At 39.3% G+C, this 288,358-nt stretch overlaps 2 protein-coding genes and 2 pseudogenes across 4 annotated transcripts; 2 read left to right on the top strand and 2 right to left on the bottom strand.

Annotated features, from left to right (window-relative positions):
* Positions 1-22,760: 22,760 nt before the first annotated feature.
* Positions 22,761-168,636, bottom strand: SH3BGRL (SH3 domain binding glutamate rich protein like). Its single transcript, XM_080653501.1, has 4 exons — positions 168,381-168,636; positions 48,630-48,815; positions 43,425-43,505; positions 22,761-25,570 (listed from the first exon to the last, which is right to left on the bottom strand). The coding sequence occupies exons 1-4, from the start codon at positions 168,423-168,425 to the stop codon at positions 25,538-25,540; spliced, it is 345 nt and encodes a 114-aa protein (XP_080509627.1). The 5' UTR covers positions 168,426-168,636; the 3' UTR covers positions 22,761-25,537.
* Positions 168,637-186,772: 18,136 nt separating this feature from the next.
* LOC308240000 (mortality factor 4-like protein 1) lies at positions 186,773-187,726 on the bottom strand (annotated as a pseudogene). The gene has a single exon. The product of its transcript is annotated as a mortality factor 4-like protein 1 (transcript).
* A 1,913-nt stretch (positions 187,727-189,639) lies between these two features.
* LOC308240096 (large ribosomal subunit protein eL8-like) lies at positions 189,640-193,242 on the top strand (annotated as a pseudogene). Its single transcript has 2 exons — positions 189,640-189,696; positions 192,474-193,242. The product of its transcript is annotated as a large ribosomal subunit protein eL8-like (transcript).
* Positions 193,243-257,161: 63,919 nt separating this feature from the next.
* Positions 257,162-264,617, top strand: HMGN5 (high mobility group nucleosome binding domain 5). Its single transcript, XM_080652356.1, has 6 exons — positions 257,162-257,322; positions 259,070-259,099; positions 259,639-259,668; positions 259,961-260,014; positions 261,949-262,080; positions 263,396-264,617. The coding sequence occupies exons 1-6, from the start codon at positions 257,308-257,310 to the stop codon at positions 264,059-264,061; spliced, it is 927 nt and encodes a 308-aa protein (XP_080508482.1). The 5' UTR covers positions 257,162-257,307; the 3' UTR covers positions 264,062-264,617.
* The last annotated feature ends 23,741 nt before the right edge of the window (positions 264,618-288,358 follow it).

Consider the following 288,358-nt stretch of genomic DNA (forward strand, 5'->3'; position numbering starts at 1 on the left):
AACCCTCTTGCACTGCTGGTGGGAATGCAGACTGGTGCAGCTACTGTGGAGAACAGTATGGAGTTTCCTCAAAAAACTGAAAATGGAACTCCCATTTGACCCAGTAATCCCACTCCTAGGAATATATCCTAAGAAACTAGAAACACCAATCAGAAAGGATATATGCACCCCTATGTTCATAGCAGCACAATTTACAATAGCTAAGATTTGGAAACAGCCTAGGTGGCCGTCAGCAGATGACTGGATCAGAAAACTATGGTATATCTACACAATGGAATACTATGCTGCCGTAAAAAAGAAGGAATTACTACCATTTGTAGGCACCTGGATGGAATTAGAGAACATTGTGCTAAGTGAAATAAGCCAGTCAATGAAAGAAAAATACCACATGATCTCACTCATTTGGGGATAATGAAAAACATTATAAACTGATGAATAAAAAGATAGGTACAGAGGCAGTAAAGCATCAAACAGACTGTCAAATTACAGCTGTAAGGTTATGGAGAGGTGGGGGAAATAAGAGATCAACTGAAGGACTTATATGCATGCATATAAGAGTAACCAAAGGATGCAAAACATTGGGGGGTGAGGGCATGTATGGGAGTGGGGTGGCGGGGGGCAATGATAAGATATGTACACATATAATACCTTAATAAAAAAATAAAAAAATAAAACATATCCTTCTAAAACTTCTAAAAAATTGAAGAAGAGGCAATACTTCCTAACACATTCTATGAGGCCAATATAATCCTGATACCAAAACCTGGCAAAGATAGTACACAAAATAAGAAAATTACAGATCGATATCTCAGATGAATACAGATGCAAAATCCTAAACAAAATACTAGCAAATCAAATACAACAGTACATCAAAAAATTAATGCATCATGATCAAGTGGGGTTCATTCCAGGGGCACAAAGATGGTTAAACATACTCAAATAAATAAATATAATATAGTACATTAACAAAAGAAATAATAAAAATCATATTATCTTATCAGTAGATGCAGAAACACATTTGATATAATACAACATCCATTTATGATTAAAACTTTCAATAATATAGGAATAGAAGGAAAATACTTCAACATAGTAAAGATCATCTATAATAAACCCTCAGCTAATATCATACTCAATTGTGAAAAACTGAAAGCTTTTACTCTAAGGTCAGGAACAAAACAAGGATATCAGCTCCCACCACTCATATTCAACACAGTGCTGGAAGACCTAGCCAGAGCAATAAGACAAGAGAAAGAAAGAAAAGGCATCCAAATAAGGAAGAAAGAAGTCAAACTGTCACGTTTGGTGGATGACATGATTCTGTATATAGAAAACCCTAATCACGCTACAAAAAAAAAAAAAAACCTATTAGAAACAATACACAAATATAGTCAAGTTGCAGGATTCAAAAGCAATGTGCAAAAACCCATTCATTGCCTTCCTGTATACTTACAACAAAACGTCAAAAAAAGAAAGGAAAAACATTCATTTTGAAATTGCAACCAAAAGAATAAAATGCCTAGGAATAAAGTTAACAAAGAACATGAAAGACCTATACACTGAAAATTACAAAGGATTCTTAAAGTAGATTGAAAGAAAAACCTCAACAAAATGGAAAAATATCCAGAGTTCATGGATTGGAAGAATCGACATAGTTAAAATGGCCATATTACCAAAAGCAATGCACAGATTTAATGCAATCCCCATACAAATTCCAGTCATTTTTTAAAAGAAATAGAATGAGAAATCATCAGATTTGTATGGAACACAAAAGACCCCGAATAGCCAAAGCAATCCTGAGAAAAAAGAATGAAGCTGGAGGTATCATGCTACCTGACTTCAAATTATACTACAGAGCTAGGATAATCAAAAAGGTGTGGTATTGGCAGAGAAACAGACACAAGACCAATGGAACAGTAAAGAGATCCCAGCTATAAAACCACATGTATATGGACAAATAATTTTCGACAAGTGACCCAGAAACATACAATGGACTACAGAGCATCCCTTCAATAAGTTGTGCTGGGACAATTGGAAAGCCACATGCAAACAAATGAAACTGGTTTACAGTTTGTCCACATATAAAAAATTTAATTCAAAATGGATCAAAGACCTAAATGTAAGACCTGTAACAATAATTTACATAGAAGAAAATATAGGTGCCAAACTTATGGACCCTGTTCCTAGAGAACATTTTATGAACTTGACCCCAAAGCAAGGAAAGTAATGTAAGAAATAAATGAATGGCACTACATCAAACAAAATGCTTCTGAACTGGGAAAGGAACTGACAACAAAACCAAGAGGTGGCCATCCAGATTGGAGATGATATTTCCAAACAGTAGCTCAGACAAAGATTTAATTTCCAAAGTATATCAAGAACTCATAAAACTCAGCACCAAACAAACAACCTAATCAAAAAATTGCCAGAGGACCTGAAAATACACTTCTCCCAAGAAGACATATGAACAGCCAATAGATATATGAAGATGCTCAACCTCACTGGCAATTAGAGAAACGCAAATCAAAACTACAATGAGATACACCTGTTTAGAGTGGCCACTATCAACAAGACAAGCAATACAAGAAGTGTTGGAGAACTTGTGGGAAAAAGGGAACCCTCATTCATTGCTTGTGGGAATATTGACTGGTACAACCACTATGGAAAACAGTCTGGCAATTTCTCAAACAATGAAGAATATTGCTACCATTTGACCCAGCAATCCCCCAAAAAATATCCTTGGTGTACTCCCAAATAATCTTGAAAACATGTTTTCAAAACTATATATGCACCCCTATGTTCATTGCAGCATTATTCACAGTGGCCAAAACATGGAAACACAAAAAGTGTCCTGCAATAGAGGACTAGATAAAGAAGGTGGTACATATACACAACGGAATGTTACTCAGCCATAAGAAAGGATGAAATAGTGCCATTTGCAACAACATGGATGGACCTTGAGAATATTATGCTAAGTGAAATAAGTCAGAAAAAAGCTAAGAACCATATGATTTTACTCATATGTGGGATATAAAACTGAAACTCATGAACACAAACAGCAGTGTGGTGGTTGCCAGAAGAAGGGGGTAGGAGGAGAAGGGGCTCCGAATATGGGGTGACAGAAGATTGGAATTTGGGTGGTGGGCATATGGTACAATATACAGATCTTATAATATAGAAACCCACACCTGAAACCTGTATGTTCATGCTGACCAATGTCACCCCAATAAATGTAATAAATAAATATTTTTAAAAGGATAATAATACACAAAGGATATGCTGGAACACCTGCCAAGAATGATTCAGTTGATGGAGCCTCATTCTTTGTACCAAAATTTTGCTGGTTTGATTCCCTCTCAGGGCACATATCTGCATTGTCAGTTTGTCCCCAGTTGGGGCACTTACAGAAGGTAAGTGGTCAACGTTTCTCTCTCACATTGTTGTTTCTCCCTTTCTCTCTCTCTAAAATCAATAAAAATATATTTTTTAAAAAAGAATACACTGAAAGGAATAAAAAGTAGATTGAATAAAACAGAGGATCAAATCAGTCATTTTTAAGATAAGGTAGAAAAAAATCACACCAAATCAGGACAGAAAAAAGAAAATAGAATTAAAAAGAATGAGGATAGTTTAAGGCAGTTGTCGGCAAACTCATTAGTCAACAGAGCCAAATATCAACAGTACAAAAATTGAAATTTCTTTTGTGAGCCAAATTTTTTAAACTTAAACTTCTTCTAATACCACTTCTTCAAAATAGACTCGCCTAGGCAGTGGTATTTTGTGGAAGAGCCATACTCAAGGGGCCAAAGAGCTGCATGTGGCTCGCGAGCCGCAGTTTGCCTACCACGGGTTTAAGGGAACTTTGGTAGAACATGAAAAATAACAATATCCCCATCATAGTGGTAACAGAAAGAGAAGAAAGTGAACAGGAATAAATAACTTTTTTGAAGAAATAATGGCTGAAAAATGGCTGAATTCTCCTGCTTACAGGAACATTCACACAGGTTCAGGAGGCACAGAGTCCCAGTAAAGATAAACCCAATGAGACCAACACCAAAGCACATCATAATTATAATGGCAAAGTTTAAAGACAAAGAGAGAACCTTAAAGACAATAAGAGAGAGCTAGTTAGTCACCTAAAAGGGAGTTCTAATAAGGCTGTCTGTTGGAAGCTACCCATTGTCTTCACTATCAGAGAAGTGTAAACAAGGAGCCTGGAACACTGGTGAACCTTGAGCCCTGGCAAGAGCCAGAGCTATGCACCGATTGTTTAGTCGAGACAATGGTAGCTCAAGCAATTTCCTGACCAAATAGTCTCAGAGTAAATCTTTACTTATATTTACTGACCTTTAAGATAGTCTGTCTGTTACCAGAATTGCCTGCCTAACTAAGGGCTATATGTGTATCCAAAATTGAATAAAAGGCTGGCAAGGCCTGGGCACTAGTGAAGTTCTTCTCCTTGTGTTGGACTCTCCATCTGGCCCTCATTATTTCCAAATTATTATTTCTTGCCTCATCTCTGTCATTTGTGCATGGCCTTTCTCCATCAGATCCCAGGCCCTGAGCCACGTGGGACGTGGCTCACACAGCTGTCAGCTGATTTCTCAAAATGAACACTTCAGACCAGAAGGCATGGGCTTGAAGTATTCAAACTAATGAATAGCAAGGGTCTGCAGCTATAACTATTCTATCCAGCAAGGCCATCATTTAGAATTGAAGACAAAATAAAGAGCTTCTCATACAAAGAAAAAAAGACTAAAGGGGTTCATTACCACCAAAGCAGCATTACAAGAAATATTAAAGGAACTAATTAAGAAGAAGAAAACTATATATGGGGAGAGAGAGAGAGAGAGATAAACATAGGTATAATAATGTCAGTATATAAGTACTTATCAATAACATTAAATGTAAATGGGTTAAATGGTCCAATCAAAAGATATAGAGTAGCTGAATGGATAAAAAGATATGACTATAATGCTGTCTACTAAAAAGCCCCCTAAGAACAAACGTTGGACACAGGCTGAAAGTGAAAAGAAGGAAAGAGATATTCAATGCAAATATAAACAAACAAAAAAAGCTGGGGTAGCAATACTTATATATGACAAAATACTAGTAGACTTAAAAAAAAAAAAGCCATAACAAGAAACAAAGAAGGTCAGTACATACAACTAAAAGGATTGATCCAATAAGAGAATATAACCCTTATAAACATATATGTACCCAATATAGGAGCACCTAAATATATAAAAATAACTCTTTGTGGGCTGTAAGGGAGAGATCAACAGCATTACAGTCATAGTAAGGGACTTTAACACAACAGAGTCATCACAGGATAGATCCTCCAAACAAAATATCAACAAGAAAATAGCAATCCTAAACAACACACCAGATCAGATGCATTTAATTGATATTTACAGAACATTTCATCCCAAAGCCACAAAATATATATATGCTTCTCATGTGTACATGGAACAGTCTCAAAGATAGACCAAATCTTAAGACGCAATATAAGTCTTAAAAATTAAAAAAAAAAAGATTAAAATCATATCAAGCATCTTCTCAGATCACTATGGCATGAAATGAGAAATCAATTACAATAAAGAAACTTAAAAATATTCAAGCACATGGAAGTTACATAGCATGTTATTGAACACCACTGGGTTAACAATGTGACCAAGGAAGAAATAAAAAATTACCTGGAAACAAATGAAAATGAACACACAACAAAATGTAATGTATATGGGACCCAGGAAAAGCAGTCCTGACAGGAAAGTTCATAACATTATAGGCCTATCTCTAGAAGCAAGGAAATCTCAAATAAACAAACCACACACAAACAAACAAAAACTAGAATAAGAACACCCAGAATAAGTAGACAGAAGGAAATAATAAAGATCAGAATGTAAATAAATGACATAAAAGTGAAGTAAACAACACAAAACATCAATGAATCCAAGAGCTGATTCTTCAAAAAGATAAAAAAGAAGTTTGATTCAAATTTAACCAGTCACATCAATAAAAAAAGAAAGAGGACCCAAATAAATAAAATCAGAAATTAAAGAGGCAAAGTAACATCTCACACCAAAGCAATACAAAGGATTGTAAGAAAAAAAAATATGAATAACTATATGCCAACAAATTGAACAACCAGGGAGAAATGGACAAACTCCTATAAACATACAATCTTCAAAAACTGAATAAGGAAGAATCAGAAAACCTGAATAGACCATTAGCAGCTAAGAAAATGAAGCAGTAATCCCAGCAAAGCGAAGTCCTGGATCAGATGGCTTCACAGGTGAATTTTACCAAACATTCAAAGAAGAATTAACACCAATACTCATAAAAATATTCCAAAAAATTTGAGGAGGAAAGACCTCCATGCTGTTTTTTCAAGGCCAGCAGTATCCTAAATCCAGAATCAGATAAAGACACTAGAAAGAAAGAGAATTACAGGCCAATATCTCTGATGATCATAGATGCTAAAATACTCAACAAAATATTAACAAATCAATTCCTATGTATTAAAAAGATCATACAGCATGACCAAAAGGGATTTATTCCAGGGATGCAAGGTTGGTACAAAATTCGCAAATAAATAAATGTGATACATCACATAAACAAAGGTAGAGATAAAAATCACATCGTATCAATAGATGAAGAAAAAGCAATGAATTAAATCTAGCACACATCTATATATATAAAAGCTTAAGTGACCGAAAGACCTGTCGACTGATAACTATGATGTGCAGTGACCACCAGGTAGCAAATGCTCAATGCAGAAGATGCCTCCTGGTGGTCAGTGCACTCCCACAATGGGAGCACGGCTTAGCTGACCAACTCATCCCTGCCACCCACCAGCCCAGCAGTAGCCACTCGCTCCCTCAGTAGTCCTGCAGGTCCAATCTCCGGAGAACGGGCCAGGCACTGTGAAGCCACAGCCTGCATAGCTTGGGTTCAAAGGCCTGGAGAAAAAGCTGATGCACAAATTAATACACAAGACAAGAAATATAAATTAAGAAATTATGGGGGAAGCCAGATGGAAACGGTTCTAGTGACTAAGCTCCTCTGAATCTCTGGACCCATATCCTTTTTATTTACTAGAATACACAATTACCCTTTAGGAATGCAAACAGTAAAGCTTAGCAAACAGTAAAAGATTATCAGGTTAGGGGATTGCCTTCAGCCATTCATTCAAGAGCAGGTAATAATATGCAGATTTTCAGCCCTGCTGAATTTCAAAGTCCCATTCAGCCTTCTGATGGACTTCTTGCATTTGTATATTAATTACTGTTGATCATTGCCTCCAGCAAGTCACCAACGGACTGGTACATCCTGACAGTGCCACCTGCCTCCTGGAAGTCAGCCTCAGGCACCTTGGCCACTTCCCCTCCCTAGACTTTCCACAAGGAAGAAATGATGTAAAAGCGGCCGCCAGGTGACTCCCATCAACCTGTGCAAATGTCAGCGGGATGGATCTGGATCCTGGGCCAGCAAGGGCATCCCACCGCCTGTCTAAAGGGCCGATCATGTCCCAGACCCACCCCTATCCCCCTCAGACAGGCGCCAGACACAGGGCTCGCAGCTGGTGATCACTGCTGCAGGGCCAGGATGAGCGGGAGCAGCAGGCAGGAACTGCAGACGGCATTGGACTGCAGGTTTCAGCCCAATCCCCGCAGGCCATCCCAGGGACCCCACCAGTGCATGAATTTGTGCACTGGGCCTCTAGGTTATAATGAAAACTCTCAGCAAAGTGGGAATAGAGGAAACATACCTGAACATAATAAAGGCCATATATGACAATCCCACAGCCAACACCATACTCAGTGAGCAAAAACTACAAGTGTTTCTGTTTTTTAAAAAACATTCTTTATTATTTAAAGTATTACATAATAAGTATTACATAATTTACATTCTTTATTATTTAAAGTATTACATAATAAGTATTACATAATTTAATTCATTGCTTTTTCACCCATTGACCTTTCCCAGGCCATGCCCCCCACCAGCATACACCCTCACCCTCTACTGACTGTGTCCATTGGTTATGCTCATATGCATGCATACAAGTCTTTTGGTTGATCTCTTACCCCCTAACCCCCTGCCTTCCTCATAGGTTGGACAGTCTGTTTGATGCTTCTGTGACTCTGGTTCTATTTTTGTTCATCAGTTTATGCTGTTCAATATATTCCATAAATGAGTGAGATCATGTGATATTTATCTTTCTGTGACTGGCTTATTTCACTAAGCATAATGCTCTCCAGTTCCATCCATACTGTTGCAAATGGTAAGAATTCCTTCTTTTAAAGCAGCATAGTATTCCATTTTGTAGAGGTACCACAGTTTTCTAATCCACTCATCTGCTGATGGGCATTTAGGCTGTTTCCAAATCTTAGCTATTGTAAATTGTGCTGAAATGAACATGGGGGTGCATATATCCTTTCTGATTGGTGTTTCTGTTTTCTTGTGATATATTCCAATTGTTCATGGATTAGTAGAATCAACACCATTAAAATATCCATACTACCCAAAGCAGTCTATATATTAAATGCAATCCCCATTAAAATACCAATGGCATATTTCACAGACCTAGAATGAACTCTCCAAAAATTCATCTAGAATAAAAAAAAAAGACCCTGAATAGCTGCAGCAATCTTGAGAAAGAACAAAGTTTGAGGGATCATGGTACCAGATATCAAGTTATACTACAAAGCCACTTTTCCCAAAACTGCCTGGTACTGGCACAAGAACAGACATATATACCAATGGAACAGAACAGAGAACCCAGAAATCGACCCAAGCCATTATGCTCAATTAATTTTTGACAAAGGAGGCAAGAGTATACAATGGAGTCAAGATAGTCTCTTCAATAAATGGTATTGGGGAAATTGGAAAGATACATGCCAAAAAAACAATGAAACCAGACCACCAACTTACACCAAACACAAAAATAAACTCAAAATGGATAAAGGACTTAAACGTAAGATGGGAAACCATAAAAATCTTAGAAGAAGCAATAGGTAGCAAAATAGCAGACATTTGTCGTAGCAATATCTTTACTGATACTGTTCCTAGGGCAGTGGAAACTAAAGAGAAAATAAACAAATGGGACTTCATCAAAATAAAAAGCTTCTGCACAGCAAAATTAACCACCAACCAAACAACAAGAAAGCCCACTGCGTGGGAGAACATATTTGCCAATGTTATCTCTGATAAGGGTTTAATCTCCAAAATTTATAGCGAACTCATACAACTTAACAAAAGGAATATAAACAATCTAATCAAAAAATGGGCAAAGGACCTAAATAGACATTTTTCAAAAGAGGACATACAGAAGGCCAACAGACATACCAAAACATGCTCAAAGTCACTAATCATGTGAGATGCAAATCAAAATGACAATGAGTTACAGTCTCACACCTATCATTAACAAACTACAAGTGCTGGCAAGGATGTGGGGGAAAAGGAACCCTCTTGCACTTCTGGTGGGAATACATATGTTTCTTTAACAATTGGGAACAAACAGGTATGTTTCAAGACTCTTATTCAACATAGTACCGGAAGTCATAGCAACAAATTGTAAAAGAAGAACTCAAACTGTCATTATTTGCAGATGACATGATATTGTATATAGAGAACCCTAAAGATTCAGGGAAAGAATTACTAGATCTAATAAATGAGTTTGGCAAAGTAATAGGATACAAAATTAATACCCAGAAATTGGTCACAATTTCATATATCAACTGGAGGCCCAGTGCACAAAATGTGTGCATGTGAGGGGGTCTCCTCAGCCCTCGGGGGATATCTGACTGCTGGTTTAGGCCCAATCCTGGGGATCGGGCCTAAACTGGCAGTCTGACATCCCTCTCACAATCTGGAACTGCTGGCTCCTAACTGCTCACCTGCCTGCCTGCCTGCCTGATCACCCTTAACTGCCTCCCCTGCCAGCCTGATCACCCCTAACCACCTCTTCCTGCTGGCCTGATCACCCTAACTACTCCCCTGCCAGCCTGGTCATTGCCAACTGCCCCCCCAACGGCCTGGCCGCCCCTCACTGCCCCTCCCCTGCTGGCCTGGTCGCTCCCAACTGCCGCCCTACCAGCCTGGTCACCCCAACTCCCCCCCCCCCGCCACCAGCCTGGTCGCCCCACGCAGCCTGCTGTTTGGTTGTCTGCCCGGTTGTTTCAGTCATGATGGCCCCTGGCTTTTTATATATTAGGATAATGTACAATCAGAAAGAGAATCTAAGAAAACCTACTTACTATTGCAATAACAACAACAGAAACAACAAAAATAAGGTATGTAGGAATAAATTTAACCAAGAAGGTAAAATACCAGTACTTGGAAAATTAGAAGGCATTGAAGAATAAAACTGAGAGGGAAACAAAGAAATGGAAGCATATACCTTGTTTGTGGATTGAAATCTTTGGCATCATTAAAATGTCCATACTAGCTAAAGCAATCTATATATTCAACACAATTCATCTTAAATCATCAATGCCATATTTCACAGATCTAGAGCAAATATTCCAAAAATGTATAAGGAACCAAAAAGATCCAGAATAGCCTAAGTAATCTTGAGAAAGAAGAGCAAAGTTGGAGGATCACAAGAATGCTATCTAACTAGGCCATTGTAAGCAAAAAATCCTAATACTGGCATAAGAATACATAAATAGATCAATGGAACAGAACAGTGAGCTCAGAAATAAACCCATGCCTTTACTGGCAACTAATTTTTGACAAAGGGGGCAAGAGCATACAATAAATGAAGGACAGTGCAGCCACTGTAGAAAGCAGTATGGCATTTCCTCAAAAAATTAAAAATGAATTACCTTTGACCCAGTGATTTCACTTCAATAAATGGTGTTGGGAAAATTGGACAGGTACATGTAAAAAAATGAAACTAGACCACCAACTTACACCATACACAAGAATAAACGCAAAATGGATAAATGACTTAAATGTAATTCACAAAACCATAAAAATCTTAGAAGAAAACATAGGCAGTACTAGTAAAATTTCAGACATCTCTCATAGCAATATTCTTGCCAATATGTCTCCTAGGGCAAGGGAAAAAAAGAAAAATAAACAAATGGGACCACATCAAACTAAAAAGATTCTTCACAGCAAAAGAAACAATCTACACAACTAAAATGGAAAGAATATATTCACCAATGATACATTTTATACAGGATTATTTTCCAAAATATAAAGAACTTATAGAACTCAACACCAGGAAGACAATCTTATTAAAATATGGGCAAATAACCTGAATAGACACTTCTCCAAAGAAGACATACAGATGGCCAATATACATATGAAAAATGTTCAAGGTCACTAATCATCAGAGAGATTCAAATTAAAACCACAATGACATATCACATCATACCTGCCAGAATGGCTACCATCAATAAATCAACAACAGATACTGGCAAGGATGTAGAGAAAAGGGAACTTTAGTGCACTGCTAGTGGGAATGTAGACTGGTGCAGACACTGTGGAAAGCAGTGTGGAGTTTCCTCAAAAAAATTAAAAATGGAACTGCCTTTAACCAGTGATGTCATTTCAAGGAATATATCCTTAGCATCCTGAAACACCAAACAGAAAGTATATATGCAACCCCATGGTCATAGTAGTGCTTTTTACAATAGCTAAGATCTGGAAACAACCCAAGGGCCCATCAGCAGATGAGTGGATAAAAGAACCGTGGTACATTTACACAATGGAATACAAAGAGGCTATAAAAAATAAGGAATCGCCCTAACCGGTTTGGCTCAGTGGATAGAGCATTGGCCTGAGGACTGAAAGGTCCCAGGTTCAATTCCAGTCAAGGGCATGTACCTTGGTTGCAGGCACATCCCCAGTAGGAGGTGTGCAGGAGGCAGCTGATCGATGTTTCTAATTCTCTAACTCTCTCACTTCCTCTCTGTAAAAAATCAATAAAATATATTTTAAAAAATAAGGAATCTTACCTTTTGTGCCAGTATCACTTTTTCTTTTTTAACAGCATTACAGTATTGACATACAATAAACTGCACATATTTCATATGTACAGTTTTGTAAGTTGGGACATATGTATATACCCATAAAACCATCACCACAATAAAGAGAGTGAGCATATCCATCACTCCAAAAAGTTCCTTAGGAATCCTTGGTAATCCCTGTCTCTTGCCCTGCCCCCTCCCAGCTCCAGGCAATGACTTACCTGCTTTCTGTCACTATACATTCATTTGCATTTTCAAAAGTTTATATAAATAAATTCATATAGTATGCACTATCCCTTTTCTGGATTCTTTCACTCAGAATAATTATTTTGAGATTGATTCATGTTGTAGCATCTATCAATAATAGTTTATTCCTTTTTACTGCTGAATAGTATTCCATTACATGAATACACCACCATTTGTTTGTCTGTTCGCCCATTGGTGTACATTTGGGTTGTTTCCAGTTTCTAACTATTACAGATAAAGCTACTTTGAACATTCATGTACAAGTCTTTTTATGGATGCATACTTTCATTTCTATTGGGTAAATTCTTAGGACTGGAGTGACCAGATTATATAGTAAATGAATGTTTAACTTTTTAAGAATCTGCCAAACAGTTCCCCAAAGTGATTGTAACATTTTACATTGTCACCAGGAGTGTAAGAGAGTTTCAGATCCTTCACACCCTCACTAACATTTGGCATAATGATCCCCTTGAGCATTCTAATAGGTGAGTATTTCTCTAATGACTAATGATGTAGAACATCTTTTTATTTTCTTATTTGCCACCCATATTTCTTCATGGGTGAATTATCTGCTCAAAATGTATTTCCCATTTTTTTTGTTTTCTAATTATTGAGAGTTCTTTATATATCTCATATACAAATATGTGATTTACAGACATTTTCTTCAATACAGTGGCTTGACCTCACATTCTTGTTTCATATATTTTTATTTTTCAATTATACTTTATTTTCAATATTATTTTGTATTGGTTTCAGGTACACAGCATAGAGGTTGACAATCATATACTTAAAAGTGTTCCCCTGAGTAATTCCAGTGCCCACCTGGCACCATGCATAGTTGTCGCAAAATTATTATTATTTATTTTACCAATTTAACCATTTTATTTTTAATTTATTTTTAAATTTTTAATTACATTTTATTTTTTCCATCACTTTGTATCCACTCCATGCCCTCTACGGCCTCCACCCATCACGCTCCATTTCTGCAATCATCACACTGTTGTCCATGTCCATGAGTTCTGTTTCTTTTTTCTTTTACTCAATCCTTCTACCCCAACACCAACCCTGTCCCCACACCTGAGCTTTCTACCTGCTCTCCTATCTATTAGGCTGTCTCTATTTTGCTTGGTATATGAATGAAATCATATACTTGTCTTACTCTGACACGCTTATTTCACTTAGCATAATGTTCTCCAGGTCCATCCATGCTGTCGCGAATAGTAAAATTTTCTTCCCTTTTACAGCAGAGTATTATTTCATTGTGTAAATGTACCATAGTTTTGTTTTGTTTTTTTAATCTATTCATCTACTGATCAACATTTGGGCTGTTTCCTGATCTTGGCTATTGTAAATAATTCTGGACTGTACCATAAGGGTACATATATTCTTATGAATTAGTGTTTTGGTTTTCTTCAGATAAATTCCCAGAATAGGAATCACTGGGTCAAAGGGCAGTTCCATTTTTAATTTTTTGAGGAAACTCCATACTGCTTTCCACAGTGGCTGCACCAATATAAATTCCAACCAGTAGTGCACAAAGGGTCCCTTTATCCACATCCTTACCAACACTTGTTCATTGATTTATTGATGATAACCATTCTGACAGGTGTGAAGTGATATCTCATTGTGGTTTTAATTTGCATTTCTCTTATGATTAGTAGTGTTGATCATCCTTTTAGATATCTATTGGACAATCTGTATATCCTCTTTGGAGAAGTGTTCATTCAGGACCTTTACCCATTTTTTAATCTGACTGTGATTTTTTTTTTTGAGTTTATAAGTCCTTTATAAATTTTGGATATTAACACCTTATCAGATGTATCATTTCATTTTATTGATGGTTTCCTTTGCTGTGCAAAAACTATTTCATTTTACATACTCCCATTTGTTTATTTTTTCTTTTGTTTCCCTTGCCTGAGAAGATATATCAAACAAAATATTGCTATGAGGAATGTCCAAGGTTTTACTGCCTATGATTTCTCCTAGGATTTTCATGGTTTCAAGTCTGACATTTAAGTATTTAATCCATTTTGAGTTTTTTCTTGTGTGTGGTTTAAGAAGGTGGTTTAGTTCCATCTTTTTGCATGTATCTGTTCAATTTTCCTAATACCATTTAATGAATAGATTATCTTTAGTCCATTGTATGTTTTTGCCTCCTATCCAACATTGACTATAAAGGTGTGTATTTATTTTGTGGCTCTTTATTCTGTTCCATTAATCTATATGTCTGTTTTTATGCCAGTACCATACAGTTTTGATTACTATGGCCTTGTAGATATCAGGTAGGGTGAGTCCTCCAACTTTGTTCTTCTTTCACAAGATTGCTATTGTTATTCAGGGTCTTTTATGGTTACACTAGAGGCCCGGTGCATGAAATTTGTGTACTGGGGGGGGGGAGTGTATCTCAGTCCATCCTGCACCCTCTCCAATCTGGGATCCCTCTCATAATCTGGTACTGCTGGCTCCTAACCACTCACCTGCCTGGCTGCCTGATTGCCCCTAGCCACTCTGCTTTCCAGTATGATTGCCCCCTAACCGCTCCCCTGCCTGCCTGATTGACATCTAACTGCTCCCCTGATGGCCCGATCACCCCAACTGCCCTCCCCTGCAGGCCTGGTCACCACCAACTGCCCTCCCCTACAGGTCTTGCCCCCCCCAACTGCCACCCCCCTGCAGGCCTGGTCACCCCCAACTGCCCTCCTCTGCCGGCCCAATCATCCCCAACTGTCCTCCCCTGCAGGCCTGGTCACCCCCAACTGCCCCCACTGCAGGCCTGGTCACCCCCAACTGCCCTCCCCTGCTGGCCATCTTGTGATAAAGTTGGGGTGGCCATCTTGTGATGACATGGGGGCAGCCATCTTGTGGTGGCCATCTTGTGATGACCTGAGGGTGGCATCTTCTAATGATGTGGGGGCGGCCATGTTGTGATGACATGGGGGTGGCCATCTTGTGGTGGCCATCTTATGATGATGGGTGGCCATCTTGTGACAATGTGGAGGCGACCATCTTTGTGATGTGAGGGTGTGAGGGTCAATTTGCATATTACCTCTATTATATAGGATAAACGTTTTTGAAACATTTGATTAAATATTCCACTGGTACCTTAATAAGAATTGTGTTGAATCTGTAGATTGTTTTTGGTAGTATGGACATTTTAATGCTGTTAATTCTCCTGAATGCATGAACACTATATATGCTTCCATTTATTTGTATCCGCCTCAGTTTCTTTCTTCAATGTCTTATAATTCTCTGAGTGCTGGTCTTTTACATCCTTGGTTAAATTTATTCTTAGCTATTTTATTCTTTTTGAAGCAATTGTGAATAGGATTTAAGTGCCCCTTTCTGATAGTTCATTATTGGTGTATAAAAATGACATTGATTTCTGGATATTTATTTTGTATTCTGCTACTTTACTTAATTCATTTACCAGTTCTGGTACTTTTCTGATAGAATCTTTAGGATTCTCTATTTAGAGTGTTATATCATTATCAAATAATGACAGTTTTATTCTTCCTTTCCAATTTAGATGACTTTTATTTATTTATCTTATCTAATTGCTGTGTCTAGGACTTCCATCACTATGTTGAATAAGAGTTGTGACAATGGCCCTAGGTGGTTTGGCTCAGTGGAAAGAGAGTTGGCCTGTGGACTGAAGGGTCCCAGGTTCGATTCCCATCAAGGACACATGCCTGAGTTGTGGGCTTGATCCCCAGTGGGGGGCATGTAGGAGGCAGCCAATCAATGATTCTCTCTCATCATTGATGTTTCTATCTCTCCCTCGCCCTTCCTCTCTGAAATCAATAATAATATATTTATATATAAAAAAGAGTGGTGACAGTGGACATCCCTGTCTTGTTCACAATCTTAAGGGGAATGCTTGTAGTTTTTGCCCATTGAGTATGATATTGTCTGTGGATTTGTCATATATGGCCTTTATTAGGTTGAGGTATGTTCATCAGGGCTATTGATCTATAGTTTTCTTTCTTTTTTGTGTCTTCATCTGGTTTTGGGTTGGGATAATTCTGGCCTGATAAAATGAGCTTGGGAGTCTTCCCTCCTCTTGAAACTTTTTGGATTATTTTGAGAAAGATTGGTGTTAATTTTCTATTAATGTTTGGTAAAATTCAGCTGTAAATCCATCATTTTCAGGACTTTTGTTTGTTGGGAGGTGTTTTTGTTTTACTGCTTCAATTTCACTGGTTGTAATCTGTCTATTAAGATTCTCTGACTCTTATTGATGTAGTTTTGGAAGATTGTATGTTTCTAGATATTTATCCATTTCTTCCATATTGTCCAATTTGTTGGCATATAGTTATTCATATTTTTTCATAATATTTTCTTACAATCTTTTGTATTGCTCTGGTGTTAGTTGTTACCTCTCCTCTTTCATTTTTTATTTTATTAATTTGGGTCCTCTCTCTCTTTTTCTTTTTTGTTAATCCTCACCAGAAGATATTTCTCCATGGATTTTTAGAGATTAGTAAGGGAGAGACAGAGAGAGCAAAACATCGATGTGAGAGAGATGCATCGATTGGTTGTCTCCTGCATGGAGATAGAGCCTGTAACTGAGGTACATGCCCTTGACCAGAATTGAACCTGGGACCCTTCAGTTCATAGGTCAATGCTCTATCCACTGAGCTAAACTGGCTAGGGCTTTTTTTTTCTTGATGAATCTCATTAAAGGTTTGTCATTCATGTTTATCTTTTTAATGAACCAGCTCCTGGTTTCTTTTATTTTTTTTGTATTTTCATTTACATCTGCTCTGATTTTTATTATTTCCTTCCTTCTACTCAGTCTGGGATTTGTTTGTGTCCTTTTTCTAGTTCCTTTAAATATAAAGTTTGAGTGTTCATTTGAGCTTTTTCTTGTTTATTTTTTTTTTTGAGCTGAGCCTGTAATGCTATGAATCTCTCTCTTAGGACTGTTTTCCCTTTGTCCCACAGATTTTGGGTTGTTTTGTTCTCATTTTATTTTGTTTTATGCCATTTTTTAAATTTCTCCCTTGATCTCATTGTTAACCTAGTCATTGTTTAATAACATGTTATTTAGCATCTATGTCTTTGTGTGTTTTTCAGTTTTATTCCTGTGGTTGATTTCAAATTTCATAGCATTTTGGTCAGAGAAGATGCTTTATGTGATTTTAATTTTCTTAAATTTATTGAGACTTGTTTTGTGCCATCACATGTGCTCTATTCTAGAAAACGTTCCTCTGATACCTTGGGGTGAAATGCTCTGAAGATGTCAAGTAAATCTGTTTGATATAGTGTGTCATTTAAGGCCACCATCTCCTTATTTTATCTGGAAGATCTATCCACTGATGTCAATGGGGTGTTAAAATCTCCTGCTATAACTGTATTACTGTAAACCTCTCCCTTTGTGTCCATCAAGATTTTCTTTACATATTTAGGTGCTCCTACGTTGGGTGCATAAATAGCTACAAGGGTTATATCTTGTTTGATTGATCCCTTTATCATTATGTAGTGTCCTTCTTTGTCTCTTACTATATCCTTGATTTTAAAGTCTATTTTGTCAAATATAAATATTGTTTTTTTGTCCCTTTCCAGGTGCATGAAATATATTTTTCCATTATTTTACTTTTATTCTGTATGTATCTTTTGTTCTGAGATTACTCTCTTGAAGATAGCATATTTTCTTCTCCATTCAGCTATTGCATGCTTTTTGATTGAAGCATTTAAACAATTTACATTTAAAGTGATTACTAATAGGTATGTATTTCTTGCCATTTTATTTTTTAACTATGTATCTTGTTTTTTTTTTCTTCTTCCATTTCCTTTTTAAAATATATTTTTATTTATTTAATTGAGGAAGGGAGAGGGAGAGAGAGATAGAAACATCAATGATGAGAGAGAATCATTGATTGGCTGCCTCATTCATGCCCCACTCTGGGAATCAAGTATGCAACCCATACATATACCCTGACTTGGAATTGAACCGTGGCCTCCTGATTCATAGGTTGATGCTCAACCACTGAGCCACACCGTCTGGGCTCTTCTTCCACTTCTTAAAGCAAACCATTTAACATTTCTTATAATGCTGGTTTGGTGGTAGCAAACTACTTTAGGTTTTTCTTGTCAGGGAAGCTCTTTATTTCTCCTTCAATTTTAAATGATAGCCTTGCTAGGTAATGTAGCCTTGGTTGAAGGTCATTACTTTTCTTCACTTTGAATAGTTCATGCCAATTCCTTCCCACCTGAAATGTTTCTGTTGAGATATCACCTGACAGTATTATTGAAGCTGCCTTGTAGGTCATTTACTGCCTTTCCCTTGTGGCTTTCTAGATGATTTCTTTGTCTTTAGCTTTTGGCATTTTAATTATGATGTGTTGTGATGCGGGCCTCTTTGGGTCCATCTTGTTTGTGAGTCACTGAGCTTCCTGGACTTGCATATCTTTTTCTTTCACCAGGTTAGGAAAGTTTTCAGACATTATTTCTTGAAAAAGTTCTCAACCCCTTGTTCTCTTTCTGGTAGCCCTATCACATGGATGTTGTTGTGCTCCTTGTTGTCACAAAAGTCCCTTAAACTATCCTCATTTTGCCTGAGTCTTCTTCCTTTTTTCTGCTCTGACTGGGTGTTTTGTTTTGTTCTACTTTGTATCCCAAATCACTGATTCGATCCTGTGCTTCATTGAGCCTGCTGTTTATTCCTTTCAGTATATTCTTAATTTCAGATATGGCATTCTTTGCTTCTGACTGGTCCTTTCTTATGGTTGCTATGTCTTTTTACATACTGTTGAGAATCCTTATAATCATTACTCTGAACTCTATATCTGATAAATTACTTATCTCTACTCTATTTAGCTCTTCTTCTGGAGGATTATCTTGTTCCTTCATTTGGAACCTGTTTCTTTGTCTCCCATTTTGGTTGCCTGTTTGTGTTTGTTTCTATGTATTAGATAGATCTGATATGACTCACAGTCCTTGTGGGATGGAGTTATGTAGTAGGTGATCAGTGGGCCCTATTGGCACAGTGTACCTGATCACCAGAACTGGGTATTCTATGGATGTCCCTTGTGCACATTGTGTGGTCCCTCCTGTTGTTATTGAGTCTTGATTACTATTGGTCTTTTTTGTTTGTGGGCTCAACCCTCAGGCTGTCTGAGAGTGAGGCCCAACTCCCAACATAGTGTGCAGGCTGTTGTATAGATGTTAATCACATAAAATGGGATCTACCTCAGCAGGGTTTGTTGCCTGCCACTATCTGCCTGTGGATATGGTGCTTGTGAAACTTATTAGATCCTGCTCTATTGTCTGAAGTTGGCCACTGGGTGTACTGGTCTTGGCCTCTTCTGAGGGTCTCTGGTGCAGACTAATGTCAGACACTGTCTGTGCTTGGCCCTGAGCAACCTGTTTGGAGCTATCAGCAACCCACAGCTTGTGGCTTCCTCTGCTGGGCCTGTGTGCATATGGAAATGACCAAGCTGAGCACTATGTTCTGCATTTACTAGTCCCAGGCCCAGGAGCAGATCAGGCAAAGACTCAAAGCATACAGGGATCAGCCTCTGCCTGCAGGCTGTCAGTCTTAGTCACTTAATGATCATCTGGTTGTGGTCAGGGCTTAATATCCACAGGGTGGGATGAGTGGGATCTCAAAGTATATGGCTATCACTCCTCCTCCCCTCTCCCCCACAATCTAATGCTACCTGGATGGTAACTGTCTGCCTGATAATAATGGCTTCTGCAGTATGGAGGAATGGCTCAGCACAGGGATCCAGGAGGCTGTCCTCTCAGGTCTCTCCCCAAGGCTACTAGCTCCAGATCCCCTCACACAGTGGTAGTCCACTCTGCTGAAGGCCAAGGTGAGTGGCTACAAACAAACTTTTTGTGCACCCCTTTAAGCGGGTGCCTGCATTTCTAGCAATCTCTTCCTGGTGGACAGAAAGCCCACTTCTTTTCAAAGCCAGATGTTATGTGAGCACCTTTCCCAGTTCTGGTGTTCTGGGTTGTGGAGCCTGGTTTGGGGGTTAGACTCCAGACTTCTCAGAGGGACCCCCCACAGCTGAGAATCTCTTCAGAATTTCAGCTACTGCCTGTGGAAGCCTGGCCAGCCATCTCACATCTCAACACTTTCTACCAGTCTTGATGTGGCCTCCTCTTTAAGTCCTTGGCTATAAGGCTTCTCTCCAGCTAGTCTTCAGTTGGTTATTCAGAATTATTTTTCTATATGTTAGTTGTAATTCCAGTTTGGTCCCAGTAGAAAGTCAAATGTAACTTCCTCCTAGTCCACCACCATGTCAGGCTCCCTCACCATATTATTGACTATATTACCAATGCTGTACTTTACATCCCCATGACTATTTTGTAACTACCAATTTGTACTTCTTAATCCCATCACTTCTTTCATCCAGTTATCCAACCTCCCTAGAACATATTTTTCTAAATGAACTTTCAGTCAGAGAAAGACAAAGACCATATTATTTCACTTATATGTGAAATATAAAGAACAATATAAATATAAAAAAGGAACAGACTCATAGATACAGAAAACAGATTGATGGTTGCCAGAGGGGAGGTGGATTGAGGTACTAGCTGAAAAAAGTGAAGAGATTGAGAAGTACAGATTGGTTATTATAAAATAGTCATGGGGATGTAAAGCACAGTATAGGCAATATACTAAATTATATTGTAATAAGTATGTATTGTGCCAGGCAGGTGCTGGAAATATCAGGGAGAACAGTTTATTATTTGCCTAACCACTATGCTCTACACCTGAAACTAATACAAAATAATATTAAATGTAAATTGTAATTTAAAAATAAATTAAAAATATAGAATATAAAAAAAGAAAAGAAAGACAATCCATGGAACGGGAGAACATTTTTTGCAAATCGCATATCTGATAAGACATGTTCTCTGAATATACTGTGTAAAGGACACTTGCAATTTAAGAATGAAAAAATAATCCAGTTGAAAATGGATAGAGTAAAAATGATATTTTTAAAAAATATATTTTGTTGATTTTTTACAGGGAGGAAGAGAGAGGGATAGAGAGTTAGAAACATCAATGAGAGAGAAACATCGATCAGCTGCCTCCTGCACACTCCCTACTGAGTATGTGCTCACAACCAAGGTACATGCCCTTGACCAGAATCGAACCTGGGACCCTTGAGTCCGCAGGCCAACGCTCTATCCACTGAGCCAAACCGGTTAGAGCTGAAAGGATATTTTTATAAAGTAGTTATATAAATAATCATAATCACATGAAAATATGCTCAATATATTTAATCATCAGAGAAATGTAAATCACAATTATAATGAGACTAGAGGCCTGGTGCATGAAATTCGTGCATGGGAGGTGTGTCCCTCAGCCCAGCCTGCACCCTCTCCAATGTGGGATCCCTCTCACAATCCAGGACTGCTGGCTCCCAACTGCTTGCCTGCCTGCCTTCCTAATTGCCCCTAACCACTTCTGCCTGCCAGCCTGATCACCCCCTAACCACTCCCCTGACAGCCTGATTGATGCCTAACTGCTCCCTTACCAGCCTTATTGACCCTAACTGCCCTCCCCTGCAGGCTTGGGTCACCCCTAAGTTCCCTCCCCTGCAGGCTTGGGTCCCACACAACTGCCCTTCCCTGCAGGCCTGGTCCCCCCCAACTGCTCTCCCCTGCAGGCCTTGGTCCCACACAACTGCCCTTCCCTGCAGGCCTGGTCGCCCCCAACTTCCCTCCCCTGCTGGCCTGGTCACCCCTAGCTGCCCTCCCCTGCAGGCTTAATTGCCGCCAACTGCCCTCCCTTGCAGCCCTGGTCCCTCCCAATTGCCCTCCTCTGCTGGCCATCTTGTGGCGGCCATCTTGTGTCCACATAGGGGCAGCCATCTTTGACCACACAGGGGCAGCCATCTTGTCTGTTGGAGTGATGGTCAATCTGCATATTACTCTTTTATTAGATAGGATATAAATTTACAGCCACTAAAGTGACTATATTATAAAAGACAAATAATAACAACTGTCAGGCAGAAAATGAAGAAATTAAGATCCTCATATACTGCTGGTAACAATGTAAAATAATGCAGCAACTTTGGAAAATTTTAGCAGATCCTCAAATTTTTAAACATAGAACTACCACATGATTTATATATACTCTCCAAAAAACTAAAAACAAATTTTGAAAGAAGATTGTACAGGGATATTCATAGCAAAATTATGTATAATAGCCAAAAGTGGAAACAACTTGATGTCTCTCAACTGATTAATGGATAAAGTTGGTTGTATCAACATAATTGTGCAGGCAAATTTTGTGAAAATTATTTATAAAATTCACCTTAATAATCAGAATTTACCTTCCTGTTTTTGTATCTACCAGACATATAGTGCTCAGCTGACAAAATGAAAGATTTCATTTTAGGAAGACTCAATCCAAACTTTTACTTTAAATATACATATCTGTTCTTTGTAAGGTACAGTCTAGTAGATACAAACATCTCAAAAAGGTCATCTATTTTTGAAGACTGTTTGTTTTTGATAGTGTTAACTTATTTGATACTAAGATAAAGGAAAATGTCCACACAGATTATTGCAAGTAGCATCATTAGCATTTAATAAAGCTCTGGAAAAGAATTTTTGACCAATTTTTAAAAATATTTTACAGAATCTATTACAAAACACCCTGTTTAATCTAGTGTTCTCCAGAGCATATTTTTATACACAAAACAATGGAATATTTTTTTGTTTGACTCTAGTGTGTATTGCAAAATTTAGGAACCTGAAAATGAAATTTAGAAATTGCATTCAAAATGTTTTCTTTGTTATCATATCTCTAAAAAATTGCACTACACACCTAAATTCATTATTAAACTATTTAGAAACTCCAGGAACTCATCAATTGTATTTATAACAGTACTGAGTTTATTTTAAGGCATCACATCAAGTTTGAATCTCAGAAAACAAAGCCATGTTTTCATTATATGTTGATTTTAGCAAAGAGCACACACTTAAATACTTCAAATGACAATGAAAAAGTAATTTTAAAAAGGGTTTTATTAATAAAGTAGTGTGGAACTAAAATACAATGTATATTTCTTGTGGGTAGGTGACTCAGGCCATAATGTTTCTTATCATCTTAGAAGTCTTTCGAATTAACATTTTAAAATTGACCTTTTTTATCTGATACTTATACTATTAACTGGAATAGAGGCACAGAAAATATTCCCTGTACTTAGATTAATGTATTCTTACAATATGTGGACATGATGAAATACAAAGATCAAATATCTGAGAGATAGTGGCATTTGTGATCACAATTTATTTTAAAAGAAGGAAACCACTAAGATACTGCTAGCAAAGACCCCCAAAACAGACTTAAGCAATGAATTCTGACCTAATTTATAACAGTAAATTAAAAGTCTGAGCTCTTTACAAAAGAATGCCACTTTAAGTGTATTTATCATCCCACTTTCATAACATACTAGAGGCCCGGTGCATGAAATTCGTGCACAGGGGTGTTTGTCTCTCAGCCCAGCCTGCACCCTCTCCAATCTGGGACCCCTCAAGGGATGTCTGACTGCCTGTTTAGGCCCAATCCAGGTAAGATTAGGCCTAAATGGGCAGTCGGACATCCCTCTCACAATCCAGGACTGCTGGCTCCCAACTGCTTGCCTGCCTGCCTTCCTGATTGCCCCTAACTGCTTCTGCCTGCCAGCCTGATCACCCCCTAACTACTCCCCTGACACTATGATGCCTAACTGCTCCCCTGCCAGCCTCTTTGCCCCTAACTGCCCTCCCCTGGAGGCCTGGTCACCCCTAACTGCCCTCCCCTGCAGGCCTGGTCCCCCCCCAACTGCTCTCCTGTGCAGGCCTGGGTCTCCCCCAACTGCCTTTCCCTGCAGGCCTGGTCGCCCCCAACTTCCCTCCTCTTCCAGCCTGGTCCCCCCAACTGCCCTCCCCTGCTAGCTTGATCACCCATAACTGCCCTCCCTTGCAGGCCTGGTCCCTCCCAACTGCCCTACCCTGCAGGCCATCTTGTGGTGGCCACCTGGTGACCACATGGGGGCAGCCATCTTTGACCACATCGAGGCAGCCATCTTGTGTGTTGGAGTGAAGGTCAATTTGCATATTACTCTTTTATTAGATAGGATAGAGGCCTGGTGCACAGGTGGGGGTGGGGGCCAGCTGGTTTGCCCTTTGAAGGGTATCTTGGATCAGGGTGGGGGATCCCTTGGGGCATGGGTGGCCTGGGCGAGGGGCCTGTGGTGGTTTGCAGGCTGGCCACGCCCCTCAGCAACCCAAGCAGAGGCCCTGGTGTCTGGGATTTATTTATCTTCTATAATTGAAACTTTGTAGCCTTGAGCGGAGCCAAGCCTCTTGCTTGCTCAGTGGCTGAAGCCATTTTTGTTGGGATTTATTCATCTTCTATAATTGAAACTTTGTAGCCTTGAGTGGATGGCTGGGCCCGCCAGGGTGTGCGGAAAGCTTGGCTTCCTCCATTGCCAGGGAAACCCAAGCCTCGTGCTCTCTCCATGGCCACAGCCATCTTGGTTGGGTTAATTTGCATTCTCTCTCCTGATTGGCTGGTGGGCATGGCTTGTGGGTATAGTGGAGTGATGGTTAATTTGCATATTACTCTTTTATTATATAAGGATGTATGCATATTTCACTGGAGCAAGCAACTATGAAACATGATTACATCATTATGCTGTGTAGTTAAGCAAAAAATCTGTCAAACAAAGGCATTATTTTGTGGGAGGTCATCTCTTCTAATCACTGAAATATGCAATGAAAGGCTAAATTTAAAAGCCTGGAAAACCTGTACTCCAGTACATATAGGTTTCAACTACAGAATAATGGGAATGTTATAATTACCATTGGAAATTATAATGTCTTCCATATTGTAAAAATTACCTGCAAATACTTTTTAGTCACAATAACATCACATCAAAAAGATACATATTTTTATTCACAAAAAATTAATGAGGCAATTTGGGAACAAAAGACAGATTCTTTCTCTCCTTTTTAAATTCCTCAATGTAGAGCTACAGATATACTTAAGCTGCAATAATAAAACCAACAAAGTATAGAAATGTTTGCTTTATAAAATAATTGAAGTACATAAAATGTCTTGGCAGATAACAAAACTATTCCATAACACCTACTTAATATTTTATGTTCATTCACATTCTCCTTATCATAACATTCACATTTCATTATGGATTCAGTTTGATTGTTTGCATGCAAAAACACCAACAAAACTATTATTTCAAGACAGCCTATTTCTTTTGAAGCCAAGACAATTCTGCTATTTTATAAAAATAATGGAGATTCCTTTTCCAGGATGCATAAGGCAGAATGTTTAAGGTTCATGCTTGCTGCTTTGCCTGTGCTTCTGCTTCCTGAAATGAAAAACAAAACAAAACAAAAACATTTATATTTAAATATCACAAAGCAGACATCCATATCCATGTGTATTTTGGTTGGACTACATTAGTTTAAATTATTAAAAACAGTAAAAAGCAAAAAGTGGCCCTTAGAAAAGACTCTTCTACCCAGGACATGAATCACCCTTGGTGCAACGTATCTACACTATATATTATACCCACTCAGTAGTCACTTAAGTAGCTGCCCAAACAATTTCCATAGTGTATTCAAATAACCTTTATTGAACTTAATAATGGCCCCAACGTGCAAGAGTACTATTGCTGGCAGTTCAACTATGCTAAAGAGAAGCCATAAAGTGCTTCCTTTAAGTGAAAACGTAAGTGTAATACAATTAGAGAATTTTAGAGAGATAAAAAACACACATAACTTTATTACAACATATGGTTTAAATTGTTCTATTTTATTATTTTTGTTGTGACTCTCTTACTGTGACTAATTTATAAAGTAAAATTTATCATAGGTATGTATAGGAAAATCATTATATATATATATATTTCAATATATCCATTATCCATTGCCAGGACTGACCAGCAGACCCTGAGTGACGGATGAATGATTATTCTGACACATGTTTCTGTGAAAGAGAGGGCTAAGGGACTGCCTTGCTAAAGAACCAGATAATCCCATTCGCCTGCCTCCTCAGGCTTTTATTATAGCAACAGCTTAAACTAAAATTAACCTCTAGATACTATCAGCAGGGTAAGTATCTTTGAGAAAATACCTGTATCTGTAGTGTCTTTAAAACAAGGACATTTTGAAGTCTAAACATAAAGATTCCAGTAAAATACCCAGGGCCTCAGACTTGTTTCGAAAAGTCAAGGCAGGATCTGCCACCTTCGGCACGAATCCACTAGAGGCCTCCGACCTTTCAGAGAATCCTCCTTACAGACTTTCCAACCAAGTCCCATGCTTCCCCACAATCCATGATTTCAGGTGTCCACTGGGGATGTTTGTATCCCCTGCAAATAAGGGGGGATACTCTACCATCATGTACAGGTATATCTCAATGCAACGGTTCCTGTTGATGCCTCTGTAAAAATGTCTTAATGTCACTTCAGTATTTTTAAATTCCTAACAGCACTAATGTCACATTTTCTGCCAACCTTTCTCCAAACTCCTTACTAGTAAAGTATGATTATTTCCTCTGGACAGCTGTAGCCTTATTTAAAACAATCATATAGAATTTTCTGTAGTATGTCTTTTAAAATTATTTCATAATATGTCCTAAAGTATAATTATTTGTAGACATATATATTGTATACTTATTTGTATACATGGCCCTCAATAAAAACTTTGAAAGTAGGGACTATTATGTAGTACTAGAGGCCCAGTGCATGAAATTCTTGCACGGGGGTGTGTGTCCCTCAGCCCAGGCTGCACCCTCTCCAATCTGGGACCCCTTGAGGGATGTCCGACTGCCCATTTAGGCCCGATCCTACTGGGATCCCTCTCACATTCCAAGACTGCTGGCTCCCAACTGCTCGTCTGCCTGCCTTCCTGATTGCCCCTAACTGCTTCTGCCTGCCAGCCTGATCACCCCCTAACCACTCCCCTGCCAGCCTAATTGATGCCTAACTGATCCCCTGCCAGCCTGTTTGCCCCTAACTGCCCTCCCCTGTAGGCCTGGCCACCCCCAACTTCCCTCCTCTGCCAGCCTGGTCACCCCCAACTGCCCTCCCTTGCAGACCTCATCTCTCCCAACTGCCCTACCCTGCTGGCCATCTTGTGGTGGCCATCTGGTGTCCACATGGGGCAGCCATCTTTGACCACATCGAGGCAGCCATCTTGTGTGTTGGAGTGATAGTCAATTTGCATTTACTCCTTTATTACATAGGATAGAGGCCTGGTGCACAGGTGGGGGCCAGCTGGTTTGCCCTTAAGGGTATCCTGGATCAGGGTGGGGGTTCCTTTGGGGCGTGGGGCAGGTTGCGCAAGGGGCCTGTGGTGGTTTTCAAGCCGGCAATGCCCCTGGGTGACCCAAACAGAGGCCCTGGTATCTGGGATTTATTTATCTTCTATGATAGAAACTTTGTAGCCTTGAGCGGAGCCAAGCCTCCTGTTGCTCTGTGGCCACAGCCATTTTTGTTGGGATTTATTTATCTTCTATAATTGAAACTTTGTAGCCTTAAGTGGAGGACACAGTCATCTTGGTTGGGTTAATTTGCATACGTGTTCCTGATTGGCTGGTGGGCGTGGCTTGTGAGTGTAGCAGAGTGATGGTTAATTTGCATATTACTCTTTTATTAGATAGGATTCCCTGTATTTGCTCCATCATCAAGGCTAAGTCAGTGCTTGACATTCAATACTTACTTGATGAATGAACAAATGAATCAATGATTGCTACGTTTAATTGAATGAGAGTTATTGTCACATAAAACAGACTATCCTCACTTTCATACTTCCTAAAATATGTACTGAAATCAATTACTTAATTGCATTTTACTAATTTTTAAACAAAAATACCTTACCTAACATTTCTTGTGACTTAAATTATACAAAGCCTATAAGAAGCAATTTTAAGAAAGTTTGAGAAAAAAACAGAATTTCACAGTAACTCAGATAACAATGCAAGTAAATAATTTCTAGTGAAAACACAAACAATAACACAGACACTCAAAATTGGAGGAGATGAATTTAAAAGAATCTGTTCAATAGAAAATCAGTTCCAGTTCCTAATAACAAAATGCAAACTGATGGAATAGGGGACATACAATATGATCAAGGGAGCCAGTGTGGAGAAGCCCTACAGTAAATGGCAAAGGTATATTTATTTATTTATTGTTATATCCCGTTTTATTTATTTATTTATTTATTTACTTATTTATTTATATCTTTATTGTTGAAAGTATTTACAGATGTCCCTTTTTGCCCCAATTGTCCCCCACCTCCCCACTCTACCCATTCTCCAGGCAGTAACCATATCATAGCTTATGTATATATGCATATAAGTTCTTTGGTTAACCTAATCTCACCCCAGCCCTTCCCTCTGAGATTCCTCAATCTGTTGCATGCTTCCATGTCTCTGGATATATTTTGTTCCTCAGCTTATTTTGTTCATTAGATTCCACATATGAGTAAGATCATGTGATACTTGACTTTCTTTGACTGCTTTAGCTTAACATAATACTCTCCAGGTACCTCTATACTGTCGCAAAGGGTATGAGATCCTTCTATTTTATAGCTGCATAGCATTCCATGGTGTAAATGTAGCACAGCTTTGTTATTCACTCATCTACTGATGGGCACTTGGGCTGTTTTCAGACCTTAGCTATTGTAAATAGTGCAGCTATGAACATAGGGGTGCATATGATATGTTTGATTGGAGTTTCAGGCTTCTTAGAATATATTTCTACAAGAGGGATTACTTCAATTTATAAGTTCTATTCTTAATTTTTTGAGAAAACTACAAACAGTTTGCCATAGTGGCTGTACCAGTCTGCATTCCTAACAGCAGTGTACTGGGGTTCTGTCAGAGTTTTTACTCCTTTATCCTGCTCAACTATACCAACTGTGGGGCCACAGGTCCTCCTCTGCTAGGACCTGGACATTCATTAATGCCAGGCAGTGGATAAAGATGATATTAGCAGTATATAGGCATATGGAAGAGTCTTTATTACAGCCCAAGTAGCCATTGCTAACAAGGGGCCATCAGATAAAACACTTCTTCAAAGTAGCTTACAAAATAGTCCAGCAAACATAGGAGCCACTGCACACACAGGAGCCCGGCCCTACATATAAGCAGCCTTGTACAAGCTGATCAGTAACATATCTTTATACCAACTTAGATAAAAGAGGCTTCTTGAAAATATTGATATCAATAAACTAAAAGTGGAACTCCCATTTGATCCAGTGATCCCTCTTCTAGCAATACATCACAAGAAATTAGAAACACCAATCAGAAAGGATATATGCACCCCTATGTTCATAGCAGCACAATTTACCATAGCTAAGATTTGGAAACAGCCTAAGTGCCCATCAGCAGATGAGTGGATTAAAAAACTGTGGTACATTGTATCAGCCACAGACTCTGAGTTTGCCACATCCCCAGCTGCTGGATCCTGAACTCCCTCATGATTCAGAGAGGGAAATCACTTTGGCCAGAGTCCCTCTGCCTCAACCACAGACTATGAAACACCTGCCCCCCACTGTCACAGGTTATGGGCCCCTCGAAGTGAAGTACAGAGTGACGTTAATCCAGCAACCACACTGACCAGAGTCACAGTACCCGAGCCTCAGGCCCCAAGACTCTGGGAACCCTCAGTGAGCACATACTAGTGAGACCTCAGATAACCTTTTCCACAAGAGCCAGAACCAAAATCACATACAAAACAGCTTGCACAAAGAAGCTGGGGGTGAGTCACATTGCCAATCTGTGATAAGACTTCATCCACGAATAAGAAACTAACATTCGCCGAAACCGGTTTGGCTCAGTGGATAGAGCGTCAGCCTGCGGACTGAAGGGTCCCAGGTTCGATTCCGGTCAAGGGCATGTACCTGGGTTGCGGGCACATCCCCAGTAGGGGGTGTGCAGGAGGCGGCTGATCGATGTTTCTTTCTCATCGATGTTTCTAACTCTCTATCCCTCTCCCTTCCTCTCTGTAAAAAATCAATAAAATATATTAAAAAAAAAAGAAACTAACATTCAAGATCCAACTACATCAAGAGAACACAAATAGCTCAAGTAGGAAGCTCCGCTAGATCACCAAGCCCAGGAGACCTGAATACCCACACCACTAGAATCACCCCAAAAGAACCTGGGTAGCAAAGCAGTTGGACCTAAGACACAGAAACAATTAAAACCTTACAGCAAAAAATAGGGAGAAAACAAATTCCCAAAGGGAAGAAGAAAAGAGAGAAATCACCAGAAAGGGAATTAAATGAAATGGAGACAAGTAACATGTCAGAGAAAGAATTCAGAGTAATGGTTATAAGGATGCGCAAATTGCTGGATGACAAATATACACAACTCAATGAGAATTACAAGAAGCTGAATGAGAATGTCACCAACATGAAAAGGAATCAAGAGGAAATGAAGAATAACATAGCTGCAATAAAGAACACAATGGAAGGCTTAAACAGTAGACTAACAAGGCTGAGGACCACATCAGAGAATTAGAAGACAAAGCAAGAAAAACAAAACAAAACAGGAGCAACGGGAAATAAAAAGCAGGGAGAGAGCTTAAGAGAGCTTTGGTACAACATGAAATGAAACAAAATACCCATAATAGGGATACCAGTTTGAGAGGAAGCAGAGCAAGGAATAGAAAACCTGTTAGAAAAAATAATGACAGAAAACTTCCCTGATGTTTGCAAGAAAAAATAACCATGCAAGTCCAAGAAGCATGTAGAGTCCCAAACAAGATGAACCCAAAAAGACCAATACACATCATAATTAAATTGGCAAACATCAATGACAAAGTAAGAACTTTAAAGGCTTCCAGAGAGAGACAGAAAGTTAACTACAAGGGATCTCCCATTAGAATATCAACTGATTTATCAACAGAAACACAACAGGCCAGAAGGGAATGGAATGAAGTATACAAAGTGATGCAAAGCAAGGGACTGAATCCAAGAATACTATACCCAGCAAGGCTATCATTAAAAATTGAAGGTGGAATTAGGAGCTTCAAAGACACAAAAGGGCTAAGGGAGTTTATTATCACCAAGCCAGCAATGCAAGAAATGCTAAAGGGACTGTTTTAAAAAGAAGAAACAGATAAGCAAGAAGGAACACAAACATAAAGAATAAAAATGGTGACAAACAAGTACTTATCAATAATAACATGAAACATAAATGGATTAAATGCTCTAATCAAAAGACATAGGGTAGTTGAATGGATAAGAAAACATGACCCATATATTTGCTGTCTCCAAGAGACCCACCTCAGAACAAAGGATTCACACAGACTAATAGTGAAATGATGGAATTTTTTTTTTCACGAAAATGGAAATGAGAAAAAAGTTAAGGTTGCAATATTTATATCTGATAAAATAGACCTCAAAGTAAAGGCCATAACAAGAGATAAGGAGGGCCACTTCATAATACTAAAGGGAGCAATTCAACAAGAGGATATAACTCCGGTAAACATATATGCACCCAATACAGGAGCACCCAAATACATAAAACAACTTCTGGAAGATATCAAGGGAGAGATTGACAGCAATACAATCATAGTATGGGACTTTAATACCACAATGACACCACTGGATAAATCCTCTAAACAAAAAATCAGCAAACAGCAATCCTAAATGACTCACTAGATCAGATGGAATTAATTGACATCTTCAGAACATTTCACCCCAAACCTACAGAATATATATTCTTCTCAAGTGCACATGGGACATTTTCAAATATAGACCACATGTTAGGACACAGGCAAAGTCTCTTCAAATTCAGGAAGACATAAATCATAACAAACATCTTCTCAGATCACAATGGCATAAAATTAAAAATCAACTACAATAAAAAAATGAAAAAAATCAAACACTTGGAAGCTAAATATCATGTTATTAAACAATGATTGGGTTACCAAATAGAACAAAGAAGAAATAAAAAGCATCTTGGAAACAAATGACAATAAAAACACAAAAATCCAAAATCAATGGGACACAATGAAAGCAGTCCTAAGAAGGAATTTCATAGCTCTACAGGCCTACCACACAAAAAAAATGGTAATAAATTATCTAACCTTTCAACTTACAAAATTAGAAAGAGAGCAACAAGTACAGCCTACACTTACCAGAATGAAGGAAATAAAAATCAGAGCAGAAATAAACGACATAGAGACCAAAAAAAAAAAAAAAATACAAAAGATCAATGATATCAAGAGCTGGTTCTTTGGAAGTATAAACAAGATTGATGAACCTCTAGCCAGGCTCACCAAGAAACAAAGAGGGAGGACCCAAATAAACAAAATCAGAAATGAAAGAAGGAAAGTAACAACTGACGCCACAGATACACAAAGTTTTGTAAAAAATACTACGAATAACTCTACTCCTACAAACTAGACAATCTAGATAAAATGGACATATTCCTAGAAAAACACAAGCTTCCAAAACTCAATCATGGAGAATAAAAAAAAACCTGAATAGGCCGATAACTACTGATGAAATTGAAACAGTAACCAAAAAGCTTCCAGCAAACAAAAGCCCTGGACTGGGTACCTTCACAGGGGAGTTTTACCAAACATTCAAGGAAGAACTAAAACCTATCCTTCTCAGACTATTCCAAAAAATTCAAGAGGAAGGCACACTTCCAAGCTCTTTCTATGAAGCCAGCATCACCCTAATACCAAAACCAGATAAAGACAACACAATGAAAGAGAATTAGAGGCCAATATCCCTCATGAACATAGATGCCAAAATCCACAACAAAATTCTAGCAAATCAGATCCAGCACTACATCAGAAAGATCATACACCATGACCAAGTGGGATTTATTCCGGGGATGCAAGGCTAGTACAATATCAGCAAATCAATAAACATGATATCACATAAACAAATTGAGAGACAAAAATCACATAATCCCATCAATTGATGAAGAAAAGGCATTTGACAAAGTACAACACACTTTTCTGATAAAAACGCTCAGCAAAGTGGGAAGAGAGGGATCATACCTCAACATAATAAAAGCCTTATATGACAAACCCATAGCCAACATCATACTCAATGGGCAAAAAATAAAATAATTTCCCCTAAGAATAAGAACAAGACAGGGATGCCCACTGTCACTACTCCAGTTAAACATAGTACTGTCAGTGCTAGCCACAGCTATCAGACAAGAAGAAAAATTAAAAGGCATCCAAATTGGGAAAGAAGTAAAATTGTCCTTATTCACAGATGACATGATACTGTACATAGAAAACCCTAAAGACTCCATCAAAAAATTATTAGACTTAATGAATTCAGCAATGTAGCAGGATACAAAATTAATGCCAAGAAGTCTATGGCATTTTTATACACCAATAGTGAAAATACAGAAAGAGAGACTAAAAAAACAATCCCATTTACCATCGCACCAAAAAAATTAAGATACCTAGGAATAAACTTAACTAAGGAGGTAAAAGACCTGTACTCGGAAAACTACAGGACACTGAAGAAAGATATAGAGGAAGACATAAACAGATGGAAGAGCATAATGTGTTCATGGATTGGTAGAATCAACATCATCAAAATGTCCATACTACCCAACTCAATCTATAGATTCAATGCACTCCCCATTAAAATACCAACGGCATATTTCACAGACCTAGAATGAACTCTCAGAAATTCATCTGGAATTAAAAAAGACCCAGAATAGCCACAACAATCCCGAGAAAGAAAAACAAAGCAGGAGGGATCTCAATACCAGATTTCATCTGTATTACAAAGCCACTGTTCTCAAAACTGCCTGCTACTGTCACAAGAACAGAGATATAGATCAATGGAATGGAATAGAGAACCCAGAAATCGACCCAAACCACTATGCTCAATATTTGACAAAGGAGGCAAGAGCATAAAATGGAGTGAAGATAGTCTCTTCAATAAATGGTGTTGGGAAAATTGGACAGATACATGCAAAAAAATGAAACTAGACCACCAATGTAAACCATACACAAAAATAAACTCAAAAATGGATAAGGGACTTAAACGTAAGATGAGAAACCATAAAAATCTTAGAAGAATCCAAAGGCAGCTATGCCAAAGCAATATCTTCACCAATACAGCTCCTAGAGCAGTGGTTCTCAACCTTTCTAATGCCGCGACCCTTTAATACAGTTCCTCATGTTTTGGTGACCCCCAACCATAACATTATTTTTGTTGCTACTTCATAACTGTAATTTTGCTACTGTTAATGAATCGTAATGTAAATATCTGTGTTTTCCGATGGTCTTAGGCGACCCTGCTAGTGGTTCTCAACCTGTGGGTCATGACCCACAGGTTGAGAACCACTGCTGTAGAGCCTAAGACCATCGGAAAACACAGATATTTACTTTATGATTCATTAACAATAACAAAATTACTGTTATGAAGTAGCAACAAAAATAATTTTATGGTTGGGGGTCACCAAAACATGAGGAACTGTATTAAAGGGTCAGGGCATTAGAAAGGTTGAGAACCACTGTCCTAGAGCAACGAAACTAAAGAGAAAATAAATAAATAGGACTACATCAAAATAAAAATCTTCTGCACAGCAAAAACAAAACGAACAAAAAAAACCACCATCAACAAAACAATAAGAAAGCCCACTGCATGGGAGAACATATTTGCCAATGTTATCTCCAATAAGGGTTTAATCTCCAGCATTTACAGGGAACTCATACACCTTAACAAAAGGAAGATAAATAACCCAATCAAAAAATAAGCAATGGACCTAAATAGATACTTTTCAAAAGAGTACATAAGGAAGGTCAACAGACATATGAAAACATGCTCAGAATGGCTATCATCAACAAATCAACAAATGACAAGTGCTGGTGAGGATCTGGAGAAAAGGGAACCCTTGGGCACTGCTGGTGGGATGCAGACTGGTGCAGCCACTGTGGAGAACAGTATGGAGTTTCCTCAAAAATCTAAAAATGGAACTCCCATTTGACCCAGTGATCCCACTTCTAGGAATATATCCTAAGAACCTAGAAATACCAATCAGAAAGGATATATGCACCCCTAGTTCATAGCAGCACAATTTACAATATCTAAGATTTGGAAACAGCCTAAGTGCCCATCAGCAGATGAATGGATTAAAAACCTGTGGTACATCTACACAATGGAATACTATGCTGCTGTAAAAAGGATGGAACTCCTACCATTTGCCAACAACATGGATGGAGCTGTAGAGCATTACGCTAAGCGAAATTAGTCAGTAGAGAAATATAAATATCACATGATCTCACTCATTTGTGGATTATAATGAACAATATAAACTGATGAACAAAAACAGATCCAGAGACAGAGAAGCATCAATCAGACCATCAAACCTCAGAGGGAAGGTAAGGGAGGGTGGGGGTAAGGGGTAGAGATCACCAAAGGACTTGTATGCATCCATATAAGCATAACCAATGGACACAGACACCAGGGGGTTGTGGGCATGAAAGGGGGGAGACAATGGGGAATGAGGACACATATGTAATATCTTAATCAATAAAAAGATCCTGCTGTAATAATAAAAAAAAACCTGTGGTACATCTACACAATGGAATACTACGCTGGTGTAAAAAAGAAGGAATTCTTACCATTTGCAACAGCATGGATGGAACTAGAGAGCATTATGCTAAGCAAACTAAGCCAGTCAGAGAAAGATAAATATCACATGATCTCACTCATTTGTGGAATATAAGGAGCAACATAAAATTATGAACAAAAATAGATCCAGAGACAGAAGCATCAATCAGACCATCATACCTCAGAGTGAAGGAAGGGGAGGGTGGGGGTAAGGGGGAGAGATAAACCAAAGACTTGCATGCATGCATATAAGCCTAACAAATCGACACAGACAACAGGGGGGTGAGGGCATGAGCAGGGAGGTGATGGGGCAATGAGGGGATAAGGACACATAAGTAATACCTTATCAATAAAAGAAAAACTTGGGCTACAGAAAGGCATGCCTGAGCATTGCATACAGTACAATAGCTGTGTCCTTGATTTTGCACCTGCGTATGGCAAATATGCCTTGAACATCCAGTGTACCCTGAACAGGATTCCTACAGGTTCCCTTTTCTCTACATCCTCACCAGCATTTGTTGTTTGTTGATTTACAGTAGCCATTCTGGCAGGTGTGAGGTAGTATCTCATTGTGGTTTTAATTTGCATATTTCTCACTAGAAGCCTGGTACACGAAATTCATGCACTTGGGGGGGTGGTCCATCATCCTGGCCTGTGCCCTCTCGCAGTCTGAGAGTCCTTGTGGGTGATGTCCTACTGACAGCTTAGGCTGGCTCCCCTGGGGTAGCTGGCCTAAGCTGTCAGTCGGACATCCTTAGTGCTGCTAAGGAGGCGAGAGACTCTCACATCACTGCCTCTGCACTCACCAGCTGTGAGCCCAGCTTCTGGCTGAGTGGTACTCTCCCTGTGGGAGCACACTGATCACCAGGGGGCAGCTCCTGCATTGAGCGTCTGCCCCCTGCTATTCCATCATAGTGACCGGTAGTTCCACCGTTCCATCAATTTGCATATTAGCCTTTTATTATATAAGATGATTAGTGACATTGAGCATTTTTCATTTATCTCTTTGCCATTTGTATGTCCTCTTTGGAGAATTGTCTATTTAGGTCCTCTGCCCAATTTTTAATTGGATTGTTTGTCTTCATTTGGTTGAGTTGTATGTGTACTTTATATATTTTGGAAATTAACCCCTTATCAGATGTATCATTGGCAAATATGTTTTCCCATACAGTGGGTTCCGTTTTAAGTTTAATGATGGTTTCTTTTGCTGTGCTGAAGCTTCTTATTTTGATGTAGTCCCATTTGCTTATTTTTTTCCCTTTGTTTTTCTCTGGCCTTAGGCATTGTATCAGTAAAAATTATGCTATGTGAAATGTCTGATATTTTGTCGCCTATGTTTCATTCTAGGATTTTCATTGTTTTGAGACATACATTTAAGTATTTTATCCATTTTGAGTTTATTCTTATTTATGTTGTAAATTGGTGGTATAGTTTCAAATATTCTTGCATGTACTTGTCCAATTTTCCCAACATAATTTACTGAAGATACCATCTAACTCCATTGTATACTCTTGCCTCCTTCAGTAAATATTAATTCAGCATAATATCTTGGGTTGGTTTATGGGTTCTCTGTTCTATTCCACTGATCTATATTCCTGTTCTAGTGCAAGTACCATTTTTTAAAATATATTTTATTGATTTTTTTACAGAGAGGAAGGGAGAGGGATAGAGAGTTAGAAACATCAATGAGAGAGAATCATCAATCAGCTGCCTCCTGCACACTCACTCCCTACTGGGGATGTGCCCGCAACCAAGGTACATGCCCTTGACAGGAATCGAACCCGGGACCCTTCAGTCTGCAGGCCGACACTCTATCCGCTGAGCCAAACTGGTTAGGGCCCATACTGTTTTGATTATAGTGGATTGCTAGTGTAGCTTGATATCTGCTATTGTGATCACTCCAACTTTGTTCTTCTTTCTCAAGTTTGCTGTGGCTGGCTATTCAGGGTCTTTTTTTGGTTCTATATAAATATTTGGAGTGTGTGTTCTAGATCTGTGAAATATGATATTGGTATTTTAATGGAGATCGTAATGAATCTATAGATTGCTTTGGGTAGTATGGACATTTTAATGATGTTGATTCTATCAATCCATGAACATGGTATATTCTTTCATTGCTTATATCCTCTTCTATCTCTTTATTCAACCTTCTGTAGTTTTTTGAGTACAAGTATTTTACCTCCTTGGTTAAATTTATTCCCAAGTATCTTAAATTTTTATTGCAATGGTAAATGTGATTTTTTTTTTATTTTCTCTTTCTGAGAGTTCAATATTAGTCTGTAAAAATGCCATCAATTTCTGGGTATTAATTTTGTATCCTGCTATATTTCCAAATTTATATATTTAATCTAGTAGTTTTTTGGTGGAGTCTTTTTTTTGGAGGTGGAGTCTTTAGGGTTTTCTATGTACAATATCATGCCATTTGCTAATAATGATAATTTTACCTCCTCTTTTCCAATTTGGATGTCTTTTATTTTTTCTCCTTGCCTAATTGCAGTGGCTAGTACTTCTAGTAGTATGTTTAATAAGAGTGATGAAAGCAGATATCCTTGTCTTGTTTCTGTTCTTATGGGAAATGGTTTTAGTTTTTGCCCATTAAATATGGGGTTGGCTATAGGTTTCTCATATATGATCTTTATTATGTTTAGGTATGGTCCCTCCATTTCAACTTTGCTGAGTGTATTTATTAAAAATGGGTGTTGTATTTGGTCAAATATTTTTCTGCATCAATTGATATGATCATATGATTTTTGTGTTGAAATCTCTTTATGTGAGGTAACACATCTATTGATTTGCAAATATTGCACCAGCCTTGCATTACTGGAATAAATCCTACTTGGTCATGGTGTATTATCTTTTTAAAATATTGCTGGATCTGATTTGGAAATATTTTGTTGAGTATTTTAGCATCTATGATCATTAGGGATATTGGCTGGTATTTTTTTTTCTTTGTAGTATCTTTATCTGATTTTGGAATTAGGCTTATGTTGGCTTCTTGAAAAGAGCTATAAAGTGTTCCTTTCTCTTGGATTATTTTTGAATAGTTTGATTAAGGTTAGTTTGGCTTTGAATATTTGGTAAAACACCCCAGTGAAGCCATCCATGTTAGGGCTTTTGTTTGCTTGGAGGTTTTTGATTACTGCTTCAATTTCATCAGTAGTTATAATCCTATTCAGGTTTTCTCATCTCATTCTTCCTGGTTGCATTTTGGAATGTTGTATTTTTCTAAGTATTTGTCCATTGTGTCCAGGTTGTCCAGCTTGTTGGCACATTGTTCATAGTATTCTCTTACAATACTTTATATTTCTGTGGTGTCAGTTGTAACTTCACTTTTTCATTTCTGATTTTATATATTTGTGTTTTTTTCCTCTCTCTTTGTTTCTTGTTGATACTGGCTGAAGGTTCATCAATCTTGTTTATCCTTTCAAAGAACCAGCTCTTGTTTCCATTGATATATATTGTGTGTTTTTTAGTATATATGTCATTTATTTCCACTCTGATATTTATTATTTCTTTCCTTCTCCTTACTTTGGGTTTTTCTTTTGTTCTCTTTCTAATTCTTTAAGTTGTAGGGTTATATAGTGTGGGGAAGCATGGAACTTGGTTGGAAAGTCTATAAGAAAGACTATTTGAAAGGTAAAACACCTCTAGGGGATTCTTGTTGAAAGCAGCAGACCCTGCCTTGACTTTTCCAAACAAGTCTGAGGCCCTGGGTGTTTTGCTGGAATATTTATGTTTAGACTTCAAAACATCCTTGTTTTAAAGACACTACAGATACATGTGTTTTCTCAAGGACACTTACCCTGCTGATAGCATCTAGAGGTTAATTTTAGTTCAAGCTGTTGCTACAATAAAAACCTAAGGAGGCAGGTGAATGGGGCTGTCTGTTTCCTTTAGTCAGGCAGTCCCTTAGCCCTCTTTATCACAGAAACATGTGTCAGAGTAATCATTCATCCATCACTTAGGGTCTTCTGGTCAGTCCCAGCAAGATAGTTAGAAATTTTTTCTTGTTTCTTGAGGTAAGCCTGTAGTGATATGAACTTCCCTTTCAAGACTGCTTTCACTGTGTCCCATAGGTTTTGAGTTGTTGTGTGTTCATTTTTATTTGTTACCAGGAAGATTTGATTTCTTCTTGATCTCATTGATAAACACTTCATTGTTTAATAACATGCTATATAGCCTCCATGTGTTTGAATGTTTTGGGGGTGTTTTTATCGTAGTTTATCTCTAGTTTCATGCCATTGTGAACAAAGATGATGCTTGTTATTATTTAAATCCTCTTGAATTTTTAGAAACTTTGTTTGTGTCCTAATATGTGACCTATATATAATAATGCCCCATGTTCACTTGAGAAGAATGTATATTCTGCAGCTTTGAGGTGAAATGTTCTGTAAATTTCAATTAAATCCATTTAATCAAATGTGTATTTTAGGTTTGCTGTTTCTTTTTTGATTTTTTTTTTGTCTACAAGATCTATCCAATGATGTCAGTGGGTGTTAAAGACCCCTATTATGATTGTATTGCTGTTTATCTCTCCCTTAATATCCTCCAGAAATATTTTTTATATATTTGGGTGCTCCTATATTGGATGCATATTCATTTACCAAAGTTATATCCTCTTGTTATATTGATCCTTTTAGTATTATGAAGTGTCCTTCCTTATTTCTTGATATGGCTTTCACTTTGAAGTATATTTTGTCAGAAATGAATAATGCTACCCCAGCTTTTATTTTTTCTATTTCCTTTCACATGGAAAAAAATTTCCATCCCCTCACTGTTATCCTGTAAGTGAATCTTTTGTTCTGAGGTGGGTCTCTTGTATATGGGTCATGTTTTCTTATCCATTCAACTACCCTATATCTTTTGATTAGAGCATTTAGGCCATTTACATTTAAAGTTATGATTGGTGGGTACTTATTTGTTGTTATTTTTATTCTCTTTGCATGTGTTCTCTCCCCCTCCTCTCTCTCTTTTTTTTTCTCTCTCTCTCTCTCCCTTTCTCTCTCCCCTTCCTTCTTACAATAGTACTTTAGCATTCCTTGCAATACTGGATTGGTGGTAATAAACTCCTTTTGCCATTTTTTGTCTGCAAAGAATTTTATCTCACATTCAATTCTTAATGACACACTTGCTGGATAGAGTAGTTTTGGATTCAGTCCCTTCATTTTCATTCCTGTGTACTGTATACTTCATGCCACTCCCTTCTGGCCTGAAGTGTTAATATTGAGAAATCAGCTGAGAGTCTGAAGCTCCCTTGTAGGCAATTTTCGGTCTCTCTCTTGCATCTTTAAGATTCTTTCTTTGTTTTTAATGTTTTCCATTTTAATTATGATGTGTCTTGGTGTGGGTTTTGGGGGTTCATCTTAATTGGGACTCTCTTTGTTTCCTGGACTTGTGTGACTTTTTCCTTCTCCAGATTAGGGAGTAGGTTTTATGTCATTTTTTCTTCAAACAGGTTCTCTATTCCTCACTCAGATTCTTTCCTTTCTGGTACCCCCATGAAGCTGATGTTGTTACATTTCATGTTGTCCCAAAGCTCCCTTAAACTTTCCTTTTTTTACCAATTGCTACTCCAAATGGGTGGTTTCCTACCTTGTTTTATAATTTGTTGATCCAGTCCTCAGCTTCTAACTGTTGATTTCTTCCAGGGCATTCTTTATTGTAGTTATATCATTTTTCATTTCTGTTTGAGTCTTATTCATGGTTTCATCCTTCTTTTCATGCTGGTGTAGTTCTCATTAAGTATCTAATAGTTACCATTAAGTTCCTTGTAGTTCTCACTAAGTTGTTTGAACACCCTTATAGCCATTACTTTGAATTCTTTATCTGAAAAAATGTTTTCCTCCATTTAATTTAGTTCCTTTTCTGTAGATTCTCCTTTTATTTCATTTGGAGGTTGTTTCTTTATCTCCTCATTTTAGCAGTCCAGTGGTCCAGGGTGCTGGGTGAGGCCAGCCAGGTCAAGGAGGCAGGTCCGTGTGTCTGAGAGTTTCAGGTCTCAGCTATGGGACCAGAGCCAAGGTGGCCAGGCTAGTTGTCCATGTTTTCCTTGCCAGGCACAATGATTCTTGATGGTAGGTTCATGGATCTGGGGATGTTTTGTCATGGTGGCAGGTCCAGGAGCACCACTTCAAGTCACTGGGGCCTGTTGTCCAGGGGTTCCAGGTCTGGCATGCCAGAATGGGGCAACAATTCTGTGCATCCAGGCTGGCTGCATGTCTAGTTGGTGAAGCAGACCACATGCACTGCATATCAGGAGTTGGTGTAGGCCACACATACCACTCCTCAAGATGTGGGGGTGGGTAGGGCACTCCAATCATCAAGGGGGCTGGGCAGCCAAGTTCATCTCTAGTCAAGGGCCAGGCAGTCAACTCCTTTAGGGGGCAGGGTGGGCAGGGCCCTCTGCTAAAGAAGGGAGTAGGCCTAGCTGGACTTGCTGCTCCTTAAGGCCTCCTGGTAGGCAGGGCACTCTTATTTTCAAGGGGGTAGAGTGGCCAGGTGTGCCCTATTTACTTATTTTTATTTTACTTTTTAATCCTTACCCTGCATTGACTTCTCCTTCCCACTGGACCTGACAAAGGTATATTTAAAGTCCATAGTTCTGAGACATTTCATTATATAGGCAATTTAATTTTTTATTCTTTTCTTTATATGGTCTTCATGGGAACACTGCAACTTGAAATATTATTTTGTTGTTGTTGTTGGCAGAGGAAAAGATCCAAATTTAGCCAGCAATTTTGTGACCAGTTTGGAAACTCAAATGTCCTCAGTTAATTTGAATGGATGACTCTAACAGTTACCTCACACAAAGATAATAGATGCTGCCAAGATTACTATGAACTAAGACACTTTATGGCAATGTAGAACCATGAATGGCAGTTGGAATAATGGAGTCTTTAAAATGCTTACCACTTATTTGCAAATGGGTTAATGAGAAATTTGCTGCCTTGAGAAGATTGATGAAGAAGTCACTCTACCTACTTCTTACATACTTAATGTTTTCCATTTTAATTATGATGTGTCTTGGTGTGGGTTTGCATCCTTTAAGATTAAATGTGCCTTGGTGTGGTGCTCCTGGACCTACCACCATGACAAAACATCCCCAGATCCATGAACCTACCATCAAGAATCATTGTGCCTGGCAAGGAAAACATGGACAACTAGCCTGGCCACCTTGGCTCTGGTCCCATAGCTGAGACCTGAAACTCTCAGACACACGGACCTGCCTCCTTGACCTGGCTGGCCTCACCCAGCACCCTGGACCACTGGACTGCTAAAACGAGGAGATAAAGAAACAACCTCCAAATGAAATAAAAGGAGAATCTACAGAAAAGGAACTAAATTAAATGGAGGAAAGCAATTTTTCAGATAAAGAATTCAAAGTAATGGCTAATGGCTTAATCTTAAAGGATGCAAGAGAGAGACCGAAAATTACCTACAAGTATTTGACTGCCTTACTAGGGATTAAGTGCATGCAGAGCAGGAACATTTCCTTTCAATTATGTTGTCTGGCCTTGGGCTTAATCTGAGTATTTAATAAAGGTAGAAATCTTACAATTAAAATAGCTCAGCAGCAATAAAGTGGCTTATAAAGCAGAAAAATCATACCTTTGAACCTGGTGGGGCTGTCAAGCCTAAAAAAGCATATACTGCATTATTTTCTCTGGCTTCAAAGAAGGCATCATAGTCCTCGGTGGAAAAAAAAAAAAAGGTAAGAAGAATTAGCAATATGCAACCAAAAAAAAAAATAGAATAAAAGGGAAGAAAAATAGGACATTTATTTAAAATGGCTTGACTAGTCAACCTCTGTGGTGGCAGCAGGCTAACTAACTTCCATAATGCTAGAATTATGGAAAGGATAATAAAGAGGCAAGGTTTATTGGCTCTCATTTAATGTAGATAGAAGATATGCTGTTCTGTTGGGCAGAAACTGCAAAATGGCTTATTCCACATCACACAGAATTGAAATCTGTCTTTGGGCAAGCAGCAATCTCCACAGCCCAAAGCAGTTTACAAGTAAGAGTTTATTTATTCTGACGTGAATTTGTTGTTCCAGTTTCCCATTATTTTTGTTCTATTATTTATTAGGTAGAGGTGTCCTCAGAGCATATGGTAAACCATATATTTTCTAGATATGCCCAGGGCCATAAGAATATTAAATTTGTGCTGTCTTTGGAGGAAGTGAATATGATTTTCATGAAATATGACCAGAAGAGCAAACAAGCTACTAAAAGGTTTCTATCTGGTGAGCCAAGCAAGCCTCATGTGACTGAATTTGTTTGGGTTTTCTTTATACTGTCATCCTCTAAGCCACCAAATATTTTCTGAAAATAACAAATAAAATACCCTAAATTTGACTATGGAGTTACCAACACACCTACTTTGGAAACAGAGCCATTATCTATACCTGACCTTAGTTCATTTTGATTTAAAATAGAGATAAGCTTAGCATTTAACTGACTTAATTAACACTCAATCTGCTGTCTTCTCTAGAGATTGCCTCACGCCTCACTAACAGATTACAGTGTTATAGGGTTCTTTTCTAGCATGTATAGTTCTTGGTACCTGAAGAATCTGGAGGTATAAAGTTGAGAGCCTCTCAAGCCATTAGTGACCCTAAATTTGAGCCCCACCCCATGATACATCAGAATTTCTCCCTTATTTAGGGATTATAGTCAGAATTGTTTAGAGCCCTAGTATCTCCACAAAGATTGACTCAAATCATCTTTTTGTGTACCCTAGATGTTGACAAAGGAATAAACCCTAAATAACAGGCATATATGAGCCTCCTATACTCTTTGAGCTTGCTATTCAAAAGTGAAACTAACTGGATCTTGATACCAGTTTCATACTGAGACACATGATCTATAAGCTACTCAAGGTAAACAAACAATATAGATCATATCTATACTTACTCACTTTGATGTAACCTCAAAATGCTAGTTAAAAGAATCTAACAAGAGATATTTCTTACTAACATCAAAGCAACAAAAACAATGCATATCATTCTTTAAAATTATGGGAAAGAAAGCAGGTCTTCAGCTTTATTGAAATCTGATAAAAATGCTATGTAGGGGACTCTTATCTTTGTTTCAAGTGTGTTAGTATCAAAGTATATTATGCTTTGTTGGCCTTGGACTTAGCAAACACAAACAGGTTTGTAACTCTGAAAGTAAAGAACACTAGTTTCTCAATTAAGCCAGATTAAATAATTTGGTCAGCAAATATATATTGAGCAGCTACTACATTCCAATCACTATTCTTGGTGCTAAGAATATAAGAGTAAACAAAACAGACTGTGATATAGTATGCTTCTTATATAGGAATTCTCTTGAGAAAAAATAAATATAATTTATTTAAATATCTGAGATTCCAATAACATTAATACAGAATGTATTATACCATCTGTTGGTATAATATTATTTATTACTAGAGGCCCAGTGCACGAAATTCATGAACAGGGGTGTGTGTCCCTCATCCCAGCCTGCACCCTCTCCAATCTGGGATCCCTCTCACAACCCAGGACTGCTGGCTCCCAACTGCTCACCTGCCTGCCTTCCTGATTGCTCCTAACCACTTCTGCTTGCCAGCCTGATCACCCCCTAACCACTCCCCTGCCAGCCTGATTGATGCCTAACTGCTCCCCTGCCAGCCTGTTTGCCCCTAACTGCCCTCCCCTGCTGGCCATCTTATGGTGGCCATCTTGTGTCCACATGGGGGCAGCCATCTTGTGTGTTGGAGTGATAGTTAATTCTCATATTACTCTTTTATTAGATAGGATAGAGGCCTGGTGCACAGGTGGGGGCCAGCTGGTTTGCCCTGAAGGGTGTCCTGTATCAGGGTGGGGGTTCCCTTGGGGAATGGGGTGGCCTGGGCGAGGGTCCTGTGGTGGTTTGCAGGGCGGCCATGCCCCCCAGCAACCCAAGTGGAGGCCCTGGTATCTGGGATTTATTTATCTTCTATAATTAAAACTTTGTAGCCTTGAGTGGAGGCCTAGGCCGGCCAGGGTGTGCGGAAAGCTTGTCTTCCTCCATTACCGGGGAAACCCAAGCCTCCTGCTCGCTCCATGGCTGCAGCCATCTTGGTTGGGTTAATTTGCATACTTGCTCCTGATTGGCTGGTGGGCATGGCTTGTGGGTGTGGCAGAGGTACAGTCAATTTGCATATTACTCTTATTAGATAGGATTTCATGGAAATGTGTTTTAGTTCTTCATATAGAAACATAGATCTTTCAGAGCAAAGCTTACTTTATAAATTTTGTATCTTTTATATCAGAGTCTCATGTATATATAGATAGGGTAGTTGTTTCAGTCACATTCTAGTCTGGAAATAAAAACCTAAGCTACCATAGTTCAGTGTTTCTCAACAGGGGTAATTTTTCCCACAGAGACATCTGGCAAAGTCTGGAGAGATGTTTTCACAACTGTGAGGGTGCTACTGGAATTCAAGGATAGAAGGCTGGGTTGCTGCTAAACATCCTACAATGTGCAGAGCAGTCACCCACAACAAAGAATTGCCCAACCCAAATGTCAGTAGTGCCAAGATTGAGAAACATTGAGATAGTTAAAACAGGCAATTTAATATGAAGAACTACTTAGAAGAGATTAAAATCTGAAAGGCAAACAGGTGATGGTGAGACAACCCAGAGATTAGCAAACAACAGGAAGCTGCTACCAAATCCAGGGCAAAATGAAAGAGTAAAGAGGGTGATATTACAGGACCCAGGAGTTGGGGTACCTGGTACAGCTGGTACCATAAAGGAGATTCAGTCACTGTCATGGATCATCCAGATAGAAAGGAGTGGTATACTTTGGTTTTTCCTCTCCTCCTGCCCTCCATTCTTCAAACTAGTACATCCTATTATCAGCCAAACCTAATAGGCAGCCAGTTGGCATGTAATTAGAACATGTAATTTGCTGTGGTCAGACCCACCACATAATGGAACAAGACAGGAATGAAAATGAAAACTTTGAATACACAAGGAAATGAACAATGCAGTGACTTAATAGAAAGTGTAAGAGCTTCAGAGTAAGGTATATCTAGATTTAAATCCTAGTTTCATCACTTATTGTGTAATTTAGGAAGTCAGTTAAACTCTTCTAGGCCTCTATTTCTTCATCTATAGAATAAGAACAATTACCTATGTCAGGGGATTAATATGAGAACTGACAGATATAATACGCACAAAACACTTAGCACAATAGATGAGATGCAACATTTTTTGTATGAAAGGTTGCTATATACTCTTCTAAGTGTCTGTATAGGGACAAATATTCATTCTTATTGTTTTTAAACTCCCAACTCAGTGCCTGGCACATAGCAAATACTCACTAGAAGTTGGATTCCTTTTCCAATAAGAAATGTTTAAGCATTTGGTTCAGTCTCACCCTCTTGTCCCTTCTTTTCCATCTTCCCATTTCTCAGTGATTCTTGCCTTATTTCCATAACATACTCCCTTCCCTTGCAGTGTGGCTTCACAAGGAGAAATAAACCAGGTAAATGTGGTTTCTCAAATGTTACCCTTATAACCCAAAATATGTTTGTTTTCAAAAGTCAAACAAATTGAAATGTCTGCTTTAAAAATGAGAGGTTAAGAAAATACATGCTGGCTTAGATTGGACTGTATGACCCCTGAGGCCTCTTCCAACCACTCTAACTCACCAATTTTCAGAAATTTCAAATATAGAGGAAGTGAGATTTCAATATCTAAATGGATAGCATACTTGCCCTTTCCTTATCTGTAGTTTGTCTTTACACATTGGCTATATTTGCAGCAACAGATGAAATTTTTAGGACCCCTCCTCAGAAGTGACTAATTAAATTCACAAACTCATCTGTGCCAATGAACTTCTCAAGTTTGTCACACTCATCCCTTATATGGTTTGAATTGGTCCATGAAAAGATTCCCACCAAAAAGTGTCTGCCTCACTCCTATATAAAGCTATGAGCTAGAAGATATGGATCGCTGGCTCTAAAAATATCTGTTCTTCAGTAATGCTAATTCTGAGGATATAGCAATGCAAACAGTTCTCTATTGGAATTTCTTATAGCCCTTACTTATGTTTTCTCTACCATGACATCATAACTATTCTCTGATTGTTTCAGGTATGTATGATTCTTCCCACACCCCACTCCTAATCAGCTCCTTAAGAGAAGAGGCTGTGTCTTATTTAGATTTCTACTTGCCATTGTGCTGCCTAGAATAGCCATAAACTATAAATGGTACGTGAATATACAATGAATAAAGTATTAAGGAAAATGCTCCATGGTTTAAATGAAGACTAAACAAAATAGCATACTTGAAAGCACCAGTCACAAAGCAAAGAAAAAGAAAAAAGAAAAATATTTTCTCACATAAGTTCAATGAGCTGAATTAAAATTTTAACAAAATTCATTAATGATACCAAAATAAAAGTATTACTAGTTTCAAGCAGAAAATAAGACATTCCTCTTTTTAAAAAACTAATGTTAATCTAAATAAGTCAAACTGCTGACCTCTTTTCAGAGACTCCTTCATGGATATACTAGAAACATTAATATAATTGCTCTGGTTGGAATTGGGATGAAGAAATGTAAAATTATATGTCGAAAATCTGTATTTCTACATTTACAGGTAATTTTGATGGGTGACTCATTTACCTCCTAGTCATAGGCAAAATACCTCAGCTGCGTAGGATGGATGCAAAGAATAAACAAGAGAAATGATTGTATGCATATCTAGGCAAGAGAGTGAAATGGATAGGATGGATTTGAGCAAATCCATTTGAAAAAAAAACACACACCAAGTACCAAGTATTTAAATTGATTCCTTACCCCACGGTACTGGCTTTCATTGAAAATCTGAGGTGGTAGGGGGTACCCTGTGGCTGGTCGACTATTTGCAGGTACATTTTCTCTCATCCACTTCCGATTTTCTTCATTGGCAGCAATATCTTTTTCTTCAAATCCTATTTTGTTAGCTTCTAAAAAACCAAGCACATCTTGCTGTTTCTTCTTAATCTAGGACCCAAAGGACAACAAACTATATTACTGAACAAAAAGCAATTATTTTCAAATTTAACAAATGTCAGTGTTTATGAACTAGCATAAATAAATTCAGACATGTATCAATATTTGTGGTTTCACAGAAGATACATGGTTTTCCCGCTTTATTATTTTGTTGCTAACAATGTTTCACAAGTGGATTGAAGAGCTTTCAGGTGACAGATCCTTTTATCAACCTGACTTTTTCTTTTCCTAGAAAATTTCCCACATCTAATGAGCAAAAGTAAGGCTAGCTGATGCATATCAATAACCTAAAATGCAGTTAATGCAAAAGTGTAAGTAGTAGGAAGCTTTGATTTTCTGATTATCTAAAAGCCTTTCTTAGTTTCAGCCCTTGTTGAAAGACTTCACAAACAATCCAAGTCTACTACCTATCTTAAGCATCATATAATGAACAGAAATAAATAGTTCCTTGAGAATGTCACAAGCCTCAGAGTCATTCTATGCTTCAATGTTCATTGTATACAACAGAAACTGAATAAGAAGATATGACCTAAGTCTCCTTGTATACTAAGTCTGGAATATACATGTACCACTCATTAGTCATTAACATGTGTTGCTAAGGGATCTTTCATGTATATCTGTGCTACTTCTTCAGCTAGGTTACAGGTAGAGATAATTATTTTGTTTCCTAATCATACCTAAAAGAGAGTTTTAAAATAGTAAAATTAATACTATTTAGTTAGGCTTCTCCTCTAATATGCATTTATTTTAGAATGTTAATTCACACTTCTATGGTAATTTGTTCAAATTTAAAACTCTTACTTAACATTTCTGAGGTGCAGAGCATAATAAAAAAAAATTATTCATGGAGTCACATTAAAAAAAAACATGGAGTAGAATAATCAGAAAAATAAAATCAAAAGAAGCAGTCCTCCCAATGGAAATAAAAATACAAAATAATAAAGCTTCCATACAGTCAAGTCCTTTATGGATTCACATATCCCCCCCCCCCACACACAGAGATTTGTATATTTGTCCTTCTAACTTGCTTGTGTGTAAGTAATTTTCTCTCTCATCATGTAACTCCAGAGAGAAAATTCTCAATTTCTCCCAATAAGAACTGAAATTTCCATAGGCTATTTAGATCAGAGTATAGAATGCCCTTCTTTAAAGATCACTAATTTTTCCAACAGGAATCATATTTTCTTATTCTATATAATAAAGAGGTAATATGAAAATTGACCATCACTCCAACACACAATATGGCCGCCCCCATGTAGTCAAAGATAGCTGCCACAAGATGGTGAGCAGGGGAGGGCAGTTGTGGGCGATCAGGCCAGCAGGGAAAGGCAGTTGGGGGGACCAGACCTGCAGGGGAGGGCAGTTGGGAGGGACCATACCTGCAGGGGAGGGCAGTTGGGAGGAACAAGGCCTGCAGGGGAGGGCAGTTGAGGAGGAACAGGCCTGCAAGTGAGGGCAGTTGGGGGGACAAGGCCTGCAGGGGAGGGCAGTTGCGGGGAGCAGGCCTGCAGGGGAGGGCAGTTGGGAGCAACCAGGCTGGCAAGAGAGGGCAGTTGGGGTGACCAGGCCAGCAGGGGAGGGCAGTTGGGGGCAACCAGGCCTGCAGGAGAGGACAGTTAGGGGTGACCAGGCCAGCAGGGGAGGACCATTGGGAGGGACAAGGCCTGCAGGGGAGGGCAGCTGGGGGTGACCAGGCCTGCAGGGGAGGGCAGTTAGAGGCAATCGGGCCAGCAGGGGAGCAGTCAGGTGTCAATCAGGCTGGCAGGGGAGTGGTTAGGGGGTCATTAGGCTGGCAGGCAGAAGCGGTTAGGGGCAATGAAGCAGGCAGGCAGGCAAGCGGTTGGGAGCCAGCAGTCCTGGATTGTGAGAGGAATGTCCACCAGGATTGGGCCTAAACGGGCAGTTGGACACCCCTCAAGGGGTCCCAGATTGGAGAGGGTGTAGGCTGGGCTGAGGGACACCGCCCCCGTGCACGAATTTCATGCACCAGGCCTCTAGTTAGCTTATAAAATCAAACTTCCAGTTCTAAATATAACATATACTCCTTTTTTAATTTTGATAAAAATCAGTATAAAAGTCAAATAATCAGGAGTGAATGTCTAATGGACTAGACCAGTGGTCGGCAAACCACGGCTCGCAAGCCACCTGAGGCTCGTGAGCCGTGGTTTGCCGCTCTGTTGACTAATGAGTTTGCTGACCATTGGACTAGACTAAATGTTACTATGTAGTTGGAAGCTGTGAGGATTAGGCAATTGTGGCATACTGTGTGCAAAGAGGTAAAGGGTAGTATATGACAGTGGTCGGCAAACTCATTAGTCAACAGAGCAGCAAACTGCGGCTTGCGAGTCGCATGTGGCTTGCAAGCCGCAGTTTGCCGACCGCTGGACTAGACCAGTGATTTTCACCTGGTGTGCCACAAGAATTTTTAAAACATGGAATATCTATTTAGTCAGAGGCCCTTACTTCTTTTCCCTTAGATTGTCAAATAAAAAAAAAAAATGACAACAGCCAACACAACAATTGCCACCTGGTGTTAATGAATCAAAATTATACCCATTTTTGTCAGATTGGCAAAGAATATATATTTTGGTGTGCCAGATAATTTTAGTAATAAGTATATGTGTGTCCTGAGATGAAAGGTTGAAAATTTCTGGACCAGAAGCTTGATAGAAGGTTCAGTTAAATCAGTGGTTTTTAATCTCCATGACACAACAGGAAGTGTTCAGTTAGAAATGTTATCAAGTAATTTATCTATTATTTGCATATTTGCAAACTTAAGTAGGTATAAAGATGCCCCTAAATATGGTACTTTGAGTCACTTGCCATTTGCAACAGATAATTTTAAATTAATGAAGAGGTAACATTTAGCTAACATGCTAAAAATTATACGTGGCCCTGGGTTAAAGTCATCTGTCATGTATGTGTGAGAAAAAGGACAGAAGACCTTTAAGATAAATGACTCTGAAGCCTTCTTACCTTAGTGAATGCTTACTACATTGAGAGCAGTGTTCTCTCTGCTGAGTTAAGATGGTGGCCAGGCTTGTTATCACTGGGCACTGTAGTATAACTTCACTGATATCTTTACTCTCCAGCCATCATCTCTGGACCACAAGTATTTCTCCCATGCTCTGGAACTACATGACAATAAGTACACATACTTCCTATAATGCTCTACGCCTCCATAAGGCTGAAGAGAATGGACCATAATAACACTTTTTAGTAGGTTCTGTCCTGTCAAATGTGAACATTTGTTGTTTTGAATCTTCGGGGAATGTTAAAAAATGTTTCCTAACTTGGTCAAATCTGTAAGTCCAAAATTTCAAAGAGCAAATTTATTTCTAACAAGGCATATTTTATATCTAAAGAGTTATTGCTTTGTTATACACCTACAAGCACATGTTCACCACAACATATCTTGATAAAGGGGCTTCAGGTGGTGCTAATTTCCTAATTTCCCAATGGGACTTAAAATAAAGGGACACAGTCAACACAGGTGACTGAAAATCATAAAATGTAAGAACAATTAAGAATGGGTATCACAAGGGTTTACTAAGGAATACAGTTTAAATTTTCTACAGAAAAAATAATTTGCTCTTCCAAGTAGACAATGGCACTGTCCAGAAATTCAAACCAATTTTCTTCAAAGAGCAAATCATACTGCTCACCTCTACCCAATGAATGCCCAGTATTTCTTCTCACATGTCTGGGTTTGAAATTCAAGGTATCCTTCCCTCCAAAGATACAGAGCAGGGCTACTGAGGAATGTTACCTAGAGGGAACAGTTACTTTCCAGCTAGCCTCAGTAAGCTTCTTGTCTGTCATGACAAGGGTAAAATAAATTTATTTTAAATGAAGGAAACTGACAAGGTATCTGTATGTGCTTTAAAATGGTCCAGTGTGAATATTCAACTTTCAATGGATCACCGAAATTTTAATAACCATGCTTCAATTGGGAAAACAATTCATTTTCATAAAGTGCCAATCTACCATAAAACATTTAATAAAGGTGGCGTTTTATCTCGTTTTATTTTTTTCTTTATTGACTAAGGTATTACATATGTGTCCTTATCCTCCCATTACCCCCAACCTTCCCGCTTGTGCCCTCACCCCCTAATACCTGTGTCCATTGGTTATGCTTATACGCATGCATACAAGTCCTTTGGTTGATCTCTCCGCCTTCCTCCACCCTCCCCTGCCTTCCCTCTGAGGTTTGACAGTCTGATCGATGCTTCTCTGTCTCTGGATCTCTTTTTGTTCATCAGTTTATGTTGTTCATTATATTCCACAAATGAGTGAAATCATGTTATATTTATCTTTCTCTGACTTATTTCATTTAGTATAATGCTCTCCAGGTCCATCCATGCTGTTGTAAATGGTAGGAGTTCCTTCCTTTTTACAACAGCATAGTATTCCATTGTGTAATGTACCTCAGTTTTCTAATCCACTCATCTGCTGATGGGCACTTCGGCTGTTTCCAAATCTTAGCTATGGTAAATTGTGTTGCTATGAACATAGGGGTGCATATATTCTTTTGATTGGTGTTCTGTTTTCTTGGGATATATTCCTGGAAGTGAGATCACTGGGTCAAATAGGAGTTCCATTTTTAGTTTTTTGAAGAAACTCCTTACTGTTCTTCACAGTGGCTGCACCAGTCTGCATTCCCACCAGCAGTGAAGAAGGGTTCCTTTTTCTCTGCATCCTCACCAGCACTTGTCATTTGTTCATTTGTTGATGATAGCCATTCTGACAGGTGTAAGATGGTACCTCATTATCGTTTTGATTTGCATCTCTCACATGATTAGTGACTTTGAGCAAGTTTTCATATGTCTCTAGGCCTTCTGTAAGTCCTCTTTCAAAAAGTATCTATTTAGGTCCATTGCCCATTTTTTCATTGGTTTATCTTCCTTTTATTAAGTTGTATGAGTCCCTGTAAATGTTGGAGATTAAACCCTTATCGGAGATAACATTGGCAAATATGTTCTCTCATGCAGTGGGCTTTCTTGTTGTTTTGTTGATGGTTTCTTTTGCTGTGCAGAAGCTTTTAATTTTGATATAGTCCCATTTGTTTATTTTCTGTTTAGTTTCCAATGCCCTAGGAGCTGTGTTGGTAAAGATATTGCTTCAGCATATGTCTGAGATTTTGCCGCCTGTGGATTCCTCTAAGATTTTTATGGTTTCCCATCTTATGTTTAAGTCATTTAACCATTTTGAGTTTATTTTTGTGTATGGTGTAAGTTGGTGGTGTAGTTTCATCCAGAAATGAAAGAGGCAAAATAACAACAGACCCCACAGAAATACAAAAGATTGTAAAAAAAAAAAAAAATACCATGAACAACTCTATTCCAACAAACTAGACAACCTAGAGGAAATGGAGATATTCTGAGAATAATACAATCTTCCAAAACTCAATCAGGAAGAATCTAAAAATCTTAATAGGCTGATAACTATGGAAATTGAAAGAGTCATCAAAAAGCTTCCAGTAAACAAAAACCCAGGGCCAGATGGCTTCACAGGGGAGTTTTACCAAACATTCAAAGAAGAACTAAAACATCTCCTCCTCAGACTATTGCAAAAAATTCAAGAGGAAGGAACACTTCCAAGCTCATTCTATGAAGCCAGCATTACCCTAATGCCAATACCAGATAAAGAAAACACAAAGAAAAGAGAATTACAGGCCAATATCCCTCATGAACATAGATGCCAAAATCCTCAACAAAATTCTAGCAAATCAGATCCAGCACTGCATCAGAAAGATCATACACCATTACCAAATAGGATTTATCCCGGGGATGCAAGGATGGTACAATATCTGCAAATCAATAAACGTGATACATCACATAAACAAATTGAAAGATAAAAACCACATAGTCATATCAATTGATGCAGAAAAAGCATTTGACAAAATCCAACACCCTTTCTTTTTTTTTAATGTATTTTATTGATTTTTTTTTTTTTTTAGAGGAAAGGACAGGGATAGAGAGTTAGAAACATCTATGAGACAGAAACATTGATCAGCTGCCTCCTGAACACCCCCTACTGGGGATGTGCCCACAACCAAGGTATATGCCCTTGACTGGAATTGAACCTGGGACCCTTCAGTTCACAGGCCAACGCTCTATCCACTGAGCCAAACCAGTTAGTGCTCCAACACCTTTTCTTGATAAAAATCCTCAGCAAAGTGGGAATTGAGGGATCATACCTCAATATAATAAAAGCCTTATATGACAAACCTACAGCCAACATCATACTCAATGGGCAAAAACTAAAACCATTTCACCTAAGAACAGGAACAAGACAGGGATGCCCACTTTCACCACTCCTGTTCGACATAGTACTGGAAATGCTTGCCATAGCCATTAGAGAAGAAGAAGAAATAAAAGGTATCCAAGTTGGAAAAGAAGAAGTAAAACTGTCATTGTCTTGTTTTATAATCAACCTCTGTCACATTGTCTCCACTGGCAATTTAAAAAAATATATATTTATTTTTATTGTTAATAGTATTACGGATGTCTCCAATCTACCCGCCCCTACCACCCAGGTATTTACCATTCTCTTGCCCATGTTCATAGGCTATACATATAAGTATGTAAGTTCTTTGGTTTATGTCTTCTTGTCACCCTAGCCCCACATTAAGGTCTGCTCCATGCCTCCATGCCTTGGGCTTTATTTTGGTCATCAATAAATTTTGTTCATTTGATTGCACAAATAAGTGAGATCCTGTGATATTTGTCTTTCTCAGATTGGCTTATATCAGTTAGCATAATATTCTCCAGGTCCATATTGTTCCAAAGGGTAGAGATCCCTCTTTTTTACAGCTGCATAGTATTCCATTGTGTAAATGTCCCACAGCTTTTTCATCCACTCATCTACTGATGGGCACTTGGGCTGTTTCCAAATCTTAGCTATTGTAAATAACACTGCCATGAACATAAGCGAGTATACATTCTTTCTGATTGGTGTTTTGGGGGTTTTAGGATATAGTCCCAGAAGTGGGATCACTGAGTCAAACAGAAGTACCATTTTTTTTTATTTTTTAGGAAACTCTATATCGTTTTTCATAGTGGCTGCACCAATCTGCATTCCCACCAGCAGTGAACTAGTGTTCGCTTTTCCCCACATCCTTGCCAGCACTTGTTGATTTTTTTTTATGAAAGCCATTCTGACAGGTGTGAAGTGATATTTCATTGGGTTTTAATTTGCATTTCTCTGATAATTAGTGACTTTGAGCATTTTTTTATATGTTTCTTAGACATTTGTATGTCCTCTTTGGAGAAATGTCTATTCAGGTCTTGTGCTCATTTTTTAATTGGATTGTGTGTCTTCCTTTTGTTAAGTTGTATGAGTACTTTGTATATTTTGGATTTTAACCCCTTATCAGATGTATCATTGGCAAATATGTTCTCCCATGCCATAGTTTCTGTTTTCATTTTGATGGTGGTTTCTTTTGCTGTGCAGAAACTTTTTATTTTTATGTAGTCAATTTATTTATTTTCTTTGGCATAAAAGATGTATTGGCAAAAATTCTGCTGCATGAGATGTCTGAGATTTTAATGCTTATATTTTCTTCTAAAATTTTTATGGTTTAATGCTTTACATTTGTCTTTTATCCATTTTGAGTTTATTCTTGTGTATGGTGTAAGTTGGTGTTATAATTTCATCTTTTGGCATTTGTTGGTCCAGTTTTCCCAACACCGTTTATTGAAGAGACTGTCTTTACTCCACTGTATGCTCTTGCCTCCTTTGTCAAATATTAACTGACCATAATCGTATGGGTCAATTTCTGGGGTCTCTGTTCTAATCCATTGGTCTATATGCCTATTCTTGTGCCAGTACCACGCTGGTTTGGTTATTTTGGCTTTGTTATATAGTTTGATATCCTGTATTGTGATCGCTCCTACTTCATTGTTCTTTCTCTAGATTGCTGCAGCTATTCAAGTCTTTTATGGTTCCACATACATTTTTGGAGTATTTGTTCTAGTTCTGAGAATTATGCTCTTGGTATTTTGATATGGATTGTGTTGAATCTACAGATTGTTTTGGGTAGTCTAGACATTTTAATGATGTTAATTCTTCTAATCCATGAACATGGTATATGTTTCCTTTTTTTGTATCTTATATTTCTTTTTTCAATGTCCTATAGTTTTCAAGTACATGTCTTTTGTCTCCTTGGTTAAGTTTATTTCTAGGTATCACATTTTTTTTGTTGTTGCAGTGGTAAATGGGATTTTTTTATTTTTATTTTCTTTTTCAGAGAGTTCATTATTGGTGTATAAAAATGCTATAAATTTCTGGATGTTGATTTTGTATTTTGCTACCTTGCTGAATTCATTTATTATGTCTAGAAGTTTACTGGTAGAGTTTTTAGGGTTTTTTTAATGTACAATATTATGTGATCTGCAAATAATGACAGCTTTACTTCCTCCTTTCCAATTTGGATGCCTTTTTTCTCTTTTCCTTGTCTGATTACCATAGCATACTTACTATGTAGAGTAAGAGTGGTAAAAGTGGATATCCTTGTCTTGTTCCTGTTCTTAAGGGAAACATTTTTAGTTGTTGCCCATTGAGTATTATCTTAGCTGTAGCTTTGTCATATATGGCCTTTATTATGTTGAGGTATGATCCCTCTATTCCTACTTTCCTGAGAGTTTTTATTAAAAAAGGGTGATGGATTTTTCTAATGCTTTTTCTACATCAATTGATATGACCGTGTGATTTTTATCTTTCATTTTGTTTATGTGATGTATCATTTTTATTAATTTGCAAATATTGTACAGCTTTGCATCACCAGAATAAATCCCACTTGATTATGGTGTATAATCTTTTTAATGTATTACTGGATCCAATTTGCTAATATTTTGTTGAGGATTTTAGCATCTTTGTTCATCTGGGGTATTGGACTATAATTTCCTTTCTTTGTAGTGTAATTATCTGGTTTTGGAATTAGGATGATGCTGGATTCATTAAAATAGTTTGGAAATATGCCTTCCTCTTGAATTTTTTGGCATAGTTTGAGGAGGATATATGTTAATTCTTCTTTCAATGTTTGGTAAAATTATCCTATAAATCCATCTGCTCCAAGACTTTTGTTTGCTGGGAGTTTTTTACTGCTTCAATTTCATCAGTTGTTATTGGTCTACTCAGGATTTCTGATTCTTCCTGATTGAGTTTTGGAAGATTGTACCTTTCTGGGAATTTGTCCATTTCACCTGGTTGTCTAGTTTGTTGGCATATAGTTATTTATAATATTTGCTTACAATCCTTTGTATTTCTGTGGTGTCTGCTGTTATAGCACCTCTTTCATTTCTGAATTTACTTATTTTGGTCCTTTCTCTTTGTTTCTTGATGAGCCTGGCTAGGGGTTCATCAATCCTGTTTTTCTTTTCAAAGAACCAGCTCTTGTATTCATTTATCTTTTGTACTGTTTTATTAGTCTCTACTAGAAGCCTGGTGCATGAAATTCATGCACGGGGTGGGGGGGGGATGATCCCTCAGCCTGACCTGTATCCTCTCTCAATCCAGGACCCCTCAGGGTATGTCAGGCCTAAATCGGCAGTCAGACATCCCTCTCACAATCTAGGACACTGCATGCATCAGTGACCATACTTTTCATACAGGTGAAAGGCATCTTGCTGTTGTATGAGAAGGTACATTTTTTTCCCTGATTATAAAAAGTAGTACATAACATGATCCTTCTGAGACAGTAGTACCATTTTCCCCATCTTATGGGTGGAAAAACTGAAGCAGAGAGAAGTTAAATAATTGGCTTTGTCAAATAGTTATAAGTATCAGAATCAGGGCTAATCACAAAATGTGCAAACCAGAGAGCATGCATGTCATCGCTGCATCATCCTGTTTTTTCAGTGTTAGAGTAGCCTTGCCAGGTTTTAGTTTTTAAGTCTAAGATACTGTTCCCAATCAATATATACAATAGGGCCCCTAGGCCTAGCCAGCAATCAGGGCCATCTGTGGGGTGACCGGCAGGTGGGGTGATTGGGGGTGTGGGGGTCCCTGCTGGCACCTGCCTTGGCTGGTGGCCTGGAACTGCCCATTGGCTGTCCCCGGCCCCCCGTTGCCACCACCAGTCTCCTGCCGCTGTGTTGAGCATCTGCCCCCTGGTGGTCAGTGTGCATCATAGTGACTGGTCATTCTGCCATTTGGTTGATTTGCATATTAAGGTTTTATTATGTAGGATGTAATTTATTTCTTCTCTGATTTTTATTATTTCCTTCCTTCTAATTCTTCTGGGCTTTTCTTGCTCTTCTCTTTGTAATTCACTTAATTGTGGGGTTAGATAGTTTATTAGTTCTTTCTCTTGTTTCTTGAGGTAGGCCCTGTAATACTATTAACTTCCCTCTCAGCAGTGCTTTCACCTTGTCCCATAGGTTTTGGGGTTTTGTGTATTCAATTTTATTTGTTCTAGGAAGCTTTTCATTTCTTGCTTTATCTCATTAGTAACCCATTCATTTTTTAATAGCATGCTATTTAACCTACATGTAGTTGAGTGTTTTTGAGGGTTTTTTTTTTTTTATTGTACTTGATTTCTAACTTCATGCTGTTATGATCCAAGAAGATGATTGGAATTACATCAATCTTCTTGCATTTGTATAGACTTTGTGTCCAAACATGTGGTCTATCTTTGAGAATGTTCCATGTGTGCTTGAAAAGAATGTATATTCTGTTGCTTTGGGATGAAATATTCTGTAAATATCAGTTAGATACATCTGATCTAGTGTGTCATTTAAGGACTCTGTTTCCTCACTGAAAGATCTATCCAGTGGTGTCAGTGGGATGTTAAGGACCCCTACTATGACTGTATTGATGTTAATTTTCTGTCTCTCTCTTGCTGCCTTTAAGATTCTTTCTTTGTATTTAATATTTGCCATTTTAATTATGGTGTGTCTACATGTGGATCTCTTTGGGTTTATCTTGATTGGGGCTCTCTGTGCCTCCTGAACTTGTGTGACATTTTCCTTCACCAGGTTGGGTAGTTGTCTTACATTATTTCTTTAACCAGGGTTCTGGTCCCTGTTCACCTTCTTCTCCTTCTGATATTCCTATAATGCAGATGTTGTTATGTTTCATGTTGTCCCAGAGCTCTCTTAAGCTACCTTCCTGCTTTTTTATTATTTTTTTTTCTATTTGCTGCTCTAATTGGGTATTTATTTCTACCTTGTCTTCTAAATCACTGGTTTGATCCTCTGCTTCATCCAATCTACTTTTAATTCCTTCCAGTGGGTTCTTGATGTCAGATATGTCATTCTTCATTTCTGTTTTGTTCCTGTTCATGACCTCTATCACACTGTTGTAATTTGCACTAAGTTCCTTAAGCATTTTTATAACAATTCCTTTGTTTTTTTTAAAATAAATCTTTATTGTTCAGATTATTACAGATGTTCCTCTTTTTCCCACCATAGCTTCCCTCCACCTGATTCCTCCCCACCCCATGCCCTTAACCTCTGCCACTGTCCTCATCCATAGATGTAAGATTTTTGTCCAATCTCTTCCCACACCCCTCACGCCCCCTTCCCCCCGAGAATTGTCAGTTCATGCCCTTTCTATGCCCCTGATTCTATTATATTCACCAGTTTATTCTGTTCCTCAGATTTTTTATTGGCTTGATTTTTAGATTCCCTTGTTGATAGATATGTATTTGTTGTCACTTTGTTGTTCATAATTTTTATCTTTACCTTTTTCTTCTTCTTCCTCTTCTTAAAGAATACCCTTCAGCATTTCATATAATCCTGGTTTGGTGGTGATGAACTCCTTTAGCTTTTTCTTGTCTGTGAAGCTCTTTATCTGACCTTCAATTCTAAATGATAGCTTTGCTGGGTAGAGTAATCTTGGTTGTAGGTTCTTGCTGTTCATCACTTTAAATATTTCTTGCCACTCCCTTCTGGCCTGCATAGTTTCTGTTGAGAAATCAGCTGACAGTTGTATGGGTACTCCCTTGTAGGTAACTAACCGTTTTTCTCTTGCTGCTTTCAAGATTCTCTCTTTGTCTTTTTCCCTTGGCATTTTAATTATGATGTGTTTTGGTGTGGTCTTCTTTGGATTCCTTTTGTTTGGGGTTCTCTGTGCTTCCTGGACTTGTAAGTCTATTTCTTTCACCAGGTGGGGAAGTTTTCTGTCATTATTTCTTCTAATAAGTTTTCTCCTCTTTGTTTGGGGTTTGGAAGTTTTGGAGCTGTCTGACCCAGCTGCAATTTGTTAGGTTAAGCTGCTGCGAAAGGGCAGGCCATTCATATGCAAAAGCCACTGCACACAGCTCAGGTGGGTTTGTAAATTGAGTGGGGTGGGGTCTCAGGGAATCATTAGGGCATGGCATCCAGCATTAGCTGCCAGTCAGCTGTCTCTGCATCTCTGCATTTCTGCGTCTCCGCGTTTTCATGTCCCCGTGTTCCGCGCCCCAGCACAGTAAACAATGATTCCTGCGCGCACCTCTGCAAGAAAGCCACCCTCACTTTCCGACCTGATGCCAGACAGTCCAGTTTCTCCCCGTAGGAGTCTGGGTCCCCAGAGTCTCGCCAGAAACTGGAGTTCAGAGCAGTCGGGAGCTTGTATCTCCCTTCCAATTGAAGAAAAAAACAGCACACCCAGTTGCCAGCCTGATTCGTGCACCTCCATACCTCTGCTTTTCCGCGGCTCTGTACCTCCTACACAGTCTCAATGAGTTTTTTTCTATCCTTCTAGTTGTAGAACTTCTACTCAGCCAGCTTTCCTGTGGTTCTGGGTGATAGTCATTTTGTCTTTTAGTTGTAGTTTTGGTGTGGTTGTGAGAGGCAGCATGTATAGGTGTTTACCTTATGCCACCATCTTGTTTTTTTCCTATAACAATTGCTTTGAACTTTATGTCTGATAGGTTTCTTATCTTTCATTTAGGACATTCTATCTTTACCTTCATTTGGGGGTTCTTTGTCTCTCCATTTTATCTGTCTCTTTGTATTTGCTTCTATGTATTACATAGACCTGCTATTGCTCCCAGTCTTTGTGGGATGGCCTATGTATAAATTGTCTTGAGCGGTCCAGTGCTGCAGTCTCTTTGTTCACCTGAGCTGGATGCTCTAGGAATGCCCCTGTGTTTCTTATTTGGGCTCTCCAGTTAAAATTGGGACTTGATTGTTGATGTCCCATTCATGGGAGTGATTTCCCCTCCAAATTGCTGCCAGTGAGGGTCAACACTAATGTCAGCATGCCAGCTAAAGATCTGCAGCCTGCCGTAGCTGGTTTGGCTCAGTGGATAGAGTGCTGGCCTGCGGACTGAAGGGTCCCAGGTTCAATTCTGGTCAAGGGAACATGCTGGGTTGCAGGCTTGATCCCCAGTAGGGGGCATGCAGGAGGCAGCCGATCAGTGATTCCCTTTCATCATTGATGTTTCTATCTCTCTCTCCCTCTCCCTTCCTCTCTGAAATCAATAAAAAAATATATATTAAAAAATAAAGATCTGTAGCCTCTTCAGTCTCCTCAAGTCCACAGTTCAATAAGTCTAGGTCAGGGGAGGCTACATCCATCTCATAGCCTTTAGCACAATTCCTGTCACTGATTCCTGGTGGTGGAGCTTAACAGCTGGGCTCTTAAGTGGCTGTGGTAACACAGTAGCAGTGCTAGCAGGTGAGTACACCACAGGGGCAAAAGCTCTGCCGTGTCAGTGGTGGTCCCATGTCAGTGGCACAGTGTCCAGGCTGGGTACTTTTAGGCACATGGGTTCAGGCTAAGAGCATGCCAAGCATGCAGAGGACCCACCAGTGTCTGTTGCAGGTATGCAGGTCTGGGTTGTTACCCCTGTAGGCACACCAGGGGTAACATGAGTCTGGATGGTGGTGAAGCTTGGCGCCTAGCCACTACAGCTCCTCACAGCCTCCTCTCAAGGAGGACCTTGTAAAACCTTCAAGATGGTGTGCTTTTCAAGCAGAGCTGTGCCCAGGAAGTGGCTGTGGTGGTAGCAGCAGCTCCTTGTGGTAGTTGTGTGGGGTCCTGCAACTGTCAGCTGCAGGTGCATGGGATCTTGCTGCTGTTCACTTAGGTGTGTGGCCTGGGCATTGTCTGCAGTGCTCTGTGGTGGGCTGCTGTGTGCAGGGTCTTGCTGCTGCTACTGTTCACTTAGGTGCAGGTACCAGCATTGTCTGCAGGGAAGGGGGGCGTGCATAGGGTCTGAGTGGTATCCTTGGGGCATACCCGAACAAGGGGTCCAGGGTGAGGTGCCTGTGTGTTCAGGCCCCAGCTGTGGCTAGTCTGGGTCTGACACTTTTTTTAAAGCTTTTGAAAAAACTTTATTTTTATTGTTGACACTATTACAGATGTACTACCACCACCCCTTTTTCCCACCTCCACCCAGATCCACCATCTCCTCTTCCCTCTGGCCATCATCACACTGTTTTCTGTGTCTATGGGGTATGCATATATGTTATTTGGCTAATGCCTTCTACTTATTTCATCCAACTCCTCCTCCCCCCGCCCCTCTGACAGCTGTCAGTCTGTTCCATGTATCCATGCCTCTGTGTCTATTTTGTTTGTCAGTTTATTTTGTTCATTAGATTAATGAACACTGACAGAGGTTCCCACTATAATGCACAAAATTCTAAAATGATTATCCAAAATTGTATTTAGTAGCCATTTCAACAAAATGGCTTGGGTACCTATTATATGTGTAAAAATTTTTTTTTAGGTTCTCTGACATGCCTAAAGAAAAATAGCAGATATGTTCTCCCGTGCAGTGGGCTTTCTTTTTGTTTTGTTGACAGTTTCTTTTGCTGTGCAAAAGCTTTTTATTTTGATGTAGTCCAATTTGTTTATTTTCCCTTTAGCTTCCATTGCCCTAGGAGTGGTATAAATGAAGAAATTGCTTCAGCGTATGTCTGAGATTTCTCTGCCTGTGGATTCCTCTAGTATTTTTATGGTTTCCTGTCTTATGTTTAAGTCCTTTATCCATTTTGAGTTTATTTTTGTGTATGGTGAAAGTTGGTGATCTAGTTTCATTTTTTTTCATGTATCTGTCCAATTTTCCCAACACCATTTATTGAAGAGACTGTCTTGACTCCATTGTATGTTCATGCTTCCTTTGTCAAATATTAATTGAGCATAGCGGTTTGGGTCGATTTCTTGGTTCTCTATTCTATTCCATTGGTCTATATGTCTGTTCGTGTGCCAGTACCAGGCTGTTTTGAGAACAGTGGCTTTGTAATACAGCTTGATATCTGGTACTGAGATCCCACCTACTATGTTCTTCTTTCTCAGGATTGCTGCAGCTATTCGGGGTCTTTTTTTTATTCCAGATGAATTTGTGGAAAGTTCGTTCTAGGTCTGTGAAATATCCCATTGGTATTTTAATGGGGAGTGCATTGAATCTATAGATTGCTTTGGGTAGTATGGACATTTTGATGATGTTGATTCTACCAATCCATGAACACGGTATGCTCTTCCATCTGTTTATGTCTTCCTCTATCTCTTTTTCCAGGGTCCTCTAGATTTCCACGTATAGCCTTTTACCTCCTTAGTTAAGTTTATTCCTAGGTATCTTAATATTTCTGTGCGATGGTAAATGGGATTGCTTTTTTAGTCTCTCTTTCTGTAAGTTCATTATTGGTGTATAGAAATTACAAAGATTTCTTGGCATTAATTTTGTATCTTGCTACATTGCTGAATTCATTAATTAAATCTAATAATTTTTATGGAGTCTTTAGGGTTTTCTATGTACATTATCATGTCATCTGTGAATAAGGACAGTTTTACTTCTTTTCCAACTTGGATGCTTTTTATTTCTTCTTCTTGTCTGATCAAAATGGCTAGTACTTCCAGTACTATGTTGAACAGGAGTGGTGAGAGTGGGCATCCCTGTCTTGTTCCTGTTCTTATGGGAAGTGGTTTTAGTTTTGGCCCATTGAGTATGATGATGGCTGTGGGTTTATCATACATGGCTTTTATTATGTTGAGGTATGATCCTTCCATTGCTACCTTGCTGAGAGTTTGTTTCAAGAAAGGGTGTTGGAGTTTGTCAAATGTTTTTTCTGCATCAATTGATATGACTATGTGGTTTTTATCTCTCAATTTGTTTATGTAATGTATCATGTTTATTGATTTGCGGATATTGTACCATCCTTGCATCCCTGGGATAAATCCTACTTGGGCATGGTATATGATCTTTCTGATGTACTTCTGGATCCGATTTTCTAGAATTTTGTTGAGTATTTTGGCATCTATGTTCATAAGGGATATTGGCCTGTAATTCTCTTTCATTGTGTTGTCTTTATCTAGTTTTGGTATTAGGGTGATTATAATCTAAAGGGAGGGATTAGACATAGATGTATTTAAAAGTTCAATTACAACATGACATTTAAATATGAAGCTAAGACAACCAGTGATACTAGGTGGTTAGGTGAGAGAGGCCTAATGAATGACAAAGCAGTAATTGTAAAAAAAAACAAACAAACAAAAAAAAAAACCTAAGAAAAAGCAAATGCTTATTGCTATTATTGATGCCACTTATACTAAGCTTAATAATAATAGCACAAATTCTATATACTACACCCATGATGCAATTTTTAGTTTTAGTGAAAGGATGATGTAAAACTTAATATAACAAGCCATTTTCAAAAACTGTACCAACAAATGTTATAGAATATTTCACCAGAGCAATGAAGATATGGTAGTACAAAATACACTTGGAAACTTTCTAAATGAATGCTCAAAATTTCTATGACTAAATTCTTACACATAATTAAAGCCTATTAATGAAAAAACAAATGTGTAGTTGTGTATTTTGTTACTTTCAACATGTTATAATTTGTTACCTAATCAACTTCTATAAAGAGAAATTCAGATATATAGATTCCCTCCAATTCATTCTATTTATTTCAACACTATACTAAGAATATCATTCTACTTATCCTATCTAATAAAAGAGTAATATGCAAATTAACCATCACTCTGCTGAACCCACAAGCCACGCCCACAAGCCAATCAGGAGTGAGTATGCAATTAACCCAACCGAACAGATTGCTTGGGCTGTCCCCAGCGATGGAGGAAGCCAAGCTTTCCGCACACCCTGGCCAGCCCAGGTCTCCACTCAAGGCTACAAAGTTTCAATTATAGAAGATAAATAAATCCCAACAAAAATGGTTGTGGCCATGGAGTGAACAGGAGGCTTGGGTTTCCCTGGTGATAGCTTCCTGCACACCCTGGCTGGCCAAGACCACCACTCAAGGCTACAAATTTCAATTATAGAAGATAAATAAATCCCAACAAAAATGTTTGCCGCCACGGAGCTAGCAGGAGTCTTGGCTCTACTCAAGGCTACAAAGATTCAATTATAGAAGATAAATAAACCCCAGATACCAGGGCTTCAGCTTGGGTCGCTGGGGGCATGGCCAGCCTGAAAACCATCACAGGCCCCTCGCCCAGGCCTCCCGATGCCCCAAGGGAACCTCCACCCTGATCCGGGACACCCTTCAGGTCAAACCAGCTGGCCCCCACCCGTGCACCAGGCCTCTATCCTATCCAATAAAAGAGTAATATGCAAATTGACCATCACTCCAACACACAAGATGGATGCCCCCATGTGGTCAAAGATGGCTGCCCCCATGTGGACACAAGATGGCCACCTCAAGATGGCCAGCAGGGGAGGGCCGTTGGGAGGGACCAGGCCTGCATGGGAGGGCAGTTGTGGGTGATCAGTCCAGCAGGGGAGGGCAGTTGGGAGGGACCAGGCCTGCAAGGGAGGGCAGTTGGGGGTGATCAAGCCTGCAGGGGAGGGCAGTTAGGGGTGACCAGGCCTGCAGGGGAGGGCAGTTAGGGGCAAACAGGCTGGCAGGGGAGCAGTTAGGCATCAATCAGGCTGGCAGGGGAGTTGTTAGGGGGTGATAAGGCTGGCAGGCAGAAGTGGTTAGGGCCAATCAGGAAGGCAGGCAGGCGAGCAGTTGGAAGCCAGCAGTCCTGGATTATGAGAGCAATTTCCAACTGCCCGTTTAGGCCCGATCCTACCGGGATCAGGCCTAAACGGGCAGTCAGACATCCCTCAAGTGGTCCCACATTGGAGAGGGTGTAGGCTGGGCTGAGGGACACACACCCCTGTTCACGAATTTCGTGCTCTGGGCCTCTAGTAAAAAATAATAAGCTCATCTTTGCCTATCCTGTTGCCTAAGAATTTAACAGTGGGGTGAAAATAGAGTGAATAAATTGCATTTAAAGCTGCATTTTCAGTTTTTTTCTAAACTACTTACAAAATTGACCTAAAAGGAAAATCAAATGTGAATCCCCAGTTAGTCTGTTTTTCACTGTGTAGTCCTTTTGGTAACCAGAAAGATATCTGTGCATTTTTAAATGAATACTGACATGAGTCCGTAAGCCACTGAATTCCTATTGCTTAATCTAATGGCATAACTACATCATGAGACAGTTGTTTTCAGCTTTTCTGTTTTGCAATATTTTAAAAAATGCTTTGATCACAATCAGCAACATAGAAGTTGTAATTCAGAGCTCTTCTCCAGCAAGTCTGCAACAAATCTGAGTTAACATGATTACCAACAATTTTCTTGATCTCCCACCTCTACTTAAAGCTCCCTGGAGTTATCTCCAGACAGATCCCAAGATGTGGCAGCAAAAGAACACAATCTAAGGTTTGCTATTTTACTGCTGCCAAAAGAAAAAAAAATTGTACTGTTATTATTTCCATTTTAGTTGCAATTCTAACCATGTCTAAAAATATGTTAAGGCCCAAATAATTTCAAAAGTAGAACCTGGTATGAAAAGAGGAGAAATTCGATATTAATGGCAGTTTTTCAAAAATAGAAATGTCTTAACATGGCCACAGTAAAGAAAATACAGTCATTCCCATTTTATGGGTTAAAATGTTTTTTCTTAAACAAATGTAATAGTCCTAAATAATTTCATCTATACAGCCTTTTGTTATCTGACACTTATATCTGCCTATACTCTTCTTTTCTAGAATCAGAAAGAACTTTGGTCCCTCTCCCATTCCTTCAGAGATGGCTTTCTGTATACTAGACACAGGAGGTTGTGAAATATATAGCACTGGGAGTACCATCCTACCTCAAAATTCTATCTTCTGGTGACTGAAACCCAACCATTACTGATTTACTAGTTTGGCTTTCATAGAAGGGGCAGGCAGTGTGTGTGTTTGGAATGTAGGTAACAACTTCCTGGAGAGACACAGGTAAAGAGGACAGTCAAGTTCATTTGCTTGCCCTAGAATTGTGCCCATAGTTGTTCTTAAATAAACTCTATCAGCAAATCACATGAAAAAGCAGCAGGAATGGCCTCCCTGGATAATCCTAAGAGGAAATTTCCAAGCCTTACTATATGTTAGTACTGGGTTAAGCTTTGCACAAGATAAAGACCTTTAAGGAGAAAGGGACACTAACACTTAATTGAGTGCTTGCTGAGTATCAAATGCTTTGTGAAGCTATTTACATGTATCCCTTCAAATCCTCACAATTCTGAAAGTTTATAGTATGATTACTCCTACTTTAAAACAATGGAAATTGAAACTCACATAGGTTAGGGGACCTTTTGAGGAAGACAGATATTTTAATTGCCTACACCAAGTTATAAATCTAAATCTATTTGACTGCAAAGCCTTATTGTTTTTCACTGTATGCAGTGCACACTATAATTCCCAATCTAGCTGGGGAGATAATACTGGCATATATGAAAGAGTTCCTTATAAACTATATGAAATTGATTAGAAAGATAAAAGTTGAGATATGTTCTCTTCTAAATAGTCCATTTTTTTTAGTTTGAATTCATAGTTATTATCGTCTCTTTCCCCTGGACCAGTTTAAATTGACCCCAATGAATTAATTCCTCAGCTTATTAATTTGTGATCTGGCTTGCACATAGACAGCATGCACACAGAAGAAAAGAATTGATGAGGCCTCTGGCTTCTCATTAACTACATGGAGAACAATGCAGCCTATGCCTTCCCTTTGTTAAGCAGTCAGCCACTTAAAAAAAAAGAAGATATCAGGCACTTAATGTAAGGTTCAAGGGGCAGAAAACGGAGTCGGGGACCAAGGCAAGTTAAAAGAGGAAGTTTATTCCACACTAACGAGCGAGATTCATTACGAAAGAGGGTAGAAAAACCAGGATTAGAGGAGGAGGACCCACCTGGGCTGTCTCACAGGGGAGAACACGCCTTTTGAGGGGAGGAACGGGAAGGGGTGGGGCCCAGGGCGGAACGGGAAGGGATGGGACCCAGGGCACTCGGCACACACTGATAGGTGGTTCAATGTCTTGGGATTGTCCCCGCCGCAGACGCAGGTTATGTCATACTCCGCTCACCAGTTGGGGGAATGGAGGATCTATCATTCCAGGCTTTTGGTGATATTAAAAAAATTGAGAGTCTGGGCAAGGTCAGGGGGTGAAGGTCTGTTTTCCATAGCTACTTCCTGCTGAGAGGGGGTGTTGTCAGGGGCGTCTACCTGGGGTCTCAAGGATTCTGGTGACATAGGTGTCTCTAGGTTCTGAATTCAAGGCCAGATAGATCTCTCCCACATTCTGGTTGGTGAACGCCTGCATTGTGTTCTGCAAAAAAAACTAGTGAAACAGCACATGGGACAGGGGCCAAAGAGCAAAATTAAATAGATACCAGTGGGCCTAATGATGGGAGGAGCCATGGGGTAAGCAAAAAACAGGGAGTGTTTTCTGTGCTGGACAAGGGGTACAGCAGCATGATTTCTCCAAGGGACTGGTTGGTGAAGTCTCAAGAGCGATCCTGTGGAGTCACTTGGGAGGTAAAAGCTGGTCCTGAGGCTGCCACAGTGTCACTTGTCTGGTTTTGCTGCTTTTCTGGGCCTGGAGCTGAAATACAACCTGGGGGTAAGGTTCTTGAGGAGGACTGAGTCCCCCGCCTGGAGGGCTGGTCCTCGGGAGTCTTGGTCGGCTGGTTCTGGCCTGGGCAGAAACCTGTCAGAGTGTTCCCAGAGTAGTTGCCTGAGTAAGGGCAGGTATGGAAGATAAGTAGCCAGGAGAGGAGGGTCAGAAGGGAGACGATGGTTGAGCAAGAAGGGTCTCCCATATAGGAGTTCAAAAGGGCTTAAGAAGGTGGGCATCCTTGGTATAGCCTGGATTCTGGTCAGGGCCATGGGCAGGAGGTATGGCCAGGAGCTGCAAATTTCTAGAGAGAGTTTAGTTAGATGGTCTTTAAGGAGGCCGTTGATCCTCTTGATCTTACCCGATGATTGTGGGTGGTAGGGTATGTGCAGTTTGGTTAAGTCAGGATTAGAGAGAGGAAAATCTGAGAGTCCCGCCCAAGGTTGAGTGAGGGCCTCGATGACCTCGGGGCAGGAGTGTGTTGCCACAGGTTGGGTGGAGGCAGCGGGAAGGAGAGTGACCAGGTTCAGGGCTGGGGACTGGGTCACAGAGATGTCAGGATTCTCGAGGAACAGGAGATGGAGTTCCTGCATGTGAGAGGGGGCAAGGAGAGTTAGGGATCGGTGGGACAGAAGATCCTGTAGCCTATGGGTGGAGAAGACCTGAAAGGGTTGCTGGAGGCAGATCTTCTGGGCCTCCTTGGTGAGAGCAGTGGCTGCAGCCAGAGCCTGGAGGCAGGGCTGCCATTCCCGAACTGTGGGATCAACCTGTCTGGACAGGTAGGCTATGGGGGTGAAGGCTGGTCCTAGGGGCTGGGTGAGGACCCCCATAGCTATTCCCTGTCTCTCATCAGTAAATAGTTGGAAAGGCTTAGAGATGTCCAGGAGAGAGAGAGAGATGCTAGAAGGGTATCCCGGAGCTTAGAAAAAGCCTGGCGAATGAGGGAGGGTGAGGAGAGGGGGCCTACTGGTATTTCTTTAGTGGCCTGGTATAGGGGCTTAGCTAGGAGAGCAAAGTTTGGGACCCAATGGCAGAAGAATCCTACCAGCCCTAGAAAGGACAAGATCTGTTCCGCAGAAGTGGGAGGCTGTAGGTCTCATATTGCTTACGTTTGGTCAACTGTCAGTCCTCGGGAATTGGGCGTCAGACACATCCCCAAGTAAGTGACGGTGGGGGCTGACAGTTGTGCCTTGGCAGGGGACACATGGTATCCTTTGTCCCTTAGAAAGTTGAGGAGGCCAGCTGTATGCTTCTGAGACATGTCCAGGGAGGGGCTGCAGAGAAGGGGATCATCTACATACTGTAGAAGAGTGCTGGGTTCTAACGAGCATTGTCGTAGGTCTCTGGGTAAGGCCTGGCCAAACAGATAAGGACTGTCTCTGAACCCCTGGGGCAGGACCGTCCAGGTGAGTGGGTCCTTTTACAATTCTTGTCAATGTTTAACTTTAGAACTTCTTTCTTTCTTTCAACATACCTTCCATTAAATATTTCTAAACATGTCTAGCAATTAATGTTTCAGTATTGTATGCTATTTAAAATATTTAGAAAAGGCAGGGGGAGGAGGGAGCAGGCCCTGCAGCCTGTTTCCAGGCCTCTAGCTGCTTGAATTTTAAAACTGCCACTTTTTCCTAGAGATAAAGATCTAAGTTTCTGATAAGCCTGCACAGTCTAGAAAGTCATTCTTTAGGAAGGGTGGAGTGGGGAAGAGGGCGGGTTGAGAAGGCGCTGAGGCCAGAGCATATTTCAGAGCATTAAAGGGTGATTTGCCATCAATACCCATGACTGAGATCATGGAAGGGAAAAATGACCCTGAAAAGGAGGGAAAGACAGAGAAGGTAGCCTCCGTATTGACCAGGAAGGAGACCAGCTTACCCGCTACCTTAAGCGTTACCCTGGGCTTGGCGAGGGTGATGGGGGTCGTTGAGTCCAGGCATCTTCAGTCTTCGGCCAGTCTTCAGTCATGGCCAGTGGCAGGTCATGACCTGGAAAGGTATCCCCTCTATGCTGAGATGCAGAAGGCCCATCACTTTTCCAGGGGCAGTCACTTTTACTGCACGCCGGGCAGGGCTTGGTTGGAGCCAGGGGCCGGGGGCACTGCTTTGCCCAGTGGCCTTTATTTCCACACTTGAAGCATCCTCCAGGTGGTGTTAGTCCTCTCGTTGCACCCCCACCACACACATCCCCCTTGGGACCATGTGTGGCTGCCGTCAGCCTCAGAGCTTCAATCAAGACTTGGGTTTGCAGGTTTACCTTCTGTCGAAGGCGGGCTTCCTGATTCGACTCTCCCTGCTCCTCACGGGCATTAAACCTTAAAGGCCTTATTCACTAGATCTCGGACTGGGGTCTGAGAAGGCATTAGGGGAGGGGGTGGCAGAGCAGGCGGTGGGCCGTGGGCTGGAGGAGGAGGAGGAGTGTGGCGGTGGGCAGCCACACCAGGCCGGGCCCACGGGGGTGGGCTGTGGGAGGTCTCAGTAACTTGATTCAAAGAGAGGGGTTGGACTTTGCTATTCCAAGATGGCGCCCCCCCTGGGAGAGGCAAGCCATGTGGCCAGAGAGGGGTGGGCCTTGCTGTTTCAAGATGGTGGCCCCCATGGGAAAGGCAAGCCATGTGGCCAACATGGCGGCTACTCACAATACACAAGGGAAGAGCAAACCAAAATTTCTACAGACAGAGAAATCGCAGATGTTTGGAGTGGCCGGCGGGGCAGTGGGCGGGCGGCTCTCGCACTGTGCAGCGGCCTCTGCTCAGCTCGTGGCCCGAGGCAGCTACGGTAGCACTCGCAGCGGTGGCCACTGGCTGGGAAAGGGGCAGCTGCGGGGAAGAAGGAGGAGGAGGAAGAGAGGGACCAGAAGGCGGGGTGGCGGGAGCGGGAGAGGTGGAGATGAAAGATCGGCTGGGTCGAAAGAGTCAGAAGACAGAGAAAGGGGCTGAGGACCAGTTTGAGGGGGTGAACAAGACTTTGCAAGGAGGATCTGATGAGTGGAACATGAGGAGTAAAGTGAGGGGCAGGAGTGAAGGGCCACTTCCCAGTTTGCCGGCAGAAATTACTGAGGTCAGTGAGGATGTTAAAATCAAAAGTCCCGTTTTCGGGCCATCTGGACCCATTCCAATTCATACTGAGGCCATGCCACGTTACAGAAGTAAATGAGGTGTTTAGAACACAGATCCTGGGACAGACCTACCTCAGCCAGATTGGTGAGGAGTCACCCTAGAGGTGTGCTAGGATCCAATTTAGATTTTTTTATTACCCATGTCTAATACCTGGGGTCAGTAGCTGGGGCTAAAGGACCAGCATCCCAGTCATTCAGCCAAGGCTACGGATGGAGGGACCCGAGGGATGGCAGGGATATCTCCACTACCTCCCAGGGTCCAGGAACCCCTTCCTGGAAGGGGGTCCAGAAAATGGAGGCCAAAAGTCCAGAGAATTGAGGGGTGGCAGGAACGTCTCCGCTGCCTCCCATGGTTCGGAACCCCTCCTGGAGGGGCCCGGAGGGTTATGCCCAGAAGGCAATCTTTGACGCGGTCTACAGACAGAGATGCTGGAAAAATGACCGCCAGGAATCAGCACGGGCTGGGACTTACCACTGACGCAACCGAGCCAGGGGGAGAGGCAGGAAGATCTTAAGCCACGAGATGGGAGAGGGGGGCATCCCGGACCGTGAATGGTCAGATGGAATGCTCGCCCCTCCCAGGTTTCATGGCACCAAATGTAAGGTTTGAGGGGCAGGAGACGGAGTCAGGGACCAAAGCAAGTTAAAAGAGGAAGTTTATTCTGCACTAATGAGCGAGATTCATTACGAAAGAGGGTAGAAAAACCAGGATTAGAGGAGGAGGACCCACCCGGGCTGTCTCACAGGGGAGAAGAGCAACACATGCAGAGGTGAACACGCCTTTTGAGGGGAGGAACAGGAAGGGGTGGGGATCAGGGCAGAACGGGAAGGGGTGGGGCCCAGGGCACTCGGCACACGCTGATTGGTGGGTCATACTCCGACCACCACTTGGGGGAAGAGAAGATCTATCACTTAATAGTTCTCAGTGGGCAAATTTGGTGTAGAGGGTATTAATTACTATACTTTAAACTTACAAAAAAAAAAAACAGACAAGAAAGTTCAAAGGTATCAGAGCCTTCCCATTCTTTATTTTATTTTTAAATGAGCAGTATACTTGTCACTTAAAAAAATTCAACAGCCTTTCTAAGGAACAAAATGATCAGAGCAAGCAGGAGGCTTGGCTCCGCTCAAAGCTACAAAGTTACAATTATAGAAGATAAATAAATTGCAGATATCAGGGCCTCCACTTGGGTCACCAGGGGGCATGGCCGGCCTGCAAACCACCACAGGTCCCTCGCCCAGGCCGCTCCACACCCCAAGGGAACCCCAACCCTGATCCGTGACACCCTTCAGGACAAACCAGCTGGCCCCCACCCATGCACCAGGCCTCTATCCTATCTAATGAAAGAGTAATATGCAGATTGACCATCACTCCAACACACAAGATGGCTGCCCCCATGTGGTCAAAGATCCTGCCCCCATGTGGACACAAGATGGCCACCACAAGATGGCCAGCAGGGTAGGGCAGTTGGGAGAGACCAGGCCTGCAAGGGAGGACAGTTGGGGGCGATCAAGCCTGCAGGGGAGGGTAGTTAGGGGTGACCAAGCCGGCAGAGGAGGGAAGTTGGGGGTGACCAGGCCTGCAGGGAAAGGCAGTTGGGAAGGACCCAGGCCTGCAGGGAAGAGCAGTTGGGGGAGACCAGGCCTGCAGGGGAGGGCAGTTGGGGGAGACCCAGGCCTGAAGGGGAGAGTAGTTGGGGGGGACCAGGCCTGCAGGGGAGGGCAGTTAGGGGTGACCAGGCCTGCAGGGGAGGGCAGTTAGGCATCAATCAGGCTGGCAGGGGAGTGGTTAGGGGGTCATCAGGCTGGCAGGCAGAAGCGGTTAGGGACAATCAGGAAGGCAGGCAGGCGAGCAGTTGGGAACCAGCAGTCCTGGATTGTGAGAGGGATGTCGGACTGCCCGTTTAAGCCCATTCCCTGTGGGATTGGGCTTAAACGGGCAGTTGGACATCCCTCAAGGGGTCCCAGATTGGAGAAGGTGCAGGCTGGGCTGAGGGACACCCCGCTTCCCCGTGCACGAATTTTGTGCACCGGGCCTCTAGTAGTATAATAGTTTGCTGCCAGACAGCTCAGGGCATTTTATTGCCTCCTGATGGCCAAACACCTGAACAGCTGTAGGTTATTCCCCAAACTGACAATGATTCTGTACCCTTTGATACCTTACCCTTTGAAGTGTATATTTCCACCTTGCCTTAGGACAAATTGTGTTAAATAAATACCACGGGGTCCTTAGACAAAAAAAAAAAAAAAAGAGTCTTTAGCTCCTTCAACTGAAGATCCTCTGACCCCCAATGCCTTTCAAAATTATCTTTGGTCTCCGGACCCCTCTTTAATCATCTATGCACAGCCCCTTTCTCCAGAATGCTGAACCCTTTGTAAGGCTGGGGCAAGAACCCCGGCACAAATAAATGGTCACTCCGTCACAAAGATGGCAGTGCCCATAGCCACAAGATGGAGGAGCCCAGTCCTCTCAGTCCTGCCAGAGTCCCCCAGTTCCGGGGGGGTGGCCACTGGGAGCAGGCAGCGTGAGCGGCCTGGCAGAATGCTTGCTTCGTCGCCACACCCAGCTCGGACCGGCCCCCCAGAGCCAGAGCGGAAACGGAGGGGGACAGGGGGCTGGCCTGCAGCCTCTGTGGCTGAGCGCAGGCCTGGAGAGGAGACAGTGGGCCCACCTCCCCCAAAAGCAGCGCGGTTCCCTCCCGCCTCCCGCCTCCCATGGAAGCAGCACAGTTCCTGTGGAAGCAGCATGGCTCCCAGCGGCGTGCTGCGGTTCCCACGGGTTCCCGTGGAAGCGGTAGGCAGCCTACTGAGCGCAATATCACACAATGGGCTACTAGTACCTAAATAAAGCTGTAAAAAAGTAAGTCCAGTCATAAAAAGGAAGCAAAGTACTCATTTGAAAACTCTTGTGGCATATTGGAAACCTGACAATACTTTCTGGAAAGTTTGAGAAAATTGAGGTGGCTATAATCAGCAACCTATGAGAGCTTATTCAAGAGTAATATAAATCAGTCTTTGAGGATGACTGGGCTGAATTTCTCATAGATTAGCTGTTATCCAGAAATATGTCTTCAAATAAATTCCCTGTATTAAACATCTTGTGCATTAAATTAGATGGATGGGTTCTCCACAATGGATCTGAGATAATTCAATCTATTAGTGAATTTTAGTTATGCTTTAGATACCTTTTAAAATATCAGATATTTTTGTCACTCTTAAAGTATTGATGACAGCGGAATTTTCAATATGCCTATATATATTCCATTTACCCAAGATTTGAATGCAGAGAGATATTGCTAAGGATTACTGTTTGCACACAGACTCTTTTCCATCCCCAACTAGCAAAGTAAGTCTTTATTCTCTAAAATAATACTTGGAAATCCTAGAACAAAGTTGATTAGAAGATAGAGCCCTTGGAAATATCCAAAGCCCAGCAGAGCACATCATTACTAGCACATTCTATGGCAAGGACATAGAAGCCACATAAAGCAAAGTATAGATGTATTAAAGTCCAAAAGTTTCAGAAGTGTTAGAGTTTCTGGGTTCACAGAAGCTTTGGGTTTTCATAGAGAGATACTTTGGGATATCAGAAGGTACTCAATAATTATTCCCAAATTCTCAGAAATTTCAAGTTATGGCTGTGTTCAGATAAGACTGAAACAGATACTGTCTTCTTATTACTCATACCAATTATAACTAGCATTAATAGAAGGCCAATTAAGTGACTGTAGCTAAAAGTGGTCATTTTACATGTTATTACATTTAATATTTAAAATAACCCTCTAAGATAGATATTATTATTATTACTGGAGGATTGGGTTGGTGGGATTCCTCCATGACTAGTGGGAGTGGGGTGACTTTTGTGGTATCTTCAGAAAAGGTATTTTCTAAGACTTGCATGGGAGAATGAATGGTTTTTATTTGTGTGGAATTATATCCCTCGCTTTTAAAGTCCCATAGTCTCTAAAGCATTCCTGGAAAAGGTACAGCTGGGAGCTCAGCAGTGCTAGAAGCAAAGCCAATGTCCAGAGTTTCCATTCCATGGAGCTAAGTCTGATGTAGCATCAGGACAGATTTAGTCCATTGTGTTGGTACCACATGACATGAGCCATGTGGTAGAATGTAGGGGAGTATGCCCCCTGCAATATGAGTCCTAAGAGAGCATGAGGGCCAAGAATGCAAGGGCACAAGAGAGATAACTCCTTTTGTTCACAAGTTTAAATATTAAATCTTCCTGCACTTGTAATGGCCACATCTATTCTGGCCACCAACTTGTCCATCCCTAACCCACCCACTTACCTGCAATAGAAAGAGGCCAGACTTTAGAACTGGCTAGCGCCAGCCAGGTGCCTCAGTTGGAGTGTTGTCAGTCACACCCCAGGTGTGACTGACAGGTAAGCATCTTCCCATGTCACCCAGACCTTATAGGGCATGTGTCTATTGTCCAGTCCCTTCCCCCAGTGATTTATAGGAAATAGACTTAGAGAGTCTTAAATTGTAGGTTTCTGGAAAATCTGTATAAATGGCATGTCTATATTATTTAGCTTACTTTTTATTTCTTTCCTGTTATTTAATAACTATGTTGCTATAATGGTATCATTATTACCACCATTTTACAGATTAGAATACTGAGGCTCAAACAGGTTAAGTTATTTATACAAAGTCATAAAGCTAGCGGGGGACAGGGCCAGCATTCAAACCTAGATGCTCCTAACTCCAAAGCTTAAGTTTGTTCCATTTATTTCCCTGCCCAACTTCATTATATTTTTGTATGGATTTTTTCTTAAGAAATTTTTATATAAGGTTAACAAACTCTTATAAAGACTAATGCCACTTTTTAATGTGTTCTTAATATATAATTTCATTCAAAATCCTACTCACAGACTATGCTTTTCCTGCCTTTATCACTGAAATGAATATGTATGTACACAATTTGATCATTCTCCACATCAATATGAACAAAAAGCGACTGTAATACCCAGTTTCAATTCTAAGATTCTCTGCTGCCAGGAAAAGATTAGTCTTGAAACCCTGCTTAGATGTTAGGGGCTACCATTTAATCAAGGATACAATTGCTACATACACACTGGGCCTCAAGGCCACTGTTCTTACCTTGATAAAAATAAAAATAAAATAATAAAATAAAATAAAATAAAATAAAATAAAATAAAATAAAATAAAATAAAATAGAGGTATTATTTATGGTCTCAGGAATTTATAAATTAGAATTATAGAATTATAAATTCCATATTTTTTCCATAAAAATGTTGCATCACCATTTAAAACTGTCATATATTTAGACAAATAATTTAAGGGATGGAATCTAGCCAGTTCTTTTTTTTAAATCCTCACGCAATGATATGTTTTTATTGATTTGAGAAAGAGAGTAAGGGAGAGAGTGAGAGAGAGAATTGTCGATGTAAGAGAGAAACATCCATCAGTTGCCGCCTATACACTCCTCAAAAGGGGATCAAGCCCTGACTGGGAATCAACAACACTCCAGCTGAGGCACCTGGCTGGCGCTAGCCAGTTCTAAAGTCTGGCCTCTTTCTGTTGCAGGTAAGTGGGTGGGTTAGGGATGGGCAATAAAGGGAAACAAAGAGACACAGATCCCACTTTAGGGTGTGCTAACAATGGGTTGCAGAATTTTATAGGTACCAGATCCCTCTTTGCATTGTATCAAACGTAATCTCACTCTAAAGTATAATAATAATTGTTTATTAAGTGCTTCCTATGGACCAGACACTATACTAAGTCCTTTATTTGCTTATCTTATTTAATTATCATAATAATTTTATGAGGTAGCTGTTATTATTTTCATTCCATGTTCACAGATAAAGAAACAAATGTTCAAGTGAATTAGTAACTTTCTCCAAAGCACACACTTGCCCTAGATCTGTCAGAGTAAAAAGCACTTCTTAAACACTACCATGCTTATCTCATGTTAATTAGACTGTCAACTTAATGATGGCTTCTTGACTCTAAATATGGTTCATAATTTTTTTGTATCATTCTTCATTCCAAAGCTTGGCCTAAAGTAAGAGCAAGAAATCCTGTTGATTATTTTATATACAGGGTATATTTTCCTAGACTACCCCTTCTATCCTTCCCACTCTGAGGTTCTGTGTTAATTAAAAAAAGAAACATGCCAGCAAGCAATAAAAGACTCCTGGGAATTTAAGTCTTGGTAAGAAAAAGTTATAGTGAAGAAGTAATGATTGATAAGAATTCCATTGCCTGTACTAGAAAAAAAAAAAGTTGCGTCACCATTTAAAACTGTCATATATTTAGACAAAGTGTGAACGTAAGGTCATTTTAAAATGCTTCTACAAAAGTGTCAGTGACTTGTCACCTAGGTGGCTACAGGAAATGAGTGCTAATGTAGCAGGTACTTGAGGCTGTTCTGGTAGTTTGAGGAGAATCCTTAAAGCAAACGTTTACCTTGAAACAAAGCACAGTAACTTTTATAATCAAACATCAAAATTAAATATTTGTGACAAGTGATAGTCTAACATATGTGGAGTTTGTGTTTCAAAAAACTTCATACTAAGGTATTTAAAATTACTAAGAATTTAAAATTAAACAACTTCATTCCAGCCTTCACCTCCCTGCACTAATCACTATTATTAACAACTATATACAATGCATTTCTATACAGATTTTAATCCTCTTTAGAACTCTGTCATAGTAGAAGGAAGGGAATTTGCTTGATATATGAAGAGGTATAAAATGCTTGTGATTTTATCGTCAGCAAAGATGTTCTCCAACTCACTGCCTCTCAATGAAACAAATTCCCACTGTACTAGTAAGCAAGCTTAATTTCACAAACCACTGCTTTCGCCTAAAGCCACACTTCCTGAAAATACTGCAGGGCTTCTAATTCTGGTCAGACATATTTCTAGGCTGCTTTCCCATGTAAGGATAAGCAAAAACACACAAATCCTCCAGGAGGCTGATGTAAGGTCACAGGGCAGGCATATGAGAACCAAATATGGTAGCTAAATTCTCCAGCTCACAACAGATATTTTTTTTTTTAAAGCTGTAACCACCAATTCCAAACTATCAGTTCTTGAATCACAAGAAAATAATACACAATTCATCTGTTCTTATTAGTTACCTGGGTGGCAAATATGAGTCAGTCTGCTACATAAAACATTAGCTCTGCCTTTTTCTTCTTTTCTTTTTCCACTGCAGAAAAGGTTACTGTAAAATAGCCCAAAGGCTGCTAAAGTGGACATATTGAAAAACAGGGTATTGCATCTGAGTAAATAAATTAACCCAATCTGCAACTATACATAAGGAAATATAAAATTCCCAGATGTCTCATTTTAATAGCTTCTGCCTCATTATAGGGAGGGCACGGTCCTACACTATGAACAAGAAAAATATCCATATAAATGACATCAGTTTGTACTAAGAAAAAGTTATGAGGGGATCCTTGCCATCACATGAACTCCAGGATAGAATGACACCCTGAGATCTGGTCCATGGCCATAAAGAGAAGATCATTTCCTTTACTTCATACTATGAGACCCCCACGATTAAAAGCAAGTAAGGCCCAGCCAGCATGGCTCAGTGGTTCAGTGTTGATCTAAGAACCAGGAGGTCAGGTTTCTATTCCCAGTGGGCGGTATGCAGGAGGTAGCTGATCAATGATTCTCTCTCATCATTGATGCTTCTATCTCTCTCTCTCTCTCCCCTCCTCTCTGAAATCAATAAAAATATATATTTAAAAATCTGATCACAAAAACATTTAAGTAAAAAATCAAGTAATTTTATTTCTGGATTCCTAGTCTAAGTAAATCATGCTAGAGGATAAAAACTATGTGCCTGAAGAGGTTATGCAATGTTTTGGTATAGTTTTTTGTTGTTGTTGTTGTTGTTGCTGTTAATTTGTTTCTTAGTGGTGGAGCATTGAAAATTACCTGCATATCCAACCATTCAACTTGGTCAAGTAAACAGTGGTGTGGTCATTTGAAAGATTGCAAGGAGCACATTGAAATTGACCACTATATTATTATGTAGCAACAAGGAAAAATATGATAACATGAGTGAAAAATAAGTTTAGACAATCATGTATTTGCTATGATTCTGTTAAAAGAAATGTGTGTTTTTAAAAGACTAAACAGGAATTGAAACAATTATTATGACTGCTTAGAGATAGTAGGAGTGAGTGCTTAGCACATTGTTCATAGGCTAATTGAGCTGTGGTGGCATCAAGGGATTATAGGATCCCTCCACCAAACTTTTACAGTGATGATATATTGTTTTATGTAAGTTAAAAACACTTCAAAAATTAATCTATGTATATTGAGCTCTTACTAGAGGCAGCATAGCATAATGGAAAGACCACATACTATGGAATCTGTGCTAGACACACTCTTATGTTGCCCGCCATGATCCTCACCTCCTGGTGTTCACTACCTTGTGTAATACCTTCCCCAGAGTGCGGACAGAACCTGTTACTTGTTTCTAATCAATAGAAAATGGCAAATGTAATGGGATGTCATTCTAGTGATGATGCTGTCATCCAAGGCCTTATCTTTCTAGCTGATTCACGTTAAAGTCTCTACCTCTCTTATTGGCTATGAAGAAGCAAGATGCCATGAGTATGTACTACAGTCTCAAGGAAATGAATTCTGCAAACAACCACATGAGCTTGAAAGTGGATTCTTCTAGAGTGGAGCCTCCAGAAGGAAAACCAGTCCTGTTTGACACATTGATTGCAATCTTGTAGAGGATCCAGCTATGCCAGGACTCCTGACCCAAAGACACTATCCTATATAATAAAAGGCTAATATGCAAATTGTCCCCTCAGGAGTTCGACTGACTGGGAGTTCGACCAACCTGGAGTTCGACCACTGGCTATGACGTGCACTGACCACCAGGGGTGGCACAGAATGAAGGAAGGCCCCAGCCAGCAGCTGGAGGAAGGAAGGCCCCAATCTGCTCTGATTGCCAGCCAGGCCTAGGGACCATACCCGTGCATGAATTTCGTGCACTGGGCCTCTAGTGATATAATAAATGTGTATTATTTTAAACCACTAAATTTATAGTAATTTGTTACACAATGCAGAACTCAACTGAGTTGAATTTGAATCTCAGAGCCTCCATTCATTATCAGTGTGGCTGAATTGATTAATCTTCCTGCATTTCAACTTCCTCACTCATTATGAGACAGGCCAGTGAGATAGGACAAGTGGAATAGGGAAACAGGGAGATAGCGCAACAAAGTGGCAGAGCAATTTACAGCAAATACAGAAGGTCACATTCCTAGAGATAATATCTAAAGCCTCAGTTATATTTCAGCTCCAGGCCCAGAAAAGCAGCAAAACCGGTGGGTGATACCAGGACCAGCTGCAATGACTACTGACCCCTTGCCCTGAGACTGACCAATCAGTGGAGAACACAATACTGAAAAAGCACACCTGGAAAACTGATGAATTTTCTGCTGAAGCCCTCCCCTAAGATTTGTACCTGCAACAGAGAGATAAAAGCCTCAAGACAAAGAACCCAACATGTGCCCTCTCCCTCTGGGAAACAGCCCCCACCAACATTCCCTTTCCATTCTTCTTCCCCCACAGACATGCATCTCCTAAACTCTAAAGGACCCCATGAAGCTTGCAATCAGGAGAGAAATGGGCAGCAGCAGCTAATCCTCTGAGCCTGCCACCAGGGCCTCCTTTTCTCTGACTTCCCAGAGAGTTAAGGTATCCCAGCCTAGGCTCTCCTGTTGCTTTTTCTGTGATAAAACTTATATAGTTTTACTATCCCTGGCTTTAATAAATGTTTTCCCATAGTCACCTGGACTCCTGCTGTGAAATTTTTCCTGCACGAAGTCAAGATCCCACATACTACCTTAGGCAGACCTGCTCAGGGCCAGGTTACCTATCCAATAACAATTGGTTGAGAACTATATCCACCTCCCAGAACTGCTGCACAGAAAATTATAGATAATAGACACAATGTGCCTCTCATATTGCCTAGATTGTAAATTATAAGCCCTCGCATGGCTAGAACCTTGTCTATCCTGCTCATCATGTTATCCAGTGCCTAACAGGGGTCCTCAAACTACAGCCCGCGGGCCATATGCAGCCCGCCGAGGACATTTATCCGGCCCACCAGGTGCGGCTACCTGTCCTGCTTAGCAGCCGACTCGTCCCGGGCCTGCAGTGCGCATAGGAATTTGTTCTTGGTTTTTTTTTTTAACTATAGCCCGGCCCTCCAACGGTCTGAGGGACAGTGAACTGGCCCCCTGTTTAAAAAGTTTGAGGACCCCTGGCCCTATTATCATATCTGACCCATAGCAAGTGTTCTGTAAATTTGTAGCAAATGAATAAATAAATAAGAATAAGCTCTCAAAGTATGCTAGTTACCATTTCAAATATGTATAAGGTGCTGTAATTATATATAATTGAGAAAGAACCCCTGCCCTCAAGGTATTAAAAACAATGAATTATACCATGATGTATCATTCATAATACAGGACAGTCCTGGAGCAGTATGATATTGAGGCAATGCAAAGGAAAACCCACAATTCAGTGTAACCTTTTTGATAATATGCTATGGGTATCAATAGAAACTACTCATGAAGCAGATAAATAAGTGTTTAAAGCAGGCAGTGTAGTCCCTAAGTCTTCACTATAAGGAAAGTGATTTGTAAAATGCTGGGCTGATCCCTAAGCATTCATAAAGTCTAGTGACTTTCTTCACTCACTTCATGGGACTCTGGGAAGCAAGATAGGCTATTTAGCATACCCAGCAAATATTTGAAGACCACTCAGACACTGTAAATTTCTCCCTGAGAAACCTTAGAAAGATGCAACTACTAGTATTTATTGCATCACAGTAAAATTCCAGAAGTGTTGTGCTCAAGAAAGTATCAACCAAAGTAAATTATTTTACTCTGATAAAATAAGAGTCTAACAGAAAGTTTACTGGCAGTTAAATATTGTCAAGCAATACATTTCTTGAACCCTAGAGTTAATTTATATTAAAAATATCCTGCCATACTGTAAAATTGCTCTTTTTCTTCGATTAGCTACTTTACCTGGCATCTATTAAACTTCTCCAAATGCAAAAGAAATATAATTCCCAACTGTCAGATAAATATGCAGCAGTAGAAAAAATTCCAAAGGCAAGTCAATTTGAACCATAAATTCACAACACTCAGCTAATGTTCACTGTAAAAATCCACCAATATTTGTTTCCGTGAAAAGGGAAAGACCAAAACTATGGTGAAACAATGAGTAAGGATGTCATTGACTAAATATCTGAAAGTCCCCATAATCATTCTATGAAAAAAGACCAATCGATACTCACATATAGAGATACACATGCGCATTCTCAGAAATGCAAATTCTAATAACTCTAGGTTGAAAGAAAATGATTTTTCAACTTCCATTTACTTTTTAAAGGGGAAGAAAGCTATTTTGCATACATCTTAATAAACATCTCTTTGCTAGAACCTAATTCTCTCTCAGTACAATAAAATATTTTAATACAGTGGCTTTTTCAAATTCAAGAGTGGTATTATGGTGGCAACAGAAAAAAAGGGGACAAAACATAAAGAATGATTCAGGGAGGCTTACCCTATTGCTAAGGGCATCACTTAAATAAGGAGAGAATCTCAACCTAACACCCACCAGGTAGCAAAACATCAAACACAGGGAAGAATCAAAATCCTTTCACATGTTGATCAAAATCATGGAAATGTCACAAACTGCTTCAATTCAATGTAAATTTAATTTATTTACCCTTGAAAATTACTATTCTATCAAATGCATAATAGGAGATCAAATCTTTGTACACATTATTTAACTGGATAATTTTCACAAGTGATTGTCAGATTTTTAGATCACAAGGTCAGATTTCCAAACGATGAAAACTTCCTCTGACTAAATGCTTTATTAATGTCAGATGATGAGACAAATAGGCATGGCTTTATTTTTTTTTTACACATTGAAAACAAACCCAGCCACCCAATTTTTAGCCAACCCTCAATTACAATCTATTCAAAATAAAGGACTTCAAGTGGCTTTACACAAGCATATGATGACTGCATTTTTAATTTTATTATTATTTTTTTTTTTGCTTTTTAAGGAATTTGGAAGACTTTCCAAAAGTAATGTATATTACCAAATATTGTTTAACAATCTAAAAGTTGTTTATATGCATGCTTCTTCAAGGTTGTACAGGCTCAGTTGGTAGATAATTCTTGATACAAGTTACCTTCACAATCAAAAAAACATATGCATGTCCTGGTCACCTTCTCTAGACCCTTTTGGGAAAATAACTCTAACTAGAACCAGGTTATGGCAGGTCCGTAGTATAATCTTTACACCTAAAGGGCTGCCCACATCTTCAGAAAATACACAAAACAAACAAAAAATACTATCTTTTCAGCTACCCGAGCTATAGTATGATTTTATTCCTCTACAGTTGGTAAGGTGATAACATTTCATTACAAAGGAAATTAAATACTTTCCTTTAAAGGAAGCATGGCAACTCAGCAAATTGTGTATTCTGGCCTAACCAAATTCATTTGCCATAGGAAAAATATTCTGAATCTTTAGCTGAGCAGTGTGCTCCAGATGAACAATCCAAAGAACACTATGAATGCACTCCCAGATAAGAGCCAATAAAGCATGTTCTAAACTGTCAAACTGCCTAATTAGTTAAATAAGGCAAGGATCAAATGGTCCAATAATTTAACCAACTAGTAAACTAAAGTTGCTAAAACAAAAGAGATATGGATCATGTAGTTCTGTGAGCTTTAGTTCTGTGAGTTCTCTGTGAAATCAGTGAGTTTCTGGACAATTTAATTGTTATTGCTGTTATTTGGACTATGACCGTCAAGAACAACAGCATGTCCAGCAATAAGAATGGTGAAAGATCTGATGCTTTTACCTTATTTGCAAACTAACAAGTTTTAAAGATGATGGCAGAAAATATGAAACTTCTGGGTCACAGCAACAGCAGAAGCCAGAGTATCAGCATTTTCTTGAATCTGTTCCTTGATACTCAATACCTGCAGAGTGACCCCAAAGAAGCCAGGTTGTGGAACCCAAATGTTTTCTACTGGGCAGTAAGCATATCTTCCCTTTTCTTGAGACAAAGACACTATCTCATTTTTCAATGCTGGTTGTCTCCTTGTAAAGATAATACAGGACAAAGATAGTCAATGCCTCTGCTTACAAGATGTACACCAATGCAAAAGGCCAATAGAGAACGTCTTCCAACACCTACCATTATGAATCCTATATAATAAAGAGGTAATATGCAAATTGACCTTCATGCCCTTGCACAAGATGGACGCTCCCATGTGGTCAAAGATGGCTGCCACAAGATGGCTGGCAGGGGAGGGTAGCTGTGGGCAATCAGGCCAGCAGGGAATGGCAGTTAGGGGTGACCAGGCTGGCAGGGGAGAGCAGTTAGGGGCAACCAGGACAGCAGAGGAGGACAGTTGAGGGGACTATACCTGCAGGGGAGGGCAGCTGGGGGGGACCAGGCCTGTAAGGGATGGCAGTTGGGGGCAATCGGGCCAGGAGGAGAGGGCAGTTGGGGGCAATTAGGCTGGCAGGAGAGCAGTTAGGTGTCAATCAGGCTGACAGGGGAGTGGTTAGGGGGTGATCAGGCTGGCAGACAGGCAAGTGGTTGGGAGCCAGCAGTCCCGGATTGTGAGAAAGATGTCTGACTGCTGGCAGTCGGACATCCCCCGAGGAGTCCCAGATTGGAGAGGGTGCAGGCTGGGCTGAGGGATAACCCCCCCAGTGCATGAATTTCATGCACCAGGCCTCTAGTGTAGTCAATAATATTGTAATAACTATGCATAGCATCAGATGGGTATTAGACTAATTAGAATATTACTTCTTAACTTTATATATGTTTAATAATTATGTTGTACACATAAAAGTAATATAATATTTTATTCTTCAATTACAGTTGACATCCAATATTAAAACTAATACAATGTTACATGGCAACTGTAATTGAAATTGAAAAAAAAAACTTCTTAAAACAATACAACTTATTTGGTTATTATAAAATTCTCAGCTCTTGTCTTAGATGTTTCTAAAGGGGAAGTTAATATGAACATCAAAAGTTTTGGGTGATGAAAACCTATAATTTCACCACCTGGTGAAAATTTTGGGAGTTAAGTTGTATAGCAATTCAATTCAAAATAGAAATCATGGATTTATCAAAAATCTATCAAGCCAGACTGAACTCTTCTACCTCCAGGGATAACAATTCATTCAGCAATCCTTCATAAGGTGGGTTGTTATTTGTAAAAATAAATTATTGTGATCAATATTACATCTTTAACTTCTCTCATTCTAAAACCAAATATCCATATGTGTGCCAAAAGAGAAAAAGTAAATCATGACTTCATTTTAAAGTCTAGACATGTTGCAAGGCATTTATACTCTCTGTAAACATGCTTTTGTCTTAAGGATTTTGATCCTGATTCAGGAAATAATTTGTTGAGCTAAATATAATACTAATGAAGTTTAAAAAAGAAAAAAAAAAACTAGTAGTTATCACTACAGAATCCTTACTGAAAGTAGAGAAAAGAAGGACTATAATGTCTGGTGTCACAACTAAAATGTTATATAGCAGATTTGCTTTGTTATTTTGTTTTGTTTTGATTTTAATAAATATTAGAAGTAAGCATAAGTTATCAGAAAATTGCAGAAATTAAAATACTTATTTTACCTTATGATTTTTCAAAGTGTTCACTGTTTACTGCAAAGGTGGCCAAAACCTACATAGGATCCAAGCAGAATCCATATACTGAAAAGTGAGGCTCAATTATAGGCCAGTTTCCAAGGTGAGTCAATAGGATATATTCTCTTAAAATTCATATGTACAAGGGAAATGGATTATTCTAATGCATCACCTAGTGATCCCACAATAGATAGGTTATTGAAATATATTTAATTGTCCAGAGCACCTGACTCATTCAGACTACAGCAAATAATCATTGGTATAATTAATAGCAAACAGATATTGAATCCATGCCTATCCTGGTCTTTCTAAAATGTGAATGTTACTGATTAACTGTGCAATCTACCAAAGTAATAACATCTCATGTCTGTTTGTTGTTTGGTAGGTATGCAGTTTTCTTAAACTTAATGGGTCTTTTCAAAGATCTGCATCGACCCATGCACCAAGTGGTCACCAGTTGGATTCCTGGTGAGGGCCCATGTCCAGGTTGCAGGCTCGATCCCCAGTAGGAGTCTTGTAAGATGCGGTCTATCGATTGTATCTCTCTCATTGATGTTTCTATCTCTCTCTCCTTCTCCTTCCTCTCTCTCTAAAATCAATAAAAACACATTAAGAACCATAAAAAGAGTTTAGGTTTTTTACAGAAATACAAATGGATAAGGGTCTTTATGTCAGATCAGCAAGTATTTAAGAAGGTTTGTTCTGAGTCCAGCATTGCACTAAATGCTCTGGGAACTACAACAGAAGATAAAAATACTACATAAGCAGGGAAGTTATTGACATGTGCAACTTTTCAGCCATAGGAGAGGTTATTTAATTTTGAAATTCACATTTTAAGAGGTCTTCTTAACTTACAAACCATAAACCCCCTAAAATATGTTTGTATGTCTTAAAAAAGGGACTTCAGAGCTTGCATCAGGTTATCAGGATAACTAGAATGTAAGCCCTGTTAATGTTTCAGAAAGGTAGGGTGGAAATAATTTCTGATAAATCTTATAATCTAATAAGCAACAGAAAGACAAAGACTTCACACAGCACATGAAGTTTTCACATCCCTTTCTTTCATTTGAACCAAGAAGTACTTGGAGAAGATTCTTAAGTAATGAAATGAGATGAGAGAAACAGTGTTTGAAGAAAATTAATAGAGTAGTAGTAGGCAGGAAGGGTTGAAAACAGACTATAGGTAAGAAACTATTGTTTAGATTATTGCAAGGTGTGATCTGGAAATGTGCAGAGGAAACAGAGATTCAAAGTGTCACTATTAAAATAAAAATTGAAAGGATTCTCTGACGGATTGGTTCAGAAAGATTAAGGATTATGATTTATTTAATCAACCATCTATTTAACAAGCAAATACTTGATCTGAGCCTATTAGTTCCTGGCACTTGTTCTAGGCATCAGAGAAAGAGCAAAAAAAGGAAGACAAGGAATGTCCCTGCCTCCATGGAGTTTATAATCGAATGAGGGAAAGCAGAAAATAAATAGGAAAACAAATTAATAGACAAAATGATTCCAGATAAATGTCATCAGTTATCAAAGCATCAGTATACTAGAGGCCTGATGCATGAAATTCACAAGATGTCTGAAATTTCAGTGCCTATATCTTCCAAGATGTTTATCGTTTTGCAACTTAAATTTAAGTTTTTTATCCATTTTGAGCTTATTCTTGTGTATCACATACAAGTATTTTAACCCTACTATATTACAATCTCCTCAAAGATAAAACACACATCTGATTTATGTTTCTGTCAGACTACCAAACAGAGTTTCTTATACATTGTAGTACCTAATAAACATTTTTTAGTAAATGCCCCTTCAAAGCAGAAGACCTTATTTAAACCACAATGCATCATTCTGATGGTTCTTCTCTCATGAGAATACTAACTAGATTTATTCTATTGATAGTATAACAACTAAAAAGTCAGTTACTGTCAATATTTTCATCATTCAATCAAAGAAACTCAAAGAAAATCAGAGTATATGAACTTTTGGGATGAAGAACTAAGCCAGAGAATAGGCAGGTAAAGGTGTAAAATATGTAAAAATGCTTTGCTAGCATCTCTGACTTTGCTCAGGTTTTTATCTTACTCTTCCCAAGCTATAAAATGTCTTCTGTTTGTGAACAGTAAAAAATCTTTTGCTTGGCTGGTGTTGCTCAATGGTTGAGTGGCAGTCTATGAACCAAGAGGTCATGGTTCAATTTCTAGGTCAGGGTACATGCCTGAGTTGCGGGCCCAATCCCCAATAGGGGGCATGCAGGAGGCAGCTGATCAATAATTCTCTCTCATCATTGATGTTTCTATCTCTCTCTCCCTCACCCTTCCTCTCTCTGAAATCAATTAAAACATATATTTTTAAAAATCTTTCTTAATGCTGTTAACCAAATGCTTGACACATAAGCCACTAGATGATCTATTTATAATAGGTTAAAGTTCAAAGATAACTACATATATACAAGTGGTTTTCACTATCTGCCTGTCTAGTTTGAAAAGGTAAATAATTCAAAGAAGAAACATACACAATGAGGCAACAAGCATAAAATTGTGTACTGCATATAGACATTACATCTCAATGTTCATGAAAGATGAGTCTCAGTTTAAATGTTTATGGAAATATGCTGTTGATCAACATTTTAAAAATTAGGTGAGAATACTAGACAACAGTCATGAATAAGCTCAATGAGATTCAAGAAAATTCAGAAAGGCACTTGAAGAAGCTAAGAAATAAAACTAATGAACAAAAAGTTTACTATACCAGATAGATTGAAACTTTTAGAACAAAGAAATTCTGGAGCTGAAAAACTAAATAAGTGAGATAAAGAATGTCTTAGAAAGCACTGGAAATACAGAAGACCAGATGGATAATAGAATTATTGATCGCTAAGATGGAAATCTAGAAATAATTAAGGTGGAAGAAGAGAGAGAAAGGAGTTTTAATAAATATAAACAAATTTTACAAGAACTGTCTGACTCCATTAGAAACAGCAACGTAAGTATAATGGGTATCCTAGGAGGACAAAAGAGAAAGAAGGGAACAGAGAGCCTACTTGATGAAATAATTGAATAGAACTTCCCAAACTTAGGGAATGAGCTAGAAATATTAGTACAAGAAGCTAACAGTATGCCTAATTATTTTAATGCAAAAAAAACTTTATCTAAGACACAGTATATTAAAACTGAAAAAAGTTAATGACAAAGAATTATCAAGGCAGCCAGGGGAAAAAAAGATAGTAACCTACAAATAAAATCCCATCAAATTTTAACCAGTTTTCTCAGTAGAAACACTATAGACCAAGAAGGAGTGGAATGATATATTCAAAATATGGAAAAAGAGAAACCACCAGCTAAGAATAATATGTATAGCAATGTTATCCTTTATTTATTTATTTATTTATTTATTTATTTATTTATTTATTTATTTATTGCTAGCAGCCCGGTGCACGAAATCATGCATTGGTGGGGTCCCTCGGCCTGGCCTATGCCCTCTCACAATCTGGGACCCCTCAAGGGATGTTGCAGAGCCAGTTTTGGCCTGACCCCACCAGTGCACATGCACCAGGCCTCTAGTGTGCATATAAGATCTTTGGTTAATCTCTTCCCGCCCTTCCCCCTCCCTCCTTCATCAGTCTATTCCATGTTTCCATGCCTGTGGTTTCCACTCCTGCATTGAGCGTCTGCCTCCTGGTGGTCAGTGCACATCATAGTTACCAGCCGGTCGGCCAGTCAGCTGATTGGCCAGTTTCTTAAACTTTTATATATATAGATTGCTTTAAAAAAATACATTTTATTGATTTTTTACGGAGAGGAAGGGAGAGGGATAGAGAGTTAGAAATATCGATGAGAGAGAAACATCTATCAGCTGCCTCCTACACACTCCCTACTGGGTATGTGCCCTCAACCAAGGTACATGCCCTTGATCAGAATTGAACCTGGGACCCTTGAGTCTGCAGGCCGACGCTCTATCCACTGAGCCAAACCGGTTAGGGCAGTGGTTGGCAAACTGCGGCTTGGGAGCCGCGGTTTGCCGCTCTGTTGATGAATGAGTTTGCCGACCACTGGGATAGGGGCTTAATCACAAGAAACAACAACAGCCTGTAATTATTGGAATCGAGAGTCTAGGTCAGTGGTCGGCAAACTCATTAGTTAACAGAGCGGCAAACCGCAGCTCGCGAGCCACATGTGGCTCACAAGCCGCAGTTTGCCGACTACTGGGTTAAGGCATAGATTGCTTTTTTTAAAGCATATTTTATTTCTCCTCAAGGAGGAATTTCCAGTTCAGATTAGCATTTTTTAAAATCTTTATTGTTGAAAGTATTACATACGTACCCTCCCCCACTCTGCCATTGACCTCTTCTAGCCCACCCATGGCAATGCTATCCTTTACAAATTAATGAGAAATAAAGGCTTTCCCAGACAAACAAAAATTAAGGAAATTGAACACCACAATAACTGCATTACAAGGAATATTGAAAGGACTTCTTCCACCTGAAACAAGAAGATCAAAGTACACAAAAGTTTGAGTAAGGTAATAAGCAGACAGATAGAAGCAAGCAATAATAAATTCATTTCATGATAGGGTGTGAAACACTTAATTGTAACATAAACATTAAAGGGGGAAAATAATTAAAAATAACTATTGCTGTTACAATTTGTAACAAATGCACAGCATAAAAATGGATAATTTGAGGAATAAGAGATCTCCAAGACGGCGACTGGCAGGAAGATAGGGAGGGAAAGAGTGTGAGAGAGTGAGGGAGCGATAGTGTATGGACGTGTGGTTTGTGTGTGTGTGTGGGGGGGGGTGTGTGTATGTGTGAGCTGGGGACAGCTAGATTCTGCAGGTCTTCCAAGGGGCTGCCAAACTGGGCAATCTTAGATGGCAGAGCCACGCTGCCACTGCAGACACTTTGGGGGCAGCCAGCGTGGGCACAGAGACCACATCTTGAAAAACAAAGTTGCTTGAAACTAGGATCCTAGCCTCAACATCACCCAGTCTGGTATTAGATGCAAACTGGGACCCTCCAGCCACTGGGGACAGAGACCTGTGCCCACAGCTGAAGACCCACAGATACCAAGAATCAAGACATCCCGGCCGCAGATTTCTGTGAGACACAGAGAACATCCCCCTCCCTGCAGGCTCACGGCAGTGCCATAGGAACTGCTAGACCCTCCGCTCATACAGGGCTGCAGCGCTGCTACAGGAATTTGAGCCTGGGCTCACACAGACACTGGGAATCTGTTCCCAGCAACACAATCGGGCGACCAAACCCCATGTCCATGCAGGCTGGCAGTGCCACCTGACTTCGATTCTGGGAAAGCACACACGGAAGTCTGTTTTCCACAGCACAGGAGTGGACCTCCTGCCCACACAGTGCTACTGTGCAACCCATTCCCCAAACAGACAGGGACTCTGATTCTCCATGCGAGAGACAGCACTGAGTACCAGTGACTTGACTCTGTTTCTCATGGAGTGTGCCTGGGATCCCTGATTCCCAGTGAATTCACACTAAGAGCCAGTGACTCCAATTTTTGGCACATGCACACACAGGGACCCCAATTCTTGGTGCAAGGCCACACCAAGCAACAGAGACTCTGATACTTGATTTTTGGTGCGGGCACAGGAAAACTCTGACTCTTGGCACATGCTACTGGACTCTGATTTTTGGCACATGCCAGCGGGGACTCTGTTTCAGCGCAATGCAGTTGGGGCCCCTGATTCTAGGTGCATGCACGAGGCCACACTGAGCACCAGTGACTCTGATCTGGGGCGAGCATGGCTCCCACCAACCCACAGAAGCCACACATCTTGGTGCTGGACCTCTTCAGTGACACTCTGGTGGTGCGAAGCTCCCACTGCACATGGCCCAGGCCCATGCAACTCAACGTTTGAACATTCAGAATGGGGAGATGACACAATCCCCAGAGGAAAGAAAATGAGGAGTCACCAAGAAAGAAAATAAGTGAAACGGGAGCATAAAACATGACAGAAAAAGAATTCAGAGTAATGGTCGTACAGTTCATACGCCGGATGGATGAGAAAATCAACAACTTATGCAAAAATCAGGAAGAAATGAAAAATGATATAGCTACAATCAGAAACACCATGGAAGGTTTCAACAGTAGACCAGAAGAAGCAGAGGACCGAATTAGTGAGTTAGAAGATAAGGTAGAGAAACAAGCTCAATCTGAACAGCAATTGGAGAAAAAAAATTAAAAAGCAGGAGGAGAGCCTACGGGAGCTTTGGGACAACACGAAACAAAGTAACATACATATAATAAAGCTGCCAGAAGGACAAGAAGAGCAGCAAGAAATAATGACAGAAAACTTTCCTGATATGGGGGAGAAAGAAGTTACACAAGTACAGAGAGTCCAAAGCAAGATGAATCCCAAAAGACCCACACCAAGACAAGTCATAATTACAATGGCAAATGTTAAAGACAAAGAGAGAATATTAAAGGCTGCAAAAGAAAGACAGAGAGTTACCTACAAAGGATCCCCCATCAGATTATCAAATGATTTCTCAACAGAAACACATCAAGCTAGAAGGGAATGGAAGGTGGTATACAAAGTGATTCAGAGCAAAGGACTGAATCCAAGAATACTCTATGCAGCAAGACTATCAATCAAAATTGAAGGAGAAATCAGGAGCTTCACAGACAAAAAAAAAGGCTAAGGAAGTTTATCACTACCAAGCCAGCAATGCAAGAAATGCTAACGGGAATGCTGAAAAAAAAAAAAAGAAATAGAAAGGGAGGAAGGAACACAGACATAAAGTACAGAAATGGCTACAAACAAGTATCGATCAATAATAACATTAAATGTAGATGGATTAAGTGCTCCAATCAAAAGACATTGAGTGACTGAATGGATAAGAAAACATGACCCATATATATGCTGTCTACAGGAGACCCACCTCAGAACAAGGGATTCACACAGACTGAAAGTGAAGAGATGTAAAAATATCTATCAGGCATATGGAAATTAAAAAAAAGCTGGGTACAATACTAATATCTGACAAAATAGACCTCAAAATTAAGACCATGATAAGAAACAACAAAGGCAACTTTATAATTCTAAAGGGATCAATACAACAAGAGGATATAACTCTGGTAAACATTTATGCACTCAATGCAGGAGCACCCAAATACATAAAAAAAAAAATCTCCTGGAAGGTATCAGGGGAGAGATTGACAGCAACACAATCATAGTAGGAGACATTAATACCCCATTAACATCACTGGATAAATCCTCTAGACAAAAAAAAATTAGCAAAGAAACATGAATCTTAAATGACACTATAGATCAGATGGACTTAATTGACATCTTTAGAAAATTCCACCCCAAAACTACAGAATATACATTCTTCTCAAGCACACATGGGACATTTTCAAAGATAGACCACATATTGAGACACAAGCAAAGTCTCTCCAAATTCAGGAGGATTGAAATCATATCAAGCATCTTCACAGATCACAATGGCATAAAATAAGAATTCAATTACAGTAAAAATAATCACAAAAATTCAAAGACTTAGAGGCTAAATAGCACACTATTAAATAATGAGTGGGTTACCAAAGAGATCAAAGAAGAAATAAAATACATCCTGTAAACAAATGACAATGAAAACACAACAATCCAAAATCTTTGGGATACAGTGAAAGCAGTCCTGAGAGGGAAGTTCATAGCATTACAGGTCTACCTCAGAAAACAAGAAAAACTGGTAATAAACCATCTAACTCTTCAATTTGAATAATTAGAAAGAGAGTAACAACAAAAGCCCAGTGTAATCAGAAAGAAGGAAATAAAAAGATCAGAGCAGAAATAAATGACATAGAGACAAAAAAAAAAAAAAAAAAAAAAAAAAAAAAAAAAAAATCAATGAAACCCAGAGCTGGTTCTTTGAAAGGATAAACAAGATTAATGAACCTCTAGCCAGGCTCACCAAGAAGCAAAGAGAGAGGACCCAAATAAACAAAATCATAAATGAAAGATGTAAAATAACAACAGACCCCACAGAAATACAAAGAATCATAAAAAAAATAATACTATGAGCAACTCTACTCCAACAAACTGGTCAACCTAGAAGAAATGGACATATTCCTTAAAAAATACGACCTTCCAAAACTCAACCAGGAGGAATAAAAAAATCTGAATAGGCCGATAACTATGGAGGAAAATGAAGCAGTAATCTAAAACTTCCAACAAACATAATCCCTGGACAACACGGCTTCACAGGGGAGTTTTATCAAACATTCAAAGAAGAAATAAAACCTATCTTCCTCAGACTATTCCAAAAAATTCAAGAGGAAGGAGTATTTCCAAGCTCTTTCTACAAAGCCAGCATTACCCTAATCCCAAAACGAGATAAAGACAATACAAAGAAAATTACAGGCCAATATCCCTCATGAACACAGATGCCAAAATCCTCAACAAAATTCTAGCAAATCAGATGCAGCATTACATTAGAAAGATCATACACCATGACCAAGTAGGATTTATCCCGGGGATGTAAGGACGGTAAAACATCACCAAATCAATAAATGTGATACACCACATAAATAAACTGAGAGATAAAAATCATATAATCATAGCCATTGATGCAGAAAAAGCATTTGACAAAATCCAACTCCCTTTCTTGATAAAAACTCTCAGCAAGGTGGGACTAGAAGGATCATACCTCAACATAATAAAAGCCATATATGACAAACCCACAGCCTACATCATACTCAATGGGCAAAAACTAAAACCATTTCCCCTAAAAACAGGAACAAGACAGAGATGCCCACTCTCAGCACCCCTGTTCGACATAGTACTGGAATTACTAGCCATTGCTATCAGACAAGAAAAAGAAATAAAAGGCATCCAAATTGGGAAAGAAGAAGTAAAATGTCCTTATTTGCAGATGACATGATATTATACATAGAAAACCGCAAAGACTCCATCAAAAAACTACTAGATTCAGCCGAAACCGGTTTGGCTCAGTGGATAGAGCGTCGGCCTGCGGACTCAAGGGTCCCGGGTTCGATTCCAGTCAAGGGCATGTACCTTGGTTGCGGGCACATCCCCAGTGGGAGGTGTGCAGGAGGCAGCTGATCGATGTTTCTCTCTCATCGATGTTTCTAGCTCTCTATCCCTCTCCCTTCCTCTCTGTAAAATATCAGTAAAATATATTTAAAAAAAAAAAAACCTACTAGATTCAATAAATGAATTTGGCAATGTAGCAGAATACAAAATTAACACCCAGAATTCTATGGCTTTTCTATACACCAATAATGAACTCACAGAAAGAGAAATTTAAAAAGCAATCCCATTTACCATTGCAACAAAAAAATTAGATACCTAAGAATAAAGTTAACCAAGGAGACAAAGGAACTGTACTCAGAAAATTTCAGGATGCTAAAAAAAAGAGATAGAGGAAGACATGAACAAATGGAAGAATATACCATGTTCATGGATTGGTAGAATCAACATCATTAAAATGTCCATACTACCCAAAGCAAACTATAAATTCAACACAATCCCCATTAAAATACCAATGGCATACTTCAAAGACCTAGAACAAATTCTCCAAAGATTCATCTGGAATAATAATAAAAAAAAGACCCCGAATAGCTGCAGCAATCTTGAGAAAGAAGAACAATGTGGTAGGGATCACAATAGCAGATATCAAACTATACTACAAAGCCACTGTTCTCAAAAGTGCCTGGTACTGGCACAAGAACAGACATATAGACCAATGGAACAGAACCAAGAACCCAGAGATCAACACAAGCCAGTATGCTCAATTAATATTTTACAGAGGAGGCAAGAGTAACAATAGAGACAAGACAGTCTCTAAAATAAATGGTGTTGGGAAAACTGGAGAGATACTTGCAAAAAAATGAAACTAGACCACCAACTTATACCATACACAAAAATAAACTCAAAATGGGTAAAGGTCTTAAACGTAAGGTGGTAAACTATAAAGATCTTAGAAGAAGCCATAGGCAACAAAATAGTAGACAATTATCCTAGCAATATCTTTACCAATACAGCTCCTAGGGCAATGGAAACTAAGGAGAATATAAACAAATGGGACTACATCAAAATAAAAAGCTTCTGCACAGCAAAAGAAACCATCCACAAAAAAACAAGAAAGCCCACTGCATGGGAGAACATATTTGCCAATGTTGTCTTCAATAAGGGTTTAATCTCCAACATTTGCAAGGAACTCATACAACTTAACAAAAGGAAGATAAACAATCCAATCAAAAAATGGGCAAAGGACCTCAATAGATACTTTTGAAAAGGAGACTTACAGAAGGCCAAGAGATATATGAAAACATGCTCAAAGTCACTAATCATCTGAGAGATGCAAATCAAAACAACAATGAGGTACCATTTCACACCTGCCAGAACAGCTATCATCAACAAACCAACAAATGACAAGTGCTGGAGAGGATGCAGAGAAAAAGGAACCCTTCTTCACTTCTGGTGGGAATGCAGACTGGTGCAGCCACTGTGGAAAACAGTATGGCGTTTCCTCAAAAAATTAAAAATGAAACTGCCATTTGACCTAGTAATACCACTTCTAGGAATATATCCCAAGAAAACAGAAATACCAGTCAGAAAGGATATATGCACCCCTATGTTCATAGCAGCACAATTTACAATAGCTAAGAGTTGGAAACAGCCTAAATGCCCATCAGCAGATAAATGGATTAGAAAACTGTGGTACAGCTACACAATGGAATACTATGCTGCTGTAAAAAAGAAGGAATTCTTACCATTTGCAACAGCATGGATGGATCTGGAGGGCATTATGCTAAGTGAAATACGCCAGTCAGTGTAAGATAAATACTACATGACCTCACTCATTTATTGATAATAAAGAACATTTCAAACTATTGTACAAAAATAGAAAGAGGCAAAGAAGCATCAAATAGACTGTCAAACTACAGCGCGAAGGTAGGGGAGGGTTGGGACGGGTGGTAAGAGATCAACCGAAGGACTTGTATGCATGCATATAAGCACAACCAATAGACGCAAGACACTGGGGTGGGGGGACGAGGGCAAGTTCCGCTGGGTAGGGGAGGCTGGGGGGGAGGTCAGTGGGGAAAAAAAAGAGACATATGTACTACTATTTGTAATACCTTAAAGAATAAAATTTAAAAAATGAATAAAGTTAAAAAAATGGATAATTTGAGACAACAAAAACATAAAAGATAATAACAAATAGAAATGAACTTATACAGGCTAATGAAGATAAGATATCATCAGAAAAAAGGGACTATTGTATATGTGAGACATTTTATACAAACCACATGATAAACACAAAGCATTTAAAAAAAAAAAAGAGGAAATGTAAAACAACAACATAGAAAACACCAAACTAAAATAGCAGACAGAAATACAAGGGAAAAGAAATGATGGAGGTACAGAGCAACCAGAAAACAAAAGATAAAATGGCTGTGGTAAGTACTTCAAATGAACTGAGATCAAAATCAGAAGGCACAGAGTAGCAGGACAGATTAAGAAACAAGACCCAATTATACCCTGGTATGTTATCTTTTGGAGACCCATCTCAGCTCCAAAGACAAACATAGGTTCAAAGAGACAGTGTGTAAGATGATACTCTAAGCGAATGATACCAAGAGTAGAGTAGGTGGAACCATAGTTATATAAGACAAAATACATTGCAATATTAAAAAAGGTAATAAGATATAAAGATGGACATTTTATAATGAAATAGAGGACAATTAATAAAGAAGACAGTTATTACACAAAACCTAAGAGCACCAAAATACATAAAACAATTATGAACACAACTAAAGATATAAATTGATACAATCACAATAATAGTAAGGGACATTAATACCCCTCTTAAACGAATAAATAGATCAATCAGACAATTAAGTCACCAAGAAAACATTGGCCTTAAATGACACATAAGAGCAGATGGAAATGTAACATGCTCAAAGATAGACCATATGTTGAGACACACAACAATTCTTAATAAATTTAAGAAGATTGAAATCGGGCCCTAGCTGGTTTTGCTCAGTGGATAGAACATCGGCCTGCAGACTGAAGGGTCCTAGATTCAATTCCGGTCAAGGGCACATGCCCAAGTTGCAGGCTCCATCCCCAAAAGAGGGCGTGCAGGAGGCAGCCTATCAATGATTCTCTCTCATCGTTGATGTTTCTATCTCTCTCTCCCTCTCCCTTTCTCTCTGAAATCAATAAACATATATATTTTTAAAAGATTGAAATCATACTGAACATCTTTTTCCAACTACAAAGTTATAAAATTAGAAACCAGCAAAAGAAAGCTGGCAAAAATCACAAATATATTGAGATTAAACAACATGTTACTAAAAAACTATGCATCAATGAAGAAATAAAAAAAGAAATAAAAAGATACATAGGGATGAATGAAAATGAAAATACTCATACCAAAATTTTGGGGATGCAGTAAAAGAGGTACTAAGAGGGAAGTTTATGCCAATATAGGCCTACCTCAGGAAACAAGAAAAACATCTCAAATAGGCAATCTAACATTACACCATAACGAACAAGTAAAAGAACAACAACAAAGTCATAAGTCAGTAGAAAAAAAAGGAAATAATAAAAATCAGATGAGGGATAAATTAGAGAATAAAAGGATAATAGAAACGCTTAAAACAAAGATCCAATTCTTTGGAAATGAAAAAATAACCTGTCAAATCCAAACCTCTAGCTAGACTCACTAAGGTAAGAAGAGAGAAAAATCAAATAAATAAAATCAGAAATGAAAGAGAAGTTACAATGGATACCATCGAAGTATAAAAGATTATACAAAATTCCATGAAAGGCTATATGCCACCAAACTAAAAGCACCAAATTAACAAATTTTTAGAAGCAGACAACCTTCTGAGACTGAATGATGAATAATTAGAAAACGTTTATAGGCCAATTACCAGCAAGGAAATTTAAACAGTAATTAAAAATCTCCCAATAAACACAGGTCCCGCACCAAATGGCTTCACTAGTCAACTCTTCCAAGCATTCAAAGGAAATTTAGTATCTATCCTTCTAAACCTTTTGCAAAAAAATGAAGCAGAGGGAACGCTTCCTAACTAATTGCAAGGCCTGTATTACTCTGATATAAAAACCAGTAAAAGACTCCACTAAAAATTATAGGCCAATATCTCTGATGAACAGAGATACAAAAATCCTCAACAAAATAGTAGCAAATTGAATACAATAGATTAAAAGGGTCATACAGCACAATCAAGTGGGATTCATTTCAGGAATGCAAGGATGGCTCAAAATCTGCAAATCAATGAACATGATATATGCCATATTAATAATATGAAAGATAAAATCATAACATTATCCCAAATGATGCATAGAAGCATTTGACAAGTTACATTATCCATTTATGATAAAAGCTAATTCAATAAAATGGATATAGAGGCGAAGTACCTTAACATAATAAAGGCTATATGCAAACCGTAAGTTAATAACATACTCAACATTAAAAAACTGAAAGCTTTTCCTAAGGTCAGGTAAAAGACGAGGATACCCATTATCATCACTGTTATTCAACACTAGAAGCCCAGTGCACAAAATTCGTGCAGGGGGGAGGGCGGGTGTCCCTCAGCCCACCCTGAACCCTCTCCAATCTGGGACCCCTCGGGGGATGTCTGACTGCAGGATCGGGCCTAAAATGGCAGTCGGACATCCCTATCGCAATCCAGGACTGCTGGCTCCTAACCACTCACCTGCCTGCCTGCCTGATTGCCCCTAACCACTTCTGCCTGACAGCCTGATTGATGCCTAACTGCTCTCCCCTGCCGGCCTGATAGCCCCAAACTGCTCTCCCCTGCTGGCCTGGTCACCCCCAACTGCCTTCCCCTGCAGGCTTGGTCACCCCCAACTGACCTCCCCTGCCAGCCTGGTCACCCCCAACTGCCTTCCCCTGCAGGCCTGGTTGCCCCCAGCTGCCTCCACCTGCCGGCCATCTTGTGGCGGCCATCTAGTGGTGGCCATCTTGGGGTGGCCATCTTGTGGCAACCATCTTGTGGTGGTCATCTTGTGATGACATGGGGGCAGCCATCTTGTGATGACATGGGGGTGGCCATCTTGTGACGACATGGGGGTGGCCACCTTGTGATGACGTGAGGACGTCGTGCAAGGGTGAAAGGGCCACCTAGGCTTTTATTAGTATAGATAGTACTAGAAGTCCTAGTCAGAGCACTTAGGCAAGAAGAATAAATAAATGGTATCTAGACTGGGAATTAAGAGGTAAAATTCTCACTATTTGCAGATTACATGATTTAATGTGTAGATAACCCTAAATATTCCACCAAAAAAGTATTAGAAATAATAAATACAGTAAAGTTGAAACATACAAAATCAATATAAAAATGGGTTATATTTCTATATATTAACAATGAAATATCAGAAAGAGAAGTTAAGAAAACAATTGCATTTACAATCTCAACAAATGGAATAAAATATCTAGAAATAAATTTAACAAATATGTGAAGGACCAGTACACTGAAAACTATAAGATACTAGTATTATTGAAACAAATTTAGAAAGCTATAAAGAAATGGAAAGATGCCCATATAACCTAAAGAAATCTACAAATTCAATGCAATTTCTATCAAAATCCCAATGGCATTTTTCACAGAAACAAAACAAAACAAAAATCCTCAAATTAGTATTCAATTACAAAAGACCTCAAATATCCAAGCAATCATGAATAAAAAGAATGAAACCAGAGTTATCACACACCCCAATTTCAAACTATACTACAAGGCTATAGTAAGCAAAATAGTATGGCATACACAGAAAAACACATAGAACAGTAGAACTGAATTGAGAGCCCAGAAATAAACACACATATTTATAGGCAATTAATTTATGACAAAGGAGCCAAAAATATACAATGCAGAAAGAAAAATCTCTTCACTAAATGGTGTTTGAAAAACTGGACAGCCATATGCAAAAGAATAAAACTACACCACTATCTTACACCATACCCCCAAATTAACTTAAAATGGATTATATACTTCAAAGTAAGATCTGGAACAATAAAATACATAGAAAAAAAAAACATAGGCACTAAGCTTCTGGACATTGATCTTAGTAATGTTTATGTGGATTTTACTCCAAAGGCAAGAGGAAGAAAAGCAAAACTAAACAAATGGGACTAGATCAAACTAAAAAGCTTATGCAAAGCAAAAGAAGCCATCAACAAAATAAAAAAACAACCAACCAATAAGCTATTTTTAACCCTTCCAATAAAGGGTTAATATCCAAAATATATAAATAACTTCTACAACTCAACAACAACAAGAAATCAATTTGCTTAAAAATGGGCAGAAGATCTAAATAGATCTTTTCCCAAGGAAAACATATAAATGGCCAACAGGAATATGAAAGATGAAGTTAAACTTCACTAGTTATTAGAGAAATGTAAATCAAAACCACAATGAGATATCACCTCATACTTGTAAGAATAGCTATTATCAAAAAGACAACCAATACAACCAATAACAAGTGTTGGAGAGGATGTGGAGAAAAGGGGAACCCTCGTACAATGTTGGTGGGATTGTAAATTGGTGCAGCCACTATCAAATACATTACAGAGGTTTCTCAAAAAATTAAGAATAGGAATTCTATATGATCTAACCATTCCTCTTCTGGGTATTTACCCCCCAAATATGAAAGCACTAGTCAAAAAGATATATGTGCTCCTATGTTTGCTTCACTATTATTAACAACTAGAGGCCTGATGCACAAAATTTGTGCAAGAGGCTCAGCCCCCACCACCGCTGTAGCCACCTCTACCTGGCCCCTGCCACCGCAGCTTCGTCTGGAAGGTCATCCAGAAAGACATCTAGTTTAATCAGCATATTATGCTTTTACTAGAGGCCCAGTGCACGAAATTCGTGCACTGGATGGGAGGGTGGTCCCCTCAGCTCAGCCTGCACCCTCTTGCAGTCTGGGACCCCTCAGGGGATGTAGCAGGGTGCCAAGCAGCAGGCAGCCAGGGAGGGAGAAGCCCAAATCAGGGCTGGGTGCCACTTGCGCTCATCCCGGCCTGCTGTGCCTGCTGCCGCGAAGTCAGGAGAGGCTCCTGCCGTGGTAGCTGTGCTCACCAGCTGTGAGCCCAGCTTCTGGCTGAGCAGCACTCCCCCTGTGGGAGCGCAGTGACCACAAGGGGGAAGCTCCTGCATTGAGTGTCTGCTCCCTGGTGGTCAGTGCACATCATAGTGACTGGTCATTCCACCATAATGGTTGCTTAGGCTTTTATCATATAGGCTAGAGGCCCGGTACATGAATTCATGCACCAGTGGGGTCCCTCAGCCTGGCCAGTGGGATCAGGCCAAAACTGGCTCTCCAACATCCCCTGAGGGGTCCGAGATTATGAGAGGGTGCAGGCCAGGCTGATGGACCCCACCAGTGCATGAGCAGGGTCAGGGAGGAATGCGGGAGGTTGGCCAGACAGGGAGGGACTGCAGGAGGGCTCCAAGGCATGTCCAGCCCATCTCGCTCAGTCCTGATTGGCCGGACCTCAGCAGCAAGCTAAACTACTGTTCGAACCATCTGCCCCCTGTGGTCAGTGCATGTCATAGCAAGCAGTTAGGTGGCCTTAGCATATCATTAGCATATTATGCTTTGATTGGTTGAACCGCCAACCAGTCTACCAGACACTTAGCATATTAGGCTTTTATTATATAAGATTATTATAGATAGCCAAGACAAGGAAAATACTGCCATGTACAACAACATAGATGGGTCTTGATGGTATTATTCTCAGTGAAATAAATCAGATGGAAAAGGACAAAAACCATATTATTTCACTCATATCCTATCTAATAAAAGAGTAATATGCAAATTAACCATCACTCCGTTGCACCCACAAGCCACATCCACAAGCCATGCACAACAGCCAATCAGGAGCGAGTATGCAAATTAACCCAACCTAGATGGCTGCGGCCATGGAGAGAGCAGGAAGGAAGCTTTGGTTACCCCAGCGATGGAGGAAGCCAAGCTTTCCGCACACCCTGGGCAGCCCAGGCCTCCGCTTAAGGCTACAAAGTTTCAATTATAGAAGATAAATAAATCCCAACAAAAATGGTGCAGCAACCGAGCTGGAGAGAGCAGGAGGCTAGGGTTGCCCCCGGCGATGGAGGAAGCCAAGCTTCTGCAGCCCTGGCCTGCCTTGGCCTCCGCTTAAGGCTACAAAATTTCAATTATAGAAGATAAATAAATCCCAACAAAATGGCTGCTGCCACAGAGCAAACAGAATGCTTGGCTCTGCTCCAGGCAACAAAGTTTCAATTGTAGAAGATAAATAAATTCCAGATACCAGAGCCTCCACTTGGGTAGCCGGGGGGTGTGGCCAGCCTGAAAACCACCACAGGCCCCTTGCCCAGGCCGCCCCATGCCCCAAGGGAACCCCCACCCTGATCCGGGACACCCTTCAGGGCAAACCAGCTGGCCCCCACCTATGCACCGGGCCTCTATCCTATCTAATAAAAGAGTAATATGCAGATTGACCATCACTCCAACACACAAGATGGCTGCCCCCATGTGGTCAAAGATCCTGCCCCCATGTGGACACAAGATGGCCACCACAAGATGGCCAGCAGGGGAGGGCAGTTGGGGGTGATCAAGCCTGCAGGGGAGGGCAGTTAGGGGTGACCAGGCTGGCAGAGGAGGGCAGTTGGGGGGACCAGGCCTGCAGGGGAGGGCAGTTAGAGGCAATCGGGCCAGCAGGGGAGCAGTTAGGTGTCAATCAGGCTGGCAGGGGAGTGGTTAGGGGGTGATCTGGCAGGTAGAAGTGGTTAGGGGAAATCAGGAAGGCAGGCAGGCGAGCAGTTGGGAGCCAGCAGTCCTGGATTGTGAGAGGGATGTCCAACTGCCTGTTTAGGCCCGATCCCACCGGGCAGTCAGACATCCCTTGAGGGGTCTCAGATTGGAGAGGGTGCAGGCTGGGCTGAGGGACAACCCCCAACCCCGTGCATGAATTTCGTGTACTGGGCTTCTAGTATAGAATATAAAACCAAAAACTAATAAACTAACAACAACAACAAAAAAAAACTCATAGATACAGACAACAGAATGATGGTTACCAGAAGAGAAGGATGGTGGGGAGAAGGCAAACTGGGAAAAAGGGGACAAATATATGGTAACAAAAAGAAACTAGACTTTAGATGGTGAGCACGCAATAGAGTATACAGATATCAAAATATAATGTTGTACACCTGAAATTTATGTTATTAACCAATAATACCTCAATAAATTTAAATTTAAAATGGTTTTACCCACTAGTTATGTGTTAGCAAGTCACAAATATTCTGGGCCCCAGTTTATTAATTTCCAAAAGAGGGACATGAATACTTGTGCTTATAGGATATTATGAGTCTTAATATTGATAAACGAGAATATGAATGAAATAACTTTGTAAATATAATCAAATAAGTATTTTTAATTAATTTTTTAATGTTGAGATGGATTTAATTCAATAAAATCATTTGAATTTTTTCTCACTTGATTGTACCTAACTCCCAGGGTCCCAAATCCCCAGCTTGTGTCTGCTTTCTTACTGGGTGTTCCTTAGTACTTCAAAGCCATATCAAGGCTTCTTTGCATTATTATCCTATTTTCTTTCTCTTTTCCTCTCCCTCTTCCTTTCCCTTCCCTTCATTTCCTCCTCCTCCCCCCATCTCTCTCTCACACATACAACAAAAAATTACTGACTTCAAATAATTTTCTTTCCTTGTTTCCTAGGATCCTATGTATTACTTGAGGCCTGGTGCATGAATTCGTGCATGGGTGGGGTCCCTCCACCTAGCCGGCGATCAGGGCTGATCAGGGCTGTCTTGCCCAGGGCTGATCAGGGCTGATCAGGGTCAGTGGCCAGGTAGGGACCAGGGGAGATCTCCAGGGCATGTCTGGCCCCGTCTCACCCAGTCCCAATTGGCCAGACCCCAGCAGCAAGCTAACCTACAGGTCGGAGCATCTGCCCCCTGGTAGTCAGTGCATTTCATAGTGACCAGTCGGTCAACCACTCAGTTGGACACTTAGCATATTAGGCATAGATGATAGATAGATAGGTAGATAGATAGATAGATAGATAGATAGATAGATATAGATATCTTGATTGGTTCACTGGACTGAGAATAATTACAAACACTGCCACTTTTAAAAAGTCAGTATTCATTCTCAAAACTATGCAGTTTCCAATCCTTTAAGAAAGTCCTGGGTTGATCTTCCCAGGTCCTTAGCTACATAACCTTAGTTATATACAGCTACTTGATGTTTTTGAATGCTGCACTTGCTGTTCAAAATGCAATGTCTTGAGTCATATTGCCATAGATCCCAATTTAATAGGTTTACTGCATCCATGCATAAAATCTTGAACAATAATTCTAGATTTTTGAAGCAGATGGTCCTCATACCATAATATGAAAAACAATCAAATGTTTATAGAACAGCTAACATTGAGTCATTCACCAGTCCCCCAGTCATATTTTTGCTCTTACTATTGCTTCTCTCAAGAATGCTCTTTTAACTCTGATAATGCAAATATTACTAATTTTTGAGATCCACCATCTTAAATGAAGCCTCCCAGTCCACACTTGTGCCCTTTTCCATTGAACAAGATATGGGACATTATCAGCACAAGGCTATAAATCCTAGTATTGAGTGATTATAGAGTCTCTACGCTTCACAAACTGAATATTTACATCCAAGTCTGTGGCCTTGAGTTAAGTTTGCTATGTGACCTGTAAACTGGGTAAACTAATAGAAAAGTAAACAATACTCAGCATCTAATTGGTCAGGGTAGTAACTCAAAACTCCATAGAAAATGGAAAGGAGGACAGCCAACAGTGTCAAAACCAATGATTAAAAATGATAAGTAAACAAATAGAAATAGTTGTAAGCTAGAAAATTGTACAAGTTCAGTAAGGTCTAGTCAAGTGATAATACACCAATGGTTTCAGCAAAAAAGGTGGCTGGTTACATAACTACCTAAGTGAGTTTGTCTAGTTGGTGTAGGTTATATAATAACAAGGAGAAAAGTAGGGAGACGTGAGCTAAGAGTAAAGTTGGCAGTGACACATGAGAAGAATAGAAGTCATGGATACAGTTAATAAGTGCCAAAATAGGGATTTAAACCCATATCAACCTGATTTCACTATACTAGTGGATTTTCAAACCGTAGTGTGACTTGGAATATAATTCAAGAGGTATAGACCTGGTCCCAGGAATGTGCATCTAAAAAACACTCCTCTAGGTACAGACGGGCAGTCTGTAAATCATATGTGAGAAACAGCTGCTCACTGTTTGCTTGAGGCACTATTTCTCTCCCTCTCCCTATTTCTATGTTAGTCTTTCAGAGATACCCAACTACCTAGCAAGCTCAAGCATTACAAAAATAAATTTTATGACCTCTTTCCTCTTTTATCCATCTCTTCAAGCTCTGGGTTCTTAAAGTTAGACTCATTTAAACTTCATAAAAGGTAAGAGATAGCTTGGTAGTTAGTGGTTTCTCTGGGGCATACCAGATCCAAAATCCTTAAGCTCATAAATACATTGTTTGTTTTTTTTGTTAAAGTTAGACATCATCATTATCATCATCATTACCACCACCATCATCATCCTCAACTTACATTTTATTGAGTGCCCTGTATGTGCTAGGCAGTGTAAAATGTATTACATTTTCCCTTAAACTTTATAAGACATCTGTAAAGTTGATATTATTATCTTTATTTGACTGATAAATAGATTCTATAAGAGGGATAAGTTAAGTAATTTACTCAAAAAAAAAACAAAAACAAAAAAAAACACACACACCAGTAAATGGTAGTTTAAACCACTACATGGAATTTGAACCCATGAGGCCTGAATTGAAAGTCTGTGCTCTTGATTGTGCAACACTACAGTCTGTGAAAACACAGATGTTTCATGATTATTTGGCAACTCATAAATATCTGAAATAACAACTGTCATGGGTCAAAAACTGCCACAAAAATATTCAAGGAAAAGGACATAATCCAAAGCCCAGAATTATAATCTTTCATGATAGTAGAATATGCCTGATAAATCTTCATGACCAAGCTTATACAGACATAATCATGTATTTTTGTGCCTCAGAGATTCAGAGATGTTTAATGATTTAATGGAAGATTTAATTGGAAAAAAAGATGAATAATTCCAATTAAGTCTCTTCTAAGAATTTTGACATTTACATAACTTCTATTTGTATGTTAAATATCATATGTCTTGTCACAAAACAAGAAAGTATTTCCATTTTAGTGGAATAAAACTCAATGGAAAATATTTTGAGGTGACAAATTATAAAACAAGATAATAAAAAATCACATGTACTGGCTGCATATGGATACAAAATAATCTGAACAACATTGGAAGAAAAGAATAATTAAAATCTTAAAAAGGAAAAGTTGCACAGAACTTTTTATAAATACACTTTGCAAAATATATCACAGACAACTAAAGACAAAGACAAAAAAAAACATTTCTCTATGCACAATGAAGAATTGATTTTATAATGTTTGCTTTATTATTTTTAGAAAGTGAGCAAGTTAAGGTACTTCTACTTTGCTGCAAACTATTTGTAATGGGAACCTTCTTCTTCACGTGCAATTTGAGAAATTTAGAAAGGGCGATCAAGGGACTACATATGTTTCTGTGACCTGCTTCAGATAACTTGTGAAAAAATAGATAATTCTGGGCCATGGAAAGAGCCTAGGCAGTGGAGTTAAACATTAATATTAAAGCCAGTCATATATTAAATAATGGTGGTCTAGAGACATAAGATTTCTCAACAAGATATTCAAAAACACAGAGATAATTAATATTGGCTTGCCTAATTAGTAAGTACAAAAGCAAACAGCTGCTATAATTTCTGTGAACTCCACAATTACCAGTTCAAATCATACTCTCTTTATCATCATTAATAGTAGTTTCCTTCTGCCCTTCTCATTCAAATAATGATAATTTAAAAGTACTAGGTATGAATCCTGACTCTGCAAATTTAGTGGTTTTAAGAAATTGGCCAAAAGATGGGTAGAAGATTTATTGGGATGATAATTTTGTAAAGTATATAAATGTCTAATCACTATGTTGTACACATGAAAGTAATAAAATGCTATATGTCAAATATAATTGAAAGTAATTTTAAAAACACCTTAGCCGAGTTATTCAAATATTTGAAGATTTGGTTTTGTGATATGTAAAATGGCATAATATGTCTATGTGGTCTACTTCATAAAGGTAAGGACTAAATGAGAATAAGAATGTAAAGTGCATGGATTTGAGCCTGGCACTCCAAAGGCACTCAATAAATAAAAAGTCTTTCCACGCCTATTTCCTCCTTTTCTCTTACCCATTCTTCAAAATCAGGCAAAAGTCCTAAATTTCCTAGAATATATTTTAGGCACACTGATTTGCCTTGTAGCTGAATTTTTATAGAAGTGGTTTCTGATCTGTGTTCCAGAGATCACTATGGGGAAGAAAAATTACTGTAAAGGGCCTACAAAGCTCTAAGTACACAAAGAAGTTTCTACAAACTGAAAGAATAAGTCGTGCACTAAAATATACAACTATGTTTTTCAAAATGTATAAATACTGTTTTGTAAATTAAAATGTAATTTTATTTCAAGGTGTTACCAAATTAATGGTAGCTTTTTGTTACTATTTATTTTCTTAATCAATGGAGAGTAAAAATTCAATTACTATTATTTATACTCTGAAAAGCTAGATTCACTATCACAAGTGGCTCTATAGTTGTATGGGGTGCTTCCATTGTTTCAACTGGACTAGGGTGAAAGAAGTGAGGCACTCAACTGAAGTGAAAACTTAAGGGGTACCAAAAAGCTTAGTCATCAAGATAAATAAGATTTTAAAGAAAATTTTAAAATAAACATTAATGCAAATATATATGATGACCAAAAATGCCAAATTTCAAATAAAGACATGATGTGACAGGGCCAAGATTATGGTGAAGTGAATTAAGTGAGTCAGATAAGTGCAGGGTCAAACCTTGGTTCATAAACATATTAAGGATTTGACCCTTCATGTCTAAAGAAGAAAAAAAACTGTTTCTATTTCATAATATGAAAAGTGCTCATTAAAATGTTCATCTGGACCTCTGAAAGAGTAGGCAAATCCATGTCATTGGTGCTTTCAGCAAGAAACATCTGCTTTTGACATGCAAAAAAACAGAGCAAGCATGGGGGAGAGAAAGAGAAGGTATGAGAAGAGAGAGAGATGGGTATGCATGTTGAAAGTCTGAATTTACAAAGAGAAAAAACAGCTCTGTGAGAGTATTAATTAAGCAGCAAAAGTCTTGTTCAGAAAGGCTGACAGCTGCCCTACATTTGTTTTCCAAAAGGTGACAAATTTAGGGGACACAAAAAATTTTATGATGATAAAGAAGTGTCATCATCTTCTTTATCATCATTATCATCATCATATCATTTATTGAATATTTACTGTGTGCCAAGCACAACACTAAGAGCTTCATCTTATTTAGTCATCACAGTGATTCCATGTTATACATGTAATTTTATTAACTGAATTTCAGAGGGAATTAAATTGCTTGTACCCTAGTATACAGTGCTGTACTTAATAAAAGATTTTAGGGATAATATTAAATTATCCAGGTATAACAATAATAATAATAATAATAACAAATATTGAACAGTTCCTGTTTCAAGCACTGTGCTACACATATTGTCTCATTTAAAGTTTATAACAGCCAAGCAATGTATGTAGGTATTATTATCCTGTTTCTACCATGGATTAGAGTGGGGGAGAGAGAGAGAGAGAAAGAAAAGAGAGAGAGAGAGTACTTGAAATAACGGTTTAGCCCAAGATGAAGCAGTTTCTTCCCAGGATGACTTGTCAGCAAACGAAAACTCTGATAACTTTCATGTCCTTGAAAATACTTTACTTGACCAGAAACTCAGTATATCCAGTCAGCCAATCCCTAAACGCCAAGCCAACTCTGTGCCTTCTCACACCAACAAGGTTGACTATGTGGCCCCAAACAATAAGATAGTTTTCTATTTTTCTCTTCCTTATTCTTTAATCTTCATCCTATAAAGCTTCCTGCCTTCCATGCCCTTTTTGCATTTCTCTAAATAAAGACCTTTTGCTTTATGAGATGTTAAATAAAATTTTTTGTGTCCCCTAAATTGTCTTCTTTAATAATTTATATATATAAAACACACACACACAATATATATGAACATATATATCTCACATCTACTATATGCAAGGTATTATGTTAAGTACCACATACATTATCTCATGTGATTTAATTTTCTAGTTCCCAGGGAATAGTGCTACTGTAATTTTGTATCCAAAGCTGCCACTTTCACAACTGGGATTTTCTAACAGCATGGCATTAAATTTTATCTAACTGAGTTTCATATATACTATAAGACTCTGAATGGTTCTCCTAGAGATATTACAGCTATAACCTATGGAGACTGATAAAGTTTACAACACCAGAACCAAGGAAGACTCTTGGAATTTAAAGGGAAAACATTTGTGTTTTAATCACAAAACAAATTAGCCACCATTGTTGGATAGTTATTTTGGCAACAACTATATGTCATTTTTCTACACCAACAATCAATTTTCTGACACCAACTGGGTTTCCAAAAACACATTTCTGACACTACTTTACTTAGATCAGATTTCACAAATTAGAGGGCTAAGTCTAACAAGACTGCCCCCAATTTCAATGATAGCCACAAGTGAGGTTCCCAGGTGACCCACCCTTCTGCCTGGCCAATTATAAATTCAAGGGTTCCCACAACCCTCCCTTCAGGATAAATACTTTACTCGAACAATTCATGGAATTCAGGAATGTACTGTCTTTGCTATTACAGTTTATTATAAAGGATATAAAAGAGCAACCAGATGAGTAGGTACATAGGGTGAGGTTTGGAAGGGTCCCAATTGCAGCAGTTTCTGTCCTGTGGAGTTAGGGTGCAACACGCTCCTGGAAAATGGACATATTCACCAACTTAGAAGTTCCCTAAACACTTTTGGGGGTTTTATGGAAGTTTCACTTTGTAGGCATGATGGATTAAAACACTGACCCCTAGTGATTGAACTCAATCAGGCCCCACTCTCTCCAGACATTTCCTAGTGTTTACAAGAAAAATAGTCAATTTTATCCAGTAGTATAAACAGCCGTGAACCCGAGAACACTGGTCCTCAAGTGGTGCAAGCACGTGGAGTCACAACAGCTCTACACTCCCTCACGGAAAGGGGAGAATTACATAACCAGATGCCCAGAGAAGAAGATCATGGGGAGACAAAGAAACAGCACACATATGAAAGAAAAGCAGCCATCACCAGAAAAGGAAGTAAACGAAATGGAGGCAAGCAACCTGCCAGAGAAAGAATTCAGAGAAATGGTCATAAGGTGGATGAAAAGAATGGAAGACAAATTCAACAATATGAGTAAAAAAAAGAGGAAATGAAGAAGAACCAAGAATAAATGAAAAATGACATCACTGCAATAAAGAACTATATAGAAAGCATCAACAGTAGACTAGAAGAAACAGAAGAATGCATCAGTGAGCTAGAAGACAAGGTAGTAAAAATTACCCAAGTAGAGCAGCATCTAGAAAAAAAAATTAAAAAGCAGGAGAGCCTAAGGGAACTTTGGGACAACACAAACCAACATCCGCATAATAGACGATACAGAAGGAGAGGAAACTGAGCAAGGAATAGAAAACCTGTTTGAAGAAATAATGACAGAAAATTTCCCTGATATAGGGAAGAAAAAACCCACACAAATCCAAGAATCTCACAGAGTCCCAAACAAAATGGACCCCAAAAGACCAACGCCAAGGCAGATTATAATTAAATTGGCAAAGACCAATGACAAAGCAAGAATCTTAAAAGCGTCCAGAGAGAGACAGAAAGTTACCTACAAAGGATCCTCCATCAGACTAGCGACTGATTTCTCAACAGAAACACATCAAGAAAGAAGGGAATGGAATGAAATATACAAAGTCATGCAAAGGAAGGGTCTGAATCCAAGAATACTATATCCAGCAAGGCTATCAATCAAAATTGAGGGTGAAATCAGGAGCTTCACAGACAAAAAAAGACTAAGGGAGTTTATCACCACCAAACCAGCAATGAAAGAAATGCTAAAGGGTCTGCTACAAAAAAAATAAATAAATAGGAAGCAAAGGAGGAACACAGGGGTAAAGAATAAAAATGGCAACAAACAAGTACCTATCATTTATAACTTTAAATGTAAATGGATTACAAGTACCAATAAAAAGACATAGGGTAACAGATTGGATAAGAAAACATGACCCATATATCTGCTGTCTACAAGAAACCCATCTCAGAAAAAAAAATGCACACAGACTGAGCGTGAAAGGATGGAAAAAGGTTTTACAGGTGAGTGGAAATGAAAAAAAACCTAGGGTAGCAATACTTATATCTGACAAATTAGATCTCAAAGTGAAGGACATAACAAGAGATAAGGAAGGCCACATCATAATACTAAAAGGAGCAATCCAACAAGAAGAAATAACTCTGGTAAACATATATGCACACAATACAGGAGCACCCAAATACATAAAAAAAAACTCCTGGAGGATATCAAGGGAGAGATTGACAGTAATACAATCATAGTAGGAGACTTTAATACCCCACTATCACCACTGGAAAAATCCTCTAAACAAAAAATCAGCAAAGAAACATCAATCCTAAATGACTCACTAGACCCGATGGAATTAATTGACATCATCAGAACATTTCAACCCAAAGACACAGAATATACATTCTTCTCAAGTGCACATGGGTTATTTTCAAAGATAGACCATATATTGTGTAACAGGCAAAGTCTCTTCAAGTTCAAGAAGATAGAAATCATCAAGCACCTTCTCAGATCACAATGGCATAAAACTGGAAATCAAATACAATAAAAACAATCCAAAAATATCAAATACATGGAGACTTAATAGCATGCTATTAAACAGTGACTGGGTTACCAGAGAGATCAAAGAAGAAATAAAAAATATCATGGCAACAAATGACAATGAAAACACAACAATCCAAAATCTATGGGACACAGCGAAAGCAGTCTTGAGAGGGAAGTTCATAACTCTACAAGCCTACTGCAAAAAACAAGGAACAATGGTAATAATTACCTAACCCTACAACTCAAAGAGTTAGAAAGAGAGCAACAAGAAAAGCCCAGTGTAAACAGAAGGAAGGAAATAATAAAGATCAGAGCGGAGATAAATGACATTGAGTTCAAAAACAATACAAAAGATCAACAAAACCAAGAGCTGGTTCTTTGAAAGGATAAACAAGATTGATGAACCTCTAGCGAGGCTCACCAAGAAGCAAGAGAGAGAACCCAAATAAACAAAATCAGAAATGAAAGAGGAGAAATAACAACAGACACCACAGAAATACAAAGGATTGTTAAAAAAAAATACAATGAACAACTCTATTCCAACAAACTGGACAACCTGGAGGAAATGGACATATTCCTAGAAAAATACAACCTTGCAAAACTCAATCAGGAAGAATATAAACATCTCAATAGGCCAATAACTATGGAAGAAATGGAAGCAGTCAGCAAAAAGCTTCCAGCAAACAAAAGCCCAGGCCAGACGACTTCACAGGGGAGTTTTACCACACATTCAAGGAAGAACTAAAACCTATCCTCCTCAGACTATTCCAAAAAATTCAAGAGGAAGGAACACTTCCAAGCTCATTCTATGAAACCAGCATCACCCTAATACCAAAACCAGATAAAGACAACACAATGAAGGAGAATTACAGGCCAATATCCCTCATGAACATACATGCCAAAATCCTCAACAAAATTCTAGCAAATCGGATCCAGCAGTACATCAGAAAGATCATACACAATGACCAAGTAGCATTTATCCCAGAGATACAAGGATGGTAAAATATCCGCAAATCAATAAACATGATATATCACATAAACAAATTGAGAGATAAAAACCTCATAGTCATATTAATTGATGCAGAAAAAGCATTTGACAAAATCCTACATCCATTTTTGATAAAAATGCTTAGCAAGGTGGGAATAGAAGGATCATACCTCAACATAATAAAAGCCATATATGATAAACCCACAGCCAACATCATACTCAATGGGCAAAAACTAAAACCATTTCCCCTAAGAACAGGAACAAGACAGGGATGCCCACTATCACCACTCCTGTTCACATAGTACTGGAAGTATTAGCCATTGCAATTAGACAAGAAGAAGAAATAAAAGGCATCCAAATTGGAAATGACGAAGTAAACCTGTCCTTATTTGCAGATGACATGATATTGTACATAAAAAAACCCTAAAGACTCCATCAAAAAACTATTAGACTTAATAAATGAATCCGGCAATTTAGCAGGTTACAAAATTAACGCCAAGAAATCTATGGCATTTCTATACACCAATAGTGAACTTACAGAAAGAGAGACTGAAAAAACAACCCCATTTACCATCGCACCAAAAAAAATTAAGATACCTAGGAATAAACTTAACTTTGGAGGTAAAAGACCTATATGTGGAAAACTACAGGACACTGAAAAAAGAGATAGAGGAAGACATAAACAGATGGAAGAATATACCATGTTCATAGATTGGTAGAATCAATCATTAAAATGTTCATACTACCCAAAGCAATCTATAGATACAATGCACTCCCCATTAAAATACCAACAGCATATTTCAGAGACCTGGAAAGAACTCTCCAAACATTCATCTGGAGTAAAAATAAAAGACCCCGAATAGCCACAGCAATCCTGAGAAAGAGGAACAAAGTAGAAGGGATCTCAATACCAGATTTCAAGCTGTATTACAAAGCCACTGTTCTCAAAACTGCCTGGTACTGGCACAAGAACAGACATATACACCAATGGAATAGAATAGAGAATCCAGATATCAACCCAAACCACTATGCTCAATTAATATTTGAGAAAGGGGGCATGAACATACAATGGAGTCAAGACAGACTCTTCAATAATGGTGTTGGGAAAATTGGATAGGTACATGCAAAAAAATAAAACTAGACCACCAACGTACACCATACACAAAAATAAACTCAAAATGGATAAGGGACTTAGACTTAAGACGGGAAACCATAAAAATACTAGAGGAATCCACAGGCAGAAAAATCTCAGACATATGCCAAAGCAACTTTTTCACCGATACCACTCCTAGGGCAATGGAAGCTAAAGAGAAAATAAACAAATTGGACTACATCAAAATAAAAAGCTTTTGCACAGTAAAAGAAACCATCAACAAAACAACAAGAAAGTCCCCTGTATGGGAGAACATATTTGCAAATGTTATCACTGATAAAGGTTTATTCTCCAACATCTACAGGGAACTTATACAACTTAATAAAAGAAAGATAAATGATCCAATTAAAAAATGGGCAACGGACCTAAATAGTAACTTTTCGAAAGAAGACAGAAGGAAAGCCAAGAGACATATGAAAACATGCTCAAAGTCACTAATTATCTGAGAGATGAAAATCAAAACGACAATGCTGTACCATCTCACACCTGTCAGAATGGCAATCATCAACAAATCAACAAAAGACAAGTGCTGGCGAGGATGTGGAAAAAAAGGAACCCTCGTGCACTGCTGGTGGTAATGCAGACTGGTGCAGCCACTGTGGAGAACAGTATGGAGTTTCCTCAAAAAACTAAAAATGGAACTCCCATTTGACCCAGTAATCCCACTTCTAGGAATATATCCCAAGAAACTAGAAACACCAATCAGAAAGGATATATGCACCCCTATGTTCATAGCAGCACAATTCACCATAGTTAAGATTTGGAAACAGCCTAAATGCCCATCAGCTGATGAGTGGATTAGAAAACTATGGTACATCTACACAATGGAATACTCCTCTGCTATAAAAAAGAAAGAATTCTTACCATTTGCAGCAGCATGGATGGACCTGGAGAGCATTATGTTAAGTGAAATAAGCCAGGCAATGAAAGGAAAATACCACATGATCTCACTCATTTATGGAAAATAAAGAACATTATAATCTGATGAACAAAATATAGATACAGAGGCAGTAAAGTACCAAACACACTGTCAAATTACAGCGGGAAGTCTGGGGAGTGTTGGGGAAGGGGGGGAAGAGATCAACTGAAGGACTTGTATGCATGCATATAAGCACAACCAATGGACACCAAACACTGGGGGGATGGGATGAGGGCATGCGACAGGGGGTAGGGGAGGCTGGGGGAAGGTCAATGGTGAAAAACTGGGAGATATATGTACTACTATATGTACTACTTTAAAGCAAAAAATGTGTAAAAAAATAAAATAAAATGAGGGAGTGTTTTGTTAAAATATATTTTATTGATTTCAGAGAGGAAGGGAGAAGGAGAGCGATAGAGACATCAATGATGAGAATCATTGATCAACTTTCTCCTGTACACCTCCTACTGGGGACCAAGTCCACCACCCAGGCATGTGCCCTGACATTCTGGGAATCGAACCATGACCTCCTGGTTCATATATCAACATTCAACCACTGGGCAACACCAGCCAGGCAAAATGGGGCAGTTTAAAATCCATAAAGTAAAAAAAAAAAAATCCATAAAGTCACTGAACAATTTGCACTATATTTCTAACTATGTAGGGCCTAACAACAATCAATTACTTAGCATTTGGCCTCTGACCTTCCATTTTTCACAATTATCATTGTTGTGAAAAGCTCAAAGCATTTATTTCAGGTACAACTTTACAAATTTACACACAACAAGCTTGAGAGATCTATAGTATAGGCAATATTAAACCTAACTTTAACAGAAACAAAAGCAGTGACAGAGTGAAGTGAATTGTCTGAGTGTGTATGTTTTATCAATGTCAGAACTGGGGATTCTCAGTTTCCTATTGTCACAAAAAAAATTACCACAAATTTAAGGGCTTACAACAACATATTTATTCACTTACAATTCTGGAGGTCAAAGTTTAAAATTAGTCTCATTGGGCTAAAATCAAGACAGTGTCAGTGCTGCTTCCATCTGAGGGCTCTCAAGGCCATTATCTATCCCTTGTCTCTTCTAGTTAAAGAGACCACCTGCATTTCTTGGCTTCTGACCCCTTCTTTGCATCCCTCCAACCTCTTATTTCCATCATCATATTGCCTACTTGCCCTTCTGTCATTAAATCTTCCTCTGCCTCCCTCTTATAAGGACCCTTGTAATTACATTTTACCTATATAATCCAGGATAATGTCCCTATCTCAAGATCTTAATCTTAATCATACCAGCAAAGTCCATTTGGAAACATAAGGTAACATTCACAGGTTCCAGAGACTAGGACCTTGATATGTTTGGGGGCTACTATTCAGCCTCAGGAATAAAACCAAATCCAAGTACATTCATGCTTCATCCAGTAAATCAAGGATGACTTGCCCACAGCTATATGTCTGCCATGGTTGTCATTGGTTTTCTGTGTGACTCTGATTCTTGCAAAAGAAATCTCAAAGGACTTGTATGCATGCATATAAGCCTAACCAGTGGTCACGGACAACAGGGGGGTGGGGGCATGCGTGGGGAAGGGTTCGGGAGGGGAATGGGGGGATGAGCACAAATATGTGATACCTTAATCAATAAAGAAATTTTAAAAAAAGAATTCTCATTCTGTCTCTCTCTTCCTCTCTCTCTCTCTCTCTCTCTCTCTCTCTCTCTCTCTCTCTCTCACACACACACACACACACACACACACACACACACACACACACTGTTACAACAGAGTATCGATGTTGTCATTTAAAATAAAGGCATTTTCTGAAAAAATATACAATAATAATGAAAAGACAGACAAAGAATTACTAAAGTCAATTTTTAACAGAGCAAAACATTTTCATAGTAAAAATTTTATTAAAATTTAGCTTTAATATAGCAATCAATAGACCAAGATGTAGAGTAAAAGCCAGGCCTACATAAACATAAGTAAAAAGGATGGATGCCTATTGCCTAGTGAGTTTAAGTATTGAAACTGAAAAATATCTAGATAAACCAGATAATTCCATACCCCTACCTCACCCCACCCCGCCCAAATATATTTACTTCTATAGATAAATTAATTCTGGATATTGCGTCTGAATTATAAAGACTAATTTTGACATCAGCAATTTATGTAAAACTGCGTATGTTCTTCTAGTTATATCACAAGTGAGTTGTATAAACTTGGTCAAGTCCTCTCACCATTCAGTTTTATCTGTGAAATGAGTTTAGACTATATTAAATAAAAATTCATTTCAGATAAAAAGTTATTACCATGAATGACATAAATAACCCTCTAGAATAGATATCCTTATTATAGTAAAACTAGTGGCTCAGTACACAGATCCGTGCACATTGAAAGGAAATTAATTAGAAGAAATATTCATCCTTTCTCCATAATAGAAGTGTCAGAGAAGAAAGAAAATGATCAAAACACACGCGTGCAGTTGGCGCCAGCGAGAGCTTAATATGTATCACACATGCGAGGGCCAATGTTTAATTTTTTTATTGTTTAAAGAATTACAAATAGTAGTACATATGTCTCCTTTTTCCCCCATTGACCTTCCCCTGGCCTGCCTGACCCCCTGGCACATGCCCTCACCCCAACCCCAATGTCTAGCATCTATTGGTTATGCTTATAAGCATGCATACAAGTCCTTTGGTTGATCTCTTACCTCCCCCCTCTCCCCAGCCTTCGCACTATAATTTGACAGTCTGTTCGATGCTTTACTGCCTCTGTATCTATCTTTTTGTTCATCAGATTATAATGTTCTTTATTTTCCATAAATGAGTGAGATCATGTGGTATTTTTCTTTCACTGACTGGCTTATTTCACTTAGCATAATGCTCTCCAGTCCCATCCATGCTGTTGCAAATGGTAAGAATTCCTTCTTTTTTATAGCAGCATAGTATTCCATTGTGTAAATGTACCATCGTTATCTAATCCACTCATCTGCTGCTGATGATTTAGCTGTTTCCAAATCTAAGCTATTGTAAATTGTGCTGCTATGAACATAGGGGTGCATATATCCTTTCTGATTGGTGTTTCTGTTTTTTTAGGATATATTCCTAGAAGTGGTATTACTAGGTCAAATGGCAGTTCCATTTTTAATTTTTTTGAGGAAACGCTACACTGTTTTCCACAATGGCTGCACCAGTCTACATTCCCACCAGCAGTGAAGGAGGGTTCCTTTTCCTGGGCATCCTCTCCAGCACTTGTTGTTTGTTGACTTGTTAATGATAGCCATTCTGACAGGTGTGAGGTCGTACCTCATTGTTGTTTTCATTTGCATCTCTCAGATGATTAGTGACTTTGAGCATGTTTTCATGTCTCTTGGTTTTCTGAATGTCCTCTTTCGAAAAGTGTCTATTTAGATCCTTTGCCCATTTTCTTATTGGATTGTTTATCTTCCTTTTGTTAAGTTGTATGAGTTCCCTGTAAATGACCCTTATAGAGAGATAACATTGGCAAATATGTTCTCCCATGCAGTGAGCTTTCTAGTTGATTTGTTGATGGTTTCTTTTGCTGTGCAGAAGCTTTTTATTTTGATGTAGTCCCATTTGTTTATTTTCTCCTTAGTTTCAATTGCCCTAGGTGTTGTGTCTGTAAAGATATTGATATGACATATGTCTGCAATTTTTCTGCTATGAAGCCTTGTAAGATTTTTATGGTTTCCTGTCTTCCATTCAAGTCCGTTAGCCACTTTGAGTTTGTTTTTGTGTATGGTGTAAGTTGGTGATCTAGTTTCACTTTTTTGCATGTATCTGACCAAATTTCCCAGCACCATTTTTTAAAGAGGCTGTTTTGACTCCATTGTATGCTCTTGCCTCCTTTGTCAAATATTAATTGAGTATAATGGCTGGGTCAATTTCTAGGTTCGCTCTTCTGTTCCACTGGTTTATATGTGTGTTCTTGTGCCAGTACCAGACTGTTTTGAGAACTGTGGCTTGGTAATATAGCTGGATGTCTGGTATTGTGATCACGCCAACTTTGTTCTTTCCCAGGATAACTGTGGCTATCCGGGGTCTTTTTTTATTCCAGATGAATTTTTGTAGAGTTAGTTCTAGATCTTTGAAATATGCCATTGGTATTTTAATAGGTATTGCATTGAATCTGTAGATTGCTTTAGGTAGTATGGACATTTCAATGATGTTGATTCTACCAATCCATGAACATGGTATATTCTTCCATTTGTTTATGTCTTCCTCTATCTCTTTTTTCAATGATCTGTAGTTTTCTGAGTACAGGTCTTTTACATCCTTAGTTAAGTTTTTCCTAGGTATCATAATTTTTTTTGGTGCAATGGTAAATGGGATTTGTTTTTTCATTTCTCTTTCTGTGAGTTCATTATTGGTGTATACAAAGGACATAGATTTCTGGGTGTTAATTTTGTATCCTGCTACATTGACAAATTCATTTATTAGGTCTAGTAGTTTTTTTATGGAGTCTTTGAGGTTTTTCAAAATATAGTATCATGTCCTCTGCGAATAAGGACAGTTTTACTTCTTCTTTTCCAATTTGGATGCCTTTTATTTCTTCTTCTGTCTGATCACTATGGCTATTACTACTAGTACTATGTTGAATAGGAGTGGTGAAAGTGGGCATCCTTGTCTTATTCCTGTTCTTAGGGGAAATGAGTTTAGTTTTTGCCCATTGAGTATGATGTTGGCTGTAGGTTTATCATATAGGGCTTTTATTTTGTTGAAGTATGATCCCTATATTCCCACCTTGTTGAGAATTTTTATCAAGAAAGGGTGTTGGATTTTGTCAAATGCTTTTTCTGCATCAGTTGATATGATTATGTGATTTTGTCTCTCACTTTATTTATGTGATGTATCACATTTATTGATTTGTGGATATTTACCATCCTTGCATCCCCAAAATAAATCCCACTTGGTCATGGTATATCTTTCTAATGTATTGCTGAATCCGATTTGCTAGAATTTTATTGAGGATTTTTGCATGTATATTCATGAAGGACATTGGCCTGTAGTTCTCTTTTTTTGTGGTGTCTTTATCTGGTTTTGGGATTAGGGTAATGCTGGCTTCATAGAAAGAGCTTGGAATTTTGCCTTCTTGAATTTTATGGAATAGTCTGAGGAGGACAGGTTTTAGTTCTTCTTTGAATGTTTGGGAGAACTCCCCTGTAAAGCCGTCTGGACCAGGGCTTTTGTTAGCTGGAAGATTTTTTATTGGTTTCAATTTCTTCGGTAGTTATCAGCCTATTCAGGTTTTTTTATTCATCTTGGTTGAATTTTGGGAGCTTGTATATTTCTTAGAATACGTCCATTTCACCTAGGTTGTCCATTTTGTTGGAATAAAGTTGTTCATAGTATTTTTTCATAATCGTTTCTATGTCTGTGGAATCGGTTGTTACTTCATCTCTTTCATTTCAGATTTTGTTTATTTGTGTGCTATCTCTTTGCTTCTTGTTTATCCTTTCAAAGAACCAGTTCTTGGTTTTGTTGATCTTTTATATTTTTTTTATCTCTATGTCTTTTATCTCTGCTCTGATCTTTATTATTTTCTTCCTTCTGCTTATGCTAGGCTTTTCTTTTTGCTCTCCTTCTAACTCTTTGATTTGTAGGGTTAGATAATTTATTACCATTGTTTCTTGTTTTTTGAGGTAGGCTTGTAGAGCTATGAACTTCCCTTTCAATATTGCTTTAGCTGTGTCCCATAGATTTTGGATTGTTGTGTTTTTATTGTAGTTTGTTGCCATGATGTTTTTTATTTCTTCTTTGATCTCTCTGGTAACCCATTCATTGTTTAATAGCATGCTATTAAGGCTCCAGGTGTTTCATTTTTTAAATTGTTTTTATTGTAGTTAATTACTACTTTTATGCCATTGTGATCTGAGAAAATGCTTGAAATGATTTCTACCTTCTTGAATTTGAAGAGACTTTGCTTATGTCCCAACATATGGTCTATCTTTGAAAATGACCCATGTGCACTTGAGAAGAACGTATATTCTGTGGCTTTGAGATAAAATGTTCTAAAGATGGAAATTAATTCCATCTGATCTAGTGTGTCATTTAGATTTGATATTTATTTGCTGATATTTTTAGAGGATTTGTCCAGTGGTGTTAGTGAGGTATTAAAGTCCACTGCTATGAATGTATTGCTGTCAATCTCTCCCTTGATATCCTCCAGAAGTTTTATGTATTTGGGTGCTCCTGAATTGGGTGCGTATATGTTTACCAGAATTATATCTTCTTGTTGGATTGCTCCTTGTAGTATTATGAAGTGGCCTTCCTTATCTCTTTTTATGTCCTCCACTTTGAGATCTAATTTGTCAGATATAAGTATTGCTACCCCAGCTTTTTTTTTTTTTCATTTCCATTCACCTGAAATACTTTTTTCCATCCATTAACCATCAGTCTATGGGAGCCCTTTTTTATGAGGTGGGTTTCCTGTAGATAGCAGATATATGGGTCATGTTTTGTTATCCACTCAGTTACCCTATGTCTTTTGATTGGGGTATTTAATCAATTTACATTTAAAGTTATTATTGATAGGTACTTGTTTGTTGCCATTTTTATTTTTTATGCCTGTGTTCCTTCTTCACTTCCTATTTCTTTTTTTTTACAGCAGACCCTTTAGCATTTCTTGCATTGCTGGTTTGGTGGTAATAAACTCCCTTAGTCCTTTTTTGTCTGTGAAGCTCCTGATTTCACCCTCAATTTTGATTGATAGCCTTGCTGGATACAGTATTATTGGATTCAGACCCATCTTTTGCATGACTTTGTATATTTCATTCCATTCCCTTCTTGCCTGAAGTGTTTCTGTTGAGAAATCTGTTGCTAGTCTGATGGGTGTTCTTTTGTAGTTAACTTTCTGTCTCTCTCTGGCCACTTTTAAGATTCTTACTTTGTCATTGGTGTTTGCCAATTTAATTATAATGTGCCCTGGCATTGGTCTTTTGGGGTTCATTTTGTTTGAGACACTCTGAGCTTCTTGGACTTGTGTGAGTTTTTTCTTCCCTTTATCAGGGAAGTTTTCTGTCATTATTTCTTCAAACAGGTTTTCTATCCCTTACTCAGTTTCCTCTCCTTCTGGCACCCTATTATGTGGATGTTGTTTCATTCCGTGCTGTCCCAAAGTTTGCTTATGCTCTCCTCTTGTTTTTTAAGCTTTTTTTCTAGATGCTGCTCTACTTGGATATTTTTTCCTACCTTGTCTTCTAGCTCACTGATGCAGTCTTCTGCTTCTTCTAGTCTACTGTTGATGCTTTCTGTATAGTTCTTTATTGCAGTGATGTCATTTTTCATTTCTTCTTGGTTCTTCTTCATTTCCTCTTGGTTCTTACACATATTGTTGAATTTGTCTTCCAACCTTTTCAGCGACCTTATGATCATTTCTCTGAGTTATTTCTCTGACATATTGCTTGCCTTCATTTCATTTACTTCCTTTTCTGGTGATGCCTCCGTTTCTTTTGTATGTGAACTGTTGCTTTGTCTCCCCATGATCTCCCCTCTTCTGGTGTCTGGTTATGTAGCTCTCTCTCTCTCTCCTGTGTTGACTTAAAGGCACAAAATACAAAACAACAAGGAACAACGCACAAGGCACTATACACAAATGTATTCACGATACTAATAACCCCAAATAAAGGTGACCACCAGAAAAAAGAGAATTAGGGGATTAAAAAAAAAGAGTGCGAAAGTGATATTGAGAAAATGAAAAAATGTAAGAGAGAAAGGAAAAAATATAAAAAGAATGGGGGAAAAATATTTATATGGGGGGAAACTCCAATAGAACAACAACTAATCCCAAAAAAATGCAAACAACTAACACCCAGATATGAATGCAAACTACAAACAACTAATAACAAGCAAGGATGGGAAAAACAGAAGCAAAAAACAAGAGAGAGAGAGAGAGCAACAACCACACAAACAAACAAACAAATAAAAAAACTATGTAATCATAGAAACCAAGATGGCGGCATAGGTAAACACCTAAACTGCTGCCTCGCACAACAATTTCAAAACTACAACTAAAAGACAGAACGGACACCATCCAGAACCACAGGAAAGCAGGCTGAGTGAAAATTCTACAACTAGAAGGAAGGAGAAAAGCTCACAGAGAATTGGAGGTACGGCAAAGGGGCTTTGTGCGCGCAGAGAGGAAGGGCGGCTGAGAGCTTGGCTGACTTCCTCTGGCGGAAGGGGGAAGGAAGCCTCGGACCGCGAGCTGGGAAAGGCAGAAGTCTGAAGGCGCACACGGGCCAGTGCGCACAAAGGCTGCGGAGGTAGCCACAGGCTTTCCCTAGTGAAAGGGAGTCAGAGGATCCTGACTGAGCCCCAGTTCTGACTGCAGTGAACCCCGGTTCCAGGCGAGCCCCTGGGGACCCACGCTCTTGTAGGGGGAGTCTGGACTCTCGGGCGGAGACTCAGGAGCCGGGGAAGGCGGAGGACTGAAAGTGCGCACACGCGCCGCGCCGGTGCGCACAAAGGCTGCGGGGGTTGCCACAGGCTTTCCCTAGTGGAGGGGAGTCAGAGGATTCTGACTGCACCGAGCCCCAGTTCTGACTGCAGTGAACCCCAGTTCCAGGGGAGCCCCTGGGGACCCACGCTCTTGTGGGGGGAGTCTGGACTCTCAGGCGGAGACTCGAGCTGGGGAAGGCGGAGGACTGAAAGCGCACATGCGCGCAGGGGCGGGGCTGACAGGAAGCCAAGACTGAGACTCCACCCCATCCAAGCTGAGCACAGAGGCTATTGCAATTTGGCAAGTCTAATCCTATAAGGCTGTCTCCAGCACCGGGCTTCTCCCATCATAGACACAGCTGATCCTTACAGCCAACTGGCCCGGAGGTCAATTCTTCCCAGTGATACCAACAACAATAAAGACTTAATTACAACAAGGCTGTACACACAGTCCACAAAGGGGTGCACCAAGAGTGACCACCTCAGGTTAACTGGGGAAGCAGACCCACTGGGCCATATTGGAAACCTAGCACAAATATCTACCTTACCAACTCAGGGATTCAGTGAAAATGCGGGGTCAAAGAATTAGATCACAAACGAAAGAAATGGAGGAAAACAAACGACTGGATATAGAATTCAAAACCACCGTTATAAGACTTTTTAAGAATATCCTAGAAAAGGCCGATAAATATAACGAGACCCTCGAAGATATGAAAAAGGACCAACTAGAAATTAAACATACACTGACTGAAATAAAAAATATTATACAGAGACCCAGAAACAGAATAGAGGAACACAAGAATCAAGTCAAAGAATTGAAATACAAAGAAGCAAAAAACACTCAACCGAAAAAGCAAAAAGCAAAAAAAAAAAATCCAAAAAGTTGAAGATAATGTAAGAAGACTCTGGGACAACTTCAAGCGTACCAACATCAGAATTATGGGGGTGCCAGAAGAAGAGAGAGAGCAAGATACTGAAAACCTATTTGAAGAAATAATGACCGAAAACTTCCCCCACCTGGTGAAAGAAATAGACTTACAAGTCCAGGAAGCCCACAGAACCCCAAACAAAAGGAATCCAAAGAGGACCACACCAAGACACATCATAATTAAAATGCCAAGAGCAAAAGACAAAGAGAGAATATTAAAAGCAGCAAGAGAAAAACAGTTAATTACCTACAAGGGAGCACCCATACGACTGTCAGCTGACTTCTCAACAGAAACTATGCAGGCCAGACGAGAGTGGCAAGAAATTTTCAATGTGATGAATAGCAAGAACCTACAACCAAGATTACTCTACCCAGCAAAGCTATCATTCAGAATTGAAGGGCAGATAAAGAGCTTCACAGATAAGAAAAAGCTGAAGGAGTTCATCACCACCAAACCAGTACTATATGAAATGCTGAAAGGTATTCTTAAAGAAGAGGAAGAAGAAAAAAGTAAAGAGAAAAAATTATGAACAACAAATACATATCTATCAACAAGCCAACCTAAAAATCAAGTGAATTAAAAACCTGAGGAGCAGAATAATCTGGTGAATATAATAGAATCAGGGGCATAGAAAGGGAGTGGGCTGATAATTCTCAGGGGGAAAGGGGTATGGGGGGGTTCATGAAGAGAATGGACAAAAATAATACACCTATGGATGAGGACAGTGGGGGGGAGGTAAGGGCAGAAGGTGGGGTGGTAAAGGGGTGGAGGGGAGCTATGGGGGGAAAAAGGAGAAATAATTGTAATAATCTGAATAAAGATTTATTTAAAAAAAAAACAAAAAAAAAAAAAACTATGTAATCAACCATAAAACTAACAACAACAATAAGACAGAGAGAAATAAGAGCAAAACAAAACAAAATAAAACAAAAACATAAATTAAAAAAACTACAAAAAACAAACTAAAAAAAGGAAAAGAGAAAAAAAATGGATAGTGAAGAAAGAGAAGAGAGAAGTGTGTATGGACTTGGAGCAGGGTTCAGAAATTAGATATGTAAGTAAGATAAATTTTTAACAGGGGGTAAAAGGTGGGAATAGGGAAAATCTAAAGCAGCAATAGGATAGGAGAAACAGGACAACAAAAGGGGAAAATGAGGAAGAGAGTGTTGGCATAAAGGTAAAGTTGAGATCAAGTAAAATGATGCTAAAAAGAAAATGAAAATAGAATGTAGAACACTAATCCCAAAATAAAATAAAAAGAAAAGAAAATGAAACTAAAAAAAGTAAAATTGTAGTAGTAATAATACTTACTAAAAATAAAAATATAATAATTAGAAAGGTAAAATCAAGTGAGAAAAAAATAGTTTAGTTTCTTAAGTAAAAGATAAAAAATAAAAATGTGCAGTATTGAAGGTCATTCACTTCCTCTACTGTTCTGTTTGGCATGCCTGTTTCCTGTCAGGTCATCAGGGCAGTATTGAAGTTTCCTGCTTTCTACCACTCCTCTGTGTCGTAAACCACAATCCTGTTTTCAAGCAGGCAGTATTTCTTTGTTACTCAGCCTGCCTGTGGTTGTATTTGCACAAGAGTCAGTTTGTGATTCAACCCCTTGGTGGCAGTGTTTCTGTATTGACATACGGGGCTATAAGTCCTCTCTACCCAGTATTTAGAATTTGTTTTCCCTGTTGCACTTAATACTGGTTTGGGGGTATGGACTGCTCCAGAGCTGGTTTTCTGATCATTTCTCCCTGCTCTGATCCCCATGTTCCACAAAAACAACTTTCCCCTGCAGTCTCTGAGAGTGTTTTTAATTGGGTGATCCAATGTACTGGGCTTAGTAATCAAAAGCAAGGATTTAAAGAGAAAAAAGAGCCAGAGTAAGTGCGCGAACTCGTGACTTTTTCACCCCAGCACTGTGTGACTCTGCTCACGTCTCTGTGCACGTCTTTTTCCCCCTGGCACAGTGCATCTGGTTGACTGGTAAAACTTCAGGCTGCCTTTTTGTGCCCAGCCCAGCTATGGGTTGATTTCTAGAGTTCCCTTCTGTCAGCAGCCCTATGGACCCCCTTCCCCATTTGTGGAGTACACGGGCCCCAATGTCTGCAGATTTTGTGGGGTGCAGACTTCCTCTGAACCTCTAGATCCTACTGTGCACATTTCTCCCTTCAGCCTGAATCGCAGACCTCACCTTTCTCTGGGAAAAATCTGACCTTTCAGTGAGGAGGTTCAGAGCTCATCTGAGTCCCTGAATTCGCGCTGCTTGAGACCCAATGTTTGTGAGTTTGCTGCTGGTTCCTGGGTGTTGTGGTTGTAGGGTCCCAGGAGGTATCTGATTCTTCCCGATTAAAGATAAGGCTAGGCTTCCGATCACAGCCACTCTCCCCTTCAAGATGGCATGGTCTCTGTGGCAGAGCCTGTTGCTACGGGAGAGATTTCAGCAGCAGTGGAAGCTGCCCGGTCAGGGGAGCCAAGTCCTTCAGTCCCCAACAGTCCCTTGGAATATGACTGTCCCTCCCTCACAAATAGACACTCCCCATACATCCACACACTCTCCTTTTGTTCTCTCACTCACACACTATCTTGCTGTCTGCCTTCCCATCGGCAGCCATCTTCCTCTGTCTCAACGTTTATTTTTAAATTGCCAGTGTGCATCAGACATATGGCCGGTCACTTAGCCTTTTATATATATATAGAGATATATAGGGGTCCCAAAGTGCAAGAGAGCACTCTGCAAAGTTGCTGTCATACAGGGTGTGGAACTCAAAGTCAAGAATGCAATAAACCAGATTTGGGGCTGACAGTGCCCCAGCAACAACATAACCCACAGCTGAAGGTGGAATCATGTGACCCGGAGAGGAATTGGGCTCCCTCCTCTCTGGTTGCAGTGTGCATCACCTGAGAGCCATTGCTGCCAAGTCGGCAGCTCTTGCATTGAGCGTCTGCCCCCTGGTGGTCAGTGTGTTTCATATGTACCAGCCAGTCGGACGTTCATGTAGCCTTTTATATATATATAGATATGTTACAATCTAAAAATACTACTCATTGAGGCCTGGCTGGTGTGGCTCAGTTGGTTGGGCATCATCCCATGCACCAAAAGGTTGATAGTTTGATTCCCAGTCAGGGCACATGCCTGAGAAGAACTAATAACACAAATATTACATAACATGTTAACTTACTTTAATATGGGAGATAAGACATTATTTGTTTATTCACAAGAATATTGGGCATAGAAAGGCAGGGAGACTTCTTTAATATCTTTCTTGAGAAGGAAGAACTTTGGTATTAGACTTTAAAATAGGCCTGTGTTTGATTCCATCTACTAAACTGTCTCTATAACTAAGTATATTATATAACAAAAAAAGTGTTCATATGGAGATTAAGTTATACTGACAAGCCATATCATACTGTCTGTGCCCAGAGTGATGTATCTCTCACAACAAAGCAGGCAGACAGGCACAATTCCTGAGATGCCAGATTAGATATTGCAGAGCTCTGGTCATAGTCCCATATAGATAATTGCAAATTGAACAGATCATTGGAAAAATGCTCAATTGTTCTATATAGGAATCTCATCCTGTCTCTTCATTGCTGACAATATTCTAGAACCTCTTATTTTCAATTCTTTGTATCATGTCAAGGAAAACTATTAAATTTGAACATTGGTATATTAGTTTCTGTAACAAATTATCACACATTTTGTGGCTTAAATTTACATAAATTTATTGTCTTATGTTTCCGGTGTTTCAGAAGTCCAACATGTCTCACTGGGCTAAAATCAAGGTATTGGCAGGGCTGCATTTTTTTTTTTTCTGGAGGCTCTAGGGGAGAGTCCATTGTGTTGGTTTTTCCAGCTCCTAGAGGCTGTCCACATTTCTTGGATCCCGGAACTTTCCTCCACCTTCAAGCCAGAAATGTCTGTCAAATTGTTTTCATATGGCATTAATATATTTCCATCTTTCAGTTATGAGGAAACCTTTGATGATATTAGTCCCTTGGGGAAAATTCAAGTTACTCTTCTATTTCAAGATCTTTACATTAATCACTAATTCAAAGTCCTTTTTGCTATATAACGTAACATAATTACAGGTTCCAGGGATTAAGATATGGGCATCCTTGGGAGGCCATTTCTCTGCCTACAACAATAGGCCCCAACACCAATAATGAATCCACTGTGATTGAACATAGGTCATCTGTGTAAATTTACCCAATGAATTCAGTCAGTGAATATAGCCAGAATAGTTCCCTTCCTCAATTTTTCCTAACAGAAAACAGAGGATTTAAAAATCACTTTTCCACTTAATTATAAAATAGAAGCACAATTCTTATCTCTATCACAACATTTACTCCAGGTGCCACTGCCATCAGAGTCTCTCTCATCCACAAAGACAATACAAACATACCATTTGTCTGAATATGCTTTTATTAAAATGAATTAAATTTCTCATAAATGTGTATGTGTGTATATACAATGTCCAAAAATGTATATATACTTAAACAGCTAATTGTATTACATTTTAAAAATGAAATGTTTTATAATAAACTTATAAGGAAACTATGTGATTGTACATAGGTTACCTGTGTAAATTCACTCAATGAATTCAGTCAGTGAATGTAGTCAGAGTAGTGTCCCTCCTCAATTTTAGCCTTTACAATTATTCCAAGTGTGTATACATTTCTGAGACACCCTAACTACATTGAAGACTATCACTAAAGATTTCAGGATTAAAAACTTTAAACACAATTAGTGACACACAAATTAGAAGGTGGTAGCCAGGATGGTAAAGAATATAATATATATGTATCATATGTATTGTTTGAAAGTATTAGAAATGCTCTGACTGGAGACAGATATTCAAAAAATATTTTCAAAAAACTCCAGGGAGCCCTGGCTGGTGTTCTCAGTGGGTAGAGCTTTGGCCTGTGCACCCAAGGGCTTTGGGTTCAATTACTGGTCAAGGGCACGTACTTGGGATGCGGGTTTGCTCCCTGGCCCCAATTGGGGTGCATGCAGGAGACAACCAATCAATGTATCTCTCTCACATCAATCTCTCTCTCTCTCTCTCTCTCTCTCTCTCTCTCTCTCTCTCTTGCTCTCTCTCCCTTCCTCCCTCCTTCCGTTCCTCCCTCCCTCCCTACCACTCTCTCTCTCTGAAAAGCAATGGAAAAATATCCTTGGGTATTAACAAACAAACAATAAAACTGCAGGTAGACATGACAGGGCTCTTATCTAAGATTAAGGGTTCTGATATTAAGAAGAGCATTTACAAATACAAAAATCTAGACAACTGAATAAAGGTTAGATAAAAAATTTTTTGGCTTAATTAAAAATTCTATAAATAAAGTTGTCTAACAATGAAACAATGTATTTTTAGAACTAATAGAAGTTGTATTTACTAAATTAGTAGTTAATAGTAGTAGTAATTAATAGTTAGCATTGGAAGTTATACAATTTTCTGATAATGAAAAAAATCTATTTGAAGAATTACTACAACTATTAATGAAGAATGTCAATATTTAAAAGGTTGTAAAAAAAAGAAGTCTGTAGGATGCAAAATTATTATTCAGAAATAAGTTTCATTTTATACACCAATAATGAACTATCAGAAAAAGAAATTAAGTAAACATTACCATTTACTATTACAACAAAAAAATAAGGTACCAAGGAATAAATTTAATCAAGGAGTTAAAAGACCTGTACTCAGAAAACTATAGGACATTAAAGAAAGAATTTGAGGAAGATACAAATAAGTGGAAGCATATACCATATTCAAGGATTGGAAGAATTGACATCATTGAAATATCCAGAGGGGACTGTGGGGGACTGCAAGACGGGGTTCCCCTGACTGGGCAGCCTCCACTGCTGCTGGGATCCCTCTGGGAGTGACTGGCTCTAACACAGAAACCACACCATCTTGAAAGGGAGAGTGCATGTTGTGGGAAGCCTGAAAATCCTGGGAATCTACAACAACAGCACCCTGAAAGAGCTATGAAACCAAGAAAACTGGTTCCCAAGTGATGCGAGCATGTGGATTTGGAGGAGCTCTGCACCTCCTCACAGAAAGGTCAGATTTCGCCTGGGATAAGGAAAGAGAGAACTACATAAGCAGACACCCGGAGAAGAGAGATCATGGGGAGACAAAGAAACAGCACGCATATGAAAGAAAAGCAGGCATCACCAGAAGAGGAAGTAAATGAAAAGGAGGCAAGCAACCTGCCAGAGAAAGAATTCAGAGAAATGGTCATAAGTTGGATAAAAAGAATGGAAGACAAATTCAACAATATGTGTAAGAACCAAGAGGAAATGAAGAAGAACCAAGAAGAAATGAAAAATGACATCACTGCTATAAAGAACTATATAGACAGCATCAAGAGTAGACTAGAAGAAGCAAAGGACCGCATCAGTGAGCTAGAAGACAATGTAGGAAAAAATACCCAAGTAGAGCAGCATCTAGAAAAAAAATTAAAGAGCAGAAGGAGAGCCTAAGGGAACTTTGGGACAACACAAAACAAAACAACATCTGCATAATAGGGGAGCCAAAAGGAGAGGAAAGTGAGCAAGGAATAGAAAACCTGTTTGAAGAAATAATGACAGAGAACTTCCCAGATATAGGGAAGAAAAAATCCACACAAATCCAAGAAGCTCACACAATCCCAAACAAGATGAACCCCAAAAGACCAATGCCAAGGCACATTATAATTAAACTGGCAAACATCAACGATGAAGCAAGAATCTTAAAAACGGCCAGAAACAGACAAAAAGTTACCTACAAAGGATCCCCCATCAGACTAGCGACTGATTTCTTAACAGAAACACATCAGGCAAGAAGGGAATGGAATGAAATATACAAAGTCATGCAAAGAAAGGGTCTGAATCCAAGAATACTGTATCCAACAAGGCTATTAATCAAAATTAAGGGTGAAATCAGGAGCTTCACAGACAAAAAAAAGGACTAAGAGAGTTTATCACCACCAAACCAGCAATGCAAGAAATGCTAAAGGGTCTGCTGTAAAAAAGAAGAAATAGGAAGGAAAGAAGGAACACAGGGGTAAAGAATAAAAATGGTGACAAACAAGTACCTATCAATAATAACTTTAAATGTAAATGGATTAAATGCCCCAATCGAAATATACAGGGAAACTGATTGGATAAGAAAACATGACCAATATATATGCTGTCTACAAGAAACCCACCTCAGAAAAAAAGACACACACAAACTGAGGGTGAAGGGATGGAAAAAGGTTTCTCAGGTGAATGGAAATGAAAAAAAGTTGGGGTAGCAATACTTATATCTGACAAATTAGATCTCAAAGTGAAGGACATAAAAAGGGATAAGGAAAGCCACTTCAGAATACTAAAGGGAGCAATCCAACAAGAAGAAATAACTCTGGTAAACATATATGCCCCCAATACAGGAGCAACCAAATACATAAAAAAAGCTGCTGGAGGATAACAAGGGAGAGATTGACATCAATATAATCATAGTAGGAGACTTTAATACCCCACTAACACCATTGGACAAATCCTCTAAGCAAAAAAATCAGCAAAGAAACATCAATCCTAAATGACTCACTAGACCTGAAGGAATTAATTGACATCATCAGAACATTTCACCCCAAAAACACAGAATATACATTATTCTCAAGTGCACATGGAACATTTTCAAAGATAGACCATAAATTGGGTAATAGACAAAGTCTCTTCAAATTCAAGAAGATAGAAATCATATCAAGCATCTTCTCACATCACAATTGCATAAAACTGGAAATCAACTACAATAAAGGAAATTCAAAATGAATCAAATACATGGAGACTAAATAGCATGCTATTAAACAGTGACTGGGTTACCAGAGAGATCAAAGAAGAAATAAAAAAAACATGGCAACAAATGACAATGAAAACACAACAACCCAAAATCTATGGGACACAGCGAAAGCAGTCTTGAGAGGGAAGTTCATAGCTCTACAAGCCTACTGCAGAAAACAAGAAAAAATGGTAATAAGTTACCTAACCCTACAACTCAAAGAGTTAGAAAGAGAGCAACAAGAAAAGCCCAGTGTAAGCAGAAGGAAGGAAATAATAAAGACCACAGTGGAGATAAATGACATAGAGACCAAAAAAAAAAAAAAAAAAAAACAATACAAAAGATCAACAAAACCAAGAGCTGGTACTTTGAAAGAATAAACAAGATTGATGAAGCTCGAGCCAGGCTCACCAAGAAGCAAAGACAGGGGATGCAAATAAACAAAATCAGAAATGAAAGAGGTGAAATAACAACAGATCCTGCCGAAATACAAACGATTGTTAAAAAATACTATGAACAACTTATTCCAACAAACTGAACAACCTGGAGGAAATGAACATATTCCTAGAAAAATACAACCTTGCAAGACTCAATCAGGATGAATCTAAACATCTCAATAGACCAATAACTATGGAAAAAATGGAAGCATTCATCAAAAATCTTCTAGCAAACAAAAGCCTAGGTCCACATGTCTTCACAAGGTAGTATTACCAAACATTCAAGGAAGAACTAAAACCTATCCTCCTCAGACTATTCCAAAAAATTCAAGAGGAAGGAACACTTCCAAGCTCATTCTATGAAGCCAGCATCACCCTAATCCCAAAACTAATAAAGACAACGCAATGAAAGAGAATTACAGGCCAATATCCCTCATGCACTTAGATGCCAAAATCTTCAACAAAATTTTAGCAAATCAGATTCAGCAGTACATCAGAAAGATCATACACCATGACCAAGTAGGATTTATCCTGGGGATGCAAGGATGGTACAATATCCACAAATCAATAAACGTGAAACAACACATAAACAAATTGAGAGATAAAAACCTCATAGTCATATCAATTGGTGCAGAAAAAGCATTTGACAAAATCCAACACCCATTTTTGATTAAAAAAAAAAACTCTCAGCAAGGTGGCAATAGAGGGATCATACAAAAACATAATAAAAGCCATGTGACAAACCCACAGCCAACATCATACTCCATGGGCAAAAACTAAAACCATTTCCCATAAGAACAGGAACAAACAGGGATGCCCACTCTCACCACTCCTGTTTGACATAGTACTGGAAGTATTAGCCATTGTGATTAGACAAGAAGAAGAAATAAAAGGCATCCAAATTGGAAATGACGAAGTAAACCTGTCCTTATTTGCAGATGACATGATATTGTACATAAAAAAACCCTAAAGACTCCATCAAAAATCTAATAGACTTAATAAATGAATCTGGCAATGTAGCAGGTTACAAAATTAACGCCAAGAAATCTATGGCTTTTCTATACACCAATAATGAACTTACAGAAAGAGAGACTAAAAAACCAATCCCATTTACCATCACACCAAAAAAAATTAAGATACCTTTGAATAAACTTAACTAAGGAGGTAAAAGACCAATACGTGGAAAACTACAGAACACTGGAAAAAGAGATAGAGGAAGACATAAAAAGATGGAAGAACATACTGTGTTCATGGATTGGTAAAATGAACATCATTAAAATGTCCATACTACCCAAAGCAATCTATATATTCAATGCACTCCCCATTAAAACAACAACGGCATATTTCACAAACCTAGAAAGAACTCTCCAAAAATTCATCTGGAATAAAAATAAAAGACCCCGAATAGCCACAGCAATCCTGAGAAAGAAGAACAAAGTAGGTGGCATCTCAATACCAGATTTCAAGCTGTATTACAAAGCCACTGTTCTTAAAATTGCCTGGTACTGGCACAAGAACAGACATATAGGCCGATGGAATAGAATAAAAACCCAGATATCGACCCAAACCACTATGCTCAATTAATATTTGACAAAGGAGGCATGAACATACAATGGAGTCAAGACAGTCGCTTCAATAAATGGTGTTGGGAAAATTGGACAGATACATGCAAAAAAAATGAAACTAGACCACCAACTTATACCATAAACAAAAATAAACTCAAAATGGATAAAGGACTTAGACATAACACAGGAAACCATAAAAATACTAGAGGAATCCACAGGCAGAGAAATCTCAGACATATGCCAAAGTAATTTCGTCACTGATACCGCTACTAGGGCAATGGAAACTAAAGAGAAAATAAACAAATGGGACTACATCAAAATAAAAAGCTTTTGCACAACAAAATAAACAATCAACAAAACATGAAAGCCCACTGTATGGGAGAACATATTTGCAAATGTTATCACCAATAAAGGTTTAATCTCCAACATTTACAGGGAACTCATACAACTTAATAAAAGGAAGATAAGTGATCCAATAAAAAATAGGCAATGGACCTAAATAGAAACTTTTCGAAAGAAGACAGAAGGAAGGCCAAGAGACATATGAAAACATGCTCAAAGTCACTAATTTTCCGAGAGATGCAAATCAAAATGACAATGCAGTACCATCTCACACCTGTCAGAATAGCTATCATCAACAAATCAACAAATGACAAGTGCTGGCAAGGATGCGGAGAAAAAGGAACCCTCATGTACTGCTGGTGGGAATGCAGACTGGTGCAGCCACTGTGGACAACAGTATGGATTTTCCTCAAAAAACTAAAAATTGAACTCCCATTTGACCCAGTAATCCCACTACTAGGAATATATCCCAAGAATCTAGAAACACCAATCAGAAAGGATATATGCACCCCTATGTTCATAGCAGCACAATTCACCATAGTTAAGATTTGGAAACAGCTTAAGTGCCTATCAGCAGATGAGTGGATTAGAAAACTATGGTACATCTACACAATGGAGTACTATGCTGCTATAAAAAAGAAGGAATTCTTACCATTTGCAGCCACATGGATGGACCTGGAGAGCATTATGTTAAGTGAAATAAACCAGGCAGTGAAAGATAAATATCACATGATCTCTCTCATTTATGGAAAATAAAGAACATTGTAACTTGATGAACAAAAACATAGATACAGAGGCAGTAAAGCACCGAACAGAGTGTCAAATTACAGAGGGAAGGCTGGGGAATGTTGGGGAGTGGGGGGAAAGAGGTAAACTGAAGGACTTGTATGCATGCATATAAGCACAACCAATGGACACAAGACACTGGGGCGTGGGGGTGGGATGAGGGCATGCGACACGGGTTGGTGGAGGCTGGGGGAAGATCAATGGAAAAAAGGGAGATATATGTACTACTATATGTAATACTTTAAACAATAAAAAAAAGAGTGAGAACTCAGGAATCAGATTTAAATCTTGCCTCCCACTTACTAGCTATGTGGCCTTAGATTTAAAAATCCTCTTTGATGATAATAATATCATCCTGATAGAATTGTGAGGATTAAATGAGCTAAAACACCTAGAATAATGCTTCTAAAATAACATTTCCCATTTTAGTATTCTGATTATTGAGGTTGCTGTTAGCATTGTCATCTGAGTCCATACTGAGGGAAATTTACAATGAATGCTCAGAAAACAAGAAGCAATAGACTGTATTAAGTGCTTATTATTCATGCAATCTTGTGCTAAGTACTCAGTATTCAATGATGTAAAAACATGTGGGTAAATAGGAGAGAAGAGAGAAATCTGCCATGCAGAAGAATTACAAATAATTTAATAGATACTCAAGCATAACTCCCCACTCCTTGAGTTTGGGCCACATGCAGTTACTCTCTTCCAAAGAGCACAGTATGGAAAGGGGTGGGGGCCAGCAATGCTTCAGGGAAGAGACCTGACAAACACTAGCTCACCCAGATGACCAAGTTAATTAAAACCCTAACTCCAGGCAACTCCTGAGAAAGACATCAGACACATCACAACTGAAGAACATTCAACAAAATACCTGACCACCACTCCTCAAAACTGTCAAGGTATCAAAAACGAGGGATGTCTGAGAAACTGTCACAGCCAAGAGGAGTCTAAGGAGACATGGACAAGTAAATATAATGTGATCTATCCTAGAACAACCACCAAAGAAAAGGCCATTAGGTAAAAACTAAAAAAACCTGAATGAAGTGCAAATCTAGTTAAAATAATATATCATAACTAGAGGCCTGGTGCACAAAATTTGTGCACGGGGTGTGTGTAGCATCGGGCCTAAATGGGCAATCGGACATCCCTCTCACAATCCAGGACTGCTGGCTCCCAACTGCTCGCCTGCCTGCCTTCCTGATTGCCCCTAACCGCTTCTGCCTACCAGCCTGATCACCCCCTAACCACTCCCCTGCCAGCCTGATTGATGCCTAACTGCCCTCCCCTGCAGGCCTGGTCACCCCTAACTGCCCTCCCCTGCAGGCCTGGTTCCCCCCACAACTGCTCTCCCCTGCAGGCCTGGATCCCCCCTCCCCAACTGCCCTTTCCTGCAGGCCCAGTTGCCCCCAACTTCCCTCCTCTGCCATCCTGGTCACCCCTAACTGCCCTCACCTGCAGGCTTGATCACCCCCAACTGCCCTCCCTTGCAGGCCTGGTCCCTCCCAACTGCCCTCCCCTGCTGTCCATCTTGTGGCGGCCATTTTGTGTGCACATGGGGCAGGATCTTTGACCACATGGGGGCAGCCATTTGTGTGTTGGAGTGATGGTCAATTTGCATATTACTCTTTTATTAGATAGGATAGAGGCCTGGTGCATGGGTGGGGGCCAGTTGGTTTGCCCTGATGGGTGTCCTGGATCAAGGTGGCGGTTACCTTGGGGCATGGGGTGGCCTGGGCAAGGGGCCTGTGGTGGTTTGCAGGCTGGCCACGCCCCCCGGGGACCCAAGCGGAGGCCCTGGTATCTGGGATTTATTTATCTTCTACAATTGAAACTTTGTAGCCTTCAGCGGAGGCCTGGGCCAGCCAGGCTGTGCAGGAAGCTTGGCTTCCTCCATCACCGGAGAAACCCAAGCCTCCTGTTTCCTCAGTGGCCACAGCCATTTTTATTGGGATTTATTTATCTTCTATAATTGAAACTTTGTAGCCTTCAGCAGAGGCCTGGGCTGGCCAGGGTGTGCAGGAAGCTTGGCTTCCTCCATCACCGGGGAAACCCAAGCCTCCTGCTTGCTCCATGGCTGCAGCCATCTTGGTTGGGTTAATTTGCATAATCGCCCCTGATTGGCTGGTGAGCATGGCTTGTGGGTGGAGGGGAGGTATGGTCATTTTGCATATTACTCTTTTATTAGATATGATGGCTCATTCATTATAACAAACATACTATACTAACTAGTATGAGATATCAACAACAGGGCAAACTGGCAGTGGGGGTATATGGGAACTCTCTGTACTATTTTTGTGATTTTTTTTTATAAATCTAAACCTGTTCTAAAAAAAAAAAAAAAAAGAAATGTCCGTACTACTCAAAGAAATCTATAAATCCAATGCAATTTCTATTAAAATACCAAAGACATATTTCATATATCTAGAACAAATACTCCAAAACTTTACATGCAGCCACAGAAGAACTCAAATAGCCTCAATAACCTTGAGAAAGAGCAAAGTTGGAGGTATTACAATACCTGATATCTAACTATACAACAAGGTCATTATAATAAAAACAGCCCAGTACTGGCATAATAACATGCATATAGATCAATGGAACAGAAAAGAGAGCCCAGACATCAACCCACAGCTATGTGGTCAATTAATATTTGCCAAAGGAGGCAAAAGCATAAAATGAAGTCAGGATAGTCTCTTCAATAAATGGTGTTGGGGAAATTAGACAGGTACCTGCAAAAAGATGAAACTAGACCACCAACTTAAACCATACACAAGAATAAACTCAAAATGGATAAAAGACTTAACTGTAAGTCATGAAACCACAAAAGTTCTAGAGGAAAACATAGGCGATAAAATCTCAGACATCTCTTGTAGCAATATTTTTGCTGATATGTCTCCTAGGGCAGTGAAACAAAGGAAAAATTTTTAAAATAGGATTACATTAAACTTAAAAGCTTTTGCACAGAAAAAGAAACCCTCAATAAAATTTTAAAAAAGCACAGAGTGAATAGGAGAACATATTTGCTAATGCTACATCTGATAAGAGGTTAATTTCCAAAATATATAAAGAATTATACAACTGAACACCAGGAATACAAACAATCCAATTAAAAAATGGGCAGAATACCTAAATAGATACTTCTCCAAAGAGGACATGCAGATGGCCAATAGAAACCAAAAAAAAAAAAATACTCAATGTCACTAATCATCAGAAAGATGAAAATTATAACTAAAATGAGGTATCATCTCACTGTCAGGATGGCTACCATAAGTAAATCAACAAACATGTTGGAGAGGATGTGGAGAAAAGGGAATCGTAGTACACTGCTGGTGGGAATGCAGATTGGCGAAGCCACTATGGAAAACAGTATGGAATTTCCTCAAAAAAAAAAAATTGGGACTGCCATTTGACCCAGTGATACCACTTCTAGGAATATATCCTAAGAAGCCTAAAACACCAGAAAGAATAAATGCACCACTATGTTCATAGCAGCACTATCTATCTATATAAAAGCCTAAGCGACCGTCACAACAGAATGGAAGACTGAACAGGCTGCATGAGGAGATCAGGTTGGCAGGGGGGTTAGTGAGGGATGACCAAACGACTGAGCAGCAGGCTGCATGGTGAGACCAGGCCAGCAGGGGCGTTAGTGAGGGGCGACCAAATGACCAAGCAGCAGGCTGCATGAGGAGACCAGGCCGGCAGGGGGGTTAATGAGGGGCGACCAAATGACTGAGCAGCAGGTTGCATGGGGTGACCAGGTCGGCAGTGTGGGCAGTGAGGTGTGACCAAACGACTGAGCAGCAGGCTGTGTGGGGAGACCACCAGCAGGGGGGTTAGTGAGGAGTGACCAAACGACTGAACAGCAGGCTGCATGGGGCAACCAGGCTGGCAGGGGGAGCAGTTGGGGGCAACCAGGCCAGCGGGGGGGGGGGGGCAGTTGGGGGCGACCAGGTTGGCAGGGGGGGCAGTGAGGGGCAATCAGGCTGGCAGGAAGAGGTGGTTAGGGGTGATCAGGCTGGCAGGGGGGGGGGAGTTAGGGGCAACCAGGCAGGCAGGTAGGTGAGCAATTAGGAGCCAGCAGTCCAGGATTGTGAGAGGGATGTCCAACTGCCGGTTTAGGCCCAATCCCTGGGACATCCCCAGAGGGGTCCCAGATTGGAAAGGGTGCAGACCGGGCTGAGGGACACCCCCCCCCTGCATGAATTTCATGCACTGGGCCTCTAGTTTATAATAGTTAAGATCTGGAAACAGCCCAAGCACCTATCACTATATGAATGGATAAAAAAGCTGTGGTATAGTCCGACCAGTGTTGCTCAGTGGTTGAGTGTCGACCCATGAATCAAGAGGTCATGGGTTCAATTCCCAGTCAGGGAACATGCCGAGTAGGGAACATACAGGAGCCAGCCAATTGATGTTCTCTCTCATTGATGTTTCTGTCTCTCTATCCCTCTCCCTTCCTCTATTATATTTACACAATGGATACTATGCAGCTGTAAAAAAGAAGGATCTCTTGCCCTTTGAGACAGCATGGAGGGACAAAGAGAGTACTATGTTAAGTGAAATAAGCCAGTTAGAGAAAAACAAGTATCACATGATCTCAATCATATGTAGAATCTAATGAACAAAGTAAACTGATAAATAAAATAGACCCAGAGACATGGAAGCATACAACAGACTGAAGAATCTCAGAGGGAAGGAGAGAGGGAAGGCAGGAAGAGTTTAATCAAAGAACTTATATGCATATATGCATAACCCATGGACACAGACAATAGTGCATAGTGTGGTGAAAGACTGGGAGGGCAGGAGGGGGTTAATGGGGGAAAATGGGACATCTGTAATCCTATCTAATAAAAGGGCAATATGCAAATTAACCACCACTCCGTCACAAAGATGGTGGCGCCCATAGCCACAAGATGGCAGCGCCCAGTCCTCTCAGCCCCACTGGAGTCCCCCAGTCCCAGGGGAGCGGCCGCTGAGAGCGGGCAGCGTGAGTGGCCTGGCGGAATGCTTGCTTCATCGCCACGGCAATGAGGCAAGCATTCCACGCCCGGCTGCGGATGGGCCTCTGGCCAGGCCAGGGCGCAGATGGGCCTCTGGGACGCGGAAAGCCTCTGGGCAGTAAGCATGGAGCAGCCAGGCCCTGCAGAGAGCTACTGGTGCACGGATTCATGTGCAGGGCCATTAGTACTTTCAATAAAAGGATAATCTTTTTTTAAGTCAAGAAAGACTTCATTAGTAAGAAGGGGTAAAAAAGTATATAAGACCAAAGCCTGTGGAATGGGAGGAGGATAACTCAGGTGAAGCAAACACTGGAAGCAAAGGCACAGAAGTTGAGCTATACCTGGCACATGCTGGAAATAGTAATCCTAGATGTCTGGACCAAAGAGTGCCTCCAGTGCAGCACTTTTCACTGATGGACCAGAAGATGTTTTTAGCACATGAATAAAATGTTTATCTAATTGTATATGTTTGTGCTAATGTGTAATAGAAAAAATTATTTAGCACATCGGATCCATGAGTTCACAGATACTGTTGTTTGGGATAAATCAAGTGCTTTATTCATGCATGCATTCATTCAAGCACTCACTAATTCCAAAAGAATGTACTCATTGCACACTTTTTAAGTATTGAACACTGTGTTCCATACAGTCTGAGAATACAACAGATATACCAGTAAACAACACAAATTCCCTGCACCCAAGGAGCTCACAGCCTAGTAGGGATAGTAGGTATAAACAGAAAATTACAATACAATATACAATAAAAATATGCACAAGGACTTACTGGATTATAAAAAGACACTTAGATTGAAGGTGTTTTATGGAGAAGATTAAAGTATATTTATGAAAGTTAATATAGAATTCTGGGTGGAATGAATTTCTAAGAGAGACAATTGAGAGAATGGTTGATTTTTCTCCCAATGGAAGATAAAGTATTAATTTAACTCAGCTGGGGTTTAACCTGTAGTTCTCAGAAATATATACATTATCAAATGGATTCTGAGATTCCTAAGCCATCCCTCCTATTTATGAAGTTTATTTATCAATATAACCCATTCATTATATAAAAAAAACTTTCATAGGAGCAAAAGTTCAGCTAATGTTTACAAATTCATATGCTTCACCAAATAATACCCAAGAGAACATGAGCTGAATGTAGGTGTCTAAATATCTGACAAAGGCCTAATTTTAAAAACAAATTTCACTTTTTAAAAAGAAAAAATAATTTACTGCTTACATTTAGGTTAAGGTACAGCATTCTCTTTCTGAGGCTTTGACTTTATTTACATATAATTGCTAGTAAGTCAACTAGGATCAGTGTTTCCTGGCTCTTAATTATATAAAATTAATAGAATTGGTATTGAGGGTGGCAGAACTTCCATCAGGTTTGAAATCCTTGAAAAAAAGATGTCCAGGTGTTGAATGAAATATAGTCTCTACTTGTACAGGGCTTTTGTGAGGAAGCCAGATTTACTTAGCTCTGCATATCATTCATCAGGTCAGTATCTGAGCAATTATATTCTAAAAAGACTGAAGTTGAGTCAGCTTTATATGAGCAATCTCTAAGCAGAAACTACATTAGCATTCCTCTTATGGCTTCTCTAATTATTTTTTTAGATCCATGTTCCCAACCCAGAGTTGAGGGAAAAAAAAAAAAGATAAAAAGACTGTTGACAAAACTGACTAAACAAAGAATGTTAGTGGCCCTATCAAAAAATGAAGTTTAAGGAAATGAAATGGAATCATAAGGGACACTAAAAATAAGCTTTGTGTATAAAGGAAGTTAGTAAATACAAACCATCTTAATCTCACAGATTAATTATGACCTGAAATAATGCTTTCTAATACCTATTCTTGATTCATTCTCAGTTTTGCCTCCAACTATGAGGTTTTGTGTTAAGTACACAAACTGTGCATCAGCTTGTCTTTCTAATTCATAAATTGTACTTATAAGTAATTAAATTTGGGGAATATGCAGTAGAGTTTCATTACATTTATTTATAATTTAGGATGGTCTTGAGATTGGAACTTACTGCAAATTTGCCTGAAAGAGTTGAAAAATATCCAAAGAGAGGAGATTTTTAAAATATTTTGCAAATAATTATAAGAGCTACTAAGTAATAGATTAAAAAGAAATTGTGGCCGAAACCGGTCTGGCTCAGTGGATAGAGCGTCGGCCTGCGGACTGAAAGGTCCCGGGTTCGATTCCGGTCAAGGGCATGTACCTTGGTTGCGGGCACATCCTCAGTAGGAGGTGTGCAGGAGGCAGCTGATCGATGTTTCTCTCTCATCGATGTTTCTAGCTCTCTATCCCTCTCCCTTCCTCTCTGTGAAATATCAATAAAATATATTTTAAAAAAAAAAGAAAGAAATTGTGGTAGGGAGGAAATCATTTAAAGAGAAAGATTACCAATGAAAAGAATGTGATCATTTTCAATAGCATAGGATTCTCTTTCCAGAACACAATAATAAATATACAAAATTCTTTATATGTGACAATTTTTTGGAAATATGAATGTCACAAGCAGCATTATTAGCCAGAGTTCACAATCCTGTATAATTTTTTAATATCTTTTTTCTTGCTTATGGAATCCTATCTAATATCTTTCTCCTTTGGGACACACCTCTATTATTAAACGTCACACTCAACTAACTGCAAATCACTGCATTCCTTCAAAGGCATAGAAAAGAACCAGAGAAAGGGAGAGGGAGAAAGATGGAGAGGGAGGAAGGGAGGAAGAGAGGAAGAAAGAGAGGGAGATGGAGATGGAGATGGAGATGGAGATGGAGATGGAGATGGAGAGAGAGAGAGAGAGAGAGAGAGAGAGAGAGAGAGAGAAAGAGAGAGAGAGAGAGAGAGAGAGAGAGAGAATATAAACACAAGAGCCGACAGTATTTCTCTTTAAGAGAAGAATTTATTTTCAATGGAAAAAGAATATTTGGTAGACGCTATTCTGGGACAATAGTAATATTTCAAAACAAAACAAGAAGCTGTGATTCTCTTGAAACCTAATCTTGGACTTCTAAAAACAAACACAAAATCCCAATTTAAACAAAAATAGAAACCCCATTTTACCTTTACAGTTTTAACAATTTATTTGAGGCTTGTAATGAAAAATATTTTTTTCAAAAGAGCTCAAAGTACTTGCTATTAATCACATTTTTTGCTATTAATCATATTTTTAAAAATCAAAGTAACATTCTTTGGAAGTAAGGATAAGGTCATTTCTTCTGTTTTATACAAGGGGAAAAAAGAAAGAAAAACAGAGAGACTAACCTATTATCCTAAGGCCTTTGCTCCCCAATCCAGGTTGATTAGTACACTAATGATGAAAGAGTCCAAACAAATTACTATTAAACAACATTAAAATGCCACAGCCTTAAATTCAGAGTTCTAAAATAGCTATGTTTTTTTTCTATAGCAGCAAGCAGTACTCTTCATAATTTTACAACAAAATATTTTTCTGAAAATTGAAACTTTTAAAGGCATTACATTAACCATAGTATATGATTTTCATCATTAATAACACCATTATGTATCATAAATGAAACTGCTCAATACGTGGACTTCGGGGAATTATTGATTTAAAAATGTTTAAAATGCTGATTTCAAGATTAGTTTAAATTCAATAAATCACAAGTCTCACAAAATAACCAATATATTATAATATTCCCTTATGGCATGATCTTAGAGGGTACTGATCTACAAGCATAACAATATCTACCATGCTTCCTAAAAAAAGAAAAGGGGTAGAAGAGAAGAGAAAAAAATCACCAGACCTATTTCAAATTTTCCAAACCAAGGTAGGTTGTAAGCTCTTTCAGGACAAAGACTTTGTCCTGAATTGAACATTTTATCAGCAGATATTTAGAAAACATATTTTAAATTGATAACTGGTAGATCTCTACATATCATATAGTGCTTTGCCTCCTTTGCTTTAATATTTTAAAAAATCTGATGTTCCTTTTCACACAAAAAGAGGTAAAAAATATCCTTCATTGGTCACACTGATTTCTACAATCTTAGTCTCAGAGTCTAGAACAACAAGTAATAGAGTAATAGAAAGTAGTACTGCAGCATATTACCAAGGGAGGTTGTATATTTCCTTCTTTGGAGAGTTTACTAAAAGAAAATTGATTACAATCTTTCTGGGACAGTTCACAGGCAGTTCTCATGTGGATGGACTGGATGACCTCCTATGTTCCGTTCTATCCAGACGCTTCTGATATTTTATTTTCAGTATGTTTGATGCTGATGAAAATAAAACAGACCAAAAGCCTTTTTTTTTTACAATGAATTTGTGTTATATTCTAGGTTCTTAATAATAAGTGGCATTAATCACAATAAAGATTAATGTTTCCCATACCCTCTATATAGATATAGTTGTTTTAGTCTACTAAAGCATCATTATAAAAATTTGAAAGCAACAATCCTATTTTAAGAAGAACGATCTGGTACTAGGAAAAGTTATACACCAGAACAATAAGACCCAACTAGATTATGATGCTTATTAACTCTTGGAAATGAGGCAACCAGTGGTGAAAGAGTTTAAATATTTGTGGTTGGGAAAGGACAATGGGGGAAAGGGGAATATATTTTCAAAAATAAAGAATTTACAATAAATAAATAAATACACCTAAGACTTTTGTAAGGCATAATTGTTTACACAAACGATCAAGGCCAGGGTGATCCCAAGGTGAAGGATTACAGAGAAGTCTAAAGTCATTTTTCACACAAAGAAAAAGGGCCTTAGTATGCTTCATACCAAAATCCAAAGACAACTGGTAGAAATAGGCAATGAAACCACAATATTTTACTTGGTATCATCACTGCTACATTTGGCTTTAATCGGAACTATATAACAGTCATCACTTGCAACATGTTCAAATATAAGAAGAAATGGCAAACTGTGCTTACGATCTACTTTCCACACCTTTCTCTAGTGAAATGGCAGGAAAACTGAGTAAAAGTTGAATTGAACTGATAAACTATTGCTGTTTCCAGAATAGTTATTCAAGGAGGAAATCATTGTCAGGATGACTGGAAGGGGTAGAGAAAGTACTTTGGGAAATTTGTTGTGGGGCAGTAGATTGATTCCTGTGAGACAATGTACCAGCGTGCATGCAAGTAGTCCCCAAAGTATTTCTGCTTCTCAGCCCATCATATACCTCCTTTTTGCAAACATTATAGTTTAGTACCCCAAACTGACATATCCGTACTTCCTTCCTTATTCTGCTGGATCAGGGAGAAGGCTGAGAAATCTTCAATCCTGATCCTTTTTTTGTACTGGAGGACCTTAGTCCAGAGTCTAGTTGAATGGATGGCAAAGAAAAATGTTTTCTGAATAAATGAATTTATGGTAATAGGAAGAGAATCCTAAGCACAGCCTATAGATCCAGACTTGGCAGGGCCTGTCTACATAATTTATTCAAATTGTCCACCCAATGTAAAGCTGTGCTTTTACGTATCTCTGCCAAGTTTATATGGTATGTATGTGTACATATACTATTATTTTTTCTCAATTAGAAATATAGAAATATCATCAAAAAATCAACAAACGACAAGTGCTGGCGAGGATGCGGAGAAAAAGGAACCCTCATGCACTGCTGGTGGGAATGCAGACTGTTGCAGCCATTGTGGAGAACAGTATGGAGTTTCACCAAAAAACTAATAATGGAACTCCCATTTGACCCAGTGATCCCACTTTTGGAATATATCTCAAGAAACTAGAAACACTAATCAGAAAGGATATATGCACCCCTATGTTCATAGCGGCACAATTTACCATAGCTAAGATTTAGAAACAGCCTAAGTGCCCATCAGCAGATGAGTGGATTAGAAAACTGTGGTACATCTACACTATGGAATACTATGCTGCAGTAAAAGAGAAGGAATTCTTACCATTTGCAACAGCATGGATGGCACTGAGAGCATTATGCTAAGTGAAATAAGCCAGTCAGAGAAAGATAAATGTCACATGATCTCACTCATTTATGGATTATAATGAACAACATAAACTGATGAACAAAAACAGATCTAGAGACAGAGAAGCATCGATCAGACCGTCAAACTTCAGAGGGAAGGTAGGGGACGGTGGGGATAAGGAGGAGAGATCAACTAAAGGACTTGTATGCATGCATATAAGCCTAACCAATGGACACAGACACCAGGGGGGTGAGAGCATGAGTGGGGCGGTGGGGGGCCAATGGGGCGATAAGGACACATATGTAATACCTTAATCAATAAAGAAAATAATTAAAAATAAATAAAAATAAAAGCCAGGAAAAAAAAAAGAAATATTACACTCTCTGATTTAGAATTTAATAATTTAAATTATGTGGAATCCCAAATATCCAATTTCTTTCCATTTATCTTTCATTGTTATTTTTTTCTTTAATTGCATTCACCAGATCCCAAGTCAGTCCAGAAATCTTAAGTAAGCTATCTGCCTACTCGCCTGCCAATCCTATACTGTTCTATCTAGACTATTGAAAACCAGAATAGGAGTGGAGAAGGGGAACTAGATGGAAAATACTAAATTAAAAAAAAAAGATTGGTTGTACTTTCTTATGAATAAAATAATCCATTCCATAGCATGAAGTTAGAACAATATTTTCTAAAGAGTTAAACTGGTATTTACTTAAACTTGGCAAGTATGGTAATGGAAATTGTCCAGGTGTACTTCATAATTTCTATAAGAAATTCAACTTTCCTTATTCTCTTACAGGGTTAACTTAAATTTACCTCTAAAAATAAAGATGTGCTTCCACATGACCAACACAGACTTTATAAGACTTTATTTCTAACTAAAATTGGCAAAGGCTCTTATACTTTAAAGACAATGTTGTCTGAAATAATTTGATTTTTCCTGATGAAATATTCATTGGCAATTTTCAGACATAAATCATAAAGATGATCATTTGGTTTCATTGTTTTCTAATCATATATATTCATCTTCTCTCTGTCATAATTTATAAAATATTAATTTTTGAATATTTCAGCCACTAGTCATTGAGTTAGCTTAAAGTTGATTCCACACTGAAATTAAAAAAAAAAATCAACAATGTTCTAATAAATATAGGCTGGGAAAACTGACAAATAGTATTTTTCAAGGTGAAATTCTAGTTCTTTTAGTGTTGTTCTTTTTTTAATAGCTCTAGAATAATTTCATTTTATTTTCAACTACCTTCCTTCTCCTTTCTTTTCATCAAGCTACTCAAATATTAGTCTATATGCTTACCTCTTCCTCATTATACTGCATTTTGTAATACTTTCCTATTAGGCTGTTTCCTCTTATTGCACTGAAACTCCTATTTCAAAGGTCACTAATAATTCCCTTATTTTGGATTCAATGACCTTTTGAAGTCAGTTTTTATTATTTCTGTATAGTACCAGCAACAATGTTCTTCACCCTCCTTGAAAACTCTTCCCTACCCATTTCTATTAAGAACACTACTCTGATGTCTCAATGAATCCTCTTGTTTCCTTACCCACCTGCCTCCTTTCACATCATCCTAAATGTGAGCATTCACTAGGGTCCTGTCCTTGTTCTCAGCCATCTTTTCATCTCACTTTATAATTACTCCCTTCAAGTGATCTCATTCTTTCCTATGGTTTCAAGCACCTCTTTGTGAATGACTCCCAAAGAGTAGTCTCCAGCCACCACCTTTACCAAGTTCTAGTTACACATTTCCTATTAGCAACTGCACATCTCTATTTGGATGACTTGTTTCAACTTAAATTTAAACATGACATCCATTAATATCACAAATATTATTTAGAAGCTTACCATTTATAAGCATATTATGGGCAGTAAGAAGCTCATGGTCTGGTGGAGAAGGTAGATAAGTTGCTGTTGATATTTCTGTTGAATTTTGAAGTAGTACTATTCCAAAGTATATCTCTACAAAGTATCTTCAATTTTGACAGACCCATTAATATAAGAGGAGAAAGGCTAGGACAGGGGTGGGCAAACTTTTTGACTCGAGGGCCACAATGGGTTCTTAAACTGGACCGGAGGGCCGGAACAAAAGCATGGATGTAGTGTTTGTGTAAAATAATATAAATTCAAAGTAAAGGAGCGGAGGGGAGAGCAAGAGAACCGGATAGAACAGCCGGATCCGGCCCGCAGGCCGTAGTTTGCCCAAGGCTGGGCTAGGACATTAACTGTAAAAATATTGACTTGGCCTCAAAATCTGTTTTCTTTATGTATGTGACTTAAAATAATTATTGTGATAGAGACAATATCCATAGATTAAGAAAATGTTTAAAAGAAAAATTTAATGCTATTATATACATGTCTTTTATCATTTTATCATATTCTTTTGCATGGAATAAGTGCTCATCTCTAAACATATGAAATGAAAATTGCTAAAAATTTTACTAAAACAAAGTATTTATGTCCACCATTCGAACCTCAAATATTTTCAAGATAGTTTATAAGGACATAAAATGGTGGTCCTTTTGCAAGAGTGGGGGGTACAGAATTAGGTCATAATTATCTCAATCACTGAGAGATAATCTATCTAATTTTACTTATATTGTTGGAGCAATCCAAGTTTTGATAACCCAAAGGTTCAGATTTTGGGGTTTTTCTTCCCCAGAATCTCTTAACATGAGCTGTTGCACATGGTTATCTAGTTGTACCATTATCACCTTTCTGTTTTTAATAGTTTTATGCACTGTTTCCCTAGTTTTATATATTAACACTAGTAGCCCATAGTGTGATATTGCGTACAGTAGGCTGCCCGCCGCTTCTGCGGGAGCCAATGGGAACTGCAGTGAGCTGCCGGGAGCTGCACTGCTTCGACGGGAGCCATGTGGCTTCCATGGGAGACAGAAAATAGCCGCTGGCGCCCACAGGAGCCAGGAGGGAGCCACGTTGCTTCCATCGGAGGCGGGCCCACCATCGCCTCTCAGGGCCTGCGCTCAGCTGCGGAGGCTGTGGACTGGCCCCCCTGTCCCCCAGAGGCCCTCCACAGCCAGGGCATTGCCGCGGCAACGAAGCAAGTGTCCCACCCGGCCACTCCGAGCCCACTGCCCAGAGGCCCTCCGTTGCCGTGGCAACGAAGCAAGCATTACACCAGGCTGCTCACACTGCCCACTCTCAGCAGCAGCCCCCCCTAGGACTGGGGGACTCCAGTGAGGCTGAGGGGACTGGGTGCCACCATTTGTGGCTATGGGCGCCGCCATCTTTGTGACGAAGTGATGGTTAATTTGCATATTACCCTTTTATTAGATAGGATAAAAGTACAAGTCTAATATGTCTCTGTCCAACCACATTTTGCAGTGAAAAAATCAAATCCATTTTTGTAAATTAGTGATTTCCAAAAAGTAATTAGATGTTGATTTACAGTAAATCAACTTGGGCATCTAAACATAAATTATTTATATAAGATTTTGTTAGATGCTTTGTGTTTTAAAATATCACCTGGTACATCACTTTTCATAAAATATAAATGTAGTCACTGACTTTTGAAGGTACATATAATGCCCTGTGGCTGGTGGAACATCTCCCAAACTGTAACTGTCTCTGACATTTAGGAAGTGAAAGGGTGCCTTGTGATGTGCAGTTTTAGTTCTCAAAGTCAACTTTTTAGTGGAGCCAGACTCAATTCCAAGTGATATACTAGTATACTCCTTTCTTAAGCCTATTATGCAGAGCCTGATCATAATACAATTTCTAAGGTAATACACTCACCAGTCAAAAATCATTCTTTGATTTCAACTTCAAAACGTAATCTAAGTCTTAATGTAACTGGGGAATAAGTAAATGTTTAGTCACATTTTTCTCACAATATTTTTATTTGCCTTTTAACAACTTCTTTTTAAAAATCAGATAAATTCCAAGTCTAGTATAGAATTGGCCTTATTCTGGATTTTGTCACATTTCCTACTTATTCCCATTAAAACTCACCAGGTGTTTGTCTTGTCACCTGGCTAATTCTCTATATCACTACCACTTCCCCTGATTGTCCTGTCAACATTGATCAGAAGATTTAAATTTTAACACCTCTCATTTTTAAGTAGAAATTCACTGAAAAAGTTTTACCCAAACCACTGCCTCTTTTGAGTTCAAAATATTTAGTTGATACATAAGACAAATTATGTTTTAGTTTCTGATGTAACAGACCAATTAACTAAGATGTACTTTTTATAATTTTCCAAGTTCATCAGAAAAGCAATTTTGCAATGACTTTTAAATCAGTTCCAGAATCATATTCAAGTGAGTAATTAATATGTATCAATAAGTAGTCAGGATCATGGACTCCAGAATCAGATAGACCAGGGGTGCTTTGCTAACTCTTTGAGCCTATTTCCTCTTCTTCAAAAAGGGCATAATAAGAGTACTGAATTCATTGAGTTGCCACAAGAATTAAATGATATAATACATGTAAAGTTCTTAGCACTATACCTGGTACATTTTAACTGTACAATGAATGATAGTTCTTATTAACAACTAAAGCTTACAAATTACTTGCATGAGAAATTAAAGGGCGATGAGGTACCATATTTTAACCTATTAAATAATTATGCTCATCTTCCTTCTAAATTAATTTTCAAATATCACACTGGATAGAACAGTTTCTGTTTCTACATTGCTACTATTAAATATATATTTACTGTTACAATTTTAACGTTGAAAAAATACTGTACTTTGATGAAATAATTTGCTGAGTGGTAGTTGTAAAACAGACAAAATTTTCTTATGTTAGAATTGTTAACTGAGATGAATATTCTCTGATGTTTAAAAAGGTGAAGTTATCCTCATCTTGACACTGTTGGAAATCACTTAAGCAAAAATGTTTGCCTTCATTTCAACTCTTTGATAGGGTCTCATTTCAAGAAAGAACTAAGCTAAAGGGACAGAACTCAAAGACTAAAGTAGCAGTGCCTTCCTGATAAATTTAGAATATTTACAGAATCATAAAAAGCCACCTTTACTGCCTACATTTTCTTCTAGGATTTTATGGTTTCTAGCACTGTTGGTGGGAATGCAGATTGGTACAGCCACTGTGGAGAGCAGAATGGAGTTACCTCAATATATTGAAAATAAGAAGTCCTGCATTTGGTCATACCGCCCCTCCCCCAAACTGAAGCGGCCATTTTTCCCCAGAGGAGCTAACCACTCTCAGTAGCCACAAGGCAGAAAAGAAAAAAACCCAGCCTGAGGTGATACAGCCCGCCCCACCCTCAGGAGTCTTGTATGCCACAGCCTGCATTTGGACCTTTTCAGAGGAAACAATAGCAAGTGTCAAGCTTACAGGTTTGAATAGTCTCACAAAGCTTCAGTGACTGGACTGGGGAAGGGGCCATATGCCCCACTATTCTGGGAACCTGACTGCTACTATCCCCATGTGGAACTGGAGAAGGGGCCATATGCCCCACTATCCTGGGAACCTGACTGCTACTATCCCCATATGGGAAAGCAGAGAAAAACTTCATGTTTCCAGCCAGTCTTACTGGACTGCCATACTAGGATCTCTGCCCAGCTAAGGGCAGAGTGATATTTTGGGCCACTTGCAGAGTAGTAGATCTAGGAGAGGGAAGCACACCCACCACATTCCCTGAAAGCTGAACAGCACCTCCCCTCCCTAAAGCCCTTTCAGAAACAGACTTTTGACAGATTAAACTTGACAGCTGCCTAGCAGGCCAAGGTGGGCAGAGGCCCAGCCCAGGGAATCAGGGGAAGTTTGCTGACCAGACCTGGGCCCCATACAACTAACAAACCTACTTTAGAGGGCAGATTGGCCCCTCCTACTTGTAGACAAGTCTTAGGGAGACAGACACAAACACTGCATCACTTGGAGCTTCAAGCTGGTTGCTGAAAGCAAAAGGACAATTTCTGACAGTGGTGAGCAGCTACGTACCTCACAGGAAGCCCAGAATTGGCAGACAGAATAGTCAGCCTCAGTCATCCGAAGAGCAGGATCCAAATGGAGCTCCCATGAGGCACTAAAGTCTGCTAAACCAAAAGTAATTTCACTTTTTTTCTCTCTTTTCTTTTCTTCTCTTTTTTTATTTGTTCCTCTTTCCTTTATTTTTTTTTCCTTTTTTAATTTATCTTCTTTATCTATCTGGGTTTTTTGTTTTGTTTTGTTTTGTGTTTTTAAAATATATTTTATTGATTTTTTTTTTTTTTACAGAGAGGAAAGGAGAGGGATAGAGTGTTAGAAACATCAATGAGAGAGAAACATCTATCAGCTGCCTCCTGCACATGACGTACTGGGTACAGGTACATGCCTTTGACCTGAATAGAACCTGGGACCCTTCAGTCCGCAGGCTGACGCTCTATACACTGAACCAAACCAGTTAGGGCTATCTATTTGTTTTTTTTTTTATTTGTTACTAGAGGCCCAGTGCACGAAATTCGTGCACTGGAGGTGGGGGATCCCTCAGCTGGGCCTGTGCCCTCTCGCAGTCCGGGACCCCTCGGGGGGTGTCTGGGACCCCTCGCTCCTTACCGCCCACCTGCTTGTTGCTCCTTACCGCTTGGCTCACTGCTCCTTAGCACTATCGCAGAGGCGAGAGAGGCTCTCACCACTGCTGCTGTGCTCACCAGCAGTAACCCTGGCTTCTGGCTGAGCAGCGCTCCCCCTGTGTGAGCGCACTGACCACCAGGGGGAAGCTCCTGTGTTGAGCATCTGCCCCCTGGTGGTCAGTGTGCATCATAGTGACTGGTCATTCCACCATTTAGTCAATTTGCATATTAGCCTTTTATTATATAGGATTATTCTAGTCTCTATTGTTCTGTTCATATATCTAATTTTCCTTGTATCTTTTCCTATTCAATGTTTTCCTTTTTTCTTTCTTTTTCAACTAATCATTTTTTCTTTTCTTTCTCTTTTCTTTTTCTCCTGCTTTCTCATATTTTATCCTTTTCTTATTTTAGCTCTATGTGCTTTCTCCTCATTTTCAAATTTTTTCTTTTATTTTCTTTCCTTCCTCCTTTATTTTAAGAAATTTTCTTTCCTCTATTCCCTTAATTTTTTATTCTTTTGTTTCTTTATCAGTTCTGGACCTATTCCCCCCCCCTTCCTGTTATATTTTTGTTTTTGCTTTTTTGGTTGGTTTGTTTTGTTTTCTCATATTTACTTATTTATTTATTTCTATCATTTTCACTTTATTTTCTCTTTCCTAATTCTATCTTCTCTGATGGTTGCTTCTATTGGTATTGTAGGGGTCTTGTGTGTGTTTTTGTTTTGTTCCTTTTGTTTCATGTTTTGTTGTGATTTATTTTGTTCTGTTCCATCAGCACATCCACAACCACTCGCATGACATGGTCAGAGGTGAGTCACATAGTCAGCCAGCCTGAGAGGATACTCCATCCACGAAAGGGGCAATAACATTCAAGAACCAACTACAAGAGGAGAACCTGAATAACACAAACAAGAGGCTTTCCTAGAGCATCAATTTCAGGTCATGTAAGAGAATGCACCACTGGGTCCTATAAAACACCTATTACATAAGACCAACCCACAAAGTCTGGGAGGCATAGCAGTTTGATCTAATACATAGAAAAGAAATCAAAGGGACAGACAAAGAAATAAACTCCAAATGACAAAAAAGGAGGAATCACCAGGAAAGGAACTAAATCAAATGGAGGCAAGCAATTTGTCAAATAAATTCACAGTAACTGTAATAAGGTTACTCAAAAAATTCAGTGAGAACTGCAAATAACTTAATGAGTATTATAAGGGACTTAATGAGAACTACACCAACATGAAAAGATAGGTTGAAAAATAAGTAAGAATGAATTGAAAATGCTTAATGACATACCTGAAATAAAAAACATGCTGGAAGGATTCAACAGTAAACTAGTAGAAGCTGAGGACCAAATCAATAAACTAAAAGACAAAGTAGAAAAAAAAAACACACCCATTCAGAGCAGCAAATGAAAAAATAAATAAAAAGCAGGAGAGGCTAAGGAAGCTTTGAGATAACATGAAACTTAACATTTGCATCATAGAGGTACCAGAAGGAGAAGAATCTGAGAAAGGAATAGAGAACCTGTTTAAACAAATAATGGCAGAAAAATTCCCTAACCTGGTGAAGGAAAAAGTCACAAAAGTTCAGAAAACACAGAATCCCTATCAAGATGAACTCCAAAAGACCCAAACCAAAGCACATAATAATTAAAATGGCAAACATTAGGGACAAAGAAAGAATCTTAAAGGAAGCAAGAGAGATACAGAAAGTTACCTACAAGGGAGCTCCCATTAGACTGTCACCTGATTTCTCAACATAAACACTTCAGGCCAAAAAGGAGTGGCATGAACTATACAAAGTTATGAAAACCAAGGGACTGAATTCAAGACTACTCTATCCAGCAATGATATCACTCAAAATTGAAGGTGAATTAAAGAACTTCACAGACAAAAAAAAAGGCTAAGAGTTTATTACCACCAAATCAGCACTGCAAGAAATGCTAAAGGGACTGTTGTAAGAAGAAATAGAGAGAAAGGGAACATGGGTATAAAGAATAAGAAAGGAAACAAATAAGTACCTATAAATAATAACCTTAAATGTAAATTGCTTAAATGCTCCAATCAAAAGACATATGATAACTGAATAGATAAGAAAACATGACCCATATATATGATTTCTACAAGAGACCCACCACAGAACAAAGGTCTCACACAGAATGAAAATGAATGGATAGAAAATATTTCCCAGGCAAATGGAAATTTGAAAAAAGCTGGGGTGAAAATACTCATATCTGACAAAATAGATTTTGAAGTGAAAGCTATAATAAGAAATAATAAAGGCTACTTCATAATACTAAAGGGATCCATACAACAAGAGGATATAACTCTGGTAAGCATATATACAGCCAATAGAGAAGCTCCCAAATATGTAAAGTAACTTCTGGAGAATTTTAAGGGAGAGATCAACAGCACTACAGTCATAGAAGGGGATTTAAACACCTCACTGACATCAATGGATATATCTTCTAGACAAAAAATCAACATGGAAACTGCAAATCTAAATGACACACTAGATCAGATGGAATTGACAGTTTTAGAACATTTTATCCCAAGGCTATAGAATATACATTCTTCTCAAGTGTACGTGAGATATTTTCAAAGATAGACCACATGTTAACACATCAATTACTTCTCTTCAAGTTCAAGACTGAAATCATATCAAGCATCTTCTTGGATCACAATGCCATGAAATTATAAATCAACTATAATAAAAACACTCAAAAACAATCAAACACAAAAAGGCTAAACAGCATGCTATTAAATAATGAATGGGTTACCAAATAAATAAAAGAAGAAATAAAAAACATCCTGGTAAAAAAAATGAAAATTAAAACACAACAATCCAAAATCTATGAGAAACAGTGAAAGCAGTCCAGAGTAGGAAGTTTACAGCTTTACAGGCCCACCTAAGAAAAAAAAAGAAAGAAAAAGAAAAACTAATAAGTTAGCTAACTCTACAACTTAAAGAATTAGAAATAGAACAACAAGAACAGCACAGAGTAAGTAGAAGGAAGGAAATAATCAGAACAGAAATAAATAATATAGAGAGAAAAATAAAAAGATCAATAAAACCAAGAGCTGCTTCTTTGAAAAGATAAATAAGATTGATGAATCTTTAGCCAGACTCATCAAGAAACAAATAGAGAGGACCCAAAAAAACAAAATCAGAAATGAAAGAGGTGAAGTAATAACTGACACCACAGAAATACAAAGGATCATAAAAAAATCCAACAAACTGGACAACATGGACGAAATGGACATATTCTTAGAAAAATAAAATCTTCTAAAACTGAATCAGGAAGAATTGGAAAAGGTGAATAGGCTGATAACTACTGATGATATTAAAGCAGTAATAAAAATAAAAATAAAATAACTCCCAGCAAACAAAAGCCCTGCTCTGGATGGCTTCACAGGGGAGTTTCACCAAACATTCAAAGAAGAACTAATACCTATCCTCCTCAAAGTATTCAAAAGAGGAAAGAATACTTCCAAGCTCTTTTTTTTTTTTGAGACCAGCATTATCCTAATTCCAAAACCACATAAATACACTACAAAGAAAGAGAATTACAGCCCAATGTTCCTGATGAACATAGATGCTAGAATCCTCAATAAAATATTAGCAAGTCGGATCCAACAATACATTAGAAAGATCATACACCATGGCCAAGTGGGATTTACTCCAGGGATGCAAGGTTGGTATAGTAATGCCAAATCAATAAATGTGATACATCACATAAACAAATTGGAAGACAAAAATCACATAATCATATCAATTGATACAGAAAAGCATTCAACAAACTCTAACGCCATTTTTTTATAAAAACTCTCAGTGAAATGGGAATAGAGGGTGTATACCTCAACATGATAAAGGCCATATATGACAAACCTACAGCCAAAATCATACTCAAAGGGTAAAAACTAAAACCATTTCCCCTAAGAACAGGAACAAGACAGGAATGCCCACTTTCATCAGTCTTATTCAACATAGTATTGGAAGTCCCAGCCACAGTGATGAGACAAGAAGAAAACATGAAAGGCATCCAAATTGGAAAGGCGGAAGTAAAATCCTCATTATTTGCAGATGACATGATATTATACATAGAAAACCCTAAAGACTCCACACACACAAAAAAAAAACTACTAGGTTTAATAAATGAATTTAGCAACTTATCAGGATAAAAAATTAATACCCAGAAATCTGTGGCATTTGTATATACAAATAATGAACTCTCAGAAAGAGAAACTAAAAAAATCCAATCCCATTTATCATTGCAACAAAAAATTAAGATACTTAGGAATAAACTTAACCAAGGAGGTAAAAGACCTATACTCGGAAAACTACAGGACATTGAAAAAAGAGATAGAGGAAGATATAAACAAGTGGAAGAATATACCGTGTTCATGGATTGGTAGAATCAACATCATTAAAATGTCCATACTACCCAAAGCAATCTATAGATTCAATGCAATCCCTATTAAAACACCAATGGTGTATTTCACAGATTTAGAACAAACACTCCAAAAATTTATATGGAACCAAAAAATACCCCAAATGCTGCAGCAACCTTGAGAAAAAAGAACAAAGTTGGAGGGATCAGAATACCAGATGTCAAGTTATACTGCAAAGCCACTGTACTCAAAACAGCCTGGTACTGGCAAAAAACAGACATATAGATCAATGGAACAGAACAGAGACTCCAGAAATAGATCTAAGCCATTATGCTCAATTAGTATTTGACAAAAGAGGCAAGAGCATACAACCGAGTCAAGACAGTCTCTTCATTAAATGGTGTTGGGAAAATTGGGCAGGTGGATGCAAAAAAAATGAAACTAGCTAGACCACCAACTTACACCATACAGGAGGATAAACTCAAATGGATAAAAGACTTAAATGTAAGGCGTGAAATTATAAAAATAGAATAAGAAACCATAGGCAGCAAAATCTCACACCTCTCTCAACCTCTCTCATAGCAATATGTTTACCAATACATCTCCTAGGGCATAGGAAATTTAGGAGAAAATAACAACTGAAACTACAACAAAATAAAAATCTTCTGCATAGCAAAAGAAACCATCAACAAAATTAAAAGGGAGCCAGCTGCACAAGTGAACATATTTGTCAATGATATATCTGATAAGAGGTTAATTTTCAAACTATATAAGGAATTCATACAACCTAACAAAAGGAAGACAAACAATCCAATTTAAAATGGGCAAAGGACCTAAATAGACACTTCTCCAAAGTGGACATATAGAAGGCCAAGAGACATATGAAAAAATGCTCAAAGTCACTAATTATCTGAGAGATGCAAATTAAAATGACAATGAGGTATCACCTCACACCTCTCAGAATGGCTATCATCAACAAACCACAAGTGTTGGTGAGGATGTGTAGAAAAATAGAACACTAGTACACTGCTGGTGGGAATGTAGACTGGTGCAGCCACTGTGGAAAACATTATGGCATTTCCTCAAAAGATTAAAAATGAAACTCCCATTTGGCCCAATGATCCCATTTCTAAGAATATATCTTAAGAATCCCAAAATACCAGTCAGAAAGAATATATGCACTCCTGTGTTCATAGTAGTTAAATTTACAATAGCTAAGATTTGGAAGCAGCCCACATGCCCATCAGCAGATGAGTGGATAAAAAATCTGTTGTACATCTTTTCAAAATGGAATAATATATGGCTGTAAAAAGGAAGGAACTTTTCCCATTTTCAATAGTATGGATGGACCTGGAGAGCATTATGCTAAGCAAAATAAGCCAGTCAGAGACAGTTAAGTATCACATGATCTCACTCATATGTGGAACCTAATGAACAAAATAAACTGATGAACAAAATAGATCCAGAGACATAGAAGCATGGAACAGACTGGTGAATTTCAAAGGGAAGGTGGAGGTTGGGGGTTGGTGGGGAGTGATTAACTGGGGAACTTATATGCATATATGCATAGCCCATGGACACAGACAATAGTGTGTTGAAGGCTTGGGAGGTGGGGGTGCAAGCTTGCATTGGTCAATGGGAAAAATAAACAAATGGGACATCTGTAATACTTCCAACAGTAAAGATAAATTTTTAAAAATTTTAAATAGAACTGCCTTGCCCTGGCCAGTGTCATTCAGTGGTTAGAGTGTCAGCCCATGCACCAAAGGATTTCAGGTTCAATTGCTGCTCAAGGGCATGTACCTGGGTTGCAAGTTTGATCCCTAGCCCCAGTCAGGGACCATGTGGAAGCAACCAATTCATGTGTCTCTCTCACATCGATGTTTCTCTCTCTCTCTCCTCCTCTCTCCTTCCCTTCCACTCTCTCTCAAAATCAACAGGAAAAATATCCTCAGGTGAGGATTATCAAAAAAAAGTTCAGTATGTGAACCTGCAATCCCACTTCTGTTAATTTATCCAAAGAAACCTGAAACACTAATTTGAAAGAACATATAGCCCCTATGTTCATTGCAGCATTATTTACAATAACCAAGATTTGGAAGCAGGCCCAGTGTCCATCAATAGGTGAGTGGATAAAAAAGTAGAGGTACATTTACACAGTGGGATACTACTTAGCTGTAAAAAAAGAAGGAAATCTTACCCTTTGCAATAGCAGGGATGAACCTGGAGATCATTATGCTAAATGAAATAAGCCAGTCAGAGAAAGACAAGTATCATATGATTTCACTCATGTGGAATCTACTAAACAAAATGAACTGACAAGTAAAATAGAAGACAGACTCATAGACAGAGCAGGCTGACAGCTGGGGTGGAGCTGGGGCTGGCGGGGTGGAGGGATTGAGCAAAAAAAGAAAAAAAAAAGACAGAAAAGTAATGGGCGAAGACAACAGTGTGGTGATTGCAGGGATGGGGCACAGGGGAGGGGGAAGAGCGTAGAGGGGGGGATAAATGTTGATGTACAGAGACTTGACTTGGGGTGTTGGACACACAACGCAATGAACATATGATGCATTGTAGAATTGTGCACCCAAAACCTGCATGATTTTGTTAACCCATGTCACCCCAATAAATTCAATAAAATATTTTAAGCCACCTTTTTATTATGTTGGTCTATAGCCACACAAAGACAATTTTCAGGGAGAGAAATTAATACATAAAAGTTCAATATGTAGCACAAATGTTACTTTAAAATGTGCCCTTGGTTAGGTGGCTCAGTTGCTTGGAGCATTGTCCCATACACCAAAAGGTTCAATTCCCAGTCAGGGCACATACCTAGGTTGCAGATTTGATCCCGTTAGAGCACGTACAAAAGGCAACTGATCAATGTTTCTCTCTCACATTGATGTTTTTCTCTCTCTCTCTCTCTATTTTTCCCCCCTTCCTCTCTCCCTGAAATCAATAAAAACATATCCTCCCGTGAAGAAAATAAATAAATAAACAAATTGCACATGAGAATGGCATCACTAACCTCCCTACCTCCCCCACTCCCACCTAACTCTCATGCAGATTATGGATACAGACACATTTGTTTGGTTGTTAGGTAGGCATCCTCCAGCCTTTTTCTTTCTTTTCAGAAATCATCCCATCTTAAATGGCAATTACAGATTCCTAATCATATTATAAGATTTTAATGTACTATTGATATATCTCTGTTCAATACCTATACACTAAGTGGATGTGTAAACAACACAGTATTTAGGAGTGGGTTCTTATGCCAGTTCTGCCATTTGCAGCTCTTTGATCTTAAGCAATGTACCTTATGTTTCTTGGTCTTAAAGATACACCCTCTGATCACAGGACATGGATCTAATAACAGCACTTAACTCACAATGTTATTTCAAGGATAAAATTAATTGAGATAATGTATGTAAAGCACAAGGCACAATGCCTGACACATATGATGCATAAATAAATATTAGTCTTTACTATCACTAGAGTCAAATCTTTATTAATCATGTTAATGAAAGGGTAATGAAACATAAAAAATCTAGCGGCACTGACACTAAATAGTTTTAAATATACAACCTTTGAAATTGTCATTATATTTTAAAACTATTTTTAAGTTTTGCCTCAATTCTGGCAATCTATAGCACTTTGAACCAACTAATAAAACCTAAATGTGAGAGACTGGGCTAGAAAATAATTCCTTTGCTTGGAATTCTTAACTACTGGCCGAATGTAAAAAGTTAGCTTTGTCTCTCATATTACTAAAAACCGTTCAACATAAATGAGTTTTCCCTTCTCTCTTAATGTACAGTTGTTTAATCTTGGTCTGGATTGAGAAGTAATTAAGTATCATGTTTAAAAGGCCTCCTGGTGGACTGCAAAATAGATATGAAAGAAAACAAATGGTCAGATAGTCACCAATAGATTCTCAATCTGTTTATCTTTATCAGTAAGTAATGAAATATAACATTCACCACTTACAATTCAGTTAAGTCAGAAAACATTCCTGTAAAAGATATATGTTTAATTGCACAGTATATATTTTAGAAAATAATTTAAAGATTAACTACAAAGAATTTGAACATTTGACCTGATTGTGTGTGGGGCTTCAATTTATTTTATTATGTTTTTGAGGCTAGCCCAGGGGAAGGACTGGCTTTAAGGTTTATTGATCAAAACGCTTCCTCAATAGTGTAACTAGTCTTTGAGCTAGAGATAAATGCATTTTATTCTTCCTATTCTTCTCTCCTGCCAGATTATGAATCTTTTACTAAATTCTATAATATATTCTTATCTATAACTATTTGACTTTTAAGTATCTTTTAAATATATATGTGTGTGTTTTTATTGATCTTAGAGAGAGAGAAAGGGAGAAGGAGAGAGATAAAGAAACATAAATGATGAGAGAGAATCATCAATTAGCTGCCTCCTACATGCCCCCTACTGGGGATGGAGCCTGCAACCAGGGTATGTGCCCTGACCAGGAACTGAACCAGGAATTTCTTGGTTCATGGGTTGATGCTCAACCACTGTGCCACACTGGCTGGGCTTAAGTACCTTTTTAAATACTCATGGATCATCATCATTGATAACTGTGTTTCCCAAGCCGTTTTAAGTTGGATCAAATTATTCCAAATATTCCATCATTGCTGTGAAATTTAGGAAGTCAGTCATCAAATAGAGGGCACCCAGCTAAAGGCACTGATCTTGAGTTCCTACATTTGCCACGTAAAAACTGCCCAGTTTCACTGTTAAATACACCCAAAATCCATGTCCAGTCATCTGATGAGCAGTTTCTGATTTTGCTCCTTTAAGTAGTTTATAAATAGCTTTAAAGAGAATTCAATCAAACCTTGGAAGCTATACAAAGATCACTGCATACATCAAATTAATGTTTGATTTATAAATACAGAGACAGAGAGGCAACAAAGTTATCACCTAAGATGCAATTAATTGAGAATTATATAGATGAAGAACTGGTTTGTTGTTCTATATCCTTATTATCTGAATGAAGAAAATACTGTGACTAGTGATTCATGCACTGGCTATCATGAGTGTTCATTTTACTCACTTGTTTTTATAACATGTACAATGAATACTGCCATAGAGAAAATGTATGCATATTTCATTTGCTATATGGACAACCAAGTAGTTTATGCTTTAGCTGTCATAAAAGGGATCATTTTACAAAAGTTATTCCATAAATAAAACTCACAGAAATCATCTATCTACCACAACTTCAAAATTTCTACATAAATCATACCTCGAATGCATAGAGGCCACAAAATGGAGATCATTATAGATCTAAGACAGTGGTCGGCAAACTGATTAGTCAACAGAGCCAAATATCAACAGTACAACGATTGAAATTTCTTTTGAGAGCCAAATTTTTTAAACTTAAACTTCTTCTAATGCCACTTCTTCAAAATAGACTCGCCCAGGCCGTGGAAATTTGTGGAAGAGCCACACTCAAGGGGCCAAAGAGCCGCATGTGGCTCACGAGCCACTGTTTGCCAACCACGGATCTAAGGGAAAGAAGTATAGAAAGAAAATTTCTAAAGCAGTTTAAACCAACCTATTATCACTCTAGTAATTCTGACCATAGGCCAATGTTGATTTTTGTTAAAAGCCATTGAAATTTAGTAAGCTATATAAGCTCTATGCTTACTATTCCTTTTCCATTACAAGTAAATTTACAGGGTATTACAATCTCAAGAAAATCATACTATATATTACTGTTATAGTGGATCAAGATATGCATGAATAGTTCTGAACATGCAGAAATCACTTCCTATAGACTGACAGTTTGGGAGCTGCATTCCTTCTAAATGGTTTCCATAAAATGGAATAGTAATAAGACCTGAATTTCATACCTTGACCTAAAAAAATCAGTTCCAAATGTGGATGTCTTCACAATCTCCCTGATCTTGAATGAATAGTCATTTATTCCACTTACTGGCATTCACCTTTAGATATACTATCCCTCCTTCACACCAGCCCCCTTTTTTTCCTATTCCCCTATATGTATATGCCCAGGCAGTTGTTACACTTACAAGACTTACTCCTTTCCATACCTCTCACCTCATGTTGACATTTATCTCCTCATTCCTCCTAGCTGTCAAGCACCACTTGGAAGGTATATATCTTGTTGTTTAAACACATTATTTGGATTCAAATAACTTGTATGTGATTCAAGCTCTGTGACTTACTAGTTGTGTGACCTTGGGAAAGCTATTTAACCTATCTGAACCTGTATTTCCTTATCTTAAAAATATGATAATCATAGTATCTAATTCATAGGACCACAGTTGTCAAGAAAAAAATGAGATAGTATCTGACACACTTAAGTGTTTCTACTATCGTTATTATAGAAATCCATTGCAAGAACCAACATATTTGCTTTCATTTCTAAACTCTTGAAAAGCAAGTCTTACTCTTCTATATTGGGACAGAATTGAGTACTAGTTTGAAAACTTTTTTAAAAATCAGGCTATGAGGTAGGCTTTGAGGTAAAGGGCAACTTGAGAAAAAGAAAGAATGTTAATATGTCATGCAATTCTAATAGATCCTACGCTGCCTGATAAAACATCTAATATTGGTTATTTTTATGACAACAATTAGGAATCAGAAAACCCTCAGAGATTACCAATACAAAACCAATAGCTATATTTTAAATGTTCTTCAGAGAACTACACTTAGTCACTTAATAGGAATACCTTTGTGCAATTGTTGAGTTCCCATTATGATGTTTGCTGCAAAATTTCTAAATTGTATCTTAAAACAACATTGCATCAGTCTTTAAGGAAAACCCTTAGTATTATAAACTGAAGCGTCCCCGTTTATGTATAAAGTATCTCTTCCTGAAGTACACTCAATTTATACTGTTTTAGTATTATTTGAAAGTACTATAAGATTATAATAAAACAAGGATTTATTTTGGCAATATGCAGTAGGACGTTGATAACAGATGCATCAGAAGTATTGCTGCAACAATAGACAAATCTCTAATTATCCATAAGAAAATAAAATACAAGTAGCATAAATAGTTACTTGCATAGACTTCAACAGTGGAGGCTAAAAATGGACATAAGAGGAGAGAGCAGTCATTTTTCAGGCTCTTAGAAACTTATCTAAACAAAGAGAGAGGTACAATTGCTCTTAATGAACAGGAATTCTGAAAGGAGTTTCTTCTTAACTCTGCTTCCAGGGAAGAATAAATACCATTATTGAAACTGCCTATCACCCAAAGTGAAACTAAGTTCTTGATCTGTTCAATCTAAGTAAAGGTTTAACTAAAGGTCTTTAAAATTTTACAATCATTGTATTGTACTTGAGACTCTGAACAACTCAAATATTACTTTGAAATATAAAAATTAATATACATTGAAAATAATAAGGCAAGAAGCTCATAAGGTTCAAAGGCAATATAAAACATTTTCTTTTGTTCACCCTAACTTTGCTGAAAAAATATAAGGTTAAGTATTCTATTTCAAAACTGTCTAAGCAACCCACACATGGTGGCCAAAAAGACAAAGTTAAAGGTTCAGTCAAGGTTCTTGTGATTTCACACAATCTTCAGTTCTACTCCAAAATCTCTTAGGGGGTAAATAAACAAAACTAAAACTAAAAAACTAAAACATGGAAAAGCTGCTGCTCTGAAGCTCAGAAGAGGGAGGGGGTTCCTACATCTTGCATCTGAATCTACACATCTGCTCTGTTGGCTTTTCTCTTGAGTTGTAAACAGAGACATTTTCACTTATCATGGATATACACTAAGCTTTCACCCTTTTGCTACCCATAGCTACTGAAAATTGTTTATCCTTTTGCTACCCACAGCTGCTGAAAATGATTATAAATTAAGAGCATGTGAATGGGGGTGGGGGGTGTCCTATCATTTGAAGAAGCGGCAACTTTAATCTTCCACTGCATAAGAAGCTATTCCTTAGTTCCCTTTCCATTTCTCAATGCATTTGAAGCAGTTAGGAACTATTAGAAGTAAAATATTTTGAAAGAAAACAAAAGTCAAAATAAGGGACAATATGGGAGGGGGAAAAACAGATCCTTCATCTTTAATTTTTTTTAAACCTACAACTTTGTTTCCTTGTTCCCAGCTTCCCTTCTCATTCTGCCTAGTTCTAACAATCTTTAGACTTAAGTTAAACACCCTCTCTTATATACTAGCAAAATAACTCTTTGATTACTCTCTGAAAATAAACACAATACCTCAGTGAGCCTCCACTCAGTCATTATCAGTTAGAGCATGTTTTACATCCTTTACAGATGTGCCCTTCTTCCCTGTACCTCAGTAACTAGAGCACGTATGCCAAATGTCCTGCTTTTGAAACTCACCAGTATATGATTTTTACCTTCTTCACCTAACCTTAAAGACTCTCTAGCACCAACTCTCATCTACTAAAACTCGGTAGCTTTCTTTTTCCTTCAAAGAAGAAATGTGGCCCTAATGTCGTGTCACAAGGCAAACAAAGCTAAATTCCATGAAAAATCAAATCGATGCAACAAATGGAAGAAAGGAAAGAAGGGGGCGGGGAATGTCTTTCAAAAGAGAAGCTGCCAGAATTTCTACAATTTAATGATTCTCCACAGCAGAAGACTGGTGTGTAGAAAAACAAAAAAGGTGGGCTCCCCACCCTTCTTACCGCCGTAGAGCCTGAGGAAGATGCAATATACACGCGGATCACCATCCTGGGAACTGCGGTTGAGGTTGTTTGGGTCCTGCAAATGGCTGGAGAGCAGATGCAGCAAAGCTGGAATTGAGCTAGGGACCGAGCAGAGGTTGGAAGAGAAGGGTGGGGGAATGGGGAAGGTTGATCTCGCCAGAACCCCGCCTCCTCCCTTGGCTGCTTTCACTATGCTGGGAGCTCTGCAGTCCCTGCCCCAAATCCCGGAAGGCACAGACTTGTTTGCATCATTTCTATTTTTTTTTTTAAATAGGGAATCTCGAATAGCACCGCGAGATCTGTTGAAACATTACTTTTTGACGATTGCCTCCCCGAGAAGAGGAATAGAAGAAACAGAAAAAAAAGAGCTTTTATTAAATTAGACTAGAATGAAGGACCTTTTCCTGTGAAGACTGAACGTTCTGCATATAACTTTCTGCTCATAAATGTATGCAAATAAGAAGACAGATATTCCTTGAAAGAGGAAGCTGTATGTTGAATCCAGACACTAGTAAGAAAGCCCATGCTCAGAACCTTGTACATTTTAAGACTCCTATTAATTATGTACTGATTGTTCTGATGTTGGATAGCAGCAGGAATTGGGCACTGAAAGACTGAGCTATGACACATAAGGTTTTAAAAAGTTTCAGGTTTCCCTAAGCCCAGAAAAGGCAGGATTGGGTTTCTTTGTAAGCTTTGCTTTTTGTTAAGATAGGGGATCCTGCTTCTGTGAGAATACTCAGCAAGACTGACTGGCAAACTCAAGAATGGAGGAAGAAATTGAAAACCAAAAAAAAGAAAGTACGGTATAAGAAAGTAAATGAGTTTTTGTTTTGTTTTGTATTGTTTGCTTAATAACTGACTGAGGAAAGGGTGTTTGGATCTTATGTTGTAGGAGATGTTGAAATGGTAAGCAGAAAGAGAGAGCAAAAGGCTATTTATAGCTCTAGGGAAATGTGCAAACAAAAATGTCCAGAGAGGGACCATATACCTCAGACTGTAATTTCAATTTCCAAATTATGTCAAATGAACAGAATTAAGGAACTTACAAATTGAATGGATAGAGGGAGTCAGTCACCTGTGTCCTACTTCTTTACTTTTCCTCTTCAGTTTGTTTCCCTCTATATTCAAGTGATTTTATCACCGTTCAATAACTGTAGTAGCTTCCTAACTCTTCCCTGTTCACAGGTTTTTTTCTTCTCCAATTTATGTGATCCATAGAACAACCTTGAGGGGTGAATGTTATTACATCAGTTTTACAGAGGAAACTGAGACTCAAGAAAATAAGTAATTTCCCCAAAGTCATATAGCTAGTAAATTCCAGAGTCAGGACTAAAACTCAAGTCTAACCAACTCCAAAGGCCACCCTCTTAACCATAATTGTAATATACTGCCTGGAACAGGGAAAGTACTCAATAATTGTTAACTTTTTTTCCCCCTAAAACATCACTTTTATATGGCACTAAAGACAATGTAATCTGAAATACTTAACATAGTTTTCCATTGACTATCAATCCAAACCTACATTATGTTTCTAAGGAGCTCCCACCATAATCAGGCCCTACACTATTCATACAATCTTCATTGCTTCCATAAATTAACTTCCCTGTATAATCGTTGTTGACTCCCCACTGCAATCACAGTACTTATTCATTTTCATGCCTTTCCTCTTCCTATCCCTTTATTCATCTTTCCCACATTCTCATACTCTTTTTTGCCCTCCCCATCTGTCCAACTCTTACCCTTTTTAGACTCAATTTAAAATTATTATACAAATTACCTGGCAAGGTAATCCAGCCACCCTCATCATTGTCAACATCGAGGTGAATGCTATTGTGCCTCCCAGGCCACAGGACAGGAAAATCTGCCATCAGATTTTGATTCGTCAAAATGGACATAATTTGCCATATACTAGCATAGCCCAACCTCCAACCCTTAGTGGACAACATGTATTCTATTTGGACCTGTAGTCTCTTTTGAATTGGTGAAAAAAATAAAGAGAAAAAAGGAAAAACTTCTATTTATTCTACATATCCATTAGGCAAAATGAATATCTCCAGAGAACTGAATGCTAGGATTAGCAATGAGTCCAGTGGGCTTTATCTGGAACTTTGAGAAATGGGAAGATGATTCCTGATACTTCATTAGTTTTAAATACAGGATGTGTTAATCTAAGTGAAAATTTCCCCAATAAATGTATATATAAACAAAATCTTAGGATGCATTGGTAGTAGCAGGGGGACTTTATCAGTATTTTTGCCCTGGAAATGAACATCATATGTTATATTAGACTTGCTCCTTACTATATTCAACCATCCCTGGAATGTATATTCTAGAATGGCCATTTTTGCTTCATTTTATTACTTCATAGAGCTGTACCCAAAACCATTTGTTCATATAATTTTACTGAAAAAGTTAAAGCTTGATTAACTTTTCAAACAGTATTTGTGACCTATTTACACAAGAAATCTAATTATTTATTAACAAAATGCTAACATTTTTCAAAAATTATAAAATAAATGCATATTCTGTACAGAAAACTTGGCAAACATTAAAAAAAAATCACCCCTACCGCCACTTTCTAATATGTTGTTGTAAGTCCTTTCAGGCCTAGTCAGAGATAAATAAATGAGGGTGGGTGTGAGGGAAGTGGCAGGAAAGGGAGAGAGTAAATATATTTTTAAATGTATTTATAATACAATACATACTATTTTATAAATAGCTCTTTTTCATTTAAAAATATATTTTAAAAATTATACAGAAAGCCCGACAAGTGTGGCTCAATGGTGAACCAGGAGGTCATGGCTCAATTACTGGTCATGGTATATGCTCAGGTTTCGGGCTCAATACCCAGTGTGAGGCATGCAAGAGTCAGCTGATCAATGATTTTCTCTCATCATTGATTTGTCTAGCTCTGTTTCCCACTCCCTTCTACTCTGAAATCAATAAAAACATATTTTTTAAAAAAATTATACAGAGCGGAAAGCAGTATGGAGTTACCTCAAAAATTAAAAATGGAAATGCCGCCCTAGCAGGTTTGGCTCAGTGGACAGAGTATTAGCCTGTGGACTGAAGGGTCCTGGGTTCCATTCCAGTCAAGGGCATATGCCCAGTTGCAGGCTAGATCCCCAGTAGGGAGTGTGCAGGAGACAGCCAGTCAATGATTCTCTCTCATCATTGATGTTTCTATCTCTCTCACCTTATCCTTTCCTCTCTGAAATCAATAAAAATATATATTAAAAAAAAGAATTGGCTTATGACCCAATGATTCCACTTCTGATACTTTACACAAAGAAACCCTAATTTGAACAAATATATGCACCCCTATGTTCATTACAGCTTTATTTACAACAGACAAGATTTGGAAGTAGTCCAAGCCTCCTTCAGTAGTTGAGTGGATAAAAATCTGAGTTACATTTACAAATGGAATACTACTTGGCCATAAAAAATTGGGAAATCTTACCCTTTGTGATGGTATAAATGGACCTGGAGAGCATTATGTTAAAAGAAATATTCAGTCAGAGAAAGATAAATACCATATGATCTCACTCATATGTGTAATCTAATGACTGAACAGAGACAGACTCATTGATGGAGAGCAGGCTGACAGCTGTTGGGGGAGTTTTGGGGGCCTGAGGGGTGGAGAGATTGAGCAAAAACGAAAAAAATAAGAAAAAAAACTAATGTTCATGTACAACATTGTGGTGATTTATGTGGGAAGGGTGATGGGGGAGATAAAGGAGGGTATAGGGGGATAAATGGTGATGGAAGGAGACTTTATTTGAGCTAGTAAACACACAATACAGTGTATAGATGATGTGTTGTGGGATTTTGCACTTGAAACCTGTATAATTTAAGTAACCAGTATCATTCCAATAAATTCAATACAAAGGGGAAAATTGTAAAGGGCAAATAATAATAAGAATAATGATACAGAAAACAGACTGGTGGTTGCCAGAAGAGAGTAGTGTTGGGGGGACTGGATGAAAGAGGAGAATGGATTAAAAAATACTAATTGGTGCTTACAAAATAATCATGGGGATGTAAAATACAGCAGTCTCTGAGATTCCCGCATGCCCAGATGCTAGATCCTGAATCCCCTCATGATTCACTGAGGAAATCACTTTGGTCAGAGTCCCACTGCCTCAACCATAGACAACAAGACATCAGCCCCTCACTGTCACAGGCTCCAGGACCCTCGTAGTGAGTTGTAGAGTAACACTAATCCAGTAACAGTCACACCACAGTGGCAAAAGTCACAGTACTTGAGCCTCAGGGCCCAAGACTCCTTCCTCCCAGGCCATGTACTCTGGGAACCTATAGTGAACACATACCAGTGAAACCTCAGACACCCTGATCCACAAAAGCTGGAACCATGATCACATCCAAAACAGCTTGCACAATGAAGCTGGGGTGAGTCACATTGCCAATCCATGAAGAGACTTCATCCACAAATAAGAAACTAATATCAAGATCCAACTACATCAAGAGAACCGAAATAGCACAAGTAGGAAGCTCTGCTAGATCACCAAGCCCAGGAGACCTGAAAGACCACACCAGTAGCACAACACACAAAAGAACCTGGGGAGCAAAGCATCTAAGACACAGAAACAATGAAAAAGTTACAGCAAAAAAAAATGGGGAGAAAAAAAAATCCCCAAAGGAAAGAAAAAGAGGAATCACTAGAAAGGAAATTAAATGGAGGCAAGTAATAGGTCAGAGAAAAAATTCAAAGCAATGGTTATAAGGATGCTCAAACAGCTGGATGACAAATACACACAACCCAATCAGAATTAAAAGGAGCTGAATGAGAATGTCACCAACATGAAAAGGAACGAAAAGGAAATGAAGAATGACATAGCTACAATAAAGAAAACAATGGAAGGCTTACACAGTAGAGTAGAAGAGGCTGAGGACCACATCAGTGAATTAGAAGACAAGGTGGGGAAAAACACACAAAACATAGCAGCAACTGGAAGAAAACATAAAAAGCAGGAGCCTAAAGAGGTTTGGGACAACACGAAATGAAACAACATACACATAATAGGGGTACCAGAAGGAGAGGAAGCGGAGCAAGGAATAGAAAACCTGTTTGAAAAAATAATGAAAGAAAACTTTCCTGATGTTTGCAAGAAAAAAACAAACAAAAAAAAACACTCAAGTCCAAGAAGTACATAGAGTCCCCAAAGAAGATGGACCCAAAAAGACCAACACCGAGACACATCATAATTAAATTGGCAAACATCTATGACAAAGTAAGAATTGTAAAGGCTGCCCTAGTGGCTAGAGCGTCGGCCTGGGGACTGAGGGGTCCTGGGTTCAATTCCGGTCAAGGACATGTACTTTGGTTGCGGGCACATCCTCAGTGGGGGGTGTGCAGGAGGCAGCTGATCGATGTCTCTCTCTCATCGATGTTTCTAACTCTCTATCCCTCTCCCTTCCTTCCTCTCTGTGAAAAATCAATAAAATATATTTTTTAAAAAAAAGAATTGTAAAGGCTGCCATAGAGAAACAGAAAGTTACCTACAAGGGATCTCCCATTAGAATATCAACTGATTTATCAACAGAAACACACCAGGCCTGAAGGGAATGGAATGAAATATACAAAGTGATGCAAAGCAAGGGACTGAATCCTAGAATACTATACCCAGAAAGGCTATAATTCAAAATTGAAGGCCGAATCAGGAGCTTCACAGACCAAAAAAGGCTAAGAGAGTTTATTACCACCAAGCCAGGAATGCAAGACATGCTAAAGGAACTGCTGTAAAAAGAAGAAAAAGAAAGTCAAAAAGGAACACAAACATAACGAATAAAAATGGCAACAACAAGTACTTATCAATAAAAACATTAAACGGAAATGGTTTGAGTGTTCCAATCAAAAGGCATAGGGTAGGTGAATGGATAAGAAAACATGAGCCATATATTTGCTGTCTGCAAGAGACCCACCTTAGAACAAAGGATTCACACAGACTGATAGTGAAGGGATGGAAAAAAAATTTCAGGCAAATGGAAATGAGAGAAAAAAGCTGAGTTTGCAATACTTAGCTCTATATCTGACACAATGGACCTAAAAGTAAAGGCCATGACAAGAAATAAGGAGGGTCACTTCATAATACCAAAGGGGGCAATTCCACAAGAGGATATAACTCTGGTAAACATATATGCACCCAATACAGGAGAGCCCAAATACATAAAACAACTTCTGGAAGATATCAAGGGAGATATCAACAGCAATACAATCATGGTAGGGGACTTTAATACTGCCCAGTGACACCACCGGATAAATCCTCTAAACAAAAATCAGCAAAGAAACAGCAATCCTGGAGAAAAAAATGGCGGCGGAATAGACAGACGTGTCCCGAGCCTTGTCCCGGAGCAGATAGAAAGAACAACATAGGGTCGCACGGGGCATGTCTGTTGGCGAGTTAAGGGAAAGCTATACTCCAGGAAAAGGTGGGGGACTGCTGGATGGGGCTTCCCTGACCAGGTAGCACCCACTGTTGCTGGGTTGCCTTCCTGGAGCCACCAGATCAGATGCGGAGACCACACCATCTTGAAGGGGAAAGTGGATGTTATCAGAAGCCTAAAAATCTACAACTGCAGCACCCAGTGAATAGCTGCAAACCCCAGAGCACTGGTCCCCAATTGGCGCAAACAAGCGGATTCAGAGGAGCTCTACACTTCACCACGGAAAGGTCAGATTTTGCCAGGGATAAGGAGAGAGAGAATTACATAACCAGACACCCGGAGAAGAGAGACCATGGGGAGACAAAGAAACAGCCCACATATGAAAGAAAAGCATGCATCAACAGAAAAGGAAGTAAACTAAATGGAGGCCAGCAACCTGCCAGAGAAAGAATTCAGAGGGATGGTCATAAGGTGGCTGAAAAGAATGGAAGACAAATTCAACAATATGTGTAAGAACCAAGAGGAAATGAAGAAGAACCAAGAGGAAATGAAAAATGACATCACTGCAATAAAGAACTATATAGAAAGCATCAAGAGTAAACTAGAAGAAGCAGAGGACCCCATCAGTGAGCTAGAAGACAAGGTAGAAAAAATACCCAAGTAGAGCAGCATCTAGAAAAAAAAATTAAAAAGCAGGAGGAGAGCCTAAGGGAACTTTGGGACAACACGAAACAAAACAACATCCACATAATAGGGATCCCAGAAGGAGAGGAAACTGAGCAAGGAATAGAAAACCTGTTTGAAGAAATAATGACAGAAAACTTCCCTGATAGAGAGAAGAAAAAACCCACACAAATCCAAGAAGCTCACAGAGTTCCAAGAAAAATGAACCCCAAAAGACTGATGTCAAGGCACATTAAAATTAAATTGGCAAACACCAATGACAAAGTAAGAATCTTAAAAGAAGGCAGAGAGAGACATAAAGTTAACTACAAAGGAACCCCCATCAGACTAGCAACTGCTTTCTCAACAGAATATCATCAGGCCAGAAGGGAATGGAATGAAATATACAAAGTCATACAAAGGAAGGGTCTGAATCCAAGAATACTGTACCCAGCAAGGCTATCAATTAAAATGGAAGGTGAAATCATGAGCTTCACAGACAAAAAGGGACTAAGGGAATTTATTACCACAAAACCAGCAATGCAAGAAATGCTAAAGGTCTGCTGTAAAAAAAAAAAAGAAATAGGAAGCGAAGAAGGAACACAGGGGTAAAGAATAAAAATGGCGACAAATAAGTACCTATCATTAATAACTTTAAATGTAAATGGATTAAATGCCCCAATCAAAAGACATAAGGTAACGGATTGGATAAGAAAACACGACCCATATATCTGCTGTCTACAACAAACCTACCTCAGAAAAAAACAGGCATAAAGACTGAGGGTGAAGGGATGGAAAAAGATTTTTCAGGCGAGTGGAAATGAAAAAAAAAGCTGTGGTAGCAATACTTATATTGACAAATTAGATCTCAAAGTGAAGGACATAACAAGAGATAAGGAAGGCCACTTCATAATACTAAAGGGATCAATCCAACAAGAAGAAATAACTCTGGTAAACCTATACGCACCCAATACAGGAGCACTCAAATACATAAAAAAAACTCCTGGAGGATATCAAAGGAGAGATTGATAGCAATACAATCATTGTAGGTGACTTTAATACCCCACTATCACCAATGGACAAATCCTCTAAACAAAAAATCGCAAAGAAAATCAATCCTAAATGACTCACTAGACCACATGGAATTAATTGACAACTTCAGAACATTTCAACCCAAAGCCACAGAATATACATTCTTCTCAAGGCACATGGGTCATTTTCAAAGATAGACCATATGTTGGGTCATAGGCAAAGTTTCTTCAAATTCAAGAAGATAGAAAAGATATCAAGCATCTTCTCAGATCACAGTGACATAAAACTGGAAATCAACTACAATAAAAACAATCCAAAATCAAACACATGGACACTAAACAGCATGCTATTAAACAATGACTGTGTTACCTTACAGATCAAAGAAGACATAAAAATATCATGGCAACAAATGACAATGAAAAGGAAACAACCCAAAATCTATGGGACACAGTGAAAGCAGTCTTGAGAGGGAAGTTCATAGCTCTACAAGTCTACTGCAAAAAACAAGAAACAATGGTAAAAAATTACCCAACACTACAACTCAAAGAGTTAGAAAGAGAGCAACAAGAAAAGCCCAGTGTAAGCAGAAGGAATGAAATAATAAAGATCAGTGTGGAGATAAATGACATTGAGACCAAAAAAACAATACAAAAGATCAACAAAAACAAGATTGATGAACCTCTACCCAGGTTCACCAAGAAACAAAGATAGTGGACCCAAATAAACAAAATCAGAAATGAAAGAGGAGAAATAACAACAGACCCCACCAAAATATAAAGGATTGTTAAAAAATACTATGAACCACTCTATTCCCACAAATTTGACAACCTGGAGGAAATGGACATATTCCTAAAAAAATATAGCCTTCCAAAACTCAATCAGGAAGAATCTAAACATCTAAATAGGCCAATAACTATGCAAAAAATTGAAGCAGTCATTAAAAAGCTTCCAGCAAACAAAAGCCCTGGGCCAGGCGGCTTCATAGGGAAGTTTTACCAAACATTCAAGGAAGAACTAAAACCTATCCTCCTCAGACTATTCCAAAAAATTCAAGAGGAAGGAACACTTCCAAGCTCATTCTATGAAGCCAGCATCATCCTAATACCAAAACCAGATAAAGACAACACAATGAAAGAGAATTACAGGCCAATATTCCTCATGAACATATATGCCAAAATCCTCAACAAAATTCTAGCAAATAGGATCCAACAGTACATCAGAAAGATCATACACCATGACCAAGTAGGATTAATCCTGGGGATGCAAGGACGGTACAATCTTTGCAAATCAATAAACGTGGTACATCACATAAACAAATTGAGGGATAAAAATCACATAGTCATATCAATTGATGCAGAAAAAGTATTTGACAAAATCCAACACCCTTTCTTGATAAAAATTCTCAACAAGGTGGGAATAGAAGAATCATACCTCAACATAATAAAAGCTATATATGATAAATCCACAGCTAACATCATACTCAATGGGAAAAAACTAAAACCATTTCCCCTAAGAACAGGAACAAGACAGGAATGCCCACTCACACCACTCCTGTTCGACATAGTACTGGAAGTATTAGCCATTGCAATTAGACAAGAAGAAGAAATAAAAGGCATCCAAATTGGAAAAGAAGAAGTAAACCTGTCCTTATATGCAGATGACATGATATTGTACATAAAAACACCCTAAAGACTCCATCAAAAAACTATGAGACTTAATAAATGAATCCGGCAATGTTGCAGGATACAATATTAACGCCATGAAATCTATGGCATTTCTATACACCAATAGTGAACTTACAGAAAGAGAGACTAAAAAAGCAATCCCATTCACAATCACACCAAAAAACTTAGGATACCTAGGAATAAACTTAACTAAGGAGGTAAAAGACCTATATGCAGAAAACTACAGGACACTGAAAAAAAGAGATAGAGGATGACATAAACAGATGGACGAACATACCATGTTCATGGATTGGGATAATCAACATCATCAAAATGTCCATACTACCTAAAGCAATCTATAGATTCAATGCTCTTCCCATTAAAATACCAATGGCATATTTCACAGACCTAGAAAGAACTCTCCAAAAATTCATCTGGAATAAAAAAAGACCCCAAATAGCCACAGCAATCCTGAGAAAGAAGAACAAAGTAGGTGGGATCTCAATACCAGATTTCAAGCTGTACTACAAAGCCACTGTTCTCAAAACTGCCTGGTACTGGCACAAGAACAAACATATAGATCAATGGAATAGAATAGAGAACCCAGAAATCAACCCAAACTACTATGCTCAATTACTATTTGACAAAGCACGCATGAACATACAATGGAGTCAAGACAGTCTCTTCAATAAATGGTGTTGGGAAGATTGGACAGATACATCCAAAAAATGAAACTAGACCACCAACTTACACCACACACAAAAATAAACTCAAAATGGATCAAGGACTTAAACATACGATGAGAAACCATAAAAATACTAGAGGAATCCACAGGCAGAGATATCTCTGACATATGCCGAAGCAATTTCTTCACTAATACTGCTCCTAGGGCAATGGAAACTAAAGAGAAAATAAACAAATTGGACTACATCAAAATAAAAAGCTTTTGCACAGCAAAGGAGACCATCAATAAAACAACAAGAAAGCCCACTGCATGGGAGAACATATTTGCCAATGATATCAATGATAAGGGTTTAATCTCCAACATTTACAGGGAACTCATACAGCTTAACAAAAAGAAGATAAAGAACCCAATCAAAAAAATGGGCAACTGATCTAAATAGACACTTTTCGAAAGAAGACAGAAGGAAGGCCAAGAGACATATGAAAACCTGCTCAAAGTCACTAATCCTCAGAGAGATGCAAATCAAAACCACAATGCGGTACCATCTCACACCTGTAAGAATGGCTATTATCAACAAATCAACAAATGACAAGTGTTGGTGAGGATGCGGAGAAAAAGGAACTCTTTTGCACTGCTGGTGGGAATGCAGACTGGTGCAGACACTGTGGAGTACAGTATGGAATTTCCTCAAAAAACTAAATATGGAACTCCCATTTGACCCAGTGATCCCACTTCTAGGAATATATCCCAAGAAACTAGAAACACCAATCAGAAAGGATATATGCACCCCTATGTTCATAGCAGCGCAATTCACCATAGCTAAGATTTAGAAACAGCCTAAGTGCTCATCAGCAGATGAGTGGATTAAAAAACTGTGGTACATCTACACAATGAAATACTACGCTGCTATAAAAAAGAAGTTCTTACCATTTGCAACAACATGGATGGAGATGGAGAGCACTGTGCTAATCGAAATAAGCCAGGCAGAGAAAGATAAGTATCACATGATCTCAGTCATTTGTGGAATATAATGAACAACATAAACTGATTAACGAAAATAGATCCAGAGACCGAGAAACATCAGTCAAAACATCAAACCTCAGGGAAGGTAGGGGAGGGTGGGGGTAAGGGGGAGAGATCAACCAAGGAATTTATATGCATGCATATAAGCCTAATCAATGGACACAGACAACAGGGGGGTGGGGTCATGAATGGGAGGTAGGGAGTAATGGGGGAATAAGGACACATATGTAATACCATAATGAATAAAGAAATTTTAAAAAAGGTACTACACTAAAAAAAAAAAGAGAGAAAAGAAATAGCAATCCTAAATGACTCATTAGATCAGATGGACTTAATTGACATCTTCAGAACATTTCACCCCAAAGCTACAGAATATATATTCTCAAGTGCACAAGGGACATTTTCAAAGATAGACCACATATTAGGACACAGGCAAAGTCTCTTCAAATTCAAGAAGACATAAATCTTAACAAGCATCTTCTCAGATCACAATGGCATAAAATTAGAAATCAACTACAATAAAAACAATGAAAAAAATCAAACACTTGGTGGCTAAATAGAATGTTATTATACAATGATTGCGTTACCAAATAGATCAAAGAAGAAATAAAAAGCATTCGGGAAACAAATGACAATGAAAACACAGCACTCCAAAATCTGTTGGACACAATGAAATCAGTCCTGAGAGGGCAGTTCAGAGCTCTACAGGCCTACCTCAAAAACAAGAAAAATTGTAATAAATTATCAAACCTTGCAACTTAAAGAAGTAGAAAGAGAGCTACTAGAAAAGCCCACAGTAACCAGAAGGAAGGGAATAATAAATATCAGAGCAGAAATAAATGACACAGAGACAAAGAAAAAAATACAAAAGATCCATGAAACCAAGAGCTGCTTCTCTGAAAGGATATATAAGATTAGTGAACCTCTAGCTAGGCATACCAAGAAGCAAAGAGAGAGGACCCAAATAAACAAAATCAGAAATGAAAGATTTGAAGGAACAAATGATCCCACAGATATAAAAAGGATTGTAAAAGAATACTACAAACAACTCTATCCTACAAACTGGACAACCTTGATGAAATGGACATATTCCTAGAAAAATACAAGCTTCCATAACTCAATCAGGAAGAATCAGAAAACCTGAATAGGCTGATAACTACTGATGAAATTGAAACAGTAATCAAAAAGCTTCCAGTAAACAAAAGCCCTGGATCACGTAGCTTCACAGGAGAGTTTTACCAAACATTCAAAGAAGAACCAAAATCAATCCTTCTCAGACTATTCCAAAAAAATCAAGAGGAAAGCACACTTCCAAGCTCTTCCTATGAAGCCAGTATTACCCTAATCCCAAAACCAGATAAACACACTACAAAGAAAGAAAATTACAGGCCAATATCCCTGATGAACATAGATGCTAAAATCCTCAACAAAATTCCAGCAAACCAGATCCAGCATTACATTGGAAAGATCATACACCAAGACCAAGTGGGATTTATTCCAGGGGTGCAAGACTGGTACAATATCTGCAAATCAAAAAATGTAATACATCACATAAACGAATTGAGAGACAAAAATCAAATAATCATATCGATGCAAAAAAAGGCATTTGACAAAGTTCAATACCGTTTTCTAATAAAAACACTCAGCAAAGTGGGAATAGAGGTATCATACCTCAATATAATAAAAGCCCTATATGACAAACCTACAGCCAACTTCATACTCAAGGGGCAAAAACTAAAACCACTTCCCCTAAGAACAGGAACAAAACAGGGATGCCAGCTTTCACCACTCCTGTTTGACATAGTACTGGAAGTGCTATCCATAGCAATTGGACAAGAAGGGGAAATAAAAGGCATGCAAATTTTAAAAGAAGTAAAATTGTCATTATTCGCAGATGGCATGATACTGTATGTAGAAAACCCTAAAGACTCCATCAAAAAATTATTAGACTTAATAAATGAATTTGGCGATATAGCAGGATACAAAATTAATGCCAAGAAATCTATGGCATTTTTATATATCAATAGTGAACTTACAGAAATAGAGTTTTTAAAAAACCATCCTATTTACCATTGCAACAAAAAAAAATTAAGATACATAGGAATAAACTTAACTAAGGAGGTAAAAGACCTGTACTCAGAAAACTACAGGACACTGAAAAATGAGAGAGAGGAAGACATAAACAGATGGAAAAACATACTGTGTTCATGGATTGTTAGAATCAACATCATCAAAATGTCCATACTACCCAAAGCAATCTATGGAATCAATGCACTCCCCATTAATATACCAATGGGATAGTTCACAGACCTAAAACGACCTCTCCCAAATTTGTCTGGAATAAAAAAAAAAAAAAAAAAAGACCCAGAATAGCTGCAGCAATCCTGAGAAAAAAGAACAAAGTAGGAAGAATCTCAATACCTGATATCAAGCTGTATTACAAAGCCGCTGTTCTCAAAACTGCCTGGTACTGGCATAAGAACAGACATATAGACCAATGGAATAGAATTCAGAACCCAGAAATGGATTCTCTATTTGACAAAGGAGGCAAGAGTATACAATGGAGTCAAGACAGACTCTTCAATAAATGGTGTTGGGAAAATTGGACAGATACATGCAAAAAATGAAACTAGACCACCAACTTACACCATGCACAAAAATAAACTCAAAATGGATAAAGGACTTAAACATAAAACAGGAAGCCTTAAAAATATTAGAGGAATCCACAGGCAGCAAAATCTCAGACATAGGCTGAAGCAATATCTTCACTGATTCAGCTCCTAGGGCAATGGAAAATTGGGCAGATACATGCAAAAAATGAAACAAGACCACCAACTTACACCAAACACAGGATTAAACTCAAAATGGATAAAAGAGTTATGTAAGTTGTGAAACTAACAATTCTAGAAGAAACTATAGGCAGCAAAATCTCAGACATCTCTCATAGCAATTTTTACAGATACATCACTTGGGTCAAAGGAAACAAAGGAGAAAACAAACAAATGGGAATACATAAACATAAAAAGGATGTGCACAACAAAAGAAACCATCAACAATATGAAAAGGGGGCCCACTGTACTGGAGAACATATTTGGCAATGATGTATCTGATAAAGAGATAATATCCAAAATATATATGGAACTCATACAACTTAACAAAAGGAAGACAATCCAATTAAAAATGGGCAAAGGACTTAATTAGACCCTTCTCCAAAGTGGGCATACAGAAGGCCCAGAGACATATGAAAAAATGCTGAAAGTCACTGATCATCAGAGAGATGCAAATTAAAACGACAATGAGGTATCACCTCAAACCTGTCAGTATGGCTATATTCAACAAATGACAAGTGCTGGCAAGGATGTGGAGAAAAGGGAACCCTCATACACTGCTGGTGGGAATGCAGACTGGAATAGCCACTGTGGAAAACAATATGGAGTTTCCTTAAAAAATTAAAAATGGAATTCCCATTTATCCCAGTGATTCCACTTCTAGGAATATATCCTAAGAAACTTGGAACACCAATCAGAAAGAATGTATGCACCCCTATGTTCATAGCAGCACAATTTACAATAGCTCAGATCTGGAAACAGCTCAAGTGCCCATCAGTAGATGAGTGGGTAACAAAGCTGTGGAACATTTACACCATGGAATACTATGCAGCAATAAAAAGAAGGATCTCTTATACTTTGAGACAGCATGGAGGGACCTAGAGAATATTATTTTAAGTGAAATAAACCAGAGAAATGCAAGTATCACATGATCTCACTCATATGTGGAATCTAATGAATAAAATAAATTGTTGAACAAAATTGATCCAGAGACATAGAATCATGTAACAGACTGTCAAATCTCAGAGGGAAGTTGGGAAGCGTGGAGAAGAGATTAACCAAAGAACTTCTATGCATATATGTATTACCCATGGACAAAAACAGAAGGGTGGTGGAGGCCTAGGATGAGGAATAGGGATGGTCTGTAAGTGGTCAATGGAAGAAAAAAGGGGACATTATGTAATACTTTGAACAATAAAAATTTTTAAAAGCTTCACAATATCAGTAAACAACAAAAAGATCCACTGAATAAAATAAATATAAAATTTTTATCAGTTGTGTACAGAATTCCAGCAGAGACGCTGGTAGAATGTCATTTTATCCGCTGTCCCTGAGCAGTAACAAGAAGAGTTCTCAGGGAACAATAGGACTTCAGGTAAGAGCAATAACTATGTCTAAAATCTTTGGATACTTGCAGTAAGAGCAACTGGCCTTTTAGTCTTTCACTAGAGGCCCAATGCATGAAATTCGTGCAAGAGTAGGCCTTCCTTCCCCAGGCTGCTGGCACCGGCTTCCCTCCGGCACACGGGACCTGGGCTTCCCTCGCAGCCCCAGCTTCATCTGGAAGGACATCCGGTCTAATTAGCATATTATGCTTTTATTATTAATAGATTGGGTATCACTGATTCCAGAAGAGTAGTGAGTCAACCTATGAAGATAACGCAGCTTTAATTAGAAAGAGATGTAATGGGGGCTAGGGTGCAAGTATTATTTCTTCCAAAGAGAGACCAACTTTCAGATCTCTCACACACACACCTCATGATTTATGGAATTTTTTAAATTTATTTTTTGTTTAAAGTATTACAAATAGTAGTGCATATGTCTCCTTTTTTCCCATTGACCTCCCCCCTGCCTCCCCTAACCCCGGGCACATGCCATCCCCCCTACCCCCCCAGTGTCGGTGTCCATTGGTTATGCTTATATGGATGCATGCAAGATGTTTGGTTGATCTCTTACCTGCCCCCAAACCCTCCCCTGCCTTCCCGCTGTAGTTTTACAGTCTGTTCAATGCTTCTTTGTCTCTGTATCTATTTATGTTCATCAGTTTATGATGTTATTGATATTCCACAAAGGAGTGAGAGCATGTGATATCTATCTTTCTCCGCCTGGCTTATTTCGATTAGCATAATGCTCTCCATTTCCATCCATGCTGTTGCAAATGGTAAGAATTCCTTTGTTTTTACAACAGCATAGTATTCCATTGTGTAGATGTACCAGTTTTCTAATCTACTCATCTGCTGATGGGCACTTAGGCTGTTTCTAAATCTTAGCTATTTTAAATTGTGCTGATATGAACACAGGGGTGCATATATCCTTTCTGATTGGTGTTTCTGGTTTCTTGGGATATAGTCCTAGAAGTGGGATTACTGGGTCAAATGGGAGTTCCATTTTTAATTTTTTTAGGACACTCTATACTGTTCTCCACAGTGGCTGCACCAGTCTACATTCCCACCAGCAGTGCAAGAGGGTTCCTTTTTCTCTGCATCCTCTCCCACTCTTGTCATTTGTTGATTTGTTGGTGATAGCTATTCTGACAGGTGTGAGAAGGTACCTCAATGTCGTTTTGATTTGCATCTCTTGGATGATTAGTGACTTTGAGCATGTTTTCATATGTCTCTTGGCCTTCTGTATGTCCTCTTTCGAAAAGTGTCTATTTAGGTCCTTTGCCCATTTTTTGATTGGATTGTTTATCTTCCTTTTGTTAAGTTGCATGAGATCACTGTAAATTTTGGAGATTAAGACCTTATCAGAGATAACATTGGCAAATATGTTCTCCCATGAAGTGGGCTGTCTTGTTGTTTTGTTGATGGTTTCTTTTGCTGTGCAGAAGCTTTTTATTTTGATGTAGTCCCATTTGTTTATTTTCTCCTTAGTTTCCATTGCCCTATGAGTTGTATCGGTAAAGATATTGCTTTGACAAGTGTCCGCTATTTTGCTGCCTATGGAGTCTTATAAGATTTTTATGTTTTCCCATCTTACATTTAAGTCCTTTATCCATTTTCAGTTTATTTTTGTGTATGGTGTAAGTTGGTGGTCTAGTTTCAAAGGATGTAGTAGTGCTCCGGGGAGGAGCCCAAGCCCAGGCTGGGTGCCTTGCTGCTACTGCTCATTCTGACCTCACTGTGCCTGCCACCACCTGCCACTTGGTAGTGCTGCCATGGAGGCCAGAGAGCCTCGCACTGCCACAGCCAGGCTCGCCAGCTGTGAGCCAGGCTTCTGGCACCTGTTTGTCAGCTGAGCAGTGCTCCCACTGTAGGATCGCACTGACCACCAGGGGGAAGCTTCTGTGTTAAGCGTCTGCCCCTTGGTGGTCACTGAGCGTCATAGTGACCGGTCATTCAGTCGTTTGGTTGTTCGGTCACTTAGGCTTATATACAGTATATGTATATATAGATTATTGACTGTATTCCCAATGCTGTACTTTATTTTTTTTTGAAATTTAAAGAAAAAGTTCATTGAAGATCTGAAAAACAATTCCTAAAAGATTGGCTTTTCCAGAAAACCGCAGCTACACAATGTGTTGTGTCTATCGTGTGAAAATGTGCATGAGACACAAATACAAAAACCATAAACAAGCCACCATCCTCATCAATCTGAGCAAAGATACAGGCCCAAGGAACCATGTGGACTTGCAAAGAAGCTCTTTACTGTCAGCACCAGTAAAGACAAAAGGAGTCCAAAGGATGGATGGGTCGGTTATATACACGAAGTGAACCTTTGGCACTAGGAGTCAGCATTTTGTCATAGAGCATCAACACATATTATAAAAGTGCATAGTGTCAAAGGAGGAGAACCACCAGCATTAAAAGCAGCTTTATCAACTAGGCATAGAAGACTCTAGAGTATGTCTCTCTGTTGTCCATCGATACACTGGTAGCAACTTCAAAATGAAAAAGAGAAAAGGGAAAAAAAAGGAGCTGGAACCCCTTTTATTTCATCTGTTTGAAATCCAACAGAAAACAAATATCGATTCTGTTATACACTAACATTTCCAAAGTACAGCATTTGTACAAGAGGACTAAGAACAGAAATTGTTGCCGAGATCCCAACGCTAGGGAAGTGCGAGCCTCACAGGGCTTTCCGGTGGTACTCAGGAGGGGCCACTTCCTAGTAGCTGGCGCTGAACAAAGTCGCGGAGTTCTTTGCCAGGTACTTGAGGAAATCGTGCAGGTAATTCAGTAACAAGGCCAGGCTCTTCTCGTCCAGAGGCTTAAAGGCCAGCATGGCGCCGATGCATACAAATAGTCTCAGTAGATGCGGCGCTCCCTACACCTGGGACATGGGCACGTCAGGGCGTACTGCGGCCTCTCAAACTTGTAGAGCAGCTGCGTGCCCAACATGACGTTGAAGTACTCCTTGATCCCAGCCACCACTTCATTCACAGCATACTCCTTATTATCCGTGTTCCCACGAGATTTCTTGTAATTTGCATAATCCTCCAGGATGGAATCCACATCCTTCTTGGCAGGAAGATAAAAGAGCTGTTTCTGGAGGGTAATTAAGTCCCAGTCATCAACACGCCATGGTTTTAGCTCTTCAGGAATCTTTACTTTGACTTCAACTCTGTTCATGAATGTTTCCTCATTTTCCACAGTCGGATCCACTCGCGCTCTCTTCTTGCGAGGAGGCTGAGGGGTCTAGCTGGTGCTGCCACCGTCTCTATTCCCAGGTGTTTTCTGTTCGTTCTTTTTTGTTTTCACTTCCACGCTCTTCTGCTGCAGTCCCGATGTCTTCTTCCCTGGAGCTGCCCCTCTCATCTTCCCCTCTGCATACTGTTCCTGATTGGCTTTTTGAAGTTCGCACTGTTTCTGCAGATTGGTGTCCATGTATTTGAGCACTCTGCTCTCCCGGACCCATTCATCCCAATTTTTATTCCAACCGCTGTAATGTATAAAGTATTTCACTTGTTTGTCCTTTATGGCAACCTTTACACACTTTGCTTCATAAAGAAGAGTCCCGTGAAAGCACCAGCACTCGCTCACTCTCATGGAATTTAGGCTTTGGGTCCTGTTTTGGCTCCATTTATAGGGATTCACCGCCTCCTCCTCCTTCCCCACCACCCCGACTACTGCCCCCCACTCGCCACCCCACCTAGCTGCGTGTCAGACACCAAGAGCAGCACCCGCTCTACATCCAGGGGGCGATTTGCTGGTGCCCAAACACCTCACAGAGCCTCGAGTGCACAGCCGCATTGCCAACCGCAGCCCCCCTCCCCCATGCGCTCTGCCCCAATGCTGTACTTTAAATCCCAATGACTATCCTATAACTACCAATTTGTATTTCTTAATACTTTCACCTTTTTCAGCCATCGCCTAAAACCCCCTCCCAGCTGGCAACTGTCAAAATATTCTCTTTGTCTATGAGTCTGTTGCTGTTCTGCTTGTTTGTTTATCTTGTTTTACAAACGCAACTAGAGGCCCGGTGCACGAAATTCATGCACAGGTAGGGTCCCAAGGCCTGGCCAGCAACAGGGCTGATTGGGGCCTTCCTTCCCCTGGCTGCCAGCTGCCAGCTGAGGCCTTTCTTCCCCCGTTGCTGGCTGCTGGCCACTGGCCAGGACCTTCCTTCCTTCTGCACCATCCCCTAGTGGTCAGCACATGCCATAGAGAGCAGTCGAACTCCCGAGGGGACAATTTGCATATTAGCCTTTTATTATATAGGATTGTTAATAGAAATGAGATCACTGTAAATTTTGGAGATTAAGCCCTTATTTGTTGCCATTTTATTGTTTATATTTTTATCCTTTTATTTTTCATCTTAAAGGATATCCTTTAACATTTCATGTAACACTGGTTTGGTCATGATGAAATGCTTTAGCTTTTTCTTGTCTGGGAAACTATCTGTCCTTTGATTCCAAATTATAGCATTACTGGTTAAAGTAATCTTAGTTGTACATCTTTGTTTTTCATCACTTTGATTATTTCTATCTGCCCTGCAATGTTTCTGTTGAGAAATCAGCTGATAGTGTAATGGGAGTTCCCTGGTAGGTAACTAACTGCTTTTCTCTTGGTGCTTTTAAGATTCTCTCTCTGTCTTCAAACTTTAGCATTTTAAGTATGATGTGTCTTGGTGTGGGTCTCTTTGGGTTCTTCTTGTTTGGGAGTCTCTGTGCTTCCTGGACTTGTATGTTTATTTCCTTTGCCAGGTTAGGAAAACTTTCTGTAATTATTTTTCAAATCAGTTTTCAATTTCTTTCTCTCTCTCTTCTCCTTCCACAACCCCATGATGCAAATGTTGGTACACTTAAAGTTGTTCCAGAGACTCCTTACACTATACTTATTTTTCCTTTGCTGTTCTAATTTGGTGTTTTTTTCCTTCCTATATGCCAAATAATTGATTTGATTCTCAGCTTCATCTACTCTACTGTTGATTCTCTGTAAATTATTCTTCATTTCAGTTAGTATATCCTTCATTTTTATGCTGTTGAAGTTCTCACTAAGTTCATTTGAGCATCCTTATAACCAATGTTTTGAACTTGTAGATTGCTGTTTCCATTTTGTTTAGTTCTTTTTCTGAAGTTTTGCTCTGTTCTTTCATTTGTGACACGTTTCTTTGTCTCCTCATTTTGGCACCCTCCCTCTATTCGTTTCTGTGTATTAGGTAGAACTGCTTTGTCTCCTAGACTTGGTAGAGATGCCTTGTATAGTAAGTGTTCTGTAGGTTCCAGTGGTACAACCTCACCAATTACTTAAGGTGTGTCCCCTATATACCTTCCTTTTATACTTTAACTTTGATTGCTGTTGGCACATCAATGGAGGGATTTACCCTCAGGCTGAGTACCTACAAGTAATGACTGTGACCACCAACTTCCAACCACCATGGAGGATCAGCTGAATAGGGACCCACCCCATAGAGCAGGACTTACTTCGGAGGGTCTTTGGTACCTGCTGAATCTGGCCGTTGAGTGTGTCACTTGTGGAGGTGGTTGAGTGGTGATGCTTCAATGTGGTATTAAGCTGTTCACTGGCTCTGGGGTCTTCCAGGAGGTGCAGGTAAAGGTCAGCTTCCACCTCTGTTCTTCCTAGGGCCACCTGGCATGAGCTAGAAAGCCATCTGCAGATGGCTGGACTTGGAAGTGCCCAGGTGAGTCCAAGCTTCGAACCAAGGCCAGCTGCTGTCAGTGCCAGGGCTGGATTCACTTAGAGAGAGAGATGGGGCACATTGAGGCCAGATACTGCTTGTTTAAGAGATTTTAGGAAAATCTCTGTGGTGCTTTTTATTTTTAAAGCTACAATACACCAGGAATTTAATTGTATGTAAGGTTTTAGATATGGATCACATTTACATTTTTCAAGTAGACATTCAAGTATTCTAGTACTAGAAACTGGGGCGGGGGGGGACGGGGGAGAACAATCTTTTTCCCCTGCTTTACAATGCACTATTGTCAAAGATCAAGTGATCATACATGCATGGGTGTTTGTTTCTGCTATCTTTTTTCATCTATACATGTCCATCCATACATTCTTTTCTTTTTTTAATTGAATTTATTGGGGTGACATTGGTTAATAAAACCATACAGGTCTCCAGTGTACAACTGTATAATACATCCTCTGCATACTGCATCGTGTGTGCACCACCCAAAGTAGAGTCTCTTTATGCCACCATTTATCCCCCTTTGCTCTCTTCACACATCCCCTGACCCTCCTTTCCCTCTGGTAATTACCATAATGTTGTTTGTGTCTATAAGGGATTTTTTTTTTGCTTAATCCCTTCTCCCCTTTCCCCTTCCCCCCCAAACTCCTCCCCTCTGATAGCAGTCAGTCTCTTCTCTATCTATGGGTCTGTTTCTATTTTGTTTGTTAGTTTCTTTTGTTCATTAGATTCCAAATATGAGTGAAATCACATGATATTTGTCTTTTTCCAACTGGCTTATTTTACTTAGCATAATTTTCTCCAGGTCCATCCATGTTGTTGCAAAAGATAATATTTCCTTCTTTTTTCTGACTGAGTAGTATTTCATTTAGTAAATGTACCACTGTTTTTTTATCTACTCATCTACTGATGGGCACATGGGCTGCTTCCAAATCTTGACTATAGTAAATTATGCTGCAATGAACATATGGGTGCATACATTCTTTCAAAATGGAGTTTCAGTTTTCTTGGGATATATTCCCAGAAATGAAATAGTTAGGTCATAAGGCAGTTCCATTTTTAATTTTTTGAGATTAACTTCATACTGCTTTCCACAGTGGCTGCACCAATCTGCATTCCCACCAACAGTGCATGAGGGTTCCTTTTTCTCCAGATCCTTACTAGCACTTATGATTTATGGATTTATTGATGATAACCATTATGACATGTGTGAGGTGATATCTCATTGTTGTTTTTATTTGCATTTATCTGATGATTATTGATGTCAAACATCTTTTCATATGTGTATGAATGCATTTAAATTCAATAAAGCTAAATAAAATAGAAATCCAGGAAACAATGAACACAAGATTAAGAATAGCTGAATCTGGGTAATGGAATGGTGGGAGAAAAGTATATGGTTAATATCAAGTTAATTTTAAGATCTACCTTTTATTTTTGTGTGTTGGGTTTGTGCATGCTTATTACATTATATAAAACTAGAGGCCTGGTGCACCAAATTCATGCACTCAAGGGAGGTCCCTCAGCCCAGCCTGTGCCCTCTCACAGTCTGAGACCCCTCGGGTAATGTCCGACTGATGGCTTAGGCCAGCTCCCCCCTGCTAAGCCATCAGTTGGACATCCTTAGCACTGCTGCAGAGGTGGGAGAGGCTCCCACCACCACCACTGCACTCACCATCTATGAGCCTAGCTTCTGGCTGAGCTATGCTCCCCCTGTGGGAGTGCACTGACTACCAGGGGGCAACTCCTGTGTTGAGCATCTGCCCCTGGTGGTCAGTGCGTGTCATAGCAACCGGTCATTCTGCCATCGGGCTGAAACTGGTTCTCCAACATCCCCCAAGGGGTCCCGCATTGTAAGAGGGCACAGGCCAGGCTGAGGAAACCCACTGGTGCACAATCGGGGCCAGGGAGGGATGCAGGAGGTTGTCCTGCCAGGGAAGGACTATGGGAGGGCTCCAGGGCATGTCTAACCTGTCTCGCTCAGTCCCAATCGGCCAGACCCCAGCCGCAAGCTAACCTACTGGTTGAAGTGTGTGCTCCCTGGTGGTCAGTGCACATCATAGCAAGCAGTTGAGCAACCTTAGCATATCATTAGCATATTATGCTTTGATTGGTTGAACAGCCGACTGGATGACCGGACACTTAGCATATTAGGCTTTTATTATATAGGATGATTTACTAAATAAATGCCTCAAAGTAGTCCATGTATGAGGCCAATGGAAAAAAATAGGTCATAGAAAATGTTTATGATGAAGCCAATTGTGTGCTGCTGAGATGCAAATTTTTTTTCAATAATTTAGAAATCAGGGTGAAAAAATGTTTGGTGTTCACTTAAAAATGTATGAGGGCATACAAAATTCTTTTAAATGTTTTACAAGCAAAATGTTTAAAGATGATTGATCTAGAAAACATTTTTTCCACCTTAGATTAATAAAATGAATTGTTTTAAATGACATAAAAATCTATATTATAAAAACCCAGTGGCCCTAACACCATAACAACCAAAGACCAGCACGGATGGGCGGGGTTGTGCATGTGGGTGGGCAGGGCCACACGATTTTGTGTGCTGGGCTTCTAGTTAAAATATAATATGTCTGCTTATTCTCATTTCTACTAATCTATTAATCTATAAAGAAACTTAAACTAGCTCTCCTCCTGCCACCCAATAATCTGAAAGGAAGGAAGACTAAGAGGAAAGAGGTGCCCTGCTGTCATAAAGAAGCAGGAGGTCAAGAAGGTAGTAAATCTCTTGTTTGAGAAAAGGCCCAAAAATTTTGGCATTGAACAGGACATTCAGCTCAAAAAGTATCTCACCTGCTTTGTCAATTGACCCTACTACATTTGGCAGCAATTCTATATAAACATCTGCAAGTGCCTCCTTCCATTAACCAGTTCACCCAGTCCTTGGACCACCAAACAGCTACTCAACTGGTTAAGCTGGCACACAAGTACAGATCAGAGACAGAGCAAGAAAAGAAGCAGAGATTGTTGCCCTGGGCTGAGAAGAAAGCTACTGGTAAGAGTGATGTACCCACCAAGAGGCCACCAGTCCTTTGAGCAAGGGTTAACACTGTAACCACCTTGGTGGAGAACAAGAAGGCCCATCTGGTAATGATTGCACGTGATGTGGATTCCACTGAGCTGGCTGTCCTCCTGCCTGCCCTGTGCTGTAAGATGGGGGTTCCCTATTGCATTATTAAGGGAAGGCCAGCTTTGTACATCTAGTCCACAGGAAGACCTGCACCACTGTCACCTTCACACAGGCTAATTTGGAAGACAAAAGAGCTCTAGCTAAGCTGGTGGAAGCTATATGGACCAATTACAACAACAGATATGATGAGATCCGCTGCCACTGGGGAGGCAATGTCCTGGATCCAAAGTCAGTGGCTCATATTGCCAAGTTGGAAAAGTCAAAGGCTAAACAACTGGCCAGTAAACTGGGCTAAGTGTACATTGTTGAGTTTTCTGTACATAAAAGTAATAAAAATTATCCTTCAAATAAACAAAATAAAAAAGAAACCTAAACTAGAACCATATTTTCAAAACTATCCTATCTAATAAAAGAGTAATGTGCAAATTGACCGTCACTCCAATACACAAGAAGGCTGCCCCATGTGGTCAAATATGGCTGCCCCCATGTGTACACAAGATGGCCGCCACAAGATAGCCAGCAGGGGAGGGCAGTTGGGAGGGACCCAGGCCTGCAGGGGAGGGCAGTTAGGGGTGACCAGGCCAGCAGGGGAGGGCAGTTAGGGGAAAACAGGCTGGCAGGGGAGCAGTTAGGCATCAATCAGGCTGGCAGGAGAGTGGTTAGGGGGTGATCAGGCTGGCAGGCAGAAGCGGTTAGGGGCAATCAGGAAGGCAGGCAGGCAAGCAGTTGGGAGCCAGCAGGTAGGATCGGGCCTAAATGGGCAGCTGGACATTCCTCGAGGGGTCCCAGATTGGGGAGGGTGCAGGCTGGGTTGAGGGACACCCCCCCCCATGCACGAATTTCGTGAACCAGGTCTCTAGTATTTTATAAAAAATTAGTTTGTTTGGAGTACTGTTGATAAGTAATGCACGGGCACTCATGCAAATATACACAACCTCCACAATATAGGGTGGAGCAAAAGTACATTTGCAGTTGCAAGTATGCAAAACAGAGTTTATTCTTGTGTTATTATTTATTAATCATTGTATTTTCCATATGAACAACCGTAAACACACTTTTGCCTGACCTTGTAGTTATGCTGATATTTGGAACGACTTCATACCATGTTTACCTATTGGAAATATGTAATACAATATAGTGTATTAAAACTCTGAAAAGTCCTACAGTGACTTTAAGTGAATACATGTGGAGACATGTTTTTAACTTTGCTTAATCTCCTGTGTCTTAGACTTATTTGGTCATAGAAAATATATATAATTTTGGCAGCAGTATCCTATTAACATTCATTGTTCTGAGGGACACCAGTTTAGGTAACACTAGTCTACTGGTCTATCATAGTATATTATTAGTGAACCCATACTGACATTTAGTAGTCTCCATTTTCATTTCAAAATACTTTTAAATACATTTAGAATCTTCGTTAGAATTCCCTTGTATCATTCAAATAAATAATATGTGTTCTCCCATAATCAGTTTTCTTTTATTCTTCTTATTAAGAGTACCAATAATTATCAATTTTATTTAATAATATCCTCACTACTCTAAGAAATTGTTTTCTCATGCCTCATAGAGCCTGAGAATTAGGATAAAAGTACCATGTGTGGTAGCAGGTAAGTATTTAGAATGAGGTCACTTTCTACAATAAAGCATATGAATGCTACTCTTATAAAAAAGCAGACTGCATAAAAGAAAAATTCTATTTTTAGACAATAAGAATGCAAATAAATACTTTTGGAGTGGTTATTATATGCCAAGCATGTGTACAATCTATATGCACATTATTTCATCTAAATATTCATAACAAGCCTGTGAAATAGCTTTCATTGTCTTATTTGTCAGAAGAAAAAATTAAGGCATAGTGTTTAAGTAATTTGCTCATGGTCATGTAGAGAAGCGATATTTCAAAAGTAGGTTTATTTAATTATATTCTTAACCACTATGCTGTACTGCCTCCCTGAGGACAAAGACCGTATTTCACTTATATCTTAATACTTCAGAATGCTTAGCATAGCAGTTGCTCAAAAAATATTTGCTGAATGAATAAATAAATAAATAATAAATAAATTTCTGCTAGGAACTTTCATGCATTCAAAGAATCTGCCTGCTCTAGGAAAATATTTCCATCAGTCTTGGAACTTCAAGTCTCATTTATTAATGTTGCTCTACCCCACTGGTCTATAGCAGTCTGTCTAAATATCATTAATGACTTACAAAATTAATTATTAAAATTATAGAAACTAAGCTAAAAGGAGATTTTAAAAACAGCTTAATAGATGTTTGCATACCCTTATGTGTGGGGTCTTCGTAAATAAGTGCATCAGTGTAATGAACAAAGATTTCTTAAAGGTCTGTTTCTTATTTTCCATTAATGAGACTCCATTATTTTACTAGAGAGTGATCATTTTATATATTATTAAGTATTTTGATAGTGTTTGCATAATTTAACATAAATTATATAGCAATTATTTATAAATTTTCAAGGCCTCTCAGTTCATTATTTTAATTGAATACCTAATAAATCACTAGGGGTTCACCATCTGATAAAAACAAACAAAACTAAGTAAATAATTCTAACGTGAGATAGTGACAAAATGCAACAAAGAGGACAAAAGTAAGATGCTACAGGAAAATATTAATTAAGACAAGGTGGACCTGAAAAGATTTAATGGGCAAATACCACATGTGAGGCATGGTGCACATTATGAAAGAGACAGGAATGCATTAACACAAGACTCCTACACTTAAGAAGTTCATAGATTTATAGGAATGACTGACAAGAAAGAAAAATTATGGAAGTGACTAAGGATTATTATAGAAAACTGCATTTAAAATAGTGTGGGAGAACAGTAAAAAACAAACAAACAAACTAAATCTGCTTGGATAAAATGCGCAAGACTAGTGGAGCAATTACCTTTTTTCTTTTAAAATACTTCTTATTTATATTGTTTTAGATAACATAATATATTCAAGTGATTCAAAATTAAAGCAATAACCAAGGTTTATAATCAGAAGTTCCATTTAAATCCCTTTCCCATCTGTACCTCTCTCCCCTATATCCTGCAACTAGTGCTTTTATTAATTTTTGTGGATACTTCCAGTGTTTTTATATATAAATAAAGAAAATGATGATATATGCCATTATCACTTCCATCCTTTATTCAAAAGGTATTACACTATATTCTTCTTTTTTTAACTCTCTTTCACTTATTTATATATCCCAGAGATCTTCCCATATCAGTATATACAGAGAGGATCCCCTTGTTTTTATTATTATTTTGTTGTTGTTGTTATTAATCCTCACCTGAAAATATTTTTCCATTGATTTTTGTGAGAGGGTGCAGGCTGAGCTGAGGAATCCCCCCAACCCCTTGTTCACACATTTTGTGCACCGGGCCTCTAGTCTAGTGGAAAAGAGAGGGAAAGACAGAGAGAAACATCAATGGGAGAGAAACACATCAGGCAGGCAGGCAGATTGGTTAGGGGCAATCAGGCAGGCAGGCAAGCAGTTAGGGTAGATCAGGCAGGCAGGCAGAGTGGTTAGGGGAGATCAGGCAGGCAGGCAGGCCAGAGGTTAGGAGCCAGCAGTCTCAGATTGCAAGAGGGATGTCAGACTGCCGGTTTAGGCCTGATCCCACAGGGGTCCTGGATTGCGAGAAGGTGCAGGCTGGGCTGAGGGACCCACCCCCCTCCATGCACAAATTTTGTGCACCAGGCCTCTAGTCTATATATATAAAAGCCTAAGCAACTGAACGACCAAATGACCAAATGACCATGCACTGAACTTGGACAGACAAAAAGAGAAACAGGCAATTGAGTCTATGAAAGATCGCAAGCAGGTGGGGCTGAGCTGCAGTTCACATTGGGAGGCTGGGCCATCGGCCCAAATTTCGTTGCTCCCCAGGCACTGCTCCAGACTGAGGGATGGAGGGAGGGAAAAAAGAGACCACGAACTCAGTCCCTAGCTCCTGCCTCCTTCTATCAGACTGCAGCCATCCCAGGACTTGCACGAAGGCACTTGAAGTGGGCGGCCTCACCACGCAGCTACCCACAACTCCCCGGTCTGCCCTGAGTGCCCCTCGGGCACTCACGCCACTCATCTGAACCTCAGTCAGCACCCTTAGCAAGGCTACGGGAGCTCCACCCTAGGGACCCACTTCTCCATAGCTGGGTGTGGCAGACCAGGAGATGTGAGGGGTGGCAGTGAAAGATGGGGGGCAGATGCTCAGCTGACTGGGATGAGCAGGAGCCAGGATGAGTGGGAGCGGCTCCTCCCCAGCCACCTTCCGCTTTGTGCACTTCTACATCCCTCCAGTGATGTCAGATGCCGGCTGCAGCTCGATCTCCACAGGCCATGCTGAGAGACCCCACTGGCGCATGAATCCGTGCACTGGGCCTCTAGTTAATAAACAATAATACAAGAATAAACTCTGTGTTTCATGTACTCACAATTGTAAACGTACTTTAAAAAAATATATTTATGGTTTAAAGTATTACATATAGTATTACATATGTCTCTTTTTTCCCCCATTGACCTCTCCCCGGCCACCCCACTCCCCAGCACATGCCCTCACCCCCCCCCTAGTATCTGTGTCCATTGGTTATGCTTATAGGCACACATGAAAATCCTTTGGTTGATCTCTTCCCCCCAGTCTCCTGCCTTCCCTCTGAAGTTTAAAGATCTGTTCAATGCTTCTCTGTCTCTGGGAATATTTTTGTTCATCAATTTATCTTTTTCTTTAACATTGGGAGTTTACTCTCTTGTTTAACTTGGATGTTCAGTGTACATTATGACATTTTTTTTTTTTGCATCTATTTCTTCCTTTGATTTTTGCTGGCATATTTTAAAGCAAATTTCAGACATCATGTCTGCTCCCTCCCTAACCACTTCAATATGCATATCTAATTTATAGGGCTTATTTTTTCCATATTAACTATCATGCCATTATTATACCTAACAAAATTAACAGTAATTCTTTCCAGGGGTCCTCAAACTTTTTAAACAGGCGGCCAGTTCACTGTCCCTCAGACCGTTGGAGGGCTGGACTATAGTTTAAAAAAAAACTATGAACAAATTCCTGTGCACACTGTGGGCCCAGGATGAGTCGGCTGCTAAGCAGGACAGGCAGCGGCACCCGGCAGGCCAGATAAATGTCCTCGGTGGGCCGCATGTGGCCCGCGGGCCGTAGTTTGAGGACGCCTGTAACACCATCCAATACCCAGGCTACATTAATTTCTTCCTGATTACCTTCAAGGTGTATTTTATAACCATTTATTTTTATCTTATCACCATACAAATAAGATCTATGCGTTACATTTGACTGTTATATCTCTTGTTTGTTTTATTCTATATCCTTCTGTTTGCCCCTCTATTATGTATATGCATTTAATGTGTAGACAGAGGAGAACCAGAAGAGTGCAGTGTCACTCTTTAAAATTAGCTTTAGAGGCTCCTCAAAATTTTTCAAGAAAGAAATAGGATTTAAGCAAATAACATTTAGTTTTGCCCAGCATATTTAGTTTTATCAAGACATGTGATTCATAAAAAGTAACTTGCTTTTGATAAATCCAAACTTTACTACATTAATGTAGAATTCTTCAAATAGTTCCTGTGAGCATACTTATCAGTTCTCATTTTATATACTTATTGTAATATTTGAAATAAGTTCAGTAATGTATCATAATTTGGGTACAGAATGTACAATGGCCTTGAAGCAGTGTGACCAGACTGTAATGAGCAAGGGTTTGAGTGACTTGAGATGAGGTGCAGAGAAAGAGGCTGATGCCAAACAATGCAGGGCTTTCTAGGGCCATGAGGATTTTGGTTTTTATCCTGAGAACAATAGAAAGTCATTGAAAAGTTTTAAAGTTTTATACCTTCAACTCAGGAATGTTCTGAATACTTCTATGTTGATTAATTATCTCACATAAAAATACACAAGGAAATGCAAGCTGTTTGGTTTTCATCTACCAACATGAAAGTTAAAATGAGTAAATTATTTTGTAAAGCTTGGAAACATGCCATTATGTTTCAGTTAACATTTCCACCAACTCCTGAAGTTTATGTGGAATTAGAACTGACCTTTTATCTGACATATAAGAATTTAAGGTTCAAAAGTTTATACTTGTAAAGAAAATAAATTGTATTTGTGTAAAAAAAATTATCTTTTCAGATATTATTTTATTGCCATTGATTTTCCTTTCCATTTGCCTAAATGTACGTGTGGGGTTTTTTCTCTCTGTAATGAAAGCTGCAATTTTATCACTATTGGTTGGCCATATATAAAATCCTATTTTGTTTTTCATTTTTTGTTGATGGCTTCTTTTGCTGTGCAGAAGCTTTTCAGCTTGATGTAGTCCCATTTGTTTATTTTCTCCTTAGTTTCCATTGTCCTAGGACAGTGGTTGGCAAACTCATTAGTCAACAGAGCCAAATATCAACAGTACAAAGATTGAAATTTATTTTGAGAGCCAAATTTTTTAAACTTAAACTTCTTCTAATGCCACTTCTTCAAAATAGACTCGCCCAGGCCTTGGTATTTTGTGGAAGAGCCACACTCAAAGGGCCAAAGAGCCACATGTGGCTTGCGAGAGGAGATACATCAGTAAACTTACCTGTCCTATGGCTACTGGGAGCAGCTAGCTCCTCTCAAGAAAAATAGCCATTTTGGTTTTGGCACTTATGAAAAACCAAATACTCCTGGCTATTGCTTTTCCATGTCTCCCTGCAATGCTTCCCACCCCAGCTTCTCCTTAAGCACCTCAAGTCCAGGCCTCCCTGCCCCAAAGCCTCAGGTGAACAGCTGCAAATGAAAACTCCTGCATTCTGGTTTTAGAATTAAAAAAAAAAATAATAACTGCCAATTTCTTTCCAATCAGCTCTGGTCTATAGGATCCAGCCTCCACTGCAGCCAACAGCCCTGCCGCCTTTCACTGCTGGTTGTTACATAGGCCACTGGTCTTGGCTCTGGTGCTCCAGGCTCTGGATACCAGCCTGGGTTCTGGGCCTCTATCTTCTAATGGAACAGGCCCTCATCTCTCAGCCTGCCAGCCTGCTGCCCCTCGGCCCTAGAAGCGGGGTCAGCTCCTCTCGAGACCTCGCCCTTCCGACAAATATCCAGGTGTTTTCTCTTTCCTTTATATAAGTTTCCTCCTCAGCTGGACTTCAGTTGTTAATTCCAGGTGAATATTCTTCAATTTATTTGTATTTCCAATCTGGCCCTGAGATGAGGTGCATGACAGGTCTGCCTATTTGGCTGCCATTTACTTCCCCTGGTGATGGTTTCTTTTGTTGTGCAAAAGCTTTTCATTTTTATATAGTCCCATTTGCTTATTTTCTTTTTTTAACATCATTAAAATGTCCATACTGCCCAAAGCAATCTATAGATTCAATGCAATCTCTATTGAAATACTAACAACATATTTCACAGATCTAAAACAAATATTCCAAAAATTTATATGGAACCAAAAATACCCTGAATAGCTGCAGCAATCTTGAGAAAGAAGAACAAAGTTGGAGGGATCACAATACCTGATATGAAGTTATACTACAAAGTCACTGTAATCAAAACAGCCTCATATTGTCACAAGAACAAGCATAGACCAATGGAATAGAACAAAGAACCCAGAAATTGCCCCAAGCCATTACACTCAATTAATATTTGATAAAGGAAGCAAGAGCATACAATGGAGTCAAGACAGTCTCTTCAATAAATGGTGTTGGGAAAATTGGACAGGTACTTGCAAAAAAAATGAAACTAGATCACCAACTTACACGATACATAAGCATAAACTCAAAATGAATAAAAGACTTAAATGTAAGCCATCCTATATAATAAAAGGGTAATATGCAAATTGACCCTAATGGCAGAACAACCGGTTGCTATGATGTGCATTGATCACCAGGGGGCAGACGCTCAATGCAGGAGCTGCCCCCTGGTGGTCAGGGTGCTTCCACAGGGGAAGCACAGCTCAGTCAGAAGCTGGCTCATGGCTGGCCAGCACAGTGGCGGTGGCAGGAGCCTCTCCCACCTCCATGACAGTGCTAAGGATGTCCGACAAATGGCTTAGGCCTGCTCCCATTAGTCGGACATCCCCTGAGGGCTCCCAGGCTGCCAGAGGGATGTCTGACTGCCAGCTTAGGCCCAATCCCCCAGGGAGCTGGCCTAAGTCATCAGTCAGACATCCCCCAAGGGGTTCCAGACTGCGAGAGGGTGCAGGCTGGGCTGAGGGATCTCCCCCCCACCACCACAAGTGCACGAATTTTCATGCACCAGGCCTCTAGTGACACTATAAAAAGCCTAGAAGAAACCATAGGCTGCAAAATTTTAGACATCTCTCATAGCAATGTGCTTGCTGATATATCTCTTAGGACAAGGGAAACAACAAGAAAAAAAATAATATTTAATACACTCTTAATGATAAATTTTGTCTATTTGAGATTTATTAGCTTTTCTCAGTATATATTATCAGCTGATAGTCTCTCATTCATAACTAATGCATTTCATCATTGATATTGATAATCACTTCTTATTAATTTTTAAAATATCATTTAATTCATTATTTATGTCTGTAGTGCATCCATGTATAAATTAGGCCATTAACATTACCAGACAAACTGATTTTACCTAATTTTGCTTTATTTTTTTAATATACTAATACAGGGTTGGGCAAAAGTAGGTTCACAATTGTTCATGTGGAAAATAATACAATAATTAATAAATAATAATACAAGAATAAACTCTGTTTGACATAATCACAACTGTAAACCTACTTTTGTCCCACCCTGTACTCAGTTTTTCTGTTGTACATTTATTTTTTTACTAGAAATGTAATATAATCATAAATGACTTTTGTTTCTCAGGCCACATTATCATGGATGTAAAATAGATTTATTCCAACTAATAGTTTCTACAACTCTGGATTTACTTACTTTAAAAAATGTAGTGCCTTCTCTACCTCACTTTACTCATGGTTTTAGTGAAACACAAATAGTTTTGAGAGTCCTTAGGGTACATCTCTCAGATGCTGTGTGAATCAGTCAGTCCTTTGGCTGCTACTTAATGCCTCCCATTTTCTTACTCTTTGCTGTGGTAATGCCTCATCCTTGTCCATTAAAAAAAAAAAAAGCTATGGAATCCATTGCCTCTTAAGATACCACTCATTACAAATGGCTTTTGAAGGTTCTTGCTGCTGATGGTACTCTTGAAAACTTTTGCACTAAGGTTGCTGATACCTACTGCCTTTGCCTGAGAGGGATATGTGAACTGAGAATGCCATCTCTCATCTAATGTTGCTCACATTAATGCTCCTGATACCTCAATGTAAGATTAAAAAATGTATATTGAAAAATGGCATAGCTATAGTAAAACAGTTGTGTAATTATGTATAATAGGCAAAACAGCTTGTGACATTTTTCATTCTTTTTCTGTTTGGGTACTGCTCTAGAACTGAAATGTGAATGCCTGTGAGTGAGCTAGGTCAGTGACTAATCCAACTGAGTTAACTATACCTGTGCTGTAATTAAAATCAATGTTTCTAATAGGGCTGGCACATTGAACTCATCTTGAATTCTGTCACTTTTTGTCCCCTGAGGATAAGTTATTTTCCAAGAGGTTCTTTGGGCCCTCAGGTAACTAGGTTCTTGGCACTGCTTTTCCACAAGTTCTCCAAGTATGTGTAGACATATCAAAAACCTAAATGGAACAAAACTTGGGTGCATACTGAGACTCCCTACAACAAGCATGTCAAACTCAAAGGCTAACATGGGCCAAATAAACAAGGTTTAAGTTTATGTGAGCCGCAAAAAAACAAAAGCTTCACTTTTCATAGAAATGCAGGTTTATTTTGAGAGAGACATGCTAAATACAAAGGGCTGAAATAAATGACTAATTGTTAACATAAAATAATAGAACATTTTAATGAAAATTAATAATTTTTCTTGAACATTAACTTACCAGACACTGAATAATTGCACAAATTAATAAGCGTAACGCAAATAAGCCTATTTTTCTTGTTCTCCGAAAGCGAAATATTTCCTATTGCACACACCAAACAAGTCAGTCCAAGGCTAATGATGTGGCAATCAGCTGCTAAAATATTCACTGCTAGTATTAGTGGAGAGAAATGGTGCACCTGCACGTAAGGCACGTAAGGGAAATGAATGCAACATGATTATAGTAATCAGTCATTAGCGAACTTTGTAGTTCATTATTAATAATATGTATAACAGGATATTGTAAAAATTAAGTTACGAAATTTTTATTAAAATGTTTCTTACATGCCATTATATTGGCTGGGCCACAAAAATATTTGCTGTGGGCTGCATGTGGCCTGCGGGACATGAGTTTGACATGCTTGCCCTACAACTTCCTCTTCCTAGTCAAAACTTTGTAGTACAAGCTACAGTGTGAATCTTTATGCAAAAATTAATTATGAAATCTTGCAAAAAAAAGTGGGAAAATAAGCAATCTTTCATCTTGACACTCTAAGATTGGTTCACAGGCCCAGGCTTTCACATACCAAACAACCTTGGGTTTTGTTTGTAACATCCTCCCTTGGCACAACCAGGGTGATAGAATAAAGCTGGTCTATAATCCAGATTTCAAATTACCTCCGCTGTGAATTAGTACTCTTTTACAAGATGAGCATTTTCCTTTCTGACTCTGATCCCTTTTCCCCTAGAGAAGTAAGTCTCCAGACCCTTTGTGTTTTCTGGAACTTCCTGAGGCTCTCTGAAGGAGCCTTATGTTAAAAAAACAAACAAACAAAAAAAAAACACTGTCCATTAGAAAGTCTATGGGTATGGGTAGGCAGACTCTTTAGCTTATGATGACAACCACTCCAGACTCAACTTCTCATTCACTCTCTACCTCTCTTTCTCATGGAAATCAAACACAGTGAACTATAAACTTTTCTTAAGCCAAGGACAGATGATTCATCTTCCTGCCTTGGTTCCCAAGTGCTGGGCATACTGATGTAGGAAAAGTATATTTCCCTAATTCATCTTCAGGCGATCGATAATGTTTATAGGTCTCCCTTATTAGATCCACCCCATTTTATGCCAGCTCTTTTTACACAGGCCTCAAAATTTAATCCCACTAGATTGGGTGTAATGTTCACCTGTTATTCAATTTATACTGGACAGGGGTACCCAAAGTCTATAACGGTACTCATCACCTAACTTGGTATCTCTGGCACCAAACTTGAGCATTAACACCACTGCTATGAGCCACAGTGATTTTTCATCTGGGAATGTCCAGTTGTTTTTCATTTTATCTAGCCACATAATAGGTCAGGCTTATTCAATTACCATTCTGAACACCCACTACAAGTTAGGGGTTTGGGAACAGGCAGGATTCTCTATAAATATCAAAAAAATGAAGGGCAAAGAAAGTGACTTTTTAAAGAGTCTTTATAGTCAATAGCTAAGAATGTCATATGTTAACCCTTTTTGCTCTGTCCACACTCCCCATTTCCTGGCAAGTTCAACAAAGTCCAATCAAATATTTTAGTTTGTGAATTTCCTTGAGAATCATGATGGTGTGGTTCTGGATTTTTATGTGCCCATCATCTGGACTACTTTGCATAATAGCCTAGAGAGAGAGAAAAGCATTTTTTCCACAAAACCTAAGCAACTATAATTAGATCCCTTTAATTTGGGGCATGATGGGTAAAAATATATATATATATATTTTCCAAGAGTTTGCTACTCCCACGATTTTGCTATCTGGTTTAAAAACAAGACATCTTTATTCATTAACACTATGAGTTTGTCAGTATGGATTGTTTCCAGAGAGGCTGCCAAATTTGGACATATTTTGCCGTGTGCAGAATTTTCATAGTGTATGTACTTAATGTCTTCAGTCACTCTTGGCAAACAAAACAAATGAAAATTCAGTTCCAAACAGTTTTAGGGTCTTTTCTCTTTTAATAGACACAGTAATTGATAATGCTATTATAAATATATGCTGATATCCTTTGAGGAAAACCAAATGTATAAAATTAATCAAACGTTTCTATTTCCCTTGCACATACCAGTGCAAAAGTTGCTATAATACCTGATTGACTACTTCCAAATTATGTAATTCTTAAAGTAAAATATTAGTCACCCTAGAAAAATATTTTTCAAACTGCAGATCATAGCCCATTAAGTAGTGAAGTCAAGTCAGTGGGTTGCTAACAACATTTTTATAAAGTGAATTATAATAGGACAGAGTAAGAACTACAAGAATGTATGGCATTTCAAAAAATATTTTGTGAAACTTTTATTTCTGTTAAATATTTATGTGAATGTATGCACATATGTTTATAGATAAGACATAAAATTTAATACTGTGGATAGTAGTTGTAAAAAATTGAAATGTATTTTCATAGTTAATCACCAGTCCACTTGGTTTGGAAGGCTTTTTTCTCTTAGCTCTTAATGCTCTGTATCTATCCTTTACTACATAAATTGAGACAGCTACTACAGATATTGTCTGGAGGCAGACATAAATTATCAGACATGTTTGCTAAAACAGAGTACCATATACTCTGGGAATTCCAACTAGACCCAATTTCCTTCTTGGGAATAGTTTCTATTTTCTGTAGGTTGAGTACCTAAAATGGCATATCTTTTCTGCTAATCCTATCCCTGTAGCATAGGTTAAAGCCTTTAAATTTTAAGCTGGAAAATCCACCATTCACATATGCCTTGTAACATCTAATTTGAAAGTGTTATTCAATACCTTCTGCAATACAAGCAAGATGTCAGGTTCGATGGAGACCAAGGCATAATATGGCATCCTAGGAATTCGTTCTAGCAATAATACAGAAATGATTATTGGGATCTTGTCGCTCATGCAACTGGTTGGCTGAGGCCAAAAATGTATGAGCCTTTGCTTCGACTTATCTGAGGTTCTTTTTGTGATTCTCTCTTTAATAGCATCTTGACAGAACTAATATTTTCTAGAGGTCTGTTCAAATTGGCTGTATTCGGCAGGCTTAGAACGTTAAATAGTTGACATCCATGTCCTTTTAGTGTCCTACTAAAGGCAATGCTGTCATTTAGAACTCCCAATACTTCTAGATAGTTTATGTAATCCATTATCTTTCAATTTGGTGTTGTGAGGTGACAAAAACTATTGTTTTTCTCTAAAGTAGCCTCTTAAACTGATCTACACTAATAAAAGAGTAAGATGCAAATTGACCATACCTTAGCTATGCCCACCAGCCTATCAGGAGTGAGTATGCAAATTAACCCAACAAAGATGGCGGGTTAATTGCATACACAGGCGCTGAGCGGCCGGAGGCAGGGCCTCTGGGCAGAGTGCGAAGGAGGAAAGGTGGCTCTGGGCCGGAGTGAAAAGGCAGCTCCGGCTGGAGTGAAGGAGGTGCTGGCAGCCAGGGCAAGGCCCATTCTTACACAAATCTTTGTGCATCGGTCCTCTAGTAAAGATATATTTTCCCTGCATCAATTATTAAAATTTTATCTTTCATACAAATATAATTGAGTAATTTTATTAGCTTCCTAATAAGCCATTCTATATATCTTATATCTGGTTATATTGCCTGTGAGTATGATAATCATGCCCATTCAAAAATGTTCAGATTTTGTCTCATTACCACAACAGATAAGGTGTATGTACAGAATGAATTGGTAATAATACCACTAGTTTATAGTTCTTTATTATGATTTCTCAGGTTATTAACCTCTGGTAAAGCAATCTTCTTAGATCAATGGCTATAAAACTGGGGAAATTTTTGCTATTCAGGTTATTTCACAACACCTGAAGACATTTTGGTTGTCAAAACTTTGGGGGAAGTGTGCTACTGGTATTTAGTGGGTAAAACCTAAGGATACTGCTAAACATAACACAATGCACAGGGCAGCCCTCTCACCCCAATGCACACACAGAATTATTTGGTCCAAAACGTCAATAGTGCTGATGCTGATGTTGAAAAATCCTGTCCTGTCCCTGACGTTTAACCCTAATATTTCCTTGAGTCATTCAAAGCTAACTTGACCTATTCCCTTAAGCACCTATCATTTATATAGAGACTATAACATGTCCCTAACCCTACTATTCCTTCTCAACCCCTTATTCTACTTCTCAAAACTTGACTAAATCTCAAACTCGAAATTAAATTAGCTCAGATCTTAAACAATGAATATTCTAGGATTTTAACAAGGAGGAATAAATAGAGATTGAAAGTTGGTTTTGTTTCCATTTATCTCTAATTCTGGTGAACTAGTGTATATAAGGTAAGTAAAGGGAGTTTGTTATGGATATATCATCTGCCACTGGAAATAATATTTTAGGACTTAAAAAGGCTAAAATTAGGCTCAATCAATGTCATTTACACTACAGAAAGATTGATTTAACTCATCTTAATGGGGGAAGATAATGAATTCAATTTGAAATATGATGAGATTGAGATGCCTGTAAGCAATTCAAGTGGAGTTGTAAAGCAGGTAATTGAACATATGAAATTGGTGGTAAAAATAAAAATGTGGGCATCATCAGTCTATATATGGCAAATGAAGTATTGGGAGTGGATGATAACAGCTGAGGAAATAATATAGATTTAGAAAAGAAAGTAGTCCACAACTGAACTCTTAGGTAACTCCAACATTTGATGTCAAATAAAGGATCAATTCAGATTCAATATCTTTCTACTATATCAGTCTGTCTCCCAGACAGAAGGGGAATTACATTTAATCATTCAATAAAATTTTATATTAAACACCTATTATATGCCAGAAACTATTGTAAGTACTTGGATATATTAAAACTGACAAAAACACCAGACCTTAGGTAAGCTTATGCATAGCAAGTTTCTTTATAATGAAACAGGGGTTTCAGAGGTATTCCCTGTTCTAAATCCTCTGGTTCTCTGAAAACCTCAATTCCCACCTTCAATATTAGAGAGAAATTTTGATGCAATTCTATTCACCCCTTCTCCCCACTTCAGTATCTTTGTTCAATATTGCATGTGACTTTATAGGTTTCTTACAAATTTTCTGGTTGCTTTAAATAAGTTACATAGATAATACAGCGATCCAGAAATTAGAGAGACTTTGGCCTTGGACAAAAAGAAAGAGAAAAAAAAGTTACATAAAAAGAATGAGAGGCCTTCATAATGAAATAAATTACATTATAAATACAAGTTAAGAAAAGTAGACAAAGAAATCTCAATTCCAAGACTGACAAAATATAACAAAGATGGGACAACATAGCTACACAGTATTGGAGGGAGTTAGGGTAAAGGGGTGGGCCTGATTTTAAAATACATTAGGAAAAGAATATTTAGAGAAAACAGAGGTAAACTCAAACAATCATCTTTCTGATTTTGTATCTTTGCTCTTGTTTATCTCAGACTGAGTTTTACTCCCATCAGGCAACAAATGGATGAGTCAGACCACATAATGAATGCATTGAACTACAATTTTATGATAATACTTTAGACTTTCTCAGCACTTTTGAAATAATCCTGTTATTGTAGGGGAGGTGAATCACTGATAGAAAGAACCCAGTTATATATATATTTTTTTTTCATTTAAGGCTTGTATGTTTATTTGACTGTGAAATTATAGTTTAGAAGCACATTTATTTTTCTTTATTTTATTTTTAATCATCATTCATCTCCCCTATACCCTCTTTCACATCCACCCCCTCTCTCCTCCCACAATCACCACACTTGTTGTCCTTGTCCATGAGTTCTTCCTCTTTTTTTTCATTTTTAATCAATCCTTCCATTCTCCCCAATAGCCTCCCCCCATCACCAGAACTGTCTTCCTGCTCTCTATGAATCTGTCTCTATTTTGCTTGTTATTACCATTTGTTCATTAAATTTTACATATGAATTAGATCATTTGGTACTTGTCTTTCTCTGACTGGCTTATTTCACTTAGCATACTGTTCTCCAGGTCCATCCATGCTGTCACAAAGGGTAAAATTTTCTTCCTTTTTCAGCCAAGTGTATTCCATTAATACCATATCTATTTTATCCACTTATCTACTGATTGACACTCAGAGCCCAGTACTTAATGACAGCTTTTCTACTTCACCTTTAAATAACCTTATTACTACTGTGAGGCTTCTATCTACCTTTGTGTACCCCTGAAATTATATATCAATGAAAAGGTCATGTTTAGAGAAATATTAAGCTTCAGAACCTTATGTTGCAACTCAAAGACACTTTTAAAATTTTTTATTGATTTCAGAGAGAGAGAGAGAAACACTGATTTGTTGTTCACCCATTTATGCATTCATTGGTTGCTTCTTGTATGTGCCTTAACTGGGTATCAAAACCAAAACCTTGGTGTAATAGGACAACATTTTAACCAACAGAGATACCTGGCCAGGGCAACTCAAGGACACTTATAAAATAATTTCAGTTCCTAATGATCCTCTTTGTCTTTTTCAATGCCTCTGGCTGCTGAGAAATTGATAATAGCTAGCATTCCCCTGAGACCTACACATTATCTTGTCTCAGGTCTCAGGGGCATATTAGTGTATCAATCATAGAAGCTCAAATGGAGAAAACATAAGAATTTCCAGAGGTTAGGGGCTTTTTTGCACTACATATTCCCTCTCCTTACCCCCTATAGATTATAATATATACCTCCTATCCTTATACTTAAATACCACTGTTTTAGTGAGACACTGTTACTTATGAGAATGGAATTCATTCCTTATGTGTGTTAGGAGGTTAGAAAGGTTGAAGTGGACTGACCAGTTTGATATATTTAATATATTCCACAGATATATCTCTCATACAAACTCCTAATCCAAGCAACAATGAGTTTTCTGTACTATGCAGATTAAATTTTAAAAAATGCAGGTTCAGCCCTAGCCATTTTGGCTCAGTGGATAAAGTGTAGACCTGAGGACTGAAGGGTCCCAGGTTTGATTCCAGTCAAGGGCATGTAGGTTGCAGACTCTTCCCCTGCATGGGCCCTGATTTGGGCGCACGCAGGAGGCAACCAATTGATGTGTCTCTCTCACATCGATATTTCTCTCTGTCTTTCCCTCTCTCTTCCATTCTCTCTAAAAATTAATGGAAAAATATTCTCAGATGAGTGTATGTGTGTGTGTGTGCATATATATATATATATATATATATATATATATATATATATATGCACTAGAGGCCTGGTGCATGAAATTTGTGCATGGGGCAGTGTGTCCCTCAGCCCAGCCTGCACCCTCTCCAATCTGGGATCCCTCTCACAATCCAGGACTGCTGGCTCCCAACTGCTCGCCTGCCTGCCTTCCTGATTGCCCCTAACCACTTCTGCCTGCCAGCCTGATCACCCCCTAACCACTCCCCTGCAAGCCTGATTGATGCCTAACTGCTCCCCTGCCAGCCTGTTTTCCCCTAACTGCCCTCCCCTGCAGGCCTGGTCACCCCTAACTGCCCTCCCCTGCAGGCCTGGTCACACCTAACTGCCCTCCCCTGCAGGCCTGGTCACCCCTAACTGCCCTCCCCTGCAGGTCTTGTCCTCCCCAACTGCTCTCCCCTGCAGGCTTGGGTCCCCCCCAACTTCCCTCCCCTGCAGGCCTGGTCACCACTATCTACCCTCCCCTGCAGGCCTGGTCCCCCCCAACTGCCTTTCCCTGCAGGCCTGATCACCCCCAACTTTCCTCCTCTGCCAGCTTGGCCACCCCTAACTGCCTACCCCTGCAGGCTTGATTGCCCCCCAACTGCCCTCCCTTGCAGGCCTGGTCCCTCCCAACTGCCCGCCCTTGCTGACCATCTTGTGGTGGCCATCTTGTGTCCACATGGGGGCAGGATCTTTGACCACATGGGGGCAGCCATCTTGTGTATTGGAGTGGTGGTCAATCTGCATATTACTCTTTTATTAGATAGGATAGAGGCCTGGTGCATGGGTGGGGGCCAGCTGGTTTGCCCTGAAGGGTATCCCGGATCAGGGTGGGGGTTCCCTTGGGGCATGAGGCAGCCTGGGTGAGGGGCGTGTGGTGGTTTGCAGGCCACCCACGCCCCCTGGTGACCCAAGTGGAGGCCCTGGTATCTGGGGTTTATTTATCTTCTACAATTGAAACTTTGTAGCCTGGAGCTGAGCCAAGCCTTCTGCTTGCTCTGAGGCGGCAGCCATTTCTATTGGGATTTATGTATCTTCTATAATTGAAACTTTGTAGCCTTAAGCAGAGGCCTGGGCTGGCCAGGGTGTGCGGAAAGCTTGGCTTCCTCCATCACCGGGGGCAACCTTAGCCTCCTGCTCTTTCCAGCTCCGTGGCTGCCGCCATTTCTGTTTGGATTTATGTATCTTCTATCATTGAAACGTTGTAGCCTTGAGTGGAGGCCTAGGCTGGCAAGTGCAGGTGGAAAGCTTGGCTTTCTCCATTGCCGGGGAAACCCAAGCCTCCCTCCTGCTCTCTGTGGCCGTAGCCATCTTAGTTGGGTTTATTTGCATATTTGCTCCTGTTTGGCTGGTGGGCGTGGCTTGTGGGTATAGCAGAGTGATGGTTAATTTGCATATTACTCTTTTATTAGATAGGAGATATATATATATATATATATTAGAGGCCCAGTGCATGAAATTTGTGCATGGGGGGGTCCCCTCAGCCCAGCCCAGCCTGAACCCTCTCCAATCCGGGACCCCTCAGAGGATATCTTACTGCCGGTTTAGGCCCGATCCCCAGACCACCCTCTCATAATCCTGGACTGCTGGTTCCTAATCGCTCACTTGCCTGCCTGCCTGGTCACCCCTAACTGCCTCCTCCCACTGGCCTGGTCACCTCTTACTGCCCCCCCTGCCAGCCTGGTTGCCCTCAACTGCCCCCCTCTGCTGGCCTGCTCACCCCTAACTGCTCCCCCCTGCTGGCCTGATCACCCCCAACTGCCCCCCTGCCAGCCTGGTCACCCCTCACGGCCACCCCACCGGCCTGGTCACCCCACACAACCTGCTGTTCAGTCATTTGGTCATCCCTCACTAACCCCCCTGACAGCCTGGTCGCCCCATGCAGCCTGTTTGTTCAGTTGTTTGGTCATCCCTCACTAAAACCCTGCCGGCCTGATCATAGGCAGCCATCTTGTGAGGGTGTGAGAGTTAATTTACATATTACATCTTTATTTTATATATATATATATATATATATATATATATATATATATATGCACACACTAATAAAAGGGTAATATGCTAATTATACCAGACGTCTTCCAGACATCCACCTGAACATCCTTCCAGACAAAGCCATGGTGGCAGGGGCCGAGGCAGAGGTAGTTAAGGGTGACCAGGCCAGCAGGGGAGGGCAGTTAGGGGTAGCCAGGCTGGCAGGGGAGGGCAGTTAGGGGCAGCAAGGATGGCAGGGAGGGCAGTTAGGGGCAACCCGGCTGGCAGGGGAGGGTGGTTAGGGGCAACCAGGCCTGCAGGGGAAGGTGGTTAGGGGCGATCAGGCTGGCAGGCAGAGGTGGTTAGGGGCGATCAGGCAGGCAGGCAGAAGCAGTTAGGGGTGATCAGGCAGGCAGGCAGAGAGGTTAGGGGAGATCAGACAGGCAGGCAGTTGAGTGGTTAGGAGCCAGCGGTCCCAGATTGTGAGAGGGATGTCCGACTGCCATCCCCTGAGGAGTCCTAGATTGGAAAGGGTGCAGGCTGGGCTGGGGTAAACCCCCCCCACCCTTGCCCCTTGCATGAATATATATATATATATATATATATATATATATATATATATATATATATATGTATTCTAGAGGCCTGGTGCACAACATCATGCACTGGGGGGTGGGGTTCCCTCAGCCCGGCCTGTGCCTTGTTGCAGTCTGAGAGCCTTTAGAGGATTTCCAACTAATGGCTTAGGTCCGCTCCCCGCCAGGCCTAAGCTGTCAGTTGGACATCTTTAGTACTGCCGCAGAGGCGGGAGAGGCTCCCGCCACCACCACTGCGCTCACCAGCCATGAGCCCGGCTTCTGGCTGAGCAGCGCTCCCCCTGTGTTAGTGCAGTGACCACCAGGGGACAGATCCTGCATTGAGCATCTGCCCCCTGGTGGTCAATGAGTGTCACAGCAACTGGTCATACTGCCATTCAGTCTATTTGCCTATTAGCCTTTTGTTATATAGGATAATGAGTTACAGTTACTTGGGAAAATTTCGGAAGGTTATTATAAGAATTTGAATCTACTGAAAAGAGGCATATAAGAAAGGCAAGAAAAAATATGTATGAGGTATTATGTGACAGATGCCTGAGAAATTTTCCACGATCTACAGTCCTGTCATACCTCTGAGATCACTCCCTCTAGCTTCTTGAGGTATGATAACAGGCTCTTCCACCTAATGGTATTCCTCCATGGAAATAAGTATGTCATTCACCCCCCTTACTTATTGGGACTATGGCACTATAGATATAACCTGAGGAAACTAAATCCCACACAGATTTAGAAGGGAAAAAAGCAGATACTGGAGAGTTATGGAAAATCCTGCTGAAATTTATGTGTTTAAAAATAGAATTAATTTTAAATTCTTGGGAAAATGAGATAGGTGATAGTATCAAAATTTCCTATAATAATGGATAATTACAAATGCATTTCATCATTTATTCTATCTCAGATAAACTTAATTTCTTTATCTATAAGAAACAAGCTCAAAACACTAAACTTGAAATGAAACAAACCCTTACCTCTTACATTTACAGACATTCCTCAAAAGAGGAATTTATATTCACCCTCTCTCCCTTGCTTATAATTTCTTCTAAATGCAACATTACCTGCTTTTCATTTGAGCAGTATTCTGAAAACACCAACCAACCAACCAACCAAGAAATCTTGTAAATGTTACTTAACCTACTTGCTTCTGAATTCCATGCCCACTTCCCAGACCTTATTAATATGAACCCTATAAGCACATGGCACTTCTTGACTTCTCTGACCCTTCTTTCCTCTGATTATCTTCCTATATCTCTGCCCACTGTTTCTTAAAGTCCCTATCAGGCTCTAATCCTTTCACCCTTAGCTTAAATGTTGTTGGTCCTCAAGGTCTAGCTTCCAAGACTCTTACTATACATATTCTCCTTGGTAAATATTATCCATTACCATGTCATGAGTTGTCACTACCTATACGCTAATGAATCCCTGCTCTGTTTCTGTCCAGGCCATATTCCTGTGCATCAGACCACATATCCAAACTACCTCTTTGATTAATTATGTCAACTTTGACCTGATGGCTAAATCTGCCCTCCAGCTTATGTTTCCTTAAAGACTGAATAATTAAACCTAAATCTCATTAAGTGACGTTATTCTATTTTTGTGATTGGGTTTTTATATCTAACTAGAAGCCTGATGCACAACATTCATGCACTGGGTGGGTGGGTGGGGGGTCCCTCAGCCGGGCCTGTGCCCTCTTGCAGTCTGGGAACCCTTAGGGGATGTCTGCCGCTGGCTAAGGCCTGCTTCCTGCTGCTGCTCGCCAGCTGTGAGCCTGGCTTCTGGCTGAGCTGCGCTCCCCCTGCTTTGAGCATCTGCCCCCTGGTGGTCAGTGCATGTCATAGCGACTGGTCATTCAGCCATTTAGTGGATTTGTATATTAGGGTTTTATTATATAGGACTAGAGGCCCCGTGCATGAAATTCGTGCACAGGGGGTGGGGGGAGGGTCCCTCAGCCCAGCCTGCACCCTCTCCAATTTGAGACCCCCTTGAGGGATGTCCGGCTGCCCATTTAGTCCCAATCCTGGTAGGATCGGGCCTAAACGGGCAGCTGGAAAGCCCTCTCACAATCCAGGACTGCTGGCTCCCAACTGCTTGCCTGCCTGCCTTCCTGATTGCCCAGAATTGCTTCTGCCTGCCAGCCTGATCACCCCCTAACCACCCCCCTGCCAGCTTGATTGATGCCTAACTGCTCCCCTGCCAGCCTGTTTGCCCCTAACTGCCCTCCCCTGAAGGCCTGGTAACCCCTAACTTCCCTCCCCTGCAGGCCTGGGTCCCCCCCAACTGCCCATCCCTGCAGGCCCAGTCACCCCAACTTCCCTCCTCTGCCAGCCTGGTCACCCCTAACTGCCCTCCCCTGCAGGCTTGATTGCCCCCAACTTCCCTCCCTTGTAGGCCTGGTCCCTCCCAACTGCCCTCCCCTGCTGGCCATCTTGTGGCGGCCATCTTGTGTCCACATGAGGGCAGCCATCTTTGACCACATGGGGACAGCCATCTTGAGTGTTGGAGTGACAGTCTGCCGAAAACCAATTCCAGCATGTAATAATTACAAGAGTTCCGTCAAAAGGTTTGATGGAACTTGGGGGGCTCAACAAGGGTGAGCCACATATGTAGTTTACCTGTTGGAAACGGCTAAATGGCACTTCCCCCAAACCTGAATAGGATTGTTAACTGCCAGACAGCTCAGGGCATTTTATTGCCTCCTGTTGGCCAAACACCTGAACAGCTGTAGGCTATTCCCCAAACTGATAATGCTTCTGTACCCTTTGATACCTTACCATTTGAAGTGTATATTTCCACCTTGCCTTGGGACAAATTGTGTTACAAAAAAAGCATGGGTCCTTGGACAAGGGAGAGTCTTCAGTTCCCTTTAGCTGAAGCTCCTCTGACCCCCAATGCCTTTCAAAAATATCTTTCGTCTTTGGACTCCTTTTTAATCATCTACGTGCAGCCCCTTTCTCCAGAATGCTGAACCCTTTGTAAGGCTGGGGCAAGAACCCCGGCAACAGTCAATTTGCATATTACTCTTCTATTAGATAGGATATATGTACATACAGGTTGAAAAGTCTAAAAATGAAATGTCTCAGCCAGAAATATCATAGAACACTCTACCCATCTGGCTAGTACCTGACTTATGAATGAAGTTTACTGGCTATTAAGTCCTGTTTCAGTTACCATTGCAATATAACTAACCATCCAAACTTAATGGCATGTAGCAACTGATTTATTATGCACATATGTTTTACAGGTTAGAAATTGGTAAAGGACACATCATAGATGGATTGTTTCTGCTCCACAGTGTCTATGGCCTCAGCTTGGAAGAATCAAAGACTGAGAGCTAACATCATCCAAAGCCCCACTCACTCCCATGTTTGGCAATTGGTGCTGTCATCTCTGATCTCAGCTGGGACAGTCTGCTGGAACCTGTGACCTCTTCACGTAACTTCTTAGACTTCATCACAGCCTGGTGGCTTTTTTCCAAGAGCAAGTGTCCCAGTAGTCACAAAGTAGAAACTCTATCACCTTTTATGTTCTAGCCTTGGAACTCACATAGAATCAGTTGTTCCATAGTTACAAGCCCACTTAGATTGAATTGGAGAGAACATAAACCCCAACTCTTGATGAAAGAAATGTCAAAGTCACATTTTAAGAAGAGCATATGGTATGGAAGATATTGTTATAGTTAACTTTGGAAAATGTAATCTGTCACAACTTGCCCACTGGCTATAACAATTATCATCCTTCCTACAAACAAATACACTGATCTCCTCCTCCAAGTCTAATCCCATATGACATAAGTTTAACTACCAGATAACATTCTCTAAATAAAGTATAGGAATAGATGAAAATCCTCAGATTTGGTTCTTAACATACAGTTCATTGAGTATATCTTGACTTGAAGACAGGAAAACTAAAGTTACAAGTTATCTGATAGACATACCCAACATACAGTTGTGGGGGCAGGCCTAACATAGCCACTATAGACACTGATATAAATGAGAGGAGGGGAAAATAGAACAAACGTTGCAATCACTAGTTCATAGCAATTCTGAAATCTAAGTATGGATATGTAGCCAATTCCTCCTTGTGTTCTACTGCTTGGAAATTGCTCTCTGTTATTCCTCACTCTACCTTCTGGTCACTTGGTTCCAACTCTAATCCATCTTTACTTGTTGCATAAAAACAATAGTTTATGTTTGAAGCTGAATAGTACTCTCAATTTGCTTCCTCCTGTAGTAGTATCCAAAGGACTCCATTTTGTAACATTTCTATCCTTTTTAGTACAAGATGATACAATTTCTTGAAAAACTTTGTGGGCTTTCTGTGTGCTAATTTATAATTCATTCCATTAGGGGGGGATAAGCCATGCAAGACTGTAGTAGGTAGTTTAAAGTTTTTAAAAGCTCTATTGTTTAGCAAAAAGGAACAGTAAGGTATGTCCTTAATATCCTTAGAAGACCTTTGTCTATCTGAAAGATTCTAGGAGGAACTACCTGACATCTTTTTGAGGTTTTAATAAAATATTTTACAATCCCAATATGGTTTTGATATTTGGCCTAAAGCCCTTTCTAATTTGAGAATCACTGTCTAGACAGGCTAGGAAAGAGAAACAAAATTATTTTTCAAACCAAATAAGTTCTGGATTCTTTAAGTTAATTCTTTAGCTCACATCTCTCCTCCCGCATCTACACATATAAAAGCCTAAGCAACTGAATGACCGAACAACTTGTCATCCAGTTGCTATGATGTGCACTGACAACCAGGGGGCCAACGCTCAATGCAGGAGTTACCCCCTGGTGGTCAGTGTGCTCCTACATCCAACCTCCCCCAGTCCCTCCCCCCAGCTGGCTGGCCCTGGTAGTCTTGATCTGGCCAGCTGGCCAACCTCCTCTGGCACCTCCCCCTGCCAGCCAACCTCCCTCGGCCCCACCCCCTGGCCCACCTCCTGTAGCCTCAATTGGCCTGGCCAGGTCAAGGGACCCCACCTCTGCACGAATTCATTGACTGGGCCTCTAGTGTTATAATATTCAGTGAAAAGAAGTTAAGAGTCACTTTCAATGTTTTGCCTGTATATCTCTCTATATAGACAGATAATCAAGTTTATTAGGCATATTTCCTATATTCCATATTACTATAGTAGGACATTGCTGCTTTCTGCTGCTGTGTAATAAGGACTCCATTTTTTTTCAGCTTCCAATTTTCTTTAAGCCCTTACCAACTGCCCCTTCTAGGCCTGTATGATTGTTCTACTACTCTTTTCAAGACCTTTCCATTTTCCATCTGCTACCTGGCCCTAAAGCCAATGACACAAATTTTTAGGTTTTGTTATAACAGCACTCCACCTACAGGTACAAATTTATATCCCAGTTAACTCTTACTGAATAATAAATCATTCCAAACTCAGAGGCAGAAATAAACAACCATTTTATTATTATAACAAGTTCTTTAGGTTAGGAATTTGGACAGGACAAAACAAAGATTTCTTGTTCAAAAATATCTAAGGCCTCAACTGAAGAGGCTCAAAGACTGGGGGTTGGGACCACTTGAAGACTTATTTATTCATATATCTGGAATTTGATGCAGTCCATTGGCTGGGGCCTTAGCTGAGGTTGTTGGTGAGAACTTCTACATGTGTCTTCTTCATGTGGCTACTTGGAGACTTCTTTTTTAGAGAGATTACCTTGAGGACATACATCATCATGTGTCCCAGGGGTTAATCATTACAGCTTGAAATATTTGAACCAATCAGAAATAACAACCCATCTCTAATGCATTTAGGCACTGTTCTGGCAGCAATTCAAGTAAAAATATGAATGTGATAAGTAACCAGGATGTCTGGTTGGACACATTGTTATATTTCACATTGTCCCACAGAAACCTTAAGCTGTTCTGCTGTTTTTTGTGTTTTTGTGGTTTTTTTTTTTTTTTTTGGTTCTCTGATTGAGTGATATTTCAACTCTGTCTTCTAATCCACTGATTCAATCCTCAGCTTTCCTTAATCTGCTGTGTATTCCTTCCAATGTGTTCTTTATTTGTGTTATGTCATTCTTTATCTTAGACTGTTATTTTTTCATAATTAATACATCTTTGTTCATACTGTTGAGCATCTTTAGCATCATTACTCAGAACTCTGTTTCAGATAAATTTCTTATTTCTGCTTCATTTATCTCTTCTTCTGGAGAATTCTCTAGTTCTTTCATTTGGGGGTTGTTTCTTTGTCTCCTCATTTTGGTTGTCTGTTTCGGTTTGTATTAGGTAGATTCTCTACACCTCTCAATCTCTAGTGCAGGACAGTATTAAAGGCTGTTTCTGACTAATTGGATCAGGCAAAGACTCAGAGTCTACAGAGACTGCTTCTGTCTACAGACTAATAGGATTCTGACTTGAATTGCCCTCAGACAATTGTCCTTAGGTGTAGCGAGAGTTTTTTCAATAATGTGGGGCAGTTGCTTCTGCCTGGAGGCTAATTGTTACTTTTACTCACTTAAGTGGCCTCAGGGCAAGGTGTTTTCCAATAGGGTATCTTCCTCCCAGGCAAGGCAAATGGCTATGTGGGAAAGATGTCCTCCGCTGGATGAGGCAATGACTCAGCCCAGGAAACTTGGGTGTCTGCCTTCTGAGCTCTATCCCTCGAGTCCCCAGTCCTGGCTTCTGCTCTCTCAGCTCCAGTCCACTTCACCCTCCCTCTGCCAGAGCACAAGGTGGGTGGCTCCACAGGGAATTTTTGTGTTTTGGCCCTTCAGGAGGGTGCCTAAACTTTCAGATGCCACTCTCTGGCAGACAGCACCCTGCTGCTTTTCACAGCTAGATGTTATGTGGGTACTCTCCTCAGATTTGGTGCTCTCTGCTGGGGAGCCCAGTTTGGGGATTAGGTCCCAGAGTTCTCAGTGCCCCCCACCCCCAGCCCCCAGCTAATATATCTCTCCATGACTTCAGTTGCTGCCTGGCCAGCCCTTTCACACCTCCACCCCTCCTACCAGTCTCTATATGGTTTCCACCTTCGGTACTGGGGTATCAGGGTTATCTACTGTGAGTTTTCTGTTGATTATTCAGGAAGCTTTTCTGTATTTCAGTTGTAATTCCAGCTTGTTCCTGGGAGCATGTCTTTGCAGCATCCACCTACTCTGCTGCCATTTTTAATGATTGGTTGGACACATTGTAATGTAAGCCTGGATGATATGGGGTAACAGAGACCACTTAACCTCAGGAGATATCCACCATGGAAATGTTACAGCCATGTTATTTGGAAATAATTCATCAGATCATTACAAATAGTCTTATGTGAGGCACTTTGTGAAAGACACCAAAGTTATAGACAGAACTGGAAGTCTATTATACAGATGATTGGTTGAAGTTGTCAGCTCAGAAACTCTGCACAGAGTTATATGCTTCTAAAAATTACTGCATAGTCTTCCTGAGAAAATTATAGTGAATTTTATTGGATTTATATTGATCTTTACGTGGAATTATGCCATTCAACAACCCACAAACATTCCTGAATCTAGGAACACACAACAAGTCCTAAAGCTGCTAAGATAGCCTTATCAAAATTTATATAATATTGATATTATCAATATTGATATAATATTGAGATCCTATTGTAAATACAATTTTGAATTGGTCCTCTTTTTTAACTTTATTTGTATTTGTTTATACTATAACAAATGTCCCCATTTCCCCCCACCTTTTCCCACCTCCACTCAGCCCTCACCCCCACCTTCCCTCTGGCCTTCACCACACTGTTGTCTGGTCATCCCACTTCAGGGAATATATCATAAGAATCCTAAAACACCAATTCAAAAGAATATATGCACCCCTGTGCTCATAGCAGCATTATTTACAATAGCCAATATCTGGAAACTTCAGTAGATGAATGGATAAAAAAAAGCTATGGTACATCTACACAATGGAATACTACATGGCTATAAAAAAAGAAGAAACTCTTAACCATTTGTGACAGCATGAATGGACCTGGAGATTATTATGCTAAGTGAATAGGCCCTCTTCACCTACAATTACATCAAAATAATTTTTCTGGTAATTGCATTTTCTTCATAACTGGGAATATTCATTTCAATGTGTGAATGTATGAATATTAATTTCACACATTCCCTCGAGGTTTAGTTTGCATAAAATATATTTGAATGGCAAACAACAGCACTAAAGTACACCAATAAATTATATATCCATTTCATATTTCAGAAATGACCATTATTGTGGGGCATGTTTTAAAGCAAAGGGAAAGTGCCACATTTTTAAAATATATTTTACTGATTTTTTACAGAGAGAAAGGGAGGAGGATAGAGAGCTAGAAACATCGATGAGAGAGAAACATCGATCAGCTGCCTCCTGCACACCTCCTACTGGGGATGTGCCCGCAACCAAGGTACATGCCTTTGACTAGAATCAAACCTGGGACCTTTCAGTCTGCAGGCCAACACTCTATCCACTGAGCCAAACCAGTTAGGGCAAAAGTGCCACTTTTTAATTTATATATTAAGAGTTGCACCTTTATCATAAATACACTTTTTAAACTACTAAAAATACTGATAGAATTTCACAAGTGAGTTAAAAACCATTATAACTTTGATTGCTATTTAAATTCTTCCTCTGGTTCAGGTCACCCATGGTTCATCCTATCATCTAAGATACCCTGAGTAGTATTCTTACTGGATTCTCCAGAACCTAAAGTGTAGTAAATGACCATCCTATCTAATAAAAGAGTAATATGCAAATTGACCTTACCTCTGCTACACCCGCAAGCCACGCCCACCAGCCAATCAGGAGTGAGTATGCAAATTAACCCAATAAAGATGGCTGCGGCCACGGAGAGAGCAGGAGGCTTGGGTTTCCCCAGGAATGGAGGAAGCCAAGCTTTCCGCCTGCCCTGGCCAGCCCAGGCCTCTGCTCAAGGCTACAAAGTTTCAATTATAGAAGATAAATAAATCCCAACAAAAATGGCTGCAGCCATGGAGTGAGCAGGAGGCTTGGCTCTGCTCAAGGCTACAAAGTTTCAATTATAGAAGATAAATAAATCCCAGATACCAGGGCCTCCACTTGTGTCACTGGGGGGCGTGGACGGCCTGCAAACCACCACAGGCCCCTCGACCAGGCCACCCCACACCCCAAGGGAACCCCCACCCTGATCCGGAACACCCTTTAGGGCAAACCAGCCGGCCCCCTCCCATGCACCAGGCATCTATCCTATCTAATCCCATCTAATAAAAGAATAATATGCAAATTGACCCTCACTCCAACACACAAGATGCCTGCCCCGACGTGGTCAAAGATGGCTATCCACATGTAGACACAAGATGGCCACCACAAGATGGCCAGCAGGGGAGGGCAGTTGAGAGGGGCCAGGCCTGCAAGTGAGGGCAGTTGGGGGCAATCAAGTCTGCAGGGGAGGGCACTTAGGGGTGACCAGGCCAGCAGAGGAGGGAAGTTGGGGGCAACCGGGCCTGCAGGGAAGGGCAGTTCGGGGGGACCCAGGCTGGCAGAAGAGGGCAGTTAGGTGTGACCAGGCCTGCAGGGGAGGGCAGTTAGGGGCAAACAGGCTGGCAGGGGAACAGTTAGGCATCAATCAGGCTGGCAGGGGGTGATCAGGCTGGCAGGCAGAAGCGGTTAGGGCCAAACAGGAAGGCAGGCAGGCGAGAAATTGGGAGCCAGCAGTCCTGGATTGTGAGAGGATCGGGCCTAAACAGGCAGTCGGACATCCCTTGAGGGGTCCCAGATTGGAGAGGGTGCAGGCTGGGCTGAGGGACACCCCTCTCCCGGGCACGAATTTCATGCACCAGGCCTCTAGTAATATTATAAAATCCATAGCTCCAGAAGCACTACACATATGGACATAAAAGGGCTGACAGCAATCCTGTAGTCCTCTCACTATTTTTCTTTTCAAAAAAATTTACAAAACTATTGCATCTGTAATTAAGTCATTCTCCTATATATCAGGACACATCTGCATAATTCCAGGAATTTCATATCTTTTACGAACAGTTTCCTTTTTCTGGCTCAGTTGATGAAATTTCTTACATAACTCCATGGACAGTCAGGCCTCACACTTATGAGCAAGGCAGAAGAACATTTTAGATATCCTGGTGATGGAGGAGATATGTGAATGTCATTCTGCACATTCAAAAAGTCATTCCCTATGCCAGATCTATGTTGGATTAGTATAAGCACTCTGGATGTTATGTGATTTCATGCTAATGAGGAGATGCCAAAACTTTCAGAGTAGAAGGCAGACCCTGTGTATGAGTTCCAGTTTTTTAAAAGATGTACTATGGAATGATGCTGCTCTGAAAATTACACCCAAGAATGGATTTCCACATTTTTATGTGAACAACTGATTTAGATAGCCAAGGCTAGCAACCTGGACCTGTGTGTACAGCTGAAAGGCTATCTGGACACTTGGACACATCTAACCATCCATGTTCAGTCTATCGCCATTCATGAGTGCAACATGAAATATTTTCTTAGTAGAAAAGTCAGTCACTTTGTGTGTATATATAATGTGGGCGCACTAGCAAGAAATGCTACAGCTATGCAACAATAAAAAAATTAATCAGGTTCTCTCCATCTAGCTTTATCTTAAGTCAGGGGAATCCTGGCTGCTTATATAAACTTCCTATAGACCTATAGGACAGATTCCTATAATGACAGATTTCAAGGAATTTGGGAACAGAACTTATTCATTGTCCAGCAGGCCCAGACACATTTCAAGCCGCTGCCAGACTTAGTGGATACATGTAATGAGCATCTGCTGCTAGGTGAAACCCACCATCTGTTAGAACTTTTTAAGATAGGGAATTATATGGAACTACTCATTCTTTTTTTCCTTTTCCTATTCATTTAGTTATTTGTTTGTTTCTTTGTTTTGTTTTGGTTTTTTAAATCTTTATTATTGAAAGTATTACGTATGTTCCCTTCCCTCCCCGCCGCCATTGACCGCTTCTAACCCATCCTCCCACTCCACCCCACCCCAGGCTTTCACCACCTATTGTCTGTATCCATGGGTTATGCATATATGCATACCAGTCCTCTGATTTATCTCTTCCCATTCACACACCTTTCCCCACCTTCCCTCTGAGATTCAACAGTCTGTTCCATGCTTCTATATCTCTGGATTTATTTTGTTCATCAGTTTATTTTGTTCATTAGATTCCACATATGAGTGAGCTCATGTGATACTTATCGTTCTCTGACTGGCTTATTTTGCTAAGTATAATACATTCCAGGTCCATCCATGATGTTACAAATGGTTAAGAGTTCTTTCTTTTTTACAGCTGCGTAGTATTCCATTGTGTAAATGTACCACAGATTTTTTATCCACTCATCTGCTAATGGCCACTTGAGCTGTTGTAAATTGTGCTGCTATGAACATTGGGGTGCATATATTCTTTCTGATTAGTGTTTCAGGTTTCTTAAGATATATTCTAGAAGTGGGATCACTGGGTCAAATGGCAGTTCCATTTTTAATTTTTTGAGGCAACTCCATACAGTTTTCCACAATGGCTGCACCAGTCTGCATTCCCATCAGCAGTGTAGTAGGGTTACCTTTTCTCCACATCCTTGCCAACACTTGTCATTTGTTGATTTGTTTATGATAGTGATTCTGACAGTTGTGAGATGGTATCTCACTTTTTATTTTTATTTTTTTAATTTAAATATTGAAGGGAATTCACAACAAAAAAATCAAATGTATTAAATTAAAAAGATAATAGCTTTAATTTTTCATATGTCAGTCCAATTATATGGTATACATGTCATAGGTTTGCTAGTCTTGTCAAGTTCACATCTTATGCAAGAAGGCTGACCTTTTCCACAAATCAGTGGGCTGTTTCATACTAGCCCCTGTTTCCTAAAGTGGCAGCTGGTCAATATCAAATTTTCTATTTTGGCTGTGCACTATCATATTCCTCCTCAATTCCAGCACAGTTCTTTGTGCGGGTTTACCTGGCTCTATTCAAGGCAGAGTTCTACTTTTATCTAGTCAAGCAAGAAAAAAGAAATGTTACCTATTCAGCACTGCCTGAGAAATACATAATACCAGATGCTCATTGAATTGTCCAATTACATTAAAAAAAAATCAAGCAGTCGCACTGAGCCCTGGGAACATTGCCAGTGCCTCTAATAAAAGGATGCTTCTCAAAGTGTGAACATACAACCACAGGTGCTCCACAAGATAATTTGAGGAGGGGGGATAAATGGATAAATTGGCAAGTGTTCTAATACATATGTATTTGTTATTATGTCTATTACAAAAATAAATAACTAGCATAAGTTGGTACTTTAACAATTATTACTTCTTTAGAATGAATAAAAGTGTCTATAATTATTCGTAATTCTTTACTTGACATGCCCATTTCTCTTCTTTTTTTTTATCTTCAGTAAAATCTTTCCTGACCTCCTCACTTTCAGACAGTGTTAGTTGCTTCTTACTCTGATTCCCATACTATTTTGCACATATATTGATTACATCACATCTCAGATTTCATTGTAATTTTATTAAGCACTCCTACCTCTGTACTAGATTATGAGTTCCTTAAAAGCCAGAGTCATATCTTCGTATTATCAGTGCCGAATGCAATAGCTAGGCCACCCTGGGAAATGCTCAATGTATATTTATGGGGTGAATAAATGTGAATTATAATTTTGGTCACAATAATTATATTTATAAGCATAGATCTAGTATCACAGTTGGAGGGTTGGAGGCAAGATGACATCTTGTCTGTCCAGGGAGAACTGAAAATATAAAACTGCAAGACAGGAAATCAAACATAATTCTCTATCTAATTAATTACATTAGCACTTTTAATTTTGTTTACTTGTAATAATAGATTTCTGAACTAAAATTCAAAAGCAGAATTACTGGATAAAATAAAAAAGTATTTTTATGCTCATTACATGTTGGAAGAACTGAAATGTAATTTAAAAAGCACATAATCTAGAGCCAAGCTCTTATGAATTTGAATTCTGGCTCAACAATTACTAGCTGTAATTATCACTGTAAATTGAAGACCAGAGATAATTCGTATAGAGCCTAAATAGTACCTGATACATAGTAAGCTTCCAATAAATGATAGTTGTTATTATTAATTTAATCTGGAGAAAAGTAGGGGATATCTTACTAATAATCTCCAAGTAGTGACTCTTTGAAGGTCTGATCCACGTGAAAAATATAAAGTCCAGTTGCCCTTCTTATCTTGCTCCCATTCTCACCTCAATCCCTTTCATGATAACATTGTGATCATTACTTTTCCAAATTATGCCAAGCACCAGTCTAAAACACAGCAGGTCTCTCTCCTCTCCCTGAAGTTTCTGGTATAGATGTTCCTATATAAGGAAATAAATCATTTTTTTAATTCACACTTTTCTAGTAGCAAGCATATAATTGTTTATAATTAAAAAGCTTTTTCATTCAATTTCTACTGTGTTAGACTAAATCACAGTATTGTCAAGCCAGCAAAGTACTTAATTAAACAGAGAAGGTCACAATGAATTGGTGCAATTTGCTGGAAAAGGTTGAAGTAGGAAATCTGATTTTTATTCTCAACTTTACTAATAACTTATTTAGAAATACTAGTATTAGGTAAGTTGTTTCATTTCTCTAGGCTTCAACTTCACCACTTATATATGATTAGATTTATCAGAGACAACTGACTCATTCTTAGAAAAAGATTAAAGCTACATCTTCACTTGTGCCTTTAAGAAATAAAGCCCAGAGGACTTAAAAATATTTAACTATAAAAAGTAAACTATATAATTTCTAAACAGAAGTATGGATGGTTATTTTTATAATTTTGAAATGGTCAAGTTCTTCTAAAAGAAACAGAATCAAGATGTCATAAAGAAAGATGACGGCGGGCAGGATGGAGGTGAGGGACAGGGTGTGAGTGAGTGAGGGGGTGAAAGGAGAGTGTGTGGATGTGTGTGGTGTGTGTGAGAGTGAGTGAGGGACAGTTAAATCCAGCAGGAGTAGCAGGAGCTGTCAGACCAGGCTCTCCTGGACAGGGAGCATCTACCACCACTCTGGGGACTCCCTGGGCTGCATGGCTCGGGCACGGAACCCACGCCATCTTGAAGGGGAAAGTGGCCTCTTCTAGGAACTCATCAGCACCATCACCCAGACAGACCTTGCACACTGCCCATGACCCTGCAGTCACTCGCACCAAAATCCTGCTGCCCTACCCACAGACCTGCAGATCCTAGGACTTCCACCTCCAAGGGTGCACACTCCCGCAGCAGTAAGTGCGAATTCCCCGCTCCCCAGCGGCTGACCTCTGGACACCACAGTCATGCTTTTCCAGTGCCACAGTCTTGCTTTTCAAGCACAGAGGCCTCCTGAGCTCACCACCCCACAGGCCACTTTGGGTGCCACCACTGGGCATGCTCCTATCCAAACAAGGGATCACTGCCCCTGCAGTAGAAATTCTGAATTCCCCTTTCCTGGATACCTGCCCATAGACACCTGGGTCACTCGGCTTCAGCGCCAGGGCCCCTCTGAGTGCATGAGCTTGCCGGCACAGGGCTCAAGAGAACGTAACCAAGGGCACAAGGACCCAGGCAGTAGAAATTCGGACTTTCCCACCTCCTGGCTACCTGCCCACAGACACCTCAGTCATGCAGCTCCAAAACACAAAGGCCATGCTGAGTGCGCCACCCTGGCAAACAGCTCCCTGGTGCCTCTGTGAGCCACCATTGGGCACGCTCAAATCCAACCAAAGACGCAAGGCCCCAGCAGCAAAAACTGAGTCTTTCCACTCCACAGCTGCCAACTTCCGGACACCATCGTCACACCTTTCTGGAGCATAGACCTCCTGAGCCCCACCACCCTAAGAGACGGTTCCTAGGTGCCTCCTTGAGCCCTGGCCGGGCATGCTCATATCAAAACAAGGGCACACGGCCCAGGCAATAGAAATTTGGACTTCCACCCTCCCAGCTTCCTACCCACAGACACCACAGTCCCGTGGTTTGAGCACGCAGGCCCCCATAGGATACCGCCCCAGCAGGCGACTCCCGGGTGCCTCTGTGAGCTGCCACTAGGCGCACTTGTTTCCAACCAAGGGCACAAGGCCCTGGCAGCAAAAACTCGGACTTCCCCATCTTCAGCTGCTGAACTCTGGTCACTGCAGTCGTACTGATCCAGTGTGCAAGCCCCCTGAGCCCGCTGCCCTGGCAGGTGGCCCCTGGGTGCTCCTCTAAACTACCACAAGGCACAACCCCGGCCACTGGCATCCAGTCCCCATGGTAGTACCACTCTGGCACTAGAGCCCTCTAAGCCCACTGCCCCAGCAGAGGGCTTCAGGGTGCCTCTGTAGGCAGCCATTGGGCATTCATATCCAACCAAGGGCACACATGTTCTGAAGCAGAAACTGGGACTTCTCCCTCCATGGGGTGGTGGCACACCACAATCGCTCTTATCCAGCCTGTGGATCCCACGAGCACACACCCCTTATAGACAGCTCCTGGGCCCCTCTGTGTGCTGCCACTGGGTGTGTGCCTCTCCAACCAAGGGCTCACGGCTCCCTCAGCAGGATCTACAGCATCCTTCTCCCGCTGCCTACCTCTGGACAGCCTGGTGAGTTACTGAGGACTTGCCTCCCTGGAAAAGGTCACATTGTTTCAGCCACAGACCCCGAGATTCCCACATCCCAGCTGCTAGATCCTGAACCTCCTTGTGATTCAGGGAGGGAAATCACTTTGGCCAGAGTCCTACTGCCTCAACCACAACCTATGAGACACCCACTCCCCACTGTCATGGGCTCTGGGCTCCTCATAGTGAGTTTCAGAGCAACGCTAATGCAGCAGGAGTCACACCACACTGGCCAAAGTCACAGTACCTGAGCCTCAAGCCCTGAGACTCCTTCCTCCCAGACTGTAGATTCTGGGAACCCACAATGATAACATACCAGCAAGACCTCAAACAAACTTTGCCACAAGAGTCGGAACCACAATCAAATCCCAAACAGCTTGCACGATGACGCCTAGGGTGAGTAACATTGCCAACCCGAGATGAGGATTCATCTGCGAATAAGAAACTAACATTCAAGATCCAACTACATTAAGAAAACCCAAATAGCTCAAGTAGGGAACTCCACTAGATCAACAAGCCCAGGAGACCTGAGAGACACCACCTCTAGCACCCCACTCCCCAAAAGAACTTGGGTACCAAAGCAGTTGGATCTAAGAAACAGAAATAATTAAAACTTTACAGCAAAGAATGGGAGACAAAAAAAAGAAACAATCCCCAAAGTAAAGAAAAAGAGGAACTAAAATAAATCCTTCTCAGACGTTTCCAAAAACTTCAAGAGGAAGGCATACTTCCAAACTCTTTCTATGAAGCCAGCATAACCCTAATCACAAAACCAGATAAAGACAACACAAAGAAAATTACAGGCCAATATCCCTGATGAACATAGATGCTAAAATCCTCAACAAAATTCTAGCAAACCAGATCCAGCATTACATTAGAAAGATCATACATCATGGCCAAGTGGGATTTATTCCAGGAATGCAAGGCAGGTACAATATCCTCAAATCAATAAACGTGCTACATCACATAAACAAACTGAGAGAAAAAAGTCAAACAATCATATAAATTGAAGCAGAAAAGGCAATTGACAAAGTCCAACACCCTTTTCTGATAAAAATGTTCAGCAAAGTGGGAATGGAGGGATCATACCTCAACATAATAAAAGCCTTATATGACAAACCTACAGCCAACATCATACTAATGGGCAAAAACTAAAACTATTTCCCCTAAGAACAGGAACAAGACAGGGCTGCCTGCTTTCACCACTCCTGTTCAACACAACACTGGAAGTGCTAGTCACAACAATAAGACAAGAAGAAAAATTAAAAGGCATCCAAATTGGAAAAGAATAAGTAAAATTGTCATTATTCACAGATGACATGATACTGTACATAGAAAACCCAAAAGAATCCATAAAAAATGATTAGACTTAATAAATGAATTTAGCAATGTAGCAGGATACAAAATTAATGCCAAAAAATCTATGCCATATTTATACACCAATAGTGAACTTACAGGCACCCGTGTACGCCTAGGCAGATGCAAACACCCGCTTTCTATTCCCCGTGTGCTGACTTCCGGTCTTTTTCTACATCTATTGGTCAAATTCTCTGACAATCGTGTCACGACATTAAAGTGGATTAATTGGCCCTGTGGTCAGTCATAGTGACCCCTGACAGTGGGAGACTTCATTGGCACTATAAAGTGTCAGTCACTGTGTCACAGGACATCGCGTGGTACAAGTGGTCAATAAGGGTACTATTCATCCCACCCCCATCTGAGGTGACAGGAAAGGGTTGGGGAATTTCCACTTTTGATAAAAATGAAGGCTGAGGTGACAACTAGCAAGAATTAGTGAGATTTGGAGTAGAATTTGCCATGCGATCAGGAAGCTTCTACATCAGGAGAGAGAGCACTACATAACCAGACACCCAGAGAAGAGAGACCATGGTGAGACAAAGAAACAGCACACATATGAAAGAAAAGCAGGAATCACCAAAAAAGGAAGTAAACGAAATGGAGGCAAGCAACCTGCCAGATAAAGAATTCAGAGAAATGGTTATAAGGTGGCTGAAAAGAATGGAAGACAAATTCAACAATATGTGTAAGAACCAAGAGGAAATGAAGAAGAACCAAGAGGAAATGAAAAATGATATTGCTACTGTAAAGAACTCAATAGAAGGCATCAAGAGTAGACTAGAAGAAGCAGAGGACCGCATCAGTGAGCTAGAAGACAAGATGTGAAAAAATACCCAAGTAGAGCAGCTTCTAGAAAAAAAAATTAAAAAGCAGGAGGAGAGCCTAAGGGAAATTTGGGACAACACGAAACAAAACAACATCCACATAATAGGTGTTCCAGAAGGAGAGGAAACTGAGCAAGGAATAGAAAACCTGTTTGAAGAAATAATGACATAAAACTTCCCTGATATAGAGAAGAAAAAACCCACACAAATCCAAGAAGCTCACAGAGTTCCAAGAAAAATGAACCCCAAAAGACCAATGTCAAGGCACATTATAATTAAATTGGCAAACACCAACGACAAAGTAAGAATCTTAAAAGTGGCCAGAGAGAGACAGAAAGTTACCTACAAAGGAACCCCCATCAGACTAGTGACTGATTTCTCAACAGAAACTCATCAGGCCAGAAGGGAATGGGATAAAATATACAAAGTCATGCAAAAGAAGGGTCTGAATCCAAGAATACTGTACCCAGCAAGGCTATCAATCAAAATTGAAGGTGAAATAAGGAGCTTCACAGACAAAAAAAGGACTAAGGGAGTTTATTACCACCAAACCAGTAATTCAAGAAAGCTAAAGGGTCTGCTATAAAAAAAAAAAAAAAGAAATAGGAAGCGAAGAAGGAACACAGGAGTAAAGAATAAAAACGGTGACGAATAAGCACCTATCAATAATAACTTTAAATGTAATTGGATTAAATGCCCCAATCAAAAGACATACGGTAATTGACTGGATAAGAAAACATGACCCATATATCTGCTGTCTACAAGAAACCCACCTCAGAAAAAATGACGCACACAGACTGAGGGTGAAGGGATGGAAAAAGGTTTTTCAGGTGAATGGAAATGAAAAAACAGCAATACTTATATCTGACAAATTAGATCTCAAAGTGAAGGACATAACAAGAGATAAGGAAGGTCACTTCATAATACTAAAGGGAGCAATCCAACAAGAAGAAATAACTCTGGTAAACATATACGCACTCAAAACAGGAGGACACAAATACATAAAAAAAAAAAAAACAACTCCTGGAGGATATCAAGGGAGAGATTGACAGTAATACAATCATAGTAGGAGACTTTAATACCCCACTATTACCATTGGACAAATCTTCTAAACAAAAAATCAGCAAAGAAACATCAATCCTAAATGACTCACTAGAACAGATGGAATTAATTGACATCTTCAGAACATTTCACCCCAAAGACACAGAATATACAATCTTCTCAAGTGCACATGGGTCATTTTCAAAGATAGACCATATGTTAGGTCACAGGCAAAGTCTCTTCAAATTTAAGAAGATAGAAATCATATCAAGCATCTTCTCAAATCACAGTGGCATAAAACTGGAAATCAACTATAATAAAAACAATCCAAAAAAATTAAACACATGGAGACTAAACAGCATGCTATTAAACAATGACTGGATTACCAGAGAGATCAAGGAAGAAATAAAAAACATCATGGCAATAAATGACAATGAAAACACAACAATCCAAAATCTATGGGACACAGCGAAAGCAGTCTTGAGAGGGAAGTTCATAGCTCTACAAGCCTACTGCATAAAACAAGAAACAATGGTAATAAATTACCTAACCCTACAACTCAAAGAGTTAGAATGAGAGCAACAAGAAAAGCCCAGTGTAAGCAGAAGGAAGGAAATAGTAAAGATCAGAGCAGAGATAAATGACATTGAGACCAAAAACAAACAAACAAAAAAATACAAAAGATCCACAAAACCAAGAGCTGGTTCTTTGAAAGGATAAACAAGATTGATGAACCTCTAGCCAGGCTCACCAAGAAGCAAAGGGAGAGGACCCAAATAAACAAAATCAGAAATGAAAGAGGAGAAATAACAACAGACCCCACAGAAATACAAAGGATTGTTAAAAATACTATGAACAACTCTATTCCAACAAACTGGACAACATGGGGGAAATGGACATATTCCTAGAAAAATACAACCTTCCAAAATTCAATTAGGAAGAGTCTAAACATCTCAATAGGCCAGTAACTATGGAAGAAATTGAAGCAGTCATCAAAAAGCTTCCAGCAAACAAAAGCCCGGGGCCAGACGGCTTCACAGGGGAGTTTTACCAAACATTCAAGGAAGAACGAAAACCTATCCTCCTCAGACTATTCCAAAAAAATTCAAGAGGAAGGAACACTTCCAAGCTCCTTCTATGAAGCCAGCATCAACCTAATACCAAAACTGATAAAGACAACACAATGAAAGAGAATTACAGGCCAATATCCCTCATGAACATAGATAACAAAATTCTAGCAAATAGGATCCAGCAGTACATCAGAAAGATGATACACCATGACCAAGTAGGATTTATCCCAGGGATGCAAGGATGGTACAGTATCCACAAATCAACAAACGTGATACATCACATAAACAAATTGAGAGATAAAAACCACATAGTCATATCAATTCATGAAGAAAAAGCATTTGACAAAATCCAACACTCTTTCTTGATAAAAACTCTCAACAAGGTGGGAATAGAAGGATAATACCTCAACATAATAAAAGCCATATATGATAAACTCACTTCTAACATCATACTCAATGGGCAAAAACTAAAACCATTTTCCCTAAGAACAGGAACAAGACAGGGATGCCCACTTTCAACACTCTTGTTCGACATAGTACTGGAAGTATTAGCCATTGCAATTAGACAAGAAGAAGAAATAAAAGGCATCCAAATTGGAAAAGAAGGAGTAAAGCTGTCCTTATTTGCAGATGACATGATCCTATCTAATAAAAGAGTAATATGCAAATTGACCATCACTCCAACCCACAAGATGGCTGCCCCCATGTGGTCAAAGATGGCTGCCCCCATGTGGACACAAGATGGCCACCACAAGATGGCCAGTAGGGGAGGGCAGTTGGGAGGTACCAGGCCTGCAAGGGAGGGCAGTTGGGGGTGATCAAGCATGCAGGGGAGGGCAGTTAGGGTTGACCAGGCTGGCAGAGGACAGAAGTTGGTGCGATCAGGCCTGCAGGAAAGGACAGTTGGGGGGACCCAGACCTGTAGGGGAGAGCAGTTATGGGCAAACAGGCTGGCAGGGGAGCAGTTAGGCATAAATCAGGCTGGCAGGGGAGTGGTTAGGGTGTGATCAGGATGGCAGGCAGAAGTGGTTAGGGGCAACCATGAAGGCAGACAGGTGAGCAGTTAGGAGCCAGCAGTCCTGGATTGTGAGAGGTATGTCCAAATGCCCGTTTAGACCTGATCCTGCTGGTATTGGGCCTAAACTGGCAGTCAGACATCCCTTGAGGGGTCCCAGATTGGAGAGGGTGCAGGCTGGGCTGAGGTACAACCCCCCTCCCCCGTGCATGAATTTCATGCACCGGGCCTCTAGTATTGTACATAAAAAACCTGAAAGAATTCCATCAAAAAACTAATAGACTTAATAAATGAATTCAGCAATGTAGCAAGAAACAAAATTAACGCCCAGAAATCTATGGCATTTCTATACACCAATAGTGAACTTACAGAAAGAGAGACTAAAAAAGCAATCCCATTTACCATAGCATAAAAAAATTAAGATACCTAGGAATAAACTTAACTAAGGAGGTAAAAGACCTATACGCGGAAAACTACAGGACACTGTTAAAAGAGATAGAGCAAGACTTAAACAGATGGAAGAACATACCATGTTCATGGATTGGTAAAATCAACATCATTAAAATCTCCATACTACCCAAAGCAATCTATAGATTCAATGCACTCCCCATTAAAATACCGACGGCATATTTCACAGACCTAGAAAGAACTCTGCAAAAATTCATTTGGAATAAAAAAAAGACCCCAAATAGCTACAGTGATCCTGAGAAAGAAGAACAAAGTAGGTGGGATCTCAATACCAGATTTCAAGCTGTACTACATAGCCACTGTTCTCAAAACAGCCTGGTACTGGCACAAGAATAGATATATAGACCAATGGAATAGAATAGAGAACCCAGAAATCAACCCAAACCACTATGCTCAATTAATATTTGACAAAGAAGGCATGAACATACAATGGATTCAAGACAGTCTCTTCAATAAATGGTGTTGGGAAAATTGGACAGATACATGCAAAGAAATGAAACTAGACCACAATCTTACACCATACACAAAAATAAACTCAAAATGGATTCAGGACTTAAACATAAGATGGGAAACCATAAAAATATTAGAGGAATCCACAGGCAGAGAAATATCAGACATATGCCAAAGCAATTTCTTCACTGATACCACTCCTAGGGCAATGGAAGCTAAAGAGAAAATAAACAAATGGGACTACATCAAAATAAAAAGCTTTTGCACAGCAAAAGAAACCCTCAACAAAACAAGAAAGTCCACTGTATGGGAGAACATATTTGCAAATGTTATCTCCGATAAGGGTTTAATCTCCAACATCTACAGGGAACTCATACAACTCAATAAAAGGAAGATAAATGATCCAATTAAAAAATGGGCAACTGATCTAAATAGAATCTTTTCGAAAGATGACCGAAGGAAGGCCAAGAGACAAATGAAAACATGCTCAAAGTCACTAATTATCCAAGAGATGCAAATCAAAGGACAATGCGATACCATCTCACACCTGTCAGAATTGCAACCATCAACAAATCAACAAATGACAAGTGCTGTAGAGGATGTGGAGAAAAAGGAACCCTCACACACTGCTGGTGGGAATGCAGATTGGTGCAACGACTGTGGAGAAAAGTATGGAGTTTCCTCAAAAAAATAAAAATGGATCTCCCATTTGACCCAGTAATCCCACTTCTAAGATTATATCCCAAGAAACTAGAAACACCACTCAGAAAGGATATATGAACCCCTATATTCATAGCAGCACAATTCACCATAGCTAAGATTTGGAAACAGCCTAAATGCCCATCAGCAGATGAGTGGATTAGAAAACTATGGTACATCTACACAATGGAATACTACGCTGCTATAAAAAAGAAGGAATTCTTACCATTTGCAGCAGCATGGATGGACCTGGAAAGCATTATGTTAAGTGAAATAAGCCAGGCAATGACAGAAAAATACCACATGATCTCACACATTTATGGAAAATAAAGAACATTATAATATGATGAAAAAAACGATAGATACAGAGGCAGTAAAGCACCGAACATACTGTCAAATTACAGCAGGAAGGCTGGGGAGTGTTGGGGAGGGAGGAAAATAGATCAACCAAAGGACTTGTATGCATACAAATAAGCACACCAAAGGACACAAGACACTGGGGGCGGGGGGTGTGATGAGGGCATGAGACAGTGCGTAGGGGAGGCTGGAGAAGTTCAATGGGGGGAAAAAGATATATATGTACTAATATATGTAATATTTTAAAAAATAGTGAACTTACAGAGAGATTAAAGGAAAAATCTCATTTACCATTGCACCAAAAAAAATTAAGATACCTAGGAATAAACTTAACTAATGCTGTAAAAGATCCGTACTCGCAAAACTACAGGACACTGAAAAAAGAGATAGAGGAAGACATAAACAAATGGAAGAACATACCATGTTCATGGATTGGTAGAATCAACATCATTAAAATGTCCATGCTACCCAAAACAATCTATAGATTCAATGCACTCCCCATTAAAATATCGACAACATATTTCACAGACCTAGAACCAACTCTCCAAAAATTCATTTGGAATAAAAAATGATCCCGAATAGCTGCAGTGATCCTGAGAAAGAAGATCAAAGTTGGAGGGATCTCAACCCCAGATATCAAGTTGTATTACAAAGCCACTGTTCTCAAAACTGCCTGGTACTGGCACAAGAACAGACACATAGACCAATGGAATAGAATAGAGAACCCAGAAATCAACCCAAACCACTATGCACAATTATTATTTGACAAAAAAGGCAAGAGCATACAATGGAGTCAAGATAGTCTCTTCAATAAATGGTGTTGGGAAAATTGGACAGATACATGCAAAAAATGAAACTAGACCACCAACTTACACCATACACAAAAAACAATCTCAAAATGGATAAAGGACTTAAACGTAAGATGGGAAACCATAAAAATATTAGAGGAATCCAAAGGCAGTAAAATCTCAAGCATATGTCAAAAGAATATCTTCACCGATACAGCTCCTAGGGCAATGGAATCTAAAGAGAAAATAAACAAATGGGACTACATCAAAATAAAAAGCTTCTGCACAGCAAAAGAAACCATGCACAAAACAATAAGAAAGCCCATTGTATGGGAGAACATATTTGCCAATTTTATCTTCGATAAGGGTTTAATCTCCAACATTTACAGGGAACTCATACAACTTAACAAAAGGAAGGTAAACAACCCAGTCAAAAAATGGGCAAAGGACCTAAATAGACACTTTTTGAAAGAGGACATAAGGAAGAGCAAGAGACAGATGAAAACATGCTCAGAGTCCCTAATCATCTGAGAGATGCAAATCAAAACAACAGTGAGGTACCATCTCACACCTGTCAGAATGGCAATCATCAAGAAATGACTAGTGCTGGCGAGGATGTGGAGAAAAAGGAACCCTCGTGCACTGCTGGTGGGGATGCAGACTGGTGCAGCCACTGTGGAGAACAGTATGGAGTTTCCTCAAAAAACTAAAAATGGAACTCCCATTTGACCTAGTGATCCCACTTCTAGGAATATAACCCAAAAAACTAAAAACACCAGTCAGAAAGGATATATGCACCCCTATGTTCATAGTGACAGAATTTACCATAGCTGAGATTTGCAAACAGCCTAAGTGCCCATCAGCAGATGAGTGGATTTGAAAACTGTGGTACATTTATACAATGGAATACTATGCTGCTGTAAAAAGGAGGCAACTCCTACTATTTGCAACAGCATGATGGAGCTGGATAGCATTATGCTAAGTGAAATAAGACAGTCTGAGAAAGATAAATATCACATGATCTCACTCATTTGCGGATTATAATGAACAACATAAATTGATGAACAAAAACAGATCCAGAGATAGAAAAGCATTGATCAGATTTTCAAACCTCAGAGGGAAGGTAGGGGAGGGGAGGGGTAAGGGGTAGATGTCAACCAAAGTCTTGTATGCATGCATGTAAGCATAACCAATGGACATAAACACTAGAGGGTGAGGGCATTAATGGGAAAGTGGTGGGGGTAATCAGGGATAAGGACACATATGCAATACTTTAATCAATAAAATAATACTTTACAAATGTTTTTTAAAAAGATGTCATAAAGAAAAAGTGATGAGATTAATTAAAACTTAAATCTTCTGTCTGGAAATACATACCAGTATAAAAAACTCAAAAGATGAGAGAGAAAATCAAGTACGAAAGTAAAAAATACAGTCAAATAACTAAAAGGAAATAAAAGCAAAATAAAAACAAATGGCCATCAGTATAAAAAGACCAGAGGCCCGGTGCATGAAATTCGTGCACAGGGGGTGGGGTGTCCCTCAACCCAGCCTGCACCCTCTCAAATCTGGGACCTCTCCAGGGATGTCCAACTGCCCATTTAGGGCCCATAACGGTGGGATCGGGCCTAAACGGGCAGTCGGACATCCCTCTTACAATCCAGGACTGCTGGCTCCCAAATGCTCGCCTGCCTGCCTTCCTGATTGCCCCTATCTGCTTCTGCCTGCCAGCCTGATCACCCCCTAACTACCCCCCTGCCAGCCTGATTGATGCCTAACTGCTCCCCTGCCAGCCTGTTTTCCCCTAACTGCCCTCCCCTGCAGGCCTGGTCACCCCCAACTACTCTCCCCTGCAGGCCTGGGGCCCCCCCAACTGCCCTTCCCTGCAGGCCCATTCGCCCCCAACTTCCCTCCTCTGCCGCCTGGTCGCCCCTGACTGCCCTCCCCTGCAGGCTTGATCGCCCCCAACTGCCCTCCCTTGTAGGCCTGGTCCCTCCCAATTGCCCTTTCCTGCTGGCCATCTTGTGGCGGCCATTTGTGTCCACATGGGGGCAGCCATCTTGTGTGTTGGAAGTGATGGTCAATTTGCATATTACTCATTTATTAGATAGGATATTCAACTTTACTCATAATTAAAGACAAGCAAATCAAAAGGAGATGTTTTAACCTATTCAGTAAGTAAAAATTAAAATGTTGTCATATATTAATGCTGGCCAAGGTAAATAAAGCAGTGGGCATAATTATGTGTTGGTGGGAGTTTAAAGTGATGCTGCACTCCAGTGCTGATTCATTTTATTTCTATTTTTTTATTTTTTTATTAAAATTTTTGGGGTGACAATGGTTAATAAGATTATATAGGTTTCAAGTATACAATTCTATGAGACATCTGTCTATTGCATTGTGTGCCCACCACTCAAAGTCAAATCTCCTACCATCACCATATATGACCCTGTTTACCCTTTGCTATCCCCCAAACTCATTCCCTCTGGTAGCTGCCATACTGTTGTCTGTGTCTATGAGTTTTTGTTTGTTTGTTTTTCTTGTTTGTGCATTTGTTTCTTTCAATTTTATATTCTATTCTAGAGACCTGGTCCACGAGATTCATGCACTGGGGTGAGGGGGGTTCCTCAGCCCAGCCTGTGCCTTCTTGCAGTCTGCAACCCCTCACTCCTTACCACCTGCCTGCAGCAGAGGCAGGAGAGGTTCCCGCCAATGCTGCTGCACTTGCCAGACGTGAGCCCAGCTTCTGGCACAGAGGAACTCCCCCTGTGGGAGCACACTGACCACCAGGGGGCAGCTCCTGCATTGAGCATCTGCCCCCTGGTGGTCAGTGTGCATCATAGCAACTGGTTGTCTGTCATTCAGTTGATTTGCATATTATACATTTATTATATAAGATATGAATGAAATCATATGTTATGGTTCTTAACCTTTCCTGTCTGACTTATTTTGCTTAGCATAATATTCTCAAGGCCATCCATGTTGTAGCAAATGTCAGTATTTTTTCTTTTTCTATGGCTGAGCAGTATTCCATTGCATATATGTACCACATCTTTTTTTGAATATGTTTTTATTGATTTCAGAAAGGAAAGAAGGGTAGAGAGATAGAAACATCAATGATGAGAGAGAATCATTGATTGGCTGCCTCCTGCACACCCCTAACTGGGGAATGAGCTCACAACCTGGGCATGTGCCCTGACTGGGAATTGAACCTTGACCTCCTGGTTCATAGGTAGATGTTTAACCACTGAGACCCACTCAACTGGAAGGGGTGTACCACATATTCTTTATCCAGTCATCTATCAAAGCACACTTTGGTTGTTTCCATGTCTTGCCCACCATGAATAATGCTGTTATGAACATTGGGGTGGATATATATTTGCCAATATACATTTTCAAAATTTTCGGGTAGATCCCCAGGAGCGTGGTTGCTGGGTCATATGGTAACTCTATTCTTAATTTTTTGAGGCTTCTTCATACAGTTTTCCATAGTGGCTGTACCAGTGTACATTCCCACCAGCAGTGAATGAGGGCTCCTTTTTCGCCACAACCTCTCCAACACTAGTTATTATTTGTCTTATTGATAACTAGAGGCCCAGTGCATGAATTTGTGCATGGGTGGGGTCCGGCCAGCCCGGCTCCAATTGGGACAGATCAAGGCTGGGCCTGTCAGGAGGAGGAGACAGATGGAGGTTGGCTGGCTGGCCCACCCCAATTGGGACCGATCAGAGCTGGGCCAGCTGGGGGAAGGGGCTGTGGGCTATTGGCCAGAGGGCCCCACCCCCGATTGAGGTGGGGGGAGCGATCAGGGATCAGCAGCAGGGGGATGGGCCATGGGAGGCTTTCTGGCCAGCCCCACCCCTGATTGGTGTGTGTGTGGGGGGGCAACCGGGGGCAGAACTGGCTCGGGGGGCTATGGGCTGATCGGGGTGTTGGGGGCCCATCAGGGATGGGGCCAGCTGGGGGAAGGAGCTGCAGGAGGTTGGGTGGCCAGCCCTGCCCCCTATTAGGGTAGGGGTGTGATCAGGGGTGGGGCTGGCAGGAGGGGCTGTGGGCTGATCAGGATGGTTGGGGCCCATGGGGGCAGGGCTGGCTGGGGAGAGGGGCTTCAGGCAGTTGGCCAGGCAGCCCTGCCCCTGATCAGGGTTGGGGGATGATCTTGAGTGGGGCCGGGTGGGGGGAGGGGCTGCAGGAGGTTGGCCTGCTGGCCCTACCCCTATTGGGGTAGGGGTGGGGTGATCAGGGGTGGGGTCAGCCAGGGGGAGGGGCTGCAGCCGATTAGGGTGGTGGGGGCCCATCAGGGGCAGGGCCTGCTGGGGGGATGAGCTACAGGAGGTTGGCCAGCCAGCCCTGTCTTCTATTGGGATGGGGGGGTCCATCACAGGTGGAGCATCTGGGGGGAGGGGCTGTGGGAGGTTGGCTGGCCGGCCCCACCCCCAGATCGGGCCAGTTTGCTGGCCACAGTGGGCATCATAGAGATCAGTCATTCTGGTCGTTACAGTGTTCCAGTCTCTGGCTTTTTATATATATAGATAGTCATTTTAACAGGTTTAAAGTGATATATTATAGTTTTGATTTGCACTTCCCTAATAGCTAGTGAAGTTGAGGATTTTTTTCATAGATCTGTTGGCCATTCTTGAGAGAAGTGTCTGTTCAGGGCCTTTGCTCATTTTTTTAATTGGATCATTTGTTTGGTGTTGAGTTGGAGGAGTTCTTTATATATTTTGGATATTAACCCCCTGTCAGAGTTGTTGTTCAAAATCCCAATGACATTTTTTAAAGAAATAGAACAAAAAAATCATCAGATCTGCATGGAATCTAAAAGACACCAAATGGACAAAGCAATCCTGAATGCATGAACAAAGACAGAGGCATCACATCCACACAGTTCAATTTATACTACAAAGTTATAATAATCAAAACAGCATGGTGTTGGCAGAAAAACAGACACACAGACCAATAGAACAGAAATGAGAGTCCAGAAATAAAACCACATGTATATGGGCAAATGATTTTTTATAAAGGATCCAAAAGCATACAATGGAGAAAAGGAAGCCTCTTTAATACATGGTGTTGGGAAAATTGGAAAGCCACATGCAAAAGAATGAAACTAGACTAATTATATATATACACTAGAGGCCTGGTGCATGGATTCTTGCACTGGTGGGGGGCGTGGCCTGTGGGGATTGACCTGCTCTGTGAGCGCTGCTCATTCCAATCAGCCAAGCAGCTGTGGACCAGCCCTCTGAGCGGCTACTGAATGAAGAAATTAGTCTGAGCTGATATTTCAGGGTAATGTCTTGGATAAAGGCATGTTTTGTGTCCTGGAGGAACCTAGTGGAGAGCTTTGCGCCCCAAAGTCGCTCGGTGAATGCCCTTGATGTGTGATGCCAGGTTAGTGACACCATCGGGGATGTTCAGAACAGCTGTGCTCCAGGATCCTCAGCCATCAGGACAGCCTCCCCAGGGGGTCCACAGTCATGTCCCCTCTTGCCATCCACCTATGCCAACTCCCCACACTCTTTCTAGAACACACCTTAAAGGGCCTGCATCAGCTGGTGGGGTCAGGCCAGAGTATGAATTATCTTAGGTTTAGATAGGTGCAGAGACTCGATCTCACCCTGGGCCTGCTAGTGGCTTCTCCCTCTGTGGGAGAAGCCACTCATCCCAGTCAGCCCAGAGGCATTCCAACTGTGGAAACACACTGACCACCAGAGGCCAGCTCCTGCATTAAGCATCTGCCCCCTGGTGGTCAGTGCACATCATAGTGACTGGTCGTTTTTGTCATTCTGCCATTTGGTCGCTGGGCTTTTATATAAACACTGGAGGCCCGGTGCACGAAATTTGTGCACTGGGGGTTGCCCCTCAGCCCAGCCTGCACCCTCTCCAATCTGGGACCCTTCTGGGGATCGGGCCTAAACCCCTGCACCCTCTCCAATCTGGGACCCCTCTGGGGATTGGGCCTAAACTGGCAGTCGGACATCATTCTCACAATCTGGGACCACTGGCTCCTAACCACTCACCTGCTTGCCTGCCTGATTGCCCCTAACTGCTTCTTCCTGCCAGCCTGATTGCCCCCTAACTGCTCCCCTGCCATCCTGATTGACGCCTAACTGCTCCCCTGCTGGCCCAATCGCCGCCAACTGCCCTTCCCTGCCAGCCTGATTGCCCCCAATTGCCCTCCCCTGCCGGCCTGGTCTCCCCCAACTGCCCTCCCCTGCCGGCCTGGTCACCCTCCCCTGCCAGCCTGGTTCCCCCCAACTGCCCTCCCCTGCTGGCCCAATCGCCCCCAACTGCCATCCCCTGCTGGCCATCTTGTGGCAGCCATCTTGTGGTGGCCATCTTGTGACGACATGGGGGTGGCCATCTTTTCATGGCCATCTGTGTCAGCCATCTTGTGATGACGTGGGGGTGGCCATCTTGTGACGACATGGGGGTGACCATCTTGTGATGACGTGAGGGCATCGTGTGAGGGTGCAAGGGCCACCTAGACTTTTATTAGTATAGATAGATGTGAACCTTTGAGAAATTTTAGGAAAGTCTGCAGCATAGGGTGGGGCTGCCTGGCCACTTGGGAAGATTAGCTCCTGAAAGAGTTTTGGTCTTGTGTGGGTTGTGTGTGGCAGGGTTCAGAGAATCACCAGGGCTAGGTGAAAGGTGTTAGGTTGATGGAGACTCAGATACAGTGCCCACCTGTGCCTACAGGAGGAGGGTGCAGCAAAGGAACAATGGCACCTCCTGAAGAGAGCTGCCCCGCTGCCTGCAGCCCTTGCCCTGAAGCCAGACAATGCAGTTTCTCCCTGTATGTCCTTGGTGATTTTAAGCTGATGTCCCTTTACTGGAACTTGGAGCGAGTGTTTTTGAGAGCCCTTTAAGATGACACCTGGGATTCCAGACTTGTGCTCTGGGCTGAGGAGCCAGGTGTGTGACTGGGACCTCTCACTCCTCAGGGGGGACCTCCACAGCCAGTATATCCCTCCTGTTTCTTAACTGCCACATGTGGGTAAAGGACCAGCCAATTTGTATCTCTGCTCCTTCTACTAGTTTCAATGTGGCTTCTTCTTTATATCCTTAGTTATAGGTGTTGTTCAGCTAGTCCTCAGGTGGCTCTCAAGAATGATTTTTCTATAATTCAGTTGTAATTTTGATGTGGTCATAGAAGGAGGTGAGCATAACATTTACCTACTCAACTATCTCCTAAAAATGGCCCTTAAGTGATAATTTCTTAATGATTCTTCAGTGGCTCTTCTTTTTTCTCTTCCTTCCTGCACTCTTCCTTTGTTATACACTCGGAAACATTTTTAGAATGAGCACCTTTTTTTTTACAGCTGTTTAATCATTTATCCTCTTTAAGGAATATTCAGTAATAACAATAGCACAGATTGGCAATTTAGCAAAACAAAATTCACTTCATTTTTATGACTTCATCAGAGCATTTACCTCTATAGTTTGATGATTGAAGAAAACTAGTTTTAACTTTGTTGTCACACTTTAGATATTTCTAAATTTACATAAAGTTTCAGTAGAAGGTCCACACGTTTCAAGTAATTTACAATAAAATAAAACAATTTGGAGGGTGCTTATTATAAAACATTCTGATACGTAAGGCTCTAAGTGAGCAGATGAAAGCCAAAAACAGAAAAATGGTAAAACAAACAAACAAAAAACACCTAGCATGATGCAAAGAGAATCATTCCTCTATACTAGGCATGTTAAAAATCCAGTATTTACCTTTAGCCTGTGGTTAAAATGGTATCAATTTACTTGTTGAATATTTTTATTAATGAAGTTACTGGTTTGTGACACACAACCTATTTGACAGGTCACCACAGTGAACTGTGATTGTTTCTAATCAACTCTCACTGATGGGCAGTTGGACTATACCAAAAATCTGTTCTTGAACATAAGCTCTAGTCTCATATGCAAAGCATGAAGCATTTATCAACTTTTTATTAATTTTAAATAATTCTTTCTATAAGGGAAACCAGCGTTAATGAGCTTTCTCAGGAGAGAGAAGAAGCCTGGAGCATTGAAGTAAATATATATATATATATATATATATATATATATATATATATATATACTTTTAAACTAAATATGCTATTGTTTTATTAGTATACCATAATATGCGCATAACTTGTAGAAGTGTCCCAATCTAAATCTTAGTAGTTTATATACTATGGGCTGATATCTATGCTTCTATATGATAAGGCTGATCATAAAATATTACAAAAAATTTAAGATTTCAGAAGTCTTATATTCCATTCAAAACATAGATATTAACCATAACAAAAACACAAATTAAGTTAAAAAGAACTTAGTGAAGTTAAGGGAACCAGAAATCTATAGTTAAAGTGAGAAACTTTGAAACTCTTCAAGTAAATGAGGAGACCTACTAGAAGTTGAAAATCTTTGAAAACTCTTCTGGCAAAAGAAAGAAGAAAATATGGACAAGTACTTGTCAAGTCCTAATAGTCTCCTCTAAGCTATAAGGTCTGAGAGCCTAAAATAGGATTATATTCAATGATTACTTTAAGAGTAGGTAAAATTTTTTCCAGTTAAAAACGTAAAATTGTATTATATTCCTTTTCCCCCTAGAAAGCAGTCCCATTTACTTTCTGCTATTGGAAACATACTTTCCAGATCCTTCATATCAGCGGCCACTCATTAATTCAATATTTTATTAGTTTCAGGCCTGCTGTGAATAAACATAGAATATGGGAGGCTTGGAGTCCCAGGGTTATAGTTTTTCCAGAGTTTCAGCTAAGTGCTGTCATCAATCTAAGCAAATTCCTCAAACCAATCTTAAACAAAGCTCAAAAATAAGTACATTGATATATTTGGCTCACTGTATTGAGCCAGTATTGTTTTGCCCTCTAAAACCAACAACTAACAATACAGGGTATGCACAGTTTGGATGATTATAAAAATAGTGTTCATTAAAATACATTTCATTTTCAAAATGTAATAGAATCAGCTGTTACAGTATACAACATTTTTGGGGACACTCTACATATTTAAAATACAGTACTTTAATTATATGCTAGAAGTCTTACATTATTATTTCCTAACAATAGTAAGTAGTTTTTTTTATATTTTCCATTTTTTGTTAATATAATGAGGATAATAATGGTAATGAATGAGGCCAAAATTAAAGCTAATTTAATAAGGAAAAGAAAATATTTATTATTAATCAATCAGTATCTTTGAGATCTCATTGCATGCAAAGCAGTTTATACAGAAAAACTTTTAATGATGCATCATTAATATATTTTTAAACTATGATTACACAGAAAATTTGAAGATTTCATTTATCTTAACTATCTAGCATCTCTTTATTAATAAACACATAGTTTCTTTTGGATTTTCTGTCTCAAGCATGTTAATGTTAATGGTGTCTTTCCTCTATAATATTTTAAATCATCCCATGTCATTTCTCAATGGTTACTAAAATAGACATGTTCCTATAAGTTTTCAGTGTGGCAGTAGGCATACTTAATACCCAGTGAAAATTAGAGGGTCCTGCAGAGAAGTGTCTGACAATCAACCTTCATAGTCATTAAAAAATATTCTAAAAAGATAAACAAGCCAATGTAATTTTAGGGAAAAAATGAACCAATAAAAATGCTCACTTCAACAATTGTACAAAAGTAAATAACTTTACTATGAAATAACTTATAATTTTTAGAAAAATAGTTTTTAAAGTTAGTAAATTTATAGGATGTAAATAGTGTGATGTGCTGAGAAAATATTCAAACAAGAGAAAGTAAGTATATAAAATTTCAATTAAATGTGAAGTAGGACTGAGTTGTAGGGGAGGTAGTGGAAAATATCAAGTTTCCTTGTGTCATATGAGTGGTACAATCTAAATTCTATAGTATAACAATAAGGTAGGATCTTTTAGGGCTAAAATTATTGGAGAAGGCTTTTTTTTTTTCTCAAAGAGGTGATATTTGACTGGGGCCTGAACAGTTTGGTAGACATTTGATATAAGAGAATGGGACTTCAGTGGATAGTAATAATATAGCAAAGGCAAAGAGCCTAGGGCAGGTTGAGTTGTACAAAAGACCACCTGGTTAATGGTAGAAAAGAAGAACATGGAGGGTGGAGGTCAGGAATTAAAGAAATGCTTCACACGGAAAAATTTCTTATGCATGCATGACTATTTTTGCATTCTGATAAGACATAAATCACAGTTGCAACAGGTCGACTGCATGGAAGAAAAACTGACTAAAAAAGAAAATTGCTGGGAGGGAGTAATGGCGGCGGAGTAGACAGACGTGTCCCAAGCCTTGTCCCGGAGCAGAAAGAGGGAACACCTGAGGGTTGCACAGGGAGTGTTTGTTGGCTGGTGGGGAGACAGCTGAATTCCAGAAGGAGGTGGGGGACTGCTAGGCGGGGTTCCCCTGACCTGGCAGCACCAACTGCGGCTGGGTCCCCTCCCGGAGCTGCGGGCTTGGACGCGGAGTCTGCGCCATCTTGATCCGGAAAGTGGAGCTTATCGGAAGCCTGAGAATCCACAACTGCGGCACCCAAGGAACGACTGCGAGCCCCAGAACAACGCTCCCCAATTGGCGCAAACACACGGGTTCAGAGGAGCTCTACCTCCACCATGGAAAGGTCAGATTTCGCCTGGGATAAGGTGAGGTCTCTGGTCCCGGCGGGAGAGAGGAACGTGCGTTCTGCGGGAGCTAGAGGACCAGGGAAGTCTGTGCCTAGAAAAATCCGTAGCTGTAGGGGCTGGTGTGATCTGTGATTGTGGAAAGGGGTCCTCAGAGCTGCTAAGAGAAGGGCACTCTAAAAAGCAACCCATTTTGATCTGAAGTGCAGGGACACCCTAAGAATTTCAGGCAGTCCAGACTTTTGCGCAGCCCCTGCGTTCCCTGGGTGCCTGGGCTTACGCGCAGTCCCGGAGTTCGAACAACTGGGCTTTTTCCTCTTGAAATTCTTGCTTCTGATTACTAAGCCCAATACATAGGATCACCCAGTTGGGGACACCCTGGGAGACTGCAGGGGAAAGTTGTTTTTCTGGAACCTGGGGATCGGAGCAGGGAGTGACCATCGGAGAGTCAGCTCTGAGGCAGCCCACTCCCACAAACCGGTAGTGAGTGCCACAGGGAAAGAAGGCTCTAACACTGCCTAGAGAGGCCATAGATAGACCCGGAAGTCAATCCAGAAACACTGCCACCCAGGGGCTGAATCACAAATTGACTCTTGTGTAATCAAAAATAAAGGAATACGAGAAATTAAGACACACCGCCTGCTTAAAATCAGGACTGGCTTACAACACTGAAGAGCAGTGGATCGCAGGGAACTGCAATACTGTCTGGACTGAGAAACAGGCGTGCCAAACAGAAAAACAGAGGAAGCGAATGACCTTCACTACTTCACATTTTATTTTTACCTTTTATTTTTTATTTATTTTATTTTTTTATTTTCATTTTTTGCATCTTTTAATCAAGAAACTTTTTTTTCTTTTTTCATCACTTGATTTTACCTTTTTAATTATTACATTTTTATTTTCAATCCGTATTATTACTACTGCTATTTTATCTTTTTTTTTTTAAAGTGTCATTTTATTTTCTCTTCATTTTATTTTGGGATTAGGGTTCTACATTCTATTTTTATCTTTCCTTTAGCATCGTTTTACTCTATCTCAACTCTACCTTTAGGCCATCACTCTCTTCCTAACCTCCCCCATTTCAGTGTCCTGTTTATCTTACCCTTTTACTGATTTAGATTTTCCCTATTCTTTCTGTTTACCCCTTGTTAAAATTTCACCCTACTTACATATCTAATCTCCAATCCCCTGCTCCAAGTCCACATACACCTCTCACTTCGCTGTCTGAGCTATCCATAAACTTGTCCTTCTCTCTGTCCTTTTGTTGTTGTTTGCTTGAATGTAGATTATATCAAATTTTTATGCTTTTTTGTGAGATTGTTTTGCTTATTCTTCTTGATTATTTTTTTGTTTGTTTTGTGCTTCAGCTTTCCCTTGCCTCACTCCATATTAGTTGGTGTTGTAGTTTGTACTAATCCCCAGGCACTTGTTGCTGGCATTTGCTGGGATTAGTGATTGTTCTATTGGAGTTTTATCCCCAATATATATAGTCTGTTCCCCTTTCTCTCTTAGTCACTTTCTTGTCTCTCTTACTTTTTTTTCTTTACTTTCCCTTTTCCCAATTTCATTTTCACACTCCTTTTTTCTTTTTTTCTTTCTTTCTTTCTTTTTTCCTCTTCTTCTTTCTCTCCTATCACCTAATTTGCCTTTCTCTGGTGGTCACCTTTATTGGAGGTTATTAATATCGTGAATACATTCCTATTCAGTGCCTTGTGAGTTGTACCTGGTAGTGCTGTATTTTGTGCCTTTAAATCAACCCAGGAGAGAGAGAACTGCATAACCAGACACCCAGAGAAGAGAGAACATGGGGAGACAAAGAAGCAGCCCGCATATGAAAGAAAAGCAGGCATCACCAGAAAAGGAAGTAAACGAAATGGAGGCAAGCAACCTTCCAGAAAAAGAATTCAGAGAAATGGTCATAAGGTGGCTGAAAAGAATGGAAGACAAATTCGACAATATGAGCAAGAACCAAGAGGAAATGAAGAAGAACCAAGAAGAAATGAAAAATGACATCGCTGCTGTAAAGAACTCAATAGAAAGCATCAAGAGTAGACTAGAAGAAGCAGAGGACCGCATCAGTGAGCTAGAAGACAAGATGGAAAAAAATACCCAAGTAGAGCAACTTCTAGAAAAAAAAAATTAAAAGGCAAGAGGAGAGTCTAAGGGAACTTTGGGACAACACGAAACAAAACAACATCCGCATAATAGGGGTTCCAGAAGGAAAGGAAGCTGAGCAAAGAATAGAAAACCTCTTTGAAGAAATAATGACAGAAAATTTCCCTGATATAGGGAAGAAAAAACCCACACAAATCCAAGAAGCTCACAGAGTCCGAAGTAAAATGAACCCCAAAAGACCGACAACAAGGCAGATTATAATTAAATTGGCAAACGCCAACGACAAAGTAAGAATCTTAAAAGCAGCAAGAGAGAGACAGAAAGTTACATACAAAGGAACCCCCATCAGATTAGCAACTGATTTCTCAACAGAAACTCATCAGGCCAGAAGGGAATGGAATGAAATATACAAAGTCATGCAAAGGAAGGGTCTGAATCCAAGAATACTGTACCCAGCAAGGCTATCAATCAAAATTGAAGGTAAAATCAGGAGCTTCACAGACAAAAAAGGACTAAGGGAATTTATTACCACCAAACCAGCAATGCAAGAAATGCTAAAGGGTCTGCTGTAAAAAAAAAAAAAAAAAAAAAAAAAAGAAAGAAAGAAAGAAACAGGAAGCGAAGAAGTAACACAGGGGTAAAGAATAGGAATGGCGACAAATAAGTACCTATCAATAATAACTTTAAATGTAAATGGATTAAATGCCCCAATCAAAAGACATAGGGTAACGGATTGGATAAGAAAACACGACCCATATATCTGCTGTCTACAAGAAACCCACCTCAGAAAAAAAGACGCACACAGACTAAGGGTGAAGGGATGGAAAAAGGTTTCCCAGGCAAATGGAACTGAAAAAAAAGCTGGGGTAGCAATACTCATTTCTGACAAATTAGACCTCAAACTGAAGGACATAACAAGAGATAAGGAAGGCCATTTCATAATACTAAAGGGAGCAATCCAACAAGAAGAAATAACTCTGGTAAACATATATGCACCCAATACAGGAGCACCCAAATACATAAAAAAACTCCTGGAGGATATCAAGGGAGAGATTGACAGCAATACAATCATAGTAGGAGACTTTAATACCCCACTATCACCATTGGACAAATCCTCTAAACAAAACATCAGCAAAGAAACATCAATCCTAAATGACTCACTAGACCAGATGGAATTAATTGACATCTTCAGAACATTTCACCCCAAAGACACAGAATATACATTCTTCTCAAGTGCACATGGGTCATTTTCAAAGATAGACCATATGTTGGGACATAGGCAAAGTCTCTTCAAATTCAAGAAGATAGAAATCATATCAAGCATCTTCTCACATCACAATTGCATAAAACTGGAAATCAACTACAATAAAAACAACCCAAAGAAATCAAACACATGGAGGCTAAACAGCATGCTATTAAACCATGACTGGGTTACCAGAGAGATCAAAGAAGAAATAGAAAAACATCATGACAACAAATGACAATGAAAACACTACAATCCAAAATCTATGGGACACAGCGAAAGCAGTCTTGAGAGGGAAGTTCATAGCTCTACAAGCCTACTGCAAAAAACAAGAAACAGGGGTAATAAATTACCTAACCCAACAACTCAAAGAGTTAGAAAAAGAGCAACAAGAAAAGCCCAGTGTAAGCAGAAGGAAGGAAATAATAAAGATCAGAGCACAGATAAACGACATAGAGACCAAAGAAACAATACAAAAGATCAACAAAACCAAGAGCTGGTTCTTTGAAAGGATAAACAAGATTGATGAACCTCTAGCCAGGCTCACCAAGAAGCAAAGAGAGAGGACCCAAATAAACAAGATCAGAAATGAAAGAGGTGAAATAACAACAGATCCCGCCGAAATACAAAGAATTATTAAAAAATACTACGAACAACTCTATTCCAACAAACTGGACAACCTGTAGGAAATGGACATATTCCTAGAAAAATATAACCTTCCAAAACTCAATCAGGAAGAATCTAAACAGCTCAACATGCCAGTAACTATGGAAGAAATTGAAGCAGAAATCAAAGAGCTTCCAGCAAACAAAAGCCCGGGGCCAGACGGCTTCACAGGAGTGTTCTACCAAACATTCAAGGAAGAACTAAAACCTATCCTCCTCAGACTATTCCAAAAAATTCAAGAGGAAGGAACACTTCCAAGCTCCTTCTATGAAGCCAGCATCACCCTAATACAAAAACCAGATAAAGACAACACAATGAAGGAGAATTACAGGCCAATATCCCTCATGAATGTACATGCCAAAATCCTCAACAAAATTCTAGCAAATAGGATCCAGCAGTACATCAGAAAGATCATACACCATGACCAATTAGGGTTTATCCTAGGAATGCAAGGATGGTTCAATATCCGCAAATCAATAAATGTGATACATCACATAAACAAATTGAGAGATAAAAATCACATAGTCATATCAATTGATGCAGAAAAAGCATTTGACAAAATCCAACACTCTTTCTTGATAAAAACTCTCAACAAGGTGGGAATAGAAGGATCATACCTCAACATAATAAAAGCTATATATGATAAACCCACAGCTAACATCATACTCAATGGGCAAAAACTAAAACCATTTCCCCTAAGAACAGGAACAAGACAGGGATGCCCACTCTCACCACTCCTGTTTGACATAATACTGGAAGTATTAGCCACTGCAATTAGACAAGAAGAAGAAATAAAAGGCATCCAAATTGGAAAAGAAGAAGTAAAGCTGTCCTTATTTGCAGATGACATGATATTGTACATAAAAAACCCGAAAGACTCCATCAAAAAACTAACAGACTTAATAAATAAATTCGGCATGTAGCAGGATACAAAATTAACACCAAGAAATCTATGGCATTTCTATACACCAACAATGAACTTACAGAAAGAGAGACTAAAAAAGCAATCCCATTTTCCATCGCACCAAAAAAATTAAGATACTTAGGAATAAACCTAACCAAGGAGGTAAAAGACCTATATGCGGAAAACTACAGGACACTGAAAAAAGAGATAGAGGAAGATGTAAACAGATGGAAGAACATACCATGTTCATGGATTGGTAGAATCAACATCATCAAAATGTCCATACTACCCAAAGCAATCTATAGATTCAATGCACTCCCCATTAAAATACCAACGGTGTATTTCACAGACCTAGAAAGAACTCTCCAAAAATTCATCTGGAATAAAAAAAGACTGCGAATAGCCACAGCAATCCTGAGAAAGAAGAATAAAATAGGAGGGATCTCAATACCAGATTTCAAGCTGTATTACAAAGCCACTGTCCTCAAAACAGCCTGGTACTGGAACAAGAACAGACATATAGATCAATGGAACAGAATAGAGAATCCAGATATTGACCCAAACCAATATGCGCATTTAATATTTGACAAAGGAGGCATGAGCATACAATGGAGTCAAGACAGTCTCTTTAATAAATGGTGTTGGGGAAAATGGACACATACATGCAAAAAAATGAAACTAGATCACCAACTTACACCATACACAAAAATAAACTCAAAATGGATACAGGACTTAAATATAAGACGGGAAACCATAAAAATACTGGAGGAATCCACAGGCAGCAAAATCTCAGACATATGCCAAAAGAACTTTTTCACTGATACTGCCCCTAGGGCAATGGAAGCCAAAGAGAAAATAAACAAATGGGACTACACCAAAATAAAAAGCTTTTTCACAGCAAAAGAAACCATCAACAAAACAACAAGAAACCCCACTGTATGGGAGAACATATTTGCAAATGTTATCACTGATAAAGGTTTAATCTCCAACATCTACAGGCAGCTTATACAACTTAATAAAAGGAAGATAAATGATCCAATAAAAAAATGGGCAACAGACCTAAATAGAATCTTTTCGAAAGAAGACAGAAGGAGGGCCAAGAGACACATGAAAACATGCTCAAAGTCACTAATTATCCGAGAGATGCAAATCAAAACGACAATGCGATACCATCTCACACCTGTCAGAATGGCTATCATCAACAAATCAACAAATGACAAGTGTTGGCGAGGATGTGGAGAAAAAGGAACCCTCGTGCACTGCTGGTGGGAATGCAGACTGGTGCAGCCACTGTGGAGAACAGTATGGAGTTTCCTCAAAAAACTGAAAATGGAACTCCCATTTGACCCAGTAATCCCACTCCTGGGAATATATCCTAAGAAACTAGAAACACCAATCAGAAAGGATATATGCACCCCTATGTTCATAGCAGCACAATTTACCCTAGCTAAGATTTGGAAACAGCCTAAGTGCCCATCAGCAGATGACTGGATCAGAAAACTATGGTACATCTACACAATGGAATACTATGCTGCCATAAAAAAGAAGGAATTACTACCATTTGTAGGCACCTGGATGGAATTAGAGAACATTATGCTAAGTGAAATAAGCCAGTCAATGAAAGAAAAATACCACATGATCTCACTCATTTGGGGATAAAGAAAAACATTTATAAACTGATGAACAAAAAGATAGATACAGAGGCAGTAAAGCATCAAACAGACAGTCAAATTACAGCAGTAAAGTTAGGGAGAGGTGGGGGAAATAAGAGATCAACTGAAGGACTTATATGCATGTATATAAGAGTAACCAACGGATGCAAAACATTGGGGGGTGAGGCATGTATGGGAGTGGGGTGGGGGGGGCAATGGTAAGATATGTACACATATAATACCTTAATAAAAAAAATTTAAAAAAAAAGAAAGAAAATTGCTGACAAGATTCCTTAAGAGGAATCTTAGAGCTCACTGACCTGCAACATTTTGCTTTGCCTCCAAACTGTCTTACTTCCCAAGGCTCCTCATAATCATTTGTTTCAATTCACTTTGGGCAAGGCATTCTGTTCTCGGAATAAGAACAAACTTTTCCTACTTCTGAATTTGATATAACAATCTACCCAACAATTCAGAGCAAATAGTACTTGGATTGCACAACTTACAAGCAACCTCAATTTATAAATATGTATGCATCTGTTTGCTCTATCCTACAAACATAAAAATCATTGAAGTCAGAAACCACGCAGTGCAAGTTTTCATGCCACAGGGTTTTATGTTTTCTTAGACTAGCCTACAAAAACAAAATCCAACTCACAAAATAATGCTAAATACATATTTGTTGAATAAATAAATGTGTTTCAGTATTGATACTTTTTTCACTTCCTTCATGTTCTTCATATTTCTCTTTATCTTTATGAGGCAATACTTATATTGAACCCAACTTTTATGCTTACCTTCTAGCTCTTAGAAAATAAAATGATTAAAACATAGCTAGTCTCATCCATTAATGCTTTCACCATAAAGGTAAAAAGAAGCATCTAGGGGTATCTAGATATGAGCCTAATAATGATGGGCAAAGGAAAGAATTCAAATGTCTTTCTGATTTACTTACTTGAATTAGAATGCAATATGAAGTTGGAGGAGGGAAATTGAGCTGCACTCAAATAGTCTTATACTACCTGATCTGTTTAATTACACACTGTAGGTGCTGCAGAAGAATGGGTAAAAATAAAAATAATGGTTTTTTTTGGTAGGCTGTATTTTATTTTATTTTTAAAATATATTTTTATTGATTTCAGAGAGGAAGGGAGAGGGAGAGAGAGAGATAGAAACATCAATGATGAGAGAGAATCATTGATTGGCTGACTCCTGCACTCCCCACACTGGGGATCAAGTTCACAACCTGGGCATATGCCCTGACTGGGAATCAAAACATGACCTCCTGGTTCAAGAGGTCAACGCTCAACCACTGAGCCACACCAGCTGGGCAGTTAGACTGTATTTTAATTTGAAGGGATAGTTTGGTATTCTGTAACAGCTATGAATATTTGTTTTTAAACTCACAATTCCAATTTTATTTAAACCACCTGAATACAATGGGATTCTTCTCTTAAATAATGTTCAAAAGGTTTATTTCCTTTAAAAACAAACCAACCAACAAACAAACAAACAAAAACACAACCTTCCAGAATAGGGATTTGAACTGTTGTTGGAGCACTTTTTTTTTTTCTGGTTACCTCACAATTTCTTTTCTATTTTTTTAATTATTATTTTTTTATTATTTTTATACATATGTGTCCTTATTCCCCCATTACCCCCCACCTCCCCACTCATGCCGCACCCACCTGTTGTCTGTGTCCATTGATTAGGCTCATATGCATGCACACAAGTCCCTTGGTTGACCTCTCCCCCTTACTCCCACCGACCCCCTCCTTCCCTGAGGTTTGAGGTTCTGATCGACGTTTCTCAGTCTCTGGTTCACTCATTCCACAAATGAGTGAGATCATGTGATATTTATCTTTCTCTGCCTGGCTTATTTCACTTAACATAATACTCTCCATCTCCATCCATGTTGTTGCAAATGGTAGGAACTCCTTCTTTTTTACCACAGCATAGTATTCCATTGTGTAGATATACCACAGTTTTTTAATCCACTCATCTGCTGATGGGCATTTAGGCTGTTTCCAAATATTAGCTATGGTGAATTGTGCTGCTATGAACATAAGGGTGCATATATCCTTTCTGATTGCTGTTTCTAGTTTCTTGGGATATATTCCTAGAAGTGGGATCACTGGGTCAAATGGGAGTTCCATTTTTAGTTTTTTGAGGAAACTCCATACTGTTCTCCACAGTGGCTGCACCAATGTGCATTCCCACCAGCAGTGCACGAGGGTTCCTTTTTCTCCGCATCCTCGCCAACACTTGTCGTTTGTTGATTTGTTGATGATAGCCATTCTGACAAGTGTAAGATGGTACCGCCTTGTTGTTTTGATTTGCATCTCTCTGATGATTAGTGACTTTGAGCATGTTTTCATATGTCTCTTGGCCTCCTTCTGTCACTTTTCGAATGTTGGAGCACTTTTAAGTCCAATTAGCTGTTACAACAACCAAAGCAAGGCACTGTGACAAAGAGCTTCAGAGACTTGTATTCTATGTTTTACTCATAATTATATTCAAGTACCTTATTTGCCAATTCCCTCCCCCACTCCAACAACCTTTAGGTCTCAGGAAATAACTTTGAAAGGCAGGTAGAAGCCTCTTTTACAGTAGAAATCCATTTAAAATGGCTAGGACTAGGCAGATGAGGCTAGGGAAGCCCTTTCCTTAGGCACAAAATATAAGGGGGTTCCCCAAAACTCAATAATGAAGATAAATATTTAATACACTAGTTTAAAGATGTAAATTAATGTAGAGTCCATGATGGACAAAATATCAAAATTTAAATAATGACAGGATCCTACCGTGCACTTGCATGGCTTACCTCAATCACTTCACTTTAATCTCCTGAGTTTGGGGCGCATCCTTAATTTTGCGCCAGAGGTGAGTGCCTTAAGCACTTAATCCTAGTCCAGAATTCTTTCATATGTGGACCTCCCTTTGGATTCAAAATACATTGCATCAGCACCTTTCCTCTGGATAGACCTCTGTTATTATAAACCTCACGCGGGATCCTGTTGAATTCTTAGTGGACTCCCACCAAGTGGGATAATAGTACTTTTCAGGTGTCCCTGCCTTCAGGCACCTCCTGCTCTTCCAGCTCCCAGTTTTGTTGCTACTCTCCACTGGCAGGAGACAGGACATTTTGGCACTTTCCTTGCGTGGGGGCCACAATTCTGCTTTGGTGGAAAGTACTCACAACCAGATAAACAACTTTACTCTTTTCTACTTTCTGAATGAGCGCTCAGTTTATCTCAGCAAAGGCAGAATGGAAAGATTGGAGCCTACACTCAACCAGTTGTCAAAAACACCTCCCAAACCCCGCCCCGGGAAGAAGTAAAAGTGGAGGTTTTGGAGACTGTGGAGAAAACAACTGCAGTGACTTTCGCCTGTCATTACAACGTAAAAGGGGCGAAAATGATCAAAACCCCTCCGGCTTTCCCACTGGTTTTATGCTTGAGCCCTTTGCGTCTTCCAAGTCCACGCGCTCCTCTACCCCACCAGCGGTCCAAGCTGGTAGCACACGTGGGCTCAGGGCAAGTCCGTGGACCACGCCTCCTGGGCTGGTCACCTCCCCTTATTGGCCTGACAGCCTGTCACTCCAACTGGCTCCCACTCCAGCTAACCATTCACGTAGTTCGGTTTCGTCTTGGTGTGTTTAATGTTGCCAATAACGAGAGATATTTTTTTGTGGGGGGGAGGAGGGGGGAAGGAGGCGAGGCGAGTACAGGTCGTGCTGCAATTAGTTCATTGAAAACTCAGTTGCTCTCGGAGCGGTCGAGCGGAGACTGCTTTCAGCTTTTTTCTGCTGACTGTTAAAATCTCCTGTAGAGAGCTGCAACAATGCCCAAAAGAAAGGTAAGTTAAAAGGAAAGATATAAGGTGGATTAGCTACTGAAGTACATATTTCCTAATTGGCAGAAATTAAAAAAAAACAAAAAACAAAACACATTTAGGCTTCTAGTTCAATTTTGTGATGTACTAAATGGAAGGGGAGGGAAGGGCAAAGAATGGTCGGTGTAACGTTTAGGCTCGTCTCGCATGCAACTAGTAGTTCACTTTTGACTTGTTTTGTTTAAGGGAAAGAATTGCTTAAGAAGTGTCTCCATGCTGAATTACAAACAGCCATAGCGCTGTGCTGTCGCTTCCTACCCCACCCCCCTTCCTCCGCTTACCCTATTGGAGAACGCTTCTCCCAACCATGCTTCCAGGCACCAGTGTCCTCCTCAGCCTCCAGCTTTTCTCAGGGAACCGTCCTGTGTGGGAGTACGAAAGCCATGGCTTTCTCCCATATTTGCCTTTGTTCTTCCCATTTTCTTTTTCCATTTTTCCCCTTCCCTCCTCCACTTCTTGTCATGCCAGATGGCTATGCAATGTTAATCCTGTGCCATTAGGCGGCGCAGAGTTCAAACTGTCCGAGAGAAGGGAGAGATTCACCACTGTAATTAGCAACTTCAGGGCTGAGAGATCTGAAGCTCTCCAAGTTCTCTCTCTAGAGGTGGAAAGATAAGAGGACTGCATCAGATAAACAGCTGTAGATGTTGGGATAGCATCGATTTGTTCACTTAAGTCATGCAGGATTGATCTGAGCTACTCAAGGGCTGCAGAGCTCCTGAAAACCCTCACTTCAAAATTCGTGGCTCCTCTCTTGGACTGGAAAAAATGTATGTTTGGTGTTTGTTCGTTTTAGGAGGAGGGGTCCCTTGGAAGTGAAATCGAACGCAGTTTCATGCTTGATAAAATTGTAAAACACTGTCCTAACATAAGGCATTGTGATTTTTTTTATATTATTTCTACTTATCCATCTGCTTTCCCTGTTTCTATAACCTAGGAATAAAATCGAAATCCCCCGGGCTCCGGGACTGTGGTATGAATCTTGCAATAGCTTGATAATTTCCAGGCTAGAGCGCTGCTCAGGCACAGGAAGCAATGGTTTTTAATCACCATCCCCCTTTCTGAGATCCCCGCCGCTGCACTTTTCTGGGCCTGTGCAATGGGTCTTGCTATTTTACAGAGCTGACAGCAACCTTGTCTAGCAGGTAGTGGCGGGAAGTTTTAAAAATGCGGCTGGCTCCTCAGAATAACGCATTGACGTTGTAACAAAGAGGCCCCCCCTCCAAAGCATTGTGGGGGTTGTAGTTCTTGTATGCAGAACTTGGAGGGGAGGATAATCCAGCCTTTAGAGAGGTTCAGATAAGTACAATTGCATCTCAAACATAAGGCAAAACAGGGAAATTGCATGAAGCTTCGTCTTCATTCTGCCCGCCCCCACACTTTTTTGGTTTTAACACTGGCTACAGCAGGTGGATATTAAAATTTAAAATGTTTGTTTCTTAGGAGATAAAATATACACAAAAAGATGAAATTGATTATCATTTGTGTAAACTTAAGTCTTGTGAATGCATTTGCATCTTGGTGCACATTTGCACATTAATGCACAGAAGTATGTAGCATGCTACTAGGAAATAACACGTAGCTACTTGAGCAGAAATCCAGGAAAAAGTCATAAGCGGTTATGTTGCAACTGTAATCCATAGGTAATATTTTCTCATCTACATGTTTATATCGATGACCTTATTTCTGTATGGTTTTCTCCTCTGTATAGGCTGCAGGTCGAGGTGATATGAGGCAGGAGGTGAGTTTCTTTAGTTTTAGAATCTGTCAAAAAATACACTCGTTTTGAAACTTAAGGCTCATAAGCAGCTAACAAAATAGATGCTGGTTAGTATATTTTACCACATGAGTACATATGGAAAGTCAGTGAGCTCCCTCAAAAATATAGTAGGTATTGAAACCTTCATACTTCTTGGGATTTACAACATTATTGTGCTTGTCAATATCTGGAGGGAGCTTCTTCCTTTTAAGCAAAAGAATTGCTTTGTCAGTTTACAAGAAGGGGCTATATTGTCATTTCTAAATATGCTCCTTGTTACTAGTGATTGTGTTCATTTAGCCTAGCAATTGAAGTTCAATTTGGGATTTTTCCCCCCTTAGCTATATGAAGAGTCTAGAGGAGGGAGAAATCAAAACATATATATTTCTACTATGATATTTTATAATCAACTTCATAACTGCTTCTTTAATGACAATATTTATGTATTTTCTCTGTAATATAAATAAGTCTAATTTTGTGTATCCATAATTCTCTTAACTGATAATTTTTTTCACTCACAGCCAAAGAGAAGATCAGCCAGACTGTCTGCTGTAAGTAGTCTTTTTAAAAAGCTGCCCACATATTGTAAAATATAATTTTAAAATTCAGGCAATCCTGGACAATACTATATTTAATACAAGATTTATTTTTAATGTTTTAAGAAAAAACTCTCACACTAAGGAATTTTCCCTGGTGTTCAGTTTGAACTCTCCCAATTTTTTTTTAAAATTAAGAAATTGGATTTTATTGTTAGTGATCATTCTTTAACTCTGATTTCTTCCATCCCCGCCCCTTGCCCCAGTCCATGACTTGTGTTTTTTGTGTTGTTGTTGTTTTCTGCAGATGCCTGTGCCCATTATACCAGAGTTGAAGCCAAAAAGAACATCAACTCCAAGGGTAAATATTCAACATGCAATGTTGAGGAAAAATTGCTTTTCTTCAGAAATAAATTTTTGGAAAATCATACAGCTGATCATTTTGTTTTCTTTGTTTTCTGTTCAGTTAATAATATATTACATTATACCATATGGTACGTGTAATCACTTTGAGTAAGGAATATTTGTTCATGTTCTGTGAATGTGATTGTCCACTGTGTTTTGGCAGTTTCATTAGGACAAGACAAAACAAAATTTTAGTTTGGTAGACTCATAAAATGTATATGCCTTTGACATCATATAGTTACAATACCTTTATTCCTGGAAAAACAAAAGGTGTAAACTGTAGTAACCAAAATAATGCTTTTTTTTACTTGTTGTAGTAACTAATATTTGATAATAATTTTCAGTTTGCAAAGTGCTTTCAGGTACCTTATTTTTAAATGGACACAGTTGATTTAATATAGGCTTCTATACCCTGATGTTGTGGCTAAAGACACTGGAAACAGAAATAACCTCAATATTAAGTTCACTTTCCTCCCTTTTATTTATATTTATTTATCTCTGTGTGAATATAATTCAATTTTATTTACTTTGTTAACTGTTTTATTGAGATATCATTGATTAAAGATTGGTTGAATTGTTAAAGTAATAAAAGTTTAAGACTATGTGAATATTAGTCATGTAATCCCATTGTTTTGTAGTTGAAGAAAGTGTATCGTAGTCATATTTGTAAAATGCTTTGACATTATTGATTTTAAAATATTGTTAAAACTAAAGCAAGTGAAGTTTTAATAATAGTGACAACAGAAGAGAAATTTCCTTTTTTTTTTCTATTTCACATTTGAAGGTCACTATTGTCTAAAGTTAGGTACTTAATTTATAGATTATGAAAATAGCTAACACTATTTATTTCCTTTAAAAATATAAGATATTGCTAGAATAAAACAAGTACCATTTAATCATGGACTTTAAAATACTTTACATCCCTTGGCTCTCGATTTCAACGTTAAAATAGTAAAATCCTGTATATATTGTATTTTACAGTTTCTAAAACAATTTCACATACATTTTATCATTTTTCTCCTTATAACATCCCTATGAGGTAGGTGGCATGACTTTATTTTACATATGAATGAATAAGCTCAGAAATCTATGCTTTTGCCCAAGGTCACATCAAGTAAGTAGCAGATCCAGAATTCAAACACAGATTTTTCTGGCCCCTTTACCCAGTGCTCTTTCTACTACATACATACTTAGGCAAAGAGCTTTCTTGGTAAAGCAATCATGATTCAAGTTATTCTAAAAACTTGTAGACACAAAAATTGAATCCCCTTTATCCCCAGATGATCTCTTTCAAATATATCTAAATTAATAATCTCACTAGTATTTCTACATCTAACCTGATGCTGACAGTTGGCCCTGAGTGTTCATCATTTAACTTGTTGTTTCACATTGAAAATTTATTTGATTTGTACCAGAAGGACATTATTCATTTTTTAATATATATAAAGGGATTTATTTTTTTTAATTTTAATTTTCAATTATAGTTGACATTCTATATTATATTAGTTTCATGTATATAGCTTAGTAGACATTTATATAATTTATGAAGTGATTTCCCCCATTAAGTTTAGTACCCACCTGCTACCATACATAGTAATTTTAATATTATTGACTATATTCTCTATGCTGTACTTTACATTCCCATTAATGTTTTGTACTTCTTAATCCCTTCACCTTTTTCACCCAGCCCCCCAATCCCTCTTTTTTAATACTGCGTCAGTTTACAATAAAAGTGAATGTATCTAGTGATAATTGTGTTGATAAAAAGTTTGTATGGGTATTTTAAACATTTTTCATAAATTATTACAACTGGTAGAATAACTTGGGCCATTTAATCAATACACCAGGTAAATTTTATATTTATTTTTAATATTGTGTGTTATTGGACAGAAAATGAAAAAAGATGATATGATGGGAAATAACGCAGATACAAGTACCCAAACAATAGCTGAAACCAAGAAAGAGGTTATTAAAGAAGAATACAATGAAAATGCTGAAAATGGAGAAGGCAAAATTATAAAGGTATCTTACAATATTAACAGATTTGTCTGTTTAAAAGTTTAACAATAGGTATGACTGAAAGAAATCTTATTTGCCTTGTAGTTTAAAAGAAAAAGTTGAGACACATTAATTGAGTAGTGGTTCTATAGAGTCATAATCCATTCAGGTTTCTATAACAAAATACCACAAATTGGGTGGTTTATAAACAACAGAAATTTGTTTTTCACAGTCTGGAAGCTGGGAATTTCAAGATCAAGGCTACAGCATTTTTGGTGCCTGGTGAGGACCTGCTTCCTGATTTTTAGGTGGCAGTCTTTTCTCTGTGTCTTGACATGATAGAAGGGATCATCAGATAGCTCTCTAGGGACCCTTTTATACGGACACTGATTCCATTCATGAGAGCTCTACCCTTATAACCTAATCACCTCCCATAAGACCTACCTCCAAATACCATCACATGGGGGATTAGATTTTTATCATATGAATTTTGGGGGATACAAACATTCAATCTATAGCAAGTAGTATAATGGTATCTAAGGGGAAAATAAAGAAAATGAATTTAAATGTGAGATTTATAGGCATGGATAGTGGGAACAATGGCTTAGCATTGCTATTAATAGAACAATGATCATGATTCAGTAATATAACAACTCTCTTATTAAATGCAAGCTAATTTTCTATTCCTTTTGTCAGCACATGCATTATTTGTAAATCATTTTCCCAGATCATGATTCTTTGCTCCCCTGCAGATTGCAAGACAAATTATTATGTTAATGTTTCTAATAGCTCTTAGGTTGCATATTTAATGCATACCACATTTTTAGATATTAGTAAAACATTGAAAATGGGATAAAGTGCCAAATCTACAAACCAAACCTAGACCTAGAGGGAATATATTTTTATAAGTGATCCTATGATATAAGGTAAAAAAATCTAAATCTCACTATTATAGAAACAAAACATTATTTCTTTAAGGAATGTATTTTTATTTACATGTATGCTACTCATTGAGAACAGCTGATAAAAATGTCATTTTAAAATATGTATTCTTTTTGTTCATATTTTAATGAAATTATTTATTTGAATTTTTTTTCCTGAAGTTATGTGCCAAATGTCTGTTTGTATATGTTTGTGTGGAGATATTTTAGTTAATTCTATTTCTTAGAATGTTTTCCTCATCGTGTGATATTTAGGAGGCCTTTCCACAGGAAAATTACCTTTTTGTAATTATAGTGTTATTATTTTCATAAAATATATATAATTTTATTGAAATATTTAGGGGAAACAATTATAAATTTATGAATATAATTGTGATTATTTTCTCTTACACATATAGGCACCAGCTCCTGAAAAAGAACCTGATGAAATAAAAGAAAAAAAAATGGAAAATGTTGAAAAAGAAGGATTAGAAAAGAAAGAAGCAGTGCCATCAGGAGAAAAGAAAAATGAAAAAGAAGATCAGGAAGGAGATGGAAAAGACCAAAACAAGGAAGAAGAGAAAAGAGAAGATGGAAAAGAGGATGAAGATGGAAAAGTGGAAGAAGACCAAAAAGAGAAAGGAGATGAAAAAGAGGGTGAAGATGGAAAAGGGAAAGAAAATGGCAAAGAGGAAGAAGATGAAAAAGAGGGTAAAAATGGGAAGGGGAAAGTAGAAGATGGCAAAGAATGTGAAAATGAAAAAGATAAAGGTGAAGATGAAAAACAAGAAGACAGAAAAGAGGAAGGAGATAAAAAAATGAATGAAGATGAGAAAGGTGATGAAGATGGAATAGAGGATGAAGATGGAAAAGAGGGTGAAGATGGGAATGATGATGAAGGTGGAAATGAGGAGAAAGATGGAAAAGAGAAAGGAGAAGCTGAAAAAGAGGATGGAGGAAAAGAGAAGGAAAATGGAAAAGGAAATGGGAAAAATGGAAAGGAAAAGGAAAATAAGGCTGAAGTTGAAAAAGAAGTAGCTGAAAAAGAAGATGTCAAAAAAGAAGCGTCTCAGAGTATTGTTTAAAGCTGCCCTACGTAGTTTCATAATTTGGTAATATGTACCTTCATGTTGTAATGTTAATAGAGATAAATATTTTTATCAAATATTTTATAAATGTGGTTTTTCTTTAGCATTAACTGAATTTCAGAATATATTCATACTGATCATTAGCCACAAATTTCCTAACATGAAAACTTTATAAATCTTGTGATTAAAATAGAAGAATATAGAGAAAAAAACATGCTTGAAACTTTGTCAGTAAATTTCCTTTTGGGTAAGTTATATGTTAAATCTTTGAATTTTACTTCCGTATGTGATAATTTCATAAAGTGGAGAGATCTCAAAAGAAAAATGGTATGTGGTTCTCTAAGTTGCTTTTATGAAGAAGGTGAACTATTTTTGTGTAATGCTGAGGAGTTAGAATTATCTTTTCCCAATGTGACTTTAGTTTTAGTTTGGGAAAAAATAAAATTGTAATTTCATTTTAAAGGAAATGAAAATGTTTCTTTCAGAAGGGCAGTTCTGATTTTATGTGTATACACAAAAATTTACTGGATTTATCTTAATAAAATTTTTCTTCAAAGATTTTTGTAGTTTGTTATATATCCAAAATAATAATGAAATATTATAATGCTTGACTTTTTTCTATTGCGATATTCATAAAATCATTGAATTTTTTCACTTAGATAAAATTAACAACATAAAAGTCAGCATTTTAATCTTTTCAAAGTGTACAATTCAGTGGTTTTTAGTATATTCATAATGTTGTACAACCATCACCACAACTCCACACCCACTGTTCCCTGGAAACCACTAATTTATTTTCCATCTCTATAGATTTGCCTATTCTAGATATTTCATATAAATGGAATCACGTAATATATGCCATTCTATATCTGACTTCTTTCACTGGGCATGTTTTCAGTTTCATCTCTGTTGCAGCATATATTATCATTTCATTCATTTTTATGGCTGAATAATAAATAATGCTGCTATGAACATTCATATGCAAGTTTTTGTGTACATATTTGTTTTCATTTATCCTGGGTATATAGCTAGGAGTGGAACCACTGGTTCATAGAGTAATACTATGTTTAACTTTTTGAGAAACTTCCAGACTATTATCCAAAGTAGCTTTAGCATTTTATATTCTCACCAGAAATATGAGGGTTCAGATTTTCCCACATCCTTGTCAACACTTGTTATTGTCTACCTTTCTATTATAACCATACTAGTAGGGGACTTGGCTGTGATCATAATCATAGTGATTTTGATTTGCATTTTTCTAATGAAATCGAGCATCTTTTGCACTTTTGGCCATTTGTATATCTTTTTTTGGAGAAATGTCTATCAAAGCTTTTGCCCATTTTTACTTGGATTGTCCCTTAATATTAGGTTGTAAGATTGTGTACATTTTGGATATAAGTCTCTTATCAGATATAATGACTTGCAAAAATTATCTCCCAATTTATGGTTTGTCTTAACATTTTTTTTAAACATATTTTATTGATATTTCACAGAGAGGAAGGGAGAGGGATAGAGAGCTAGAAACATCGATGAGAGAGAAACATCGATCAGCTGCCTCCTGCACGCCCCCTACTGGGGATGTGCCCCCAACCAAGGTACATGCCCTTGACCGGAATCGAACCTGGGACCCTTCAGTCCGCAGGCCGACGCTCTATCCACTGAGCCAAACCGGTTTCGGCTGTCTTAACATTTTTAGTGTCATTTGATGCATCAAAGTTTTTAATTTTGATTAAGTACAATTTACCTACTTTTTCTTATGTGGCTTGTGGTTTTGGTGGCATATCGAAGAATCTGCTGCCAAACCGCAGGGCACAAAGATGTTCACCCATTTAAAGAGTGTTATTTATAGTTGAATCTCTTACATTTAATACATTTCTTGCATTAAATTTTGTATATGTTGTGAAGTAGGGGGTCTGACTTCATTCATTTACATGTGGCTATCCATTTGATCAAGCATAATTTCTTGAAAAGACTATTTCTCCATTGGGTAGTCTTGGCACTCCAAAAAAACAATGGCCCACAGATGTATGGGTTTCTTTCTGGACTCAATTATGTACTATTGATCTATATGTCTATTTCTGTCAGTATCACACTTTTTTAAATTTCTTTATTGATTAAGGTATCACATATTTGTCCTCTTCCCCCCATTCCCACCCCAAACCCCTCCCCACGCATGCCCCCACCCACCTGTTGTCCATGACCACTGGTTAGGCTTATATGCATGCATACAAGTCCTTTGGTTGATCTCTCCCCCTTACCCCCACCCTCCCCTACCTTCCCTCTGAGGTTTGACAGTCTGATCGATGCTTTTGATTACTGTAGTATCAAAGTATATGTTCCCCAACTTTGTAATTGATTGTTCAGGGTCACATTTCCATATGAGTTTTAGGATCAGCTTATTTCTACAGGAAAAAAAAAGTCAGTTGGAGTTTTGATAGGGACCACAGATAAATTTGGGGAACATTGCCTTAGTATGAAAATTGTCTTCTAATCAATGAATATGGGATGTATTTCCAGTTTTTAGGGTTTCTAATTTCTTTTAGCACTGTTTTGTAGTTCTTAGAGTGTAAGTCTTATACTTTCTTCATTAAATTTATCCCTAAGTATTTTATTCTTTCTGATGATGTAAATGGAATTGCTTCATTGACCTCCATTTCAAGTTGTCTTTTGCTAGTGTATATAAATACAACTGATTTTTTATTACTGGTCTTTCATCCTGCAATTATGATGAGCTCTGTTATTAAATTTAATAGGAGTTTTGTGGATTCTTCAGAATTTTCCTTTTACAAGACCATGTCATCTGCAAATAGAGGTTGTTTTACTTTTTTACCAATTTGTATGCTTTTATTTCTTTCTTCTTGCCTAATTTTCTGGCTGTAAAAAGGCTTCACATGTATTAAGAATAAAAAATGAAATACACAAATTGACATTTCAGTTTTCAAAGCATAGACCTCTGACTCTACCTCTTTTCCAGGGCTGGCAGGCCCTGCACCATTTCATACCTGCTCTCAAAACTTGCTACAATGCTGCAATAATAAAAACCAACCTGAAAGAGTTGGTTAAACTTCTAGGTACCTTGCCTTGATCCCCCACTTCCTAGCCATATTCTGCAACCACAGAAAATGTACTGTCATAACTTCCAATGTAGAAACTAATCTTTTGAGCACCTTAATCCCCGTCATTGTCAAGGCTAAATAAAAGTAACAATCCTCATTTCTTTTTTAGAAACACACTCCAGATGATGGGCAAAAACCTGGTAATGAGTAATCTTAACTTTTCATATGAAATTCTAAACTTTACACGAAGAAGGTAGTTACCTTCACCTTATAACATTATTTTAACACTATAATATTGCATTCATATAACAATGCCAAGGTATCCTATATAATAAAGAGGTAATATGCAAATTGACCATCACTCCAACACACAAGATGGCTGCCCCCATGTGGTCATAGATGGCCACCCCCATGTGGACACAAGATGGCCACCACAAGGTGGCCTTCAAGGGAGGGCAGTTGGGGGCAACCAGGCCTGCTGGGGAGGGCAGTTGGGGATGACCAGGCTGGCAAGGGAGGGCAGTTAGGGGTGACCGGGCAATCAGGGGAGGGCAATTAAGGGTGACCAGGCCGGCAGGGGAGAGAAGTTAGGGGCAATTAGGCTGGCACAGAAAAGGTCAAGAAATACACTTGGAGTTTCTTTAGTATTATGCAGCATCTTTTGTTAACTATCATTGGTATCACATGTATTTGGTAATATATAATACTGACTCATCACAAGAATTGATTTTGTAAGTATACAGTGCTGAAGTGTTGTGTTTTTTTTTTCCATTGCAGTTTGCTTTTTATTAATAATTTATCTTTATTGTTGAAAGTACTACAGATGTCCTCTTTTTCCCCCATTGACCCTCTCCACCCTGCATCCACTCCCAGGCCTTCACCACACTATTGTCTGTGTTTATGAGTTTTAATCTAAAATTTTCTGTTGTGATTTTGAAAGGCTTGCATCACTCATAACCATTAATGTGGAAGGGGAAGGCATGCCTCAGGATAAAAAAATTAATAGAAATAATATTTGAAATCATATTATAATTAGATAGAAAAGTATGATTTAGTCTATGGCTGTACCTTGAGAAAAAGAGTATACACAATTATTCAGTGGCATATCTGCTGCATAAAGTAAGGCCTGCCTTTAATGTTTCCCCCTAATCATACTTAACATGTTTCATTTTTTTCAGGCTGAACATTAAAAATTCTTATTAACAATTCATGTTTGGGATGGTATGAGCAAAGGGAGACAGAGAACATTTATATTGGAGCTGGGATCTAATCTTATAAACCACTAGAGGCCAGGTGCATGGATTCATGCACATTGAAAGGAAATTAATTAGAAGCTGGCTGGCGGTGCAGGACTGGGTGAGATGGGCCAGACACACCCTGGAGCCAACCTCCGGTGATCCCTCCCAGGCATCTGCGGAGTGAGTGGGGTCCCTCAGCCTGGCCTGCGGGGATTGAGCTAAAACTGGTGATTGGACATCCCCCGAGAGGTCCCGGAGTACGAGAGGGCCCTCTGCAAAGTTGCTGTCGCTCAGAAGCTCCTGTGTTGAACGTATGCCCCCTGTTGGTCATTGCACGTCATAGCTACCGGCCAGTCAGCCAGTCAGCCAGTCGCTTAAGCTTTTATATAGAGAGAGATTATAGGTATTATTGTGATGCCACAGCCCACACGGCCTCAGGTTCAAAGACTTGGAGAAAGGGCTGATGTGCAAATTAATACATAAAACAAGAAATATAAATTTGGAAATTATGGGGGAAGCCAGTTGTGATCTTTTTGTGTGTGTGTGTGTTTTTAATTTTTTTATTAAGGTATTATATGTGTACATATCTTACCATTGCCCCCCCACCCCACTCCCATACATGCCCTCACCCCCAATGTTTTGCATCGTTGGTTACTCTTACATGCATGCATATAAGTCCTTCAGTTGATCTCTTATTTCCCCCACCTCTCCCTAACCTTCCCGCTGTAATTTGACAGTCTGTTTGATGCTTTACTGCCTCTGTATCTATCTTTTTGTTCATCAGTTTATACTGTTTTTCATTATCCCCAAATGAGTGAGATCATGTGGTATTTTTCTTTCATTGACTGGCTTATTTCACTTAGCATAATGTTCTCTAATTCCATCCAGGTGCCTACAAATGGTAATAATTCCTTCTTTTTTATGGCAGCATAGTATTCCATTGTGTAGATGTACCATAGTTTTCTGATCCAGTCATCTGCTGACGGCCACCTAGGCTGTTTCCAAATCTTAGCTATTTATTGAAAATTGTGCTGCTATGAACATAGGGGTGCATATATCCTTTCTGATTGGTATTTCTAGTTTCTTAGGATATATTCCTAGGAGTGGGATTACTGGGACAAATGGGAGTTCCATTTTCAGTTTTTTGAGGAAACTCCATACTGTTCTCCACAGTGGCTGCACCAGTCTGCATTCCCACCAGCAGTGCACGAGGGTTCCTTTTTCTCCACATCCTCGCCAACACTTGTCGTTTGTTGATTTGTTGATGATAGCCATTCTGAGAGGTATGAGATGGTATCGCATTGTCATTTTGATTTGCATCTCTCAGATAATTAGTGACTTTGAACATGTTTTCATTTGTCTCTTGGCCTTCCTTCTGTCTTCTTTCGAAAAGATTCTATTTAGGTCGGTTGCCCATTTTTTCATTGGATCATTTATCTTCCTTTTAGTAAGTTGTATAAGCTGCCTGTAGATGTTGGAGATTAAAACTTTATCAGTGATAACATTTGCAAATACGTTCTCCCATACAGTGGGATTTCTTGTTGTTTTGTTGATGGTTTCTTTTGCTGTGAAAAAGCTTTTTATTTTGATGTAGTCCCATTTGTTTATTTTCTCTTTGGCTTCCATTGCCCTAGGGGCAGTATCAGTGAAGAAGTTCTTTCGGCATATGTCTGAGATTTTGCTGCCTGTGGATTCCTCTAGTATTTTTATGATTTCCCGTCTTATATTTAAGTCCTGTATTCATTTTGAGTTTATTTTTGTGTATGGTGTAAGTTGGTGATCTAGTTTCATTTTTTTTCATGTATCTGTCCAATTTTCCCAACACCATTTATTGAAGAGACTGTCTTGACTCCATTGTATGTTCATGCCTCCTTTGTCAAATATTAATTGCGCATAGTGGTTTGGGTCGATATCTGGATTCTCTATTCTATTCCATTGATCTATATGTCTGTTCTTGTGCTAGTACCAGGCTGTTTTGAGGACAGTGGCTTTGTAATACAGCTTGAAATCTGGTATTGAGATCCCTCCTACTTTATTCTTCTTTCTCAGGATTGCTGTGGCTATTCGAGGTCTTTTTTTATTCCAGATGAATTTTTGGAGAGTTCTTTCTAGTTCTGTGAAATATGCCGTTGTTATTGTAATGGGGAGTGCATTGAATCTATAGATTGCTTTGGGTAGTATGGACATTTTGATGATGTTGATTCTACCAATCCATGAACATGGTATGTTCTTCCATCTGTTTACATCTTCCTCTATCTCTTTTATCAGTGTCCTATAGTTTTCCATGTATAGGTCTTTTACCTCCTTGGTTAGGTTTATTCCTAAGTATGTTAATTTTTTTGGTGCGATGGTAAATGGGATTGCTTTTTTAGTCTCTCTTTCTGTAAGTTCACTATTGGTGTATAGAAATGCCATAGATTTCGTGGCATTAATTTTGTATCCTGCTACATTGCCGAATTCATTTATTAAGTCTGTTAGTTTTTTGATAGAGTCTTTCGGGTTTTTTATGTACAATATCATGTCATCTGCAAATAAGGACAGCTTTACTTCTTCTTTTCCAATTTGGATGCCTTTTATTTCTTCTTCTTGTCTAATTGCAATGGCTAATACTTCCAGTACTATGTCAAACAGGAGTGGTGAGAGTGGGCATCCCTGTCTTGTTCCTGTTCTTAGGGGAAATGGTTTTAGTTTTTGTCCATTGAGTATGATGTTAGCTGTGGTTTTATCATATATAGCTTTTATTATGTTGAGGTATGATCCTTCTATTCCCATCTTGTTGAGATTTTTTATCAAGAAAGGGTGTTGGATTATGTCAAATGCTTTTTCTCTATCAATTGATATGACTCTGTGATTTTTATCTCTCAATTTGTTTATGTGATGTATCACATTTATTGATTTGCGGGTATTGTACCATCCTTGCATTCCTGGGATAAACCCTACTTGGTCATCCAGTTGTGATCTTGATACAAGGGACCAAGTTCCACTGAATCTCCATTCCCATCTGCTTTTGTTTATCAGAATACACAATTGCCTTTCAGGAATGCAAACAGACATATCAAAGGTGATTGTTTAGTAAACAGTAAGATTATCAGTTTAGGGAGTTTGCTTTAGGCCATTGAGTCATCAGCAGTAGGCAATAAAATGTAGATATTCACATTTATGTTAATTACTAGAGGCCCGGTGCATGAAATTCGTGCATGGGGGTGTGTGTCGCTCAGCCCAGCCTGCACCCTCTCCAATCTGGGACCCCTCTAGGGATGTCTGACTGCCTGTTTAGGACTGATCCAGGTAGGATCGAGCCTAAACGGGCAGTCGGACATCCCTCTCACAATCCAGGACTGCTGGCTCCCAACTGCTCGCCTGCCTGCCTTCCTGATTGCCCCTAACCGCTTCTGCCTGCCAGCCTGATCACTCCCTAACCACTCCCCTGCCAGCCTAATTGATGCCTAACTGCTCCCCTGCCAGCCTGTTTGCCCCTAACTGCCCTCCCCTGCAGGCTTGATCACCCCCAACTGCTCTCCCTTGCAGGCCTGGTCCCTCCCAACTGCCCTCCCCTGCTGACCATCTTGTGGCAGCCATCTTGTGTCCACATGGGGGAAGTCATCTTTGACCACATGGGGGCAGCCATCTTGTGTGTTGGAGTGATGGTCAATTTGCATATTATATTTTTATTAGATAGGATAGAGGCCTGGTGCATGGGTGGGGGTTGGCTGGTTTGCCCTGAAGGGTGTCCCGGATCAAGGTGGTGGTTCCCTTGGGGTATGGGGCGGCCTGGGTGAGGGGTGTGTGGTGGTTTGCAGGCCAGCCATGCCTCCGGCGACCCAAGCAGAGGCCCTGGTATCTGGGATTTATTTATCTTCTATAATTGAAACTTTGTAGCCTTGAGCCAAGCCAAGCCTCCTGCTCGCTCTGTGGCCGCACCATTTTTGTTGGGATTTATTTATCTTCTGTAATTGAAACTTTGTAGCCTTAAGCGGAGGCCAAGGCAGGCCAGGGCTATGAAAACTTGGCTTCCTCCATCACCAGGGTCAACTCAAGCCTCCTGTTCTCTCCAGCTCCGTGGCGGCTGCCATTTTTGTTGGGATTTATTTATCTTCCATAATTGAAACTTTGTACCTTAAGTGGAGGCCAAGGCAGGCCAGGGCAGGAGGAAAGCTTGGCTTCCTCCATTGCCAGGGGCAACCCAAGCCTCCTGCTCTCTCCGTGGCTGCAGCCATCTTGCTTGGGTTAATTTGCATACTTGCTCCTGATTGGCTGGTGGGCGTGGATTGTGGGTGTGGAGGTACGGTCAATTTGCATATTACTCTTTTATTAGATAGGATTGTTGATCTTGGTTCCCAGCATATTATTACTGACTTACCAAGATCACCCATATACATTTTGACATCACCTTCAAAATCAAGTGTTGAAAGTCCCCTAACAGTAATATTTTGGTTCTAAAATAATTTTTCTTCAAAATGCTATTGGAGCAATTTTCTAAAATTAAATAACCACTGTGGAGCAAGTTGCTTAACATGCTGAGTGGGCAAAAGTAGGTTTACAGCTGTTTGTATGGAAAAATATATAATACAAGAATAAATAATAATACAATAATAAACTGTGTTTTGCATACTCACAACTGTAACCTACTTTTGCCCTCTCCAACAGAAGAAAAACCCACCAAATAAGCCATAGTTTATAGCCTCCTGTGCTAAATTTAAATTAAATTGAATCTATAACATGATAGGAGGTAAATGACTTGTGTGAAAGTACTTTTCTAGAATACAGAAAAGGTGTTTTAATGTGATATTTACACTATAGATACAATTAATTTTATCTTAAAATACATGGATTTAAGACTTATCATTAATAATGATTGATTTGCCTCTTCTGAATCCAGTATAGTCTTTCACATTATGTAGAATTCCTTAACTTGGAAAACAGTAAGTAAGCAAAAGTCTAATTTTATATAGAGTAATACTGATTTTCTCTCACATAGTATCTGAAACTAGAGTTGTTCATTCTGATTGTTTATTACTGATTTTAAAAAACTTTTTAAAATGTTGTTTTTCCCATGAACATTGTCTTTACATATTTACATCTAGTATCACATAATAGTGTAGATCAAAATGGGTTCCCTTTCTTTAAGAGTTAAACATTAAATTCAGAAAAATTAAATATTCCTTAAGACCCAAACTATGATTTAGTATATGTTGACAACATATGCACTGTATTATGCAGTCTATGCTTGGTGGAATTTGCTAAATTATGTAAGTGAATTCCAATGTTCACAGAAATTTTGCTTAGATTACACAATGAGGAAGGTTGTGTGTTTGTGTCTGTGTGTCTGTGTGTATTTTCTAGAGACAAGAGAAAGGATAAATCACAAAGTGCAATGGATGATTTTGAAAGTAGTAGTAGTTTAAAGGGGCTATTTTTTCCATGTAGATTCAGAGTTCTTATCAAGGTTTAAACAACTTTAAATATTTAATACATGTAAACGTTTACTATATATGTGTTAAGCACTTTATTAAGCATATAGATACATATATTATATATATGCATATTTCACATATATGTAAAATTATTTGCATATAACAACCATATGAGGCAGGTCCTAATCTTATTTCCATTTTATAGATGAGGAAGCTAAAGCACAATGGCCAATCAGTTTAGTTTACTTACGGTAAATCCATAGTTTCCAGGATTTGAAATAGGTTATGCTATCTCTCAAATAGACTTAATCCACAAGCCACTTCTGCCCAATAGGATTTTGTTTTGTAAAAATAATCTTATAAATCCAATGATAAATGACATCAGTCACCAATGTTACAATTTAGATTCCTTAATTTTGGTCACTAAATATTTATTGAGTACCTACTATGTATCAGGTAGGTACTGGGGTAACATCTGTCAAGAAAATAGGGATCTTCCTTGCCTTCATAGATCTTATAGTACAACAGAGGAAACCAATATATTTTTTAATCACATAAATAATTATATAATTACAACTTTTGTTAATGCTGTAAGGTAGTCAAAAGACAGAATGACAGAGACTTGGGAGAATCTAGCACTTGTGCGTGGTTAGAGGTGTCAATTTTCATGTAATGTGGTATCTAACCCACTGACTAAGACATATAGGTTCATTAAACTCAAGTGGTAGGTTCTCACTTTTGGTTTGCCATGCAATTAGTATTTAAGCATATAGTGGCTGGGATTGGAGTCAACTGAACTACCAACTGAGCAAATATTTAGCATGGCTTCTTGCATCAACTATCTAGCACCTCAGCTTGGTTGGTTTTCCACATGGCTAGCTAGCTTGTTTTTTCTTCACAAAATGGTTGTCTCAGGGTATTACAAATTCTTACAAGCCTGGTAGATGGTGGCTGACAGCTGGTGGCTGGATGTGTATTCCAGGAGACCCAAGAACAATTTACAAGGCTTATAATGACCTAGCCTGGGAAACCATGTATTACATCTGACACAATTTTTGGTCTAAAAGAAAGGTCAGATCAAATACAAGGGAAGGAAAACAGACAAGGACATAAATACAGGGAGACAAGGCTCACTGGGAAGCCATCTTTGAAGATTAGCTACCATTACACTCCATTTTCTTTATTCTCTTCCCAGAATCCCTACTACATGGATATTAGACCTTCTGGAGTTATTCCTTACTTAAAAACTTTTTTTTCTCCTATTTTGCTTCTCTCTTTTTCTTCTTTCTGGGATATGCCTTTATATTTTCATCTAAATGTCTATCAAAAGACAGGACCAAGATGGTGGCATACATAAACACCATTACTCGCTGCCTGACACAACCACATCAAAATTACAACTAAAATACAGAACAACCATCATTCAGAAACACTGAAATCTGGCTGAATGGAAATCCTACAACTAAAGAAGTAAAGAATAAAGCACATTGAGACTGATAGGAAGGGTGGAGGTGTGGAACTGGCGATACCAACATGTGGAATTATTATTAATCAGGAGGGTTGTCTCTACTACAGAGTGAGACACAAGGGGTCCCAGCCCCACACCAGACCCTCAGCCCAGGGTTACAGAGCAGGGAAGAGAAGTCCCTGTAACTTCGGGCTGTAAAAACCAGTGGGGACTATGGCTGAGTGACACAGAGGGGCCTGGAGACCCAAGCAGTTCCTCTTAAAGGGCCAGTGCATGAACTTACATGGTCCAACTTCCTCTGACCTCCAACGCCAGGAGGCAGCTTTGGGAAATCCAGGGACATATGAGGAGAAACTGAATTTCTAGCAGTGGGGCAGGAACTCTGGGCAGCTTTCTCCCAGACCAGGGTACTTGTAGGGGTTATTGTTCCTGTGCTGGGGCCTCCCCTATTGGAGAGCTGTCTGGCAACCATATCTGAGTTTCCATCAGTGTGGCCCACACTATTCACTCCATCCTGGTGATTCTCTGAGACCCCACCCTATCCAATTTGCAGCCCCACCCAAGCTGTTTGCAGTGGCTTTTCCATATGAATGGCTTATCCTGGTTCAGGCTTCAGACTTTTCTAAAATCTCTCAAATAAGCAGCAGCTGGTGTCAGCATGCCCCAAACCTACCAATAAGAGGCCCACTAGCACCAGCCCGCCTTGCTTCATAGCAAGGCCTCAACTGAGCACTTCCAAGCCCCCCAAAAGTAGCAGCCATCTGCAGATCTCTCTGTAGATCCTGCTGAGGAACCCCAGGCAGTGGCTGCATCTGCACCTCCCAGGAGGACCCAGAGCCAGGGAACCTGGCAATCAGCTTCAGACCACACCAGATTACACATCTAAAAGCAACACACTCAAGGGGCAGACTCAGTGAGCACTGAAGCAAGTCCTGCTCCAGAGGGGTGTCTCCTTCACAGCAGCTCTTTCACTGTAGTCAGAGCTGATCCTCACATCCAATTGACCTGGAGGTCACTTCCTCCTAGTGACACCAACAGCAATCAAGGCTCAACTATGAGACTGTGTACACAGTCTACACAGGGTCACACCTAGAGTGCCCAGCTCAGGTGAATGGGGAGGCTGAGCCACTGGGCCCTATAGGACACCTACTATACAAGGCTATTCTACCAGTACAGGAGACATAACAGCTCTACCTAATACATAAAAACAGATACAGGAAAGCAGCCAAAATGAAGAGACAAAGAAACAGGTCACAAATAAATGAAGAGAAGAAACATCTAGAAAAAGAACTAAATGAAATAGGAGCAAGCAAACTACTAAATACAGAGTTCAAAACCCTTTTGTTTCAAAGTCTCTGTTGACTAATATTCTATTCTATCTTATAGCTGCTTTGACAAATAGAATGTTGCAGAAGTGATGCTGTGTCAGTTTTTGGCCTAAACATTAAAAAAAGTTTCTCAAATTCAGCATTACTGACCTTTGACTGAATAATTTCTTGCTGCTCATTATAGGATGTTTAGCAGCATCCCAGGCCTCTACTAACTAGATGCCAGTTGCACCCTCCTTCCACTTGTGACAACTAAAAATGATTTCAGACATAGCTAAAATTCCCCTGGGATAGGGACAAAATAACCCCCAGTTGAGAACCACTGATTTAAAAAGATAGTAACTTCAACTTCCTTATTCTTGGAATACTGAGTTCTGGAATGTGTGTTCTGGAGAAATCCAGTCTCCACATGAGAGATCTGATTCCCCCTCAGATAACCATGCTATGAGGAAGCCCATGTATGGAGAAAAATGACTGGCTAACCCTGTGCTGTTTCAGTCATCAAAGTTGAGGTGTCAAGAGTGTAGATGAAGAAGCCATTTTGGACAGTCAGCTAGTGACATTTTCAAATGACCTCAGGCCCCACTGCCATTTGACTGGGACCACTTGAGGGAATCCAAATGAGGACAATTCAGCTGATACCTGTAAAGTCACAGAATTTTGAGAGATAATAATGCTACTAATTTTTGTTTTATGTCATTATGTTTTGAGACAGTTTGTTACAAAATAAAAAGTAAATGGAATATAAATTATTGAATAAATAATACATTTATTACTAAGTACCTGAAATTATGAATTAAAAGTATATGTCAAGTGCCCAGCACAATTAATTAAAGAGGAAAAATGTCAAGGGACATCATCTGGAAGATTTAGAGCATTATGGATTAAAAGAATAGCCCAAAAGCTTGCTCTCCTTCTCCTTCTCCTTCTCCTTCTTCTTTATTTTCCTCTCTCTCTCTCCTTCTCTTCTCTTTCTCATGCATGCATAGATGCTTGTACACACACACCCCCATACAAATCATTTCTTATACAAAGGAGAAGGACTAAGAATGACAAAGTACTTCTCAACAACACTAGAAGCTTGAAAATAATGAATTATGACTTCAAAATTATTATTAAAAAGTAATTTATAACCTAAACCTAGAATATGTATTTATAAAATATATCAATCAAACATGGGAGTAAAATAAGAACATTTAATGCCCTAGATGGTTTGGCTCAGTGGATAGAGCATTAGCCTGCAGACTGAAGGGTCCTGGGTTCGATTCCAGTCAAGGGCACATGCCATGGCTGTGAGCTCCATCCTCAGTAGGGGGTATGAAGGAGGCAACTGATCAATGATTCTCATCATTGATGTTTCTATCTCTCTCTCCTTTTCCTTTCTTCTCTGAAATCAATAAAAAATATTTTTAAAAAAGGACATTTTCATACATGAAAAGTCTCAAATATTTTATCTCCTATGCACTCGCTCAGAAAGATAACATAGGAATATTCTTTAATTATGTCAAATTTTACATTTAATTTTATTTTTAAATGGACTGTTAAATTATATTTATGGGAATTATTTTATATTACCACTGTCTTAGAGGAATTAGAATGAAAGGGATGAGAACAAATGAATTAAGATAGTGGAAATTGGAGGAAAATTAAAACCTGGAGGAAGGGTTCTTTATAGGAAAGGAAGACAGATCAGAATGTGACATTCAAATATGGGCTCCATCCCAGGAGGTGTCAGGAGGACTACAGAGACCCTAGTAGTTGGGATATTCTTTAATTATATTAAGTTTGGAGGTTATATATTTTAAATGGAGTGTTACCTTATATCTATGGAATTTATTTTATATTTCCAGTCTTAGAAGAAATAAGTATGAATGCTAAGCCAAATAATACATAGGAGCAAGTTCTACAATGACAGTCAAAAAATCTCCTAGGTTTGGGCTCCATTTCTTAAGATCAGGAGAAAATACCTCTTGGTCTTCATTTTTATGTTCCATTTTTTTTCCGTTTCAAAAATAAAGAATGAGCTCTCCCCATGCAAGTGTGTGTGTGGAGGGAAGCCAGCCTGAATAAAAGAATAACAAATAGAGTAAACACCTTTATCAGAGCATACCTGGAGCATTCTTGCATCTGAACATCATTCCATATCAGATCAACACTGAGTCCATGAGGCAGCAGTATGAAAGATAATTTGGCAGATATAAAATATATGTGTTCACAAGTAACTAAAGTTCACAAAGAACTCTTAGATGAAGATAAAATCTTCAACCATACAGTCAAACATGAAAAAGGACTGGGGACATGGAGAAAAAAAATAGATGGGAGGAAAGAATAGCCCCAGAACAGTTCTAACTGCATCACCTCACATTGATTATTACAGCAATAGTGCTTACCTTGTTAATATAATAGAAAATAACAACAAGCAATTAACTATTCCAAAGAGATTACTCATTCTGATGTAACTATTTTATTCCTAATACTTATGTACTCATGGAGTATGTCATGAAACTAGAGGAAGAAGGTTTTGCATGTTCAATGGAAACTTTAGGTTTGTAAGGCCTCATTGATGAGAATTGCAATGAGAAAATACTAGAAGGTATCATTCAAAATTGAAGATAGATCATTTTATGCAAAATCCCAAGTGGTTAATACTGAAACAAATTCAAGTTTTAATGGTTATATCTAATTGGGCATACATAATACTAGAGGCCCGGTGCATGAAATTCATGCATAGGGGTGTGTGTCCCTCAACCCAGCCTCCACCCTCTCCAATCTGGGACCCCTCCAGGGATGTCCAACTGCCCATTTAGGCCCCATCACAGTGGGATCAGGCCTAAACAGGCAGTCAGACATCCCTCTCACAATCCAGGACTGCTGGCTCCCAACGGCTTGCCTGCCTGCCTTCCTGATTGCCCCTAACTGCTTCTGCCTGCCAGCCTGATCACCCTATAAGCACTCCCCTGCCGGCCTGATTGCCCCCAACTGCCCTCCCCTGCCTGCCCGGTCACCCCTAACTGCCCTCCCCTGCTGGCCATCTTGTGGTGGCCATCTTATGTCCACATGGGGGTGGCCATCTTTGACCACATGAAGGCCGCCATCTTGTGTGTTGGGGTGATGGTCACTTTGCATATTATTATTTTATTAGACAGGACAAGGAATACTTGGGAGCAATCATAGTGAATAAGCTCAGTAATTAGATGAGGCATCAAAATGTGCAAGCATCAAAAGAAAATGTGGAAACCATAACATTTCAAAAGTGGTCTCATGTAAGTAGTTACTAGGAATTAGACACTGACAGCCAGATGGCTCAATTTGGCCTGGACTCTAATTTTGTTTTGTTCATGTAGTTTGGTTGGTTGTTTTTTATTGAATTTATTGGGGTGACAGTGGTTAATTAAATTATATAGGCTTCGGGGGTACAGTGTTATAATACATAATCTGTATATTGTATTGTGTATTCACCACCCCAAGTCAAGTCTTTTCCATCAAGGGGTGATAAATAGGGATTTCTTATTTTGTTTACTTAAATTCAATTATAATATACATATAGAAATTTACACGTCATAAGTTAAAAATTCAAATAATTTTCAAAATTGCACATACCCAAATGAAGAAACATAACATTACAAGCCTCCTCCAGAAATCCCTTTCATACTCCTTTTTAGTCATTACCCCTTTAGCAAGAGTAACTCCAATTCTAACTTTTAACAATATAGATTAATTTTATTTCCTTTTGAATCATCCTACATAATAAAAGATTAATATACAAATAGACCGAACAGCAGAACAACCTAACAACCAAACAACCAAACCAAAGAACCAGTCGCTATGATGTGCACTGACCACCAGCGGGCACGCGTGGCACATGGAACACAGCTGGCATCGGCAGCAGGTGGCAGAGTGCATAACATGGTGGGCGTTTGGCGCGGTGGAATGGTGGAGCAGGTGAGCAGGGGTGCCAGACCAAGGTGGGGTGCTGTTGCTGTCATCAGGGTGATCCTCTAGTAGTTACTGAAAATTCTTTGTTCCTGCATGCCATGATCCTGCCCAGCGCTCACACCTGCTGTCAGCACCTGACACCAGCCCTGATCTCTCAGTGCTGTCAGTGGGTGCGAGCAGTGGCTGCCGGCCTCAATTGCCCCTCAGGTCTTCTCCATCTCCCCCTGCTCCTGAGGGGAGATTGGGGCCAGCAGCCGCCTCCTGCACCCGCTGCTGGCAACGGCCCCACTTGTACCTGCTGCCAGCACTAGAGCCACTGCTCACACCCACTGCTGGTGCCCAGTGCTGGTCCCGATCACTCGGCACTGTCAGCAGGTGTGAGCAGTGGCTGCCAGCCCCAAACACCCCTGAGGGCTTCTCCACCTCCCCCTGCTCCTGAGGGGCAATCAGGGCAGAAGCTGCTGCTCACACCCACTGATGGCGCTGGCCCCACTTGCACCCACTGCTGGCACCGGCCCCAATCACTCTGCACCTGTCAGTGGGTGTGAGTGGGGCCGGTGCTGTCAGCGCATGGGAGTGGCAGCAGAGGTGGGAGCGTGGCTGCCAGGAGACAGGGGACTGTGGGCCATGGCAGGAGAGGCAGGGAGGTGTGGAGGATGGGCCAAGACCTGCCCTTGTGTCCACTGCAGCCTCATGACCCACAGTTCCTTTCAAGGTGCACGAATTCTTGCACTGGGCCCCTAGTACATAAATGAGATCATAAAGCATGTCCACTTTAATATCTGGCTTCTTTCACTCAACAATATGTTTGTGAAGTTCAATCATATTTTTGTGTGAAGTAGTAGTTTGGCCAGTATGTGAACATGACAAGTTCCATTGTATAACCATACCATAATTTTATTCATTTTCTTGTCGGTGAGATTTTAGGTAGTTTCCAGTTTGTGACTACTATGAATAAATCTGCTAAAGTATTCTTGAACATATCTTTGGTGACCTGCCTCTTTGTTGAGTTGTATTCCTAGGAGTAGAATTTCTGGGACATGGAGCATGTATTCATCCTGCCAACCAAATTTCTAACCAGGTTTTACCAATTTACACTTGCATTAGAACAGCATTTGTTAGGTGGTATAAAGCCAGATGCTATATACTAAGTTAATAGATGTAAAAATATTGATAAAAGAGATAATTTGAGGACGAAATAGAAATTACTCTATAGAAGACACTGCTAGGTGGATAACATAAGATCTATTTTCAACTCCTTTCCTCTCCCCACTTCTATATAGAAGGTAGGAAAGATAAATAGTTAGGCTCACAGATTCTTTTGCAACTAGGGATAGCCATGTAACCAGTTTGGGCTAATATGATATAAGAAGTCTGTTGATGGTTGCTGAGTCAACTTTTGCTTTTCTGATAATAGAGTTGTGCATAGAAAGTACCATTTCTTCCCCCACCATTTCCTTTCTTGAAGTTGGGTATGATGCCTGATACTATAACAATCATATTACTATCTCAAAAAGAGTGTCAGATACACCACCCATGATATTTTTGAGCTATTAATCCAATGCCAGCATCTTTCTACCTCAAATTTTTTCATTATATAAGAAAAATAAATGTTTATTTCTTGAAGTCATAATCAGTTATGTTTTCAGTTATGAATAGTTGAACAAATTTTAAGTGATAAATACTGAAATTCATTAACAAAAAGAGAATCTAAATAGTAAGTTTGGCAGTTTTAGCAGATACAAATATAGGAAACTTACCAACAAGTGAAATTTGAAATTTAAAAGCCAATACCATTTATGTTAACACCTTCCAAATGAAATATTTATGTATAAATCAAATAAAAATATACACAAGACCTATTTGAGAAAAAATGCAAAACTCTGATGAATGAAATAAAAAAAATAGAGAGATATCCAATGTTCATGAATAGGAAGGCTAAATATTATCAAGATGTCAGTTCTTCCCAACTTGATCTATGGAATTAATACAATCCTAACCAAAATCCCAGAAATTTGCTTCATGGATATTGACAAACTGATTATAAAGCTTATATGATGTGGCAAAAGACCTAGAATAGCCAATACAATATTGAAAGAGAACAAAGATGAAGGTCTGATGCTACCAAACTTTAAGACTTACTATAAATCTACAGTTTCAAGAATAGACAAATAGATCAATGAGACAAAATAGAAAGTCCCAGAATATATCTAGATACATATAGACAACTGATATTTGACAAAGAAACAAAGGTAATACAATGGAGCAAAACTAGTCTTTTCAATAAATGGTGTTAGAATAACTGACCATCCATAAGCAAAAAAAAAAAAAAAAAAGGAATCTATACCCTTCATAAAAATGAATTAAAAATGGATGATAGTCCTAAATGTAAAATGCAAAATTATAAAATTCTTAGAAGATAATACAAGAGAAAACCTAGGTGACCTTGGGGATGGTGATGCTTTTTCAGAAACAATACTAAAGACATGTCCCATGAAATAAATAATTGTTAAGCTAGAATTCATTAAAATTTAAAATTTCTGTGCAGAACACTGTCAACGGAATTAAAAGAAAAGCCACAAACTAGGAGAAAATGTTTGCAAAAGACAAATATGATAAAGGACTGTTATTGAAGATATTCAAAGAACTTTTAAATGTCTACAATAAATTAAACAAAACAAAACAAAAAACACTAAAAAATGGACCAAGGATTAACAGACACCTCACCAAAGAAAATATGCAGATACAAATAAGCATATGAAAAGAGGCTCCACATCATATGTCAACAGGTAAAAAAAATGAGATATACACACCTAATAGAATGGCTGATCTCTGGAACATTAACATCCTTAAATACTGACAAGGACATGGAGCAAAAGGAACTCTCATTCACAATTGGTGGGAATACAAAATTGTACAGCCCTTTTTTTTTTGCTTTTTTTTTTCCACTTTCTTTTATTTTTTTATTTTTTTTATTGTTTGAAGTATTACAAATAGTAGTACATATGTCTCCTCTTTTTTTTTCCCCATTGACCTCCCCCCCCCCCGGCCTTCCCCTCCCCCCAGTACAGCCCTTTTGGAAGACAGTTTGGAAGTTTCTTAAAAACTAAACATGCTGAAATAAGCCAGTCAGAGAAAGACAAATACCATATAATATAACTCATATGTGGAATCTAATGAAAAAACAAAAAACAAAAAACAAACTGATGAACAAAATAGAAACAGAGACATGGATACATGGAACAAACTGACAGCTGTCAGAAGAGGGGGGAGCGGGGGACTGGAAGAAAGAAGGTGAAGGGATTAACCAAAGAACATATATGTATAACCCATAGACACAGCCAACAGTGTGGTGATAGCCAGAGGGAAGGGGGGCAGGGGCTGGGTAGAGGTGGGCAAAGTGGGGGGAATGGGGACATCTGTAATAGTGCCAACAATAAAAATAAAGTTTTAAAAAACTAAACATGTTCTTACCACAAAATCCAGCAATTGTGCTCCTTGGTATTTACTTTAAAAGTTGAAAATATATGTCCGCACACAAAACTATGCACATAGTTGTTTATAGAAGCTTTATTCATAATTGCCCAAATTTGGAAGCCCAAATTATGATCCCCTTGAGTAGGTGATTTAATTAATAAATTACAGTACATTGAGAGACAATGTAATATTATTCAACACTAAAAAGAAATAAGGTATGGAACAATGAAAACACATGAAGGAAACTTACATGCATATTACTAAGTGAAAGAAGCCAATCTGAGAAGGTTACATATTGTATGATTACAACTCTATCACATTTTGGAAAAAGTAAAACTGTTGAAACAATGAAAAGATTAGTGGTGTCCATAAGTTGGGGAGGGGAGAGATGTATAAGTGGAAATATTTTAGAAAATATTCTGCCTGATATTATAATAATGGATATATATCACTATATATTTGTCTAAACATATTGATTTTACAAAAGAGAAAACGCTTAGATAAATTATGATCTTTGGGCGACTATACAGTATCAATATAGATTCTTTCTTGGTAAAAACTGTACCATTCTGGTGAGCGATGTTGACAATGGGGGAAACTATGCATGTGTGGGAGTATGGAATATACAGGAAATCTCTACATTACTACCAGTTTTACTGTAAATTTAAAACTATTCTAAAAATCATATTTAAACAAAATATAATAAACAGTTAAATTTATATTTCATGTAAACATCAAATAATTGTTTAATATAAGTATGTTCTATGCAATAGTTTATTTTGTAACTCTATTGAATAGATCAATAACCATGGAATAAATTGAAAATAGTTATTGAAGAACTACCATGAACAAATGCTCTAGAGGCAATCAATTTTTCCAGTGAGTTCTTTCAAAATTTCAAGACAAAAGTTAATGTCTATTAATATAAACTATTCTAGAGCATTAAAAGGAAGAGAAGTTGTACAATTCATTTTATAAAACTAAATTCAAAGCCAAACATAAGAAAGATAACACACTAAAGAAAATTAATAGCCAAAACCGGTTTGGCTCAGTGGATAGAGCGTCAGCCTGCGGACTGAAGGGTCCCGGGTTCGATTCCGGTCAAGGGCATGTGACTTGGTTGCGGGCACATCCCCAGTAGGAGGTGTGCAAGAGGCAGCTGATCGATGTTTCTCTCTCATCGATGTTTCTGACTATCTATCACTCTTCCTTCCTCTCTGTAAAAAATCAATAAAATATATTTTTTAAAAAAGAAAGAAAATTAATAGCTCAGTCTTAATAAACTATGTGCCAAAAGTCCAAATAAACTGTTAAAAATTAAAAATTAAGAGTACATTAAAATAATACATATTGAAAAATCAGGATTTATTAAATAACTAGAGGCCCAGTGCATGAATTCGTGCACAGGTGGGGTCCGGCTGGCCCGGGCCCAATTGGGGCAGATTAGGGATGGGCCTGTTGGGAGGAGGAAATGGCGGGAGGTTGGCTGGCCAGCCCATCCTGATCGGGGCCGATCAGGAACAGGCTGGCTGGGGGAAAGGGCTACAGGTGATTGACCATTGGGGGTTGGAGGACCGATTGGGGGTGGGGCCATCCATGGGGAGGGGCTGTGGGTGGTGGACCGGCCAGCCCTGCCCCTGAATGGGGTGAGGAGTGCCTATAGGGGGGCCAGCATCCTGGGGGAGGGGCCATGGGTGGTTGGCCAGCCAGCCGTGTCCCTGATCAAAGTGGGGGGGGCAATCTGGGATGGAGCTGGGCAGGGGAGGGACTTCAAGAGATTGGCCAACCGGCCCTGCCCCCTATTGGGGTAGGGGGGCTATCAGGGTTGGGGCCGGCCAGGGGGAGGGGCTGCAGGCCTATCATGGTGGGGTGGGCTGATCAGGGGCGGGGCTGGCCTGGGGGAAGAGAGGGGGCGTTTGGCCAGCCATCTTGGCTCTTGGTCAAGGTGGGAGAGTCTGATCAAGGGCAAGCTGGCAGGGGCTAGGGGCTGCGAGGTTGGTCAGCCAGCCCCATGCCCTGATCAGGCCGGTTCACTGGCCACAGTGGGCATCATAGCGATCAGTCATTATGGTCGTTATGGCCATTATGATCGCTGGATTTTTGTATATATAGATGAGGATATATGTGGAATTCAATGAATAAGCTGAACTACTAAGCAAAATAGAAACAAACTTATAGATACAGAGAAGGCAGACAGCTCTGGTGGAGGGGGGTTGTTGAGGAAGGGTATAGAAGGATTAAGCAAAAAATAAAAAAAGGGAGAGAACTCATAGACATGGATAACAGTGTAGTGATGGTAGGGGTGTGTGTGGAGGTGAAAGAGAGCATAGAGGAGATAAATAGTGATGAAAAAAATAAAATAAATTTCAAAATTAAAAACTAAAGAGTAATAGGATAATGTAATATTATGGGATTTATTACTAGAATATATTAATAGTTTGCAGCAAAAAAGCATATTATATTAATACAAATAAAAATAATAAAAAGAATTTACACTTAATGAGTGCTTACTGTGCTGACTGAATATCAAGAGTCCAAATGGGTATTTGAAAACTAAAGACCCATTGCAGATTTTTTAAAAGTCTTATTAACTCAAACTGGAAGACTATATTCTTAGTATAATCTAAGCTATGTTTTAAAAAACATACACATAGAAAGTCTCAAAGAAAGTATAGTACTATTAATAATAATTTTCTCTGGGGAAAGGAATAAAAATTGGAACTGGAAAAGGGCTTTATAAAGTAGGAATTTCACTTTTTATTCAGGAGGCTTTGGTATTATTTAATTTTTTATCTATGAAAATATATTTATGTGTTATTTGTGTAATAAATTTTAATTGGGATCATATTTTTATTTTTAATTTTTTTCTTAGCATTTTTTAAATGTATTTTATTAATTTTCTACAAAAAGAAAGGGAGAGGGATAGAGAGTTAGAAACATCAATGAGAGAGAAACATCGATCAGCTGCCTCCTGCACACCTCCTACTGGGGATGTGCCCGCAGCCAAGGTACATGCCCTTGACCAGAATCGAACCTGGGACCCTTGAGTCCGTAGGCTGACGCTCTAGCCACTGAGCCAAACTGGTTAGGGCTCTTAGCATTTTTTTTAAATTTATTGTTTAAGGTATTACAAATAGTAGTACAGGCAGTCCTCGGGTTATGTTGGACTCGACGTAGGTCATTTCATGGTTACATCACCATCTCCCATTTATTTATATAAAAAAAAAAGTTCCATCATTTCAACTTATGTACATATGTGCTTTATGTTTTTTATTATTTATTTACCACAATTAAGGTCAGGAATTGTAATCTTTCTTTTAAATTTTTTTTTTCTGTTTCACTTCATTACTGCTGTGTATGTACTCCATGTGAGTGACGTAGCTGCTTATGTAGGTTGGTTCCAACTTACAGCTAAAATCGCGTTACATCATGCCATAGAAACGGATATCCGATGTAACCCGAGGACCTACTGTACATGTGTCTCCCTTTTTTCCCTCCATTGACCTCGCCCGGGCCTCCCCTACCCCCCAGCACTAGGACCCTCCCAGTGTCTTGCGTCTATTGGTTGTGCTTATATGCATGCATACAAGTCCTTTGGTTGATCTCTTACCCCCACAAACCCTCCCCTACCTTCCCCCTGTAGTTTGACAGTCTGTTCGATGCTTCTTTGCCTCTATCTATTTTTGTTCAACAGTTTATAATGCTCTTTATATTCCATAAATGAGTGCAATCATGTGGTATTTATCTTTCTCTGACTGGCTAATTTCACTTAGCATAATGCTCTCCAGACCCATTAATGCTGCTGCAAATAGTAAGAATTCCTTATTTTTTACATCAGCATAGTATTCCACTGTGTAGATGTAGCAGAGTGTTCTAATCCATTCATCTGCTGACGGGCACCTAGGCTGTTTCAAAATCTTACTATTGTAAATTGCGCTGCTATGAACATAGGGGTGCATATATCCTTTCTGATTGGTGTTTCTGTTTTATTGGGATACTAGAGGCTGGGTGCACGAAATTCATGCATGGGGGGTGTCTCTCAGCCCAGCCTGTACCCTCTCCAATCTGGAACCCCTCGAGTGATGTCCAACTACCATTTAAGGCCCGATCCAGGTAGGATCAGGCCTAAATGGGCAGTTGGACATCCCTCTCACAATCCAGGACTGCTGGCTCCCAACTGCTCGCCTGTCTGCCTTCCTGATTGCCCCTAACGACTTCTGCCTGCCAGCCTGATCACCCCCTAACCACTCCCCTGCCAGCCTGTTTGCCCCTAACTGCGCTCCACTGCAGGCCTGGTCACCCCTAACTGCCCTCCCCTGCAAGCCTGGGTCCCCCCAACTGCCCTTCCCTGCAGGCCCAGTCGCCCCCAACTTCCTT

The sequence above is a fragment of the Plecotus auritus genome, assembly GCF_963455305.1.
Source record: "Plecotus auritus genome assembly, chromosome: X".
Classification (NCBI taxonomy): Eukaryota; Metazoa; Chordata; class Mammalia; order Chiroptera; family Vespertilionidae; genus Plecotus; species Plecotus auritus.

Coding starts and splice junctions, on each gene's coding strand:
- SH3BGRL (XM_080653501.1), bottom strand. CDS start 168,425: ATGGTGATCCGCGTGTATATTGCATCTTCCTCAGGCTCTACGGCG. Junction 48,816..168,380: donor CTTCCTCAGGCTCTACGGCG/GTAAGAAGGGTG, acceptor TTTGGGTCCTAG/ATTAAGAAGAAACAGCAAGA. Junction 43,506..48,629: donor ATGAAAGCCAGTACCGTGGG/GTAAGGAATCAA, acceptor TTTTCCACCGAG/GACTATGATGCCTTCTTTGA.
- HMGN5 (XM_080652356.1), top strand. Junction 259,100..259,638: donor GAGGTGATATGAGGCAGGAG/GTGAGTTTCTTT, acceptor TTTCACTCACAG/CCAAAGAGAAGATCAGCCAG. Junction 259,669..259,960: donor GATCAGCCAGACTGTCTGCT/GTAAGTAGTCTT, acceptor TGTTTTCTGCAG/ATGCCTGTGCCCATTATACC.